At 42.5% G+C, this 222066-nt stretch overlaps 5 protein-coding genes and 1 long non-coding RNA gene across 11 annotated transcripts; 3 read left to right on the forward strand and 3 right to left on the reverse strand.

Annotated features, from left to right (window-relative positions):
- Nucleotides 1-16049: 16049 nt before the first annotated feature.
- SFR1 (SWI5 dependent homologous recombination repair protein 1) lies at nt 16050-19800 on the forward strand. 5 transcript variants are annotated; one of them, XM_060125943.1, is made up of 4 exons: nt 16050-16118; nt 16933-17048; nt 17653-18063; nt 19116-19800. In XM_060125943.1, the coding sequence occupies exons 1-4, from the start codon at nt 16106-16108 to the stop codon at nt 19305-19307; spliced, it is 732 nt and encodes a 243-aa protein (XP_059981926.1). In that variant the 5' UTR covers nt 16050-16105; the 3' UTR covers nt 19308-19800. The 5 variants fall into 5 exon arrangements, with proteins under 5 accessions (XP_059981926.1, XP_059981927.1, XP_059981929.1 ...); XM_060125944.1 differs by having other exon boundaries at nt 16062-16081; XM_060125946.1 differs by lacking the exon at nt 16050-16118 and adding an exon at nt 16155-16173.
- Nucleotides 19801-23467: 3667 nt separating this feature from the next.
- On the reverse strand, nt 23468-122579 carry CFAP43 (cilia and flagella associated protein 43). Its single transcript, XM_060126570.1, has 38 exons — nt 122429-122579; nt 120794-121047; nt 114955-115051; nt 109581-109748; nt 106353-106503; nt 101781-101940; nt 98363-98430; nt 96605-96736; nt 92187-92303; nt 85610-85690; nt 81116-81264; nt 79205-79308; nt 75673-75813; nt 74688-74860; nt 73402-73551; nt 71188-71318; nt 69097-69244; nt 66521-66622; nt 65684-65761; nt 60124-60249; nt 54781-54885; nt 52497-52613; nt 51380-51607; nt 49588-49794; nt 48570-48659; nt 48192-48272; nt 47439-47564; nt 42176-42295; nt 39249-39356; nt 37600-37686; nt 36828-36916; nt 34995-35208; nt 33784-33896; nt 32152-32311; nt 27457-27621; nt 25386-25466; nt 24032-24185; nt 23468-23844 (listed from the first exon to the last, which is right to left on the reverse strand). The coding sequence occupies exons 1-38, from the start codon at nt 122491-122493 to the stop codon at nt 23678-23680; spliced, it is 5007 nt and encodes a 1668-aa protein (XP_059982553.1). The 5' UTR covers nt 122494-122579; the 3' UTR covers nt 23468-23677.
- Nucleotides 122580-133524: 10945 nt separating this feature from the next.
- GSTO1 (glutathione S-transferase omega 1) lies at nt 133525-145359 on the forward strand. 2 transcript variants are annotated; one of them, XM_060125973.1, is made up of 6 exons: nt 133525-133757; nt 134249-134357; nt 137541-137763; nt 140461-140559; nt 144243-144349; nt 145140-145359. In XM_060125973.1, the coding sequence occupies exons 2-6, from the start codon at nt 134299-134301 to the stop codon at nt 145291-145293; spliced, it is 642 nt and encodes a 213-aa protein (XP_059981956.1). In that variant the 5' UTR covers nt 133525-133757; nt 134249-134298; the 3' UTR covers nt 145294-145359. The 2 variants fall into 2 exon arrangements, with proteins under 2 accessions (XP_059981956.1, XP_059981957.1); XM_060125974.1 differs by lacking the exon at nt 133525-133757 and adding an exon at nt 133934-134051.
- Nucleotides 145360-145505: 146 nt separating this feature from the next.
- Nucleotides 145506-168760, forward strand: LOC132507035 (glutathione S-transferase omega-2-like). The gene is made up of 7 exons (XM_060125972.1): nt 145506-146698; nt 151875-152096; nt 152365-152473; nt 154150-154372; nt 155320-155421; nt 166914-167020; nt 168471-168760. The coding sequence occupies exons 2-7, from the start codon at nt 152063-152065 to the stop codon at nt 168628-168630; spliced, it is 735 nt and encodes a 244-aa protein (XP_059981955.1). The 5' UTR covers nt 145506-146698; nt 151875-152062; the 3' UTR covers nt 168631-168760.
- A 15445-nt stretch (nt 168761-184205) lies between these two features.
- On the reverse strand, nt 184206-208888 carry ITPRIP (inositol 1,4,5-trisphosphate receptor interacting protein). The gene is made up of 2 exons (XM_060126148.1): nt 208420-208888; nt 184206-188016 (listed from the first exon to the last, which is right to left on the reverse strand). The coding sequence occupies exon 2, from the start codon at nt 188001-188003 to the stop codon at nt 186333-186335; it is 1671 nt and encodes a 556-aa protein (XP_059982131.1). The 5' UTR covers nt 188004-188016; nt 208420-208888; the 3' UTR covers nt 184206-186332.
- Nucleotides 208889-217121: 8233 nt separating this feature from the next.
- On the reverse strand, nt 217122-220089 carry LOC132507106 (uncharacterized). Its single transcript, XR_009536055.1, has 3 exons — nt 219839-220089; nt 218144-218237; nt 217122-217277 (listed from the first exon to the last, which is right to left on the reverse strand). It is a non-coding gene; the product is annotated as an uncharacterized LOC132507106 (long non-coding RNA).
- Between the last annotated feature and the right edge of the window lie 1977 nt (nt 220090-222066).

Genomic DNA, 222066 nt, shown 5'->3' on the forward strand with positions numbered 1-222066 from the left:
GAAGCTGAGAGTCTGACTTAACCCTGTTCCCCCACCTGGCGTACCTCTGACCACTTGTCCTGTGTATGTCCTCAGCACCTGCCCATACTTTTCTCTCTGCACCTCTAACACTTGAATTTTCTCAAAACACTTCAAATATATTGGTTTCCTTAAAGTCCTTGGAGAAATGGGATGGGTTTTATTGTTTCACTGTATTCCCAACACCAAACACAGTGCCTGTAGTATAACAGGCATTCAATAAAACTCCTCTCTCTCTCTCTCCCTCCCTCCCTCTCTCTCTCGCTCCTGATTAGTATTTACACCTACTACTGTGTACCTCCATAGATGTCCTGCTGGCACTTAAACTCACCATGTTACAAACCAGACCTGTTACCTCCCCTTACCTCTCCTCAGTCATGGCTGTGGTGGTCTGCAGGGCATGGTCTGTATCAAGTCCCCTGTAAGTATTCAGAAAATATTCAAAGTGGAATGAGGAGAGAAATGAGGAAAAAGACAACAGAAAAGAAGTATGAGGAAAAAGTAGTAAAATAAAGAAGGGAATCATGAAGGTAACAAAGAAAAGAGGGAAGAGGAGAGGAGGACGGTGGATAGGATGGTGACAAGGATATCTTAGATTGGTTTTCCTCAAATCGGGAGGGACAGAATGCATCCTGAGCCCTCTACGGAAGAACTAGAACACATTTCCAACTATGCCTCTTCCCTTCCAGTGTTGTATTAACTGCTTCCAGTTTGGATTAGACTCTCAGTGTTTTGTGAGTGTGATGAGAGAAGGGACTAAGGGGCATGTTTCCACCTTTTCGGCCATTCCTGCACATGTAGATAATAGGAGTGGCTGGGCCATTTTCCATTATGGAGCAGGATTCTGTGTACCAGTCGGCAAAAATAAAAAGTGTGATTAGAAGCCTGTTCCTAACCTCATAGTTCTCAAGATGAAGCTCTGAAATAAAGGTCTGGAGTTGAGGTTCATTTGTTTTTCCCATGGGGAATGATTCCCTATTTTGCCTTAGGTATATAGAGGGACAAGATCTTGCCTGTTCTTCTGGTCCTGGAGTTCTTACAGTCTTGTAACTTTTTGTATGTTTTCTTTTTGGGTTCTGTTGCCAGCTTATTTTAAGTCTAATGCTCTAATCTCTCTGAGTGATGACATGTCATAACTGTAACCCCAAGACATTTTCAGGTAAAGGCAAGATGCAGACACTCCTTGATTTTATTTGTGGGAGGTACATTCTAGCCTACACGGAAATGTGTAAGAAATATTCTGCCATTGTGAAGGCCTCAGTAAAATCATGCTGACATCTGGTAGTTTTGAAGGGTGCTTAGATCTATGAAAAGAGCATTTTCCAAAGAAATTATTTGTTTTCAACAGTTGTTCCAAAAAGAGGCTGAAAGGACTCCTGTGATTTTTTTTTTTAAAACAAGTGAAAGCACTGTTATTCCTAAGGCAGCAGCCTTCACATGCTGAGTATCAATCTGTACACCCCAGATTCCTGGGATCCCTGGCAGAGGTTTTTCCATTGGAATGGAGGATTTCACTGAAATATAAATGGGCAAGAGTTTGTGAACTAACTCCCTTTAGTCAACACATGAGGCAGGATGTGAAAACCAACAGCAGGAAGTCCCTTTCAGCTGAAACCCTGGCCCATGGACTTGAAGCATATTCTTTTTTGCAGTTTTTTAAACAAAACAGTACAAGCACTCCTCGATGCTTATTCACATGGTACAGACTGTATTAAGAGTTTTCTGTAGGTTTCTAATATAAATGGATATAAAAACACAGTTCAGCTTGTTGCCTTCAGGCGTGGTGCTCACAAAGCAATTAGGAAACAGTATAGATTAGAGCTCAGTACATCCCCATACAACTCAAAAGGTTGTCCTAAAAATTTGGAGTTCAGAGTCAAGAATCATTTTCCTATGAGAGGAACAAGGCATTCATTCTTAATAAAGCAAATGACATCAACCACACAGTAAATGAAATTATCACACAGCTTATTTTTAGATGAGTGTGATATTCCACAAAGCACTAACTCTGTGGATGAACCCTGCATTCCATTACCAGTGTTTACATTTGTGCAGCTTGATTTACCCAAACACATCTGAGAACCTTGCATTTCAGAAAGCAGCTAACAGGATTCACCAGAGGACAGATCTGGCCTCAGAATGGGGACGCCTATTGGTATCTCAGAGACTTTCTCAGCCACGCCTGAACCAGCAGTTCATGATGTATCATTAGGTAAGCACGTTTTCAGAAAAGAAAGAGATGTCTATATATTTGCTGTTTCTAAACAAGATTTATGATCTGGTGGATGGAAACAACAAAGATGAGTGATGGAAAAAATACGGGATACTTTGAGAATTCCCATAAGCTTCATGCAAAGGAGTATAATATAGGAGACAACCAGAATTAATGAATGCAATTCTTGCTTTGCGGTACCTCAAACTCATGTAACACACTGCTTTGTTGTAGTGGTTGAAGACACTATTTTAGTGAATAGGTAATTGTCATCATGCTTGTAGGTATACAAGTAGATATTAAAGTGTTTCAAAATGGTTTTATTAGGGATAGTTAGGGAGTTTGGGGTTGACATGTACACACTGCTATATTTGAAGTGGATAACCAATAAGGACCTACTGTATATAGCACAGGGAACTCTGTTCAATATTATGTAACAACCTAAATGGGAAAAAAATTTGAAAAAGAATAGATACATGTATATGTATAACTGAATCATTTTGCTGTACACCTAAAACTAACACAACCTTGTTAATCAGCTACACTCCAATATAAAATAAAAAGTTAAAAAATGATTTTCTTAAATAATTCCTCATAATTTTATAATTTTAATATTTTCCATGAAGAAAAAGTTCATTAAACCTAAAGTCATTACATGTCAATCCAATCCTTCCTCAAGTTCTGATTTAGAAAAATCAGTATTAAAATGAGACTGTACCAGTGGTAATTTTGGTATTATCTGGCTTAAAATGTTAGTAAACACATCCTGTCTCATGACAACTTTGAGCTGCCTTTGATGTGATCCTTGACTTTGGATTTTGTTAGTTCTATTTGTGGATTGTGTTTATGTGACAAATTTTTTGGTTGTTTCTGAACACCTCTGAGTGTATCTGCTTTCTCTTCTTCCAATGTATAATCGACACTCCCAGTATGTTGTTCTTTTCAATGACTAAAAAGTGGATTTTTCTCTAATCCAGTGCTCATAATTACATATCCAGCAAAGTTCACTCTAAGACCAAAACGCAGTCTTTAGATTTTCCCTGTTAGCCCTGCATACTTACTAGAAACCACCACTGCCTGCTTCTTCTTAGTAAACGAAGGCAGGTGAGAACAGTCATCTTCCCTTCCTGTCATAACGTTAGTCATTTCTGAGGTGCTGTCCTGGGAAGGAGTGGAGGAGAAATCTGCTGTCCAGACCCTCTCCTGGTGAGTATGATTGATATTCACATGGTAGGGTGTACTAAGCCTTTTAAGATGACTGTGCCAGGAGTAAGAATTTGCACATCCTGTCCTGAGTCTTGTGTTGATTCAGAGCGTGACTCAGTGATCCTCACTGTAGGGGCTGAGGGTAGAATGGCCCATGGCAAGTCTTCCTTGAAACATTATAATAGAATCTTTCACCAGAATGTTGATACACCTTCTAACTGCCAAAGACAAGTGGAAGGTAGAAGAAGCAACTTCTCTTGCCCAAGTACTTGACCCTGAATCCTTAACTTGATTATTACTTAATTCAAACCATTGGCTAATGGCATAAAAAGAAAATTACATCCTATCTGGAAAATAGCTGTAATTATAAAGAAGACAAAATCAATCAGCAATGGGAAAGAATAATCATTATGGAAACTGCATGAAGCTAAGAAACCAAATACCAACTTAAACTAAAAAGAAATTTAAAAATCCATTCAACTGTAGTGGTGAATATATGTCATTATACATTTGTCAAAACCCATAGAATGTACATCCCAAAGAACGAACCCTAATGTCAACCATGGACTTTAGTTAATAATAATATATCAATACTGTCTCACCAATTGTAAAAAATGTACCACACTAATGATGTCAGATGTTCATAACAGAGGAAACTATGTGGTTGGTGGGAAGAGGAAGTGAGCAGGTATTGTGGTAACTCTTTGTTAATTTTTGCTCAATATTTCTGTAAACCTTAAAGTGCTCTAAAAATAGTCTATTCATACTACAAGGATTTAAAAAAATTATATATATGTGTGTGTGTGTGTATATATATATATATATATATTTAACATAGTTAATACATAGAAATGCTTGTTACCTTAAAACTAAAGCTAACCATCAAGCTTTTCTTGTAAATCCAACTGAGGTCTGAGTTACAGAACCCTTAGGAAGAGAGACTGATACTCCTAATTTTTTCTTTTTAGCATTTCAGATTCTACTTCACAGCAATGAAGCCAACATTTGAGATAAGCAATTAGTAAAAATAAATATAATTAAAATTATGACACGTCCTTGAATGTGAAGCATTACTTGCAAAATGAAACTTGACTCGAACTGAAGTGTCCGACCAGGCCTTCAGCAGTATGAAAGCGCCTGGAGAAACCTAGACTTGGGTCCCCAAATTCATGCCATGTTCTTTGAGCCATTTTATTTGTGTCTGGATAATGAGATTTCCAAATCCTTTTCTTCCATCCTCTGAATAAACATGGAAGACTTAGTAGGGTAGACATGGGAGAAGTAACACTGCAGCCCCACCATGAGATGAGGGCTGCCCAAGGCTACTTAGCAGATTGGCTTCCTGCAGTCCTCAGAAATCAGTCATGCCAGTCAATACCTAGAAATGTGCTAGACTCACCTACTTGTCAAGAACAAGAAATAGACAAGTTACTCTGAGCCTCAGAGGAGTTCTGAGAGGAAGATGAGTCAAGATTTAAACATTTGTATTTTCCATAGTTTGAGCACCTACCTTGTTCAGTCATTAGCTGTGAGCTTTACCATTCTCTCTTCTTGAGAATGACTGGTGAAGAGCACAGGTTAAAACAAGACATGCTTCTTCTACATTTCCCATTTCCTACTCCCACTCTTTGGGATATCCTCCTATACAGTAACTCCAGGAGGTACAGATGTACTTATTCGTTCATGGTATATATTATACCATAAATAACAGAAATGTGTAGCAGATAAGACTTTTTTCTTATAAAGTCTGTATTTGTAAGGCAGTGTTCCTCTAATATAAGACGGAGTTAAGAGATGAATGGTTGGGCTCTCAATGGATCCTTCAGTGAAGTCTTAGGGGTGCCCTAAACACCAGGACTTTAAAGCTTCAGACAGTGGGATGCTGGCAATAACAGACCGTGTGCTCCTGCAAGTGGTGGAGCATTGGATGACATGGTGATTTGGGGATTTTATGCTCTTTGCAGAATAGCATGAGATAAAGCCACATTTAATTTTGGCACTAGGAGCAATAATATTAGAAAGAAAATGACCAAACTACATGTTTACACGTCTTTACCAAAAAAAAAAAAAAAGAAAGAAAGAAAACCTTTTATAAAACAAGTATTTGTTAAATAAACATTTGAAATAAATCATTTACTGATGTTTCCTCTTAATATTCATTTTCTACCTATTCATCCTGTTATCTGTCATCCATTGGCAGACACTACAGTTTTAAGAAGAGTATACAGAAAAAAATATATAACTGGAAGCATTCTACTTCTATTTTAATGTTTCCTGCATATTTAGAAAAGATCACCCTGATTTTGATTTTACCTGTGAAACACCTCAGACCAGCTCACAGAACACTAATGTTCTCTTGAAGTACAATCTGAGAAGTTCTGGCTAAATGAAAGGGATAAGAAAAGTTCCTTCATTAAGCAGCTCTCTTGTACTGCCCCTGCCACCTGCCTCTATCCTTGCTTTAAGGTAATCACCACCTCCACGACCATATGTTCAGTGTTAATATGTTAGTATCCATATTAAGCACTTTATCTGCTTCATTAGGTTTAATGGAGTAGATATTATTACCCATGGGATATAGCATGAGGAAACACTTTTAATGAGGTTATCATTAGCATGGCTTATAAAGGCAGGGTTGAGATTTAAACCCAGGTATGTCTGACTCCACTATCCATTCTCTTAACTGCTACCTATGCATCCTGCATGACCAAATATATAGCAACAAGAGTGGAAAATAACAACCCATTGTATTCTGTAAGCCTGTCAATAAGCCCTTAAATCTGGTGTTTGAAAACTTCTCAGTCATAAGTCTATCACTGTATTACACAAGGAGTATCTGTCTCCTGTAATCAGGTTTTATATACTTGTAGAATATATTTTACAGAATTAGTTGTAAAAAAAGAGGTGTTGATTGAAAAGTAAGAAGGAAGATTCTATCAGGATTGTTGTGAAGACAATAATATATAGTTCATATACCATTTTTTTCCCATGAAGCCTTCCTTGACTCAACCTTCTGGGAACTCCCTAAGCACTTTCCCTGTACCCTTAGCGCTTTATCTCGCAATTGAACCCACCAAAATCTGCTAAGTCTTTTGTGCAGGTGCTGGGGATACAGAGATCAAAGACATGGTCCCTACTCTCAAATAGCTCATGGTGAAATGTGTATTATGATACCTACAGGGTGCTGTAAAAGAGGAAAAGCATTTAACTCTAGGTAGAAGACTTGACGGGGGGGGGAAAAAAGGAGAACGTGGGCCAATGGGAAGGAAGTGAGATGGAGTGGGGATTATGACCCTTGATCCTAGTCTTCAGGTGGGAGTAGAAATCAGGCAGATGGAGGTGTGTATGTGTTCGTAGGTGTGCGTGTGTGCATGCATACACATGTGCCTCTGTTTTCTAGGCAGAAGAACGAAGCTAGATGATAAGGAGGAGAGGAGCCCGGCCTGTTATGGGAACTGCGAGCACATGATTCGAGAAGGCTTGTGTGCAGGGTGTGTGCTGAGAAATGGCACCAGTTCAAGCTGGAAAAGTATGTTTAAGTGATTTGGTGAGGAGTTTGGATTTTATCATGAAGAGGTTTGGGTATCATTGGAAGATTTTAAGATCTTTGGAATGATCATCCTGGCAGTAATATAGAGAACAGATGGCCTGGGAAATGAGATGCACAGAGAAAGCAAGGCGCAAGTCTAGGTGTCAGGAGACTCTTGAAGCCATCCAGGCCAGACTGAGCTTGGGCAGTGGCAGTGACGTTGAAGAGGAGGAGTGAGGTACAAGACATATTTAGGCAAATAACATGAATAAATGGGGAAATATGAAAGTAATCTCAGTTTTTCAAGTAAATAAAACTTATTTAACTTCTTATGTTGTCCCTGAAAGGTTCACATTTCTCTACTTTTTCCAGAGGTTGTACTACTGGTATAAAGCACAATTAGCAGATTTAATAGAATTAGTGTTCTTTGAAGCACCCCAACATATATTCATTTCTTGTTGTACTACCTGACTCCTCTCCCCGAAACTGACGTTATGGGTGGATTTCCATGAACCTGACTTAACCTTTACTCTATTCCCTGGCTACACAGACTGAAAATTATGCTGCCTTTCACAAGAGGATGGAGTAAGGGGCAGAAAAGACAAGCCTGTTAAAACCCATCCCATTGTGAATACAGCAACTCAAAGGCACCATTTCCAAAGAGGGCTGGTGGTATCACCCAGAAAGGGAGCACATCTTAGTGTTTGTCTCCAAGTAGCCTTTCTGGTCCAATGACAGAAGAAATAATAAGACAGGAAGCTGAAAGGTGTAGATTAGATCTGAGGAACAGTTTTCCCCTCAGAGAAGCTGTTCAATATGGATATCAGTTATGCTAGAGAATATTCTTCCCTGGAGATTGTTTTTGGGATTGTGGTAGTGTATACATAATACAAAATTTACTCTTTTAACCAGTTTTAAGTATACAGTTCTGTAACATTAAGTATCAATACATTCACATTGTTGTCACTATTCTACCTTAATATTCCCCTGTCCCTGCCTCTATTGGATTGCTACACTGTCACTCTCTCTTCTTATCATGTTTGGAATTCTCACTTTTTGAGCTACTGATTAAATAATCCATCCATCCTTAGATTTATCCATTCAAAATATATTTGTTGAGAACTTACGGTAAGAGAAAAAAAGTTGTAAACATCAATGTATTCACCAAAACTTGTATTTAAACAAAACTCCCAAGCGGCTTCCCAATTTTCCCCAATTTAAACTGACAACCCATGATTATGTCATGTTTAGTACAGATTTAAGCAACCTCACCTTCACAATTTGTGACCACAGCCAATTCCAGTTCACTGTATACAGCAACAAAAATCAGCAAAGAAAGGGTTTGGAAGGCCAAAGAAAAGTCAAGTAGGTGAGGTCTGTGGCTTTACAGCCTTACTCATTTAAAACTTCACCTTCGGTAAAATGTGGTTTATCTCACTTACAAGATACAATCAAGTTTAACATGATTGTTACAATACTCTATCAGCCCTAAGAAAGTACACGTATATCTACTAAATGCATATTTATATCATAAAATGTTAATCATAGAATCATGAACTTCCATAATCCTTTTTAGTCAATTATATCAAAAGGTCTTTAGAACATGAAGTATGCATTTCTTGTTAAGGAAAAAATCATGATTTTCTCAGAATTTAGCCCTAATTAAGTGGGCCCAGGTTTTGTGGTGTTTGATCTATTATTTGGACATCAAAACCCATGTTAAATCTACAGAATAATTTGTAGTATGGAGTAAACAAGCCTAGTAATCTGTAATCTTTTATAAAAATAGATTTTTTTATACATCTTAATTGGAGTATAAGTGCTTTACAATGTTGTGTCAGTTTCTGCTGTACAACAAAGTGAATCAGCCATATGTATGCATATATCCCCATATCCCCTCCCTCTTGAGCCTCCCTCCCACCCTCCCTATCTCACCCCTCTAGGTCTTCACAAAGCACGGAGCTGATCTCCCTGTGCTATGCAGCCCCTTCCCACTAGCTATCTATTTTACATTTGGTAGTGTATATATGTCCATGCCACTCTCTCACTACATCCCAGCCTCCCCTTCCACCCCGTGTCCTCAAGTCCATTCTCAATGTCTGCGTCTTTACTCCTGCCCTGCCACTAGGTTCATCAGTACCATTTTTCTAGATTCCATATATATGTGTTAGCATACGGTATTTGTTTTTCTCTTTCTGACTTACTTCACTCTGTATGACAGACTCTAGATCCATCCACCTTACTACAAATAACTCAATTTTGTTACTTATTATGGCTGAGTAATATTCCATTATATATATGTGCCATATCTTCTTTATCCATTCATCTGTCGATAGACACTTAGGTTGTTTCCATGTCCTGGCTATTGTAAATAGTGCTGTAATGAACATTGTGGTACATGTCTCTTTTTGAATTATGGTTTGCCCAGTAGTGGGATTCCTGGGTCATATGATAGTTCAGTTTTTAGTTTTTTAAGGAACCTTCATACTGTTCTCCATAGTGGCTGTATCAATTTACATTCCCACCAACAGTGCAGGAGGGTTCCCTTTTCTCCACACCCTCTCCAGCAAAAAATAGTGTATTTTTTGGTAGTGTATTCATAGCAGACAGAGCTGTATGGGTGGGTAAAATTGGTTGATTGAGTCATCCTAAAAGCTAGGGGCTGAAAATAAATTGCTATCCCTGTAGACAATTATTGGAATGAAACAAAATCAGCTTTACATACCTTCAAAACCTGAGGAAAATAGCTCTGAGTGAAAATAACATGCACTGGGATACTGTTTTTTGCAAAGAGGAGCATCTTGCCAAAGATTCAAACTCATTCCTCTTGGGGCAGCTTAACTGCACAAGCTTTATGCTAATTGTTTTTATATTAAAGATTTGGCACCTTTACAAAAATCTTAAACTTGCACATGCAGGTTCAAAATACCCTATTTCAATAGCCCAGAGTTAAGCTAGGAAAGCATTTCAGATAATGCCAACCTGTAGTAATGCAATGTTTGTTTGTATGTTTGTTTTTAACCTATGGGTGGTTTATAGTTTATAGTTTCTTAGGAATTTGCTTAACAAATGTGGACGTGATTAGTTTTCTGCCCTCCAAAACCCAGATCTGTGTTCTCTGATATCAAGGGATGCTATCTGCCAAATGACAGGCTTTCAAAAGTCAAGAAGACCGTCTTTGCTGGTGAGTGTTATTCCTGCACTTGGTATGAATTCCTCTCACAGCAGATCTTCAGCAGCATAGAGGCTGAGTTTTCAATATCCAGCATTCATAAAAGGGCATAGATTCACACATTATAAAAAAGTGTGAGAAAGAGAGTAAAGAGTACAATGGAGATAGAGTAAGCCAACATTCCCATGTACTGTGGAGTACTGGCAAAAATTAAGTAAACTTCTCTTGATTAAAAAAAAAGATAAAAGTTGGAAAGTGGCCATAAGAAAAGTATAATTTGACTCAGAGCTAGTCACTTACAAAAAGTGAAAAATAACTGAGATGATATCGGTACTTGATAGCTGCTATAGTAAGAACCAGAGTGACACATAAGGGGAAATTTGGGGAGGTGGAAGTGTTGGGAAGAGTTCGAGCTAAAGGTGTTCATTGTCGAAGGAAAAGTATTATCTGTCTTAATCTCCTGTTAACAAAGTCTAAATAGCTGAGTGAAGTCTTGGAGAACCATGTGAGGGTGAATGTAGGCTGCATTCTATGCTTCTTTTCCAAGAGCTTCTTTTCCATGGGAAAGATATATTTTCACTATAAAAAAACAGTGATATCATTTGCCAAGTGTGGGCCACCAGCATCATCATTAAACTTCACACATTATTTCTTGGGAGCCAGAGAGGTGGAGAGGTGGGTAATGTTGATATCACTGACTAGTGGCGTAATTTAGACACAGTGTGGGGTTAATGGGCACTAGGCATGATCTTGGAGATGGAAAGGGAGAGGATCAAGGAAGAGGTACCTTTGCTCAAGCTGCCTTCCCCACCTCTGACCATGCCTCTGCAAGGGATCCTCCCCGGGGGGTCAGACCTCTTGGTCAGGGGTTCTAGCATTCAGTGGGTTTGGTACTGCTCATAAAGGTCCCTGATGAAAACATTTCATGTTGCCTTTGGGAGTGGTGGGAAGGGATTAAGTTTCAGTCTAGCTCTTCGATCCTGAACTGGGCCAGAAAATTCCTGGTTATAGGCTAATGCACAGATCCACTCTACTACTGTTCTTATCATCAAACTTTGCCAAGGTGTGGAAGAGCAGAAGCCAAAAGATCAGTAGTGTCCTAGAATATGGTAGAATGGTATCTTAACTCCTTATTTTATTGGTACTAATAGACACTCTTACTCCCCCATTTTAAAAAAGCATCACCAAAAAGAAACCTTTTATATTCTCAAGACCAAAACAGTAATGAGACGTGAGGCTAGAGCACTGAACTGACTTCTTGCTAGCACTTCAAAAAAGGTTTCAACACTGTGAAATTATCTTGGGAGTTGCTACCTCTCAAACTTCAGGTTGTTAAAGATGATTATAAGACATGTTCTGTTGCTTAAGGATTTGCTGACATCTATTGCCTTTTTTCTCCAAATGACATTTCTGAGTTAATAAAGGATCTGAGAAAGATGTGGCCTTGAGCAATACTTTTATTACCATTACTTTCCCACCATCTAACTCTTCTGCCATGACCCTCCCACTCACCCACATCCTACCACCTTCCTCACTGCGTTATTAATCTGACCTGAATCACTCTATTCTTCTCCAAGAGAACACACCCCACTAATAGCAGTGAATCATAGATACTCTTACTTCTCTAGTCTCTAATGGACTTGATGAAATGCCAGATCTAATAGAATAAAAGGATAGGAACTCAGGTGAAAGGAGTTCTTTAGGTTCTTGTTCAGTATATTACCCTCAATATTAGTTCCCAGATCAACTTTCTGGTTACCTGGTGGTGAACAGGTTTTTATCATTGACCCTCCCCTTATCTCCAGGCTCGAAGTAGCCATCCTGCTCAGTGAGGCAACCTCACAGGTATGCCTAATAGCTAAGTCAAGGGCTCTTTCACCTTGAAGTTGAAAATAAAATCCTTTCTTGTTTAACTTGACTAAAAATATTAAACAGTTTACCCTCAAAGGTCACTTTTTGATAAAAAAGTCTTCCACAGTCTTTACAAGTGAGCCAATTACACTGTAGAATTCCATATGAAATATTTAGGTAATAGAGAAAAAAACAGAATGAGTTTGTCAGTTATTCAAAGGGAAATTTATGAGATGACAGAGACTAAAACTACATCTTCTTCACCATGGATAGGTCTATAGGATGAGATTTGAATTCATGGCAAGAGAAACGTAGAGAAGAGTTTTTGAAGGTGATTTTCAACTTACATATCAGTGTCATTAGAAATATTGAAAGCCAGTTGAGAGAATGTAGTAGACTTTCTTGTGAGTGTTATAAATTTAGTTTAACTTGTCCTGATGGACTTTATAATCAGCTTAATCATGTGGATTTTATATAGCTCTTCTTCACCCAAGTGGATTTTAATTCCAGTTTTAAAAGTGTGTATGTATATTTTAAATTGCTTTAAAAGTAGCTACGGCGAGAGAGTCATGGACATATACACACTAACAAACGTAGTAAGGTAGATAGCTAGTGGGAAGCAGCCGCATGGCACAGGGATATTGGCTCGGTGCTTTGTGACAGCCTGGAGGGGTGGGATAGGGAGGGTGGGAGGGAGGGAGACACAAGAGGGAAGAGATATGGGAACATATGTATATGTATAACTGATTCACTTTGTTATAAAGCAGAAACTAACACACCATTGTAAAGCAATTATACCCCAATAAAGATGTTAAAAAAAAAATAGCTACGGATACTACCTATCAATACAGAAAAGTCAATGGAATGGAGTTTAGGTCATCCTGAGATTACTGTTAAGATTTTTAAAGTAATGCTAAAGCTAAGAATTTTCACAAAAATTACTGCCATAAAATTTTAAATTGTGGCTTGAAAGTGTGTGCCTGTGTGTATGCTTGGTTGTATGGACAGAGGGGCAGAGAGAGATAGGGAGAGAGACACTATTCACTATTCTCTTCTTGCTATTAAAAAAGAAAAAACCCTCATAAAGGTTATTAGGTTTACGTCATTACCCCACCAACAATAATCACAGACAAGAATGAACGGAAGAGCATTTTACCACACCCTGATGAATAACAAAGTGGTGAATAGTAGCCTTGTGTACTGAAGAAAGTTAAAAACAGAGAAAGCCTGCCTTAGGTTAGTATTAATTACTATTATCATTGAATTCTATTGCCCAAATTATTCTCTATGGTGGAGTAAAGAGTCCTTGCCTTCTGGTTCTCTGGGGCAGTACTTTCCCCTGCCTGAAAAGTTTCATATGGGGGCTTACCTGGTGGCACAATCGTTGAGAATCTGCCTGCCAGTGCAGGGGACACGGGTTCGAGCCCTGGTCCAGGAAGATCCCGTTGCCGTGGAGCAACTAAGCCCGTGCGCCACAACTACTGAGCCTGCGCTCTAGAGCCCACGTGCCACAACACTGAAGCCCGCGCGCCTAGAGCTTGTGCTCCGCAACAAGAGAAGCCACTGCAATGAGAAGCCCGCGCACCGCAACGAAGAGTAGCCCCTGCTCGCCGCAACTAGAGAAAGCCTGCGCGCAGCAACGAAGACCCAACGCAGCCAAAAATAAAATAAACAAATTTTAAAAAAAGATTAAAAAAAAGTTTCAGATGAAACATACAATGTCATGTGTCAGAAACAACAAACTCCTAATAGGCCAGTAGATTTCAAGTTCCTAAAGACATGGAAATGGTTGCTAGGCTTTATCTAAAGGTACAATGAAAACTATAGGGGCTATATGCCAGATCCCTTACACTAAATTGAGAGTGAAAGGTATGTTTCCATTTTGGTACATAATGGGTGTAAGTAAAATGCAAACTTGTATTTGGGAAAATCATTCAATTCTAACAACATGTGAAAGTCTGAGATGTAGGTCAACAAATGCACATTTCTGAAATACAGGTTCTTCTGAGTACATGTTCTGAAGTTCTCTGAAAATCTGGCTAAAACAATCCCTTATAATATACCAGTTCACATAATAAGCAAGTCAGAACTTTTGCTAGGCAAGATGTTGTTTTCCTTTATGGAGCCAGCAAAAACACAGCTCTAAGCTTAGGTTATAATGATAAAAGGCTTTTGGAGCAGCTTATTTTAGGGAATCATAAAAACAACCCAACCCAAAGTGTAAAGAATATGCAGAGTGTGCATTATGCTTCAGGACAAATCACTCCGCTTTTTTCCAGTGTAACTGATGCCAATGGATGAGTAAAGGGAGAAATAAATGTACAGACTGGGACCTGTGGCTTGCTGAGGTGAATAACACCTGTATCACAAAATCATGAGTTCTCTCATTTTGTAAATTCCTTGAGATTAATTTACATACTTTTTGAAAAATTTAGAAGGATCAGAATATATTATCAATTATATGTGGAAGCTCCAAGTCTTCTGCTATTTATGGCTTACGTGGTGAGGTGTCCTACACATCACAGCATCTTTTAAAAAAATCTGTGGCCTTTTTTGGGGAGGTAAGTGAAGGGGTGAAAGGATTATATGATGCATTCCTTTAGATCAATTAGGGAATGGTGAATATAGTTGCATCTCTAGCATAACTATCGAGTGCTTCTTAGATACCTACTGCTGCTTTTCACTGCCTGTCATGAATGCTCATTTAATTCTCCAAACCCTAGGAGGTTGATAATATTATCCCCACTTTATTGATGAGGAAACCGAGGCACAGCGACACTACCTTACAAAGCACACAAAATGTTGGTGCTGGGATTTGAACCTAGGCAATTTGACTCCAACATTTATGACCTTAATCACTGTATTAGGTTGTCTTCAGGTTCTATATTTACATCCCACTGTTTAGCACTCAGTGAATTCCTTCTGGATCCTAGCTACCTCTAAGCCATTACTATCAGATGTTAGTAAAAAGACAGGCTCAACGTTTAAAATGGCCATTCACTGGGATTCGAAACACTGGCCCGTTAAAATTCCCAACTTCCACGCGACTCAGAAATTACTCAACTGTCTTTTCCTAAACCCAGGGCTCCAACTTAGTTAACTTTGTTGCTATACAGCAACAAAACATCACCACACAGGAAACGAGGAAGATTATTTTAGACTGAGGATGCCGCTGCCCAGTATTCAGCCAGGGCCCTATCTGCCTCAATCACCCCAATTCTGGACCAACCCAATCTTATTAAGTGATTGTTCTGCTTCCTGTGTTGCACCATAACAGATTTCCTTGGGCTACATTTTCTCTCAGATTTGACAAGATTCGAAGCCAAACTAAGAAATCTAACTTTTGAGGTAGATCCGGCAGAAAACCCGTGGCGGGACCGCAGAGTTTGCGGCAACGAAGGCTACAAAAGAGTTCAACTGCATCCGCCGGGGCTCTCGGAGAGACTGCTAACGTGTTTGACTGTCAACAAGCCATTGAACCCCGCGCTGCTCTTTCGTGGTCTCTGCCTTTGGAGTTCACAAGCTGTAAATTTAACACACAGCCCGCCGCGCGGCTCTGGGTCCCGGGGAGTCTGAGGAAAGGCCTTTGCTGGGGGGAGCGCGGAGAAGGGACTGACGGGAGCCAGGAGAACGGGAGGGGCATTTTCAGGCGTCCTTCACAAACACACAAAAACTAGGAAGCAGGAAGGGAAGTCGAAGCAAGGAGAGAGGAGGGAGGGGAAGCCGTGAATAAAAGCGCGCCCCTCCCGGAATCGGTTACTCGTTTTAAGCTCATTTTGGAGAGCGCCCGACTGCTGCGAAGGATTGCGGTCGCGCGCGCGCGCGCGCACGCGCGGACTCCCACAGCTCTCGGGCGCTGGGCGGAGCAGAGCTACCCGCCTCGGTCAACCTGGCCAATCACGCTTTTCGGCCCCTCCCGCGCGGCCTCGCCCCGCTCCCTTGCGGAGGCTCGCGGCCGCGCGCGCGCAGTCCCGCCGCTCCGGGCGCGGGGCTGAGTGGAGCTGCGCGCGTCAGTCAATCTGGCCAATCGCGGGTCTCTTCCGCCTCCCGGGCGGCCCCGCCTCTCAGACTCCCGGCTGCAGGCAGCCGCTGGGTTAGTTCTGTACGCTCTCCGGGGATGGCGGAGAGAGGTAGCGTGCTGGGCATAGAGTGGGCGTCTGAGAACCGGACTTCTTCGGGGATTGGGTGGGGAGTCGAGTTGCGCTCCCTTTCCGTGGTCAGGGAACCTCTCAGCTCCACCTCAGGCCTGGGGTCTCTCGAGGGCTTGCTGTAGTGGCGGGAGGGGAGGGAGGACTCCCTGTGGTATTTTTCCCGGTAAAGTTTCATGGCCTTTGTTTGAGAAGCAAACTTCAGTCTCTCCTTTTCAGGGTCTCTTAGCTGCTTAATCGAAAACGATGCAGACAGGAGGAAGTTTACCTGTGCTTGGGCTCCTTGTTCCTCAGGCCTGGAGGGTCATTTGTTTTAGGCACACAGCCTTTAGGATTTAGGGTAGCGTGACAGGTCTATGTTTTTTTTGAGTCAAGATTTCAGTTACATTTCCTTTCATTGTGAAGCTGGCGTAATGAAATTAAAGAATTCCTGACTATCCAAAGTTGTTATCCAACTCATCCCCCCGAATATGGCAGATTTTGAGGATTTTTGTCAGATTTTATCCATCAATAAAAACATGTGGAGTTGTTCATATGGGATGCTAGCTAGTTAACTTGTCATGAAAAAAACTAGTAGTCACCATAATGAGCAACACAATCCGATTTAGGAAAGTAAATGGAAAACTGAAAAAAAAAAAAAGCAAGAATGAATCACAACTAAGTGAAAGAAGGAAGTTGGCTGGCTTACTTGGTGATGTTATGTAAAACAATAAAAAATTCTTTGATAAAAATTAAGGAATATATAGAGGTGTGGGTTAATTTGATTTCCGTTTTGTGATTATTTTTTGTTTTTTAGAAGTAAAGCAAGATTTCAAGATGGAAAGTCCATCAGCCTCAGCTGTGGTGTTACCTAGCACTCCACAGGCTGGTGCCAATCCACCGTCTCCTCGTACAAGCAGTTCAAGAAAACAAGTATGAAAATCTTAGTTCTTTCAGTGGATCTAGTCTATATTTCTAAGTATTGTGGCAATGGTGGTTTCAAGTCTACTGAACATTGTCAGTTAACGTAATGTGTAAATTAGTAAGTAAAAATTTTATTAACATAATTTTAGGTCTTAACCCTTAGATAATGTATTGGACCTTCCCCTCAAATTTTCATCTTGACCCAATTATTTTCATTTAGTTTCAGTTCAAGTTTTTACAGCATTCCAAACAGGAAGTTTGAATCTGACATCATGAAGGTCTTTGGGGGAAAGATCTAGGTCGTTTCCTTAATTTGTAACTCTGAAGCACCTAACCATGTCAGGCTTGGGACAATTGCTGAACAAATGTTTGTGATTACTGAGATAAGTGTTTCAGCACTGTTTTAGAAGGGTGCCGGCTCTGCTAATATAAAAAGGGGTTAAAACTTAGTGGAGCTTACAGGAACTAAAGATATTTTGTGATGGTTACTTTAGATATATGGAGACAGAAAGTCATCTAGTGGTGTCTGCCATAGAAACGTAAGGTCTTGATTTCTAGTAGATTTATTTATATCGTCTTGATTAACATTATTAACGTTTGATGCCTTTTTCAGCCTATGAGTGCAACCCTTAGGGAACGATTAAGGAAAACTAGATCTTCATTTAATTCTTGTTATGGTGTGGTAAAACGACTTAAAGTAGAGAGTGAAGAAAATGATCAGACCTTTTCAGAGAAACCAGCACCTTCAACAGAACAAAACTGTTTGGAATTTCAAGAAAATTTTAAACACATAGACAGTGAATTTGAAGAAAGTACATATTTGAAAAATACCTTCAAGAATATCAATGCATGTGCATCTAAATCACTTGATTCTGAGTCATGCAGTGATCTCCAGAATGACTTTATGAGTGAGAATCTTCCCAAACATGGATTAAACAAAGAAAAAGCAAAATTGGTGAAGCAGATTCAGGAGAAAGAAGAACTTCTTCGGAGGCTAAAACTAGTCAAAATGTATAGATCAAAGGTAAGAAGAATTTCAGAACCATTGCCTAATTAATTTTTTTATTTTTAGATAAATGGTAGGAAAGTATTTCAAAAAGAAAAGTTTATTTTAGCATAATAAGAAGTAAGCCAAGTATCCAGAAACCTGGCTTCCAACAGCTTTAACTCAAATATGTCATAGATTTAGAGTAGAGCAGAAGAGGCCTCTAAACACCAGGTATAACTTTTAAAAGTCCCAGCCCTTATTTCATATGCAGTTGAAGCTTTCTATCCAGTTTCCAGCCCACAGCAGTATTAGAAGCTTCAAATGTTAGCTGCAAGTGGCAATGAGAACAGAAGCAACAGTGACAGTGAATGAGAAAAAAAGCTAAAAATGGACCACAGAGTACAATGAAAAGTAATTTTAGTAATGATCTTTTGTTATTCAATTATGTGTAACAAATTATTAAAATATTCCGAGCATTTTCTTTAAGAAAACAACAAATATATATTAGATTTTAGATTTCAACCCAGATAAGGTTGAAGAAAATAGAATTTGGGCACTTGGAAGAAGATGACCCTCACTTACCTGGATCATTCATGTATATTGCAATTGCGCCTTCTTCCCCAGCAATGTGTCATAAATGATGGAATGCTGTATCTTATTTGCTCTCTTGAATTTTTAGGACTTCTCTAAATATAACTACTTGAGTTTTATGAGATAGTGACATTGAAAAATATTAATTTAAATATCATTTTTTAAAGTACAGCTGTGGTAGAAAAAGTAGATTGTTTTTTTTAACCCATATTGTTGCTTCTTTACATAGTTTTGCCCTGTTTAATGATTCGATTTTTCCCTGAGGGTAAGGATAGCCCAGAGCTTCTACCAAACAAAACAGCCATAGAACTCAATTTGAGTGATAGTTACTTAAAACCATCCTACTTTTTTCCTGGGTAGAAGTCCCATTTATGTCCAAATGTGTTACCCTTTAAACCTACTACTCATCGACTGATTTGACAACTTTCATTAAGTAAGTTAGGATGGCTATCTAGTTACTGACACACATTTATGTCTTTTTTTTTTTTCTGTTTCAGAATGACCTGTCTCAGTTACAGATGTTAATAAAGAAGTGGAGAAGCTGTAGCCAGCTGTTGCTTTATGAGCTGCAGTCAGCTATGTCTGAGGAGAACAAGAAACTAAGCCTTACTCAGCTGATAGACCACTATGGGTTAGATGATAAATTGCTACACTATAACAGAAATGAAGAAGAATTTATAGGTGTTTAATTCATAATTTTTTTCTCCAGAATGTCTTTGTGGATGACAATGTAATTAAAAGATATTTATACATTTTAAAAGGAAGATGTAAACCATTAGGGCTTAGAGAAAGGTATCCTGGTGAACCTGGATCAATTTAGGGCCTTTGTTATATAAGTATAAACTAGGTTCTAAAATGAAAATTTAGTGTTTTGAATAAATTTGCCAAAGAAAACTTGACAGTTAAAGAAAGGTGAAAAAATTTTTTAAAATTAAATCATGATTAAAAAAATAATTTGGACAACTGTGGAAGTGAGTTTTAATACATTGTTCTATTTATTGTGGTAAAAGTTTTATTTTAAATGTGAAAAAACAGTCCATCTAGTGAATGTCTAAACCGAAACTTGTCTGAAAATGCCTGCCTCTCCTAAGTTTATGCCTCTCCTTTGTTTCCACCCATTTACCACATATTTCCATCTGGATGGTCTAGCAGGTAAACTCATATGTTCAAAATTACATTAGTTTCTGTCTCTTCAAATTTGTTACTTGTATTCGTCATCTCAGTTAGTGAAGTGATCATCTATTTCTTATAAAACCACATGTCCTCATCACCCACTTCAGGGCATCACGGCATACAGGGCCTTTTACATTCATCTACCTTTCTAGTTTTATCTGTGAAATAGGTAAAAAGCTAGTGTATCTACTCCATTAACAGTGACTCCTCAGTCAGAAACCCACCTTCACTGGGTTGGGGTTCTGGCTGCCATGTTGTCCGTTATCTGTCATCCTGGCCATAGATGGACCCAAGCATCCCAGTCCTTGAGAATTCGGAATTGAGCTCAAGAAAAGAAAGCCCATCTCTTTTTGTGGCTGGAGCTGTTGTATGTGAACTTGAAAGCAGAAAAGCTGGTGTGCTTAAGTCTGCCCTTACAGAGGAAGGCAGAGATGACGGAGAGAGAACTTTGTGGGTCAGTGGCTTCTTGGTTCTGGTTTCCAGTCTCTTGGGTCCTTTTAAGGGCTGAGACAGCTTTACTTAGTTGTGGGTTTTTTTTCCCCCAATCTTAAAAGAAAAGTACTTCCCTACTACTTGGTAAGCAGCCACTACCCTAAGCTTCCCCCCTCCGCCCCCAGCTGCTCCTTACTCTCAGCCCAGTCCTTCCCCGTGATCCAACAGACTATTAATGTTGGCATATCAAGACCCTGCTCTTGCATGCATTCTAATTGTTAATGCCCATGCCAGTAACCTACCCCTCACCCCAGCCTCAATTCTTGCCTTCTAGACACTGCCATTGTCATTGGCTTCTGTGAACCCAAGAGGACTGGCCTTCCCTGGCTCTGGGATTCCCAGATGGGCATCCCTGGGAAGCTGTGCTGACCAGCCTCCACTGCTTCTTGCTGCTCAGCCAGAGGTCCTAAATGTGGCAGGAGAAGTGGTTTCCCTGGTGATGGTTGCCAGCATTTGACTGCAGCTGCCCATTACTGACTAGCACATCCCCTGGAGTCACCCTTACATGTCCATTTGGGGGAACTACAGCATCAATGGGACTCTGGTTTTGGGAGAGTTGGGGAGCAGTTGGTGGTATAGCAATGGGGATTTCTAAGGCATTGGCTAGGTGCTGAGGGCTCCAACAGCTCAGTGAGCACTTCTACAAGAGGAGGTGGATCATGGAGTATGGATGGGGCTTATGGGAGAGTTTGGGGCCTAGGGGTGCCCATGAAGCAGTCCCCTTTTTAATAATTTCTATTGAATTTTACCTCCATTTAATAGGATATATTTATTAAGAACTACTGAATAAGAATTATTTTTATTCATTAAAATGAAAGCTAACACTTAGCACTTGCTTTGTGCCAGTTTTAAAAGTATGTTAACTCATTTGAGTTTTACAATTATCAACATCCCAGTTTTAAAGATGAGGAAATTTTAAGATTAAGTAGTTATTTAGTGACAGTCAGAATTTGAACCCAAGCAACCCAGCAACAGAGCTCATAACCATGTTATGTTTGACCCAATTAAACTACTTGATAATATAGATAATATCTTAAAGGGCTATAAAAATATAAATATAATTGCTCTTAGTTCAGCAGAAGCTGAGAGGAATCAGTACCATAAACATATCAAGAGAGAGGACTGGGTTCCATGACCCATGTGCCCTTCCAAAGCACCTGCCAATAACCCCAAAGCAGAAGATGCCTCTTGTTGAAAGTGCTGCTACTAGAATACAGCTTGGGGGCAAGAGGCTCTTGCTAACCTCCACTCTATGCCTCAAAGCTGAGGCATTCAAGCAAGGAGCATTGCCAGAATCACTCAGGGTAGACACTAAGAAACGAAACAGGCTGTTAAGACCTGGGAATCCACAGAGCACTGTCCAGCGAAATTTGTGGCCTTGCCTTAGTAGCAAATGGAGGCTCCAGTAGCTAACTTAGGTGACATGGAAATGTTACCAATAGGCACTACCCTGCTTAATCAGCCAAATCGACTACTTCAGGAATCATTCTAGGTCTAAGGGGGGGGAGCTGTCAAAATGATGTTGGTTCTATTTTCCTTACCATTCCCACCACTGATCACTATACAGGTGATCAATTATGGTACTATCCTGGCAATTTCTAAATAGAAGGTTTTAAAACTTCTAAATTTTTTTTTCTAAATAGAATGTTTTATAATTGCTCTCTTGCTTTATCTACACCAGTGTACATTGGATATGGTGTTACTAATTAAACTTAACATTTAATTCACAAAGTGCAGAACATTGAGACATTGACACCCTTTGGAGATTGTGGTTCATGATCCCAATGGTATTACCTTGGAATGCAGCAGTCCATAGGCTATGGAAAGGCAAAGCAGTTTTCTGAGCAGTTAATCTTCTCATTACTTATTTATCATCATCTACATGAATAAAGTGATAAACTATTTCATGGAAATGTAAGAATTCTGATCACCAAATTCCTTTGTGTGTGTCTGTTTCTCCACACCAAGCAATTCTCAAAACACCATCTGGATGTCCTACAGTTCAACTCAATTCTGACACATCTATCTGGAGATAGCATCAGATTCTACAAGTTAAGGGCTCAGTCCCACAAGACTGCCCTCCACTTCAGATGCCATTTGAAAAACCAGATTGTTACCTGTGCTTCTGACCGGCTGGCAATAAGTCAGAGGTTCCCAAGACTCCCTCCTTCCTTGGGTTCAGTTAATTTGCTAGAGTGGTTCATAGAACGCAGAGAAACATTTTATTTATCAGATTACCATTTTATTATAAAAGGATCTAACTCAGGAACCTCGGGATGGAAGAGATGCATAAGGCAAGTTATGGTGAAAAGCTCAGACTTGCTTGCTCTCTCTGGGTACACTCTCCAAACCTTGTCCTTCTGGGCTTTTATGGAGACCTCATTACATAGGCACAATTGATTAAATCATTGGTCATCGGTGATCAATTCAACTTCCAGCCCGTTTACCCTTCCTAGAGGTGGGGGTGGGGGGTGGGTGTGCGTAAGGGTGGGTGGGTGGATGGGAGGTTGGGACACAGGGTTGGTTCTCCTGGCAGACAGCCCCCATCCTTAGGTGCAATCCAAAAGTCACCTCATTAACATAACAAGACACCTGTACCTCTCTCATCACTTAGGAAATTCCGAGGGTTTTAGGATCTCTGTGCCAGGAATGGTGTCGGAGACCAAATATATATATTTCTTATTATAAATCACAATATCACAAAATGAGAAAATGCTTTTTTTTCTGTTTACTAAACTATCATGTGGGGCACAAAATTAAGTTCTGTTGCAAATACATATGAATATAGAAGATTATGTCATGTTTATGTAGAACGTCTATGTAGAAGAAAATATGTTGTAATTTACAAGTGATTTAGGGCTTGGTAAAAGTAAACAATTCGCCTCGTTCCCATTGGTAGGACAGGGAATCATCTTAAACATTCTATTAATTTTTTTCTGATGATAGAGAAATGCTTACTGAAGAAAATGGGAAATACAGAAAAGTATAAAAGATAAAAATCATTCATAATCTCATAACATTTCTGTTAATTTTATAAAATTAGAAATACCAGTAGTGGCTAAAAATAATTTTTTGTCTTTAAGACTTTCTATATTACTACTGTGAAAATAACTTTTGATCAAATTAAGACTTAATAAAATAGATCTTGAATATATTCTGAGCTAAAATCGTGTTCATTCTTGAATAAAAATCATTCGTGTTATTTTAGACATTTATTCATGCAGGACATTTTTATAATGACTAAGGCTAAAATCAATCAATTTGCTATTAAAAATATGCCACTAAGAGGAGACTCTACTTAAATTTCCTTATATAAGAGAGACAGAAATCATTTTAACCAAATGAAATTATTTTTAAAATGACTGATTTGGTCTTATGTTTCCCACCAGCAGTTTTACATTTGAACGAAAGCAGGAAATGTTTTCATTCTTAATCTTTCAACTTCAGCCTGTAGTATTGAAATCTGCTCAGCTTGTTCTTTTGAAATTTTTGTTAACTTTTGCTGTTGCATCATGTTTTCATATCGTTCTTTGGCAATCTTTTCACAAGTCAGTGTAGACCCTTATCCCAGAAATGAAGAAGAAGGAATTATTTGGATTATTATCTATACTTTTAAATACAGAAACAACACTCAGAATCAATTAAACATATGGAACAAATACTGGTAGCTTTATAACCACTGTACAGATTTTAGGAATTATGATCACTTTTAAAGAAACTGACAGTTGATTAAAGAAAAAAATCTTACCCACTGCATTACAGATGTCTTTTCTCTCTGAGACAGCCACCAGTTCTTCTCGTAAATTGCAGCTTAGGGTATAATTTGCTACATCTTTTTGATTGCTGTACCTTCTCAGTTTTTTAAGCAGCTTTTTGCAGCTTTCCACATTCTTTTTGTGGGTCTGAAATTTTTGTTCCCATGACACCCCACAGAAATAATTTTGAAAAAAATATATTTTATAAAGACATTATTCTTAAAATTTAAATACATTGTCATCAGTAGGACATCTTACCATCATATCGCTAGTACCTAGCATAATACCTGCACATAGTGGGTACTTAAATTATTTGTTGAAAGATAGAATGGTATGTTGATACACATTTTAGAAAAAAATTTGTATATTCTTAGAAATAAGAGAAGATTTAAAAAACACATAGCCTTGAGATTACTTTGTTTCCATCTTATGTATGTTAAACACTCAAAACTGAGCATTGTTAGGCAATTAGGGTAAAACAAAGCCTTTACAATGCAAAGGAAAGACTATCAACACTTCTACTACATAAATCTTACGTAACCTAATGTGAAACAGGAAATTCACCTACACTCTGATATCTCCCAAGGGGTTAATTCAAATGTTAAAAGAAGTGCTTCACAACCTAAATGACTGACAGATGAATGGATGAAGAAGATGGGGTACATACATACAATGGAATATTGCTCAGCCATTAAAAAGAATGAAATAATGCCATTTGCAGCAACATGGATGGACCTGGAGATTATCATACCAAGTGAAGTAAGTCAGACAGAGAAAGATAAATATAATATGATGTTGCTTATAGGCAGAATCTTAAAAAAATGATACAAATGAACTTATTTATAAAACAGAAACAGACTCCCAGACTTAGAGAACAAACTTATAGTTACTGGGGGAAGGGAGAGAGGGATAGATTGGTAGGTTGGGGTTGACATATACACACTGCTATATTTAAGATAGATAAGCAACAAGGACCTACTGTATAGCACAGGGAACTCTGCTCAATATTCTGCAATAACCTAAATGGGAAAAGAACTTGAAAAAGAATAGATACATGTATATGTATAACTGAATCACTTTACTGTACACCTGAAACTAACACAACGCTGTTCATCAACTATACTCCAATATAAAATAAAAATTAAAAAAAAAAGAAGTGCTTCAGGCTACCACATTGGTTACAGTTACAAAGACACTATTTAGAGACCTCTAATTACATCCTGAATATCAGTATAAAAGAGCAAGATTTTGGTAGGTTCTATTTGAATTCATGATTTGCAAACTATTACTTTGTTCAAATCTTTCACAACTACTGGAATTATAATGATCAGTATCCTTGAGACCTACCTTATCTAAAACAGCAATGGTTTGCTCCATTACTCCAATCTGAATGGCAATCATAGTCTCATAGTTTGGTTCATTTAGGTACTTTAAGAGGGGAAAAAAAACCCACAATGTATGTAAGGATATTTTTCTCTATTTCTTTCAGTAGATAATTTTATAAAGATTATCTTAGTTTTGAAAGTTACTGTTTCTCATAAAAATTATCTATCCAAGTTAGGATTGACTTGACTTTATTTGGCTATTGATACACTCATCTATATACTAATAGTTACAAATGCCTAGAGTTTATCTTCTCATTCATTCATTCACTTATTCAACTCACCAAATATTTATTGTGTCTCATTTGAGAGTGTCTCATTAAGTCCCATATTAACAATATCCCAGTTAAAGATACTGAGGGAGATAACAAAGATAGATAACATGACAGAGACTTCAAGAAAAAGAGAACGTGTAGTATGATTAGTTGCCAGAATATATGTAAGGTGACATGCAAATTAAAAGGTGGTTTGAGTTGGGCCATGGTTTCTCTGAACTGGGGAAATCAAAAGGCTTTATGGATGAGGTGGCATTTAAACCAGACCTTGAAAAACAGATAGATTAGGGATGTGAAAAAAAAATGCGGAAAAATATTGCAGGTAGAAGAACCAGTATAAGCAAAGGCACAGAGGTAGAATCCTGGAATATAAAATCAGTTTGGTTTGAGAATACTGATGTGTAAGAGGAACAGTGGGAATGAATTTCAAAAGATAATTTGAAGGACACTGAACGCCACTTAAGGATTTCAGAATTCATGTGCCAGGTAAGAAGAGGAACTTTAAAATGTTTGAGCAGAGTAGTAATGTTATTAGACCTGAATAGGAATGTGACAGCAGTATACAGTATAATTAGAAGAGAAAAACCCAAGGTCAAGAGACTAGTTAGGAGATTATTATAAAATACTCTAAACCATTGAAAAGGAAGGACTGAAGCAAGGTAAAGGCAGTGGGCATAGAGAATGAGGGAGTAAATGGATAAACTAGTCAAGACTTGGAAGACAAGGGAAAGAGAGGAATCAAAGAGGACAACAACTTTAACCCTGAGTGAATGGCTGAAAGAACAGAAATAAGCAAAATAAGAAGAGGAGCTGTTGGGAAGTAGGAAATACAGAAATAGAGCTTGAGAAAGGTCAGGTTCAGAGAGCTTAGATTGGAATTGGAATTTAATTGGAGTCCAGAAAGCTTGGATGAGTCTTAGCAGTGATCATGAAAGTCAGAAAAAGAGAAATCATCAAAGGAGAGGGCATGGAAAGAAACACAGAGCTGGGGGCAGAATCTTAAAAATAGCTATACTTAAGAGAAACAAAAGAGAAATGAGGAAAAGAGGCAGAGTGGTCTGACATGTTGGAAGAAATACAGGAGAAAACAGGGATGATTAAAGCCAAAACAATGGGCAATTAAGAATGAAGATGGGGCTTCCCTGGTGGCGCAGTGGTTGAGAGTCCGCCTGACGATGCAGGGGACACGGGTTCATGCCCCGGTCCGGGAAGATCCCACATGCCACGGAGCGGCTGGGCCCGTGAGCCATGGCCGCTGAGCCTGCACGTCCGGAGCCTGTGCTCCGCAACGGGAGAGGCCACAGCAGTAAGAGGTCTGCGAACCGCAAAAAAAAAAAAAAAAGAATAAAGATGGATGGACTTCCCTGGCGGTCCAGTGGTTAACACTCCGCGCTTCCACTGCAGGTTCGATCCCTGGTCAGGGAACTAAGATCCCACATGCCACACGGCCCAAAAAAAAAGAAGATGGACAAATGCTACAGGGATGGTTATGACTGGGAAAGGGACCACGAGATTTGACAATTAGGAAATTCTTGGTGAGCTGCAAAACAGAACTATACTACTGAATGGGTCACAAAGAACCAGAGGCAGCAAATGTAAACTACCAGAAGAAACAGACAGAATTCATAGTCACATTATGAACTACTTCTGGCATAGAACATGCTTGACGTCACAGAGGCTTCTTATTAAATACTGGTTGAATGAATGAATACATTAATGAATGAAATTAAAATTATATAGTGGGAGGCAGGGAGAACTTACCTTTTGACGATCTCTTGAAAAAAACAGCATCTGAATATCCCGAGCCTTCTGATTTAGATCTTCCATTTCCATCTCCATTTTCTTATGTTCCCACTCGATCTGAAATATTCCTTTGTGGACTTCTTTACTTTCCATCATGCTAGCAACTTTCTTTTGTCCTTGAGTCTTAAAGAAAAAGTACATTCCGATATTCATATAATACGATTCTGCATACAGGATACAGAATATTTGAAGCTGAATGCTTTTCTTAGAAAATGCTTGGAATGCAGAGATAATTCTATCCTCTTTCTTAAAATGTAGTAGATATTAAAAAATTACTTGATGGGCACAATCTGATCACTATAAAGCATGGTAGTTACTGAACAGAAGGGATTGTAAGATACATTTGAATGGCATAGCCAATTTACTTTTATGTCAGTGATTAGGCAGGAACTCCTCTTGACATCACCAATCTACCAGTCTGTATGCGTTTATACCCCTAGTCTGCCCTGCTTCTTGACACTATAGATAAAGGATTGTAATTTAATGCAGCTAGGCACAGCAGTATCTTGTTGGTAGCTAGTGGAAAAGCAAAAAAATTCAGTGGGTTAAATATGATATTTAAACACCTAGATATTTTGTACTTCATTTCAAATTGCCTACATGAAGTTCAGGAATATTTTCATGGAGTTGTTCTCCCAGATTGCTAACAGTGAAACTACTATGTCTCTAAAATAAATTTGTATGTGAGTTCCATCAGTTAATGTTTTATATTTTTCCTCCCTTCTCCTTCAAGAACTTAGCTTTTTCAAGTTCATGCCACTAGACTATACCAACTGCTACTCTTTATAAAAATCATTTTCATCTTTTGGTCACTGCTTGGGCTCAGTTCCTTGAATTTCCCACTTTCAATGCCCTCTTCTCTATCCTGCTCAGCCACCCAGCTCCCATGATCATACCCTTGATCTTGTCATCGCCAGTTCCAAAATCTTAAGGTCAAGCATTTCTCTGGAGCAGTATTTCCCAAATGTGGGAAATATTGCCCCACCAGGGGACATTCAACTATGTCTGGGGACATTTCTGGCTGACATAACTGTAGGGGGGCATTGCTACTGGCATCTAGTGGGTAGAGGCCAGGGAGGCTGCTAAACTTCACACAATACGCAGGACATCTCTCCCCGACAAATAATCATCCAGCTCAAAATGTCAGTAGTGCTGAGGTTGAGAAACACTTCTGTCGAACTACCACATCTCCTCTCTCCTTTCCTTTCAGTCAACTTTGTCATAAGATTTATTTTATAGTCCTGGTCTCAACTTCCTCACTTCATATTGTTTCTTCAGCCATCAGCAATTGAGCTCCTGCCCCAACCCTCCACTAAGACTGCTCTTGTCAAGTAATTGACATAGTGCATGGTTCCCTCCTCCTCGGAACTGTTTCTCTCATGGTTTCTAGGTTCCCTTCTATCTCACTGGCAGCTCCTTCTCAGTCTCCTCACTTAACTCCTTCTCTGCTAGATCTTTCAGAATTGGACTTCGGGTGTTGGCCCAAATGCCCTCCTCCTATCTACCCACTTCCTACGTGGTCTCAAGCAATCTTGTGGCATAAATTATCTATATGCAGATATCTATATGTAATAGTCCATATGTAGTTAAATATATGTGATCTACATATAGAATACTCCTAAATATGTATCTCAACCCTGAATTCTGGCTATTAGATATTTCCACTGGGTGTTCTATAGGTATCTCAAATTTAACAAAAGCCAACATTCTTCATCCTATGTCCCCAGCCAAGGCTACATCTCCTCAGTCTTTCTCATGTCAGTGAATGACACCATCACCTTCTCAGTTGCTCAAAAGCCAAAATATTAAGATTTATTCTTGATCCCTCTCTTTACCTGACCCTTCACATTCAGTCCATCAACAAATCTGATGGTTGTTGCTCTTACCCTAACAACAAAAATTGAAGAAGAATTAAAAACTTCCTGAGATAAACAAAAACTGAGGGAGTCCATCGTTACTAGACTGCTCTACAAGAATTGCTAAAGGGAGTCCTTCAAGCTGAAATAAAAAGCAAGTAGATAGTAACTCAAAGCCAGAAGAAATAAATAAAAAACAACCTAAATAAAAAATGTAACTACATAGGTAAATATAAAAGCCAGTATTCTTGTATTTTTGTTTGTAGGTACTCTATTTTTCCTGTGTGGTTTAAAAGAAAAATGCATAAAATAATAATTAAAAATCTATGTTAATGGACACACAGTATACAAAGATGTAATTCATGATAATAATAACATACTGGGGGAGAAACAGAGCTCCATGGAAGCAGAGATTTGCATACTACTGAGACTAAGTTGGTGTTAATTTGAACTAGTCTGTTATAAAATTAAGATGTCAATTGTAATTCCCAGGGGTAACCACTAAGAAAGCATACGGAAAAGGAAAGGTATAGGGAAAAGGAAAAGAGAAGGGGATCAGAATGGTACTCTGCAAAAAACCCCAATTATCTACTAAAGAAAGCAATAATGGAGGGACTGAACAACCACAAAATATGACATGCAGAAAACAAATACCAAAATGACAGCAGTAAGTTCTTCTTTACCAGTAATTACGTTCAATGTAAATGCATTAAAGCCTACAATTAAAAGGCAAAGATAGACACAATGGATTAAAAAAAGATCCAATAATATTCTGTCTAGAAGAGACTCACTTTAGATCCAATGACACAAGTAGCTCAAAGGTGAAAGGATGGAAAGATATCTTCCATGCAAACTGTAACCAAAAAACAGCTGGAATAGTTATACTAACATCAGACAAAATAAACTTTAACAAAAATTGTCTTTTATATGCTGATAGAAGGCCAATCCTTCAAGAATATATAACAATTTTAAACATATATGCACCTAAAAACAGTTTCAAAATATATGAAGCAAAAATTGACAGAACTGAAGGAGAAATAGACATTTTAATAACCATAATTGGAGACTTCAATATCTTACTTCCACTAATGGATAGAACAAGTATAGATCAATATAGATCAATATAGAAATAGAGGATTTGAACACTATAAATTAATTAGACATAAGAGACATATACAGAATTCATCTCTCAATAACAGCAGAATACACATTATTTGCAGGTGCAAATGGAACATTCTCAAATACAGATCACATGTTAGGCCATAAAATGAATCCTAATACATGTTAAAAGATGGAAATCATACAAAGTATCTGCTCTGACCACAAGGGAATGAAACTAGCAATCAATAACAGAAAGAAAACTGGAATATTTATAAATATGTGGAAATTCAACACCACATTATTAAATAATCAGTGAGGTCAAAAGAGAAATAAGGGATATTAGAAAATATTTTAAAATGAATGTAAGTGAAAATGTAACATACCAGAACTTATACAAATCCTTCTCAAACACTTAACAAAAAATTGAAAAGGAGGGAATATTTCCAAACATTTTATGAGGCCAACATTACCCTGTTTGATTATCAAAGCCAAAGACACCACAAGAAGAGAAAATTCCAGGTCAATATCCTTGATGAACATGGACAAAATCATGAACAAAATATTAGCAAACCAAAGTCAACAGTACATTAAAAGGATCACACACACACACACACACACACACTCCTAGACATATGTTCAAACTGCTGAAAACCAAAGATAAAGAGAAAAATCTCAAAGGCAGACACATTATTTTAAGAGGAACAAAGATTAAAAAAATATAGTAGGCATCTTGTCAGAAGTTCCGTTAAGCCAGAAGAAGATGAACACCTTTAAAGTGAAAAGAATGAGAGGGAGAAAGAAAGAACCGGTCAATCCAGGGAACCCAGCAAAATATCGTTCAATAATAGAGGTGAATCAATTTCAGACAAGGAAAAACAGAGAGAATTTATTACCGACAGACTTGCACTTAAGTTGTTAAAAGAAGTTTTTTAAGTAGAAGGTATATAATACAAGACAGAAACTTCAATCTATACAAAGAAAGATCTCTTGAAATAGTGAAATTGGAGGGGAATAGAAAATGCTTTTTTCTTATTTTCATCACTCTAAAAGATAACTATCTATAGCAACAATAATAACAATATATTGTGGGTTAAGAGCATTTATAAAAGTAATATGTATAGCAACATTAGCACATAATTCCCAAATAGCACAAAATCCTCAAATATTTGGAAATTAAATAACACACTTCTAAATAACCCATAGTAACTTCTAATAGGAAGTTACAAGGGAAATTAGATAATATTTTAAATGGAAAGAAAATAAAAATACAAAATTTCAAAATTTGCAGAATGCAGCTAAAATAGTGCTTAGAAGGCAATTTATAACATTAAATGTTTATATCAGAAAACAAGCAAGGTCTGAAATCAATTCTCTAAGCTTATCAAACTTATCATTAGGTGAGGAGATTGACTCTAACAAAATAATAGTATGTATATTAGGATGAACATTTAACTCCGTGGTCCTGAACTTCTTTTACCTTAGAATTACCTGGCAAGCTTTAAAAAAATGTCCATGCTTAGGGGTGGGGTCTGGACACATTTGTAAACTTGTTCAGGTGATTCTAACGTAGAGTGAGAGTTAGCAACCACTGGTTCAACTGAATGAGAATGATTTACCATAGAAATGGGAGAATATGAAAAATATTTGGTACAGCAGGTGATATGTTGGTTTTTTCTCCTTAAAGCATGAGAATTACCCGAATCACAGAATTCAAGTCTTCAACTATGTTCTTGTTGATGAGGATTGCATCAGAATAATCCAGCAGTAACTGGAAATTCTCCAGTTCTACTTGCCCTTGTTTAAGGAGGATTTGGATTGTCAAATTCAACTGGAATTTCACTTTGTCTTCCTGTAATCTAAATTGAAAAAGACTTTAAAGTAAGTAGTTGTAATACATTTATATTCCAAATTTCATCTATCATCTGATATATAAATTTGATAAAATATATCTGATATAAAAATTGAATATAAAATTCAAAATTAATTTTCCTTAAGTTGAAGGAAAACATGCTGGAGATTAATGTGGAAAATATTTTCCCAATGACAAGCTTTCCTAGAGGTCTCTAGGGTACCTCTTCTTACTGATGTGGAATTACACTTGGGCTGCTCAAAGAATGGTATGGACAGAAACACATTCATAAGGTTTTACTTCATGATTAAGAAAAGATTAATATGGTTTTGAATGTAAGTGGAAAAAACAGAGATGCTACCAAATAACAAATCTGTTAAAGTTCTGACTTCGTGTATTGATCTCTGATATTATATTAACAATGTTTAATCTGCATACTACTTATCAAATCTATTTTTAGGTAATTCATATTCCTACTTATCACCTAGATCTGAAAATGATGTTTAATGATGAATTTGGGAACATCAGAGAAGTATTTATCCATGTGGCTGTAAATATGGCCAAAAGTGAAGCAAGGACTTAAAACAGTATCCCAATTACTCTGGAAAATACAACAAGCTCCCTTGAAGAAAAAATATTAGCTGCTTAGGCATCTACATGGAAATTTCTTGGATATCTACTTAATTTTCCACACAGTTTGCTTGTGTGGCTTGAGCTTAAAAGTACTTACCAGCAGAAACGTGTTCTTTCTGTGGAACACGTGTGGAAGGAGATTAAAATAAAAGATTTTCCCCAAGTTTGCCTATTTGATTAAGTCACAGGAATGTGAGGTATAGTATAGGGAATATAGTCAATAAAATTGTCACAACTTTGGGCTTCCCTGGTAGTGCAGTGGTTGAGAGTCCGCCTGCCGATGCAGGGGACAAGGGCTCGTGCCCCGGTCTAGGAGGATCCCACATGCCGCGGAGCAGCTAGGCCCGTGAGCCATGGCCGCTGGGCCTGCGCATCTGGGGCTTGTGCTCTGCAACGGGAGAGGCCACAATGGTGAGAGGCCCGCGTACCGCAAAAAAAAAAGAAAAAAAATTGTCATAACTTTGTGTGATGATAGATGGTAACGACTTATCATGGAGATCGTTGAGTAATGTATAGGAATATCAAATCACTATGTTGCGCATCTGAAACTAATTTTGTAAGTCAATTATGCTTCAAATTTTAAAAAAGGGAAAAACAGAAATTGAAGAGTAAAAAAAAAACTTGACGATTTGCAGTAAGAACAGTGGAGCATGTAGGCAAATTTCATTCTGAAATAAGGTCTTATGTAACAAAATGCACTTTCTCAAGGAGAAGTTATAAAGCCATGCATATAGGTAAGCCAGTGCCAGCTGAAAACCAGTGAGTCAGCATTCTTCCCCATGATAACACAACCTAATTTAGCCCTAGAGTTTGAATAAATGAACATGAATGAAAGGTTCAAATTACAGGGTGAGCTCACGGAGTACTTTTTCAATTTCATGTTGCACCTTCTCATCATCCTCAGTTCTCCTCTGGAGGAAAGCCACCATTTCTATTAAGCCAGCTGCTTTCTGCTTTACCTGAAGAAACCAAACCACCAACATCTCAGAACATACGGAGCTTTAGAAATAAAAGCAAACTAATTTTAAAGAACTTTAAAAAATATACATCTTTTAACTTTGTTACAAAACCTTAACAAGTCCAACTTTCTAAGAAATAAACCACAATTTAAATCCTGCCATTATGTAATATAAGAAACCCAAAACTTACATGGTACATCCCATGAATAATTAGAAAAGTATCAAATTTGCTTCTCACTGAAAGACAATACGCAAGCAACTAGAATTTTTCTTATATCTTATCATCTTAGATAAAGTTTTACAATCATAGATACTTTAACAAAAATATGACAGCCTGACGCATGCGGCACACTATTTAGGTAATCTGGTGGCAGGGCCAGGGGGCAAGGTGTGGTCAAGAAGCAGCAAGAGGAAGAAGTCTCTTCCTAATTAAACACACTCTCAAATTGCTACCCTTTGTTACATTAACAAAATATTCTAGCAAAACTATAAAGCTGATTCTGGTGAAATATAATTCTTCTATGCAAAAAGGGATGAGGACTACTCAGGACCAGAGCAGACAGGAGAAGTTGTATCTACAACAGTGTTGTCCAAGAGAAATGCCATGTGAGCCATCGATGCAAGCCACATGTGTAATTTTAAATTTTGTAGGAGCCACATTATACAAGTGAAATGAAACAGGTGAAATTAATTTTATTATCTTATTTAATACAATATATCCGAAACATTATCATTTCAACCTGTAAAGAATATAAAAAATATTAAGACACTTTCCCTTCTTTTTTTCACGCTAAGTTTTCTAAATCTGTGTGTATTTTCCAGTTACAGTATGTCTCAATTAGGACTGTCCACATTTATTTCAAGTAAAAAATAACCCCGTGTGGCTAGTGGCCGTCAATTTGGGTCTACAAGTACTTAGCCTTCAATAGGACTGAGGTTAATATTTTATTTCTTTATCATTATTATTAATATTACTATTACCCTAGTGCGAAAACCTAAATAACTAGCCTTTCTAGAAGCACTGACCACCGTAAACTATATATTTGATACTAGTACACTAAATGAAATGAAATAAAATAATAAAATGTTATTATATACTTTCTGTTCATTTTCCACTTTCGCTCGTCTGGTCATGCAGAAATGTTCCCAGACGGAGGGGTCCAAGCCTTGTGGCATGTTATTAATACTGTCCAAGTCATCCATGGCTTTCATTAACTGGGCAAAGGCATCCTTATTCAATTTCCCAGATCCTGGTCGCTCTCCAAAAGGCACAAGACTGGTCGTATCTGAGTGCACTTTTTGTTTGTGAATCCTGGTATTACCAATAAAAGCCCATCAACCTTTCACATTCTCACATACAAAAAAAAAAAAAAAAACACTGTTAAATTAACGTAACCCTTAGCAGAGGTGTGATACTGCAAGACAGTTTCCTGTGGCTAGTGGGTGGATTACCCCAAAGAGAAAAGCACCCACTTGGACCTTCTTCCATCCCCTCTGGATCCCCAGACATGACCTCGGCTGGACTATAGATGTCCCCAGTTTCTGTCAGCACTGGCAGTTTTACCTGCACTAGAAAATGTCTCCCTTCTGGGCATTTTAAGCAGGTAAGTAAATGCCTGAGGGAAGTGTGGATGTCCCCTGGTTCTGCCCCATACATCCTCTGCTGGTATCCTTGTTGCAGGTGAGTAGCCTGGAGAATGTTCAGCTATATGTGCAACTGGAGAAGTGCCTCTTTTTATCTACATTAATGGATTATTTTTGTTTCCCTGGCCTGCAGCTGGGAAGAGAAGGGTACAGAGATTTGTACCAGGCACTCACTCTCAAGGTGCTTTACAATACGCCGTGAAGTTACTATTGTTATCCTCTTTTTCTAGATGAAGGAAGCGAGGCTCTGAGAGAAGTGACTGGCCAAGGCCATAGGTCTGATAGATGTGGAGTTAGGATTTAAAGCTAATTCTGTTGGACAATAGAGTTTATGCTTTTTCCACTGCTGCCTCCCAGTATATGGGAGGTCTCACTTCTTTCTTCACAGGCTTATGTAACTCACTCCTTTAAAAATAGGGAAAAAAAGACATAAGGCTTACTCTAGACTGAATTCCTCAGGTTGCATGTAACCTGTCAAAGGTGACAGAATGAGTTTGCATCTCAGACACAAATGAGCCTATATCTTTGTGACAAACTCCATGATTCCTACATTATGTCTGATTAAAAATTATGGAAATCTGAATTGATAAAAATTTGGAAATCTGTGAAATGTAGTTCTAATGCTACTCTCGGTATAAAAATCAGATATTTTAGAACTCTTCGGATAATGGTTATTTTCAATCATTTATACTGGCATTTTTCAAACTTTATCTTGAACACAAATCACATGAGATGCTCCGAGGAAAGGGTACTTGTGGTCGAATAAGTCTGGAAAACATTTCCTACTCTATTTCTAATACTTGGGGATGCAAAGGCTACAAAAAGTTCTGAAACGTTCTTCAGTAAAGAAAATCTTTTATCTTTTTCAGCCCAGTATTTCCTTAAACTTATTTTGTCCTGGAAGACTTTTATGTGTAATTCCAATTAATACTGCAAGGGACTCATACTTGCTGGAACACATCTCGGGAAAAACAGTTTATAAATCTGTCTGCCATTTGTGTCTTACAAGGAACTACTTTCATGCATAAAATAGAACCTATAATAGCACTATGATTACTTAGATACTTAACTATTTTTAAATAGTAAAAAGGAAATCCTTAGTCTTCATTGCCTACTGTAAGATATAAGAATGATCTTTAACAAACTGAGTTATGATCAAGACACTTGAACATTTTCACATAAAAGATGTTACACTGAATATTACAAACTAATCGGGAGAAAAAGCTGACATCTAATAATGCTTACAAATTTTTTTCTCAAAAACATGATAACAAAGAGGAAACAAACCTTGGTCGGCGTTTAAAAAGTTTGTAGAGTATATCCACCTGATGACTGGGAATTTCAGAAAATTCCTTTTTAAAGCTGCGATCTAGAACCTAAGGGAAAACATATCATTGACAGGATTGTAACTTTGTTCAGAAGACTTTTATTTGTTGACAATACTCTTTAAAATATAGGTTGTGTCACTTTGATTTTAAAAATCCATGAAAACTTGGTTTATAACCTTGTTAGAGGGTGACCACTCACTGTGCAAGGATTTAACAAAGATTTACTTTGAAGAAGCACCTCAGTAAATTTAAAACATTACTTCATATAAGAGGTCTTAGAAATCATTCAGAACTGAAGTTTCACAAAATGATATTTACCTGTAAAACATGCAAGTTACCTCTATTTTATTCCATTCTGTTCTATTCTATTCTTCGGTTTGCTTTTCTATCCTATTCTTTTCCATTATAAATCTGCTGATCATAGCCTACTAAATTGATTTCATAACCAACTAATGGGGCTTGCAACCTGAAGTTCAAAAACCTCCAAAGTCTAAATGTGCTCTCTCTTTTTTGTACAAGAGAGAGCTTGAACAAGAGAAGTTTACAAAAATTTATTTTACACAGTGATTTTTAGAAATACACAGTGGCATAGAATGAAGTACACCCATAACTGTGATTACAGTAGGAGAAAAATCTATGAGGAAATTAAATTATATCCCTCTTAATCTTCCCCAAATCCAGGCAGCAGCAACTCTATTGCATTAGCGAGTGGGTGAGACAACAGCTCTCACTTTGTCTTCCGCCAGTAAGTTGTCGTAGTGTTCCTTGTACATATCGTGGTCTTCTCTAGATTTCCGGATGGCCTCTGTAGTCTGGCTCTATAATAACATCGGGAATAGAAGATTGGAACTGGAGATCTTTCAGGATAAACAAAAATATTGGGGATACTGAAAAGAACAAGGAATTCCCTAGTACAAGATAAATGTGAAGTGAAGTATCGATTACAGATAACATTCACAGAAGAAAGCAAACTGACTGGAGACTGAAAGGACAAACATCCACTCACCTGTTTCAAAGGGTAGCCAGCTCTGTATGCGAGTGTGTAAGTGACTAGGGAGCACACTACACTCTTGGCAGGGCAGTATGGATGATGAAATTGCACAGGCTTGGGAGTTGCATGGACCTTGGTTCTGAGAGACTGAATATATAAATGGACAACAGCCAGACCGTATATAAAGATAGAGCCCTGACTCATAACCTACAACCAGCCAGGAAGGGAAACCACAGCCTCTGCAGCGATTGGCCCTAAACCGCCAGGACTTGGTCAATAACTTTCAGCTTTCCTAATTTTTGCCACCATTTTCAACTTAGGACCAACCAGAGAAAGCCAAAGCTCCTTCCTAAACCAAGCACATAGGTTGCCAAGCTTCTAATTAACTTGCTCCAGGCTTCTCCATGCCAACAACTTCGAATCAGGGAATAGCTGAAGCCCTCTCTTCTATTCATTATAAAGCTTTCTCATCCCCTGCCTGCCTTTGAGTGTCTGCCAAACACAAGTGATGGTGGCTGATTCCCTTACTATACCAAGCTCTGAATAAATAGTCTGCTTATTCTCATTTGGAGGGTCTTTATTTATATCTACAGTTCCAATTTCTGGTATGTCACACACTAGTGAGTGACTTAGCCTGTTACCAGTCTCTCTGAGATGGACTCCTCATCTACAAAAGAAATCCCGTACTCTGTAGGGTTGTTATGAGTAGGGTTGTATTTAGAAGGTGCTTTGCATATGCTCTTTAACAGACTCTTGGCAACAATAACTACATATGTCATTTGATACTTTATATCATTCATAAATGTCATTTATTAATACTAATAAAAGCTGACATCTTTTGAAAAGTATCATGTGACATGTATTTTGTATTCATTGTCTCTTTAATGAAACATATCTATTCATGCTCCTATTTGAGCTTTTCAAAATATGACAGCTTTTCATTCTATAAGCTAACCCATTACTTATATATTTAGTGAAACTTAGGGTGCCAAAAGGTCCAGAGAGAACAATATTCCCTAGAGAAGAGCTTGAAAATAGCTTTAAAGGTTATGTGTCTTGTCCAAGGTCCCATAGCTAGTCAGTGGTTAAAAGTGGGCCCCTTCAACCATGAAGCCACATGGCCTCATTTTATAAACCATATGTCATATGAAAGCTACATAGTTCGTTTGACTAAATGATTGCAGACGCAGAATCACATAACTTTATGAACAGATTGGAGTGGGCACTTTCATCTGACCCTGGGGCAAAGTCCCAGACAGGGAGCCAAGGAAAGCACACAGTTGAGTAGGAATGTAGAAGGAAGGAAGGGGCTAGGCACGTGAGCTCTTGTTAAGAGGGATCCCCTTTGTCAGAAGATGCTTGTACTCAGGTATCAGACACTATACTTACTTTCTCCTCCTGCTTCCTTGCAAGGTAGTTGTTCAAGAAGGCTTCTCTGGAGCTTATTTCTTCATCCAACAGTAAGGAAAACACAAGGTTGTTTATTTTCAATTCCTCCTGCAGAAATATTTAAAAAGGGGGAAAATGATCAATATGCCTACCTTTGAAAGGATTTCCTATTGAGGGTCACAGACTTGGCACTCATCAAGCAAGTTTATGACATACAAGCAAGAGAAATTCTTTTTAAGAAAAAGGGAATATAAACTTGCAATAACTGCTCAGTTGTTTTTACCTTTTTCAATTTTCATTGTAAGATAAAACACATACATAGGAAAATACGTAAAACAAATGTACAGTTGAATGAGTTATTATAAAGGCAAAACACCCTTGTAATCACCACTCAATTAAGAACTGAACTTTACCGCTTTACCAGAGCCCTTTCCATGTGTCCCCATTCTAATCTCAACCCCGATAATAACCATTGTCCTGACTTTTATAGTAATCACCTCTTTATGTTTCTTTGCAGTATTATTACCCAAATATGTATCTCTAGGCACTATTGTATAACATGCTGGTGAAAAAACTGTCACATTTTAAAAGTCTCTTATAATCCACAGGTTCCCTTTCAGCCCTTTCTTTTCCTCACATTTATTTGCAGTTATCTGTAGTTTCACCTAGTCTGGGTTTTGCTAACTGCACACTTATGGCAAGGTTTTCAGAGTCCTTTATCCCATGTATTTCCCGAAAATTGGCAGCTGAATCAGAGGACAGATCAGACTTATGTTTGATCCTTTTATGAAGATCATAAAGGATATTGTGCTTTTTGATCAGGAAACAGGTAGTATCAAGTTGTCTTTATTTTTGAGATGTTAGCAACTGTAGATCTCAATGCTCGGGTCCATTAATCCACTGGGAGCTGCAAAATGGTGATGTTATATTTCTATCATTCCTTTTTCACTTACTGATTGAAATCCTCTTATAAAGGGATGCTTCTCCCTATCTATTTGGTTACCTAGCAGTGTAGTTCATACAGGAAAACAGTAAATACTTGACACTTTCTCTTTATTAGTTTTTAGATAATAAATTTGTTGTTATCCTTTGATGGCATTTTTATTTTTAAAATATCACACATTCATTAATCTAACAAATTTGATAGGTTTCAGTTAATTGCAATTATTATTATCATTGAATCTTAAATTGTCCCATTTAGGGGAACTTTTAAAGTTGACTCCTGAGTCCTTTTGATGTTACTTAGTAGTCTTTGATAGTTTCCTCATTGTCTTGTATGAAAAGATGTTCTATCTTTTTAAAATAACAGCTTTACTAAGATGTATTTCACGATCCATACAATTCACTCCTTTAAAGTCTGTAATTCAATGGCTTTTAAAAATCAGATTCCCAGTTGTGCAACCATCACCACAATTTTAGAATATTTCATCACTTCTAAAAGAAATCCGTTAGCAGCCATTTCCCATTTCTCCCCACACCTCCCAGAGGCCTTCGCGCCGCCAACCAAAGCAACCACTAACTTTAACGTTCTGTCTCTATGGATTTGCCTATTCTGGACATTTCATATATATGGAAACATTCACTATGTGGCCTAGAGTGTCTGGCTTCTTTCACTTAGCATGTTTTCAAGGTTCATCCATGTTGTAGAATGTATTGTTACATTCTTTTTGTAGCTGAATAATATGCCATTATAGGGATAAACCACATTTTATTTATCCATTCATAGTTGTTGGACATTTGGATTATTTCTACTTTTTGGCCATTATGACTAATGCACTCTTAAGACTAATGCTGGAGCATTCATTCCCAATCTCCCCCCACCTAACTACCATATGCATACATCCCCTCCCTGCTGGGCCAGTGATTATGTTCTTCTATCTGTGGCCACGATAACTGAGGAACAGCCCCTCTCCCATGGCTACGGGTCTTGCTGGGTCCTGGTAATAGTGCCCTTCCCTTGCCTCTTTAACTCTAGGGATGACACTGGCTTCCCATCGTTTCTAGTCTCCGGCTGTTTCACCATTCTTTACTGTTTCTCTTAACCCTGCCCATACCTCAGTGAAGAGTCCCTGCATTACCTCTCTTAAATGTAACCCTTTCAGGGTACCATTCCTATTAGGACCCTGACAATACAGACATCCTCCTGGAGGTTCCTTAACCTCTCTCATCTTTTTTGGTTGACCCCTTTGCTTTGGTGAGATACATCTTCCATTAGCTTCCAGAGAATGGGTGCATATAAATTTTTGAGACCTTGCATTTCTCAAAATATTATTCTCCTTTCACATTCAGTTGATAGTTTGGTCAGGTATAGAATCTAATGTTAGGAATAATTTTCCCTCAGAATTTAAAGCCTTCATTTTTGGTCTTCTTGCTTCTAAGTTATTGTATGCTTCATTTATATTCTTACTGCTGAATCAAATTAAGTCAGATTTTTCATCTGATCTTTTAGGGCATGTATATTATTCATTCATTCAACATACAAGATGAGCCCAGCCCTTTGCTAGTTGCTGGAAATACAAAAATGAACAAGACAGACTCGGTCCCTACCCTCACGGAGCTTATTATAGTCTTGGGAGCATTAAAAAGTGATTCACAATAAATTAAAATTCAGTTGTAATAAGTGATAGGAAGTAAAAGAACAGAGTATATAACAAGAAGATCTAACCTAGACTGGGACCTGACAGATGAGTAGATGTAGCCCAGGAAGCAGAGAAGTGGGCAGAGTCTTACTGCCGCGTTGGGAGGAAGATGTGAACAGGAGGCAGAGAACTCAGCATGGCAAGTGAGGGGGGCGCCAGAGATGAGGCTGGAGCAGGAGTCATGGCCATCGAGTGCAGGACCAGGGTGTTGGTCTTTGTCCTAAGAGCAATGACAGGCCCTGGAGGCTCCTTAAAACAACAAGTCATATAAGTAAAGCTTTTATTTACCTGGCTGACAGCCATCTCCGCCCTCACTCTCCTTTCAAAGAGTCTTTTCAAATGTTCATCAAAATTCTGTGTGCTTTCTTGAATAGAGTTTTGAAGTTTCTTCATTTCTGTTTCTAATGACTGAAAGGAAATCAACAGCAAAGTTAACATTTAGGAACATCAAATGTTCCTAGGAAGTGGTTCTTTACATTTTGCTAAAACAAAGGGGCAGGTGGAGGGCAGGCCTCCTGAGGTACTCTGGGCTCCCCCTTTAACCAGAGATGTTTCTGCTGGGTCTGTTATATTGTGAATCTGAGATTTTTGCTTAAAAAAGATTACACTGGGAAAAAAAAGTTAAAATCACTGATCAGGGCTAATGATGCAAGCAGACAGAGGTCCAGTAAAACAAATTGCAGCAAAGTTTTCCAGAAAATTCTGACTCTCTAAACAGGGCAGAAATTTCCAGGCACACAATCTGGCCCTAAGAAATCTTGGTTTGTTTTTTTAAGTTATGAATACAGTTGGTGGTTGAATGACGTGGGTTTGAAATGTGTGTGTCCATTTATACGCAGATTTTTTTTTCAACAAATATGTATCACAGTACTACACCATCCATGGATGGTTGAATCCACAGATGTGGAGGCCAACGGTAAAATTACACTCGGATTTTGGACTGTGAGGAGGGTCAGGCCCCTAAGCCTGAGTCATTTAGGGGTGAACTGTATATATACATATTTACATTATTTATACTCGCTCTTGTTTTCTGTATGTTTTCTCCGTCTAAATAGTTCTACATCAAAAGGAAAAAGTACCACCTCCTTCTTTAAAATTCCAACAAGACTTAGCACTAAGCACACAGTAGGTAAGTGGAAAGATATAAATTTACATTTTTAAAGAGAATGACATCTGCAGATCAATCCTAGACATACTGTTACAAACTATTTTTACCTTAGAAATTTTTGGTAACTTTTAAATTTTGATATAACTTCAAATTTACAGAAAAGATGCAAGAATAGGACAAAGAATTCTCATATGCTTTTAACCAAATTAATCAATGGTTAATATTCTACCCCATTTCTTTTATCGCTTGCTAAATCTCCCCCCCTTCCTGTCTCTCTCTCTCTCTCTCTCTCTCTCTCTCTCTCTCTCTCTCTCTCTCAACCATTTCAGAATAAGCTGCAGACACTTGAATGCAGGCTAGTTATTTTGGGGTCTGCCACTCAGGTTAGGTCTGTCTGGCGTTTCCTATGCTCAGACCAGCATGTACATTTCTAGCAGGAATGCTCCACAAATCATGTTGTATCCTTCCCAGTGCACCACTTCAGGAGACACAATGCTGCTTCGTTTCACTTCGGCTGATGTTAACTGTGATCACTGGGTTAGGTAGCGTCTTCTAGTTTCTCTATTGTACCGTTCCTGCTTTTCCATTTGTAATTGATTTGTGGGAAAATACTTTGAGACTATGTAAAAAAATCTTGTTTCTCATCAAACTTTTAGCATCCATTGATAATTCTCACCTGAATCAATTATTACTATGATGGTAGAATGTTGTTATTATTTTAAATTTATTTAAAAAAACCAAGTTCTCTCTATGCTGGTTTAATAAAGGAGACTAACCCTGGGAAGATTATGGAGAGAGAAGTTTAGCAAAATGTATAGAAATATATGATACAAGGAGAAACACCACCTAAATTAGGCTAATTAAGCAATGAGGAAATATTAAAAATAAAACAAATACAGCTCTGGGCCAATTTGCTTATAATAATTTATGACACTATCTCATAGGAATGGAAAAATCCTATGAATTGTGGCCTCCTAGTCGTTGTTTATCAAGTTCAGGTGTTTCTGGATAATGGAAGCATCATTATATGGCAAATGGCCAAAGACACAGCCTCCTGAGGCCAGATTGTCCAAGGGTCCCCTATGCACCCTTCTTTAAAACACTGAGCTTTCAGGCCTTTGAAGCTCTCTGGTCTGAAAGGAACTTTTTATGATATCAAAATGGCCTTTTGCTAAAACTGTTCTTCAGATGCCCCACACTCTTCTCATTGCAGGCCCTTCTCCAGGCTTTTCCATCTGCCTGCCGTCCCTTCCTCACTCTTCAACCTGTTCATTCTTTCTCATTTCTCATTCTTTCTCATTCTTCTAATGTGAGAACAAATGCCACTTTCTCAAGGAAGACGTTCTTGGGTCCTGTCTTGGGCACTATCTTGGGTCTTAGCAGCAAAGTCTGGCACAGGATTCCAGTGCACATGCTTTTGACACCTATACGGGGGTGAGGGAAACGGGTAGGAAGGGGCAGGAGCTGAGCTATCATGTGCTCTCAGGTGGCCCAGCCCTGGCCTGATTCTCAGGGGTATAAGGGTAATAGAGAGGCTCTGCTGACCTGTCCCAATTTGAGCCGAGAGGGCTGGACCTTCATACTCTCATCTCATCAGTCAATTGCTGGCCATTCTGGGTGGGAGCAGTGGTATAACCTTGCAGTGTCTCTGGACAATAATGCCCCCTTGGTCAGCCAAGGACAAGACTCCAGTGGCCTTGGGTATAAGCCTTTAGCTGCAGCACTCACAGCAGCAAAGGGATGGGCAGGCCAGCCTGTAAAGGGGACCAGGTGAACACCCCGATCTAAGTCAGTGCCTCTGTGTTTACTGTTATAGATGGCATTTGAACTTGTCCTTCCTAATTTATCACACTGTAGTTAAATAATTATTTTGTGGATGTCCAGTTAATATATAACCCCCTTCACCACCAGACAGTGAACACTGAGGGTTGAGGGCTGTGTCTTTCTATGCACCACGTGTCCCTTGGATATAACATGGTGCACATAGTGGGAACTCAAGGAGTATTGGTTAAAAACACAAGTTTTCCCTCAAACATTCCTGGGGAAATCTAATTTTGTCTAAAAATGTCTGTATCAGATGCTGAGAAACGAGAAGCAGGGGAGGTGAGAGATGGGAGACCAAGTAGGAAGGATGAATATACAATGCAGAATCCATCACACCAAGATTTTCTCCCATTCCCGGGACTTCCCTGGTAGTCCAGTGGTTAAGAATCCACCTTCCAGTGCGGGGGACGCGGGTTCGATCCCTGGTCCAGGAATATCCCACATGCCATGGAGCAACTAAGCCCGGCCACCACAACTACTGAGCTCATGCGCCACAACTACTAAGCCCATGCGCCACCACTACTGAGCCCGCATGCTGCAACTACTGAAGTTTACGCGCCTAGAGCCCATGCTCCGCAACAAGAGAAGCCACTGCAACGAGAAGCCCGTGCGCACCGCAATGAAGAGTAGCCCCCGCTTGCTGCAACTAGAGAAAGCCCAGTCGGCACGCAGCAGTGAAGACCCAACGCAGCCAAAATATAAATTTAAAAAAAAATTTTTTACAAATGAGTAAAAAAATAATTCAGTGTCAGGGAAGTAGGTAGAGGTATAAAATGAGATAAGATTTGCATTAGTCAATAATTGTTGAAGCTGCATAAGGGCGTCATTATATATGTTTGACATTTTCCATAACACAGAAGTTTTTTTTAAAAAAGATTCTTTTAAAAGAGGGAAATTAGAGACAGTGAACATCAGTTTTTCAAGGAGACATTGAGCAGTGGATTGAGAAGAAAGTGGAGTCAAGGGAGTGTTTGTTTTTTCTTTTCTTTTAACTTTTTATTTTGAAATAAATTCAGACTAACCCCAAAGTCACAAGAATAATAGAAAGAACTCCAGAATCCTGTTCAAGGGAGTCTTTTTTCCTTTTGTATAAGATGAGAGATGTATACAATGTGTCTATGGAAAAATCCAGTAGAGGGGGAAAACTGACGATGCAGGGAAAAGGGGCAAATTGCTGAGTAACAGCACTGAACAGGTAAGATGGGATGGGACCTAGTGCACGAGTGGAAGACCAGGCTTGGGCAGTTGCAAGGCCATTTCACCCATAAGGAACAGAAAGGCAGGGAGGATCTCTGGATTCAATGCAGGTGGGTGGTAGATGTGGCGGGAGAGGCGTAAGGAAAATCTCTTTTCGTTGCTTCTCTTCTCCCAGTGAAAAAGAAAATAAGGTGAGAGTGAGTTGACGGTCAGGTGTTGGAGGTTTGAGGATAGGGGAGAACACATGAAGTGGCCCTCTAGGATCTCGCTAGGATCTTGTAGTCCACCCACCAGCAGAAGCTGCACCATGTGGTTACTTGTTAGAAATGCAGAATCTCAGGGTCCTTCTATGTCCTCAGAGTGACGGACTCGGAATTTGTATTTTAAAAAAGCTCCCCCAGGTGATGTGGATTAAGCTAGGGGGAAATTGAAAGCTAGGGGGAATAGCATTGTTGAGCAGCTTTAGGGACCCAATAAAGGTTCAGGTCATTAGACTGAAACCAGTCAGTGTTTTTCCTTTACACACTGCAAGGTGCAGGTGCAGAGAAGGTTGAGTCCTGGCTTAATCAAGGCTGAGGTTTTACCAGGTGGGCGTGGCCAAGGAGCAGGGGGTGAAGGTGTGGGCAGCGGACTACCTCCCAGTGCGAGACTGTGGAGTAAATGGCACTGCTTTAGGCGTCTATACTCTGTAACTTCTTGAAATCTTTGCTGCATTCAAAACTACTCACTTTGGATAATACACAGAGACATTGTTAGAGGACTGCAGTGAATAAAAACAGGGACAAGTTAACAATACGTTCAAAGGAATTGTTCACCATAAAGCTGACAAACTGCCCTGCCTCAAATGATGGTAAGATTTTACTTTCTTCACATTTACCTGGTTGTGTACCATCACCTTTTACATCTCTATTATAACTGTAAGCACTTTTAATGTGGGAATGTTTCCTTGTGATGGAAGGATAAAAGTGGGAGACCTGCATTGCAAAAATCTCAGATCAGAACTTTATTGACTGTGTCATTTTTCTCTCAAGTCTTTTCCTTGAAATTGAGAGCAAGTCAAGCAACAGTATACAACTCAAATTGACGTAGACAATAGAGAGCAGTCCCTTGCAGTGCCTTGAACATACTACCATAGGTGTTCATTAGATATCTGAAGAATGAGTGAAGGACCAAATGAACTGTAATGATGTGAAATTTGAAATCAATAAGAACTTTAAAAAATTGCTACATGTTCTTTTCGTTTTAAATTGTAGTAGGCCTTTAAATTTATCTCCACTCGCTTCTTCAAATTCTCTTGAGAATTTAAGCCCAAACACCATCTCTAGGCTATTAAAGACACTGAGAAAATAAAGAGCACTTCATTTGAAAAGATACTGAAAAAAAACCCTTGATAAGGTAGGTTATATTCTTTGCTCTTCTGACCTTTCTATACTTATCTCTTTCTTCATTTAATTCCTTGACTTTTTTCTCATACTCTTTGAATTGTTTCTTTTCCTTTTCAGACCACAAAGCATCAGGTTTTGACATGAAAGCAGGTTGAGGAATCACCTGAAGATATAAAGGAAAGCATATATTCTAGGTTAAACATAAATATAGCAATACAGTCAAACTCAGAGTTATTGTTACAGTTTTAAAAAAAAGAGTCCTTTAAAAGGGTATAGTTCTTCACATTGGCAAGGCAATGACCTAACACTTTGACCAAAGGATATGAAAAAATGTTACAACGGTTTTTCTGTCACTTAAGCGAGGATAAGCATTTTGGGATGTACCCTGACTCTTAGGTGACAAGTTCAGAAGTGTGAGTTGATATCTTCATAGCTAGAACTATGCCTGAGCTCCAGGGATACCTATGTCAGGTATCAAAGGGAATGTTTCTTGGTGTATCTGGAAAATTAGAGGTTCAGTATTATCCCTACTTTCTGTGCAGACCCAAACAACTGTGGTTGTTTTTTTGTTGTTGTTCATTTGTTTGCTTTTCATCAGATTGGAAGGCAAGCCTGGTGTTTCAAACTTCTTCTTCTTTGCCTGATGTGGTAAGTTTATAAGGTACTAGGGGGTGGTATATTTGTCACTGTAGAATTTCTATGACTCAGGTTCACATGGGAAAAAATGGTCACATTTAAGTAGCTCTTTCCATCCCATTCCACCTTCCATAAGGATGACCAGGAATCTCACCATTCTCAAAATGTCTTCCTTCTTGACTTCCAGAACTCCTCCCATCATGTCCATGAGGGCTCGGCGTCTTGTGGTGGAGCCCTTGGGAAAAAGCCAAGGTCAGAGAGGGTCACTGAGACAGAGGTCTGACACTCCAGTGGCACTGGGGACAGCCCCCCTGTCCCCAATGTTAGAATGACTGCATTTAGGATTGGGGAGTGTGGGCAGTGGCATGCACGGAGGGGAGAAGAGGAGGCCACTGAGATTCCAGTGACCTCTGACCACAACAAATGCCTTGATGTGTTTCTATGGTGGAGTACAAGACTATTCAACCAAATTAGGAACAAATATCCCTAAAAGGAAAAGGGTCTTAGGTACCATTTAAAAAAAACCGCATACCTGTGACAGAAGCAATCGCTCCATTTCACGGGTCACAAGCAATTCTGTTTTGACTTTTTGCTGTGGTTTAATATGTCTCTGAGCTGTAATCTGAAAGAGAAAATGTGGTTTCCTGCTGTTATTCTTACAAAATTCAAGCCATACTTTCTTTCCACACACCGGGAGGAGGTTAGAAGGGATTAAGGAGATAGAGGGACTATCCAGATTTTGCAACCAATTTCCTATCTTGGAATGAAGATGAGGTCCAAAATGAGAGAGTGAGAAAAATAGATGGTTACTGTTAACAGGGACTATATGAGTGTTTGTTATTACTTCTAAGCAACACTATTATCTTTTGCCCCAAAGTAATCAAGATGGTTTCATGTGAGCAAGGGTGTTCTCTTTGAGTTACTTTTTATAAATGAAATATGATTATATTTGAATTGTCTTCTTTAAGCATTTATTTGTAACTGCATTTGTGCCAAACACCTTTTAAGAAGGCTGTCCAGTGAGCCCCTTTCTCTGGGACCCATACTACTCTAATGGCTAGATAATTACTGGAGCTCCATCAGCCTCATTCCCATTATGTGACCCAGCCTCCATGGGTACAGGTGCTGGACCCAAGTTGGACCAAGAAGCCCCTTCCCAGGCGAATCCAGAACTAGGGCTAAGAGATTATAGTTTGGACAAATTGCTCTCTTGAGCATAGGCGATATAACATAGAAACTGCTAGAGGCAGCTGAAATGCAGAGAGAAGTGAGTCAAGAGATGAAGAAAGAGCACTTCTGGACTCTCCACAAGGTTCCAGTGTGTGGTTCCTGCTTCTTTCTAGGCTTGGTGTCCAAATCTTCTCTGGACTCTATGGCATTCATAGAAGAAATCCCCATTATTGCTGGGGCTGTGTTAACTGTTTTTGTTACTTGTAACCAAGAATGCTACCTTATACGGTTGCTTCTGGTAGCAAAAACAAGAAGAATAAATAAGAGCCTGGAAAACGTCATGAGAAAGAAGGGAAGAGATGATGTACGGATAATCGTACCTCAGTACTTTCCACAATGAGGGTTCTCTCTGGCTTCTCACAGTCCTCAAATTCTGGTTGCCAGACTGTTTCTTCCAACTCCAGATCCAAAACGATTTCTTGAATTCTTACATTTTTTTCCTTCACACGTGCAATTTCAATCTCTTTTTGTTTATATGCCGCATCAAACTCATTATTGAAAGCAGTTTTTACCTTGTAAATAATATCCTAAAATATCAATGTTATTATAAACACACCATGTATTATACCTTTCCTGGCAACATGGTCCCACAGCTTTACTTTCCCTCCAAAATCACTTTACAAATTATAAGCAAAGTAATCTTTCTAAAATACTGTTTATATTAAGTCACGTCTTGGTTCAGTAATCTATAGTGGCATCCCACCATGGGTAAGGTTAAGCAACAGCATAACTGTTATACTACAACATACTTCCAGAAATGTGCGATGCAATTCAGTGTGCAGGTATATTGATAAGTGGGTAATGGCTACTTGGAGGCTCTTTGGGCTATTCTCTCTACTTTTGTGTATGTTCTTAAAAAAATCCATCATAAAAATATTTTAAAAGAAATATTCAGTATTAAACTTGGGAAATATCTTTTCTTTGGAACCAGGTTTGAGGAGAGGAGGTGAGGAAAAGATGGCCTACAGAGGTCTGGAGAATCTTCCAGAGAAGCACAACTACACACAATATTCTTACTCTGTATGGACAGGTCATTTTCAGGGAGAAAGAGAACCCAAGCTGCCCAGTTGGATCAGCCATTTACTAAGGTGGATGTGGGTCCAACTGGATTGCCCCTAGCTCTGCTGATGAGTAGAATGATGGGTCAGACTAAAAGTAGACTTGACTTTACCGTCAGACTTCAGTCTATATATCTATCCTACTGAAGATGAAACCATTAAAGCAGGGTAGAAAATGATCTTAACGGCTGGCACCAGAATTTCTCTCAGGCTGAAATTACTTTCGTGTAGGAAAACACCTTAATAAAGCAGCAGGAAGGTGAGACACTGAGGGCATAGGTCAGCAGAAGCTAAGCAACAAAAGGGATAACTCAACAGTTCTCAGTATAAATGCACAGGAATTTTAGGTATTGGAGGAGACAAAGAAGAGAAAAAGATAGGAAGGGAGAGCAGAGTAACCCAGCAGGAGGCTAGAACTCAAATTGCAGACATGACTGAAGGATCTTCAGGAATAGGAATGGCCAAACATTAAATTTCAAACCGTCTGCATTGGTGCAATCTCAGTTACTGAGTTTTCGAAAACCTTCAGTAGGCGTGGCATGTACAGGTGTGTTCTGAAACTGACTTGTTTGGTGGAAAGCAAGGAGTAGGAGCTTAGAGCCTGAAGGACACCATACCTTATCCCTGAGCCCCAGCACTTACAGAAATCTTAGAGAGGAAATTGTATTTTCCTAGATTAAGGAGATAGATAAGCATTCACATCTTGATCTTACAAGGAGGTTCTAATTGACATCTGGGTTACCTAGAAGGTGGCATTCAAGGATTTCTTTTATCTTTGAGTTTCCCGAAGATCTAAGTAGAAAAATGGTTTGCGGTGTTAGCCAGTGGAGGGTGCTCTTTAGAAAACCTGGTATCACAGAACCCACTCCAAATGGATGAAAACAACTCTTGTCCACGAGCTCTGTTTAAAGAACATGGATGCTAGCCATGTGGATATTTCTCTGTGTACTTTAAAGACATCATTTGATTGGCATTGGATTTCAATTTGAGCCTTTGCAAGACACCTCATGGAAAGTTTTAGAGATTTTCAAGGGTAAAGAAAAAATTCACCCACTTTCAGTAATATAATTTGGTTGATTTTCTCCTCTCTGGAATGAAGTTCCAGTTGGCTTGACAACAAAGAGGTAGGTACCCTAAAATCAGTACTCAGACTACCAAGCAGGTAATTGGGCAAGTTGGTATCTTTTGCTGTCCCATCTTCTTCCTCTTCTTCATCCTCCTCTTCATGATGCTTTTTAACCAACGTAATTGCAGACTGAAACTCTACAATTTCCTTCTGTAGCTAAATATAGAAAAAGATGAAATGAAAGTTATGCAATAAGAAGAATAAAGGGCAATTTTGGGACAACTTAATTATTTCAATAATCATTTTAAGATGTTAATTGTCTTGCCAACAACTGAATTTAAAGTGATGTCCTGAACCTGCTGAAGAGAAAGCCTCAGAAATTGATAGACTGTAGATAAATCATAAGAGTAAAAATTCTTCTTGATAGTGTGTAATATTCATATTTTTCTGTCGGGATGACAGCTTCTCGTAAATATTTTGAGTCTTTCTTGGTACTTAAGCATTAAAAAATATACTTTCTCTTCACATTTTACAAAGGAACTTATTCACATAGGACTGGTATGTGTATGTAAAAATAATTAAGCATGACTTCATTTTAGTTTTAGAAAAAGAATGGATGCAAAGTTCTGGCCAAAATGAAACTACACCAATTGGGCAGTGTTTTTAAGTGGTTTGACAGAGATTGCTGGAAAAAAAAAAAAGCTAGGATTGCTTTAGGAAAACAATAAATCCCACCAAAACAGATTCTACTTCATCCTTGGCCAACTATCTTAAAACACAATCCTCAGTGATAAGAGGTGGTAAAAAGAGTATGTGTGGATGAAGAACTTCTGACCAGGACAAGAACAAAATCCCAAATCTCAATTTTAAAAGTATATCATCATATTTCAGGGATAGCCAATGTTGTTAGGATATAGGCTCCTTACGTGGATATAGGCTCCTATATTCATTAGAATATATTCCTACACATAAACAAGGAATATAAATATAAACACAAACAATATCTAAACGTATTTTAAGTAGTATTCCAACTCAAATCTGTATGAAGGAAATCCTGAAAGAAAACACGTCACTTATATAAACACATATATATTTAAAATTGTACTTTAAGACACTCTGCTTCAATCTCTTTTTGCTGCACAACTCTCTTCAATTCTTTCAACTCTTCATCTGTGCGTTCTTTCATTGGGAAGTTCTCAACCACACATGGGATGTGAAAGCACTTGGGAAAAAAAGAGCAAAATGAAATAAATCCATTTTTAGAACAATTGTGTGTATCTGGGGCAGAGTGGGGCATGTTTTCTCTCAACAAAATTAATCCATAGGTTATCATGCATGAGTGAAATGGCCCATGGAAGCTTTCTTTAAAATAAAACAATGTAGAGATTATCACACTAAGTGAAGTAAGTCAGAAGGAGAAAGACAAATACCATATGATACCCCTTATATGTGGAATCTAAAATATGGCACAAATGAACTTATCTATTTTGTAGACATAGACAACAGACTTGTGGTGACCAAGAGGAAGGAGGGAGGGAGAGGGATGGACTGGGAGTTTGGGGTTGGTAGATGCAAACTATTACATTTAGAATAAATGTAGATAAACAACAAGGTCCTAATGTATAGCACAGGGAACATAACTCAATATCCTGTGATAAACCATGATGGAAAAGAATATAAAAAAAGAATGTCTATATGTGTATAACTGAGTCACCTTGCTGTACAGCAGAGATTGTCACAACATTGTAAATCAACTCTACTTCAATTAAAAAAAAAAGAAATAAAATAAAACAATGTATGCCTTCAGTATTGGTGTAAACTTTGTATAAAAAATACTGTGCTTTTGTGAACGATTTATTTCTAGAGCAGTGCTTCTCAACCAGAAGTGATTTTGCTGGCCACTGTCTCCATCCTCTCCAGCCCCTCAGGGACATTTGGCAATGTCTGGAGACATTTTTTGATTGTCACTGATTGGGGTGGCAGAGTCTGCTGGGGCCTGGTAGATAGAGGGCAGGGATGTTGCAAAATCCTCCAATCCTTAGGCCAGCCCCTACAACAAAGAATTATCCAGCCCCAAGTGTGCCGTTCTCGAGAAGCCCTGTTTTAGAGCAATACTCAATCACATAAATGGAGGGTGATCAATACTTCATTATCTAAACAGGGGGCATATTTGAAAGTGAAAAAGGTGCTGTTAATAGTTACTCTAGGACCACAGGCATAAACTGGGACTCTTGGTCACCCTACACAAAGAGGGAAACTGTGTTGGGAGGAATCTCAATAAAAAGGCACAAAAAACAGTCCTTTAGAAAATGTGAAGGCAGGGGCGTCCCTGGTGGCGCAGTGGTTAAGAACTCACCTGCCAATGCAGGGGACATGGGTTCGACTCCTGGTCCAGGAAGATCCCACATACCGCGCAGCAACTAAGCCTGTGCGCCACAACTACTGAGCCTGCGCTCTAGAGCCTGCGAGCCACAACTACTGAGCCCTCGTGCCACAACTACTGAAGCCCGTGCGCCTAGAGCCCATGCTCCACAACAAGAGAAGCCACCGCAATGAGAAGCCCACACACTGCAACAAAGAGTAGACCCCACTCACCGCAACTAGAGAAAGCCTGCACACAGGAGCGAAGATCTAACATAGCCAAAAATAAAAAAATAAATTAAAAAAAAAGATCATAAAAATCTCACTGTGAATATTTAAAAAAATTAAAAAGGAAAAGAAAATGTGAAGGCAGGTACAGGTAGAAATGTGAATAATACGCAGAGCAACTAAGCCCGTGCGCCACAACTACCGAGCCTGTGCTCTAGAGCCAGTGAGCCACACTACTGAGCCCATGTGCCACAACTACTGAAGCCCGTGCGCCTAGAGCCCGTGCTCCACAACAAGAGAAGCCACTGCAATGAGAAGCCATGCACCGCAACGAAGAGTAGCCCCCACTCACCGCAACTAAAGAAAGCCCGCGCACAGCAACAAAGACCCAACGCAGCCAAAAATAAATAAATAAATTTATATAAAAAAAAGAAATGTGAATAATATTATGTCTAGTTTTCAATCTGTGTGGAATGTGAGTGAAGTGGCGGTTTGGAATAGACAGATATTGAGACCCGGATGCAGGTGGTGTCGTAGAGGAAAGAGGGAAAGAGGTGCTGAAACAAAGCTTAAGAGATGCTGGCTTAGAAGCACATGGGGACTGAGCAGAGAGGAAAGAACGAGACAAGGGAAAATGACACATCGAGGTGGAGTCAGTACAAGAAGGAGCAAGGTGTGCTTCGAATGCTTTCCTATATATGGATCTTCTTAAACTTTTTCTTCTTAAAATTTTCTGCCATGAGACTTCCCATGAAAATTTTCATTGGCAAAGGTGTTGTACCTGAAGTTCTATCTGTTACCTTAAGAGCTCGGCCTTTCACAGCCATCGAATTCCAGCATTCTCCTTTGATAAGTTCAGCCAAATATCTCTTGGCTAGGTTTTGCATCTCAGCATCCTTTCTTATCTTAAGGAACACAAATGAAGGGAAAAGTAAGAATGAAAATGTGGCCTCAAAAACAATCTCAATTGTAAAAACCAGATGCACTTGGAGGGGGATACTTCCCTGTCTTTGGTTTAGTCTGGAGGCTTAGGGTTCCATTCCTTGAGGACTAGGGTATCAACACAAACACCACTAAGGCAGGCAGGTCCTACACAGGAGCCAAGGCAGGTGTGTGGGCAGTTGCACAGCCATGGTAGCTGGATAGCTAACACACACACCATCACAGATCTGCCTGGTTGGCGCAAGGTGGTAAAGCAAACCCACTGTGCCAAGTCTTCCTGTTTTATTAGAAAAGTTTGAAATATGTAAATGTTGGCTTACTCCTTGTCAATGCATATTTGAAGTGGCGTTTTGTGACCTCTGTCTTGGGGTTTTATTGCACTATATTCTTCTATTGTTTATGTCCACTGTGAAATGAATGTTCCACTATTCTTGGGGATCGTATGATGTACCTTTTGCCATTTAGAAACATATGTTACCTCAATTAGTTTTACCTCCTTAAGTGATTAAGTATTCTTATTTTAATAAAGTTTGCCAAAAGAGCTGGCATGAAAGTGACACCCAACAATCCTTAGTCCTTAGGGTCCTCTTCAGAAACTTTTTATTTTTTATTTTTTTACTGAAGTATAGTTGATTTACAATGTTGTACAGAACCTCTTTTATTGGCATTTCACTTTGTTGGCAGATCGTTAGCAAACTAGCTGAAAATAATATCTCCCAGATTAGAAAATGTCTTATTTATTTATTCATTCATTCATTTACTCATTTATTCATGTTTATTTTATTCATTGTCTGAACAAATACCTTGTTTAATTTGCGTTTTATTTATTTTTGATTTTACCCATTGAGTTAATGGCTAATACAGTTTTCAATTATTTTTTCTTTTTTTTTTCAGAGATCAAAAATGTTCTTTATTTAGAAATAAAGAAGGTATCTGATGGGCTCTGGACATGATGGTAGACTGGACATGGCTGAGGAAAGAATCTCTGAGCTAGAGAATGTAACAATAGAATCTTCAAAAACATAGAATTCCTTTATTCCTTTTTAATTTCCATGGAATCTGTAGTGATGTCCCTCTTTTCTTCCTAACATTAGTAATTGTATCTATCTCTTTTCTCTTAGCTTAGCTATAGGCTTATTCAGTTTATCAATCTTTTCAAAGAATCGGCTTTTGATTTCATTGATTTTTAAAATTTTATTTATTTTTTTATACAGCAGGTTCTCATTAGCTATCCATTTTATACATATTAGTGTATACATGTCAATCCCAATCTCCCAATTCATCACACCACCACCACCACCACCCCGCCTCGGTGTCCATACATTTGTTCTCTACAACTGTGCCTCTATTTCTGCCCTGCAAACCAGTTCATCTGTACCATTTTCCTAGGTTCCACATATATGCATTAATATACGATATTTGTTTTTCTCTTTCTGACTTACTTCACTCTGTATGACAGTCTCTAGATCCACCCCAATTTCGTTCCTTTTTATGGCTGAGTAATGTTCCATTGTATATATGTACCACAACTTCTTTATCCATTCATCTGTCGATGGGCATTTAGGTTGCTTCCATGTCCTGGCTATTGTAAATAGTGCTGCAATGAACATTAGGGTGCATGTGTCTTTTTGAATTATGGTTTTCTCTGCGTATATGCCCAGTAGTGGGATTGCTGGGTCATATGGTAATGCTATTTTTAGTTTTTTAAGGAACCTCCATACTGTTCTCCATAGTGGCTGTATCAATTTACATTCCCACCAACAGTGCAAGAGGGTTCCCTTTTCTCCACACCCTCTCCAGCATTTGTTGTTTGTAGATTTTCTGATGATGCCCATCCTAACTGGTGTGAGGTGATACCTCATTGTAGTTTTGATTTGCATTTCCTTCATAATTAGTGATGTTGAGCAGCTTCTCATGTGCTTCTTGGCCATCTGTATGTCTTCTTTGGAGAAGTGTCTATTTAGGTTTTCTGCCCATTTTTGCTTTGGGTTGTTTGTTTTTTCAATATTGAGGTGCATGAGCTGTTTACATATTTTGGAGATTAGTCCTTTGTCTGTTGATTCGTTGGCAAATATTTTCTCCCGTTCTGAGGGTTGTCTTTTCATCTTCTTTGTAGTTTCCTTTGCTGTGCAAAAGCTTTTAAGTTTCATTAGGTCCCATTTGTTTATTTTTGTTTTTATTTCCATTACTGTAGGAGATGGATCAAAAAAGATCTTGGTGTGATTTATGTCAAAGAGTGTCCTTCCTATGTTTTCCTCTAAGAGTTTTACAGTGTCCGATCTTACATTTAGGTCTCTAATACATTTTGAGGGTATTTTTGTGTATGGTGTTAGGGAGTGTTCTAATTTCATTCTTTTACATGTAGCTGTCCAGTTTTCCCAGCACCACTTATTGTAGAGACTGTCTCTTCTCCAGTGTATATCCTTGCCTCCTTTGTCACAGATTAGGTGACCATAGGTGCGTGGGTGTATCTCTGGGCTTTCCATCCTGCTCCACTGATCTATGGTGCTGTTTTTGTGCCAGTACCATATTGTCTTGATTCCTGTAGCTGTGTAGTACTAAATTATCTTTTCTTAAACAGCTGTTTTGGCATATTAGTTCTCAGAACCTGTCTGATTCCCAGGCTCCTCCATTCCTCCCCTTGCTACTCTTGGGGCTATTTATCAATCCCTCCAGAATAATGCTAATACTGTGTCTAGGTGGTCATTACTGGGCTTTGGTCTTTGCCCTATTGTTGAGATCCTGGCCAGGGTGGGCTAGTAGCCTGGTCCCTTTAGGACTGGGATCCTTAGCTCTTCCCAGGGGTTAGTGTTCTGCTCCCAGGTGGATTTATGGTGCCATCTGCTAGCACTGTTCTGTCCTGAACCGTCTGGTTCTACTATCACGCCCAATCTAGGGCTGATATCTCTTCAAAAGCCCGGAGCTCAGGAAAACTAAACAACGTGAGGGAAATGAGCACGTGAAGAACCTTTCTCTGTACCAAAGCCTGCGACAGAGGATCAAGGAGGCTCCTCGAGGGATGCACGGGAATTTGATAAGCATCAAGGGATGGGGGCATCTGGGGCAGAGGCACAGGGTGGGGGTCAGGTGAGCAGAGTGGCTTCATCAGTGGTCAGTAGGTCAACAGTCCAGAGGAGCAGGTTCATGGGGCCGAGTGGTCAGACAAGAGCTTGGAGAAAAAAGCAATGAGAGGGTGAGAATAGGGGCAGGCACCTAAGCCGAACTCATTTTAGAGTGATCAAGATGAATGGGCTGGGAGGACCTGGTGCCACAATAGGAGGTGGCCTTCCAGGCCTGTGAGGCCAGGGCTGAGGAGGATGAGCCAGAAGCCTGGTGGGCAGACCAGGACTGCTTACCTGCTCAGACTCGAGTTGTGGGCTTCTAGCCAAGTGACTCGACCACCTAAGCCTTAGTTTCCTTAAGTGGGGAAAACAATAACCTACCTTTTTGGATTGCTGTGATGATCAAATAACATTCAAAAAGCCCCTAGATTGGTGCCTATCTGTTATAATAAGAAAAAGAGATCATTTCTAGTAGCTTCCTGTTGTATGTTTAAAAACAAAAGCCAAATTCTTCACCACAACATACAAGGTCTTCAGAGCTGGCCTCTGCCTACCTCTCCCACCTCATTCTGTGAGGCCCTCTCCTGTCCACTGTGCTACAGCCTTTCTGGCCTTTCTGGCCCTGGAATACTCTGAGCAATTTCTGCTTCAGGGCCCTTGTTCTTGCTGCTCCCTTTGCCTGACATTCTCTTTCCTCAGATATCTGTATAGCCAGCTCCCTCTCTTCTCTTAGTTTGCAACTGAAAGGTCCACTCTTTAAAGTTGTCTTCTCTGACCACAGAAGTAGATCCCCCACATCTATTATCGAATCTGGTTTGTTTCCATCATATAATATATAGAGATTTGTTTATGGTCTCTGTTCTCTACTAGAGTAGCCCCATGTGGGTGGGACCTATCTGTATTATTCATTGTATCCCCAGCACCTACAGTAGTGCCTGGCATGTAATAGGTGTTCAATAAATGTTGCAGAATGAATGAATGGATGGGCGAATGAACATCCAGGTGAATTTTATCTCCTTGAGTTAGTCCCTTGAGGTACTTTTGGTATTAATTCTGTTATTTAATATATTTCCTCTCATTCTCAGCCTCATGTCATTTACCATTTGGACAGATCTGCCTCATTTTCACATCTTCACTCCAGTCATTAATAAACATGTTTAACAGGACAGAGTCCTGGGCCACATGATTGGAGATTTCTCTCCTAGAATCATCAGTCAAATAACAAGTCTCTTTTTGGGGTAGCTGTTTAACCAACTATAATTCACTTAAATGTCCTTATATCCAGCTTTATTTAATTCTCTTTTTCAGTGGGGAAAATGTTTTTATACTTGCACACTCAAAGAATCAAATGTACTGTGCAGGTTGAGAGAGAGGTTGCTTAAGAACATCCTGTGTAAAACACTCTTAAGGCTTTTACCCAAAATAAAATCCGTATGAGTAAGCAATGTGTTGTGACTGCCACAAAACAGTGCAAAGGGTGAATTAATAGAAGTACAGTACCTAGAAAAGTGGAGGTTTCAGTTTATGCTTTTCTCTAAACTGGAAAGATAATAATTAAAATTCTTTTGTGGGTGCCATACAGAAATAAAACGAAATTAGAGGAAAATTACAATAATAATAAAACTATTAAAACTACAGTATATGATATCATAGGAGCTGGGATAGTTAGCCTAGACAAGATACATAGGAAACATGGTAATTGCTAGTCTTCTCTAACCACTTTCACAGTGGCTATAGAGATGGTGCTCAAAGAGTAGAAGAATCAGTGAGTACAGGGAGAAAGATTTCAACTCTAATTAAAAAAGGGCTTACTAAACCAAAAATGTTTGAAGTTGGTATGAGGTGGCTGAGGAGATCTCTAAAAATGTTCAAGTATATGGTGGAAGATGGTTGGCATTAATGTCATGGGGGAGAGACAAACATCAGATGTCTGGCTGGTCTAGATGTTCTTCTTTCCCCTGACTCCCAAATTCAATAATTCTCTGACTCGTTCCATTTGTATGCACTAAATTTGCTGTATTCACATCACTCTAGAAAAAGTTTGTTTTATTTGCATTATCCTAGAAAAGTTCTCCTTCCTATTTTCTTTTTACTTCCTTTATTAAATCTTTATGGTGCTTAAATCAGATTTTTCCATACCTTTGCCACTTCTTCCTCACTTTCATTGTGGAGTCTTTCCAGTTCTTCAAGATCCAGGCCAAATTCTTGTTGCTCTAATTTTGCAATATTATCTACTGCTTCATTTTCTTCCATCATGTCCAGAATCTGAATTTTCCAATAGTAAAGGATGGAGACAAGCAAAGAATTAAACTTTAAAGGGATGGTTTTCCGAGTCTCTTGAGACAGCAACCAATAAAAAAAAAATAGATATTCTGTTTATCTAAATGTAACTATCAAATAAAGAATTAGGTAATAGGCTTATTTAGGTTTTAAGGTTTAATCCATAAAAGCTCATTTATCTAAAAACAACAAAAATATGTAATGATATTAAGGGATTACTGATATTTAGCTGTGCTAGTAGTAGTATTATTAAGTATTTTCAGAGTTCTTATCTTTTAGACACATATACTTAAATAATTAAAGGTGAAATGATATGACATCTGGGGTTTTTTTCAAAACAAGCACGGGAGAGGATAGTGGATGGTGTATAGAGGCAAAAATATTGGTGATTAGATTTATTATATTATTTTTCCCTCCACTTTTATATATATTTGAACATTTCTGTAATAAAAATATCTTTAAAAGTTTATAGCTTCAAAAAAATTCAGTGACATAGAGCACACGTTACAACATATATGACAAAATATTAATATCTTCAAAATATAAAGAACCCTTACAAATAAACAAAAAAAACAAAGACAACATGAGAGAAAAAAATGAGGACTTCAGTTTCAAAATTGACTGAGAATGGGCTTTACAATCTTCCTTTCTTGCCCCAATCCATAAAATTAAGAGGAAAAAAAGTATATAATAAATCAATAAATCCAACACTGCAATTAAGAGGGGGAAGAAAAGGATTCTTCAATAGCATGGAAACTGTAAAGTCTGAAGGATGAAAATCAGTTGGATCTGAATGATGCATCATGGCCCCATGGGTCCCCAGGACAGAGCTCAGCAAAAGGTAGAATGGAATACCTGCTGAAGTCAGATCTCCTACACTTCTTCTTCCCAAGCTTGCTGAACTGGTATAGTGAAATTATAATAGGGAATTTCAATTATAAAGAGTGAGAGGGTGGCATGGACTTATATATACTATCAAATGTAAAATAGATAGCTAGTGGGAAGCAGCCGCATAGCACAGGGAGATCAAGGGAGATCAGCTCGGTGCTTTGTGACTGCCTGGAGGGGTGGGATAGGGAGGGTGGGAGGGAGGGAGACACAAGAGGGAAGAGATATGGGAACATATGTATATATATATATAACTGATTCACTTTGTTATAAAGCAGAAACTAACACACCATTGTAAAGCAATTATACTCCAATAAAGATGTAAAAAAAAATAATGAAAAAGCACAGAGCAAAAAAAAAGAGAATTCAGCAAGGTGGTCATATATAAAATTAGTAACATTCATATCCAGTAGTATCCAATTAGAAAATGTTATAGAAAATATTCCACTCACAAAAGACCTCATAAGAGATGTATACAAAGTCACTTTTAGACTATAAAACTTCACTAAAGAACTTGTTAAAAATTTGAATAAAGATATATATTTATTTATATGTAATATATGATATTTATGTATTTTATAAATATATACTATATATATGTATTAAATTTCAGAGATGGCAAATAAATTCTTCGCCAAATCACACTGTAAGCAGTTATTCTCAATTAAAATCAAATCAGAGATTTTTACAGAGCTCAACAAGCTAACCTTAAAATTCAGATGAAAAAGTAAGTGTGCCTAAAGAGGCCAACATTTTCTGAAAGTGAAGAGCGAAGGGAGAATTACTTTCAAGATATAAAAACATTTTATAAAGCTATAGCAATTAAAATAGTTTGGAATTGGCTAAGGAAAAGATCCATGCTCAATATCAGAACATAGAGTGTCTAGAAATAATTCCGTATTCATGGGAATCCAGGGATTGATGAAGGAGGCACTGCAGATCAGCGGGAAAAGGATGGTATATTCAATAAAAAGCATTGGTGAAGTGTGCTACTTACTTGAAAAAATAAAGTTAGATCTATACCTCATATCCACTCACAAAAGTAAATTACAGGTGAAATAAAGGAGTATCAGGAGAAAATACGTGAGATTTGGAAGCCTTTAAAAATCATGCACATAAAGCAAAAGCTATAAATGATCAATGCACTCGGATAATAATTTTAAACTTTTGCATTTAAAAAAGTACAGTATAGGGACTTCCCTGGTGGCGCAGTGGTTAAGAATCCGCCTGCCAGTGCAGGGGACATGGGTTTGAGCCCTGGTCCGGGAGGATCCCACATGTCACGGAGCAACTGAGCCTGTGAGCCACAGCTACTGAGCCTGCCTGCCACAACTACTGAAGTCTGTGCGCCTAGAGCCTGTGCTCCACAACAAGAGAAACCACCGCGATGAGAAGTCTGCGCACCACAATGAAGAGCAGCCCCGGCTCGCCGCAACTAGAGAAAGCCTGCGCACAGCAACAAAGACCCAACGCAGCCAAAATAAATAAATTTATATAAAAAATAAATTAAAAGGCACAGTATAAAAGTTGAGACAAAACAGAAAATATTTGTAGTATATTGGGCTGAACCATATAAAACAGCAATCTCATGTGGTGCAACCTAATAATAAGGGCTACCTCCAGATTTGCCCAGTGCACGCCTCCGTGCTCTTTTCCTGTTCCAGCTGAGTGGGATGAGATCAAGCAAGGCAACCTTAGAAGCCATGTGCTAGAGACAGCAGAGTCTCTGTCAGCTTGGGTCTCTGAATGACTGCATGGAATAGAGCAGCTGCTGACCTGAACACCTACCCAGAATTATTATATAGGAAAGAAATAAACTTCTCATCCCTATGCCATTATATTTTTGGAGTTTGCTTGTTACCACAGCTTAGCTAACGCTAATTATTATAAAGAAATATAAGTTAAAAATAAAAATAAAGAACTTCTACAATCAACAAGAAAAAGACCAGCAACCCGATAGAAATATTGGCAAAGGACATGAACAGGGAATTTATAGAAGAGGAAATTCAGTCTTCAGAGTTATGAAAAGATGTTCAGCCTCATTAGTAATCAGGAAAACAAAAATTAAGGGGAGGAAATTACCAAAGAAATAATTAAAGAACATTTCCCAGACCTGAAAGAGAAAGGTTTCTTGTTAAAAGTGCTCCAGTGCCTAGCACATGAAGGAGACAAGAAAGCCCAAACAAGCTAGGGTCCTGGTATGAAACAGAATGACACACTCAAATGGCATAAATGGGGAGAGGGACCTTTAAAACAGATTTGGCATGGTAAGGGAAATCAGCAAGGCATGATAAAGCATCTCAAGCTAGCAACCACGGGAAGCTATCACCACTCCCAGGTCTGAAAGGCAAGGATGGGAAGTGGTTACTAGAACCTGGGGAGATCAGTAGCTGTAGAAGAGGGCTAGCAGTCACTGCCAACTCATAACATCACAGAGAGGAAACTGGAGAAATAAAGACACTGACCTTGTCTTCTCCTGACCCTTGATCGTCTGCTGATGCCACTCACTGTCTAAACCCAAACAGAAGACAGAGGCAAAAGAGCTCACTGATGCCATCCACAGAGGCCAGCTTCTTGGGGCTAGGAGCAGGGTGAAAAAGGGTGAAGAGTAATTCCAGTCTGCACCAGCAAATCAAGAGTATCCATCAAAGGTATGAAGGTGCATATTGTAAAATTTCCAAACACCAGAGAAAAAGAAATGATCCTGTAAGTTTCCAGAGATAAAAATCTGGTTACCTAGAGAACTGGGAATCAAAAAGATATTGAGGGCTTCCCTGGTGGCGCAGTGGTTGAGAGTCCTCCTGCCAATGCAGGGGATGCAGGTTCGTGCCCCGGTCCGGGAAGATCCCACATGCCGCGGAGCAGCTGGGCCCACGAGCCATGGCTGCTGAGCCTGCGCGTCCGGAGCCTGTGCTCTGCAATGGGAGAGGCCACAACAGTGAGAGGCCCGTGTACCGCAAAAAAAAAAAAAAAAAAAAAAAATGTATTGAATTCTCTAAAGCACACACTGAAAGCTAAAAGACAATGGAGCAAGTCTTCAAAATTCTGAGGGTAAACCATTGTATTTGAGAAAAACCACGTCTCAAAAAATGTACCTCCTATGTACCCTTTCTCAAGAACAGAGTCAAAGCATTGTACACCTCTAGGGGGCAGGCACCACTCACACTGTATTACATTTGAATGACACTAGCACAGCTGCATGATAAATGATGTTCCCAAGTATGGGCCTGCACAGCAGTCCTGCTTAGAAAGCTATTGGAAGATGCACACCAAGAAGACAAAGAAAAACACACAGGACTCTGGAAACAGGGGCTCTAACTCAGGAGGCAGGTGAGACAATTTCCCAGGAAGATGGACAAGAGAAGTCCCTAGAACAGCAGCTGTGTGCCTGGTCTAGAGAGCAAGGTGCGTAGACTAGTGCTGGAACACAGAAAGCTCTAGAAGGGAGGTCTCACACACACACACAAAAATTCACTGACAGATTGATTACCTCAGGTATCTAGCATTTTGAGAGCGTCTGAATAGAAAGGCTTAATCTAAAACAAAGGCAATTGCTAATTCCAGGAAAAATAAAGTTGTAAAAATGGAAATGTAGTCATAATATACCATGTGGCTCAGCTCTGAAGAATATATATATAACTATAACAGTGTACCTACTGAGCATTGATTTATGTGCGTACAGTAGTGGTGGAGGGTGTAAAAGAACCTGCGTACTCCTCTTCCACACCAGAAAGCCCACAGCGAGTGTCAAAACAGAAATACCAAGAAATAGCAGTATTAAGAAGACCATTACAAAGATGGAGGTAAATATCCAAACAAAAAGGCTGAAAGAAGTGAAAACATTTACCTCAGGACTGCAGGAATCATAGTGAAGAAAAGTAGAGCAGGTGCTGCTAGAAAAAACATTTTTTAAAATTTATTATTTATTTTTGGTTGCATTGGGTCTTGTGGCTGTGCACGGGCTTTCTCTAGTTGCGGCGAGCAGGGGCTGCTCTTCGTTGCGGTGCGCAGGCTTCTCACTGCGGTGGCTTCTCTTGTTGCGGAGCACGGGCTCTAGGCACACGGGCTTCAGTAGTTGTGGCTCGCGGGCTCTAGAGCGCAGGCTCAGTAGTTGTGGTGCACAGGCTTAGTTACTCCGCAGCATGTGGGATCTTCCCAGACCAGGGCTCGAACCCGTGTCCCCTGCACTGGCAGGCGGGTTCTTAACCACTGTGCTACCAGGGAAGCCCCAAAAACATTATTTTTAATTATGTAACTCTGTATTATTTAATTTGTAAAAATGTAAATGTATAACTTTGACAAAAAGAAGTATTAAAGACAGTATTTGGGGAAGACAGGAAGAAAACCACTGTTTATATGTTGTATGGTATGATAAAAATTATACCCTATTAAAGTGCAAAAGAAAACTAAGCTTACAGGCAGAGAAAAAAATGGGGTGTAGTGTCTCATGCTGGGTTGAACAAAATAAAGTTCAAAATGTAATTTTAGACCGAGAGCCAAATGCATTAGTCTATGGAATCGCAACACTTACAGTTTTAGCAAGTGCTTTGATTCCTCTTTTTATCTCTTTCCTTTTGTTGGAAAACAGTTTAACCTCGTTTTTGATGGCCTGGAATGGAGAAAGTACATCATTTAAACAAGCAACAGGGACGATAGCGAGATGATAGGTACATATATACATACTTAGATACATAGATAGCACTTCCCTAGAAACAGAAATAAGGAAAAAAATTAAAGACTAATAATATGAAGTGTACATGAAATAATACCACTGCAATACTTTGCTTAAATCTAAATTGCTACTATGTAAGTGGCCACTGAAGCAACTTGGAACTGAGGTCAATGATAAGGCCAACAGAAAGAAAATAATTTAGTGAAAAATTAAAGAACAGTTGCTAACAGAAAACTAGTATGCTATTTTATTGGGAACTTGAGTGAGACTAGATAAGCAAGCTAAATCCAGACACAGGCTGCCACCTATGTCACCTTTCTGCACATCAGAAGCCACAATGTCTCTTCTGTTGCGGGCCCACCCCTTTTATTTAAGGCTACCTTGCAGCATCCCCCCAAATGTACTTCAGCATGAGGTATGTTAGTTCATTCTTTGCTTTGGCCTACGTGGACACTTTTCTCGGGTTTCGTATTAGCCTAAGTACAGCACTTAAAGCTCACATAACTTTATCTAAAACACTGGGCCGTGTTTAGTGTGTTTGCCTGCTTTCAGGGAAGGTACACTTATACGATGTAATGGTCTGCCAAGTAGTATCTCTTTCCACTTTCTAACTTTCCAAGGGGTTTCACAGGAAACTAATCTATTTGGCACCCCTACAAAGCATTATTTCAAACTTCTCTCATGTTTTATAAATACCTCTTGGTTTTTTTGTTGTATCCAGGGAATTTCCACCGTATTATCAACTTTGACTAATTCCTCTTGTAATGAGTCATCGCTTAACCTCACATTCTCATTTATCTTAGAAGAAGACAGACATATCTTAAATTAAAAATTCATCAAGTTCTCCTCCTACCCTACTTTAATTGCTTTGAATCCCTCTTCATTTGTTGCATTTTAAAATATACTACCAAACATTTTGCCTGCTCAAGATGTAATGTTTAGCTAATTTTATTCCTTCCATTCTGTGCTTATATCAGCCACACTTTTCACTGAGAAAGCAGCAATGATCAGACAGGTCACACGTTCACCAGATCACTCTTGGCCTTCTTCCTGTTACTGTAGACCAAATGCTGCTGCCTATCAAGGCCTGCCCCACCATTTGTGCTTAGGATCTTAATCTTTTCCTCCTTCTTGAAGCCTCTGCACTTAAAAAAATTTCCATCACCCTTCTGCATCATCCATTTCTGCCTTCTACTGAATCTTTCCCTACAGTATCTAAACATGCTCTGGAATCTCCTGTCCCAGGAAATCTACTCTCCACTGACCACCACCTTCCCCTTTAGCTGCCACCCTATTTCTGTGCTCCCTTTGCAGCAAAAAATCTTGAAAGAGTTTGGAACGTCACACTCTGCTGGTTCTCCTGCAACCTCACTGGCTGCCCCTTCTCAATCTCCTTCGCCTCCCTGAATTCTTCACCTGGAGTTCTAGAAGTTGCTCTATCTTGGTCCCCTTCTGTTTCTCACCATCCACTCTTCCATGATGATCTTACTCAGTTTTATGGCTTTAAATTCCATTCATATGCCCCTGACTCTCAAATCAACATCTCGAGTCCTGGACTCTCCCCAGAACATCTACACAATAGCGTACTTGGTATCTCACTTGGATGTCTAACAGTATTCTCATGCTCAGTCCAGGGAACTGATTTTAGATCCCCTTCTTTCTCCCCACAGTGGCTCCTCTCCCCACAGTCTTCCCCTTCTCTGTGAATGGTACCTTCTCCTACATAGTTCTTCAAGTAAAATATCTAGGAGTCATCCTTGAGTCCTTTCTTTCCCTTTCCCTCTATGTCCAATTCATCAGAAGTTCTGTCAGCTGTACCTCTGCAAACTGCCTGGAAACTACCACCTCTCCACAACACTCTTGCACCTCTATCACTGGTACCTAAGCCTTCTAACTCCTTCTCTGCTTCTACTCTTGTGCCCTACAGGAATCATTCTCCACACAGCGGAAGTAATCATTTCAAAAACGTAAATAAGATCTTGTAAATCCTCTGCTCAGAACACTTTAATAGGTTCCCATTACACGTAAAATTATGTCCAAATGCTACCTGCTTTACAAAGCCCTTCTTTCCCACCTCCAGGACCTTATCCCCTACCACTCTCTCCCTTGCTCACTTCAGCTGCACAGGCCTTTTTTAGGTCTTCAAACGTGCCAAGCTCTTTCTCCCTCTGCCCTGAGTGCTTGCCCCTCCCCCACATATTGGCACATTTCTTTTAAGTCAGATCACAGCCTTTCTCCGTGGAGGGGCTATTCCAGCCAAACACTATCACACCAAACCATTTTATTTGGTTTGGTAACAAAAATAGATTATTTGGTAACAAAATAGATCTCGTTACTACCTATTTTTTTCTTATTTATTTGATTATTTATCTATCTCTCTCTGCTCACACCCAACCCCCAATTAGCATGTAAGCTCCATGAAAGCAGAAACTTTTCCTATCTTTTCATGCCTGTATCCCCCAGAGTCCAGCACTTTGTAGGCACTCGATAAATATTTGTTAAATGATTGAGTGAATAAATGTTCTCTGGCTAGACACATCCTAAATAATGTATGTGATGTAAAAGTATAGAGAGACTAGTTTGAACAAGCGCCAGAATTGTAGTAGATTTGTTTTTTAAAGCAAGCCCAGACAGATCTTGTACTATGGTTTAAATGAGATCTGAAATGTGATATTTGTGTTGAGAAAGGCTGAATATTTTCTCTTAAATGTAGTGCATGCTCTTTTTGAAAATCATGAGGTAGCTGGATAATGAGGAACATTACTAAAATATCTGCTCAAAGAAAACCACAAACTGAAAACTGATATCTGATTTAGGAAGGAAGGAAGGAAGAAAAAAAAGAAGGAAACAGGGACTTCCCTGGTGGTGCAGTGGTTAAGAATCTGCCTGCCATTGCAGGGGACAGGGGTTCAAGCTCTGGTCTGGGAAGATTCCACATGCCACGGAGCAACTAAGCCCCTGCGCCACAACTATTGAGCCTGTGTTCTAGAGCCCGCGAGCCACAACTACTGAGCCCGCATGCCACAACTCCTGAACCTGCACACCTAGAGCCCATGCTCTGCTACAAGAGAAGTCACCGCAATGAGAAGCCCGTGCACCACAAGGAATAGTTGCCCCCGCTCACCACAACTAGAGAAAGCCCGTCTGCACGCAGCAACGAAGACCAAACATGGCCAAAATCAATCAATAAATAAATAAAATTAAAAAAAAAAGAAGGAAAGAAAGGAGGGAGGGAGGAAGGAAGGAGAAAGAAAACTATAGTGAAACTCAACTGCATGTTCAGGTTCTGATCCCAAATCCAAGGAATCTTTTTTTGCTATACTTAAATAATCATTCTCCTCATCCATGGTGTTCTCCAGGTAAGTTGAAAGTTGCTGGCTATATTCAAGAATTTCATTGGCTAAGTTTCCTCCAAACTGCCTGTATTAATAAAAAAGAAAACACATAGGATACAAAATCACAATTTGAAAAAGACACATTTAGCAGTATTATTTCCAGATACCTAACCATTTCTATGCAAAGAAATATGTGGACAGTTCTCTGCAGTGCCCTGTAGATATTAGGACTCTGCTTCTTCAAGGACAGTACTTTCAAGGGCTCCAGAACATGACAAACTTCTTGACCTCCCTGGGGTCATCTCTCTTCACACTGTCCCCATACCCTTACCCTACATGCCCTCTGTACCCATCTGCCCCGGTCATTGCGCAGAAGAGCCACTGCTCTGGTTGAACCCTCAGAGATAGTAGGTGCCGTACTGCTTCACATATATAACCACATTACCAAATTCAGTCCTCATAGCCCCCACCCCACACTCAGGAAAGTATTATTACTTCCACTCAATACACCAGGGCATTTCAAACTTCAGGCACATCAGCATGGCCTGGAGGGTTTGTTATAACAGATTCCTGGGCCCCACCCATAGAGATTCTGATTCAAAAAGTCTGGATGAGGCCCAAGAATATGCATTTCTAACAAGCTCACAGGTGCTGCAGATTCCACCTTGAATAACATGGTTATAGATGATTTAGAGGGATTGTCAGATGCCTAAGGTCACCAGTGCTGGACCAAGTTTTCAAACTCAACGGTTTTTGAGTCAGAGGTCCATGAGATTAACTGCCAATGGATGGAAATGTCCTCACTGCCGTAAATAGGGCTCCAGCACATGTTTGCTGTTGCCTGAGATGCTATGTGACCCCTTACTACAAAGAATGCATTAGGATTTATATAGTGAGATACAGGTTAGCGTTTTATTCAGGATTCCACGTATAAAATGGGCATGATGATACAGTCAGTTGTCAAATGGGTCTTTGAAATAAGTGGTGACCAAAATTGCTATGATATAGAATCTCCATAATATGTAACATTTCACAGTGTCACTGAGATACGCCATGTTTTATTATTGTTTTGCTCACAGGAGGCACCGTGAAATTTTTGTGGAAATGAATTGCGCATTGACTAGTGACGTGCATCGGCAGATCAAACAAGGTAACATTTCAAGTCCAGGGTGTCACCTTCATGTTCTCTATGCCCTGGCCATTATCTGTATGCTTGGCTAATATTTGTTTATTTAGGATTTTAATTTTAGTCTAAGCAAAGTCTAAATAATTTAATATTGTCTAGGCAAAGTCTAATTAGGAAAGTAAACGTGTATGTGTTTACAGATACATACATACCTATGTCAGGTTTTTTAGAGATAAATAGGAGTTATAAAAATGATCTACTGTTCAGAATTGTCCTCATTCCTTGTGCTCCTCCAACAGATTTTATGAAAGGGAGGACTGGTCACTTCATAGGTCTTAACTGGGTCTTTTTATTTTTTGTATTTTGATGCTTTGACATCTGGGGTCTTGCTAATAACCTTGGAGGAAATGCCCCTCCCAGGACCAGCAATTCATAGAGATGGTAAACAACTCATCTGGAGCTCACCTTTCAAATGCAAACCCACCAACTCAGAGCCCACATCCCCAACCAAATCCTCTATTGGGCTTTCACACTTGGGACCACTATTTCTATCCTAATCATCCCTGGGTCAAGTACCAGAAAACTAGCAGCAGCCCCTATGGCCCAGAGCCCAATTAAATTATCCAAACTAGGCAATCCCAAACCTTCCCGCTCCTTGCCATAGAAACCATATTGAAGACACTTGCCCACATTTCCCTGCTCCCTCTGCCTCCTTACCCTCCCTGGTGCTTCCCCATGTGGCACCCCCATAGCACCCCCTCCTCTTGGGATGATTAGTATAACAATCTTTTCAATGGCAGTTGTCTCCTGTTGTGTTGGCCTTGCTATTACCTAAATAATAACAACATCTTTATTTTAAAACACCGTATCATGTGAGATTGCTTATTGTATACTGTACTTACCTCCATTTCAGGTTAACAAGGGTGCCGTCATGCTTCCCATTCACCAGAATGCTTTGTCCATCCATTGAAATTCTCACCGACTGAATTCCATGCCCCTGGTGAGAATGACTCCGACACTGAACAAATGTTTCCTTAATAGTTTTAGGAACAAAGTGCAGAAATTACAAATGCGATTCTACCACATGGTTTTTCTAAGGGGGTTACGTGCACTTTTGCTCGTGGATAAACCTTTTTCTATTTGTCAACAGCATTTTAGCTGGTATGGAGTAGCCTCTTAATAATTCATAGCACTGAAAATTCCTAGTACAAAATACAGTCACCAGTACTGGTTTGTTCTCCCTTCTGTGTAATATGGAAGAAGAGGGATTATTATCATCAATTTATAAGAGGAAAATCAGACAGAGAGGTGAATGGACTTGCTGAAGACTACGAGAAGGGGCCTTGAGCAAGCAGTGCGGGCAAATTCAGATGCCTTCAAGGATTTTAGGCAAGTTCCCTTTATGTGCAGAGAGGCTGAGTATGATGAGAGAAGGTGATGGGCTCTGTGAAGAATGACAGAGGATGCCAATTAAACCAGTTTCATTAGAACCCAAACAAATCACTAATTGGTACACAGTGCAATGGTTTAAACTCTTTGACTAAAAACTGAGATTTCTTTGTCACACTAGTTATGAACCATGATGCCTTTAAAATTTTTTAGTTTTTTGAATAGGCAATACATTCAAATGTTTCAAAATTAAAAAACTATAAAAGAGTATGCAGTGAAATCTCCTTCCTGCCCCCATTCCCCAACACCTCCCAAAGGCAATCAATATTATTAGTTCCTCCAATATCCTTTCAGAGTTTTTTTAATGTACATAAACAAATTTTTATACAAACAATTTTTAACATAAATTGTAACATAATACGTATATTACACACCTTGCCTTTCCTCCTTAACAATATATCTTGGGATTCTTTCCATACCGTTTCATAAAGATTTCCTCATTCTGTATTACAGCATAATATTCCATACTTTATTTATATACTGTTTATGTACCATTATTTATTTATCCAGTCCTCTGATGATGGACATTAGGTTGCTTTTACAAACAGTACTGCCATGAATAACCTCCTCTATGAGGTACTTTGCATAGACTCACCCAGAAAAACTCTGACGTCTTGCCACTATCAGTTGTAGCGTACATTTACAAATCATTTGAATAAGAGACAATGTAGCAGAGTTTGCACATTGTTCACCTAAAAATAATTTCTAAGGGATTTAAGATTTTTCCTATATAATAATAATATCACTTTTGCCCAACTATATTCCAAATATGCTTTCTTGCACAAGTGAGCAAGGAGAGCTGGATATGCACAGCCGGGGCCCAGTTTACCTGTGGCCCCATGGGAGAGTGGCATGTGGGGTGATTGTGATGCTTTGGGTGTGTGGGGTAGATCCCTGGGTAAAAATAACTGACCGAATTAAATTAAATTGATAAACAGTACTACTCGGTCTCAAAACCTAGAAAAGGATCTTTCACTTTTTTGGGAGAAGAAACTATTTTCATTTTTTCAGAGATCTGAGAAAAATGGAAATCAGAAATGGTAGTGGTACTGGTGACATCAAGGTCTGCAAGTGATAGGGGAGGACTCAGTAAGGGCCACACCCTTCTCCCTTATGCTCTTCTAGCATCACATGAAGAGTCAGGTGGCGGTGTGGCAGCAACAAGCCTAGAGGCCCTCCAGGCCAGGGAGCTAGCCGTAATCAACCCTAGGTTTGCACAGCAATTCATTATTTCCAAAGAAGTTTTGCATGTACCCTCTCACCAGCTCTCACCAGAATCCCACAGGGTGAGAGCAAGCAAGGCTTCCCTAAAATTGCAGAGGAGCAGCTGAAGCTCAGTGAGGCTCAGTGAGTTTCCAAGACACACAGTAAGTGGTGATGGAGCTGGGCTGGAGCTCACCTACTGTATCCCAGCCCCATGTTCCTTCTTTGCAAGGTCTCAGTCTATTTGTTGGCATTTCCTCCCTTAGAGACTCAAACCTTAGCACATAAATACACCCAGTGTTGGAATCAATAACACCATTAGAGCTAAATAAGTTGTGAGTCAATTTAAATAAGTTGTGAGCCAATTTACTTAAGAGTTCTAATTCCTATTGTAAGAGCTTTTGTTCCTTACATGAGATCAAGACACACATCCCATAACTGGAAAAAGAGAAAAAGGAGTTTACCAAAGTATGAATATCTCGGATACACAGAATTCCACATTTAGCTATTGTTATGAGCCACAATCCATGTGGAGACAGAGAGAGCATTCCAGGTCCATATTGCTTGCTTTGTACTTTTTGGTATGACTTAAGAATGCAAATACCACTATGCTCCTGCCAAAGGAAATGACCACATTATAGAAAAGCTCAGGGCAGTGGTACCTTGGGGTTTGCAGTTGAGCATATCGAGTCAGATTCAAAGCCAAAAACACTGTCATTGGAAATAAACTGATACATGATAAAGTGGGCACCTGTATTTGCACCACATTTTCCATCTCTGATTGCAAGTAGAAGTTCATTTTGGCCAACTAAGAAAAGTCTTCTTTGCATGTTAGCTACCATTAAAAATCCCAGCCTACAACTGACAATCTTTATTTCTCACTAATCCATTTCATACACCCCTGTGCTCAAGTCAAAATAAATGAGTCAATTTCCCCCCATGTTTCTCATGTATGCCCACCTTCAAACCTCTGCATGTGTTGTGACTTTTGTCTGGAATGCCCTTCCCCAACCCATCCCCACCAATTTGGCCCCCCTCCCTATATAAGGAACCCCACCTCCCTGCCAAGATTGCACGCAATATTTCTCATGTCTAAATCTGACTTATTCTTCAAAGTCCAGTGCAAATATTACTTCCACCAGGAAGCTTCTCTTGAATCCTCCTTATGATAAACCATTTCTTCCATCTCTGAATGTCTTTGTCTCAGACCTTGCTGACATTGTCTACTCTGGGAGAGAAGCCCTTTGATTGAAGGATTTAGAAAAGCAAGGGTGATAGATAACCTGGGTCAGTATATGTAGCAGGAAATGACACAGTATGGGAGAAGTTTGAAGAGAGTATGATGAAAGGATGCCAGAAACATAGTTTAGGTATTTTGTGCAATTTTCTTTAGGACTCAGGTACAAAGTTCCACCCAAAATCATCAACCCTGTAGCTGCTGACACCTGTGGAATAGATTTTCTAATGATAGATTTTTAAAAAATAGTTTTGAAAGGCACTAAACTGATATCATGTCGTCTGCACTTTTATCTGACAAGTATGATGTTGTAAGTGTGAGGCTGCTCAAATGTATTTTATGATGAATTAACAAATCATGCTAACATATATCTAATTCAAAGAAATTATGTTACTATAATAAAGACATTTGTTAACTGGACTAGAGTGTTAAAGCATGGATCACATCTAATTGATACGATGTGTCAATCTTGACGGCTAAGAAAAATGATAGCACGCTTAAGTTTTGGCATACTTTTTCAGGAAGAAGATAGCTGCAGATGTATGGCACTTGGTTACAGAAGCCATATATTCGGCTACTTTGAAAGTTCAAGACAGCTGAGGACAGAGTATGCTCTATCTCATACACGAACTTATGAATGAATGCATCTCTCAGCCTCCCTCGTTCATCAGCAAAGCTTGCAGAAACTGTAAGATTTGGGGAAGAAGAGAAATCACTTGCACCATATATTGATTTTATTTTTAAAAAATTGTTATGAAAACTATGAAAAGCAAAATAAAAAAGTTAAATGCTCAATTAATGCAGAAACTATTAGGAGATAAAAATGATTGGAAAGCAACTTGGCTCCATTAGAAATACTTGAGTATTAAATGATTAATAGTGAGTAAAATATCTTTTATAAAGCCTTGGTTAATTTTATCAGTTAAGTAGAGACAGCATTAAAAGAAACTCATGATGGTCTAGAGTCTTAATTAAGACACAAAAGTACTTTGAGGTTTTTGACTCTTTTATACTCTATAATTATATATTTGCAAAATAGCTACCCAGATATATTTGTTATCTATTGATAAAATAAAGTGTCTATTTAATCAGACCTTTTTATCCCAAAAGCTTTCTTTATAATTTTATCAGTGAACGTAACTACACAGTAACCTATCTGATTTGACTATGTATATTTAAGGCTACAAAAAAGAGACATCACAAAATGACAAATCAATTTGACAAAAGTGACAGTTGGTCCTGTTTTTTCTCTGATAATAAGACAGATTCATATGAATGACAGGACCTAGAGGAAAGTCCACATTTCACGTTATTTAGCAGCCACATCAATTTCATTTTGTAAGACACAGAAAAGGTGGTGGCCATTTTAACCTCTTCACATGTTAAAAGGAAAAAAAATGCTATCACCAGGAAAAAAAAAAAAAAAAAAGAAGGAAAGCTATAGCAGCTCTTCAACTGGATGCCCAGGACAGAATTTGTTGATCATTTTTTTCTTTACCTTGTGGTAGTATTTTAGGCAGAGTAAATATTTCCAGCCTGCTTCTTCCTGTTTCTGGAAGTGGGGAAAGCACCATCACTTCTACTATATCTGTTTCCAAAGGAGACACTGTGGATATTTGTAAAATGCCTTTGCCCACCTCTGAAAGAAAATGGAAATCAACACCACAAGTCATCATTGATAAGTTTATAGAATCTTTTATACTCCCAGGTAAGATATCACACTATAGAACTGCCTTCACTAAATCTTTAGATCCAAATTTATTTACTGGATATTTAAGCGACCTTTAAACATAAGTGATGGAAACATTTTTGATGAACAGATGGGGGCTTCTCCACAGTAGATGTCTGGGTTGGCAGACTCAGTCCAGCTCGGTTGGACTCAGCTTCTTTCCAGACAGAGAGGCCTCCAGGGTCTGCCATGCCCACCCCGCCCAGCAGCAGCTGCACGCTCTGGCACCCTCCAGCCATCTGCCCATTCCCGATACTGAATAAACTCAGGCATCAGTGTTCTTTGCATCTGTAGTCAAGGTTTTGCGGGTGTGGTGGGATTACACATGCCTTTGTGAGTTTGTCCTCCAGAAACCCAGGTGATCTGACCTCTGCAAGGTGCTTGGGGCCCACCTTGGATTCTCTCCAGATTCACTACTGCCACTCTCCCCAGGGACTGTTCAGCATATGTCCACTTTCTCAGGCCCCATCTCAGCCCCTCCCCTCAGGTGTTCACTGGATGACCTTTCCTCTTACTTAACGAGGAAGACAGAAAACATCTGACACAAACTTGACCTCAACTTTCTTATCCTGAATCTCACATTTTCTCTCTGTTTGTACCCATCTTCCTGCTTCATTTCTTGACATTTTTGTGGGAACAAAATGTAACCCTTTCCACCTGTGATTCTGAGCCCACACCTCTAATATCTTATTACACCATGTGCTATCAATTATCTCTTTTAATTTTCTTGTGTCTTGTATGGCTTCCCCTATTCAGTCCTCAAGACTCCCCTATCTTCAAATTAGGACCTCCCTTCAACCCTGCTAATTCTAATTCTCTTTTAGAAGTTACTAATTCTCTTTTCTCCACTGCAAACTTCTAAGAACAGAAGTTGCTACTTACTGACTTCCTTTTCTGACCTCCACTCCCTCCTGAACCTCTTTGTCTCTCTGTTCCAGAGGAGTAGCTGTCCCTGGGCTCACACACTGACTGCCTCATCCTAGCCCTCACCCCACTCACACTTCTGCCACAATCCACCCCTTCACGTAGCCTTCCTTCTTCAAGCTCTTCCTGGAGTGGGTGACTCCCAGTTCTGTCTTTACTCTGGCCCATCCTTAGTTTTCTTCACTGCCTTGTCTTCCTCTGCCCACAACTTCAGAGTAGGTAGCTTTTCCCATCCCACACTCTGACTGACCAGATATGTTGAAAAATGTAACATTTAGGCAGGACTGGTACCCATTCCAAGGTCAGCCATAGGTCCTACCACATTCCATGTCATCTAATTTACATATTTAGGTTACCTGTTTGACCTCATTAAACAATTGGATTTGCTTCAATTCTGTCTTAAACCATCTATCTCATCAGCTTCCAGGATTTCAAGATCAGAATTCTATCATTAAACTTTGAACTACAAATCTTCATTTCCAAATTTATGGTAAAGATTCCCAAATGAAGAGTTTACTGGCTTCAACTCTACAGAGCTATCACCCTATCCCTCTACCTCCATAACTTTCTTTTTCCCTGAGGTTTTTTGTTTGTTTGTTTGTTTGTTTGTTTTTGCGGTACGTGGGCCTCCCACCGTTGTGGCCTCTCCCATTGCGGAGCACAGGCTCCGGACGCGCAGGCTCAGCAGCCATGGCTCACGGGCCCAGCCGCTCTGCGGCATGTGGGATCCTCCCGGACCAGGGCACGAGCCCATATCCCCTGAATCAGCAGGCGGACTCTCAACCACTGCGCCACCAGGGAAGCCCTTCCCTGAGTTTTTACTTCAATTGATGACAGCACAAACTTCCACCATCCAGGTTAGAAACTTTGGAGTCATTGCTGATCACTCCCTTTCACATATAATCAATTTTCAAGTCCTACCAATTCCATCACTCAGAGCTGTCCCCTCCTTTCTCTTCCCATGACTGCTGCATGGCCTCGTACATTGTGGAAAAGAGCACAAGCCCTGAAGCCGGTCTTCCTGAGTCTGAGTCCCGGCTCCACCACCACCTACCTTCAAGGCTTAGAACAAATACATAACCTCATTGTACCTCAATTGTCTTATGTTTAAATTGGGCATAACAGTAGTCTCTACCTCATAAAAGTTGTCTGTAAGAATTAAATGAATTAACACATGCCAAGTACTTAGAATACTGGCTATCACATGGCAAGGAATCCCTCAATGAATGTTGGCTATTGTTATGATTAATATCATTTCTTGCCTAAGTTACTGTAATATTATAGTTTCCTAACTCGTCTTTTTTATTCCATTCTCTTGTCTTTCTGCTCCAGCCTTCACAGTGATACCAGAGTCATCCTCTAAAAACCAAGTCAAATCACACCAGTCCCATCTTGAAAACATCTGATGATGTGTCATTAACTACAGAACAAAGTCCAGACTCCTTGGAATGATGTTCAGCGTACTCCACTTTCTTTCAGACTTTTTCACCATGATCATCATCTAGTAAACTCTTATTTACCTGTTACACTAGACTACTTACCATTCCAAGTGCCTTTGCTCAAACTTTTGTCCCAAGCTAGAATACCAACAAGCCCCATCCTCCACTACTTTAAGTCTTTGGAAAACTCTCCCCCAGTCCTCTGTGCCACCCCATCACTTCCACTCCTTTCTTCACACATGGCAGAATTAATTGCTTCTTCCCCTGAGCCTACACAGATCTCTGCTATTACTCTTCCACTAAATTGTCTCCTTGACCTTTCGATGCTCCTACAGAGCCTAGGTTCAGCATCTTACACCTAGCAGGCACTCAATTTTTAAAAATCAATACATAGATTTTTAAATATACATACATATTTGGTATGTAAAGCCAGAAAGAAAAGTATTAGTTCTTATTATTTATCACCTAAGTGCTATCTCACCTACCAAATCTGTGGTTTACCTGGGCGTTTGGATGCACATTACTGCAAAAGCTGGATGTCATTTTGTTTAAAGAGGAAACTCTAAAGATGCATGGAACAAAACTTTCTTTGGATATCTTAATTAAATAGAGATCAAATGTTATTTAAAAAGTATTTCAGGGATAAACCAACCCAACGTTCCTTTGTAGTAACATTAGAAACATTTAGCCATTTCATTAATTCATTAATTGATTCAAGAAGATTTATTTACCATCAACTATGTACCAAGTACATGTACCGAAACCTCTAAATATGATGTGGGAATTCTCTCAAGTAACTTTGAACAGTTATTTAAATATCTCTGTTTTAGAAAACATGCTACAAGTAATTGTTTCACCGTAGCCCCATTTTCACAACTTTAAATTCTTTGGAATAAAGTGACCAATATTTTAAGTTAATAAGCATTCTACGTAAGTACCTATGAATCCAAGAATCTGAAATAAGCTTGAGGGTTTGGCATCGATAACAAAGACGTGTCCTTCTGATGTTCCAACTAATAGATATATTCCTCTCTGGTCATACCTAGAAAAGAAGAAATCTGATTATCAGATTCTACTTGTTTCACTAATAAGATGGTAAACAACTTTATTGAATGACAGCATGGAGATGCATCCAAAACCAGCTATTTTTATGGTTTGTGATTTTTAATATTATCAGACCTTATAAAAGGCGAGTGATTATATATAAATGTAATCATTACATTCTAGGCTAATACTGTTTCCCAATTGCAACTTATAAGTACATGGTCAAGAAGATTCACTAAAAATGGGTAACTATTTCATCATAAGTAAATGAAATATGACAGTAAAGCTTTCTTAATATTTCAAGTGGACATAAGCAATTGTCAAAGTAGTGATGAGTGGAACATTCCAATGCCTCTCAGTACCCATCCTGGCAGAAAGAGGAAGAATGTAGTGAAATGTTTCTATCCTATCATCAAATTGGAACAAGTGGGAAATGCAAATTAGGGTAAGAGAGAAAGATCTGAAAAAGGAGCACCAAAAAATACAGTACAGAGGAGCAGAATGTAAATGGAGGGAGACTACAGATCCTTCCCCACTGAGCCAGAGGCAGCAGAGCTTGTAGGAACAACACAGATGGTGGAAACCCAGCTCCTCCCGGCACTAGTTGAGTAATCTTGGGCAAATGCTTCCCTTAACCTCTCTGAACCTAAATTATCTCACTTGTGAAATAGGAACAAGCATAATACTTTTCTGAATGTGGGGCAAATATCACACTCAATAAGCTACAATGTGTGACAGCACCTCAAGCTGTAAAGCAGGGCATAAATGTCATTTCTTATTAATACTATTATGATATAACGAAAGAAAGAATAATAACATGACTCTAAATCCAATGCTCTATGCTGTCTTCTTAAAAGTATTGCTTCAAAAAATTTGAAATCGGGCTTCCCTGGTGGCACAGTGGTTGAGAGTCCGCCTGCCGATGCAGGGGACACGGGTTCGTGCCCCGGTCCGGGAAGATCCCACATGCCGGGGAGCGGCTGGGCCCGTGAGCCATGGCCACTGAACCTGCACGTCTGGAGCCTGTGCTCCACAACGGGAGAGGCCACAACAGTGAGAGGCCCGCGTACTGCACACACACACACAAAAAATGGAAATCAACTAAATGTCCATCAGTATACTGTCTTTTAAAAATTATGGTATACCCATAGAATGGAATGCTATGTAGCTGTAAAAAAGAATGAGGAAGGTCTTCATGTGTGGATAGAAGACCTTCTCTAAGACATACCATTAAGTGAAAAAAAAAAAAAATTGAGGTGCAGAACATTGTATATGGTTTGCTGACCCGTAAGAGCCAAGGCAATGACTCTGGAGCCCAATTGCCTCGGTTCAAATCCTAAAACTTGCCATTTACTATGCGTGTAATATTAATTATTATTTAAATTCTTTGTGCATCATCTTCCTTATCTCTAAAATGGACACAATAAGAATATCTATCTCATGAAGTTAATACAACAGAAGTGCTTGGCACACTCTAAGTGCTTGATATGTATTCATACAATTAAAAGGAAGTACTTTTTTTTTACTTGCTTGTGAATAAAATATATCCATGAGAAATTGGTAACAGGCTGCCTCCAGCGAGGAGAACTGGGTATTCAGGGACAAGCGTGGGAAACTGTACCATACACTGCTCTGTACTTCTTTTTTTTTTTTTTTTTTTTGCTCTGTACTTCTTGAAGGTAGAACTGAGTCAGTATATTAATTTTCAAAACAATACATGTAAAACTTAAAAGAAATCAGGGCTTCCCTGGAATTCTCAACAGACAGGCCTGCCAAAGTTGCTGCCAGAAGCAGGCATTACTTACAGGAGGTGCTGCACAGGCGATTCAGAGAGATAGGCCTTATGAACTGAGTGAGGGGATTCAACATCCTGGATGTCGAGGAAGTGGACAAAGCCACCCTTGGTCCCCACGGCTGCAGAGAGGGAGGAGGGAGAGCAAGCCAGAACTGTTGCCTGTTTAAAATAAACGCCATACAGAAACAGACTCACAGATATGGAAAACAAACTTGTGGTTACCAAAGGGAAGAGACAAGGAGGGAGGGACAAATTAGGGGTATGGGATTAACAGACACAAACTACTATACATAAAACAGATAAGCAACAAGGGTATACTGTAGAGCACAGGGAATTATACCTGCTATCTTGTAATAACCTATAATGGAGTATAACCTGCAAAAATACTGAATCACTATGCTGTACACCTGAAAATAACACAGTATTGTAAATCAATTACACTTCAATATAAAATAAAATAAAATAACCCCCCAGATGCTCAACTTCACTGTGCCAGAAAATGAAACCTGCTCTCCCTCACATAAGAATTCTACAGTTTATTTGAAAAGCCTGCAGAACAAGAAGAGTGGCAAGTGTTGTGTGGTATTACAAATTATACACTCAACATTCTTCAGCTAATCGATAGCATAAGAAGTCACAGCAATCTGTACATCATTCTCTTTTATCCTAAAATTAGAATGATAAAAATATAAGGAAATTGCTTGAACTTTAAACCATGGCTTCATTTCTATCCTTAAATGATTGCAAAATTATTATACCTGATAATAATGAAAAATAAAATAAGAAATTTAAAATATATCCCTAGCATCTTTTGGACATCTTTATAGAATGTTAGCGATTTTTAAAAATCAGCATTCAACTGCTGGATAACGGTAGATCCTGAGATGCTGGCATAACTGAGGAAGACTTAAGAAAATAACTATTGAGTTGGCCAAAAAGTTTGTTTGGGTTTTTCCATAAGATGTCACAGAACTTTTTGGCCAACCCAATATATCACTGGACCATGTGGCCTGTCACCAAAGAAATGCATCACAGATTCCTGCTTATGTCGCGATCATTTACAGAAGATGATGTCTAAGAGAATAAATTTTTTGTCATGATACTTAAGGAATCAGATTCATTCCTCTATAGTTGTCACTGACAAAGCCCACTGGGTTTCCCCGGAAAAATAAGATGGAATCTAGGTGATAAGGTCTAACCTCTTCTTTTGTGCTTCATCTAGTTTCACTTGCTTATAGGGTGCTGTGTGCCGCAGTCTTGCACCCAGCACTTCAGACTAGGAAAGTGACACCTCGACTCCGTGGCCGTGTGGAGAAGCGCTGCCAATGACACCGCAATTCAAGATGGCGGCAGTGGCAGGCAGTGCGCAGAGACACTGCACCCAGAACTTGGATGTGAAACCAAAGCAGGACAGCTCCACTAGCGCCGCGAGAGCTCCAACCCCACCCCCCACCCCGTCCCCGCAATGAGGAGAACCATATAGAGCATCCCCACCCATCCCCCGTCCCAAAAACCTGTACTCTAGAGCGAGAGCTCCCACCTCTCCGTTCTCCGATCAAAGAATAAAACTTTCCTTTGTTTCTGAACCAAACTCAGTCTCAATCGATTGGCACGGGCAACACCAGAGAAGAGGACCCCTACTGGGGCCCAACTCGAAAGGGGTGGTAACATAATTACATTTTGTAGTTTGTTTTGAATAAAATAATGGAATGTTAGAAAAGATCTTAAAGAGATCATTGTTTTGCAGACTAGAAAACAGAGGCAAAGAAAAATGTAGCAATTTGCCCCAGGATCCCATAGCTTGTAACAAAGCTCAGAGGAAAACTCAGGTATCCTGCCCCATTAGAATGCACAGTTTCCCCATTGAGCAGGTTTTCATTTTGTTTTTTAAAGTGAATTTTCCAAGCCTTAACCAGTTTGAATCTTTAGTGGTATCTCAGTATGAAACTGGAAACGAAGTGGTGAGGGTTTGTTTTTTTAGCTAAAAGCCTTTATGGGAGATCTCAGTGTGTGTGTGTGTGTGTGTGTGTGTGTGTGTGTGTGTGTGTGTGTGTGTGTGTGTGTGTGTGTGTGTGTGTGTGTGTGTGTGTACGTGTGTCTGTGTGTCTGTGTTTCCTCAAAATAATCAGTTGAAATTACCCTCCATTCCAGGGCTATTGTGGACTAGGCTAAATATGTACAGCAATATTTGGAGGGGTCGTAGCTACCCTAGCAGGCACCATCAGGGGAAGCTAGTAGTGTTCATGCATCCTGCCATCATGATGCTGAGCAGGGTTCTCTAAGGACCACTGCCTAAAATGTTCATGGGGAGCACAGTCCCCAGCACAGGCAGGGAGATCTGGCCTCAGCACTGCTGGGTCAATACACTTATCATTTCCCCACGGGGCAGCAGTATCCTCCAGTAAGGAGAAACCACTGACTCTCCCCAATAAGAGCTGAACTACATGAGTGTACAATGCCTGGTTTGAAGCTCAATGAAGGATTGTCTAATTAACTGTGACAGTCGTCCGAATCTCTCCCCTCTGATCAGAGGAAGGGAAGATATCTGAAGCAGAAAGAGGGCCTTTTGGTGGTACCTATATCCCTCCTTAGCCAGGAAGTGCAAGGTAAGTCCTGATTATACAGAACCTTGGGTGGGTTGTTAAACATCTCTATGTCTCTCATCTGTAAAAGGTGTGATCAGATGAGCTTTAAGATTTTTCTAGTTCTAGTAATTCTAACAGAAATGAATACATATAAACCTTGTCACATAGATTATGGAATCTACACATATTCTTTCAGGTAAGAATTTTTATCTTTACTTTTTAGGATGAGTTTTTTATCTCATTGAATTTTATGTATCTTATAATCCTCTTGCATCCTTTTGCATCTTGTAATCCTCTTATGTGACGTATGATGCTTCATCTTGTATTATAACTGAGATTTTAATTTATAACAGAGAAGGATTATAACTCCTCTTCCTCCTACCAAGATCCATACCTCATCTAGAACTGTGTAATACAGAAAATGATAATTTAAGAAAAAATAGCATTACCACTGTTTCTTGGTCTTTTTATATTTTTTAAAATATTATTTTATGTAAAATGCACCATGAACATGGTGGAAAGAATGGTATCACCTTATGGTAGGCTAGGGTTAGGTTTAGGTAAGGAATTGTGGTTTGCCACCCAGCATCAACACACCTTCCTTCTGGAAAATTTCTTGAATATCCATTGAGAAACCATCTCTCCCCTATTTTCAGGGCTGAGTGGAACAGATCTGACTCCCATTTCCATGGCTGACTTTAAGCCAGTTAGCATTTCTCATCCCCCTGTCTACAGTGATTAGTTCAGGGTTATTATTAAGACATTAGGAGGTATTTACTAAGCCTTCTGAAAAGGAGAAAACTTTTCTCTTCCTCCTCCCACTGTAGGAGGCTTTCTTCCCTGATGATCTGATGTGACGTTGGTACCTGTGGCATTTGGGTACCACTAAATGAAGCCTAAGATGAAACTAAAGACATAGTATACAGACAGAGAGGAAAACAAGATCCTTGGTAATATCATTTGAGTTGCTAGATCAAGCCACAGCTGAGCCCAGACAAACTCTATACTTCATAGTTGATTGAGTCAATAACCCCCACTTTTTAATTTTTGGTTCAAGTTGGTTAGAGTGGTACTTGTCTTTCATTTGTTTGTTTTAATTTATTTATTTTCGGCTGCACTGGGTCTTTGTTGCTGCACGTGGGCTTTCTCTAGTTTTGGCGAGCGGGGCTACTGTTCATTGCGGTGCACGAGCTTCTCATTGTGGTAGCTTCTCTTGTTGTGGAGCATGGGCTCTAGGCACATGGGCTTCAGTAGTTGTGGTATGCGGGCTCAGTAGTTGTGGCTCGCAGGCTCTAGAGCGCTGGCTCAGCGGTTGTGGCGCACAGGCTTAGTTGCTCCGCGGCATGTGGGATCTTCCCAGACTAGGGTTTGAAACCATGTTCCCCTGCATTGGCAGGCGGATTCTTATCCACTGCGCCACCAGGGAAGTCCCTTTCTTTCATTTCTAACCAATCCTCTTGAGGTTAGATGGGGTCATTTATCTAGTTATGGCCAAGGAGATGTATCATTTTTTAGTAAAAGCACTTAACTGCTAATTCAAGACCTTCCAGCACTCTTCCCATACCATGGCACTGAGGAGCTATTAGCTGGTGGAGCCTCTGTCGACTTTGTTCCCTGAAAGGCCGTGTGGAGCAGAGAACCTGTCAATCCACAATGAACTTACAGCCTGAGTGAGATATAAACCATTAGGGTTTCAGGAATAACTACCACCATACACCAATAGAGTACCTTATGTTCCACCCTCTGGGCTGTGGAATATACTTTATACACAAGAATTACTCTAATATATAAGGTAAAAATGCAATAAGGCCTCTGTAATGAGTATTTCCACAGACTATTGACATGTGAATATGAAAAAGTAGGTTGGAGTAGAATTCAATATATATATATATTTAAATTCATTTATAAGGCACACTTACTGGGATATTCAGATAAATCCTGCTGACACAAGCACCATCCTCTATACCCCAAACACAAACTTCTCCTGACTGTGTGAGAGTCTGTAAAAGAAAGAAAAAGAAAACTCAAATGGAAAACAAGACTTTGCTATGGGAGTATGTTCTAAATTCCTTTCTAGTATGTCAATCTGATGATTTAGTATAAAATTTCATTTTATTTATGTGGATTAAAATTACAATTTCAACGTCAATACTTCTGATTTGAACAAATATTAACTATTACCTTTAATGCAATTTAAGTAACACATAATAACTAATTAGGATTAGAAAAGTGAAATAAAGTTTTTTTTTCCTGTGTAACATAATTGAAATAAGTTACTTGGAAATTCAATGAATTTCCTAGTAAATAAGCCTAGAAATAGAAAATCACAATTGGTATTTTAAAAAATTAATAGACTTTGCTTTAAAGAGCAGTTTTAGGATTACAGAAAATTTCAGCAGAAAGTAGAGAGTTGCACTTCCCTCCCTGCCCTTCCCAATATCCATACAATTTTCCCTGTTACTAACAACTTGCACTATTGTGGTATATTTGTTAGAATTGATGAGCCAATATTGATACAGTGTTATGGACTAAAGCCATAGTTTACATTAGGGTTTACTCTTTGTGTTATACATTCTATGGGTTTTGACAAACGTACGATGACATGTAACCACCATCACAGTATCATACAGAATAGTTTCACTGCCCTAAAAATCCTCTATGCTTCACCTCTTCATCCCTCCCTCCCTCCCCACTGAACCTCTGGCAACCACTGATTGTTTTTAGTGTCTCCACAATTGTGCCTTGTCCAGAATGTCTTACAGAGGGAACGATACAGCTTTCTCAGATTGCCTTCTTTCACAGAGCAATATGCATTTAAGGTTTCTCTATGTCTTTTCATGGCTTTATAGCTCATTTCTTTTTAGTACTGAATAATATTCCATTGTATGGATGTACCACAGTTTGTTTATTCATTCTCTTATTGAAGGACATCTTGATTGCTTCCAAGTTTTGGCAATTATGAATAAAGATGCTATAAGCATTCACATGCAGATTTTAGTGTGGGCATAAGATTTCAACTAATGTGGGTAAACGCTAAGAAGCCCAATTGCTGAATCATATGGTAAGAGTATGTTTAATTTTGTAGAAGCTGTCAACTGTCTTCCAAAGTGGCTGTACCATTTTGCCTCAGTAGTGAATGAGGGTTTCTGTTGCTCCATATCCTCACTAGCACTTTGTATTGTCAGTGTTTTGGATTTTAGACATTCTAATAGGTGTGTAGTATTGTTTTAATTTGCAATTCTCTAATGACGAAAAACGTTGAACATCTTTTCATCATTATTTGCCATATCATTATTTGCCATATATTTGTATATCTTCTGTGTTAAGGTGTTTATTCAGATTTTTTCCCCATTTTTCAATGGGGTTGTTTATTTTCTTATTGTTGAGTTTTAATAGTTCTTTGTATATTTTGGATACCAGTATTTTATCAGATATATGTTTTGCAAAGATTTTTCTTCCAGCCTGTGCTTTGTCTTTTCTTTCTCTTAACAGTGTCTTTTGCAGAGCAGAAGTTTTTAATTTTGATGAAGTCCAGCTTATCAATTTTTTCTTTCATGGATTGCATTTTTGGTGTTGTGTCTAGAAAGTCATTACCAAACCCAAGGTCACTTAGATTTTTCTCCTTTGTTATCTCCTAGGAGTTTTATAGTTTTCGTATTTTACATTTAGGTCTACAATCAATTTTGAGTTAATTTTTTGTGAAGGGTGTAAGATCTGTGACTAGATTTTTTTTCTTTTTTGGCATGTGAATGTCCATTTCCTCCTGCACCATTAGTTGAAAAAATCTATGCTTTCTCAATTAAATTGCTTTTGCATATTTGTGAAAGGTCAGTTGACTATATTTCAAGACACTGTTCCATTGATCTGTTTGTTTATTCTCTCACAAATACCATACTGTCTTGATTACTGTAGCTTTATAGTAAATATTGAAATTGGGTAGTGTTAGTCCTACCCAATTCTAGAATCAGTTCTAGAATCAGTAAGTTCTAGAATCAGCAAGTTCTAGAATCAGTTTATTGATATCCACAAAATAATTTACTGGGATGTTGATCGGAATTGCATTGAATCTATAAGACAAGTTAGAAAGAATCAACATCTTAATAATACTGAGTCTTCTTAACCATGTACATGAAATACTTATGCATTTATTTAGATTTTGTTTGATTTCTTTCATCAGAGTTTTATAGTTTTTATCATATATATCCTGTACATATTTTGTTAGATTTATTCCTATTTTACTTTTTCAGTGCTAACATAAATGCTATTGTATGGTATTAAATTTCAAATTCCAATTCTTCACTGCTTGTATAAGAAAGCAATTGACTTTTGTATATTAAACTTGCACCCTGCAACCTCGTTATAATCACTTAGCTCCAGAAGGATTTTTTATTGATTCTCTGGGATTTTCTACATAGACAATCAGGTCATCTAAGAACAAAGTTTTATTTCTTCCCTCACAATCTTAATACCTTTTATTCCCCACATCCCCCTTTTTTTTTTTTTTTTGTCTTATTGCATTTAGGACTTCCAGTTGATTTCATTAAGGTTTTCTTTTTTAAAGATGTCCTTTATCAGACTGAAGAAGTTACCCACTATTTGTTGTTTGCTGAGAGGTTTTGTTTTGTAATGTTATTATTAATTATTTATTCAATTTATTTAATAGATATAGGCTTAGATTATTTATTTCTCCTTTATGAGTTTTGGTAGATTATATCTTTCAAAGAATTGGTCCATTTCATCTAAATTATCAAATTTGTAGGCATAGAGTTGTTCATAATATGGTTGGCCCTCTGTATCTGTGGGTTCTGCATCTGCAGATACGGAGAGCTGACTGTACTATGCCATTTTATATAAAGGACGTGACCATTCGTGGATTTTGGTATCCACGGGGAGTCCTGTAACCAATCCCCCATGAATACTGAAGGATGACTGAACTCTTTTATTATCCTCTTAATGTCCCTGGGGTCAGTAGTAATGACCCCTCTTTAATTTTCATTTCTGATGTTAGTAATTTGTATCTCCTCTCTCTCTCTCTCTCCCCCCTCCCCCCACTGCCTCATTAACTTGGCTAGAAGTTTATCAATTTTATTGATCTTTTTAAAGAACCAGCTTTTGGTTTCTTAGATTTTCTCTACTGATTTCCTATTTTTAGTTTCATTGCATTCTGCTCTCATTTTTATTATTTCTTTTCTTCTGCTTACTTTGGATTTAATTTCTTTTTTCTATTTCCTAAAGTGGGGGCTTAGATTATTGATCTTAAACATTCTTCTTTTCTAATATATGCATTGAACGCTATAAATTTCCCTCTAAGCCCTGTATTCACTGCAAAATCCCATAAATCTTGATATGTAGTATATTCATTTTCATTTAGTTCAAATTTTTAATTACTCTTAAGACTTCTTTGAGCCATGTGTTATTAGAAGTGTGTTGTTTACTCTCCAATTATTTTGGGGTAGGGGGAGTTTCCAGCTACCTTTCTGTTATTTACTTCTAATTTAATTCCATGTAGCCTGAGAATGTATTTCTTTTAAATGGTTAAGGTATGTTTTATGACCAAGAATGTGATCTATTTTGGTGAATAATTCATGTGAGCTTGAGAAGAATGTATATTATGCTATCATTTGATGAGGTAGTCTATAGATGTCAATTAGATCCAGTTGATTGATGGTATTGTTCAATTCACCTATGATTTTGATCTTCTGCCTGCTGGTCTGTCTCTCTGAAAAATTTCTTTTAACATTCCTTGCAAGGCAGTTCTGCCAGTGACAAATTCCCTTAATTTTTATTTGTCTGAGAAAATATTTTTTCCTTCACTTTTGAAGGATAATTTTGCTGGATATAGAATCCTGGGTTTGTTTGTTTGTTTTTCTTTCAACACTTTAGATATTCACTCTACTTTTGCTTACATGATTTCTGAAGAGCAGACCACTGTGATTCTTACCTTTGTTTCTTCAAGGGTAAGGGTTTTTTTCCCTTTGGATTTTTTTCAAAATTTTTATTTTGTTTTTGATTTTCTATCATTTGAATATAACAAGCTTTGGTGTAGATTTTTTTGGTATTTATCCCGCTAGTGTTCTCTGAGCTTCCTGGATCTGTCATTAATTTTGAAAAATTCTCAGCTATTATTACGTGAAACATTTCCTCTGTTCCTTCCTTCCTTTCTTCTCCTTCTGGTATTCCTATTATGTGTATGTTATACCATTTATAATTGTCCCATGTTCTTGGATATTCTTTCTTTTTCATTCTTTTTTCTCTTTGCATTTCAGTGTTGAAGGTTCTACTGACATTCTTTATTGATTCTTTCCTTTGCAAAATTCAGTCTATTGATGAGCCCACCAAAGGCATTCTTCATTTCTGTTACACTGCTTTTTATTTCTAATATTTCTTTTTTTCTTTCTTAGAGTTTCCACATCTCTGCTCATATTATCCAGCCATTCTTTCATGTTGTCCACTGTTTCCATAAGAATCCCTAGTATATTAATCATAGTTTGTTTTAAATTTCTGGCCTGGTAATTACAACGTGTCTGTCATATCTGAGTCTAGTTCTGATGCTTGCTCTGTCTCTTCTGTTGTTGTCTTTTAGTATGCCTTATAATTTTTGTTCAAAGCTGGACATGATGTACTGGGTAAAAGAGTATGAATTAAATAGGCTATAGTGTGAGGTTTTATGTTTATCTGGCTAGGAGTTAGACTGTGTTTACTGATTGCTGTAGCTGAATGTGTCAGAAACTAAAATTTCCTCTGGTGTCCTTGTTTTGGTCTGAGATGTGCAGTTTCTCCAGTTGTAATCCCCCTGGGTACTGGCTCCAGTGGTGGTTTCTACTTCTGGGCATCTGCTCCAGTAAGCTGTAATTCTTTGCATCTGCCTGTCTGTCTCTATAATTTTGGGGGGAGTGGTTTTCCCTATGACCTCAATTATCTGATGGGTCTAAGAGGAATTATTGATTTTAAATTTATTCAGCTTTTTTCTTTTTAAGATATATTAATTAATTTATTTAATTAATTTATTTTTGGCTGCATTGGGTCTTTGTTGCTGTGCATGGGCTTTCCCTAGTTGCAGCAAGTGGGGGCTACTCTTCATTGTGGTGTGCGGGCTTCTCATTGCGGTGGCTTCTCTTGTTGCGGAGCATGGGCTCTAGGCACACGGGCTTCAGTAGTCGTGGCTCGTGGGCTCTAGAGTGCAGGCTCAGTAGCTGTGGTGCACGGGCTTAGCTGCTCCACGGCATGTGGGGTCTTCCTGGACCAGGGCTTGAACCCGTGTCCCCTGCATTGGCAGGTGGATTCTTAACCACTGCACCACCAGGGAAGCCCAATTCAGCTTTTTCTTGTTGTGAGGTTCTTTACATGCTGGACTGGAAACCCAAAGTTCATATTCATTTTTACAGATAATTTTTACTCTTTCACAGGATCAAGACTGAAAGCAGCTTAAAGTAACTACAATGTGATACAATTTAAATTCTGTTTCTTGAATACTAGGGAGTGGGTAACATGATCCTATGGATCAAGTATCTAAATCCTAAACATGAAAATCTTGTATTAAACTTTTTTATTGAGTTGAAACAACCCTAAAAACAGACATAATTCTTATCAGAGAACATCTAGAAGAAAAATCACATAATCAGAAAAAAAATCACATAATCAGAATCTGAAGATTGGAAGGAACCTTAAGTGTTACCTATTCCATAGTCTATGTATTTTTTTATTTGCTAGAACTCCCAAAATCTTAATGGATTTGTTGATGAATTATATGAAAACTGAAATATGTTTCTTGAGACCAACTAAAAGTAAGCAGTTAAACACCAGAAATAATTTTTCTTTTCTGCATGTAGAGGGAAGTTTTTTTTTTTTTCCTAAGTAGACTGAATACATGTTTTGTGCATGGCAACTATTTCATTTTCATTTTCAGATTGGGCTGCATCACTCTGAGAGGGTAAACACTAATAGTTTAATAAGTGTTGACAACTCATTAGCAATGAATGTGTTTAACGACCTGACTTGGAAAGCTTGGATGGTGACTACAAACAGGATGGCTCCTACAGGGAACTCTGCTCAATATCATGTAGCAACCCAAGTGGGAAAAGAATTTGAAAAAGAATAGATACATGTATATGTATAACTGAATCACTTTACTGTACACCTGAAACTATCACAACATTGTTAACTATACTCTAGTATAAAACAAAAAGTTTAAAAAATAAAAACAAACAAACAAACAGGATGGCTCCTAAGATTTTAATTGCTTTGGTCATGTTCAGAGACTTAATATTATGAAGTCACAATATGACGATGTCATTCTAACTGGGGAGTAGATTTGATGATGGAAGTGGTTGGCATTTCTACCACATCTTCAAGAGTACGCTTGGGGGACTTCCCTGGTGGTCCAGTGGTTAAGACTTCGTGCTCCCAATCCCAATGCAGGGATTTACAACAGGTTGCACATGAACTTCCAAAATCTTACCCTTAAATCCTACTGTGAAACAATACCATATTCCTTACCATGCAGTATTCATTTCCAGGTGTGATAAAGTCTGTTGCCTGAAATTTCCCATCACAAGCCACTAGGAGTTTTTCAAAGGTTGGCTCCTCATCAAAAGTGTAAATATAAATAGATCCCTGTAAACATACCAAAAAAGAAAAAAATAATGCAATTGTGTGTTCAGTTCAACAAATAGTTATTAAATGCTTACTGTGAACAAGGCACTGTGTGAGAAAAGGTAGTGGGAAAGTAGAGATAAACTCAGTAAGGCCCTGACCTTGAGGAGCTTAAAATATAAATGTTTATTGATTCATTCATTCATTCCTCAATTAACATAATCAATAAATAGGACTTTCTTCTTTTCTCCATTTCCAAGCATTTTTTTAAGATTAAAATACATATCAAAGCACTTTTTCCTGACTTTAAAAATAATGTCTACTTATGCAGAAAATTTGGAAAATGTAGAAAACCAGAAAAGTTGTTAAGATGAACTAACTTCTATCACATACTAGACCATGGTGGGCACTAACAAAAACTTTTAAATGTACATTTGTGAAAATTGTAGAGGTGTGGCTGAAGCTGTTACTTATGACGTGTTTATCATACTCAGGTTCCAAATTCACCTCTCCAAAAAATCTATCCTGGACATTATGCATCCCTGCCACGTAACTGTAATACGGTCTGTTTATTTAACTAGCGATAAGAAGTCTGCGTTCAACTGATCACAGGTTCTTCAAGTTTACTTAGGTTAAACATGAATATTTTCGTTCCTGTTTATCTAAAAAATACAACTCTGTAAAGTCTAAACTTTGGTAGGTATTTACTGATTTTACCTTTCATTCATTTACCTTTCATTAATTCCTTCAACAAATATTGAGTGCATACACTGTGCCAGACACAGCTCTGGATGCTGGGGCTGCATCAGAGGACAAAACGGACAAAAGTTCCCTGCCCTTGTGGAGCTTACATTCTACTGGGGACTTTGGCCAATGAATAAGATATCTAAATAATATATATTGTAAGTTAAAGAGCAATAATTATAAGAAGAAAAAAATAAAGCAGGGAAAGAGGATATGACATGGCAAAATAAGAGGGTGAAATTCTAAACTGAGTGTCCAAGAAAGGCTTTACAGAGAAGGTGTGTTTAGAGAAAAGACTAGAAGGAAATGAGGAAGGGATTCATGTGGATTCTGTGGGAAACGCATTCCAGACAGAAGGAACAGCCAGTGCAAACACTCTGAGGGAGGAGCATGCCTGGTGCATGTAAGCAAGCTGCATGATGACCAGCATGACTGAAGCAGGGTGAATAAGAAGAAGAGTCGTGGGAGGTAAGGCCAGTGTGGGGAGTGGATCATGAAGGGCCTTGTAAAGCATAGTGAAGATTTTGGCTTTTACTCAGAATAACATGGGGAATCACTGGAGGGCTCTGAGTAGTAGAGAGAGATGCTTTGCTCACTTTGGCTGCTATGTTGAGTACACATAGTCTATTCTATCATGTACTGAGAAAAGTATACTAAAATCTCCTATTGAGATCATGATTTTGTTTTTCCTTGTCATTTTGTCATGTTTTGAGGCTATTTTATTTGGTACATATATATTTTAAAAGTTTATGTATTCCTAGTGAATTTAACCTTTTACTATTCTAAAATAAGCCCATTTATTCTTAGTAATGAACTTTGCCTATAAGTCTTTTTTGCCTGATATTAATATATCTCCAAAGGCTTTCTTTTGGTTAATGTTTGCATGATATATCTTTTCCCATTTTCTAAATTTACTTTCAATTTTTAATTTATTTTCAATGTTACTGTATTTTTTAAAATTTACTTTCAATCTTATGCTTTAGATATGTCACTTGAAAACAGTGCAGAGTTAGGTTTGGATTCTTTTTGTTGTTGTTGTTGTTGGTGTTGCAGTACACGGGCCTCTCACTGTTGTGGCCTCTCCCATTGCGGAGCACAGGCTCCGGATGCGCAGGCTCAGCGGCCATGGCTCATGGGCCCAGCCGCTCCGCAGCATGTGGGATCCTCCCAGACCGGGGCACGAACCCGTGTCCCCTGCATCAGCAGGCGGACTCCCAACCACTGTGCCACCAGGGAAGCCCTGGATTCTTTTTTAATCAAATATGGTAATATTCGCCTTTTAACTAGACCAACTATTCTGTTTTGCTTTAATTGTAATTACTAGTATATTTGAGATTAAACATTACATTTTAATTTATGCTATTTTCTCATTTGTTTTGTGTTTCTTTTTCTCTCTTTTCTTACCTTGTTTTGTGTTTTTTTTTAACATTTCACTTCCCCCCTCTATGATGTGGAAATTTCATCTGATGTTTCAGTTCTTTCATGGTTACCTTAGCAGTCAGAACATGCATACTTAGCTTATAAATATCAGAAGTTACTTAAAACATTTACTCTCTTCCCAGGAAATAAAATAAACTTGAAATACATTATTCCATTTACTCCTTTCCCTCCATCTTACATTATTGTTGTCTGGAATTTTAATTCAATGTTATTTTTAAACCCAACTCTGAATTATTTGTGCTGTTTTATACAGTCAGTGTTCACTTACATTTCTCTACACATTTACTACTGCTCTTCATTCTTTTTGCATCACAGTCCTTCCATCTGGGGTAATTTTCCTTCTGCCTGAAGTACATTCTTTAGAATTTTCTCTAGTGATGATGTGCTAACAAACTCTCAATTCTGGAGTATATAGAAAGTCTTTTTTTACCCCTGTACTGAAAAGTATTTTCCCTGAGTATAGAATTACGGGTGGTAGTAACCTTATTTCACTAAATCAGGGGTCAGCAAACTTTTTCTGTAAAAGGACAGTTAGTAAATATACTAGGCTTTGCAGGCCATGTGGTCTCTCACAACTACTTAATTCTACCATTGTAGTGTGAAAGCAGCCATAGATAATACATAAACAAGTGGGTCTGACTGTGTTCCAGTAAAACTTTATTTACAAAAACAAGCAGCAGGCTGGTTTTGGCCCATGGGTCTACAGTTTCCTGACCCCTGCACTACATGGAAGATCTCATTCCACTCTTTCTTACTTACATTATTGCCAGAGTAGTCAGCTGTTAGTGTAACTGAAAGTCCTTTGAAATAATCTGTTTTTTTCTCTGACTGCTTTTAAGATTTTCTCTTTGTCTTTGGTTTTCAAAAATTTCACTTTGTTAAGTCTAAGTGTGTATATTTTTCCTGCTTGGGATTCACTGGGCCTCTTGAAGCTGTAAATTCATGTCTTTAATCAGTTCTGGAAAATATCTCTTTAAATATTACCTCTATCTCACTCTCTCTCCTCTTTGGGATTCCAATCAAATACATGTTAGATCTTTTCACTGTATCATTCATTTCTCTTACCCTCCCTTCTGTATTTCCCATACTTTTGTCACTTGGGTTCATTCTGGACAACTTCTTCTGATCTATCTTCCATTCATTGATTCTCCAGTCTTCTGTCAGACATATTCATTTAATTTTTTCTTTGTTAGTATATTTTTATTTTTTAGAACTTCTATTTGTGTCCTTCTCCCTTCTGTTATGTTACTTTTTTATTGTTTCCTGTTCTCCATAGATATTTTAAATTTGTCATTTATTAAAACATCGTTAGCACAGTTTAACTTCTGGTAATTACAGAAACTTAAGTCTTTCCATATTTAAATTTAAATTTCTTTTAGCAGAAAATCATTGAACTTTACTTGTAATTCATCTAAAATCATTGCCTAACAATATAAACTAATATATCCTGACCTAGGAGTCTTCCCAACAGTATAATTCAGGTGGGCATTTGATTTTAACCTGTATTTATTTCCCTCCCTTCTTCTCTTACAGAACCTGTGTTTTCCTTAGAGAACCACCCATGACCCCAGTCTCAGTTCATGTTTGGGTGGATTGACTCTACCCAGGGTCCAATGGTAGACATGTGACTTAGGCCTGGTCAATGAGAGTTTAGAATCCCTCTGGACATAGTACTTGACCCAGGGGTAGAGAGGTGACCCAAGTTAGTACAATGAGTCTAGATTCCAGGACATTTTTTTCCAACTGGTATTTTCTACCAGGGTCACCAAGAGGATAAAAGTACAAAATTGGAGTTGCAGAAGGCTCTCTTGACACCACAGGGGCGAGTCTGCATAGAAAAGGAGGAAGCAGAGAGGAAACAGAGCCAAGATATGGCAGAAAAACAAGGCATGCAGCCTCGTGGGAGCTCCTGGATTTATATCAATTCCTTGCTTGCTTTCAGTTATACACACAAAAACAAACAAACATCCTTCTGTTATTTAGGTCTTTTAAACTGGGTATTTTTTCATTTGCAAGCTAAAGAGTCCTGGCTAGTAGTATTATCATTATGCAACACACTCTGCCCTTCATTCCTGTCATGCAATGATGATAATAATAATATCTGAAATTTCATGTCAAGAAACCACCATCTAGCATACCTTGTCTGTCTGAATCAGCAACATTCTGTAACTGGGAGAAAACATCAAATGTTCCACAGGCTCTTCAACCTCAAGAAAATCCTCTACTTTGTAATTTGTATCTTTAATAAGAAAAGAATACACAAAGCCATCCTAGAGACCAAAAACAATGAGATAAATGAAGAAAATTAGTCTTGATCAATGCATAGTATTCAATATACTTTCCTCATCAAACAAGCTAAGAATTATTGATTACCATCTACTATTCATTTTTGGAATCATCATCTATGTTTACATTATCTAGAATGCCGTGGCTTCTTACCTTTATTTAGCCAACTTTTAACCATGTTTCCTGGTCAATTTTCAATTTTATCTCTTTTGTGACACATTTTTCAATTACCTAAAATTTTACTGATCTCTCCTTTCTTTGAACTTCTTTAGCATTTATCTTCTTACCACATTCTTCATTATATAGGAGGTGGGGCAGATGAGGCAGAGTTTATCGTGTGGCTGGTATCCAGAAGTCTCCTTACTTCAAAGTCCTTAGCCTTAATGTATGTATAATCATCATTATGTGCATTTCCTAAATCTCTAAATGACTCAAAGGTAGGGAGTGTGCTGTTTATTTCCTTTGTATTTTCTTTTCTAGTTTTTCACACAGTGCTAGAAACAGGGCAAGTATCCAGTAAAAAAAGGGTTGGTTAAATGTTGATCAGTTAGTTGTAAACAGCTTTAGGTTAATTTAACTACTCTCAAGAAAAACGGCTGGGTTCACACTTAAGACCTGGGGGGAGAAATGTGCAAGGTGCTTTCTCCATGCCCATCATCCTCTCCATCCCTCACCAGAGCAGATGCTCCAACCTCTCCTTTAAACTAGGTTAAAAAAACACACCAAGGGTGGCCTTGAGAAGGACAAATGCAGACTAAATGTAGGAGGAAGTAGTCCGTTGCAAGGTTGGGGAGAGGAGATTACAAGCTACATGTAGGTTAATGAGCTCCAGATTGTTTCTTGTTGGTGGAGCTACATCTCTCATTCTGACATCATTGCCTAGCTGCCCTTAGGTTCCTGGAGATGTGATCTGTGGCAAAAGATGACACAAAGCTAACAGTGTTCTGGGATGGCTACCAGTAGACCTGAGATTTTAGTGTAGGTCAGCTCCAAACCTTAGCATTGATTACAACCACATGGAAATGTAACTTGGTCTGGCCTCTTTTCATACTTACTGAGGCTATGTGCCCTAATAAATGAGAGCAAGAACTTTGGAGTTTGCCACACCTGGGTTCAAGTCCCAGCTTCTCCACTTACTGGCTGGTGAACTCTCTAAGACTTGACTCCTTTGTGTGTGTGTGTGTGTGTGTGTGTGTGTGTGTGTGTGTGTGTGTGTGTGTGTGTGTGTGTGTGTTTGTGTGTGTTTGGGGGGTTGGATTTTTTTAATCCTGTTTTTGCTTATTTGCAGTAAGATAGACATATAATAGATCATTATACTGTTATCTCTAATTTTGTATACATTTGAAATTCTTCATAATAAAAAGTTTTACAATAAACATCTCCCCAAACAGAATTTTAATTAATAACCTGACAGAACTTGACATCCCAAATTAGGGCTCATCATAGAAAATGGAAGCAAATGGAAATTGTATATTTTCTTTTCCTTCTATTTGAAATAAATTTTTAACCATTTTTTAATTGAAGTATAGTTAATTTACAACGTTGTGTTAGCTTCAGATGTTTGTATATTTTCTTGAAAGCAATTAATTTTGAAGAAAAAAATACATTACAATTCCAGAAGCAAGCACGCCTCCCTTCTGATATGCCACGGTGACTGGACTGACAAGATTTCTTCCAACTTTGGAAAAGAAAAACAAGGTGACACGTAATTAAAAGTGCTGTACAGAGTAATTAATCTCACTTGCTTTCCTAGGACTATTCATTTCTTTGTAATTCTTCTTTCCACAAATCAACGTCCTATCAGGATATGTGCTATGCTTCTCAAACAATGAAGAATAAAAGCTGTTTTGCAATGACTACTGATGTAAATCACACAAGTTTTTTTCTTTTAATGTCCTGTATCATCAGATCTATGGAAGTAACATTGTGGAATTATATAGTTAATATATTTTCTTTTTTAGGAAAGCAATTATCAGAAATTTTAAGGGGTCAGAAAGGAAAAAGACAAAAACTGTATTATTATTAAGCTGTATACTTAAGATTTGTACATTTTATGGTACATAAATTTATACCTCAGTAAATAAAACACAGTGGACTTAAAAAAGTAAAAAGAAAAAGTGATCTATAAGAACTTTGTTATTAATAAAATATTGTCCTGGGGAAAGTAACAAAAAGCATATTAGCTTTTATGTAGATAAACCACAAGAACTACAAGATCAAAGGCTCAGAGACATGTATCAGACTTCTACTAACTGAACACTACATGCTTGGCATTTCGCCAGATGCTAAGACACATACTGTCCTTTCCTCAAAGACTATTCACCCCAGCAGTCTCTTCTTTCCAATCCAACTGCCACCAGAGTCCAGGTTGCTATGACTCCTGGCCTAGTCTAGGTGCCTGCTACTTATAGTCACCCACTTCTAGGATTGTGCTTCCCTGAACTATGGATAATTAATCTCCCCAAGCACAATTCCAATTGGGGTACATCCCCATTCAGGAGTTGACGTCAGTCCACTGTCAGCTGAATTAAGTATAAATGCCTTAGTCAGACATTTAAGGTCAGATATGGTATCAGATAGATGTCCCTTTGTTCCCCACTATTCCTGCATAACACTCGATGCTCCAGACAAATTGGACCACTTCTTTTTCTCAGCCTTCCCCATGTTTTCTTGTTTATGCAGATACCATTGCCCCAAATTCCACCTACCCTCATCTCTGTCTGTGAACCCATCCTTTAAGGGCTATATTAAATGCCACCTACAAAATGACCTAACTTGGCAGTTTTCCCTCATCTGAATTCCCATAGCACTTTATGAAGTTCTCCTCACATCTTAATTTTCCTGGCTGCAATTATTTGTCAACTTGTCTTATTCTCTCTAATAAAATATAAATCAGCACCTTCAAGGTGCTGATTATGAGATTATATATTTGCCACCTATGTCAACTTGGAGGCACCTTGCTTAGTGTCCTCCACATTGTAGAAGCTAGATAAATATTTATTTAAAAGTATTTATAATATATCATGAAAATAATAAAAAATAGTGTACAGAAAGGAAATAGTGAACAATATAAGACAACATACAGGGACTTCCTTGGTGGTCTATTGGTTAAGACTCTGCGCTTCTACTGCAGGGGGCGCAGGTTCATCCCTGGTCAGGGAACTAAGATCCAGCATGCCGCGAAGTGTGGCCAAAAAAAAAAGACTACGTACAACTAAGTCCTAAATTGTGTAAAACATTACAAGTGTGATAGGGATTTGGAAATGCGAAACATTGTTTGGTAATTCACTTTACAAACACACAGAAGTGCCAATTTACTCCCTAGCAATCTCTGGAATTAAACTATAGAGCCAAAGTTTGAGTAAGTCACAGTTCCTAACTTCAAAGAGTTGGTGACTAGTGGCAAAGACAGACAGACAGACAGGCACATGGGGCGTTGTAACAGCACAGGAAGAGGCTCTAACAAAGAAGTGAGTCTGATGGAACCCCAAATGGGGCACCTGATTTTGCCTGTAGGTTGGGGTGAGGACAGAGGAAGGCTCCAGAATGGATAATTTTGCCAGGTAGACAAGGAAGAGAAGGGCATCCTAGACAAAGGTAACTACCAATGCCAGCAGGCAGAATTTAGAGAAAGCACAGGAATGATAAGAACTTCTAAAAGGATCAAGTGGGAGAGCTGAAACTGGAAAGATAGGCCAGAAAAGAGGCTTAGTTTTTAGAGAGCTGAGGGATGGCATTGTGGACATGAGATCAGAGGGTGGACTGGGCCTGGAGAGTACAGGTGACAGTAAAGGGAAGAGAGATGGGGACTGGGGTAGGAAAGTTGAACCTAATGGCTTCACTTTCTCAGTGGAGTGAGTCAGGGAACAGGAGAGGGAGCAGATAAGGGACATGCAGCTGGGAAAACTTGCTGTAGGATGTGGTGTTTGAGCTGGGAACTGGAGGATTCAGAGAGTAAGGTGGCAAGGGAATGAGCTGGGTGGTATGTCTGTAAAATGATGGGAAGAAATGACTGGCTAGATCAAGAAACTCATACTGGGGAGTAGCAGGAAATAATATTATTAAAATAATAATATTTTTATTTTAATAATATTATTAAAATAATATTAATGGTGCAGGTAAGATCAGATTAGAGAGGGCTTGAAATCAATGCAAAGTAGTCCTTGAGTTATATGTTGAAAATGGTCTTCAAGTTTGGCAGGGATGAGATGCCTGATTTGGGTCAGCTGCGGATTAAGGTCAATGAAGTCAGCCCTAAGGTTGCTGCAGAAATCAAGGTGTGAAATAATAAGAGGAATTGGAGTGGAGCGTGCATTGGTCAGGTTGGAGAACTTGCCCTGGTGAGAATCCCTTCTCAAAGTGTCTACATGTAGCCCCCCACAAGGTGACATTGGCTTCTCTGAGTCAGGCCCAACTCTGGCCACAGCTGATGGGACCAGGAATGGACACCAGATCCAAGGAGAATAGGTCAGATTCTCTCAGAAATTCTAACCAAGCAACAAAAAGTAATTTTCAAGATGGCAGTTGGTCTTAAAAGAAGGTTTTGTGGAGAAAGGGTCATTGTGGAAGGCACATTAGCTGATTAAACACAACAGGCATATATGTATGGGAAAGGATATAGCATAGTAGCTACGAACTTGGACTCTGAAGTCATTGTCTGGGTTCAGGTGTCAGCTCCATAATTTACTAGTTATGTGAATTTGGGCATGTTTCTTAACCTCTTAATGCCTCCATTTCCTCATCTATATCATGAAGATAAAAATGTATTTCCTTACAAATTTGTTTTAAGGATTATGTGACATATACATATAGAGTGATAGCAGAAAGTCTAGAGCATAGAGCACTCAATAAACATTAGTTAGCTACAAGAAACACCCAGAGGACTCGGTAATGAACTAGAGGATAAAGAAGGAGGAATCAAAGATGTCTCTAGAAAGAGAAAAATAGGGAACAAAACATCCATTGTCAAGTACAAAACCATCACCAATGGCTACACTTCTGGGAAGATAAAGCAAAGCAGCTTCTTACCCCTTGGTGGTCCGTCTTCTATCTTATTAAGCACAGTTACCTTCAAGTTTTCTCCACTAATCATTAAAAGATGACCCTCTTCACAGCCAACATATAGGTCACTTGTTGGAGTCCAGCAGTGCATAGTCGGGTGAACCAAAGTATATAGATCGTCTTTAGGCTTCAAGGAAAGATTTAAAACCTTGTGTTAAGACAACAATCATGGCTTAAGAGCCAGAGAAATACTCAGCAAAAACAATTTCCAAGACAAAATAGATGAACATGCGGTGGCTTCTCTGGTTGTGGAGCACGGGCTCTACGCGCGCTGGCTTAGTAGTTGTGGCGCACAGGATTAGTTGCTCCGCAGCATGTGGGATCTTCCTGGGCCACGGCTCGAACCCATGTCCGCTGCATTGGCAAGCAGATTCTTAACCACTGTACCACCAGGGAAGTCCCACAAAAGTCTTGAGTAATAACTTCTACACTGTTTCTTGGTAGACTTTTTGATATCTTGGATCTAAGAAAGTCATTGTTTAGCTAAAATCACACCATTTGAGGAAGATTTTGGTCAACCTTTCCCCTCCTGGTTCTGCAGGGGGGAACGAATGTGATTTTCCTTGAGTGGCTGTGGAGAGGTTGGCCTAGATCCTCTGCTTGGTTAACTGTCACGGGGAATAAGAGGACACTTTATCTGCCTCTGGTAGCCTCTCTAGCTCATGAAACATCCTACTTGACTTTGATTCCATGGAAAACTCAGAGAGAAATGCACAAATCTTTGGGATGTGCCTAGAAGAAATGTTGGTTTTGGGAACTAAAAATAATATGGACCAAGGGTCTATGGCAAATTTTTCCTGTAAAGGACCAGGTAGAGAATAGGCTTTGCAGACCACATAGGTCTCTGTCACATATCCCTTTTTTTTTTAATCACTTAAAAATGTAAAAAACAGGAGCTTCCCTGGTGGCGCAGTGGTTGAGAGTCTGCCTGCTAAGACAGGGGACACGGGTTCGAGCCCTGGTCTGGGAGGATCCCACATGCCACGGAGCAACTAGGCCCATAAGCCACAACTACTGAGCCTGCACGTCTGGAGCCTGTGCTCCGCAACAAGAAGGGCCGCGATAGTGAGAGGCCCGAGCACCGCGATGAAGAGTGGCCCCTGCTTGCCACAACTAGGGAAAGCCCTTGCACAGAAACGAAGACCCAACACGGCAAAAATAAATAAATAAATAAATAAACTCCTACCCCCAACATCTTCTTGGAAAAAAAAAAAGAAAAAAGAAAACATAGTAGGCTATAGTAGAAGAGTGTTTAACTATTACAAGAGAATCTATGAGAAAGCAATTTGTTCTTCTTGGTAGAGTGAAGGAAGTGGACAGAGAGAGAATTATCATTTGGGATGGACCTGGAAATATGACTAAGGCAGAAGTTATACACAGAAGCACTCCATATGATAATTTTTTAAAGGATACATTGTCTTTAATTGTATGATTGGCCTATTTCATGCCCTCATAGCCTTGGATTGTTAGAAAATAAATACTTGAGTAACAATTTCGCCACCCAGTGGGCAGGAAAAGAAAGGGGACAAAACCACTCAAAAGGATTAAACTGTTGCTGATTAATGACATTTTTGTGGTGTCTAAACTGAGATATGACTCAGAGGGAAAAGAGTTACTCACTGACTATCATTATTTAATCATCATTATTTAAAAGTTGCCTGGGTTGTCTTGATGACCTTAGACTATAAATCACAAAAAGACAGACTCTTACCTCGTATGGCAATGGGCTCAAAAATCTTTAAAAAACCACACATATCTGGTTCTCACAATACCAGTGAATCTGTATGTATGCCATAGAAGGTGAGAATTAAAACTTGGAATTTTCTTGCCTTGGTATATTAAACTAGTATTGTGTGTGGCTTTTCTTACTTTAAGAGAAACCTGGGCTTGTCTTCCTATTACTTTCTTTCATCAGTAAATATGCCATTTAAAAATGAATGTAATATTATGTGGTGCAAGCAGAAACAATAATTTTCAATCCTGGAACTTGAGAATTTTAAAAGAAAAGGTGCCAATAGCGTTTAAAAGTATTTGTTGGTAACACCACCTCCTTGTTCAGTCCTCTGGAATCAAACATTTTGATCACTCGAGGACAAAATATAAAAAACTCAAGCCCAACTTAATATTGCTTTAGAAATTGTAAGCATCTGAATATGTGTCAGAATGCTTGAGTTTTAAAAGGAATTTCTGTTTAGCAACTTCTGCTTTAAAAAAAAAAAAAAAGTAGATGGAAAAAGAAAACTGGACCCTTGAGATTAAATTCACTATCTTGGATCCAATTTCTGCCCAGATAACACCTGCCTTTGATTTCCCCCATGTTACTGCTGGATACCATTTCTAATGCCCCAAATAAGTTGTGTAACGTGATGCGGGCCTATTTAAAGTCCTATTTAATGTGTCCTTCTAGTGTTAGCTATAAGAGAAATAGGGGAGTATTTAACATTTGTAATTTTATAAAAATCCACATTTGTCAATTTTTAAGACCCTTAAATAGGTCAAGTCATTACTGGTTTCTTTGCCATTGGTACTGGGTCACAAGAAATTTCATTCACAGGAAGAAATAGAATCAAGACATTTGAGATCTAAGTTTAGTTATGCTTTCACTCATTGTTTTTAGCAATTTTTCTCACCTTATTTGTCTATAAAATGAAAGAAGTAAATACTGAGAAAGTTGATTTCTAATTTAAATGTAAAGTAAATGGCTTTAATAATGTTCCCTGTATGATTTAGAGATGTCATACTTTAATATTAAATTTCTGTTTTCAGAAAAAGGTTAAAATGCACTGAGTTACAAAAGTCCTAGGAAATAAAGATGTCTGTTTATTATGAGCATTTTAAAAAATGGTAACTCCACATTTACTTATTTAAAGGTGGCATTTCATAGCATTTTTCAAATAACAAGAACAATTGCTTGTATTTTAAATGTTTTATGTAGGAACCATCAAGTTGGCACAAAGGGTGAATGATGTGGGCTCCCACAGAAATTTGTTGCACACACACACACACACACACACACACACACACACACAAATTTGAGATGGTTGAAAATGTGGGTTCTTTGGCATCAAAAACTAAGCATAGAAACATTGTTTCAAGTTGTAAACCTTGATGGCTGATGTGTTTGTTTTTACTTTGCTGCCCCACTGTGGCTGAATGTGGTTGCATTTCCAAGCATAGGACCTGTACTATTAAAAGGAATTAGTTATTTTCTGTAATTTAAAAAAGTGAGTAATTGTCATCCTTTAGAGGAAATACTAAGAGCATACAACCTTTTCCCTTGCTGGCCAGAGATTTTTTGATAAACTAATTATCACATGGAACTATTTTAAACATCTATAGCTTAATTCTCTGCAGTGTTCAGAAACACTGGGGAAACTCTACTTCTGTTCTTCTGGGCTTGGAGCTTTCACACAAGCATTCACATAACGCAGGTTCCAGAGGCTCAGCAGAATCCAGCTTCTTACCTTCATCCCAAAGGCCCTGCATGTGTCACTCTCTGCTCCCTGCCTCGCTCTTGACCATCACTGCACCTCATTCCCCCTCACTTACTCTGCTCCAGACACAGGGCTCTTTTCTCAGCTCCTCAAACATACTGAGTTCTTTTCTTTGGGCCTTTGCGAGCGCAGTTCCCTCTGCCTGAACACTCTTTACGCTGCTTATAGTAGGAGGAGCGCCTCCTTGTCCTTCAGTCAGCTCCCCAGAGGCCTTCCTTGAGCAGCAGGTTAATCTCTCCCTCACCTCCCCGCCCACCTCTCATTTATCCTGTTGTAATAACTGTCACGTTTTGCAACGATTTGCTGTATCTCTTTACTTCTGGTGTTGGTGGCGCTGCCGCTTTGTCTCCCTGGTAGAACGGAAGCTCCGAGAAGCAGGGTTATTATGCCTGGTTGGTCGCCATACGACCCTGTTGCCTGAAACAGTGCCTGCTACCTACAGGGAGCTTGATAAGTATCTGCTGAATGAAAAAAACTGAGTAACTGTTGGCAAACTCCCTTACGAAGCTTTCTTCCACCGTTCTGCACGGCCTCATTTCCTCCTGGATTTGCTCCTGCTTCTGTGATTGTTCCTCCTCAGGCTCCTCTTCTTCCTCCTGTCTCTTGGCTGACTCCTTCCTCTCCGGCTCTCTTCCCTGACACCCTCTCTTCCCTTTTCCTCACCCCCTATCCCCTGCCCCCCGCCACGGTCCCACCATCCTCTTTGGGGGAATGACTCTGACCACACACTGTGTCTCCAGCCCTGCCTTCTCCTCCCTGACACTAGGTCCAAGTTGCCAGCTTCCACCTGGCATCTCCACCTGGATGCTGCCCAGCACTCCAAAGTCAGTATGTCCAAAACTGAAATCACATCTGGGCCCCCTGTTTCAGTTAGCAAGGCCATCATCTTCCGAGTCACCCAAACTCAAAACTCCAGAGCCTTCATCTCTCGTGGCCTCCAGGGCTAGTCTGAAATAAAAACCAGGAAGATCCTCTCTATCCTGCATGTCTCATGGGATGGTCATGAACGCAAATAGGCAAACACGGAGAGGGGCCAGGTCATTACCCTGAAAGTTTCTGCCTCTTCACCCACTAGTCCGGCAATGGCTGACACAGGGAGCACAGGTCCATAGACAGGATCTTTGGGCAATGATTGGGGAAAAACTACATCTGTTTCATTACAAAATGACCCATCTTCCAAAGGCAGTCTTACTGACCTGTGGAAAAAAGAGACGTCAGAATAATCAGATCAACAGAAATAAGTCACTGATGGAACTGCTGCATATCAGCGGTAAGCAGAATGGGAGGTGTTACAACTCATTAAAAAACCTAGCAAAAACCAGATGAAACCAAATAGCAGATTTAAAAATATATATCATAAAAGTACAAGTAATACACAGTCATAAATTAAGTATATAGGGATTTTTCAAAAAGTTAATATGTAAAGTAGGAATTGTAAATTTGAACACTGACAGGGGTTAAGCAGGTGGTGTGTGGCCAGGTAGGATTGTGGCAGATGGGAAAGTGGTTTCCCTCCTGTGAGACAGTGGAAAATATGTATATAGGTCTCTTCCTAGTTTCCTGGCACAGAGGTCCTGAAACCCTTGTAAGTCCCCAAGTGATAAGAGCATTTGGAGCATCTTCTGTGCTACCGAGGCGATTCTAGGTGGGCTCCTGGGTGGCTCCGGAACGGGTGCTGGTCACCAGAAAGACCAAGCCATGACTAGAAGCTTGGAAGTTTCAGCCCCAACTCCCATCCTCCAGAGAGAGCAGAGGAGCTGGAAATGCAGCAAATAATTGATCATGTAACATGAGGAAGCCTCCATAAAATCACAATGGTAGGGAGTCTGCAGAGCTTCCAGGTTGGTGAACACATACACTTGGGAGGGTGATGCAGCCCAACTCCATGGGACAGAAATTCCTTCATTCAAGACCCTCCAAGACCTCACCCTACGTGTCTCATCATTTAGCTGCTCATTTGTATCCTTTATCATATCCTTTAATAAACTAGTAAATGTAAGTAAGTGTTGTTGCCCTGAGTTCTGTGAACTGCTCTTGCAAATTAATGGAACCCAAGGAGGGGGTCATTGAAATCTCTAATCTATAGCCACTTAGTCAGAAGTACAGGTAACAACCTGGGCTGCAGCTAGCGTCTGAAGTGCAAAGGGGAGGACAGTCTTGTAGGACTGAACCCTTAGCCTGTGGAATCTGATTCTGTCTCTGGGTAAATAGCGTCAGAATTGAGTTGAATGGTAAGACACTCAGCTGGTATCAAGGAGACTTGCTTGGTGCTGGGAAAAACCTCCTCCACAAATGTCAGAATTGAAGTGTTCACTGTGAGTAGTAAAGGAGACTCATGGGGAAGAAAAACACAGTAGGCAAGAACTAGGCTTTTCCCTACATAGAAAAAGAAAATCTGAGTTTTTTTCTCTATACACACCCCCTAAAGCTGGCAGGCACCACTCAGTTCCAACCAAGAGGGTTTGCTGACTTGTGAGACCTTTGGTTCCAAAATTTCAAGAGAAAATCATAATCTGTGTATTTATGAGAAATTTGTCAAATTTTAAATATTGGCAACACACATGGACCAAAAAAAACGTAAATGTAGGTTGTATTCAGCTACCTTTACAACCTCTAGTATCAAGAATTTACTTTCAGATTTGCCAAATATTTACTTTTAAACCAAAACATGGCTATAAAAGTGAGTTTAGAGAATTCATGGCTTTATGTGTTAAACTCAAAATGTTTTTGGTTATGTTTTATGAATGATGAATAATTTTGAAAAATGATCACGCCAAAACAGTACTTACTACTCAAATGCAAGACTTAACTAAGTATTTTCAAATCCTGCTTGTTTTCTGATCCAGGGCAATCCACTCACTTTGCCTCCCACTTTATTTGCCTATAGAAAAATCACAACTCAACATTCAGAACTAAAGAAGCATATTCAAGGGAAGCAAAAGGAGAGAAAGATGTGATAAATTACTTGCCTGCCGTGGCGAGGATCTGATAGAGACATTACCCACTTTATAAAAAGGTACAGTGTTGTCAACTCTGCCTTGAGACAGATTTGGCTATTCAATGGGTTCTTGTAAAAATGAAATTGAGACATAAAGAATACTGAGGAGAAAGAAGTGCCTCTCTTAGGGTTTTCCATTCGAAAACTTCATTTACTCGCTTTGCATTGCTCTTTAAGAAGGCAGTTTTTCAAAAACTGCAATTTCAAGGATGTGTATGTCCAATGTTTCCTTAGTCTTTGACTTTGGGGAGTATGATGAGAATGGTCAGCTCAGAGGCACCTTGAGTCTTTGAATTCTTTTCAACAAAGGTACCATTATTATCAGCTATCACCAGGACATTGGTCATAGAACTTCTCTTTGACCCAGTTCTATTTAAACAGGCAATTCCATGACTTCACTACATGCAACTACCCTTTTGTGTACAGATAATGTGGCTGAAGGTATAATCTACACACTTCCCATATCTAAAAATTTCTTATTTTTGAGATTTCAGTTGGGCATCAAAGTAATAGGAGCAAAAAGTGATAAAATGACCTTTTTATAAAATATATATATATATACACAATAGGCATGTTTTGAAATAGTAAGAGCAAATACAATTTTGATTTAAAACATGTGGGAAAAGCTTGATATTTAAAAGAAACTCAGTGGGAAATCAAAGCACAGAGAATCCTTTCGAAATGCAAACAACTACTCCAAGGAAATTATATTGATATATGTAGAAAGAATGTTTTAAGTTAAGATGCACATATATACAGATGAACCCATTTACAAGGCAGAAATAAAGACACAGATGCAGAGAACAAATGTATGGACACCAAAGGGGGAAAGCAGGGGGCGTGGGGTGATGGTGGTGGGATGAATTGGGAGATTGGGATTGACATATATACACTAATATGTATAAAATAGATAACTAATAAGAACCTGCTTAAAATAAATAAATAAATAAATAAGGAAGGGGAAAAAAAAGAACCTTCTGTATAGCTCAGGGAACTCTACTCAATACTCTGTAATAACCTATATGGGAATAGAATCTAAAAAAGAGTGGACATATGTATATGTATAACTGATTCACTTTGCTGTACAGCAGAAACTAACGCAACATTGTAAATCAACTATACTCCAATAAAACTTAATTTAAAAGTATTTAAAAAACAACCAGAAAAAAAAAGGATGCACGTACAAAGCCACTTAATTCACCAGGCTGATCCAATCACGTTACATGAATGCAAACAAAAATCCCCACTTTGTTGTGTCGCAATGAAGTCTCTTACTTTGCTTCGAGATAATGCTCCTGGTTACTTCTTTCGACTGTCCACACAGTCACTGCACTTGGACTTGACAAGCACAACTGGTGCCAGTTCATGGGGTTAAAAGTCATCTGGCTCACATCTATACCGGGTTGTGATTTCTTGCACAAAATGACACCCGATTCCCAGTTCCTGAGAGGAAAATTGAGTTTGGTGAAAAATAATTCGTTTGAACTTCATATCTTGAGAACATTTATCTAATTATTTGAAAACAATTTACATAAATTGAGAATTTATGATATAACTTACTAATCTATGATCTTAATGTCAAATTTATAAATAATTATGCTTATCATTATAGTGTGCCCTCCTAGGGAAGCAAAATAACTATTTTAAAATATTACTCTTCGATATGCTACTAAGGCTGTTTTATCTCCTTATCAAATTTGGATTTGACCCGTTCAAATCTAGAAAATGGAATATATCATCACATTTGCTGAGAAGTAAGTGTAGGTACCGAAATCTCTTAGTACACATGAGTACTCCTCATAGACCGAGACGTGCTGTACACACTGATGCCAGTAGACCATTTACTTAGCTTTTAAAATCATAGTACTAGTACCTTGAAACAGACTAAATCATTTACCTATTTGAGAGAATATCGTGAATGCCTATCACGAGCAAGTTCCTTTGCTAGATGACATACACAGAAAAAAAATTAATGTTGAGCTGTCTGGCTCCTGAATGGAGCCAGAACTCCATTCAGGGTTGTGGTTTGCGAATTGGAACTAATAGGTGTGGAGCTCGCCTTGTCTATCAGCTCCCTCCTGCTTCCACCTCTTTCCATCCCCGTCACAAAGGTCCCATCCATCAATATCAACCATGCTCTTGCTGGTACCACTGGTTCCCTGGATTTTTTGACTTTCTGCTTCAGATGCCTAGGAAAACCCATGAACCCTGGATGGATACGACTGAAAGCCTGGGCAGTTGAGAGAAAAGAAGAAAGATCACAGGACTATGTGCGTCAGTGACATTATAAATTCATGGTTACCACCCCCAGGGACCCTCTATACCACCTCCAGTCCTGCTATGTTTCTCTGGTTGGTTTTCTCTCCTGTTCTCTAAAGTGCTGATTTTTTAATACTCTCCACTTTCCTGAAGCCTCAAACTCCCCCGCCTCTTTCTTACTCTCAGTAAATGGCTTTGATTTCCACAAAGAAAACAGAGGCCATCAGCTGAGAATTCCTCCAAATTTCTGCTAGCGAGTGTAGTGACCTGCCAGGATCTGTATCATTCTTTCCCTCTCCTCTTCTGTTACAGTGAAGGCATACCCTTCCTCCTGCCTAAGGCCAATTTCACCACCTGTGCTCTGAACCCTACAGGTCCTGACTTCTTAGGAACGTTAGTTTATCCATTGTTCCTTCTCTTCTGCATCTTCAGACTCTCCCTCTCTCCTGACTCCTCCCTGTCAGCACTTAAATTAAGCGCTCATCTGTACTATCTTAAAAAAAAAAAAAAAAGCCCACCCTCAGTCTCACCATTCCACGTCTCTCTCCCTCCCTTCGAGCCAGACTTCCCGAGCCAGTTGTTCTAAACTCACCGCCTCCTCTTTCTCACGCCCACTCTCTCACTCCAGGAAATGTGCATCCCATCACCACCATTCCATCAACAAAGCGGTGTGTCTCCAAGATCCACTGACATCCGCCTTCATCTCAAACCCAGCAGGCACTTCTCAGTCCTTGTCTAACTAACTTCACTTCTGCAGGATTGGACTCCGCTCACCACAACTACCTTCTGGGATGACTCTTGGACTGTCACACAGCTCTCATGGGACACCCCATACCTGTCAGCCTCGCACTGTCTCTGGGACCTGGAGCACCTGTTCTGCCTAGCTGACTCGGTGGCTGGCCAGCAGTGTAGGCTTCAACTAACTTCGCGGGCACACCTCATGCCTGCTCCACACGCACAGGGCCATCCCAGGTTGCAATAAATCTGAAAGCGCAGCGGAGTTAATACCCTGGGCAGGGAAACTTTGATCGATAGGGTAACGGGAGTAGGTGGGTAAGTTCCCATATCTTCCTCTCCCTTCCCCAGCCCCCTGTGTCATAGCCCAGGGACTGTCCATGTTCACAGGAGTCCATTACGGCCTCTCAGAAGACCACCTGCGGGACAGAGCAGCCAAGTGGTGCCCAGTAAAGTAATGCGCATTCACATCGGCTCCTTCCCCTTCCCTGCCCGCTTTTCCAGCTTGCCTCCCACCCGGAACTTTACTCCCTCCTAAAGAAGTCGCTGGTGAGCTTCCGCCTCAGGCTCTGCTTTCTCTGGAATCCAGGCTGAGGCATATTCTGGAATCTCCATGCCTCTGTCCCTCTTTGCTCCATGACTGCTCCTTCCGAGTGTCCTGTGAGATCCCTCTGCCTCTTTCAATCCCTTTTATTGGTCCTCCTCTAGGTTCTGTCTGAGGTTCCTCTGTAGGTGCTCTAATCCACTTTTCACACTTCGGTTACTAAACTGATGTAACAACACCCAAATGTTAAACTCCAGCCCTCTCTCCTGTGCTCTGGGTCTGGCTATCTAGGACAGTGACAGATTGTGTCTCTCAACGTCTGTTCTCCATTTCTTCCTCTGAGTAACAGAACCCCTGGTTTTTAGCCAGGCACATGTCACCCACAGTGAGGACCATATTTCCCAGCTTCCCTTGTAGCTTGATTTGACTTGTGACTAAGCTGGCCAGTGGGATCTAAGTGGCAGTGGTGTGTGCAGCTCCCAGGCTGGGCATTCCAACAAATGTTTGTGCCCTTCCCCTTATGCTTTTCCTTTCCACATGGCTCCCCAGAATACATGGCTGGTGCCCCACTTCAGACTAGAGATGAGGGCAACACGCTAGGAGTAGGAGAACAACAAAATAGGGTGGACATGTCCCAGACACTGGGGAGCCAGCAGACCAGCCATGGGCTGCTCATACCTGGACTGCTGCATGAGAGGGAAAGAAACTTCAGTCTTGTTTAAGCCACCTCTTTAGGGTGATCTGGGCTTCTGTGACAGCAACTGAACCTAAATCCTAACTGATATATCAACTGCCAACTAGACATCCCCATTGCTTTATCTCAGGCACACTCAGCTGTCCCAACTCATCTTCCCCATTGCCTCGTCCTACCTCCCTCCACCCATGCTCTCTATATCTTTCTGAAAAGCACCACAACGTCCTCAAGTTTCCCAAGTCACAACTCTGGGTAAAACCCTCAACTGTCCCTCTCTGTCAGCACCACACCCAACTTTCAGTTGGTCACCAAGCCTCATGGTACTGCCTCCTAAACATCTCCACTTTTCTCTGTCCCTATACTCACCACCCCAGTCCATGCCACAACCATCTCTCATCTGGACCACCACAGCCTCCTAATTGATGTTCATGGCTTACTTCCCTCCAATATCCTTCCATGATGTGACTAGGAGTGTCCTTACATGCAGATCTAATCATGTCACATTCCTGGTTAAAATCCTTAATAGTCTCCCAATGTCTCTAGGATAAAGGATATGCCTACTAGCATGACTTATACGTAGGGTGAGTATCCTTCTGTATTAATTATTGATAACATACCCCTTTCACTCTCACAAGCGTCCTGATTTGGATGGTAAACTACATGGTCACATATTTACAAGGCTGCTCATGAGCTGGCCTCAGACTGTCCCTCTGGGCTTGCCTCTCATGGCTGATCTCTTGTTCTCATCATTATGATCTCTTAATTAAATCTGCAAACTCGCCATATTTTCTGACCTCATGGCCTTTGCACATGCCTTTCCTCTGCTTAGAATCCTCTTGCTTTTCCTCTTCACAAAGCTGATTCCTACTCATCCTTTAAGTACTGCTATGGTTGAATTGTGTCCCCCACAATTCAAGGGTGGATGTCCTCACCCTCAGTATCTCAGAATGTGACCTTATTTGGAAGGAGGGTCTTTACTGAATTAAATGAAGCCATTTAGTGTGGCCCTACTCCAATATGACTAGTATCCTTATAAAAAGGGGAAATTAAGAGACAGATACACATACAAGGAGAACACCATGTGAACACAAAGACAGTTATTCACAGTCTGGAACAGATTGTCCCTCACAGTCCTCAGCAGGAGCCAATCCTGCTGACACCTTGATCTCAGACTTCTGGCCTCCAGAACTGTGAGACAATAAACTTCTATGTTTAAGCTACTCAGTTTGTGGTACTTTATTAATGGCAGCCCTAGCAAACCAAGACAACCATCACCAGGTGAGTGGGTAAACAAACTGTGGTACATCCATACCATGGAATAGAAAGGAATGAACTATTGAAACACACAGTACATGAGAGAGTTTCAAAATAACTGTGCTGCATGGAAGAAGCCAGACCAAAAAATAGAGTATATAATGTGTGTGCAATTCTAGAAAAAGCAAAGTAATCCAGAGTGTGAGTAAACACATCAGTGGTTCCCTGGGGGCGAGGGGCAGGGCAACGATGGTGTACAGGAATGTGTGGCAAGAGCCAATAAGGAAGGGTCTGAAGAGCAAAGGGAAACTTTTGGACGTGATGGATATATTCATTATCCTGATTATGGTGATGATTTATGGGTAAGTCAAAAGTTATCAAGTTGTGTGTGTGTGTGTGTATGTGTGTGTGTGTGTATGAGCATTATATTACACGCCAGTCATATCTCAGTAAAGCTGTTTTTTCAAAAAGTAACTCTGCATAAACTAAATGTTGTTCTCAGAATCTAGATTATTACATTTTTTCCTGAGAAATGCGGGTATGTAAGGAGTGTCCTCAACCATTGGTGGAACGTTCTGTATTTCCCCTTAATAAGATAAATTCCCCCCCTGAAGCAGTTTATATTATGGATGGAAGAGTGAGTGCAGCTTTGAAGGTGGCCACATAAAGTGACCCAGAAAAGACCAGGCATGTGTCTTATTCACAAGTATTTCCTCTATAGCTGGAAAATGGGATATAATGTTCCATTCTCTGAACATATAATTGTTCCAATGTCCCTAAAAACAATTACTCAAACTGAGCTCTAATATAGAGACCATCTTAATTTCAACATTAGTGGAAAATATGAAAATACTTCAAAGGTACAATTTGTTTTAAGAAAAGATGAAACTTTATGTACTTATCCATGTGTTCTGTACCTGACAAAGGAAATATTATAACAGGTTAACAAAAAGAGAAAGACGGTAATTAATCTCTTTTAGCTTTTGCCCTGCCAATTTTCTGCCTGAAAGTAGTGACTATATTAAACCTTATGATTAGGACTTTTATTCCTTCCATTTTTCCTTGTTCTGGATTTTTCATGTATATGTCCTTTGATACAATCCAGAAGGACAGGATTAAAATGTGACCCAATGAAAGGAATTCTGCAGGAGGCTGCAACTTACCAGAGGGCCAGTTCAAATTCTGGGAGGGAGGAGTAACTAGCCAGGTAGGTGCCACAGTAACTGAATGAAAGTAAAGTGTAGTCCAGAAGAACATTGCCTAAAATACAAAATCCATTACAAGGATTTAACCATTATGTTCAGATTAACTATAGTTTTATAGTTTAATTTCCCTTATCTAATAATTTTTACATAATTCAAAAGCATTTGGCTCCTGGAATAAGAGATGTCTTGGTTGATTTCTAACACTATTAACAGAAAGCTATGAGCTAAGTTCAGATACATGTTTGAAAGATTTTAGAGTGAATTAAGACCACAAGGTCACTCTCTCTAGTCTTCAGTGCAAAACTGAGCATGCTGCACCATGTATGTCCCCATTTGGCTTGAAACGGCCCAAGAACCATAAAATATTCCATAACTATATGAAACATAGTAATTAGAAAAATTATTCTAACAACTTGAAAAACCCTGGGGAATTGTAGTAATTCAAGCTTCCTTCCATATCTCTGACTCTTAGGCCATATCTGGCCCTTAGCTTAGTATCTTCTAGTTCTTGGAACAACTGTAAAAGGTCTATTCTCATTTGTACCTACAGCTGAAGAAATGAAACATGACATTAAAAGTCTTAGCAACAACGTGTTTAAAATGTGCATCATGAGGATGCTAAAACAGGGACATGTCGGCTTCTGACTCTTTGCATATGAGCCTCTGGTTTCCTCTCCTTTATCTGCTCTTCAGTGTGGTTCCATAGATGCAAGCTTTGCCTTCTCCTATGTCTGTCTTTACATTCATGTCTTTGTATCAATTTTTACCCCCACCTTCCACAAAAAAGAATGCTATCAATTTCACTGCACTCTGCCTAGCAATCATGAACTTTAAAAAAATTGTGACCTTGATAAGCAGAATAATCTCATCTTTGTTTAAAAGACACTTTTTAAAATGAATATTGAGATGGAAGAGTTTTTATGTTTTTGGTCGTTGGTAGTCTTGTAGTTTGGGCAAGTTCCCTTGTTCTAATGAATATCTGTCTCTTTTCTTATTGTTTCATAAATGCTCTGAAAATGTTTGGTCATCCTTGTTCCAAATATTTCCCTCAGTTTATTATTTGCCTGTTAATTTTTCATGTATTTTTGATGTTCATAAGATTTAAATTTGTATGTAATCAAAAATATGTCTTTCTATTTAAAATTTTATCCTTCATGTGAAAAGTTCTTTTCCATCCTCAAATTATTTCAGTTTTCTACCACGTTTTTTCTACTTTTCAATGGGTTTGTTGTTTATAATGAACTCTTATTTTTGTTTGATATATGTTTTGATGTACAGTATGACATGAGTACCTAACTTGATACTTTTGTTCTCATAGTTTTAATACCATTGTTGAATAATCCATATCATCTACTGTGTGCGTATGTGTAGGGGAGCATCTTCATCATACACTTAGCTGTATATATTCTAAAGTCTGTCCCTAGCCTTCAACTCTTCCATTGATGGAGTGATCCCTGCACCAATACATAACTATAGCACCATAATGCTAGGAGGGCCCTCTGCCTTGGCATCAATCTCTTTCAAATTATTCCCATTCTCTACTTTTTGTTCTGGAAGAATATTCATTTCATTTAAGTACTTACTCCTGGCTCTCTAAAACATATGATAAACCTATGAATTATACTCTGTGAAGATATGAGAAATATTTTTATAATAACTGGACTCTCCATGCAGGAATATGCCTATGTTTAAATATTTTATATCAGTGATTTTTGTAGTTTTCTTCATTAAGGTCAGTCACATTTCTTCTTTGGAGTATTCCTAAGTGTTTAAATCTTCTAATTGTATGGATATTTATTTTGAAACCAGCATCTTACTGAGCATTATTTTATTAGTCCCAGTACACTATTATGCATTAACTCCTTTCCCATAGGTATAATTTTTCAGTTTCATATTTTGTTGCGTTGGCTAGAAACTCCACGTTGGTTTTAATATTAGTGGTAACAACAGACATCCTTGATGACTTAGTCCTAATTTTATTATAAATGTCTTTAGAGTTTCATTATTCAATATTAATGTTGGCTATTGGTTTGAATTAACTTTCAATTGCTTGTACAGGGCTACAGCCAAATAATAAAGCTGGGGAAATTATTTTTAATTTTATTTTTAATTAAAAAAATATTTTATTGGAGTATAATTGCTTTACAATGTTGTGTTAGTTTCTGCTGTACAGCAAAGTGAATCAGTTATATGTAGACATATGTCCCCTTTTTTAGATTTCCTTCCCATTTAGGTCACCACAGAGCATTGAGCTCCCTGTGCTATATAGCAGGTTCTCATTAGTTATCTATTTTACACATAGTAGTGTATACATGTCAATCCCAAACTCCAGTTCATCCCACCCCACCTCTCTTGGTATCCATAAGTTTGTTCTCTACATCTGTGTCTCTATTTCTGTAAAGTTGTGGAAATTTTAAAGATGAAGGGTAGTTACGGTCCATGTACAGGCATACTTTGGAGATATGGGTTTGGTTTCAAACCACCACAATAAAGCAAATATTGCAATAAAGTGAGTAACAAAGTTTTTTCATTTCCCAGTGCATATAAAAGTCATATTTACACTATACTGTAGTCTATTAAGTGTGCAATATCATTATGTCTAAAAAAATCATTTCCTTAATTTAAAAAATTTTATAACCAAAAGATGCTAAGCATCACCTCAGCCTTGAGTGAGTCATAATCTTTTTGCTGGTGGAGGGGCCTGCCTCCATGTTGACGGCTGCTGCCTGACGAGCATGGTGACTGCTGAAGGTTGGGGTGGCTGTGGCTATTTACTAAAATAAGACAATGAAGTTTGCTACATCAACTGACTCTTCCTTTCATGAACGATTTCTTTGCAGCACACAATGCTGTTTGGTAGCATTTTACCCAGGGTAGAACTCCTTTCAAAATGAAAGTCAATCTTCTCAAACTCTGCCACTGCTTTATCAACTAAGTTTATGTAATATTCTAAACCTTTTCTTGTCATTTCAACAACCTCATAGCATCTTCACCAGGAATAGATTCCAACTCAAGAAGCCACTTTCTTTGCTCATCCATAAGAAGAAACTCCTCATCTCTTCAAGTTTTACAATGAGATTGCAGCAATTCAGTCATATCTTCAGGCTCCACTTCTCATTCTAGTTCTCCTGCTATTTCCACCATATCTGCAATTACTTCCTCCACTAAAGTCTTGAACCCCTCAGTCATCCATCAGGGTTGGAATCAACTTCTTCCAAACTCCTGTTAATATTGATATTTTAACCTCTTTCAATGAATCACCAATGTTCTTAATGGCATCTAGAATGGTAAACCCTTTCCAGAAGGTTTTCAATTTACTTTGCCCAGATCCATCAGAAGAGTCAGTATCTATTGCAGTCCTACAAAATGTATTTCTTGAATAATAAGACTTGAAAGTTGAAATTACTCCTTGATCCATGGGGTGCAGAAGGGATGTTGCATTAGCAAGCCATGAAAACAACATTAATCTCATTGTACATCTCCACCAGAGCTCTTGGGTGACCAGGTGCACTGTCAATAAGCAGTAATATTTTGAAAGGAATCTTCTTTTCTAAGCAGTAGGTCTCAATAGTGAGCTTAAAATATTCATTAAGCCATGTTGTAAACAGATGTGCTGTCATCCAGGATTTGTAGAGTACAGGCAGAGTAGATTTACCACAGTTCTTAAAGGCCCTAGGATTTTCAGAATAGTAAATGGGCACTGACTTCAACTTCAAGTCACAAGCTGCATTAGCCCCTAACAAGAGAGTCAGCCTGTCTTTTGAAGTTTTGAAACTAGGCATTGACTTCTCTTCTCTAGCTATAAAAGTCCTAGAAGGTATCTTCTTCCAATATAAGGCTGTTTCATCTACATTGAAAATCTGTTGCTTAGTGTAGCCACCCTTATTAATTCTCTTAGCTAGATCTTCTAGATAACTTGCTGCAGCTTCTACATCAGCACTTGCTGCTTCACCTTACACTTTTATGTTATGGAGATGACTTCTTTCCTTAAACTTCATGAACCAACCTCTGGTAGCTTCAAACTTTTCTTCTGCAGCTTTCTCACCTCTCTCAGTCTTCACAGAATTAAAGCGAGTTAGGGCCTTGCTCTGGATTAGGTTTTGGCTTAAGGAAATATTGTGGCTGTTTGAGCTTCTATCCAGACCACTAAAACTTCCTCCATATCAGCAATGAGACTGTTTTGCTTTCTTATCATTTGTGTGTTCACTGGAGTAGCACTCTGAATTTCCTTCAAGGACTCTTCCTTTGCATTCACCACTTGGCTAACGATTTGGTGCAAGAGGCCTAGCTTCCGGTCTATCTGGGCTTTTGACATGCCTTCTTCACTAAGCTTAATTATTTCTAGCTTTTGATTTAAAGTGAGATATGTGCGACTCTTCCTTTCACTTGAACACTTAGAGGCTATTGTAGGGTTATTAATGGGCCTAATTTCAATACTGTTGTGTCTCAAGGAACAGGGAGGCCTGAGGAGAGGGAGAGAGACAGGGGAATGGCTGTTTGGTGGAACAGTCAGAACATATACAAAATTTAGAGGTTAAGTTTGCCATCTTATTTGGGTGTAGTTTGTGGCACCCCAAAACAAATAAAATAGTAACATCAAAGATCACTGATCACCATAACAAATATAATAATAATGGGGAAAGTTTGAAAAATTGCAATAATTACCAAAATGTGACACAGAGACAAGAAGTGAGCATATACTATTGTAAAAATGGTGTCAATAGACTTGCTCAATGCAGGGTTGCCACAGACCTTCAATGTGTAAAAAATGCAGTATCTATGAAGCATAATAAAGCAAAGCACAATAGAACAAGATATGCCTGTAGACGGTTCCCAATGTATGAATGGGTTATGTTTTAAATGTTGTTTTAGTCTGTTAAGAACACAGACAAATTTCCCCACAAATAAAATGTTAAAGTACAGTGAATATCCTTGGCATGATCCAAACACTTCTCTGATCATAAGCTACAGAACTGAGACCAGCCTCAAGACTTCCTAAGCTTTCTGTCCAAGATGTGTTAAATGAGGGAATCGTTACATGGAGGCCCTAGTATATGTGCAACAGCCCAGCCTGGGTCAGATGTATCTATGAATGAGTCAATAATAACTTAAATTGTAGGAAACATTGATTGACATTGTATATATGACATATATATATTATATATATATACACTTCATATATATATATGAAATGTATTATATAATTACATATGTTACACTTAATTTCATTTATTATCACCACAGCCTTAACAGTAGATACCATTATCCCCATTTCATGGATAAGGAAATTGAGGCTCAGAGACTTATCTTTAGAAGTTATACAACATCCATTCAGTTAGATTTTCCATAAATCATAAGGAAAGAAAATACTGTTCTGAAAAAGGTTTACAAACAACATTTAGTGCTCTAACAGAGTGTTCTAGCCCGGTGATTCTCAAGTTTAACGTGCGTATGAATCACCTAAGGAATCTGGTTAAAAAGCAGATTACAATTCAGTAGGTCCTGGATGACAGCAGAGTTTCTGCATTTATAATAAGCATCCTAGGTAACGCAATGCTAATTGTAAGCAGACCACATATTAAGTAGCAAGGTTCTAGCCTACTTAATTAAATTCTAAGTGATCAGCCTGATTCCTTCCTTATAAATGTGTATTACCAAAAAACAAAACAAATAAAAAACCCACCAAAACTGAAAAAACAATCCTTCAAAAACAAAAAGACTTCATTTATAAGAGCTAGATCTGGTCACATCTTAAAACAAAATCCTTCAGTCATGGCAGAGGAAGCGTCTAAGATACCTTTTAATCTGATCCTTCTGGTTAATCCAGGAAAGTTGTATATGTAGATGAGGGGTCTCAGCCGCCGGTCAGAAAAAGCCACAACCTCATGAGGAACGTTAGTTGCCACGACACCCACGATTCCATGCATACACTGGAGTACAGTCTTTTTCTTGGTTTCAATATTAATAAATATTATGAAATTCCCACAAGGGTAGCAAATGGTGCTGTCGTTGACAAAATGAACATTCTGCCTGGGGAATCCTTGCACCCATCTTTGGGAAAAGATACATCAACATCAATAAAATACATTTCAAATACTTTTTCTTTCTTTCTTTTTTAAACAAAAGATCATCAAAATTTTTGAAACATATCTATTCTCTTTTCACCCCCTTTCTGCCCAAACACACAAGGTTGCTGTGAGACCAGTTTGAGTCCAGGCACTACAGAAACTTAAATGCCACCTAAAGCTCCATAGGTCTCAAGCACCTTCTTCAGAGAGCTTTTCCAGTGAAGCACAACCTCTGTTCAAACTTGAAAAAATCTCAGAAGGATTTCTGGGGTCTTGTATACTCGGAAAAGAAAAAGTAAAAACAACAGAGAGAGAAAAGAGCTTGGTCCTAATTGAAAACAGGGTGCATCCTGGTCCTTACCTTTAAAATTAGTTTTGATTTTTAAAATAAACGTTAAAAAAACAACTTTGAATAGGACTGCCTGCTTTATGGTTGTGAGCCCAGTAGGGAAATTGCTTCTTTACAAAGATGGAGCATGTGTAGCCATATTTTAGATCTAAAATGTAGAGATAAATGCAGCAAGTAAAAGGAATAAGTCAACATGAATGAAAAGATTAGAACACAAAAGTAACATATTTTTAAGTAAGGATTGTTTGGTGAGTGTAAGCTAGACCAAGGAGAGAGAGAGACTGAGAAGAGGGGGAGAGTCTACCTCTATTTAAATAGTAAAGATATGCTTAAAGATGGTGGAGAGGGCAAGAGAAAGACACTGGTTTAGAGAGAAACTTCATGGGAATGGAGAGTACAGCCAGGACTGGTGGAGGATGCTGTGTGAACATAGGGCTGGTAACACTCTAGAATGTGGAAGGAGAGCAATACCAGCTTACACCTGGGCAGCGCTTTATGCTTTTCAAAGGCCAGTATAAGTGCAAACAAATCCAGAGTCGGTGGATAGGAGATAGAAGGAAGGGATTGATGGCCCTAACTTCGGGGAAAATCACCAAAGCCCACTAGGATGGGAGGAGGGCTGTCATTGGGATGGGGGTGGGGAGTGGGGAATATATATGAAAGCAAAACGGATCACTGAAGGTAATATAGCCAAAAAGAGGAGGCAGAAATGGAGAGTGGAGGAGAGCAGTACTGGGTAAGCCAGCGAGGGTTGGGGTCACAGCATAGTGAGGGACGGAGGGGTGGGGCGTGGAAAGAGCTGGAAATGTGGTCATTGAATAAGGGGACGAGGGGAATGGAGAGAAGTCACAGAGAAAGGAAGTCTGCAGGAAGGCATTGGGGGTTGAAGGAAAAGAGGTCGAATTTGCGTGAAAGCAGGTCTACAGGGATGGGAGGAAGCGGATAGGGAGAGGATGCAGTTCTGAGGGAAGAATTTCCACTAGACGAGTCAGTCGCGGGGCCGCGAACGCCTCACCTCACAGACAGGGACGCGCCGAGGGCGACGTTGTGGGCTTCATCTCGCTCCCGGCCTTGCGCCATGGGCCATGTGTCTCTCAGCCGGGCCGTGGGTAGCAAACGCCGGACCCAGGCCAGTGTCTGCAACGGTTACACCGAGACCCCTGGCTGCTGGGTTGGCGGTCTCCACTGTTTACACCGTATCCGGGAGACCGCAACCCCTGCGCCCATTGGCTCTGTCCTTTCAGCCGCTCCATCTCGAGCCAAGCGGATTGGTGGAAGCGCTGACGGGTCTTGACCAATGGGAGAGCGGAGAGCGAAGCGAGGGGCTGGCCCCAAGGTGGGTGCTGGAGTGGCCCAGTACAGGGCATATAATTACAAAATTAATAAATATCAGTAGCAGACTTTAATATTGAGTGGTGACCGTGCCAGACGTCTTTCCAAGCGCGGTCAGATATTATTTCATTTAATATTCAAACCCCCCAATCAGCCCCATTTTATAGAAAAGGAAAACAGGATAAGAGAATTAATTTGTCCAAGGCTACAAAACTGAGTGGGACTTAAAGCCAGATCTAGTCTAAATCTAGAGCTTCAAGCCTTTAATTACTTATTACACACTCTAATGGACCCTCAACTATTTCAAGGAGGAAGAAAGCTTCTGGAAGTAACTGATCAAAAGGTCAGCAGTTTGTCCTTGCCTCTTCCCTTCCCTCTCATACACTCTCTTGCCCTCCCCTACTTTCCTTCTGCCTTCCCCCCTCTCCAGTCCTCTCCTCTTCCTTTCTATAGGTCTCTCCTTCCCATCTTGCCACCTTCTCTTCGTTTCATTCACAAATATTTACCCAGTATTACTGTGCATTGTGGTAGTTACTTGGAACAAAATAGTGAGCAAACCAGATACAGTTCCTTCCTTCATGGAACTTAGAAGAACTTCCTTCTTGGTGGGGCCCAGGGAGTGAGGGATAGACATCCACTCCATTACACAAATGTAGGAATCACAGATTGAATTAAGAAGAAAAGGAACATGATATTATAGGGCTTAAGTTGTGGTCCTCTCCTGGTTGGATGTGTCGTGTCAGAGCTGGTTTCTGTGTGCACATGCTGTTTTCACTGAGATTTCAAGGATGAGGAGTGATTGCTGTGGGTAGAGGATGGGGAATGGGCAGAGAACAGTTTTTGTAAAGGAATTAAGGCAGGAAAACAGATGGCGTGAACTGGGAAGGGCAGTGTGATTGGAGCAGAGGGGGATCAGTAGAAAACACTGAAGGCTGGAGAAGGAGCACAGCACCAGGTAAAGGCCAAGTTGAGAATTCTGGTCTTTATCCTAAGAGCCACAGAAATATATTAAATGGTTTTAAAGAGAGGAATGACATGATCCAATTTATGTTTATAAAAGATCATTTTGGCTGCAGGAGGATTATCAATTGTGTAGGAGAGTAGAGAGAATAGAAATAGGAAGATCTGCTAGGAGTCGATTTCATGGTCCCAACAAGGGAAGCAAAGCAGGGTTGTCAGGCTGAGCACTACTGGCATTTGGGACTGGATGGGGGTGGGGGTGGGTCTCATGCCTTGCAGGATGTTTAGCAGCATCCCTGCCAGTAGCACCTCCACAGGTGTGACAATCAAAAATATCTATGGACATTGTCAAATGTCCCCTGGGGGACAAAATCACGCCCAGTTGAAAGCCACTGTTGAGTCCATGTGTTACAAATATCTTAAAGGTAAAAACCTGTAGACTTTGTTGATGGATTGATAAAGAGGGGTAGGAGAGAAGGAAGAATCCAGGATGGTCCTGTGTGTCTGATTATTACAGTCAGAGATGGTTGTGTCCTTTGCTGAGGTGGCATGAGGAAGGAGTGGAGCTCTGTGTTTCTGCCTTGAAGAATTTCTTTGCTGAAATGCGAGTGCCAAACATAGGCAGTGCTTAGTGCGAGTGCCAAACACAAAACTGGCTGACAAAATCCCACATTGCTGAGTCACAGGGAGAAGTGTCTTGGACAACAGTCAAGCTTTCTCCTCTAGTGCTTCTTAAGCTCTGGGCAATTTCTGTTGCTACTCCCTCACTAGTTGGCTTATTTGTATTTCCATCAAGCTCTCCATGCACCCCCCCCCAAAACACAATATACCTTTAACTACAACTTGAGCATTTTAAAGCCACCACTAGAGAAGAATGTGATGAGGCAAGTCCTGCCGCTGCTCCCAGAGTAAATGGTAGGTAGAGGATGTAAGGTGGGCAGGAAGTGTGGACTCTGGGAAACAAATACTGACCTTGGCTGCGATCAGCTAGGACTCTGGGAATCTGAACTTGCCCTGTGCTAGAGAAAAGGAGGAACTGAACAGAATCAAATTGAAAAAGCAATCTTGTGGCTATCTTACTCCATGAAATCCCGACTGGGTTTTAGATGAAAACAGAGGTCTCCAGCTGGGTTTCTGGGAAATATATGTGGCTGATATTCAGGAGAAGGTGCCCTGACCTCTGCACCATGCAGATCAGAGGAAGATGAGTGGCCTTTCTTTCTTAGTCGGGAAGGGGAAAGATAGACTATCGCAGAGAATGGACTGGGAGAGATAAATAAGGAAAATGAGTTCCAGTTCTCACTGTGAAAGATTTACTGATATCGGTAGGGGCACAAAGCACAAACCTCACAGCATTCAAGGGAAAAAAGCTGAGAACTCTGGAGCCAGAAAGGGGTTAATCACAGCAGTATATCTTTCAGGTCGCAGTGGTGCTGGCAGAATGTTGGGTGCTATTACCTGCTGTTACCATGACAGAGGCCTGAGTCCTTTAAAGCAGGGGACCCATGGCCAGAGCACCCCTTGCTGCATTTGTGGGTGGCACTATGTCACATGTGTTTGACAAACCATGTACTTAGTGAAAGACAAGATAATGTCAGAGGAAGACTTTGTAGCGGCTGATGAAAGGGGAAAACAGGGTTATTTTTAAGAAGTATGATAAAATACATTACAGTGTAACAAAAAGTTAGGTATTAATCTCTGTGGGTGGTACCTGGAGGTAGAGGGGCTTCACCGTGGAGGCTTGTGAGGTTGCTTGGGGCAATTTTGCAGAACTGGTATCTATGGACTCTAACACAGACATCATTTAAAGAATTCCAAGGGCCATTCATGGGCAAAAACAGAGGACAATTTGCATTGTGGCACAAATAGCATTTAAAATACACTTTAGGAGAGCATTTAGTACAAAAAATTTTGAAGACCGTGGTTTACCATCATTACATGTTCAGAATTTGAGTTTGAATAATCTCATCAAGTCTTAAGATCCTCTTCAAAAGCTTCAAGTCTCATCTGCATTAAATTCTCCATTGAAACTTCTCACAAAAGTAAAAGTTTTAAAGCACTAAAATCAGGCTTCCCTGGTAGCGCAGTGGTTATGAATCTGCCCGCCAATGCAGGAGACACGGGTTCGAGCCCTGGTCCGGGAAGATCCCACATGCTGTGGAGCAACTAAGCCCATGTGCCACAACTACTGAGCCTGCGCTCTAGAGCCTGCAAGCCACAACCACTCAAGCCCGAGTGCCACAACTACTGAAGCCCGCACGCCTAGAACCTGTGCTCCGCAATGAGAAGGCATTGCAATAAGTTCATGCACCACGATGAAGAGCAACCCTCACTCACTGCAACTAAAGAAAGCCTGCATGTAATAATGAAGACCTAATGCAGCCAAAAGTAAATAAATTAAAAAAATTTTTTTTTAAAAAACCACTAAAATCCATCAGTACCTTCCATTTTATATCCTTTTATCTGACTTCCTTTCAATTTCCTTTGCCTTTAGGGTCTGTGTACTGTGTTCCCTTAGACTAGAGACAAAGAAATAATGCTTTCCAAAAAAACAACATGTACTGTGGCTATAAGTTTTTACTGGTAGAAACCTGGCATGACCTGAGCATGTATAAAAACACCTCATTAATATCAATTTCTTATATATTAGATAGTATAAAATTATTCCAGTTGCATTCCTGAAAATTCACAGAAGAATGTTCTTATCAAGTAAGTGTATATGGGCAATAAAAACAGGTGATACTTAGAAGGAAGAAGACTATTTCTTACCACAAGGATCTCTAACTCTTTATCTTTAACCAGCAGAATCAGTTCAGTTTAGCTTCCTCAGGTTAATATTACTGACAATCACAGCTACAAAAACTACACTACTGTGCCCTTTTACCTGTGGCTAACAGCAGTGTGTATCTAGATGTTCACATCTTATGCACACAAACACAAAGGCCTTGGAGATGGTTCACTGTAATGCAGAGCAGTACTACAGAGCTTTAGTTTCCTAGGACAGTAAATTCTCTTTCAACTTCTTTCTTCTGCCTTGCAAACTGGTTCATCTATACCATTTTTCTAGATTCCACATATAGGCATTAACATACGATATTTCTTTTTCTCTTTCTGACTTACTTCACTCTGTATGACAGTCTCTAGGTCCATCCATGTCTCTACAAATGACCCAATTTTGTTCCTTTTTATGGTTGAGTAATATTCCATTGTATATATGTACCACATCTTCTTTATCCATTTGTCTATTGATGGACATTTAGGTTGCTTCCATGTCCTGGCTATTGTAAATAGTGCTGCAATGAACATTGGGGTGCATGTGTCTTTTTGAACTATGGTTTTCTCAGGGCATATGCCCAGTAGTGAGATTGCTGGGTAATATGATAATTCTACTTTTAGTTTCTTAAGGAACCTCCATATTGTTCACCATAGTGGCTGTATCAATTTACATTCCCACCAACAGTGCAAGAGGGTTCCCTTTTCTCCACACCCTCTTCAGCATTTGTTGTTTGTAGATTTTCTGATGATGCCCATTCTAACCAGTGTGTGGTGATACCTCATTGATTTGCATTTCTCTAATAACTAGTGATGTTGAGCAGCTTTTCATGTGCTGCTTGGCCATCTGTATGTCTTCTTTGGAGAAATGTCTGTTTAGGTCTTCTGCCCATTTTTTGATTGGGTTGTTTGTTTCTTTAATATTGAGCTGCATGAGCTGTTTATATATTTTGGAGATTAATCCTTTGTCCATTGATTCATTTGCAAATATTTTCTCCCATTCTGAGCATTGTCTTTTCATCTTGTTTATAGTTTCCTTGGCTGTGCAAAAGCTTTTAAGTTTCACTAGGTCCCATTTGTTTATTTTTGTTTTTATTTCCATTACTCTAGGAAGTGGGTTAAAAAAGATCTTGTTGTGATTTATGTCAAAGAGTTTTCTTCCTATGTTTTCCTCTAAGAGTTTTATAGTGTCCAGTCTTACATTTAGGTCTTTAATCTACTTTGAGTTTATTTTTGTGTATGGTGTTAGAGAGTGTTCTAATATCATTCTTTTACATGTAGCTGTCCAGTTTTCCCAGCAGCACTTATTGAAGAGACTGTCTTTTCTCCATTGTATATCCTTGTCTCCTTTGTCATAGATTAGGTAACCATAGGTGCATGGGTTTATCTCTGGGCTTTCTATCCTGCTCCATTGATCTATATTTCTGTTTTTGTGCCAGTACCATATTGTCTTGATTACTGTAGCTTTGTAGTATAGTCTGAAGTCAGGGAGTCTGATTCCTCCAGCTCCATTTTTTTCCCTCAAGATTGCTTTGGCTATTCAGGTTCTTTTGTGTTCTTTTCTCTTCTCTTAATGTTTGATAGAATTCACCTGTGAAGCCATCTGGTCCTGGACTTTTGTTTGTTGGAAGATTTTTAATCACAGTTTCAATTTCATTACTTGTGATTGGTCTGTTCATATTTTCTATATCTTCCTGGTTCAGTCTTGGAAGGTTGTACCTTTCTAAGAATATGTCCATTTTTTCCAGGTTGTCCATTTGATTGGCATAGAGTTGCTTGTAGTAGTCTCTTAGGATGCTTTGTATTTCTGTGGTGTCTGTTGTAACTTCTCCTTTTTCATTTCTAATTTGATTGATTTGAGTCCTCTCCCTCTTTTTCTTGATGAGTCTGGCTAAAGGTTTATCAATTTTGTTTATCTTCTCAAAGAACCATCTTTTAGTTTTATTGATCTTTGCTATTGTTTTCTTAGTTTCTATTTCATTTATTTCTGCTCTGATCTTTATGATTTCTTTCCTTCTGCTAACTTTGGGTTTTGTTTGTTCTTCTTTCTCTAATTCCTTTAGGTTTAAGGTTAGATTGTTTATTTGAGATTTTTCTTGTTTCTTGAGGTAGGATTGTATTGCTATAAACTTCCCTCGTAGAACTGCTTTTGCTGCATCCCATAGGTTATGGATTGTCGTGTTTTCATTGTCATTTGTCTCTAGGTATTTTTTGATTTCCTCTTTGATTTCTTCAGTGATCTCTTGGTTATTTAGCAATGTATTGTTTAGCCTCCATGTGTTTGTGTTTTTTATGTTTTTTTCCCTGTAATTGCTTTCTAATCTCATAGCATTGTGGTCAGAAAAGATGCTTGATATGATTTCAATTTTCTTAAATTCACTGAGGCTTGATTTGTGACCTAAGATGTGATCTATCCTGGAGAATGTTCCGTGCGCACTTGAGAAGAAAGTGTAATCTGCTGTTTTTGGATGGAATGTCCTATAAATATCAATGAAATATATCTGGTCTATTGTGTCACTTAAAGCTTGTGTTTCCTTATTTTCTGACTGGATGATCTGTCCATTGGTGTAAGTGAGGTGTAAAGTCCCCCACTATTATGGTTATTATTGTTATTATATTATTATTACTATTGATTTCCTCTTTTATAGCAGTTAGCATTTGCCTTATGTATTGAGGTGCTCCTATGTTGCGTGCATATATATTTATAATTGTGATAGCTTCTTCTTGGATTGATCCCTTGATCATTATGTAGTGTCCTTCCTTGTCTCTTATAACATTCTTTATTTTAAAGTCTATTTTATCTGACATGAGTATTGCTACTCCAGCTTTCTTTTGATCTCCATTTGCATGGAATATCTTTTTTCCATCCCCTCACTTTCAGTCTGAATGTGTCCCTAGGTCTGAAGTGGGTCTCTTGTAGACAGCATATAGCTGGGTCCATTTGTATCCATTCAGTGAGCCTGTGTCCTTTGGTTGGAGCACTTAATCCATTCACAGTTAAGGTAATTATTGATATGTATGTTCCTATTACCATTTTCTTAATTGTTTGGGGTTTGTTTTTGTAGGTCCTTTTCTTCTCTTGTGTTTCCCAGTTAGAGAAGTTCCTTTAGCATTTGTTGTAGAGCTGGTTTGGTGGTGCTGAATTCTCTTAGCTTTTGCTTGTCTGTAAAGCTTTTGATTTCTCCATTGAATCTGAATGAGATGCTTGCTGGGTAGAGTAATCTTGATTCTAGATTCTTCCATTTCATCACTTTAAATATATCATGCCACTCCCTTCTGGCTTGTAGAGTTTCTGCTGAGAAATTAGCTGTTAACCTTATGGGAATTCCCGTGTATGTTATTTGTCATTTTTCCCTTGTTGCTTTTAATAATTTTTCTTTTTTTATAAATTTATTTATATTTATTTTTGGCTGCCTTGTGTCTTCCTTGTTGGGTCTTCATTGCTGTGCACAGACTTTCTCTAGTTGGGGTGAGCAGGGGCTACCCCTCATTGCAGTACGCAGGCTTCTCATTGCAGTGGTTTCTCTTGTAGCAGAGCTCGGGCTGTAGGCACGCGGGCTTTGGTAGTTGTGGCATGCAGGCTCAGTAGTTGTGGCTCGCAGGCTCTAGAGCGCAGGTTCTAGTTGTGGCACACGGGCTTAGTTGCTCTGCGCATGTCGGATCTTCCCAGACCAGGGCTTGAACCCATGTCCCCTGCATTGGCAGGCAGATTCTCAACCACTGCACCGCCAGGGAAGTCCCAATAATTTTTCCTTGTCTTTAATTTTTGTCAATTTGATTACTATGTGTCTCAGTGTGTTTCTCCTTGGGTTTATCCTGCCTGGGGCTCTTTGCACTTCCTGGACTTGGGTGGCTATTTCCTTTCCCATGTTAGGGAAGTTTTCGACTATAATCTCTTCAAATATTTTCTCGGGTCCTTTCTCTCTCTCTTCTCCTTCTGGGACCCCTATAATGTGAATGTTGGTGCATTTAATGTTGTCCTAGAGGTCTCTTAGTTTGTCTTCATTTCTTTTCATTCTTTTTTCTTCATTCTGTTCTGTGGTAGTGAATTCCACCATTCTGTCTTCCAGGTCACTTATCCGTTCTTCTGCCTCAGTTATTCTGCTATTGATTCCTTCTAGTGTATTTTTCATTTCAGTTATTGTATTGTTTGTCTCTGTTTGTTTGTTCTTTAATTTTTCTAGGTCTTGGTTAAACATTTCTTACATCTTCTCAATCTTTGCCTCCATTCTTTTTCCGAGCTCCTGGATCATCTTCACTATCATTGTTTTGAATTCTTTTTCTGGAAGGTTGCCTATCTTCACTTCATTTAGTTGTTTTCTGGAGTTTTATCTTGTTCCTTCATCTGGTACAAAGTCCTCTGCCTTTTCATTTTTTCTGTGTCTGTAAATGTGGTTTTCATTCCACAGGCTGCAGGATTGTAGTTCTTGCTTCTGCTGTCTGCCCTCTGGTGGATGAGGCTATCTAAGAGGCTTGTGCAAGCTTCCTGATGGGAGGGACTGGTGGTGGGTAGAGCTGACTGTTGCTCTGGTGGGCAGAGCTCAGTAAAACTTTAATCCACTTGTCTGCTGATGGGTGGGGCTGAGTTCTCTCCCTGTTGGTTGTTTGGCCTGAGGCGACCCAGCACTGGCGCCTACAGGCCCTTTGGTGGGGCTAATGGCGGACTCTGGGAGGGTTCAAAACAAGGAGTACTTCCCAGAACTTCTGCTGCCAGTGTCCTTGTCCCCTTGGTGAGCCACAGTTGCCCCCTGCCTCTGCAGGAGACCCTCCAACACTAGCAGGTAGGTCTGGTTCAGTCTCCTATGGCGTCACTGCTCCTTCCCCCTGGGTCTTGTTGCACACACTACTTTGTGTGTGCCCTCCAAGAGCGGAGTTTCTGTTTCCCCCAGACCTGTTGTAGTCCTGCAGTCAAATCCCGCTAACCTTGAAAGTCTGGGAATTGCTCCTCCTGTTGCCAGACCCCCAGGTTGGGAAACCTGACGTGGGGCTCAGAACCTTCACTCTAGTGGGTGGACTTCTGTGCTATAAGTGTTCTCCAGTCTGTGAGTCACCCACCCATCAGTTATGGGATTTGATTTTACTGTGATTGCGCCCCTCCTACCATCTCATTGTGGCTTCTCCTTTGTCTTTGGATGTAGGGTATCTTTCTTGGTGAGTTCCAGTGTCTTCCTGTTGATGACTGTTCAGCAGTTAGTTGTGATTCCGGTGCTCTCACAAGAGGGAGTGAGTTTCAACTTCTTTCTTTGAGGAATTAACATTTTACTTTATTGATTAGCTGGATCTTTCTAATCATTACAACAAAATGTTGCATTATTCATACTAATTAGGGGACGAGCCATTCCAAATAAAAGTTCTCAAATAATCCCTACACCTGGAATCACTAGTTTGGCCAATCAGAGGTTTTGCCTTGCTATGTTTAAATTCACAGGGTTACTTTGCATATCATTAATGTACTAAAGGCCTTCTAAACAGTTAATTTTCTAAAAAAGAGGTAAGTAAGACTCGTGTTTTAGCAAAAATGTGGTCTAATTTTTTTGTTTAGTATCTAATAATAACAAACATTTATTTAACATTCATTCTGTGCCAAGAACTAAGCATTTCTTATTTATTAACTAATTTAATGTTTCTTCAAACTCTATAAGAGAGGCATTAAGTTTCTACCACCACATTTTACAGAAGAGGGAACTGTAAAATGTTCTTCTTTTTTCCATTGCACCAAGAGGGAAACACGGAGGGAACTTGCCCACATTCACATGGTTAATAAGGGGTTATTATAATTCATATGGTTTCATAATAAATTCATAAGTTAAATTATGAATTCATAAATTCGTATGTTAAAGCCCTCACCCTCAGTACATCAGAATGTGATCTTATTTGGAAAAAGGTTCATTGCAGTTGTAATTAGTTAAATTAAGAGGAGGTCATACTGGAGTAGGATGGGCCCATAATCCAATATGACCGGTGTCTTTATAAAGAGGGGAAATTTGGACACAGACATGCACCCAAGGAGAAGGGCATGTGAAGATGAAGGCCGCTATTTGTTGATACTTCTACACTCCATGGAGCACCAGATTGCCACCTAACCACCAGAAGCTAGAGGAGAGGCACAGAACCGATTCTCCCTCGCAGTCTTCAGAAGTAAACAACCCTGAGGCTTGTGCAACCTTGATCTGGGACTTACAGCCTCCAGAACTGTGAGAATAAATTTCCAGCGTTTAAGTCACTCAGTTTGTGGTATTTTGTTAATGGCAGCCCTAGCAAACTAATACAGGCATGGAGTCAGGATCAGACTCAGGCAGGAAGCCTCCAGGATGGGCATGCTTATCACCTCACTCTGCAGCTCCAAAAATAGAGCTAATCAAAATAAAAACACTTCCTGCTCCTTCCTCCCCAAATAAACAGCACAGGAGGTACCAGCTTGGAAATCTAGGCGACAAATAAGACATTGACTACTCTTTTCAGATACACACAGTATCTGTTCTATGTGCCCTGGAACCCCCTCTTTCCTGATTGAGGGGGCTGATTGAGTGAATGATCTGGCCAGACATTTTTCATAGACCTGCAGACTAAATTCCCTAACCCACCTGCCTGACTCTAAGCATGTGCCCCTACTAGGGCTTCAAAATCCCCGTATTTAATAGATTTTTGAAAGCAGCATCATCATTCTGAGATTAGTAATATCCAGATTTGTGCTGTTTCCTTTGGGTTAAAATTAAAAGGATGTGTCCTAAGGGTGACAGTAGAGACAGTGACTGGAGACCACCATCCGTTGAGGTCAGGGAAAGGCTCTGAGGATTTTGAGCTTCATTTGTGCATTTTTTTTTTCCATTGCACCAAGAGAACACCAAGTCTTTATTACACGAATTCCTATGAAACAGCTCCAAGAAAAAACCCACACGTAAAAGAAAAAACAAAAACAAAAAAAAACGAACAAAGCCACACACAGGGACGGGGTGGGGGAGGGCGACTGGTGCTCCCCCTCTTCTGCGCCCGGGCCACTGGGGGGCGGTGAGGATCTGAGGGCCGCCGCACTTCCGCACTCGCTCGAGATGCTGAGCCGGGCCAGGGTCCCCCTCTGGCACCGCGGGGAGCCCTCCACGCCCTCATTATCTCTGGGTGACTTAGGGCCACCAAGCCTGCTCCCAGTGCCCCAACGCTGTACGGCTGGGCTGGCTCGTCATGGGAGCACCTCTTGGCCAGCAGGCTGAACTTTGGTGCGACCGCCATCTGCGGTGTTTTAAGCTTTGCCCCAGCAAACCGGGAAGGTCGGGGCTTACGGGGTGGGCGTCTGGCTGCCATCTCCCACAAGGCACGCGGGAGGCTGCGGCGGCGCGTTCCTTCTCGCGGAGAGTGGGGAAGCCAGCCTGGGCGCGGGGTCGGATCGCCCAGGAGGCCTTCTGCGCGCCGGTTGCTGGCACTTCTGGGAGAGACGGGGAGGGAGGGAGAGAGGGAGGGAGGGAGGGAAGGAGGAAAGGCGGGGCCACCGACTTTCGTAATCGCCTGCAAGACCCGGCGCGAGCCGGGCCTGTGCTGCGCCGAGATGTCCGGAGGGTCAGCCAGGAGCCTGGGGAAGGGTGAGGCCTGCCTGCCGCGATTCGCGGCGACCCTCAGACGCGTGTCGGGGCCAGGGCCTGGGGGCTGGGCTGCTCCGGAGCGGAGCCACGCAGGAGGTCTTCCACCCGCGGGAAACTGGCCAGGCCCGGGGGGGCGGCGGGAGGCTGAGAGTCCCCGCTGCTGTCGGGGCTGTAACCGACTCCGCTTCTTCCCGCAGGAAGCGCGCCCCCGGGGCAGGTCCCCGAGGGCCTGATTCGCGTCTACAGCATGAGGTTCTGCCCGTTCGCCAAGAGGACGCTCCTGGTCCTGAAGGCCAAGGGAATTGGGTGAGGATCAAGGCGCGGGCCGCTCCCGGAGCCAGCCAGGAACCAACAGCTGCGGGAAGAGCGGGCGGAAATCTTCGATAGGGTCTCATCAGCCTTTTTTTTTGGGGGGGGGGGGACAGAGAAAGTTATGAACCCTATCCTCGGGGAGCGGGAGGAATGCCACAGACACCACCAGTCTAGGACACCCCGTTTAGATTAACCATTTTATGGATCAGAAAAGCTGAGGCTCCAGTAAAGTTAGTGGCATGCAGAGATCCCTCGAATGGTAATCACAGGCAGCTCTTTTAGCTCTGGCAGACCCCTGATTTCTGCTGTACTTCCTTCTCTATCACCCCGCTTCTTTCATGTGCTGTTTATATTGTTTGCTGTTATTCTGAGACTATAGTCCCTCCCTGAATAGTCGGTAATTTGCCCCCTTGAAGAGTCCAGACCTTGACCCTCCGCTGGACAGAGTGCTGAGTTAACTGTACTGTGAATATTCCTATAGATTGGGTTGTTGGTTGAGTGAAATAAAGTGTTTATGTCTAAAAATTCAGACTTTTGGGAAGCCTCACTGAAACTATTAAGGTGATTGACATATGGGTTATCCACAGGAAATATGCAAGTCATTGGCTTTTCCCTGAGCTGAATAGCCATTGAACTGCCTCCCTTCCAATGACCTTTGGAATCTGTTGAACAGACATTAGATACCTGTAGTGTAGAAGTTTAAAACAAAGCCCCCATGACAAAGAAATTTTCCATGTATGTGCTTAGAATTTGTAAACTAATTTTAGTCTTCTTGGGGGAGAATTAAGCAGAAATTCTTTTCTCTAAAAAAATAAGATATATTCTAAAGAAGAAAAACAAATTATCTTTGATTAGTCATCACTTCAGTAGGATTTGCATCTTATTTTGGATGAAACAGATTGTGAACACATAGCAAAATATTCAACAGTAACATTTATCAAAACATTATTTTATCCAACTCTTGTAATGTTTACTGTATTAGTCAGGATTCTTTTATTGCATTTAAGAGATACCCATTTCAGTTGGATTGAAAAAGGACATATCTTGTGCTCATACAATTGAAAAGTCTGCAAGAGACAGCTGGATCTGGGGCCACAAAGTCCTGGGTTAGTGCCCTTCTGGAACTCTGGGTTGAAAACAACCATATCTTATTGGGACAGTTTCCCAAAGGAAAATTGCAGTGATTTTACATAAAAGTGTGTGTATGGAGGGTGAAGGGTGTAACAGCTGCCAGGCGGTGCGAACAACAGAAGTCTGCTATGTTTATGGATCAGTTTTGAGTCCCAGAAGGCTTTGATTAGAGAGGTACTAGATTTTACCACATGATAGAATTTACTAAAGCATGGTTTTCTGTAAAAGGTGCATCTTCCAACTTGTTGCAGCAGATATGTTGCCTTGTTGGCTCACCATGCCAGGTTAGCAAAATGCATGTGTGTTCTGAGAACTTTCTTTATGACAAAAGCCCAGGATTTACCTTTTCTTTTCATACTATAAAATTTCAGAAATGTTGATAATTCCTTAGCAGGGAACGTCATTTTTCTTGCAGTGGCTTGTATCTGAAGTGTCCGGTAATCTGACAGCGCATGAACCTTTTCGTACATACACACAGATACCAGTGTTCAATCTGGCTGTTCCTTTGTTTCCATGGGGGGAGGGATTGCATATTTAAATCCTCAAGATAATGCTGTTGTAGCTAGCTGCTGAGGTGGATGAGGAAATAGGAAACAAAAGGTGCTGGGTATATTATTTTTCAGTAGCTAATCTGTTCTATTGAACACTCATCCAGTTTTGACAATGATATGGACCTGGCTTTAACAATTATATGAAACTTTCTTTTCTCTTATTTCCCCTAAAATCTCTTAGGCAAGATACAAGTTAGTTCTAAAAACAATCTTAATATAGCCTGGACTTCACCTGTTTTTCACACTTAGTGTGATTTACCCATGCAACATTTTTAAAAAGTATCAAGGCATGGAGATTTAATTGGAAAGTTTATTTCGTGGATGGATTTTTTGGGTTCCCTAATATTCTTGAAAAAAGTGAGGAACTTTCTATTAAAATTAGCAAAAGGAATTGAATTTTATCATGTTGATTCTCATACAATGGAGTGGTGGGGTGTGGAGAAACTCAATTAGTTGGCTCATATATTTTTACAATTAAGATACTTCTTAGTCCCAAATGGAGTATCTAATTGACAATCTTGAAGCATTTCCACTTATTTATTCAACAAATGTGTACTGAGTACCTATCTGAAAATGTTTATATTTCTTCATAGCATTTAAATCTACTTATAACTTTGCTGATTTACATGTTGGTTTATGAATATGACCAAGACACACAAGATCCCTGCTTTCCTGGAGCTTACATTCTAGGGAGGCGACATAACAAACGTAATTAAGTAAGCAAAGTAATTTCAGTTACATATTATCAGTACAATGAAGAAAGTAATTCAAGAAATATAAAAAAGGCCGGTGTGGGGTTTCCCTGGTGGCGCAGTGGTTGAGAGTCCGCCTGCCGATGCAGGGGACACGGGTTCGTGCCCCGGCCTGGGAAAATCCCGCGTGCCGCGGAGTGGCTAGGCCCATGAGCCATGGCCGCTGAGCCTGAGCGTCCGGAACCTGCGCTCCGCAACGGGAGAGGCCACAGCAGTGAGAGGCCCACGTACCGCAAAAAAAAAAAGGCCAGTGTGGCCAGACCATAATGACCAAAGGAAAAGTCATAGGAAGCAGATGTGACAGGTAAGCAGGGGTCACATCAAGGGGTATAGAGTTTATCCTCATTGCAATGAGGAGCAAGCGAGGGGTTGTAAGTAAGCAGGAGGGTGGCCTCATCCAATTTACTTTTGTGTGTGGAGAATGGACCGTAGGGAGGTTACAGTGGAAGCAGAGGGGCTGGTGGGACTATTGTAGAGGTCCAGGTGGCAGATGACCTCTTAGATGAGGTGGCAGTGTTACAGCTGAGAAGTGGATGAATCCAGAACGTGATTTGAAGGTCTAGCTGACAGGTCTTGCTGATCCATTTGATTTGAGGAAGAGGTGGCAGGGGGAAGGAATCAAGGCCAAGCTGACTCTGAAATTTCGGGTCTGACCAGCTAAGTGGATGATAAGACCAATGAGGCTTTATTCAGGAGTACAAGAAAAATGTTACTCTCTTCATTGTCTTCTATGTGTTTTTCAGGCATGAAGTCATTAACATCAACCTAAAAAATAAGCCTGAGTGGTTCTTCAAGAAGAATCCCTTCGGCCTGGTGCCAGTTCTGGAAAACAGTCAGGGTCAAGTGATCTACGAATCTGCCATCACTTGTGAGTACCTGGATGAAGCATATCCAGGAAAGAAGCTGTTGCCAGATGACCCCTATGAGAAAGCTTGCCAAAAGATGGTCTTTGAGTTGTTTTCTAAGGTGTGTGTTCAAGAAATTTCAGCTCCTATATAACACCTTTGTTTTTTAAGCTAAATCACTGCTGTCACTGATGGTTCAGTGATTTGGGTGGGGAAGACAAACAGAATTATGCTCTTGTCCGCTTGGACATGTCCTACGAGCCCTTTCATGGTCCAGATCCTGTTTACTTCCCAAAGTTACACCTCTCCACTCTTCTCCTAACACTTTATATTCCTGTCATGCTGAATGTTTTTATTTTTCCCAAACTTGCCACCTTCTTCTCAACTCTTGCTGGAAGACTCTTCCCCCTTCTCACTTTGCCTGGTTGTCTCCAAGTCCTCTTTCCTGTACAGTCTGCGCTCCTGTATGTGCAGAACGTGAGGATGCTGAGGGCCCACTATACTATGCCGTTTTATTTTTTTGTGTATTTTTTTGTGTATTTTTTTGTGTATTTTTTGTGTATCAGTGGATTTTGGTATCTGCTGGGGGCCCTGGAACCAATCCTTCAAGGAACCAAGGGACAACAGCCTTTGCTCAGATACCTTTGTCTTCTAGAAGCTTGTCCGGGCTGGGTTAGTGCCCAGCTCTGTGTGCCCACGTGTGCTAACTTTCCCCTGTGGGGACTGCCACCTTCTTGCCTGTGTGTTGTACCAGGGCTGTGAGCTCCTTGAGGGTGAGGGCCGTGTCTCCATCACTGTTGGCCCACTGCCTAGGCTTGCGACCAGCCCTTCCTAGTTATGTGACGGTGAGCTAGTTGCTTATTAGTTTACCTCTGTGCCTCAGCTCATGTGTAAAATGAGTATAGTAATTGATCCCATCCCATTGATAAAAATCAGTTAATATAAAACACCTGGAGTCCAACAGATGGTAGATACTCAATGTTAGCTCTTGTTGTTCTAGCCACATTGTCTAGTTGTGAGCATCTTCTGTGTGTTGGCAATAGCTCCTTGTGGACTAAGTAAATGGCATTCCTATAGGAGAACTGTCTGTGTCTTAATTAGCATCAAAGTTAAATCAAACATTTGGGTGAGTTCAAACAATTAGTATTAACACAGAAATGACCAACAGTAGACAATGCGAATAGCATGGTCAGGTTATATAATTCTGTTACTTTTGTCAGGATATATCTCAGCACAGTAAGAAACATCGTATCTCTAGGGAAAGGAATGGTTAGAGAAATATCCAGAAGGTGAGACTTGTAGGGAGAATATTTTCTTAAAGGAGACATTGCAAAGGGAAGTCAATGGGGAACGAAGAGGGAGTTGTCTGGCTTAGCAGAACGAGAGTGAAAGAATACTAGAGACGGTTGCCATCAAAGATGATGGACAGGGAATATGGCATTTATAAGAAAGATGCTGGAGAATTTTTAAAAATAGTAACGAGATTCATTGTACTGTCCAGAAAGAAAATGAGCTAACAGCTGGAGATGCCCACCATTACTTCCCTCACACTCAGGGAAGAGGTGGCCTTAAGCACTATTATGACACCACCCTCCTGGCCCCAGTTCAGCAAACCAGAAATGCCCCCACCTGCATTCACAGCCAAATCATCTTCTCTCCTGGGAACTTGGAAATGAGACACAGAGACTAAGACAATAAACGTTGAGGTTTTAGAGGTGTATGTATATATCATTGGAGACGACAAATCAAAGTCACACAAAAAAAGAATTTTTAAGGAATCAGAAATTAAGAGCATTGCAAAGGGATTTGACATTTGGAAAATAACAAGGAGCAGACATTTAAGGAGAAGCAGAGATGAAAGACCAGGCAGGCCCAGATGGAAACGTGGAAGGAAGGGCTGCCTGCACACCTTCGGTTCCAATGACGGCAAGCTGTACCCTGGGATGGATGGGCTTCCAGGACATTCTCCTGTATTTTTAAAAGTGCCTTTTTACTTCCACTGAACGAGTGGACTTTTGTCTCTTGCAGTGAGACAATACCAAAGACCGAGCATTAAAACACAAACACTTCCACCACAAGCATCAAAGCATCTGACAGGACACCTGTCAAGTCTTCAGGTCATCAACCACTTTGAACTGTCTTCTCATGCCCTCCCCAAGATAGAAATCAGGAAAATCCCCTTCCCAGCTCCCTTTGCAGCTGGGGCCAAGGTCTGGACCTAGACTCTTCCTCTCAGACACACACATGTTAGGGTTCAATTCAGAAATGAGCCATGTGGGGAAACAGGCTTGGTGTGGGGCACTGGTTCTACTGATGAGGGTGGCTGGTGGCAGAGCTCCTGGCTTTCAGGAGCTGCGGTGGTTGCCAGGTTGAATTCCAGAGTGGCATTGGTTACCTCAGAGTCCAACTTCTGGCAGCGGCACAGACTGTAGCATCTAGTGCTCGGTTCACTGGTGGCAGTGGGTGCCTCCCATCAGGTGAGTTCCCAGCATGATTCTGAAATGTTCCAGACCTGTTTGTTCAGCTTCTCAACAATTCTGTGAGCCACTCAATGTCCTTTAAGGACATTTTTGACCCAAGCTCACCAATCGGCTTCTCTTATTTGCAGCTTATAAAATCCTGACCAGTACAGCATCTAAGGCCACAAAACTGTTTTTAAGATCAGTACCCGACCTCTGTGAGCAAAGGAATTGGTGTACTTTTGAAGTTTCTAGAACATCCTGACACTGGGTCTATGAGGGTTCTATGGAGCTTTTATATGAGGGGGCTGGTATAGTTAGCATCACACTGATAAACTAAGAAATTACTCTCTGTCTAGGTACCACCTTTGTTATTAAGCCTTCTTAGAAGGCAAAATAAGGAAGACTGCTCTGGCCTGAAAGAAGAATTGCATAAAGAATTCAGCAAGCTAGAGGAGGTAATTAATCCCTTCTCCTTGATTTTTATTGAAGTGATACATTGTATGTGCTGTCACCTTCTATTCTTTTCTTCATACTCCCATTTCCAAAATCACTTTAATTAGCAAGAATACCAAATAGGAAATTTTAGTTTACAACAGATAGCAGCTGTAAGCTGTTGTGTTTAAGATACAAACCAAAACACCTAAAAATGGTTTGTCATGGGCTTGCTTTTAAAACATTTTATCGCACTGACATGAAAATATCCGGAAAAATTTCACCCACATTTCCAGTTTTTCACCTGTTATTTTTCCATGCTTGTTTTCGGTCCTTGAACATATATATTTTTTATATATATAAATTTATTTATTTTTGGCTGAGTCAGGTCTCTGCCGCTGTGCACGGGCTTTCTCTAGTTGCAGCGAGCAGGGGCTACTCTTCATTGCGGTGTGCGGGCTTCTCATTGCAGTGGTTTCTCTTGTTGCAGAGCACGGGCTCTAGGCACGCGGGCTCAGTAGTTGTGGCTCGTGGGCTGTAGAGCGCAGGCTCAGTAGTTGTGGCGCACGGACTTAGTTGCTCCATGACATGTGGGATCTTCCCTTCCCGGACCAGGGCTTGAACCCGTGTCCACTGCATTGGCAGGTGGATTCTTAACCACTTCACCACCAGGGAAGCCCAGTCCTTGAACATATATTAAAAAGTTAACATAACTATAATCAGAGTATAAGTCATTGTGTTCTTTTTCCCACTTAGTATTATATAATAAACTTACATAAACTTATATAAAAAGAAATAAAATCGGGCTTCCCTGGTGGCGCAGTGGTTGAGAGTCCACCTGCCGATGCAGGGGACACGGGTTCGTGCCCCGGTCCGGGAAGATCCCACATGCCACGGAGCGGCTAGGCCCGTGAGCCATGGCCGCTGAGCCTGCGCGTCCGGAGCCTGTGTTCTGCAACAGGAGAGGCCACAGCAGTGGGAGGCCCACGTACCGCAAAAAAAAAGAAAGAAAAGAAATAAAATTACTTGCATAAAAACTTAAATAAAATTATATTAAAATGTTTATTATATAATAAACATTTCCCACAAGAGTTTGCCATTAGTCAGACAGACATCTGGGGAAGCCCAGATGTGTTTTTACCTGCTTTGCGGAAGAGCTGCCATTTGGACCTGTATATGGAATCATCATCCTCCATTCACACTCAACCTTAGGTTTTTCCTGAGAGAAGATACAGTCCTGTCTTGTATGGGAATCCATCCTAACCTTTTATCGTTAAATATGAACTTTGCTGGAGATTTTTTCAGAAACCTTTTTTTTTATTAAGAAAGTTCTATTACTAGTTTTCTAATTTTAAAAAAAGTCATGAATGAGTATTGGATTTTTAGTGTTTTGTTTGCATCTATTAGATCTACTGAAATGTTCATTGAACTTTTTCCCTTTAATCTGGTGAATATATATGGTGGCACTGACAGATTTTTCTGGTATTGAACCATGCCAGTATTACTGTGTAAAACCTACTTGTTTTCAGTGGATTTTCATATATACTTTAGAATTAGTTGATATTTAAATGATTTTTGCATATTTGTTCGTAAAGAAGATTATTTTGTTATCGTATCTTTATTTGGTTTTTATATCAGGGCTACTGTAACCTCATAAAATGCGTTGGCTTACTTTTTCTGGATTTCTAAGACCTGAAACCATTTGATAGGGTTTGGCTATTTCTTTAAAACATTTGAGTCTGGTGTCTTTTATGGGGGTGGAGTTTAATAGTACAGTTTCCTTAATGTTAATTGATTTTCAGGATTTTTATATTCTTTCTTGAATCAGGTTTTTTTTTGTTTTTGTTTTATTTTTGGCCACACCACATGCCGTGGGGGAGCTTAAGTTCCCTGACCAGGGATTGAACCCACACCTCCTGCACTGGAAGGCAGAGTCTTAACCACTGGACCGCCAGGGAATCAGTTTTCACATATAGGGACATGAAAATAATCATGTTTCCTGATTTCAAGTAATCTCTACATACAACTGCAGTTGACTCTTGAACAAGGTGAAGGTTGAAGGTACCAGACCCTGGAGCAGTAGAACATCCACATACTACCTGCTAAATTTGGGGTTAGTTGGGGGACATATAATTTTCTTCCCATCTGAGTTCACAGAACTCCAGGTTAAGGACTCACACTTTACAGTGAGTGGTACCATTTCCATGTTTCAGGCTGCTGAGAGGGCATTTCCTTCTGAGTGAAACTATCATACTTATTTTATTTATGCATAATGTTACCAGGCGCTACAGTTTAAGGACAACCGCAAACAATAGTGATTCATTGTACAATTCTGAGTGCCTAATAATTGCAAGGCACTCTGCTGGACAGCATGAGAGGTAGAAGGTGAGATGCGGTCCATACTGCTCAGATGATTAGTTTGGTGGTAGACCAAAGACAAATACTCAGGTAGGTATAAATGATCTATCTTCAATGCAGAATGTTACAAGGGCCCTAAGAAAAACTATGGATGTTTTATAAAATGGTTTGGTGTTGATTAGCCCGATGATATTCTCAGTTCTTCTGTTCGCAAAACCATACCAATTCACCTTCTTAAATTTCAGAATCATAGTATTTGTGTTTGGTTTTCAAATAATTTTATTTGGCATCTGTTTAGCAGTTAATCTAGTTATTTCCAATATATTTTAAGTGAATTTTTTATTGAAGTATTATATGCAGAGATTTACCCAAAGCATAAGAGTACAGCTTGGTGAATTTTTACAAAGTGAACACAGCCATGATACTAGCATCCATATCTAGAAACAGAATATTAGCTTTGGATGGTTTTTGTACTTTATACAAATGGAATCATATAACATGCACTCTTTGGGGTCTGGCTTCTTTCATACAATATCAGGTTTCTGAGGTTCATCTATACTGTGTGTAGTTCATTACTATTCTTTGTATAGTATTCCAATGTATGACTCCTGTACAATTTATCCATTTTAGTCCTGATAGACAGTAAACATTTCCACTTTGGGGATGTAACAAATAGTGCTTCAGTGAACATTCTTATACCTATCTTTTGGTGAACATATGTTCACATTTCCAAGGAATATAATTACTGGGTTATACAGTATGCATGAACTCAGCTTTAGTAGATACTGTTAAAACATGGTTGTACCAAATTATTGATACATTCCTATCAGCAGTAGATCCACACCCTTACTAAGTTTGTCTTGTTCATTTTAGCCATTCTGATGGATGTGAAGTGGTATGACATTTTGGTTTTAATTTGCATTTCCCTGATGACTAATGTAGTTGAGCACCTTTTCCAATGGTTATTGGCCATTTTGACCTCCTCTTTTGTGAAGTCCAAGTCTTGCCCAGTTTTCTGATGGGTTTTCTGCCTTTTTTCTTTTTGATTCCCAGGAGTTCTTTCTATATTCTGAATACCAGTCCTTTGTTGGATATATCTATTACAAAGATCATGCACTCTGTAGCTTGTTTTATTTTTCTCCATTTTCCAGTTTATTTTATTGACCGTTTTGCTTCATCCCAAACCAAGAGATTCTAAAGCTTAAACTAATCAGACAAAAAGCCAACTTGAATATGTCAGTGTTAAACCTGCTGCTCTCACTTTCTTAACTCTTGCCTTCATCATTTCTTTTGATGAATCTTACCAGATGCACAAATAACAAGTACTCTTATGCTGTTTAATGTTCAGGTTCTGACTAATAAGAAGACAACCTTCTTTGGTGGCAGTTCTCTTTCTATGATTGATTACCTCATCTGGCCCTGGTTTGAATGGCTGGTAGCCCTGGAGTTAAATGAGTAAGATATTTGAATATTTTGTGCTTAATTTAGGATAATGATAACTGAAATAGTATATACTAACCTTTTTTTATGAACAAAAATTAACATATCTCACTCAACTGGCATGAATGGGAGCAAGCACACAGAAGGAGACTTGGACGTGCCAGGGCATGTCCTATACCTACACTCACCATTTTTCATCCTTGGGGCCGGTAGTGGGGGGAGTTCTGTGACATGTAGTAAAATGTTTTAAAAGTAATTACTCCTTCCCTCCTGGTTAAAAATCCATAAGGATGTGCATTTTCATAAGGATTTCAGGAAGGATTGTATGACCAATGCTACCTCCCATTTACCATCAAGAGTCCCACACTATTTTCCAAACTCAGTGTTTCAGAGTTTGGCAGCGACCTTGGCTTACTGCCAATTCTTCGAGCTTAGAGCTATTCAGGGTTACTTTTAGTCACAATCTGACCATAGAATAACAAATATATAACATTCTTGGTTGTCTTTCATGTTCTCATTTTAAAAAACTATCAGCCTCCGTTTGGACAAGTTCTCATGCTAACTGAGCAAGTCACTTCACTCTAGTCTTAGATTCCTCTTCACAAAACAAGGACCTCTACAATATCTTCCAAATCTCATATTCAATGATTACATGCATCTTAAATAAGTATTTTTAAAGAACTATTTTTAAAAGTTAGAGGAAACCAATATGAAACTGCAGAGTGGTAATAATGATATATAGGAGAATTTGCAATGCCTTCCTACTTAGCCTTGCTCACACCTTCATTCTTTCCATCTCCCACAGGTATGTAAACCACACTCCAAATCTTAAGCTCTGGATGGAAGCCATGATGAAAGATCCTGCAGTATCATCCCTCTTCATTGATCCAAAAGCCTTTCGAGGTTTCTTAGATCTCTATTTGCAGAACAACCTCGAGGCCTGTGACTATGGGCTCTGAAGGGGACAGGATATATCAGATAATATATCGGTTCGCTAATATGAATAATAACATGCTTTTATTTTACCAAGTGCTCTCACGTCTCACTGGATCACCTTCTCTGATTTGACACTATGGCCTTACTGTGGGCTTTCCTCAAGTCCCTCCTGCAGAAATGTAAACACATTTCCTGTCTCAGGATGCTCAAAGGATGCTAAGGGTTCTATCACAGTCCATGCTGAAAACCTCTAAATCACCTCTAGTGAGAGCTGAACTTCAATCTGGATTTCTAACTGCCCATAGGACATTTCCACTTGGATACCGTGTTGTCATTTCAAGAGATGCCCTTTCAAGTTTGTCTTCTGGGTTCTAAGTTAAGAACCTTTAAATTCTTCATTCTTTCCTTTCCATCACTGACTCAATTTTACACCTTTCTTCTTACTGTTGTTGCCACTGAAGTCCAGACCCATGTCACCTCAAAGCCAGGTGACTAGGTGGTCTCCTATTTGTTCTCCCAGTCTCCAGTCACTAACCCCTTCAAATCCTTCCTACCAAATCTTATGCTGGGCACACAGAAGGTGTCCCATATATGTAAGTGAATACTGTGAAGACCACCTCCATCAGTTCAGTATATAAGGCTGGATTTCATTCTACAGATGATTCAACTAAGGCCCTGAGGTTAAGTGAGGCCTTAAGACGCTGGCAGAAAGTTCTGGGGAAACATACCCAGCACAAGGCTCTTATATCAGAACTAGGGGGCGGGCTGTCGACCTGCCCCAGTACAGTCTAGTTTCCTGTCCTTATTCTTAAACGTAAGAGCGCGTTAACAGTCACCTAAGGCTCACCCCTGGATTTCCGATTCGGTAGGGTGGGCCGGGGAGTTCACATTTGAAATGAGTCTTCCGCCCCATGGTGATGCAGGCGACCAGGGGGCCGCACCCTGAGAGGCAGCTGAGAATTGGTTGACTTCACAAACGGCCTCCAGCCGTCCACCTCGGCCGCCACCAACGCCCAGGCTCCGGGCGGACCCATCTCTGCCGCCGTCCGCCTGCCACACCCGGGGCAGGCTGCGGGCAGACTTCGGTCGTGTAGACCGGGGACTGAGGTGCCATGACCAGCCACTACCTGGCTTCCACTTTGGCCAGCCACAGACACCCGTGAGGACCCAAGACTCCGGGACCCAGGAGCCTGTAACGCGGCCGCCCATTGGCTCAGCTTGGCACTGCGGGGCCGGGGCACATACAAAGGCTTGGAAGATTGGCTGAAGCTCCAGGCGCTGCGGCCAATTGGCGGATAGGATCGCGTTCTAGGGGGCGGTTTCCGCCTGGGCCCCGCCTCTTCCTGCGGCTCACTTTCTCCCCATCCGGTTCCGTCGGCCGCGCACCTGGAGGTGCATTGGACTCGTCTCTCTTTTCACCTGCGCCGGGTGGGTTGCTGCTGCCTGCGTAGCATTTGAAGGGATGAGGGGTTAGAGGTCAATTTTGAATTTTTCACGAATTTGGGCACCCAGAATAGGATTGCCAACTTTTAATTTTGCGTAACCGTTTTAAAAGAAAGCTCAACTACTTCACCAAAGTTTCATCAGAGATTTTACCATCAAAAAAAAAAAAAGCGCAAGGGCTATAATCTGAGAGTAAGGAACAGGTCTTTAAAGCGAATACCTTTAACTTAAAGGGGAAAAAAAGTCATTAAATTGTTCTCGTTTTCTGATTTGACTGGAGACAAGTAAAGACGACCCCGTATCACTAATTGTCAGCCCTGCATTGGGCACCACTAATTTAGCTACATTATAGGGCACTGACAGGGGCATTTGGTCCCCAGGAATGTTCTTTCTTGTCAGAACTATGGGTCTTCCCTGCAACATTCAAATAATAAAAATAATAGATAACGGTTGCTACGTATTAAATGCTTCTCATCCATAGTCAAAATTACTTCAACCCAGACCATACAATGTGTTGGTACCATTAGCTCTGAATTAACAGATGAGAACATCAGGGCATAGAAAGTTGCTGTGATTTGTCCAGGGTCGACCAGTAAATGTTGAAGAGGTGATTTAAACCCAGCCTGAACTCTTTAACAGTCATTCAGACCATTCTTAAAATAAGCGTTTAAATATGCCCCTGCCTCAGACTCTTTATTCATCAACTTTTAAGTTTTGGAGATTAAGCTGAGAGAGGACTGTAGCCACTTTTTTGACACACCACTGTTGTTCCTGGGGTAGGACAGGAAGTGTTGATGTTCCTTTTCGAAACCCAAACAAATCGAAATTTGTTTGATTTTACAAGTGTTTCATTTTGGCTTATTTTAGGATCTTGAAAATCTGCCTTTGCTTATTCAAGTGTTATTATATAAGGTTGTTAATTTGTTTTCTTTGATCCCTTAAGCTATAAAATAGGGACAGGAAAGCAGAATCACGTACTTAAAAAGAAAGTCTCCTTTGACCCTGCTTTCCCCAGTGGGAAGATGCAGTTCCCCCACTGACAACTTTAGTAATCTTATTTAATGTCCCAAAGACATTAGAATACAGGATTCTCTCTGATCCTAACTTCTTTGAAATAAGTCCTAAATCTAGACCCGTTTGAAAAAGAGCCTTTTTCCTCACTTGCCTAACTCTTTGAACTTGGTGAATAATAGTGGAACTCCCAGTAACACAATCTGTCATGTAAATTAGGCTTCTGAAATACTAAGAGGAATGTCCTCCAGGTTCTGCCACTATCAGAGATTGGTATGACAAAAAAAAAATTTTTTTTAATTGCAAAATGCACACCCCACTTCCTCTCCTCAAAACAGAGACTCAGGTAAATAAGAGTGAAGAGATTATTATTAATGTGGTGGCACTTTTTTCCTAGAAGGCTTAAGTCATCATCACCCAGGACTGAAGTTCTCCCCATTTTCAAAACAGATGCCATCATATTTCAGGTAGCTGGAAACCAATTTGGAGTAGGTTTAATATAGCCTTATTACCATTTATTTCTTGAGTGACTCAGTATAATAGAGGTGTAAACATGATATACAAGGAACATTTGCAAAGAGGATTTCAAAGAGGTACTTACTGAGTTTTAGAGAGCAATAGGGTTAAGCTTAAAGGTCATAATTAAAATCTTTCTAGGGAAACCATAGTGTTCAGTGGTAAGATTAAAAGCCACATTACTGAAAGGTAGCCTGCAGCATTCAACCCATTCAATTGGTATTAAACTGGTAACTGATGAAATAAGCATTCTGAGTTGAATTTTAATTCTAATGTGCTTGGCAAAGCCGAATTGCAGTGCACTTTATCTTTTTGGATATAAAATCAGAATGCACTATGCTATTAAAAATGTGTCCTTATTCACTAGTATTAATCATTAATTTTGAAGTACACTAAACTCTTACTATACTGAGGACGGCCACCTGAACAATTTCATTCGCTACATCAAAACCCTTCAAGTAGGTGCTTAGTGTTCTCATTTTACAGGTGAGGAAGTTGATGGTCAAAGAGGTTAGATAGCTTGCCTAAGTGCCAAAGCCAGGGTTTGAATATAGTGCCCAGTGAGAACTTTGACATAATATTGCTTCCATTCAGAGGAAGAACTTTCCATCCCTTTGTCCATTCTCCCCTGACTACATCAAATAGACTTGCATCATCTCAGAATGTGACTTCCCATATACAGGTATACAGCTGACCCTTGAACAACATGGGTTTGAACTGCAAGGGTCCACTTATGCGTGGATTTTTTTCACTAAATATGTACCGCAGTACTATATGATCTGCAGTTGGTTGAATCTGCAGGTTCATAACCACGGATGCAGAGGGCTGACTGTAAAGTTATACTTGGATTTTCTTCTGTGTGGTGGACCAGCACCCTGAAACCCCTAGTTGTTAAGGGTCAGCCATACTTTTAATAAACAGTATTTTCCAACTCTCGGAGTTGCTTTTCTTGAAAAGGTGGGAATGAGGAGACACAACATGAAAGTACATTCTTTTCTGGCATGGTAGAAAGGTGGAGCCAGGAACCTTTTACTTTACAAATGGAATCCTTAGCTTAGCTATTGCTAATCCGGTCATTGTCAGTGTATACCAGGGATGGGCAAACTAAAGCCAGTGGGCCGAGTCTAGCCCACTGCTCATTATTGCACAGTTCAAGAACTAAGAATGGTTGCAAAAAAGCATCAAGTGAAGAATTATGATTTGTGACATGTGAAAATTACGTGGAACTCTTCAATGGTAAGAAATGTCCCTCCCGCCCTGATGCAGGATGCTCAGTAGTCGGGGAGGCTGTGCACGTGTGGGGGTCGGAGGTTAGTGGGAAACCTCTATATATTCGGCTAAATTTTGCTGTGAACCTAAAACTTCTCTAAAAAACAAAGCCTATTAAAATATATATGAAGTTCAAATTCAACGTTCATAAGTAATGTTTTATTGGAACACAGCCACACCCATTTATTTATATATTATCTACGGCTGTTTTCACCCTACAAGGATAGAGTTGAGTAGTTGAGACAAGATGGCTTGAGAAGCCTAAAACATTTACCGTCTTGGCCTTTACAGAAAAAGTTTTCCCATCTCTCGTATAGATGAAGATCCTGGTTAGAGTGCTGCCCCTGGAGTCAAACTTCCAGGCTTCATAGTACCCTTTGCACCTCTTACTAGATGTGAGGCTTTGGACAAGTGACCTAACCTTGCTAGCCTCAGTTTACTGAGGCAAGAATACAACCCTTATAGGACTCTTTTAAGGATTAAATGAGTTAATACACATAAAGCACCTAATCCATGTTAGTATAATTTATTTTGATTTTTGAGAATTTCACATTCCTCATACGGCCTTTCCTTTTAGAATCTGTTTATATTTTCTCTCAACTATTTGAAATATACTTTCTCTATGTGAGCGTTTTATTTGTCTGATCAGGAGGCAGCTCCTTGTCTACCAGAAGCTCTCACATGACATGGTTATGTTGATTGTTCCTATTTTACCCTCCAGTTTGTACTTTTTGATTAAAATTAGCTCCAGAAGAGTAGTTATCTTATTACTTCCTCTGTCTTCCAGATGCAGAACTGCCAGCATGGCAAGTCAAGAACCAGTTTGTCTTTTCCAATGCCAGGCTTCTTGGTGGCATATACGCATTTTCTTTCCAGAGGACATTTATTCATACATTTTGCCATTCCCCAGTTCTTAGAAAGTGACAACTTACCATATCTTACATAAAATCACTCTGAGTAACTTAGCAAAGAATGTAGTCGAGTGACTATTCTGAAGATTTTCAAAGATTCTTACAGCAGAAAAAAATGTAAACACAGTTAGCCAAGAATTTCTGGATAGGTTGGAATTCCAAAGACCAAAAGTTGCCCGTTCATAAGCTACATAATTAGGTTCTGGTACTTTAATAAAAGATATTTAGATTCAGCTAACATTTGTTGAGCAGCTATTATGTACTATATCTTTTTTGGACTTCATGTCCTTTCCACACTGTTGCCAGCTTTAGAGGCCAAGTCAATGAGCCAGACTTCGGACTTTTAAAGTTCTTCAACCCTACTAAATGGTCACTTTGGGCAAATAATTTTCTTTTTCTTTTTCTTTTTTTTTTTTTGGCCACGCTGCGCAGCTTTTGGGATCCTAGTTCCCTGACCAGGGTTAGAACCTGGGCCCCTGGCAGTGGAAGCACTGAGTCCTAACCACTGGACCACCAGGGCATTTCCTATTTTTCTGAGATTATTTTCTAACTTGTAAAATAGGAATAATAATAATAGCTGACTGAGTGGTTGTTGGAATCAAATAAGGTAACCCATGGAAATCATTTAGTCACTGTGAGTGAAACATAATACTTTTATTTCCTTCTTTACCTGTCAACCCCATAAAATGCATTTACAAGCAATTCCCATTTCAGCTCTATCCTGTAAAAATTAAAAGAATTGTATTTCCACCTGCTAAATTTTAGGATCTCAGCTTCTTAAGGTCAGAGCAAAAGATAGCTACCTCCTTTATCTCATGTAGATGGGCGTGCTATCCAAGTGGCCCCTGTATTGCTGGCTGTTCGCAATGTGTCCTTGGTAATTAAAAAGGGTCTTCTCTGAAATTTATACTGGGAGTTGGAAAGAGCTCACAAATTTGTCTTTGCCTCTAGGTATCTTGTTTCTGTTCATCACCAGTTTTTCATAGTTTGAGTAAAATCTCATAAATACGGCCAGAACTAGGATGAGGCAATGAGGACACAAAATTTAAGGAGACACTTTTAGGGTCGTGCAAGATCTTAACACTAATACGTTTTTCTTCTTATCTGCTAGATCATGAAAAAGTTTGGCCTTATTTTGAAATAAAGTACTCATTATACACAGGGTATGGCCAATTGTCTTAGATAACACGAGAGGGAGGGTTTAGAATGGGAAAGAAAACGTTAGTGTTACCCTGGTCAATTTTTTATTAAACTCCTTTGAAATAAGTGGAGTTTAAATGCCCATTCTTCATGGATTCTTGATGCAGAGAAGAGACGGCACAGGACGTTGTGAGTTCAAAGCAAGGTGTACTCTTCAGGTGTTTTTTGTTTGTTTTCTGTTGTTTGTTTTTTTTGCTTTTTGTTCTTTCCCCACTCCTGCTACGGCTTCCGAACCTGGGGCTATGTCTCTGCAGGTTGAATAATCCTAGCTGCCATCCTGGATCACTCCCCCTCTACCTCGCCAGTGACCTGTTGCTCCAAAGCTGAATATGGGGCAAGAGGGGAGAGCCGGAGCGCTGCTGTCCTTGGAGCCTGCAGTGGTGGCAGGAAGCCACACGGCCACAACTGTGAGTCTTGGTCGCTGCGCAGACTCCAGGAGAGCATGACTGACGATGCAGCCAGGACCTTGGGGAGAGGTGAGTCCTCTTGACAGCTGTCCACGGGCTGGGGGCGCCCCGTGGCTGGATGTTGGCTCTGGTGAGGTGGCTGCCGGCCTTGGCCTCCAGACCAGCGTGGCGAGGAGGGACAGGGTTCCTCCGCACAAAAGGCACGTGCAAAAAAAAGGTGTCTTCTCTGGGACATGGGAGACGGAGCACCCGTGGCCCTCTTGGGGTCCTGGGGAGGCGAGTGAGCCCCTTTCCCCTCTGGGCTAATCCGCCTCCCTGTATCCCCCTCCGCCCGCAGGGAGCGCCCCCCCAGGGCCTGTCCCAGAGGGCCTGATCCGCCTCTACAGCATGAGGTTCTGCCCCTACGCGCACAGGACGCGCCTGGTCCTCCAGGCCAAAGGCATCAGGTGAGAAGCAGGGGCGCCCCCGTAGGCGCGTGGGAATGTCTGATATCTGGGGAGCCCTGGTCAGATTTCAGAGGCTCTCTGTGCCTTTCTTCTGAGGCAAAGTCAATAAGCGGTTAGCAAAGGACAGGTTCTTGAGAGTGCCATCCTGAAATGCAGAGACAGGCCTGTGCAGGAGACTTTTAGGGCAGCTCAGAGTAAACTGAATGATGGCTCAGTGAGCTGGTTCCTCCCCTAGAGCTTGTGAAGAAAGGCACCACGGAGGCTACCGGGGCCTTCTCTGACTGCTCTGTCCAGTGTAAACCCCACCCCACCCCAGGCGTCTTCAGGTCAATTCTGTTCTCTTCATTGCGCTTGCAATGTTTTCTTATTTGTTTATCCGTCTTTCCTTTACATCTCCCAGCCCCTCCCCCAACACACATAGAAACACACACTGACACACACACAAATGTAAGTTCTTGAAGGTAGGGACTTGTCTCTCCTATTCATGGGCCAGAAGAGAGCCTGGCACGTAGTAGGTGCTTAAAACTATTTTTTGAATGAATGAACAAATAGTTCCAAACAGTGAAATAGAAGGAACTGCTATCAAAGAGGTGTCCTGAGGTTTCCCACACACCTGATAAATAGGTACACACCCGTCCAGAAGGAATTTTGCAAGACGAGCTCCTGCAAAGGACATCTGGATTTGGAAGGCAGAGCAACTTTGCTGGAATGTGGACGGCTGGATGGACCAGCTCAAAGCCAAGGTGTTGAGAAGTGTTACTCCAGCCTCTTGACTCTGGCCTCGGAGAATCGGTAGTTCGGGAGTTTCGGATTCATGTTAAAGAGATGCAGAGACTAATACAGAGATGTTTTAAAGAAAATTATGTAATTCTGCTCTGTGGAGTTTCTACGGCTTATATTTCCAGGTTCTTCCTTCTTGCTCAATTCTACTTGGCCTTAAGGTTACTTTTTTTTTAAGAAAAATAACAATTGATGTTTTACCCCCAGTGATGAAGTGGCAGCTTAGGAACTGATGTAAATACTTCTTGGGGGCAGGGTTTCTCACCCTCGGCACTGTTGACATTCGGAGCTGGATAGTTCTTTGCTCTGTGTGTTTGGTGAGGGAGGAGCTGTCCTGTGCACTGCTGGATGTCTAACGGCATCCCTGGCCTCTATCCGTTAGATGGCAGTAGAATCCCCTCCCTCCAGTTGTGGCAAACGAAAAATGTCTCCAGATACCAGATTTGTACTTTCAAACTTTAAAATGTACTGAAATCTGTGGCGCCATGGTTAAGCTTGTGAGCTCTGAGTCAGACTGCCTGGCCTCCCATCTCGGCTGTACCACTTCTTAGTGGGTGATATTGGGCAGGAGATTCAACCACAGGGAGGCTTATTTCTCATAGGGGCTGTGTTAAATGTTTTCTTTGCCTCCCCTCCGTTGCTGCTCATCATGATTCCCCGATTCGCTGGGGAATCATGAGGAGCTAATGGGATAAGGCATCGAAAACATCCAGCACATCTTACTGCAGGAATGAAGACGATGTTGTTATGTATTTTTCTTTGTACAAACCTAAATTAAAAAAAAACTCATTGCAAATTTTAATTTTATAGATTGATTGCTTCTGCTTTCAAGATGAGAGTCTGCCTGCCTAAGCCTTTCATTTTTGTTCTGTCCTGTTTTCCCTTTGCTTTGCAAGACATGAAGTTATCAACATTAACCTGAGAAACAAGCCTGAATGGTACTTTACAAAGCACCCTTTTGGCAAAATTCCTGTCCTGGAGAACAGCAAATGTCAACTGATCTATGAATCTGTCATTGCTTGTGAGTACCTGGATGACGCTTATCCTGGAAGGAAGCTGTATCCATGTGACTCTTATGAGCGAGCTCGCCAAAAGATGTTATTGGACCTATTCTATAAGGTATATCCAATTTTTTTTAAAGCCACTTACACTCTGTTTTACTTTGTATGTCTTTCCCAAACTCCAATCCATTTTAAAAGTCAAATCGTTGGTGAAATTGATATGTTTTAATACACATGTGTGCCTTAGGAGGATAACTGGTGTGGAATTATAGTAAAGCTGTGACCTCTGATATTAAAGGTTAAAGGCTTAGCCGATAGGTACTTTTCCATTTGAACTAGCAGTCTCAAGAGTTACGGTTATGGCATAGTTATGACTGTGTAACTTGAGACAGGAATATTGAAAGAATTGAAAACTGGTGATACTTTAAAGGAACCATTTCCAAGATCCCAGGTTAAAAAAAAAAAAAAATTGGGATGTGAAAAAGGTAATGCACAGAAGGAGATTGGCCTTTATGGGGAACAAGAGTGCCAACCATCCAGGAAATGTGTAGAAGAGAGAAAAGGGGGCACCTGTTGATAGTGGGAGAGAATATGATGGAGAAATTTTACGACAGTTCTCTTTGAAAAGAAACAAAAATAACTCAATGATATTAATAGCTGATGTCTGTTGAGCACTTGGATGTGCCAAGCACTGTTCTAACTACCTTATAAAGGTTAACTCGTTTAATCCTCACCACTGCCCTTTAAAGTGGGTATTATTATTGCTCCATTCCTCAGATGAGAACATTGAGGCTTAGAGAGGGTAAGTGCCCTACCCAAGATTGTACAGCATGGAAATAGCTGACCAAGTAAGGAACACCGGAGAGCCCCCTCTAAAACACCTTGTTTACCAGGGTGCTGTGACAAGTGGATTCCTGAAACCACAGAGGTGGCCCTCAGAGGGAGCTGGGGAGCCTGGATGTGGGTGTTGGCCTGTTCAGCTGGAGTGACAAAGCTCTGGCTGCATTTTTAGGCAGAGCAGGAGCCCTCAGACTTCTCCACTAAGAACCTGTGTCCTCTGATCAGGTCCCACATTTGACCAAGGAGTGTCTGATAGCATCGAGATGTGGGAGAGAATGCGCTGATCTGAAGCTAGCGCTGCGTCAGGAGTTCTGCAACCTGGAAGAGGTACAAAACGGGTCCCCCTCCTGGCCAGATGCAGTGGAAGAAGTGATGCAGGTCCCCACCCTGGTCACCCTGGCACCCTCCACTTTCACAGATGTATTCTTTTCCTACCAGACTTTGATAAGTTCAGTTACTAGGCATCTGATTTTAACTTGTGGATACTTGCCCTCTGCTAACCTGCTCTGGAACTTTTCTTGAAAATCTGGCAAGGAGTGAGGGAGGGCATGTGATGAATTTCTTCCTTTCCCAGAATCACCACATTCCTTAAGTATCTCTGCACGGATCCTCTAGCTTCTGCCACTGAGTCCAAGGTCTATGTGGGTTAGAGATTGTGTTTGGCTGCTAGTAAAAGGGACCTAACCACTGTAAATTTGTCCTTTAGGATTTATTCTTTCACACACACACACACACACACACACACACACACACACACACACACACACAGGTAAGGTAGTACAGGGCTGTTTTGATGCCTTCTTCATGAAGTTACCAGGGACTGAGGCCTTTTCTCTCTTCCTGTTCTGTTATTTTTGGTGCAAGGCTTGTATACTCAAAATAACAAGATAGCTGCTAGAACTGCAGCCATCACATCCAAGTCCCAGGTCACAGAAAGGAAAAAATGGCAAAAGGCCATACTACTTTAAAGGCTTTCGTGAAAGTCCTACCCCATGACTACTTAAATCTCATTGGCCAGAACTTATTTGTAGAGTCATAAGTATCTGCAGGGGAGGATGGGAAATTTAGTCTTTTAGCTGGGAACACCTTGCATAAAATCAGAGTTCTATAATCAAGAAAGAAGGGGAGGGCTTCCCTGGTGGCGCAGTGATTGAGAGTCCGCTTGCCGATGCAGGGGACACGGGTTCGTGCCCCGATCTGGGAAGATCCCACATGCCGCAGAGCGGTTGGGCCCGTGGGCCGTGGGCCATGGCCGCTGGGCCTGCGCGTCCGGAGCCTGTGCTCCGCAACGCGAGAGGCCACAATAGCGGGAGGCCACAACAGGGAGAGGCCCGCATACCGCAAAAAAAAAAAAAAAAAGAAGGGGAAATTGTCTATGGGTAATTGTCTATGGGTAAGCAAGGAGCAATGACTGTTATCAGATCCTCCATTAATCTGGCAGGGGAATTCCCTGGTGGTCCAGTGGTTAGGACTCTGCACTCTCACTGCTGAGGGCCTGGGTTCAATCCCTGGTTGAGGAACTAAGATCCCACCAGCCCTGTGGCGAGGCCAAAAAAAAAAAATCCAGCAGTAATAGGGCTACTTACCCTGTACATCTAGAATAACCTGGAAGGCGGTTCTTTGACTTCCTTTATCTTTGTTCCAGAAACTGATAAATTCCCCCTATGGGTGGGTTGTAATTCTTTTGGCAGCCAGAGAATGCTATTTTTATCCCCTAAAGGGAAGGCTGATTACTAATATGCTTCCATTTGACCTTTGTTAAGTGGAAGCAGTTCAGTTTATTTACAATGCCAGCTGCCTATCTTAGATTTATACAGTTGCAGTATTTCTGGATGATGAATAGTCATGTGTAAGAAATGTCAACCTTGGGGCTTCCCTGGTGGCGCAGTGGTTGAGAGTCCGCCTGCTGATGCAGGGGACACGGGTTCGTGCCCCGGTCCGGGAAGATCCCACATGCCGCGGAGCAGCTGGGCCCGTGAGCCATGGCCGCTGAGCCTGCGTGTCCGGAGCCTGTGCTCCGCAGCGGGAGAGGCCACAACAGTGAGAGGCCCGCGTACCGCACAAAAAAAAAAGAAAAGAAATGTCAGCCTTTGGTCCTGAGAACACAGACTGTGGTCTTGACTCCAAGGAGGCAACTAGGATGAGGTAGACTCTTGGATCCTAGACTTGGCTTTACTAGATTACAGAACCTTTGGTAAGGTTCTGGACCTCTCTGTGCCTTGGTTTCCACATTTATAGGATGAGGAAGTGTTTTAAAACAGAGAGTTTCTGGGTTCTACAGAGGGACCACTGAGTAGGGGAGGTCTGGTGGGTGGTTCCAGGTCCTGCTTCAGCCACACCAGCCCTGCTCTTATCACCGGATTTAACAAGACATCCAATAAGCTCGAATTTGGAGAGGGAGGGGGACCTCTGCTTTCAAAAAGAAGTTTGAAAGCTCTTGCCCATAGAGAATGTTTAAGGTCTTTATTTCAAAGATCAGCTGAACTGATTTTATCATGTCTGGTTACCTTTTTACAGTTAATTGCTGGGCCAGGGAAAGGAGCTGGGAAACAAAACCCTTTAAACTCAGAGATAATTAAAAACACATTTTGAACTGTGTTCCTCCTACTCTGTGTTTGGATGATGGATGAACTTTGAAAATTACAGATTGCTAAAGAAACGTATAATATTACGACGGAGGCACAGTCCTTTAGCTGGGTTCTTCCAGGGGAAGTGAACCTGTATTTTTGTGCCAGGCATGATGCTACAGGTGCTTTGAATACATCCTCTCATTTAATCTTGCCAACAACCCTGTCAGATCTAATAAATAGCATCAGTGAAAGCTACCTAAACCAGGGCTGGTTCAAGGACCACTGAGTATTCAGCATTGTTCTACCAGATTTGAATGTAGCTTTTGTCCCTAAAATGTTAGCAGGAATTATAACTACAACAAAGGCAGTATCAGAATCTGAAACATGCCCACTGAGCTTGAATTATTTGATTAATTCCTCTCAATACCAGTGTATTGACTCTAGGAGATTCTAGTGAAATTGAAACTTGTCCGAATAATTCTAATAGAGATGGCCCCTCTCTATTAATAGAGATGACGTGTACAATTTTTTCCCATGGTTTTGTACAATCAGGATTTTCTGTGAGTTGAAAATATTTTAAATATCCTTGGGCTTTCTGAGTGATAAACAACTTAAGAGACCAGTGTATAATTTTCTGCCACGTTATCCTCAAGCAAATGGCTCAGTTTAACTTTTGCAGCCTTACACTGACATTTTCTTCTTTTGAAATAAATGCCCTGTTTGACTTTTAAATTTTTCTTTAAAAAAAAGTTTCATAGAAATTAAAGGCTTATTGTGCTTGTTATATAACCATATTTTTCTATGTCATTTTTACAATTCTTTGAGATACATTACTGCTGTTTTTCTTTCTAACCAGCAGGCTCCCCTCTTGCTTTCCTGTTCTGAACATTTTCCTGAGTTTTAAAAACTGCTGGGCTGCCCTTCTCTAACCACACGTTCTGTCTTCAAACCTATTTGCTAGTCTTTACTGAATCATTAATCTCAGCAGCGTAATTTTTTTAAGCTTTAGTTTTTTAATCTTTCTTACTGACTTTCATTTCAAAATAGCACCTGATCCCATCTTTCTTTTATCTTTGTGGATTGGAATGTTGGCAGAACCTCTCAGCTGTTCTTTTTTCGGGTGGCAGTGCCTTCATTCTAAATATTTTCATTATGGAAGTAGTCCAGTCAAGTCTAAGTTCAGTGAAGGACAGGATTCAGCCAGATTCCAGTCACTCCCCATCTCTTCCCAACCCTCCCAGTTATAGGCAACTACTAATTTACTTTCTTTCTCTATGGATTTACCTGTTTTGGACATTTCATATACATGGAATCATTTAGCGTTAGCCTTCCATGTGCTTCTTTTACTCAGTGTAATGTTTTCAAGTTTCATCCTTTACTCCTTTTCATGGCTTAGTAGTATTTCGTTGTATGGATACACCAACCTTGTTTATCCACACATCAGTTGATGGATACTTGGGTTGTTTCCACTTTTTGGCTCTTATGAATAGTGTTGCTGTGAACATTCATTTATGAGATTTTGGCTCAGACATATGTTGTCAGTTCTCTTGGATTTGTTAGTTAATTCAGCATGTCCACCTACGTGCCATTTTTTGGTTGTAATCACCATTCCTCCACCTTAGGGAACTGGTTATCTTCTAGTCACCGTGGCTACTTGAGCAGTTTTAGTGCTGCTAGTTTGGTAACTTAATTCATTGTCCAATTCTGACAGCTGCTTCCTAGGTAAACTAATATTTGCTGTATTTCTTTTAATAAACTTCCTCTATACCTTCTCCCACCATGTAAACAATAGAATAATAGTTCTTCTTGTTATTTAAAAATTAATTTTACTCATCTTTGATTATAAAGTAATACTTGTTCATTAGAGAAAGTTTGGAAAATACAGAAAAATATAGAAACTAAGAAAAGAAATTCATAATCCCACTACCCAGAAACAACCACTGTTATTATTTTTTCTCTCCTTTTCTTATGTATATTATTATGTAGTTGAAATTGTACTGTATATAGAACTTGGTTACCATTATGACATAAGAATTTTTCCCATATTTTAATAAACTCTATAAATGCTTATTTATGGGTATAAGGGTGTTTATTAGAGCAGCCTTATTTGTTATGGTGAAAAATTATAAACCTTAATGTACATTAGATAGGGAATGGTTAAATGAAGGCTTCCCTGTGGTGCAGTGGTTAAGAATCCGCCTGCCAATGCAGGGGCCACGGGTTCCAGCCCTGGTCCGGGAAGATACCACAAGCCGCGGAGCAACTAAGCCTGTGCGCCACAACTACTGAGCCTGCGCGCCTAGAGCCCGTGCTCTGCAACAAGAGAAGCCACCGCAATGAGAAGCCCGCGCACAGCAACAAAGACCTAACGCAGCCAAAAATAAAATAAATAAAATTTTAAAAATTTATATAAAAAAGGAATGAGGTAGATCCATGTGTACTGAGATGAAAAGATTGCCTAGAAATATTAAATGAATTACACAGTAATACAAGTGATATGATCCAATTTTGTAGAAGAAAACAAAACTTAACTATATATGCATATATATATACATGTAAATAAACGCCTGGAAAAATGTCTGGAGAGACACACATCAGACTCCTACTGGTGACCGCTACTGGGAAGGGGATTAGCACTGGTGTGGGAAAGAAAAGTGGTTAAGAGCAGGGATCGGAAGGGAGAGTCTTTACCTTTTATGCTGCTTTCTGTGTTTGAATTTTTTTAAAATAATGAGAATGTATTTCTCTATTAGATGTGTAATTATTAAAGATGGAAAAAAATCACTTTTCATTCTGCATAATTTACCATATGTATAAGCCATAGTTATTTATCCAGCAACACTCAGAGTTATTTAGTTTGTTTCAGTTGCTTACTGATGTGAATGATGCTGCCAGGAACAGCAGCTTCTTTGCATAAAAATCCTTTTCTCTATTTTAGAATATGTCCTTAGGCTGCACTTCCAGGAGTGGAGTTACCAGATCAAAGGGTATGACCACTTTAGAGGCTGGAGCTGGATGTTGCTAAATTGCTTCCTCCAAGACATGTGCTGTATACCCCCCACCCTCAGTGTATGGAAAATGCCCTTTGTATCATCCCCTTTTCACTGTTGGGAGATTTCATTTAAAAAGATATTTGCCTGTTTTGAGAAACAATAGTTTCTCATCGTTGATTTAATGTATATTTCTTTGATTGCTAGTGAGGTGGTAGATTTTCCCCCAAAGTATTCCATCTCTTCGTGTTTTATTTATGAAAATGGTCTACTACCCATCTGTCAAGGTCTTACTGATTTTCCTTGTTGATTTATTTTTTTAGAGTTCCTTATATATAAAGGATATTGGCCTGTTTCTAAGGCACATTTTTTGGTTTTGTTTTAACTTTTTGTCTTTGTTTTGTACATATATAAATATGACATTATTGTTCTATAAGTCTTTCCTGTTGTGATTTCTTCTGATACTTTTATACATAGGAAATCCTCTCCTCCTTCAGAGATTTGATATTCATTTATATTTTCATCCACCACCCATCACTTTAAAGATATTTGACTTGTCAAGACTTACCCAACTAGCTTTTCCCCCCTACTATCTTACAAATATATTTTGACAAAAGAATTAAGCCCGTGAAAAGGATTCCAGGATAGAATTTTCAGGGTGGTCCTTTGATCCCCCCAAATGTTGACAGGTTGCATTCCGAATCTTCACAGGGAGCTCCAGGTCGTAAGTGGTGGTCAGTAGGAGCGGCGTGTTCTGCACAGACCCTACTTCTCAGGCTTCTTTCTAGAGAAGTGGCTTTATTTATACTCTAAGTTTGTTCTATACCCTTGATTTGTTTTAAAGGGAATCAGTTCATCTTCGTTAGCTCAGCCTCAGCTATAGTATGTCAATGTAGCAGGGACCTGAAATTTGAAATCTTGAGAATCTCCCCCTTGTCTTATATGAACTTAAAAGATTTCTGCCCTGGAGTTGAGTACTTTGCTTCTGCTTCTGGATAAGGACCTGCATTGCTGATGTACCAGCAAGTGGCTTTGTGTATTTTATTGGGGGAGGGGGGTCTGCTTCATTTTTTTTTTAATAAATTGCTATTTTATTTTTAAAATTTATTATTTATTAATTTACTTATTTATGGCTGCACTGGGTCTTTGTTGCTGCATGGGGGCTTTCTCTAGTTGCGGCGAGCAGGGGCTACTCTTCATTGCGGTGCGCGGGCTTCTCACTGCGGTGGCTTCTCTTGTTGCAGAGCACGGGCTCTAGGCACGCGGGCTTCAGTAGTTGTGGCACGCGGGCTCAGTAGTTATGGTGCACGGGCTCAGTTGCTGCGCGGCATGTGGGATCTTCCCGGACCAGGGCTCGAACCCGTGTCCCCTGCATTGGCAGGCAGATTCTTAACCACTGTGCCACCAGGGAAGTCCTGGGTCTGCTTCTTAAGAACTATTTCCATCAAGAAAAACCTCTTTCTTCCTCCTCCAACCAGGACAGCAGCACCCGCTGAGAGCCACCAAGCTGTCCTGGTTAGAGGTCCAGGATTTGTCGGCTGTGGTGTAAATGACCACGTGCAGGGCAAGTGGCCAAGTCAAGGTCTAAAGTGCAGTTATTGAAGCTGCACTTGAGAGTCCAAGATTGTAGACTGAAGCTTTTTAGAATGCTTGGTTTGAGGAAGTCTGGGCTTTGCTTCTCTTTACAATCTTGCTCCTTAAAAAAATTTTGCAGATTTCCTTTTCCTCCTTGTTGAACCTCCTGGCGGGGAAGCCACGGCCAGTGAGCCTCACCACGATGGCCACGAGGGAGAGCCCCGCGCCGCGCGCTTCTTCCTTCTACGTGCGCTCTAGCACGAACCTCCTTTCATCCACCTGGGGGAGCCCAAGAGGCCTTCGCAGTAGATGAGTGGCCCTTCCAGGCTTTTCAAGTTTGGGGTGGAAGTAGCGATACTCACGTCTCACCAAGCAGTCCCTCCCTCTTGATTTGCATGTTCACTCCTAACCCCTTGTCACATCTAAAAGCAAGAAAAGGATCTGTAGTCATTTTTCAGTGAAGTGGAGAACAGAAAAGTTTTAAAATTAGAGTTTTCTACTATTCCAGAGCATCAAATGGCTTTCCCTAAAATATCTCAATTCTTAACCTGAATTGAAGATGTGTGAACACTTTAAGGAAGCCTGAGGGCTTGAAGCTAGAGGCTCAGTTCCCTCCCCAGGCCATGCATGGCCTTGTGGGGATGTCTAGGGCCTTGGTGGAAAAGTGTCTTCTGTAAGCAGGCCATCTTGCCTTGCTTGACGATACCAAGGACAATAGTTCTGAGAGTGAGGGAGTCCATCATGAGAAAAGCTATTCAACATTAAGAATGGCCAATATCATTATATGTGGCAGTTGGGTGACAGGAATAACTCAAAACAGTTTTTTTAAATGACATTGGATATTAACATAAGCACTGCTAAGTGGGTCGAGATGTAACCACAGCTTCCTGTTTTGTTTCTGATGACAGAACACTTAGGAACGATAAGACATTGGACATTAAGACGGTCGGTTTATTTTTAATTCTGAGTATCTGAAAATTTGTCAGAGCAGATAATTGGCTGTGAACAGGGACTTAGTTTAAACTGAGAACACAGAAGAACTCTTTTGAGTCAAGTTGCCTGAAGACCTTCTTATCCATGGAATGAAATAGGAAGGAGAGAATTTTGAAAAGTTCCTTTGCCATGATTGTGTCACACTTCTTGGTTAGTTAGCTGCTCTGGCAGAGCCCCTGACAGAGAGACTGAGAAAGAGGAAAACTGAGGGGGAAGTTCTCACAGGGATGCTCAGAGCTGAGCCAGTCCTTGGATGTAGAGGGAAAGAGGCTTTCAGAGTTTGCTGATTCTAAGCTTTTTGCTGCTACATAAATTTTAAGAACAGGCAAAGAATTCACAAGAGACTTGGGGAAGCCTCTGTGATTAGAGTCATCATACATACATATCTGAAGTTGAATGACACAGGGTTGACGCTAGTCTGGGACTTAGGAGAATGATGTTTTTGTCTCAGCTCTGGCACTAACCAGAGAGCCCTCTTACTTCCCTGGGTTGGAGTTTCCTCCTCTGTAAGCGAGAGTCTCTTGTGCTTCCACGCAGGAGACAAGAATCAGCTCACCAGCATGTTTTCCTCTCCACTTGAACTGCCAGGAAACTCAAGTCAAATCCAAAGCTTTATTTATTAAAGAACTCTGCAGGAGCCTTGGCTTGATGTCTTGAGACCGTTTTCCTTCCTTATTTTGACCTTCTGTTCTAGCTTTTACTTTCCCTGATCTTAGCATGGTATTATTTTTCATATTTAATATTTTAGTGTACACGTTTTTGTACACTGCAACTCTAATCCTTTGTGTAATGAGCATAGTATAAATAAATGGAAAAATGGAAGGGGAGTCACACTAGAAGAATCCCAGTGGCCCTTCCAGTACTGAAGTTCTGTGATTCTAAGCGGACAAGTCATTTCACGTGTCCGGAAAGTCTCAGGTTTGCAGAGGAGGGAGCTCTCCTACTTAAGATCCTGAAGACGGTAATAAACCTCCAAGGAGGCCTGGCCAGGTTGTGCTCCTGGGTTACTGCAATGTGTCTGTAGGGGAGCCAGCACTTTGTGCTGGTTTATAGGAAGACTGCTTCTCTGTTGGGAGTTTTAGACTTGCTCTGTATGAAATCTGGTGGAGAAATGCTTGTTTGAGGCAGGGCTCAAGAATCTACAGCTGTATCAAGAACTCCAAGGAATTTTAATGTCACACTTGGATTAAAGAAAGTCCGAGGGAACGTGTAAATGTATTTCAGGGGCGAGGGAGAGGCTGGCAGAAGATAATTGATGCCTCATTCATTTCATCCATATGCTTATCTTGACTTTTTATTGTACCAAGCACCTTGATAAGGCTTAAATTGCTTTATGAGTGTTTATATAAAAATTGATTGTACCTATAAGATCATATATATTCAAAGGCAGACTCCTACTCTGAGTAAATGAAAAACTTGAAAAATATATACTAAATAAACATCAATTACTAAGCAGCTATTCATTTTCAAAGTATCTCATCACTTTACCAAAGGACTCATCATGGGTTCTAGTAAATGTCCATATGTGGTCTGTTTCGACAAGGACTTTCTCAAGAGTACCTCTGCTATGTAAAGCAGAAGAGTTATATAGAAGTTCCAGAGTCCATCAGTTTAGATTCAGTTCTCGTTTGTGCCATGAAAGGCCAATAAGAAGCTGGAAGTATACGTTTCAAAGCCAGTGATAAAAGTTTGGGTGATTACTATCTGTTCCTGAACATAAAGAAGGTTTGGGGCTTTCTGGAATCCATAAAAACTGAATAATTTGTTCCTTTCCCCTGTAAATCAGGACTTATTTACACATGACTGAAAATCGCCTCTGTTTTGAGTTTTCATTGGCCAGATTCTTCCGCTTTAGTACCATCTTGTGAGTTTCTTCGAACAAAGTGATGCCACCTAACATTTTTTCAGACTTTCAGGACACTAGTCAGGGGGGTCTCCTCTATGCCATACTGGGAGGTAATGAAGACATCGACTTTAGGGCACCAAGATTTGCTTTCTCCTCTGAGAAGGATGGCAGGTGGAGGATCCCATTGATCTTTTCTGTTGGGGAAGGATTTGCTTTCTGTAGATGTAACCTCTGGGGGGGGTCTCTGTGCTTTCTGATCACGAGAGCTCATGTATATTCATGCATGATTCCGTCACTCCTCACCATAACCTCTGAGGAGGGCACTAACATTACCACCATTATACAGATGAGAAAAATGAGGCTTGGAGGAGGAGGTGGGTAAGTTGCCCTGGGTTCCATGTTGAATGAGACGTAGAGCCCAAGGTAGGATCAGGTCTGCTGGTACCAGAGCTCATTCTTTTTTTTTTTTTTGTACATTTATTTATTTTTGGCTGCATTGGGTCTTCGTTGCTGTGCATGGGCTTTCTCTAGTTGCAGCGAGCCGGGGCTACTCTTCGTTGCGGCTTCTCATTGCGGTGGCTTCTCTTGTTGCGGAGCACGGCTCTAGGCACGCGGGATTCAGTAGTTGTGGCATGTGGGCTCAGTAGTTGTGGCTCACGGGCTTTAGAGCGCAGGCTCAGTAGTTGTGGAGCACAGGCTTAGTTGCTCTGCGGCATGTGGGATCTTCCTGGACCAGAGCTTGAACCCGTGTCCCCTGCATTGGCAGGCAGATTCTTAACCACTGCACTACCAGGGAAGTCCCCAGAACTCATTCTTAACTTCAGCCCTAGACTACATCATAGAGGCAACAAGCTGTCCTGGAGTACAAAGAATCAAGCCTGAGAAATAAGGACACAGTAATCTAGATCTACACCTACGGGGAAGTATTTAGTTGATTATGCTTTTCGTGGGTCAAAGAGAGTCTTTTGCTTGATTTAACTAGGTAACTAGCGTCATACGTTTCTCTGTGGGAAGACCTGGGCCAGCAAAACCTCTGCTAAGCACTGTTGCTTTTTAAATTCTCAAGTACCTTTCCCCCCCCCACTGTCTTTGGCTATCTCTCCGTCAAGAGTTTATCTGTTTTCTTGATGATTCATCTATCCAGGTTGATTTGTCCCATTTGGGAATGCAAAATTTTATTTTAATGTAAAAAGTTGATAGTGTTGGGTGGCCAATCCATGTGAAGTTCAAAGAGCTCAAATAAACAAAGAAAATATGATAGAAAGAGAGTGTTGGGATTTGAGCGAGCCCATTAGATAGCCCTGCTCTTCCCTGCCTTAGTTTTGAATTGATTGAGAAACAAGGCAGAAGAGGAAGATGTGTGGAGACTGTGGTATCCCCTTTATTACAGATAAAGTGGACCCTGGAGAATGGGGGTCACAACTGCAACAAGTGGGGTTCCTAATGTGGCCCCTCCCTCCCAGTAACAGGCAGTGATGGTCTCTAGGGGCAGGGCCCCCTCTCCAGGGGCTGAGCTCATCCCTGGAAAGCTTAGCACAGGGAGTGGTAAGCTCCTGAGAAGGAGTGGCTGGGCTGGGCTGTCCTTCAAAATCCTCCAGTCAGATGAGCTGCACGAATGCCCCAGTGTTGAAAGGAGGGCAGGACTGAGCATGCCAGGAGTACGACCCTAAAGGAGGTGGAAGAAAACTCAGGAAAAGGGAAGACGCATTCACCTAACAAAATGGAAGGAGAATCAAAGTCTTGGTTCTCCTTCTTTGGGAATTAATTTGATATTTGTACTTAGTGTCTATAAATACATTAGTATATAGGTAAATTAACTTGCTTTTGCTCTGTTTAAACTTTCAGATTCTTGGCTATCAGAACACAGTCTTCTTCGGTGGTGACTGTATATCCATGATTGATTACCTCTTTTGGCCTTGGTTTGAGCGGCTGGATGTATATGGAATAGCTGAGTAAGACATTTAACTGTGTGGTTGTGGATTCCTAGGGTCGCCCTAGTGCTTGAAATGGTCTGTGTGCCATTTGTCCTTCTCTGGACATGTGACACATGTGAATGTGAAACACAGTCGGGTTTTAAACTATGTGTTTCCTTGTTCAAAATGCATCTGTGCTCTTATGCCACTAACTGTGGACCCAAACTTTACCCATATTTCTGCTGATAAGACTGTGTCCGAAAGCCTCCTGCCATGCTCCAGAGCCTGCTGTCCTCAACACCCACCCAGCACAGGCCGGTGGTGAACACAGAAGCAGGGGAAGGGTCTCAGTCACAGGGTTTTGGCGCCTTGTCTGCAGCTTCCTCGGTGGCCCTGCACCTGGTCCTGCTGTGTCACCCAGCGGATCCCACACACCTTACTCCTCACACTTTTGTTCCCCAAGGAATCTTTCCCCAGATAGGCAGACCCTTCAAAAAATAAATGATTTTTAAAGTAATATATGCTTGATGTTATACAAACAAACAAAATGGCCAGCCATACACCATGGGAGTGTAGGGATGTTTAAGGTAGAAGAAATGACCTGGTAGACTCAGGGAGGCTTCATAGGAGCCCTGGGCAGAACATGTGCTTTGTTCCCACGATGCTCACAGGAGAGGCTGAACTTGTGCTGGCTCTGCTCTCACGCCAGCCGGTTGCATGGTGGGTGCCGGCCATTCTGGTGTTTGGGAATCCAGTCCTGCAGAGGTAGAACCGCGTCTCCTTCATAATGCACACACTTGAGTCTTCCCAGGAGGCATCTCCTGTGCGTCTCACTTAGGGAAGTTCAGATATAACAAACTTGGATATTTAAAACTATGTCACACCATAAACTTTACAAAAACCTGTCCCTTCTGGGAACAGAGTGTTGAACCACATATTAGGAACCCTCACCTCTTCTCCTGGGTTTTACACTAACAAGTTTATTGCCTGGGCAAGTCACTTTACAGATCCTAGACCTAAACATCCTGATGGGTCTTTGAAAGGACCCAGTCAGCTCCATTATTTCAAGGTTTAATGATTGTTTTACTCATTGCTTTCCAAAAAAAGTGCTTTTGGAAACTACTTGTCTTTATTTTTTTCAAGCCTCCTAAAGTAAAATCTGAGAATGACAGAAGGATGTGTCTTTCAGGGGGTTGTCTTTTTGTTGGCAAACAGTGAAGCACAGATACCTTATTTCCCCAGAGCACTCAGTCCACAAGCATTTTAACCGCAGGGTTAAAAACAACAACTTTTGCAAGTCTAAAGCACACACAGCCATTCCAAGAATTAGATTTTCCTCCAGTAAGTGATTATGCTCAGTTGATAGTAAGGTAACTGAGATAACTTTATTGCCCCAGTAAATCCATTCCTTGTAGCTTGTAAGTCTAAAAAGTGATCCATGCCCCCTTTTGCCCTTTAGCTGTGCTAACGATTCTCTCCTGTCCTGCAGCTGTGTGAACCACACCCCCGCGCTCCGGCTCTGGATCGCAGCCATGAAGCAGGACCCCACAGTATGTGCTCTTCTCATAGATAAGAACATCTTCCTCGGCTTCTTGAATCTCTATTTTCAGAACAACCCCGATGCCTTTGACTATGGGCTAAGTTGCTGAGCCTTGCAGTCCACCCATTCACCACCCAGAATTCCCAAGCATGTCGTGATTCTGCATCAGCACTTGTTTGGGTGGGGCAGTCAATCTCTGTTCATTTTTTTTGAGGTTCCCAATAAACATGGAGACAGAATCATTTCTGATAATCATTTGTATGGCTCCTCTAGCCCACAGCGTCCAGTGATTCTCTAGAAATCTCAGTGCTAGATTGTCCGGGACATTTTGAAAGCCTGTGTGCCTCCCAGTTCCATGGCTATCGACCCGGTTTGACCTCCAGGTTGTTGGTGTTGATGTTGAGGTTCAAGGCCGCCCCATCACTGGTGCTTGTCACTACAGATGGCACACCCTCCACAACTTCCTGGGAAGAAAATGCTTGCAGTCCAAATACTCTCCCTTTGGCAAATGAAAGCTGCAGTCCCTGTGGGTGTGCACGAGTTTCATTCTCCCTCAAACTTTGGCTGTGGGCCCGGGAGGCACCGAGGGTCCTGTGACTGAAAGAATTCCAAAGCAGGAAATTAAACACCCATTATCACCCTGGACTACCGACGTCAGAATATCACCGGTGCTGTCAGGGCTCAGGATGGCTCACAAAATGTTCTATAGCCAACATCCTGCCTTAAAAAAGGACACACATCCCAAACCCAGTCAGAGGTAAAGGTCACTCTGTTGGATTTGCGTCACAGACGCTTTCAATTCATCCCAACACATGCCTCTGGTTGCCTGTTGTGTACCAAGCCTGGGCTGTGTGGGTGATAAAGATGACAAAGATGACAAAGACACAGGAGCCCCTGATCTCTCCACTCATCTTGGTTGAGATTTTAAACGTAGAGCTTTTGGAGCTGCTTGTCTTGCAGTGGGAATGCTTCTCTTTTTTAAAAAATTATTTTTAATTGAAGTATAGTTGGTTTACAGTGTTGTGTTCATTTCAGGTGTACAGCAAAGTGATTCAGTTCTACATGTATATATTCTTTTTCAGATACTTTTCCATTATAGTTTATTACAAGATATTAAATATACTTCTCTGTTCTATACAGTAGCTTCTTGTTGTTTATCAGTTTTATATAGAGTAGTGTGTATCTGTTAATCCCAAACTCCTCCTTTCCCCTTTGGTAACCATAAGTTTGTTTTCTACGTCTGTGAGTCTGTTTGTGGGTTTTTTTGTTGTTTTTTTTTAATTTTCCATGCCCCCTGCCTTGATTTGTGCCAAAATAAATGATGTTTCGCTTTTAAGATCAAAATCCAATTATTCCTTGATAATATGTAGGAAAACAATTGGCTTTGTACATTAACCTTGTATCCTGCAACCTTGCTATAGTTGTTTATTAGTTTCAGGAGCTTTTTTTTTTCTTGAAGTATAGTTGATGTACAGTATTGTGTTAGTTTCAAGTGTAGAGCAAATTGATTGTTTTATAAATATACATGTATATCCTTTTTCAGATTCTTTTCCTTTATAAGTTATTATAAGATATTGAATACAGTTCCCTGTGCTGTATGGTAGGTCCTTGTTGTTTTTCTCTTTTATATAGAGTAGTGTCTGTTAATCCCAAACTCCTAATTTATCCCTCCTCCCCACTTTCCCCTTTGGTAACCATAAGTTTGTTTTCTATGTCTGTGAGTCTGTTTCTGTTTTGTAATTAAGTTCATTTGTACCATATTTTTAGATTCTACATATAAGTGGTATCATATGATATTTATCTTTGTCTGACTTCACTTAGTATGATAATCTGTAGGTCCATCCATGTTGCTGCAAATGGCAATATTTCTTTCTTTTTTATGGCTGAGTAATATTCGTGTGTGTGTGTGTGTGTGTGTGTGTGTGTATCTTCTTTATCCATTCCTCTGTTGATGGACACTTAGGTTGCTTCCATGTCTTGGCTATTATAAATAGTGCTGCTCTGAACATTGGGGTGCATGTATCTTTTCAAATTAGAGTTTTTGTTTTTCCAAGATAAATGCTCAGGAGTGGGGTTGCTGGATCATATGGTGACTCTATTTTTTTTTAATTTATTTAATTTATTTTTGGCTGTGTTGGGTCTTCGTTGCTGCATGCGGGCTTCCTCTATTTGTGGCGAGTGGGGGCTACTCTTTGTTGCAGTGCACGGGCTTCTCATTGTCGTGGCTTCTCTTGTGGCGGAGCATGGGCTCTAGGCGCGCAGGCTTCAGTACTTGTGGCACATGGGCTCAGTAGTTGTGTCTCATGGGCTCTAGAGCACAGGCTCAGTAGTTGTGGCGCATGGGCTTAGTTGCTCCGTGGCATGTGGGATCTTCCCGGACCAGGGATCAGACCCGTGTCCCTGCATTGGCAGGCGGATTCTCCACCACTGTGCCACCAGGGAAGCCCCTATTTTTAGTTTTTGAAGGAACCTCCGTTTGCTCTCCACAGTGGCTGCACCAGTTTACGGGAATGCTTCTCTTGGCTGGATGTGGCACCTCGGCTGGCTCCGTCCAACAATGCCCACCACTGAAGACGATAAGGAGCCCCAAAGATGGCCAGGTGTCCCAGCAGGTGCCTGAGGAGTGGGACAGCTCTGTACAATGCCATTTTCTCTCAGGGTCTCAGGATCAGCCTGTGATCATTTGCTCTGTTCACACGGGATCTTTTCCCAGCCTCCAGCCATGCTGAGACCAGGCAGCGGCAGGAGTGATGTTTGGACTTGTCAGTGCCCGTGGAAGAGCTGTCTGCTGCTCCTGCCTCTGACTCAGCCCAAACCAGCCCCTCTCTCCTCATGTCTCAGCCTGGCCTGGCCTGGCCATCTGCTGCCTCTGGGTGGATTTTGACTCATGTAAATACTTACCAGTGTGACTCCGTGCCAATTGGACAGAGCAAGCCTGCTTGGGGAAGTAGAGGGTCTGCCAGAACAGGCGCCACTTGGTGGGGCAGTCTCTGTACCATCTACTCAGGATGGGGCGCTCTGTTGCCATGGCACCCGAGCCAACAAAGAATGAGGTCTGCAAGTCACATTTCCCTAGGATCCTTGCTTGGCTTCTGTGGCCTCTCCTGGGACTCAGGGATTGATCATCTTTGCAGATGTAAATCCTGTGTGCTGGCCAGTGTTTGGCATGGGACTGAGACTGCTGTTGACTCAACAAATAAAGGCCTATTTCTGGATGGCCAGAACCAAAGATGTTCTCTTCTGGGGCTCCACATGCTAATTCAGAAAGCTTGGAGAACCAGGAAATAAAGGATGGAGAAGAGTGTTCATGGAAAGTTTGCAGGCTGGCGGCCCACAGCCCAATTTGGGATTTGAAAGCCTTTCAGCCAGGCGTGCTCTGTGCAGTTGGCAAGGGTCACCTGCACTGCCTTACACTACTTCCTTATCTTTCCTTTATGTCACCTGTCAGCCACAGAGGAATTTGAATTGTCAACCTCTGGATGAAACTAGAAGCATTTAGCCTGGAGAAAAGAGGAAATTAAGTAAGGCTCCATGAGGAACTTTCAAAACAACTACTTCTTTTATGTGTGGGTGTTTAAAAAAATTACATCAGGGTTAACAAAAACTCAATGAAAGAGAAACAGGAGGTCTTCCATCATCCCATATCTCAGAGATAACCACTTTCAACAATTGGAGAATATCTTTTTTTTTTTAAAGGTCCTGGATGGCCAAGTCTTTTTGTTTTTAATTTATTTTTATTTTTTTAAATTTATTTATTTTTGGCTGAGTCGGGTCTTCATTGCTGCGCGCGGGCTTTCTCTAGTTGCAGCGAGCAGGGGCTACTCTTCTTTGGGGTGCACGGGCTTCTCGTTGAGGTGGCTTCTCTTGTTGCAGAGCACGGGCTCTAGGGCACACTTCAGTAGTTGCGGCACATGGGCTCAGTAGTTGTGGCGCATGGGCTTACTTGCTCCGTGGCATGTGGGATCTTCCCGGACCAGGGCTCGAACCCATGTCCCCTGCATTGGCAGGAGGATTCTCAACCACTGCGCCACCAGGGAAGCCCTTGGAGAATATCTTATAAAAGCATGTTCAACTATGGATTTAAGGTGAAATCTGTCCTCTATTAGAAAAAGAGAAAGACGGTTTAAACCACAGCATTGAAAGAGCCTCCTCGTCATAGATGATGATAACATCAGAACTGATGACTAGAGGCGGTCGTGTGGACTCCTTTCCTTGGTGGTTCTGGACTGGAGCGCATCTGGGCTGAGCCCAGTTACATCCTGGCACAGTGTGGGTGGGTTGGGTTGGCCAGGACAGCTGGCAGTGGTTGTGATGGGTGCTGGGGATGCTGAGTAAATGGTACTTGAGTTTCCTTCTAGCTGTAAACTTCTCTGATCTCAGACAGCAGAGTGGCTGTGTTAGAGTGGATTAAACCTATCAACAAATGGTCAGGTCCAAGGCGGAGCATCTTCACTGCTGCAGGAACTGCCCTTGGGTACCTCCACATTGCTCCTTGGAGCTTGGGTGCTGAGGGCTGTGGTGGGGTGTCTCTCCCGTAACTTCTTACCTCACATCCCACCTGGTCCACATTTCCTTTGTCAAAGTCAATGATCATCTTGATGGAGGGGAGACATTGCTGCTCTGCCTTAGGCTCCCCTGTGGTTTATGTCAGCCTGGTTCCATTTATTATCAAAAGTCTACACAGACAATTAGATATCCAGCCCGAGGAGCTTCTCACTGATTAGCCTCCAGCCCCTTCCCCGCCTTACACACACACTGAGCACTGGGTCCACCCAGGAGCCCCATTTCCCATTCATCCACCCCTGTGAGTCCCTGGAGGCCTGGGCATTTGGTCTTTGCAAACATTTTGCTCACATATGGCTTGTACCAGAGCTCTTGAGCCCTTGCAAGTGCTGTTTCCTCCACTCTCGAATCTTCCTCAGAGCAGCCTCCTCGTGTGTTTCTTCAACCAGCTTTTTCTCTTGCAAAATTCAGATAAGAATTTTTCTTTGGGCAAAGAGGTGGTGTACCATAGAGGATAAGAAGAGGGCTGTGTGGTCAGGTGTACCAGGTTCAGATTCTAGCTCTGATGCTCATTAAATTCCATGGGCAAGATGCTTAATCACTCTGAGCCTTAGTTTCTTATCTGTAACATGGAACGACTAAGAACCTGTTTCATAGGGCCGTTGAAAAGTAATGGGGTCATCCATGTAAGGACTTAGCACCTTCCAGGGAAATGCTCAGTGAGTGGCCAACAACACTATAATCATGGCAACGCTTCTGAGGATGATTAGACATGAACTCTGCATTCATTCTCCCAACGCTTTGTGGAACAAGATGCCCTGCGTTGCACACAGCTTGATGCATGGTTTGGAGTTGTTTTCTGGTTGCTTCATGTGTGCAGGTTTAGACTCAAATGACCTGTGAACCCTTTGAAGCTGGGACTATTATTCCTTCCCCCACCCCGATTCCGTGCATCCCAAGCCTAGTTTAATATTGTGAATCTTGGAATCTTGCCATGTTGCTGATGATGGTAAAATAAATACCCTCTCCTGTGTTATGGAGGAGTACTCAGAATTCAGCTTCTCACGGGGCTTCCCTGGTGGCGCAGTGGTTGAGAGTCCACCTGCCGATGCAGGGGACACAGGTTTGTGCCCCGGTCCGGGAAGATCCCACATGCCGCGGAGCGGCTGGGCCCGTGAGCCATGGCCGCTGAGCCAGCGCATCCGGAGCCTGTGCTCCGCAACGGGAGAGGCCACAACAGTGAGAGGCCCGCGTACTGCAAAAAAAAAAGAATTCAGCTTCTCTGCCCTCTCAGAGGATGTTATCATCTTACGAGGGTTAGTGTTAGGGATTTGAAATGCCTGCAGGCCTGCCCAGGTACCAGGCAGCTTGGATGCTGTATGGAACACAAAACCACCCGGAACCGTGCTGCTCCTGGAAAGGATGATTACACACATGCTCCCGACAAGAACTGTAGGATACGTTGCCCTGTCATTTCCTCCCAAAGATCCACCACAACCAAGAGTCCCCTCGCAGACAGCAAGAGTCCCCAGCCCACTTAGTAGCAGACAGCCTTCCTCAGAGGGTGTGGTTGAACAGCAACGGTCAGCTCCCTGGCGGAGAGCAAGCAGGAGAGAGCCATTCACAGGCCCATCAGCCAAGGAGGAAAAAGCAACTGAGGCAGGCTCTGTGCTGCCCACGCAGGGGAGTCTGAGCGTGGCACCCCTCTCCTGGCAGCACAAGACTGGGGGCCTGGGAAGCAAGGATGTCTGTTAGCAGGGGTAGCCTTTGCTAAATCTGGGTGTATACTTCCAAAGCTATACACCCAGCTTTGGAAGTGGAAATATTTGGAAATATTTGTGGAATATTTGGATTATACTCAGAGGTTTAGAAAATCTCTCAAAGGTGTGTGTGTGTGTGTGTGTGTGTGTGTGTTTCTGGGCATTTCTGCCAAAGGAGGAAAGTAGCAGGATGAATACTGAGGAACCCTATAAATGATCAGAGCAGGAGGTATTTTAAAAATTCCATCCTGAAATAAGTGGTACTTGGCCATTCATGTGCTAAACAGAAAGACTCCCTTTGGGGACTTTATCTGGGACACTGTTCTGATAATCTGCTGGCAGCAGGGGGTGGGGTACACACAGACTTCTCAGGTGCAGGGGCAGTGGGCGCTGCTAAGCCTGGAAGCTGGGGTAAGAGTTAGCTGGGGCTCTGCTGAGGAAGCACTGGAGGAAGCTCTAATCTAAAACTGGCTTTGGGTGTGTGGAGGAGGGAACCTGGGGTAGAGTCAGAACAATAGAAAGCCTTCTGTTTACTGAGTGCTTGCCATATGTCAGGCAATACTTTACATATACTAGTGATACCTCACAGCCTTTGAGGTAAGTGCTAATTACCCCCATTTTACAGATGGGTAAACTAAGGCTTAGAGATGCAGTAAAGTGCCCAGATGTCACATGGCAAGTAATAGGCAGAGCCGGGGTTTGAATGCAAGCAGTCGACTCCAGAGGCCCTGCTCTTAACCTCTGCACTCCTCTGCTCCACCCTCACACATACCCCTCTGCCTCCCGCCCTCCCCGGCCTTCCCCTTCTGCTTCCCTCTCTAGACTGGGAGCTCTCTCGAGGCAGGAACAGTGTCTCACTTGAACTTTGTTTTCCTAGCAGCTGTCGTATAGCAGTGACAGCAACTCAGTGTTTTGTGAAGGGGCAAATACGTGATTGGATGAAATAAGGGGTATATGGATGACATAGAAACCTGGACCCCTTCCAGGGAGCTCATTATTATGAGGCAGCCGTCACAGCAGTTTCCCCTATTTGCTGTCCAGAAGAGGCACCTGGTCTCCCGAGAAGCAGGGATGCCCTGCCTGGTACCCTCTCTCTGGCTCTATTGTTGCTATGGTAACTGCTGATCTAAGCACTAGCTGTTCTGCAAAAGGACCAGGAAAGCAGAGGGGGCAGAGAGGCCAAGGAAAGATACCCCTTCCTATTCCCTCAAACTGGGGACAGTGCTGAAGACTCCCTTTGGTTAGGTGTACAGACATTTCCTGAGCATTTGCCTGGCCCTAAGGTAGGTGTGGAGGTCCTGCAGGTCCCACACTGTGTGCTAAAGGAGCCCCCAGGGAAGACAGACTAATGTGTGATTGAGTGTGGCGGAGGAGGGACAGCCTCACTATCAGTGGGAGAACCACGAAGTAGGAGTTTGGCTGTAAGGGGCCCTCCTAAGAGCAAGGGTAGAGACCTCCCTGGTGGTCCAGTGGGTAAGACTCCACACTCCCAATGCAGGGGGCCCAGGTTCGATCCCTGATTGGGGAACTAGGTCCCACGTGCCACAACTAAGAAGTCCGCATGCCACAATGAAGACCCGGTGCAGCCAAAATAAAATAAATGAAAATAATAGATAAATAAATAAATATTAAAACATGGGAGAAATTTTTTTAAAAAAGAGCAAGGGTAATAATCGCTACCTTTTTAAAAAAATAATTAATTAATTATTGGCTGTGTTGGGTCTTCATTGCTGTGCGCGGGCTTTCTCTAGTTGAGGCGAGCGGGGGCTACTCTTCCTTGTGGTGTGCGGGCTTCTCGTTGTGGTGACTTCTTTTGTTGCGGAGCACAGGCTTCTAGGCGCACAGGCTTCAGTAGTTGTAGCATGCAGACTCAGTAGTTGTGGCTCGCAGGCTCTAGGACGCAGGCTCAGTAGTTGTGGTGCACAGGCTTAGTTGCTCCGCGGCATGTGGGATCTTCCCGGACCAGGGCTCGAACCCATGTCCGCTGCACTGGCAGGCAGATTCTTAACCACTGCGCCACCAAGGAAGTTCCAACAACTGCTGTTTTTGTTGTTTATTATTCATCAAGCCCTAGGCTAAGTGCTTCACAGGTGCCCTTTACACTCAGTCTTCTCAATGGCTGTATGAGGTGGGCAGCATTATTCCCATTTTACAGGAGAAGAAACGAGGCAAAGCCATGACTCACAGAAATTATGTGACTTGCTAAGCAGGATGGTGGCACAGCTGGGATTTGAACACAGAGTCCAAGTTCTTAGCCCCTGTGCCATCTGCACTGTCTGGAATCTCAGTCTCATTGGTCTTTGCACGGTTTTGTCGTGGGAGAAGTCTGGGTCCCTCACGGGCAGAATTTCACACTGGGCTTCCAGTTTGAGTGGGCACATGGAGACGGGGCAGGGGGACCTCCCTTCCTTGTCTCTCTCTGGGTCACTGGACACTCAGGCTGAGCAATCTTGCTGCTTGAGGTCTTGTCTTGTCCTGGATGGGTGGGGCTTCAGTAGCTTCTATTCCTGGCTGATTACAACATGCTGCAAGGAGGAAACAGATGTGTGGAGGGAGCTTCTTAGGAATCGTTCTGGTGGAAGCTGTGGCTATCAAGAGGGCCGAACGCCACCAACCTCCCTGGCCCTGAATCTGGCTCCGCTTAAGGTTTCTGCTGCTGCATCCGTTGGCCCTGATTCCTGGGGTGTCAGCAATCGCGGAGTATGTATGGGCTGATTCCTCATCTCTGGCTGGGAGATCTCGGGGCTGACCTGAAGTTCAACTCCTGGGGGGCTGACTCAGCACTAGCCATGCCTTTTGGGAGAGACCCAAGGCCAATATCCGCCTTTGGAGGCCCAGCCACTGTCCCAGGAGACTTTGGTCTAACACAGCTCAGTTCTCTGCAGGAATAGGTGAGCAATGAGGCCGGGGGTGGCTGTGTGAGTCATCTCTGGCCAGTTGGGAAGACAGGCCCAAGGGTGCCTTGTGAGAAGTGGCAGGAAGTGGGTCTTTGCTTTCTATTTCTATTTTAAACAAAGTTACCCTAAGAGAAACCTTACTGATCGGTGGGTTTTAAAGAAATAGAAAGGACTGAATTCTTCCCAACTCCCTACCCCGCCCCTGTCCTGAAAATCTCATCTCACACTTTTTTTTTTAAGGTTTTCAACATATGTTTATTACATTGAAGCCTTCAGTGCTAGGATCAGGGGGTGACACAGGTCAACGGATGTGAGGATGCTGAGAACTCAGATGTCAGTCTCAGCTCTCTTAGGAGGAAAGAAGGAGGGGCAGCCTCCACCTGCCTAGGTCTCAGCACGTCTGAGCAGAAACCTCAAGTGTTCACAGCAGCCAGCAGCCGCAGCTCCAAAGCAGCTGTGTTGGTGCTGAGCTGAAGGGGTGGGTGGAAGACAGTCGCGGAAGTGCAGCTCAGCAGAGTTCCGGCCTTCTAAGTAGAGGGGCAACAGGAGGTGTTTCCCAGCCCAAATGAGAGGGAGGGGCCTGAGCTTCCCAGGGAACGGGCTGGGGCACAGCAGCTGTCCTCATGCCCCCTCCTCTGGGCCGGTCACCTTAACACTCCTCTTTGATGTGGTAGGTTGTGCCACCCCTGAGGCAGTGGGGCTTCCGGCAAGCCCTCTGGTGGGCCCTCCGAGAGCCAGCCTGGCTCTGGTCCCGGGGCCTTTGGGAACCAGAACCACAGCCTCCTGCGCAGGGAGGGCAAGGAGCAGAGCAGGAAACCAGGGAAGGAGTTGGGCCTTGGGGAGCGGGCATCTGAGAGCACTTGGAATCTCCTGAGATTGCCGCTTCTGCTGGGACATCACCTGGCTAGCCCGTGGAAGCCTAGAGGAAGACGTGTGGACCACTTATCCCGGAGGAGTCTGGAGGCCTCTCATCTTGCACTTTTATGACCTAACCTTTTCCCCTCGAAAAAAGAAGTAATACCTTTGAACACCTCTGAGGTTATGTGGTTCCATTTTGCTGGGAGTTTGTTGTTGACAGTTTTATTTTCTGTTTTCTTTCCGGGGCTGTAGAGGAACACCAAAGGGATAGAAAATGCCACTCTCACCTCTAAAGCAGGGTTCTACATTGTGCAGGAGGAAGTAAGCCAGCCCTGGGCTCAGATGAATTTAACACAGCCATTTGGTGACAGAACGACAATCGTGTTGATTTGATTTTCTTTGGGGAGGCTCTTCACATTTTCCTGTGTATAAGGACAAAGTGTCTCACGTGAACTTTGTTTTCCTAGGAGCTGGCACAGTGCCTGACATATAAGTGATGTGATAGCCACTCGCCAAGAAAGTGATAGCCACTCGCCAAGAAAGTGATAGCCACTCGCCAAGAAAGTGATAGCCACTCGCCAAGAAAGTGATAGCCACTCGCCAAGAAAGTGATAGCCACTCGCCAAGAAAGTGATAGCCACTCGCCAAGAAAGTGATAGCCACTCGCCAAGAAAGTGATAGCCACTCGCCAAGAAAGTGATAGCCACTCGCCAAGAAAGTGATAGCCACTCACCAAGAAAGTGAAAGTGATAGCCACTCACCAAGAAAGTGATAGCCACTTGCCAAGAAAGTGAAAGTGATAGCCACTCGCCAAGAAAGTGATAGCCACTCGCCAAGAAAGTGATAGCCACTCGCCAAGAAAGTGATAGCCACTCGCCAAGAAAGTGATAGCCACTCGCCAAGAAAGTGATAGCCACTCGCCAAGAAAGTGATAGCCACTCGCCAAGAAAGTGATAGCCACTCGCCAAGAAAGTGATAGCCACTCGCCAAGAAAGTGATAGCCACTCGCCAAGAAAGTGATAGCCACTCACCAAGAAAGTGAAAGTGATAGCCACTCACCAAGAAAGTGATAGCCACTTGCCAAGAAAGTGAAAGTGATAGCCACTCGCCAAGAAAGTGATAGCCACTCGCCAAGAAAGTGATAGCCACTCGCCAAGAAAGTGATAGCCACTCGCCAAGAAAGTGATAGCCACTCGCCAAGAAAGTGATAGCCACTCGCCAAGAAAGTGATAGCCACTCGCCAAGAAAGTGAAAGTGATAGCCACTCGCCAAGAAAGTGATAGCCACTCACCAAGAAAGTGATAGCCACTCGCCAAGAAAGTGATAGCCACTCGCCAAGAAAGTGATAGCCACTCGCCAAGAAAGTGATAGCCACTCGCCAAGAAAGTGATAGCCACTCACCAAGAAAGTGAAAGTGATAGCCACTCACCAAGAAAGTGATAGCCACTTGCCAAGAAAGTGAAAGTGATAGCCACTCACCAAGAAAGTGATAGCCACTCACCAAGAAAGTGATAGCCACTCGCCAAGAAAGTGATAGCCACTCACCAAGAAAGTGATAGCCACTCGCCAAGAAAGTGATAGCCACTCGCCAAGAAAGTGATAGCCACTCACCAAGAAAGTGATAGCCACTCGCCAAGAAAGTGAAAGTGATAGCCACTCACCAAGAAAGTGATAGCCACTCACCAAGAAAGTGATAGCCACTCGCCAAGAAAGTGATAGCCACTCGCCAAGAAAGTGATAGCCACTCGCCAAGAAAGTGATAGCCACTCACCAAGAAAGTGATAGCCACTCGCCAAGAAAGTGATAGCCACTCGCCAAGAAAGTGATAGCCACTCACCAAGAAAGTGATAGCCACTCGCCAAGAAAGTGAAAGTGATAGCCACTCACCAAGAAAGTGATAGCCACTCACCAAGAAAGTGATAGCCACTCACCAAGAAAGTGATAGCCACTCGCCAAGAAAGTGAAAGTGATAGCCACTCGCCAAGAAAGTGATAGCCACTCACCAAGAAAGTGATAGCCACTCGCCAAGAAAGTGATAGCCACTCGCCAAGAAAGTGATAGCCACTCGCCAAGAAAGTGAAAGTGATAGCCACTCACCAAGAAAGTGATAGCCACTCACCAAGAAAGTGATAGCCACTCGCCAAGAAAGTGATAGCCACTCGCCAAGAAAGTGATAGCCACTCGCCAAGAAAGTGATAGCCACTCGCCAAGAAAGTGATAGCCACTCGCCAAGAAAGTGAAAGTGATAGCCACTCACCAAGAAAGTGATAGCCACTCGCCAAGAAAGTGATAGCCACTCGCCAAGAAAGTGAAAGTGATAGCCACTCACCAAGAAAGTGATAGCCACTCACCAAGAAAGTGATAGCCACTCACCAAGAAAGTGATAGCCACTCGCCAAGAAAGTGATAGCCACTCGCCAAGAAAGTGAAAGTGATAGCCACTCACCAAGAAAGTGATAGCCACTCGCCAAGAAAGTGATAGCCACTCGCCAAGAAAGTGATAGCCACTCGCCAAGAAAGTGATAGCCACTCGCCAAGAAAGTGATAGCCACTCACCAAGAAAGTGAAAGTGATAGCCACTCACCAAGAAAGTGATAGCCACTCACCAAGAAAGTGATAGCCACTCACCAAGAAAGTGATAGCCACTCACCAAGAAAGTGAAAGTGATAGCCACTCACCAAGAAAGTGATAGCCACTCGCCAAGAAAGTGATAGCCACTCGCCAAGAAAGTGATAGCCACTCACCAAGAAAGTGAAAGTGATAGCCACTCACCAAGAAAGTGATAGCCACTCACCAAGAAAGTGATAGCCACTCACCAAGAAAGTGAAAGTGATAGCCACTCACCAAGAAAGTGATAGCCACTCACCAAGAAAGTGATAGCCACTCACCAAGAAAGTGAAAGTGATAGCCACTCACCAAGAAAGTGATAGCCACTCACCAAGAAAGTGATAGCCACTCACCAAGAAAGTGATAGCCACTCACCAAGTATTTTGTGAAGGGGCAAATACATGAATATGTGATTGGATGAATGACGGTATGAAGGGTGTATGCATGACGCAGAAACTTACAGCTCAATCCCAAAGCTGATCCGGTAGCTCACACACCCCTGTCGCCATGCAGGCCTCAGAGGCACATCGTTTCCCTTTTAGTTACTTACCAGTCTTCATTGTTCTCTGGCTTATTTTGTGGCCATTGGTCTTGTCTTCCTAATAGATCCCGTTCACTGGGGACAAGAGTCCTCCCCTTGTCTTATTTTTCTGTTCCCCACATAGCATCTGACCCAGGGTGGAACACAAGCTACGTGTTGTTCAGTACTTGGTTAAAAATGGCTTTTCCTCACTCCAAAGTCATGATGATCGAATAAATCCCAGAATAAAGGGATTATCCTTATTGTTATGTTAAGATGCTTGGTGGTGAATCCATACACAGCAAGTGGGTGAGTACAGAATACGGGGATTACCAGGAGAGGATCACTTCAAAGCAGGTTTTACACACAGAGATGTTCACTGCAGTGTTGTTTAAACAGCACAAAAAGTGGAGACACCTTAAGTGTCCCTCAGGGGAGGGTGGGTAAATTAAGGTACATCTATCACACAGGGAGATAGCAAGCAGCTATTTTAAACAATAAGGTAGAGCCAAATGTTCCAAAAAGATGTCCAAGAAAAGTGAGATGGTATGGTGCAATTTATGTAAAAAAGAACTAAAGGGATGCAGCCACGCGCGTGATACGTACATATATAGAAACACTTTGGAAGGATAAACAAGATACTTCCTACTGATTAATGGGGGAATGGGCTGAGAATTCAGGAGTGGGAGCTTTTATCTGTTACTTAATTTTTCTGTGGTTGAATTTTTTTTATCATGACTGTATTGGTTTTGTTTTTAAAAAGAACAGACACACAAGTTAAAAAAACAAGCTATCTTTGGATGGCAAGGAAAAATGTTAACTTTGAAAGATGTCCCTCCAGGGTGGAGGGAGGGGGCAAGTCCGGGGAGGGCAAAGTGGGGGGCCGTGGTGAGGTGAGCCGAAGGCCCACACTTCCGTTACTGCATGGCTCTTGGCTCTCTGCTTGTGGTCAAACCAAACAACTTTCCTGCTCTATCCCGTGAGGCGGAGACCAGACAGGGCATGAGGATGTTCTGAATCCCAGTCTGCCGAGTGACTTAAGTTAGAACTTCCAGGACAGCCACTCCCTGCTGCCACAGCTGCCACCAACCCCGCTCTGGAAGGGTGCTTGGTACACAGTACGTGCTACTTAAATGTTGCCTATGTCTACGGTGCTTTCCTGCCCTCACTCCATGGTTCTGGCTGAAATGCTTTGCCTGGTCAGTCCTGCTCATCTTTTAGAAATAGCATCTGGCAGCGCCCTACCGTGAGGCCTTCCCTAGTCCTCCAGCATCAGGGGTTCTTGGGCTTCCAGCATCACCTGGGAAACGCGGCAGAAAGCAGATTCCTGTTCCTGACTCCTAGAGATTGCACTGAAGTCTGCAGTGTGGCCCAGGAACCTGTGCCCCGGTGATACCCATGCGTGACCTGCTAGAAAGGAGCGCTCACCAGCTTTGCCTCCCCCATCCCCCCTCTGCTTCTCCTACCACTAGCGTAAGTGTGGGTGTACTCACGGATGTCTGTGGTGTGGCAGGTGCCGCTTGGACCATAGATCCCAAGCAGGCTGGTCGGCTTCTACCAGGCCTTTCTCCCAACAGTTTTGCAGGTAAAGCAGTCCACTTGGGTTTTCTTTCACTTTCCATTTGGAAAGGAGGTGAAGAGCCATCCTCAGCCAGGGGTGTCATCAGTCACTTGGGGGCGCTTTAGAAATAGAGCCTTACCTGGTTGCCGTGTAGGTTCAAGGTGGGGTCTGGGCATTTGACCTAGCTCTCCATAGGATTCTGATGACACCCGTGATTACAAACAAACCAGTGCTGGCTGGTTTGATTACAAACCACGTTCTCAACCCAGGCTGTGCTTTTTTTTTTTGGTCATGCATCATGGCCTGCAGGATCTTAGTTCCTGAACGAGGGATTGAACCCGTGCCCCCCTGCAGTGGAAGTGCAGAGTACTAACCACTGGACTGCCAGGCTGTGCTTTGACAAGGCAGAGAGAGGGGCTGGGGCTTTTGAGGAGGAGGGGCCCTCGTTCAACCTAACCGACCTTGTGGCTTCAGGCCAGGCCTGCTCACTTCACTTGTCAAGAGGTGCAGCAAAAGTCCTGGGGCATTTGGTATAGCAAGTGAGCAGATGCTGGGTCATGTCAAGCATCCTTGGGAAGGAAAGAGATCCCTCGGAGAAAGTTGTCCTTACTGGAAAGGCCTAAGTGACCTAAAGGTCTAGAACTCTTCTGTTTAAAAGACATTCTCTTTTCTTCAAGCCAAAAGCTTCACATTACTCCCAGGGCCCACATTCTTTGCACACATCAGCTCTGTGAAATAAGGTTTTGTGTTGGAATCCACCCTATATAGCCTGCTTTCAAAGGCCTTTTCTGGAACTCTGCAGGCTGCCTCAAAGATGGGCCAGAAATATTCTGTTTTGCTATTTTTTAAATTTCCTGAAAGCATAAGAATAAAAAGGGAGTGAAAGCGTCCGTGTGTCAATAGGAAATCCACCCCCTCCTCAGCTCTGCCCTGGGAAGCTCACAGATTTCCTGAAGTTAAAAACAAACACTGTGACCAGTTTCTACTCCTTGCAAGAATTTAATTCTTCCTTTAACATAAATAAGGCAGCATGAAACACCAAGAGTCCCGCTGCTCTCTGCTTCAGATGCAGCTTTGGTGCATAAAAGATCCCCATTTCCCCGCTGAGTTGTTGTCTCTGTATAAACAAGAAGCCGGAAGGTAAGTTCTCAGTGAATTTTCTCCTGGAAGCAAAGGGGAAGCCGACGGAGACTCAGGCTTGGTCTTGGCTTCTGGAGGCTGCTCCTTGGTTGCTGGGGTCTCCTCAAAGCACATCAGATGAGGATGGGAAAGGAAAGGCATGGGTGACAATAAATAAGGAAATTCCCCCAAACTGCAAATGGGGCTTTGGGGTTACTGTTGGAGACCATGTGGGCCTGGGGAGGGGCAGACCCAGGTGCTGCCCAGTCTAACCCCAGCTCACATGGAAGGAAGCTTCCTACAGCTTCCTATGGGCTTCGATGCCCCATAACAGCTGAGCCTCCTACTGTGAATTAACCCTGTCAGGCAAACTGTCCGTCTTCTAGAACACTCTGAGGCTAGGTGAGAGCACTCCTGGGGTAGAGACAGGATCCTTTCTTCAGTTCATGGTGAGCCCAACACCCCTGAGGAATTGGGTACGTGTCTGGGAGGCACGGCCAGTTTCAACCATGGAAGGAGAGTGCTGGGGAAGGAGAACTCATTCTTGCTTCACCTTGGCCCTCTGCCAAGGTTACTGAGGCAATGCCAAGAGGGGAGCTCCCAAAGGGCAAGTGAAGCCATAATTGGAGGAGGGAGTGGCTTCCCAGTCCCTCTGAACCAGGCCTGGAGACTGAGGCCAGCTCTGACCGCCGGCTCTGGTGCCTGCCCAGGGGTCGCAGCCCAGCAGTGCCAAGGTGGCCTCTCTGAGGTCTGAGGGCTGTGCTTGTAGTCTGTCCTTACGTGTCCCAGTCAGCCAAGCCTCTATCAGGCTCTTAGGGTGTTGGTCATCTGTGTGGCCAGGAAGGCCCATCCAGAAGGGAGGGCTCTGTGCAGTGAGGGAGCCCCACTGGAATGAACAGCCAAGGGGATTTGGGGGCCTGCATGTGGAGCTGGGTTTCCACAGCAATCTTGTTTCCAGGCACGCCCTGCTCTAGGATTGGAACCCTGCGGAAAACTCAGGGCCACAGCATCCCTCACCTCTCAGCTCTATGACCTTCTCTGAACTGGGCATCAGAGGCCAGACTGCAAACCAGACCCCAGGTAACAGGCTCTGCCCTTTGCCCCAGTGACCCTGTGCTCCTCTTTCTCTCTCATCGTCTATCTTCAGTGCCCCCCACCTCTCAACATACTGGTGGCCAGAGAGACCAGCTGTGGAGAGAATAACGAGGGTGAGGGGCCCACATACCATGCTTGTACCCAGCGTAGTATGTGGTACCCACAGGGTTCAGGACATAGCATCCCGGGAGAAGGGGCAGAGAAAAGGGGGTGCACCCTGAGATGTGTAGCTGAAACAACGGCAAGCTTAAACTTCTGTCTGCCACCAAGTACCCACTTCTGTGTAACAGAGACATTGGCCACCTGGGGCCTTGAATATCTCTAGGGCTTTTCTCTAAATAGTATAAAAATGGCAGCCACAGTGGGGACCCCGACTGTGCAGGCTGTGGATGGGACACTGCAAATTCCCACACTGGTGCCCACTGCTTGGCTGCAGATGCCTGGGGGCAAGGGTTACTGGAAATCAGGGTGCAAGGTCTTAACATGGGTCCCTGTTAGCATTCCTGTAGATCTTTTGTTGATATTCAAGTAACGACTGGACCTGGGATATAAAAAGAATCACACCCAAATCGATGTTTGCATTGTGTGTAACTCAGCATCCACAGAGTTCTGTCATCATCTTGGCCATTGGTGGTGATCCAAAAGTAAGCTGCGAAGGATCAGTCCCCAAACCCAGACAACAGCTTCACCAGCAAGCCCCGACGGCATGAAAGCAAACCAGCTTCGGCTTGGAATTCTGTTTCCTCTGTGCTCTAGGGTCTGGCTCCCCCGGCAGGCTGAGCCACGGCGCCCTACAAAGCCTGTCGTTTTCCCGGGACCGGGCCTGCACATGCCCCCAGGGGTGTGGACGTGTAGGATGCCTTGTGTCCTGGCCCTCTGGGTCGTGGATGCTCTACAAGATGACAGCTTTTGAGGGCAGGCTGCCATGGTCTGAGGGAATATGGAGGGAATACTCGCTAATGAGCGCTGGGGCATTCTTGAGCATCTCATAGAAGGAGTCCACTGTCTTCCGGTAGAGACTTCGCTGCAGGACGAAGGGCCGGAAGAGGTTGAGAGGCTCAGCCCTGCGTATGGCCTCAGGGAGCCCCATGGCCTCGGGCACCTTGCAATTGCCGATGAAAAAGTGATGGAGCTTCTTCTCCAGCAGGCTCTTCTCCAGGAAGCAGAGCAGCTCGTGCAGACGAGCATCGAGCTGCTCAGCCTTCCAGGCGGCTGGCCGCCGGGCAAGCAGGAGGTGTAGCAGGGCGGTCTTCAGGTGGTAGTTGCTGAGCCTGCTGGGGCCGGTCAGGCGGCTCTGTTTGGAGAGCAGGAAGGAGGCAATCTGCAAGCAGCTGAGGTGGCAGGCGCCCTCGGGCAGCGCCTTCGAGGTCATCCTAAGGAAGTGGCGCTCATAGACAGCGAAGGACAGGAGCCAATCTGTGCTGGATGGTGGGGTCCCCCCACAGGGCTCCCTGGTAAGATGGGAGACCAAGTACAGGTCGGAGTCATCATACTGGATCACAGGAATCAGGTTGAAGGGCATGAACTTCCCCGAGCGGAACCTGATCTTGAGGGACCCCGGGGTGTCCAGCTGGCCAAAGGCCAGGTCGAACTCGTACTTGTGGTTGATGCGGTGCCAGGCTCTGGTGAGGGCCGTCTGGAACCACTTCAGGACTCGCATCGTGTCCAGGTATGGGGAGTCTCCGACGCACAGCGGGTCTTTCGCCTCACTGCCTGGCCGCACCACGTTGTTCTTGCCGTGGAGGAGACACAGCATATCTTCCCCGAGTTTGGTCTTGCCGCAGATACAGCCCAGTGTCTCGTCATCGGCCCGGACCACCTTGATCTGGCCGTAGCCCTGGCGATCCAAGGGCACCGAGCGGCTGGAGCACCAGAGCTCTGGGTGGAAGCGGTAGGGCTCCGGCGGCATGAAGGGCACAAAGAGGTCGCACAGCAGCGGCTTGTTCACCTGCCAGTTCTCATACATGCTGTCCACGCCGATGAAGTCCTCCACCTCCATGTCCGTGTTCCGGCTGCAAAGGCTCCTCAGGGCTTCCAGCAAATCATCCACGAAGCCTTCCACAAACTCCCGGGTGCGGGGGGCGTCGGCCGGGGCCCCCCGGATGCAGCGTTCATAAAAGTGGTCGAGCGTGGCCTTGCTGGGCAGGGTGAGACCCCGGAGGGGGGCGCCCTCCAGGCCGGGCAGCTCGTCCTCGTCGGCACCCAGGCACTCGGGCGAGGGCGCGTCCTGGTGGTCCTGCCGCCACACCTCGATCACCAGGAAGAGGATCATGCAGAGGGTGCTCCACAGGTCCCAGGCGGCGCGGCTCTCGTTCTGCTGCTGGCCCTCCTCCGCTAAGCGCTCCAGCGCCTCCTTCTCGGCCTCCTTCTCGGCCGCCAGCCGCGCCACCTCCTCCTCCAGGCGCAGCTGCTCCAGCTGCAGCTTCTCCTGGTGCGCCTGCATCTGGCGGATGATCTCCTCCTCGTTCTCGGGGACCGTGGCGTTCTCTCGCGGGAACAGCAGCGGGTGGTTGATGATGGCCGTCACCACCACCAGGCACACCCGGAAGAGCCCCAGCGCCATGGCTGCAGCTTTCCTGGGAACAGGGAGAGAGAGGCCGACGGTCACACTGGGCTCCCCTCGGTGCCGCTTCTTCCCTCGTGGTTCCCTCCCACTAACCTCCGCCCCGCCGAGCTGGTGGACGGACGCCTTACGGTTCTTCCCCGTCCCCACGCCCAGCCTAGCCTCAGGAACAAGAACCCCGAAGTCGCATAGCAGCGATCCTGGCTACGCAACCGCAGTGGTGGACCTGTTTCGGTCCGCCCAGACAGCCCTCTTTCTGGCAGCAGCTCCCCACTTTCCCTGGGAACCAAACCTTTTCTACTCCCAGTCCTTATGGTCTGGGTGGGGATGAACCCACCCCCTGCTCAAGGGCTGAGCATGTAACCCAGGCCCACGGCTACTTCATGGTCCTCCTCACCAGCCACAGTGGTTGTTTCAGGGTGAGCTTATGACCCTATGCTGGCCACTGGGAGACAGAGGTAGGATTTGTTGGGACCGGTGGGGAGAAAGACTCACCCTGTTGCCTAGGGTTGCTGAGGGAACAGGAGTACACCTGCTGGTGGCTCTCTGGCTGCCTCAAAGAGGGGATGAGAAAGATGCCAACATGGAGGAAAGCATATGCCCTGGACCCAGCTGTGCCTGAAGCCATTACCTCTGGACTTCGTAGTCATATAAATCAATAGATTCTCTCTTTTTTTTTTTTTTTTTTGGTAGCACCACGTGGCTTGTGGGATCTCGGTTCCCCAACCAGGGATTGAACCTGAGCCGTGGCACTGAAAGCCCACCAGGTCGGTCACCAGAGAACTCCCGATACATTCCCTTTTTATTTAAGTCAGCTTGAGTTGTTTTCCAACACTTGAAACCAAAATAGTCCTGTATAAGACATCCCCCCCCCCACCCAGTGAATGCCTTCCAGTGAATGCTTGTTTCCGCAGTACAGTATAGCTTAGTGGTTAAGAACAGGAGGGTTGGGTTCCAAAGCCAGCCCTGTCACTCACTGGGTAGCTGTTTGACCTTGGGCATGTTAACTCACCCCTCTGAGCCCCAGTTTCCTTACTGTACAAAAGGAAAGCCAGAGCACCCAGAGGGTCATCGTGTTGATGGATGTGTTGATCCATGCAAACTGCCTACACAGCACAGTGAATGGTGCACAGCATACGTTCATTGAACAGTAAGTGAAGCAGTCTTGAGCCCTTATCTTTCCCCACTGTAAACCTCTCCTTCTGATCTGGAAGGCTCCACCCCAAATTCAGATATTGATCTCCTGGCTACTCCTGGGTCTTTTCCCAGAACAGTCTAGGAGACAACCAGAGTGACTGAATCATTGGCTTTCCTCTCGCGAGTCATCTGAACTTTAAATTTGACTTCTTAATTGTGAAAGGAAACACACCATTCCTCCAGGATAAATGGATTTTAGCTCTCAGGTGACTTCTGGGGAAGGACTAACCTCTTACAACACAGTACTTGCTATTCAGACTGCAGCTGCAGCATCTTCTGGGAGTTGGTTGGAAGTGCAGAATCTCGGGGCTTCCCTGGTGGCACAGCGGTTAAGAATCTGCCTGCCAGTGCAGGGGACACGGGTTCAAGCCCTAGTCCGGGAAGATCCCACATGCCGCGGAGCAACTAAGCCCGTGCGCCACAACTACTGAGCCTGCGCTCTACAGTCTGTGTGCCACAACCACTGAGGCCGCATGCCACAACTACTGAAGCCCGTGTGCCTAGAGCCCGCGCTCCGCAACAAGAGAAGCCACCGCAATGAGAAACCCACGCGCCGCAACAAAGAGTAGTCCCTGCTCGCCACAACTAGAGAAAGCCAGCGCGTAGCAACAAAGACCCAACGCAGCCAAAATAGATAGATAAATAAATAAATTTATTAAAAAAAAGAAGTGCAGAATCTCTGCCCCACCCCAGACCTATTGAACCAGAATCTGCATTTTAATACCATCCACATTAAAGTCTGAGAAGCAGACTCACATGGTAAGTCTTATATTATACCCTCTTCTCCCTGGCTGGAATCTTGGGAAGTAACAACTGGCCTTTTCCACATTTGCCCCACTTGCTTCCTGCCGGGGACCTCAGCTAGGAGAGCAAATGGCCAAAGGAGGTCATTGTTGGAGAACCAAGAGCCCACCCCCCCAATATATGCCAATACACCCCATTCCCTGACCTTGAATTTGCACCCTGAAAGCCACCTGTTCTGGTTCTTACCCTAATGGTGCCAAGAAGCAGGTATCTGTCATTAGGTAAGAGGACCTCTGTGGGTTCTACCCAGCAGTGCCAGGATGTACTGGTTTGGCCAGAAAGTTTGTTCAGGTTTTTCCAACGTTACGGAAAAACCCGAACGAACTCTCTGGCCAACCCAGTAGATGTTGCCACACTTGGGCAAAGCCTGCTGCTCAGATGTGATCCCACCCTGTCAGTGAGAACCAAAAGGCTTGGCAGGGAGGAGGGAGGTCCAGCAGCAGCAGAGTTCAGTGTGCAGACACATTCAGGCCTCTGAGGTGAACTCTGAAGCCCTTATGTATTTCTACTAGAGGAGGAAATGGAGGACAGGAGAAAGTGGAGGAAGTCTCAGGGTGGAAGGGAGGTGGGGTGAGGAAAAAGAACGGGGGCAGCCAGCCAGCTTCTCTTCCCCAAGACAAGAAGCGGCTTGCTGGATAATTAAAGAAACAGGTCAGCCCCAGATTCTACATTAGACAAATATCAGTGGACAGTTTGGCCAGGGTGGTCCAAGATAAAACTGTAAGGCCAGCTGATAAACGTGGATCAGAGTTTTAGGATAAAGGTATGGAGTACTAATAGTAGAATACTAGGCAGCAGCCAGTTAGGAGATAATTTGGGGGTTTTGAGGCCCTTCCGGGCCTCTGTACTACAGGCAGCCACATTTGGGCACAGCGGGCCCTGACAAGTCACAGCAAAAGTCTTTGGCAGCACCTGATTCCAGAGGTCAGTTTCCACGCCAGCTCAGGGTAGGATGCTACCAGCCAGGAAGGGGTGCCGTCACCACGTCCTGTGACTGGGAAGTCCCCCTCCTCTCTACCCAACAGCTTCCACAGGGCTACCTGTATATGTCCTCATGTCTGCTGGAAGATGATGGGCTGTACTGGGGCAGGCAAGGTTCAAAACTCCTAACCAACTGGAGCAACTGACACAGTGCATGAGGGGCTAAGAGGATGGACTCTGGAGGAGACGGACCGACTTAGCACCCAGCATGTGTACCTACTGGATATGTGACCTTGGACAAATCATTCAACTTCTCAGAACCTCAGTCTCATCATCTGTAAAATGGGAATAATTATACCTGCTGTTGTAAAGGAGATAACGCATAGAAAGCACTCAGCAAAATGCTTGCCCCTGAGCAAGTTTTCTTATAAAAGGGTAGCTGTGATGGGATGGGAATAGCAGATGAACTTGCCTGCAGGGGTTTGCGATGCAGTGGGCCACAGAGATGCCCCTACAAGGGACTCGGGCAGGAAGCAGGCAGCCACAGAAACACTGCAACAGCAGGGTTACCAACAAGACTCAACAGGAGCACAAGGGAAACAGGAAGGAGCCCAGGCTGTAGAAGCAGACAGGTCCAGGTTTGAACCGCGACCACTCCTTGCTGAGGGGTCTTGGGTGAGTCACTTGGCTTCCCTGGGGCTCCACTGCTGTACCTGTGAGATGGCGCTAACAGCAGGCCCTCCTTCATAGGAAGGGGAGGCTAAGCGAGACCATCCAGCTCAGGTGCTGAGCACAGTGCCCGGCATAGGGTCAGCACCGTACAATACCAGCTCCTTCCCCCTTGGCATCCATGGGCCTATTTTCTCACCTGTCAAGCACACCAGCCCTGCCCAACTCCCATGGGCCTGGAGGAACACATGCTCAAAAGTGCTCTGAAAGCACAAAATGTTCCCCTGGGACCGCTGTTCCTTGGCACGCCACTCCTTCCACCCTGCCCCCAAGCAAATGGGGAGAAGCCTTCGGAGCCTTGGGTCCTCCTGGAGGTGGAGTTCTCTCTGACTCACTCCCAGCTTGAACCGCCTCCACCCTCCCATGAATGGGATGGGATCCCAGCTGTCATTTTGCTCCTGGTACCCTCTGTGCAGGCTGGCTCTGCCTGCGGCACCTAAGTGATGGTGAACAGGGCAGCGGCTGCTCAGTGCCCACGATGTGGGGCTGGGTTAGAAGCCTCCACTACTTCCCCTCCCCAAACCAAGTCACAAGAACCCTGCCCTAGGGGCTGCTGGGTCAGAAGAATGAGGGGAGAGAATCTGGACGTTTGGACTTTTGGAGACCACAGGGACAGGACAGTAGCTGAGAGCCTCTCACAAAACCGTGGATAGATGCATGCACGCGTACACACGCGCACACACACACACACACACTACTCACCAAAGGGCCCCTTTCCCCCAATTTCAAGTATGTCCACCTCTGCCTTGGCCCAAAGCTCTCACCTCTACAAGGCTGCCTCATGCATGCAGTCTGAGACATCCAGTTGGGTTTGGCTTTGAAAACAAACCTGGGCCACTTGGAGGGCTTTTGTTGGTCTGCTTGGCCGGAAGCAGGCAGGAAACCTTCTGAGTTCCTCTCCACCCCTGCCCCGGCCCACAGAGCGTAGTGGCCCATGCAAGTCATGGCTAAACTTAGCCTGGCAAAGGGCCAGGGTCACAGGGCTGCAGGTGGTGGGCCCAGACCAATGGGTTACTCAGGCCCTTACTCTGAGCTTGGCCGGAAGCCCCAGACCCTGGGGGAGAAATCCAAGATGGCCCCTCCCTTCCACGGGTCCCTCATTCCCACGGCCCCCAGACCCTTATAGCACACCCACCACAGTTTAATCCAATAAATGCCACTGAGAGCTGGCTAACAGTGGGACTTCTCTGGCGGTTCAGTGGTTAAGACCCTGCGCTCTCAGTGCAGAAGGCACAGGTTCCATCCCTGGTCAGGGAACTAAAATCCCACATGCCACACAGCGCGGCCGGAAAAAAAAAAAAAAAAGTTGGCTAATAGTGATACACTAACGTTTATCAAGCCCTCACTAGGATGTGCTGGGCGCTGCACACAGCGAGCCCTGTAACCTTCTAGGTGGTGGGTGTCACTCCTGTTTCACAGGTGGGTTAACCATAACCCAGGAGAAGTAATTTTCTAGCCCCACAACTAGAAAAGGCAAAGCTGGGCTGAGAAAGCCTGCTCTGACTGCCTCTGCCAAAGCCCAAGTTCTGTCCACTGTGTTATGTCTACAGAGCACCTACAGTGTGCACGGAACATGCTGGGTGCCACAGGGCCCACGAAGATGAGCGTGCCATGATCCTCAGCAGTAGAAACGCCACAATCCACGTGGGAGGCAGACGGCCACCAAGTAGCCTCACAGGACAGAATGAGCAATAGGCTACAACATCGCAGAGAGATTCATTGCCGTTCTTTTGGGGACCCCTCCTTGTCTGTAGACCTTCCCTGTGCCCATCTGCTTGGCTCCACATCCATGCCCCTTCCTTCCAGACAATTCTTACAACAAACTGAGACCAGTAGGAGCCTGTGTCCAGGCCCACAACGTGTTCATCAACACCCCTCTGCCCTGTCACCCACCAGCCCCCTCCTGGGGCTGGCTGACCGTGGCCTCAGCAGCGGAGGCGCCCTTCCCAGCAGCCCGGCAGCCCCCCTGGGACAGTAGTTCTCCAAATGTGGTCGCGGTTCAGCATCACCAATATCACCTGGGGACTTGTTAGACAAGCAAATTTTCAGGTGCCGTCCCAGACCTGCTGATCAGAAATTCCAGGGGCGGGGCCAGCACCTCCAGGTGGTTCTAATGCCCACTCCAGCTTGCAAAACACCCCTTCCCACACCAGGCAGGCCTCCAGGGAGGAGGGGGGTGGGGCTCCAGTGACACTGCAGCCCAGATCCTGGAGCTCGCCAAGGGTTTGCCCCATGCCCAGACTGTAATTAGCTCTGCTAATTACCACAGCAAAAGTAGCTCAGGCCCTGGCGTCATCTTCAGAGCCGAAAAGAGAGGAGATGTGTCCTTATGAAATGGAATAAGGAGGTGCGCTGATGGCAGGGGAGGGCACTTGTAGCCCAGGCCCCATTGGGTGACTTGAGTCCCTTTCTCATTGCTTAGGTTCTGGGCCTCCTGAGAAAGAAGGGGCTAAGGGAGACCCACACCGTTGATAAGTTTGGGCTGAACCCCTCCCGTGTGCTTGGCCTTGTGCTGGAGTTTCACAGTCCTGGCTAATGACATACATGTTGTTTGGGGGAATAAATCCACAAATTTAAGAAAGTCAGAGTTTACAGTGGTACTAATCTAAGCCCCATTTTACCGAGGCGTAACGAGGAGACACACTTGACTGAGAGATGGGTGAAGGTGGAAGTGGTCCAGGCAGGCTGGACATCACGCTGTAGACCCTCACAGACAGGAGAGGTTTAGTGAAAAGTGATGATGTTTTCATTAACAGCTGATAGGAAGCTAATTACTCTGCGTGTGTTTTGTCATTTAATTTTCAGAACACCGGTTAGGTAGTTGCAACACCCCTACCTTGTGAAGAGACTGATGGTCAGGGAGGTGCACTGGGTGGCCTCTAAGATTCCCTGGACTGCAGTTTGAGACGGAGTCTGCCCCCCTCTCTGTTCCACCTCCATCCCCCAGGGGCTGATGGGAAACTGAGTGAGCCCTGCCACCTCCCTGGCATCACTGTCAGTGGCAACCACCAAAATCATCAGGTTGACTGTCCCCCAAGTCTCCCAGGCCTTGGAGACACAGGACTGTAAGAAAAGAGAGATTGAGGGGACTTCCTGGAGGTCCAGGGGTTAAGACTCCGCGCTTCCAACGCAGGGGGCGTGGTTTCCATCCCTGGTTGGGGAACTAAGATCCCACATGCCACGCAGACAAAAAAAAAAAAAAAAAAAGAAGAAGGAAAAGAAAAGAGAGGTTGAATGCAGAGCACAGAGTTTGACCCTGAGTCTTGGTTTGGAGTGTGGGCCCCAGGAGCAGTTCGTCTGAGCCCTGGTGAGGCGCCCCTCCTGTGGTCCCGCCTGTCTCATCCCCGATTCCACACTTCTCTCTGGCAGAGCCCAGGCCGCGTGCTGGAGTCTGACCAGCTTTCCTGCTGTTGAACAACACCCGCCGTTCAGGCCCAGCTCAGGGACCCCTCCTCCAGGGGACCTGCCCTTCTCCAAACTGTTGCGGGTCAGGCCGCCTTCCTGCTCTTTACTGCGTTGGTTTACCCATGGGTCCCTGCCTTCCCACCCACAGTGCCAGCAGGGGCCCCCTCGAGGCACCAGGCATGAGGCTGGACACCTGCAGGCGCCCAGTGTGTCAGTGGGAGTTGGCTTATCCCATACTTGGGAGGAGACGGCCGGCTGTGCGAGTGATGGGTCTCCACACACTCCTTCCTCGTAGCCTCAGGGCCAGGGGACAGACAGGCTCGGCACAGACGGTTCCAGAAGGGCAGCTCTGCAGCCACTGTCTGCCACCCTTACAGGATGGGGCTTCCCTGCTGGAGAGGAGAGAGGCCCAGCAGGGGCAGGGCCAGAGAGCCACTGTCTTCATCTGCATCCCACACAGTGATGGGGGAGGCAGTTTAGGGGGGTGGGAGCGGACGGCCTCAGGCGTGGGCAGAGAGGGAGGGGCGGGCGAGGAGAGGAAGTCAGGAAGGAGGAAGGAAGGGGACCAACAAAAATTAATTGAGCAAGTGGGTAGAAAGGGTGTGGTTCTGGGCCCCCAGGGCCTCCTCTTCTCAGTGCCTTTGCAGTGACCTCCTCCATCACCTTCCACCCCTCCCACTGGGCAGGACCTCTGTCATGGCCTCCAGCCTGTGTCACCTTCCTGGGACCTGCCACCCTCAGGGCCACTGGGCTCCTTCCCTTATCTCCTTTCCCCTTCCTGGGGGCAGGAGTGGCGGTGGGAGACATGCCTCGAGTAGGGGCGTGGAGAGGGGACACTTCCCCACCACAGATGAGCTTGGCTGCCGACGCCAGACAACTGGGCCGAACAGCCCTTCTCTAGGGGGAGCTGCCGTACTGCGGTTCTATGCACCCAAAATGGCATAATCTTTTTTGTTTCCCCCAAGAGAAGCCAGAAATCTGGATTTTATCAAAAATCCCAAGTTTACAATGTCTTCTACTCTTTCAAAAATTCTTTAAAACTCATGTGAGCCAAATAAAATATGTCAGTGGGCCACCCAGAGCCTGCTGCCCCTCACCCGCCTCCTCTCCCTGCCCACTGCTGCCCCCCACTCCCCACCAAGCATCCCTCAAGGCGGCCCGTGACCCCGGGGCTCGCCTCACTCTTCCCCCTCATACCACCACCTGCTAGCACCCCTGCATCCAGGACTCCCCAAAATACCCCCCTGGCTTGACTTTTCACCCCAAGTCCAGGGCTGACTCTAACCCATTGTCTCCCAGTCGGCCCCGGCAGCCACCCTCAGAATAATCCTAACCAGCCTGTGCTAGGGGCTTATACGTGCCTTCCCCACAGCCTCTCTAGGGACTAGAAGGAAAGAGAGAGACTGTGTGGCCTAATGGCTGTGCACCAAGGCCTGTGGTCCCTAGGACTGAGAGCTGGACCCCCACCAGCCCTCCCTAACCTGGGGAAACCCCAAGGGTCAAGACTGGGCCCTGATGGAGGTTGGGAAGCAGGGCAGAATGAGGGGGAGAGCAGAGACCCCGCCCCCATGCCAGAGAGGCGGACCTACTGATGGGTCCGTGGGAAAGTGCACACTGCGAGGAGAGTGGCCTTTCCACTGACATGAGCTCTGCTGTCGCCGCACGTGGCCACACTGGCCAGACTCACAGAGGATACCCAGTCATACCCGCCAAAGTGTGAAGTTTCCTCGAGGCCCACTCTCGGAAGAGGGAGGCGTTTCCAAAAAAGTCACCAGGATGCCAAACCCATCCTCTGGACTGGGGTCATGCAGCCAGCCAGCCCAGGTGCAGGAAGGACAGTGGGCTGGACTCCAGCCACGTGGGTGGGAGAGCCCACATCCTTCCTGTTTCCGCTCCTCTATCATAGCCCATGCATGTCCCTTGGTGGGCAAGGGATGGAAAAGGCAGGGAAGCCATCAATCTCCCAGGAAGGACAGGGCATCCTTCCTCCAAGCCATGCTGCCTGACTTCCCCACAGCAGAGGCCCTGACCCACAGGGAGTCATGGAAAATCACAGCATCTTAGGACAGACAGACAGACTGCGGCCTGGGGTCTCAGAGGCTAAGGGATGACAAGGAGGCCTGCAGGTCACAGAGATAAGGAAAGGCTCCCCTGGCAGCCCTGAGTCAGGGCCCACACCTCCCCCCCCTCTCATCCATATTCCCCAGGGCTCCTCTGGCAGTCACTGCAGTGGGTCGAATGGCAGCCCTCAAAAAGACAAGTCCACGTGCTAATACCTGGACCCTGCGGATGGGACTTTATTTGGAAGAAGGATCTTTAGGGATGTAGTTAAATGAAGGCTCTTGAGATGAGACAGTTCTGGATTACCCTAAATTCAAAGACAAGTGTCCTTATAAAGAGACAGAAAAGGAGAGAACAGACAAAGAGGAGAAGGTGATGGAAGACAGAGGCAGAGGACGGAGTGATCCACAGCCCGGGAAGGCCTGGAGCCACAAGAAGCTGGGACAGGCAAGAGAGGATTCTTCCTTAGAGCGTTTGGAGGGAGTGTGGTCCTTCGAGTACCCTGATTTCAGACTTTTGGCCTCCCGAGCTATGAGACAGTACATTCCTGTTGTTTTAAGCCACCGCGTTTATGGTCTTTGGTTATGGCAGCCCCAGGAGGCCAATGCAGTCTCAAAGCACAATGCACCCCCCTCCCCTCCCAGTTTGGCCACTGACATTCCCATTTCTGCTGGGCACCTCCAACCTCCCCAGCTGCCGCAGCCATCGCTGTGCACCAAAGCCTGGGGCTTCCACACCAATGGGACTCTCCCTTCTGGCCTGGTGTGGTCCTTTGGAATCAGCTCCTCTAAGCTCTCCCTAATTCCCAGACACCTCAGGTAGCCCTGGCCCTGGAGGTCTCCCTGCCCCACTTCAGGGAGTTCTTGTGTCCATGAGACACAGGCCTGAGCTTTAGTTCAGTCTGATGTTCAGGGCCTGGTCTCAACCAGCCTCAGGGGACCTCTCAGGTCACTCCCCTCCTGCCCAGGCCGCTTCAGATTATCTACTGTCTTCTGAACACCTCCTGGACTTACTTTCCCACCATTCCCTGCAATGTCCACGCCTAACCCTACCCAATGGTCCTCACAGCCAGCCCATTTCAGAAACTGCTTCCAAGATTCTTCCAGATCCCTCCTGAGGGATCCCTTCTGAGACAAATCCTTTCTTGAAAGGGATAGAAGAACAAGGGGAGGGAGACGGCCTATTTATTAAGCCCCTCCGAGTGCAGGCTTGTGTCTGGTGCCTCGTGTAGATGGTGTCTCCATAGATGCGCCCCTAGCAGGGACCCAACAAACACTTGCTCCTCAAGCCTTTATTCTTAGCTCATTTCACCTGTGCAGCCCCATTTCCCAGGCAGGAGCCCAAGGTGATGAGAGGCTGAGCAATTGCTCAAGGTCACACATGTAGGAAGAGAGCAGAGGAGAGCCAGACACCATGCCAGGCCCAAGGCTCCAGACCCTGCTGTCTGCCCGGTGGACCCCAGGCTATTCTTTCATCACAGCAAGCTGCTTGCCTGAGATCTGGTCTTATCCCACTGCCTTCCTTGGTTGGGCTCCTCTTGGGTCAAGGTGGGCCTGTTTGCCTTGACGCTCTGCAGAGCGCCTGGCAGAGACCAAATGCAGGGCTGCCTGCTTAGTGTGCTAAGGACAGGGCGGGTGACCTTGGGGACCCACCAGCTCACACACTGCACGTGGGAGACACCCGCTTTCTAAAGACGGCCTCTATAAACGCCTCCATTCTTAGGAAGGATGCATTTCCTACAGCAAGCGTGCACCCAAGGGCCTCCCTTGAACCCCAATTCCCTCATCAGGTTTCTAGACCTGAAATCACAGGGTGCATTTTAACAATACGAGCGCAGTGCTAACCATTTCCCACAGCGAAGCCGCCCTCACGACTGTCAGACGTTGGCGTGGCTTGAACTAGTATTTCTTGTAAGTTCCCCTCTGCCCATGGGCCCCATGTCACTCACAAGAGCGGCTGCCCAGAGGGAAGAGGCACACCCACCTCAGGGCAGCCAGGCCAGGGCTCCCACACTTGTCCGCTGTCTCGCCCTTCACCCTGCGTTTTCTACACCCCAGGCCTCCAAGCACAGCAGCAAACACTCAGGACAAACCCCACTTTTGCTGCAGCAGGGGGCGGGGGAAGCAGGCTCCCGACGCCACCGCCAGCAAACTCGGCAAACTCGCGGGCTTAGGGGAGGGGACTTAGGGGGTGGAGCAGGAAGCCGAGAGTAAATAGGAAGGACAACAAAGGGAAGACAGGGCCCTCGCTCGGCCACCCGCTCAGAGCTCAGCTGGGGATGCATGGGATCAAATAGCCTGTCAGTGCCCAGCAGCCCCCTTCCCTGTGAGCCCTGGATGGGAACAAAGAGAGCCCAGCTCAGGAAAACACCCCGGCGTCTCCGGCATGGGCGTGGGGGATGGGCCGCGGGGGCTTTTCTGTGGCCACAGAACAGCCGGGCCCCCCACTCCCTCCCTCCCCACCCAGCGCCTCTTACTCCTGTTACTCACGTGCCGGCTTAGAGGGATGCTGGCCCCTACACGGTGAAGTCCCAGGCTGCGTTCCCACCCTGGTCCCTGAGGCTTGGGTGTACCTGACACAATGCCTGGGCCCCAGCGGGGCTGGGAGAGGGGGAGAGAGATGGGGAAGAAGGGAAGTGCTCTGGGCCTCCTGCACACACACACACACACACACACACACGCACACGCACACGCACACGCACACGAGTCATGCTCTGTGACTGCAAAGATCTAAAGACCCCTTTCATCTTAATAAAGGGTAACAGCAAGAGACACAAAGGCAAGTGGGAGGCCAACACAGCTGTAAAAAACTTAAGAGTTGTGTTTGGCCTCTTGGCTGTGCTCTCTGCTGCAGGGACCTGGGCTGAAAACAAAGCAGGCAGTCGGCCTGTCCTCCCTCACCAGAGCTGCATCGTCAGAGCAAACCAGTTCTCTTCCAGCAGGGGAAGCTGGGGGCCTCGGCTGTAAGGCCAGGAACTGTTAGAAAAATGACCCCCAGAATCACCTATGAACACAGTCACCCGCCCTGTGAATTACACAAAACAACGACCTGCAACCACATGGTTTTCCAGCCACAGGGATGGAGTGATGATGAGGTTGTGAGGATGCCCAGGCTCTGTCCTGGCTTCTGCTCGAGGCTGCACATGGCACACAGTAGGTGTCCCAGAACCAACACACAGGTCAGGCTGGCGTAAGGTGCAAGCAGCCACCGATACTGCTGAGTTCACCTGGACATATTATACTCCCCTCCCAAGGCCGCCCAGAATGAAATAGCTCAAAGCTCTTCAGCCCAGATGAGCCTAACACTTCGTAGAGGCTCAGCAGCAAAGGGGCCAAGCTCTGGAATCAGAGGCCCAGAATTGAATCCTGGTTCTCCCACTTGCTGTGACAATAGCACCTACTTCATGGCATGGCAGTCACATGGTCGTGCTCTGGAAAGGACATTGTTATTGCCATTGGTATTGGTGACAAGGCCAGGTCTCCGTTTTGATTTGTTAAATCCTGCCGGGTGCATCTTAGGGACTCCTCTGGGCAGAGGAGGGTGGCCTGTATCCCTGCAGCAACTCCAGAAGCCTGGGGACAGGGTGAAGTTATCTCCTCTACCTCTCCGTTTTCTTCTAAAGGCCCCCAGGGGCTGCCGCAGAGGGAGAGCAGGAAGTTTGGCACCTGGGAAGTTCACAGCTCCCTCCTGCCCATCTGGCAGCGACACTGAAAGCTCCTCTACTGCACGTAGAAGGAGAAACCAGTGTTGGTCTCTGCTGGCTGGCATTAAAGGTGCAGGCGCTCCATGGATGCTTGCTTGCTGAATGAATGAATGAAGTCAGGACTGGGAAAAGAACCTCACTGCCTTTACTCCCAGGAGCAGGAATTTGAGATGGGAATGGAGCAGGGCAACCTGGATGAAGTAACTTCTAAGTTTTTTTTCTGGAAGGCACCCTGCCGTTAGAAAAGCAAAGCAAAGCACTAACGGTGGTAAATGACTCGGGAAATGTGAGCAAAAACCCAGACACACCCCTGGAGACAGACCACAGCCGCTTTAGCTCTGGACAGCCTTCAGCTAATTGCAGGCTGACTGATTCACCACCAGCGCTGACCATGATAATGACCCAGGAATGAACTCTGACACAAGTTATCTGACCCCCAGCTGCGTCTCTCCTTGACACCCACATCCTCGCTTGAGACCCTTGTAGAAATGGACGATAAATGGAGGATGACAGGGTTTGATGCAAAGCAGGTGAGAGAAGAAGCAGAGGAGCAACCCTTGGTAGAGTGACGATCAACTCCCCCTTTCTGGAGAATACCAGACAAGCCGCATGGCCCTGACACCCAGGGGAAGGTTTAGTAAATAGCAACCAATACACTACATTTATTGAGATTTAAACATTGTGCAAAATGCTTTACATTGCTATATCATCCTCACAATAAACCTCTGAAGGAGTCACTATCCTCATAAGGAAACTGAGGCACAGAGAGGGGAGGCCATCCACTCAACATCACAGAGCCAGGATCTGAACCCAGGACTGCCCAACTTTCAAGCCTCCAATCTTCCCATGACACCATGTTGCTCAGTGACCCGTGAAACATCAGTCATGCACCTGTGGGCTTTCCTTCCCTGCACTGTTTAGGGAAAAGCAGGTGACAATTTAGGTGAAATATGGGCATGAAGCAGGGAGTCAGACTTAATGAACCTATGATGTTCCTTCCACCCAGAGATTCTGGGAGTGTGGCCTGGGATATTGGAGATGGCTTTTCCTGGGGAAGCCTCCTCTGCAATGGATTAGGAAAAAGGAGTGAGGTCTCTTCTAACCCTGGGTGGTGGGTTTGGGGGTGAGGCATCAGGAGGAAGAGGCATGGATGCATGGGGGCCTCCAGGGCAGCACACGGGGGTGGGACCCAGGCACCCCCACTCTCTTCCCCTCCAGCCCAGGCATGCCTGCCTCCTCAGTGACTCTGAAACAAAGTCTCAGCAAACAAAGGACCTTTTCATGAACTCCAGGCAGGTCCCCTGACTGCTACTAAGAAGGCTATTGAAACAGGTTCCCAGGAGAACAGTTAGGAGCACGTGGCTTTGCACCAACCAGCAGGGCCAAAATGATAACGCCCTCCCTTTGGTTTGATGCAGGTTGGTAGGAGACTCTCCTGCATCTGCTGCAGGAAAATAACCTGGAGGGAGAAAGTCCAGTTGGGCTTCAAGCGGAGCCCCTCCTCCTGGGCAGCAGAGTGCCCCACTGTGTTATTCACCTGGAAGTGAGCCAGTTAAACGTTGTGGGCTTTGAATTTTTTTCTTGGGACTTCCATCAGAGGATCTCAAAGTGCTCTGAATATGACCTGGTACTGGCCATTACTGTCCCCATTAAACAGACAGGGAAACTGAGCCGTCTGTCAATATCACAGAGCAGGAGGGGACCTGGGGTTGGTGGTCTGCCTGTTGTCTTCTCACCTTTGACACTCAGACTTTGTGGGATTCTGTCCTTAGGCAGGACACTGTGAACACGGCTGTCCTCTCTAACACCACTCACCAAATCTCTGGTACATCTCAAACACCCTCAAATTCCTGCATAAACTGCTGGGGAGGAAGGGATTCCACAGGTCTCATTTAGCCCACCTAGAATCCCACAGGGAATGCCAGAGCTGGGTGAGAGGTGAACTCTGAGACTTTGCTTCTATTTCCAGCTGGTACCTATGCCTGGGGCAGTGGATTCCGGACATTCCTCCTCTGAGTGCATTTGATCCACAAGCTCTGAGGCCACAGGAGCCCCAGCAAGGGCCCTGGCACATCGTAGGTGCCCAATAAGTACATACTCGCTCCATCAATGAATGAAGGTTCTCTCTTAAGTAAGCCCCCACAGGAAGGACGTGGGCAGCCTTGTTTCTCACTTTCCTTTGGGGGAGCGGGGTTGGTGAAGAAGTGAAAGCACTTCTCTGATCTCCCCATCACTGCTCTGGCCCGCTCTTGCCCTACGCCCTTCACGGATTGATTCAGGCTGTAGAAGGAAGACCCAGAGCCATGGAAGCCACCAGAAGCCCCTTAGAAGTCATGCTTTTGCCCCAGTTGCAGTTCAGAGAACTAAACAAGATAGCATGCTGACAGCGGTGCTCTGCTCCCTCGGGGCAAATCCAAGGCCTTCCACCAACTGGCTCATAGCCCAGACCTGTGGCCTGCAGCCCCGCCCTCTTCCCCTGGCCCATCCTCTAAGAAACATACCTGTGGATGTAATGCCTTCTGAGCTCCTTCCCTCATCAACGTGCCTTACAGTTGGGTGGTTCCTGTTCCCCACCCCCCCAGCCTGACTTAAGGTGGAGGTGTTGCCTTGGGCAACAGTGACATCACCTGTGTGGTGTTCCATTCTGCTGACGTCATGGGGTAGGCCAAGTGGGTGGAGGGGGACGCGCTATCTACAGGAAAACGTCACAGGTCCCAAACTGCTCAGGAGGATCCTATACACCTCTCGGGCACAACCAACTGATGCTCTTCTTGTCCCAGAAAACGTTCTCCCCTTTCTCTCCCCTCTGGATGCCTGTTTAGGCCGTGCCTCAAACCTGACTTTCCCTCTTCAAGTGTCAGTCAAAAGGCTGGGACGGGCAGCTTTATCCTCAGCTCTGAAGGAACCCCACGCAAGGGCACCGATGATCTCCTTCTCACCATCTGGGATAATCTGGGTCCCTGTGGCCTTGCCGTTTGCCCAGACCTCAGGGGAAGGAGCAGTGGCACTAATGGGGGAAGTGAGGGTCCCAATCTGGCAGAGAATGTAGATCCTCCATTGACCTCTACTGTCTTTAAAAGCTCATACTAGCCAGAGACTGGTCTGCACCGGGCACTGTGCTCAGTGTTTCATAAGCAGGCCCTATGAGGGGTTATCCACATTTTACCTGTGACAGAGCTGAGGCTTGGAGTAGTCAACACACTTGCCCAACTGCTGAGAATGCCCAACTCCTGAGCAGTGGAGCCAGGACTGAACCCAAGCCTTCCCGACTCCAAAGCCCATGTGAGTCCTACCTCCTTGGCTCTGCGGCACCTGGAGGCTGTGGCTTTCTAAAGATGAGCCATGAGGGGGCCTGGACAGAGACCAAGGAGAGCCCTTCAAATCCAGAGAGGCCAGCCGGGCAGGCCAGGTGGCTAAGGCAGCCAAAGCAAAGCACTCAGGACTGCTTCACCACGCCCATGCCCACACGGGGGCTGCAGTAAGTGGCCAGCCCTGGAGCATCTGTGTTGACTGGGGACCATGTTTCTTTGCTCTGCTTGACTTCCTGTTGACCCATCCAGGTCACCTGACCACCCCCTTGATTTGAAATGCGTGCAGCATTTGCCCCTGTGGCCTGAACCTACAACCCTGAAATTTTATAGTAGTTATTTAACTTATGCAAAAGCAACTCAGTGTAGTCGGGAGCTAATGCTTAGAAAGCACTAAATGAAATAAGTAAATAAAATAAAAACTGCTAAATTATGAAAGAGGACAGGGAGAAATCCTACCGGTACACTGCCTTTGAGGGACTGGCCAAGGAGATACACATAGCATACAGGAGTGCTAGTCTACCTGACAGGTATCTCTCCACTGGTGAGGGAACCACAGAAGTGAACAGAGCCCATGCTATTGGACCATCACTCCCCCTGCCCTCTCCCTCCCCTGATCTGAATCCAGCTTTGCCAAGCAGAAGCTGCCTTCTGATCTTTGGTTTCCCATGTGCCTTGCCCAGGACGCAAGAAGCAGGTATCACTCAGGCTGCACGATAGTCACAAAGTCTCCTTGCAAGTTAATACACTAGCAATTTTATTTGTACACTCACTTTGGGGAGCTCTCTTGAGATGACTCAGCAGCCCAAGTCCAAACCGTTCTGAAAACTGTGGAGATGGGGTTTCTAGAGGGCACAGCTAAGAGCCAGATTCTGGGACAGGTGACATGACTGCAGGTAAACACCACCCTTCTGGGAAATCAGCTAGGTACCAGCCAACCCTTTCCAGGAGACATCGTGACTTTCCCATTAGTTGAGAAGGCTATTTTGTTTAAAATATAGACAGTACGTAGTAAAACCCTCTGTTGCACCTAATTAAGTGCTGAAATGTATAGTGTGAAAAATAAATGACCATATATATGGAGCTGTGAAATGGAGTTTTGGAAAGTCTTCCTGGACGAGCCTGGGAAGGGCATTTGCACGTGAACGGTACTGGACAGGGATGGGGCCTGTGGGGCTTGGAAGTGTCAGGACAGCGTGTTCAGATACTTCTCCCATCGTCCACTCCGACAGGAGTTCTCTGCCTAGCTCAGGGGACCTGCGTGGTGCCTTTCCTCTGCACCACACCCAGGCAGCACTTACTCATCACCCTCATGCCAGGCCCCAAACTGGATTTGCGACCTCATACTGCCTAGCGATTAAGAAGGAAAGCCATCTGAGGCTTGGGCCAGGCCACTCCATCAGCCCCCGAGGCCAGGCCTGCCTCTTTCTTTCCTTTCTTTTGGCTGCCAGGTGAGTTTTACGGGTCTTTTTCCATCTGAGCTGAGAGCAGGTACTACTTCCTTTGACAAAGAAAAAGAGCAACCGCCCTTCTCTCTTTTTCATGAGGGCCCCCCAACCAAACTAGCTTTTGAGGCTTAACCTGCTTCTTGCTCCATGAATGCTCAGTGACTGGAACATTCTGAATACTTTACTTCTCTGTGCCTTAGTTTCCTTGACTATAAAATGGGGATACCAATACCTATGTCACTGGGCTACTGAGAAGATTAAATGAGTTAAGACAGACAAAGTGGTTTTGGAAAAAAAAAAGCCTGGCAAATGTTAAGCCCTCACTAATTGTTGGTTATCAGGGCTGCTGTGTACAGTTGTATGGGTGGTACACTGCTCAAGAACACCCGGCTGCGGGGTGGTGAGGATGAACCCAGCTCGCGTGCTGCTTGCCCAGCTATGTGCCTTGGCTCTGTGCACCCAGATGAGGCCCCTTTTTCTAAATGGCACCAGGGTGCCATCCTCTTGCCAAGAGGAAGCACCTTATTCTAATTCATGCAAAGGATGGAGCAGGCTTGCAGCAGCCTTGGAGGTTATTATCAGCTCTCGGCACTCTCACAGCTATGTCCCCCTCCGCAGCAAGACAAGATTAGCCCCAGCCACAAGTACGGTTCTGCTCCTCAGGTGCCCAGCACACCTGGAGCACTTGCCCCTCCCTTAGGATGCTCGGGAAGGGGGGGTAAAGCCTTCCCCAGGATACCCCAGGGGCTGCCCTCCTATTGAGGGGACTCTGCACCCCAAACATGGAGCCACAGCGTCTTGGACTCTGAAGGGACCTTCTTCGTAATTGTTGATGGCCACCTGTCTGCTGACAGTGATGGCAGCGCTTTACCTACTGAGGAGCTCTAGTTGTCGGCAAGTTCCCCCTTACTTCTAAGTAAATAAGATCTGCCTCCTGCTTCTCCCACCCAGTGAGTCTCTGAGGCCAGAAAGAGCAAGTCTCCTCTTCTCAAGGGACAATGTTGGAGATTCCTGAAGGCCAGAGCCCAGTCCCCCTAGGCTTCTCAAACCTGGGGGAAATATTGCCAGTTCATTCCCTTCTCCCTCACAAGAAGCACCTTCCAGACCCTCCATGGCATTCCATCCTCTCTCCTGCGGAGAAGTGACAACAGGGCTGTGCACTCCAGACCCCCATCCAGATGTGCACCCTTTCCCTCAGTCAGAATCCCCCATCTTCTTTCTCTTTATTGACCCCAGGGGGTCCAAGAAGGAAAAAATACAAAATCAGGTTCCTCCCAGATGATACCTTCTCAGGTGGGCAATTTTGCCAGAGGTCTCTACCAGAAGTTCCTCCCCTTTCTTGCCCTCAGATAAAAAATTCACCCACACACCCTCATCTTCGTTTCCCTCATGGGCACTGCAGGAGCCAGGAGGCGTTCTTGGTAAGGTGACAACTTCTGGGCTGAGGGCATGAGGATAAAAGTTCAGATCCTTTGCCACCCGAAAGCTGGAGCTTGAAACTGCTGCATCTTTGAAGATTGCGGAGCTAGAGGATGGCGCTTGGACAAAAGCCTTTCCAGTGGAGAGTAAGTCTAACCACTTTATGGTACCCACAGTGGAAAATATGAGGGCAGGATGGCCGAGAGCAGCACACACAGGGAATTAGCAAACAATGAAAGCCACTTAGGCACGTAGGCTGGAATGAGGATTCAAATGCACAGCCTATTGCGTTATTAATAAGAGATGAACGGCAGCTATTCTACCTGTCTACCAGGCCATTGTCCAGGCTGACTTGGACCTGTGACTGCATCCAGCACAGGTGTACTTTACCTGGCAGCCTCTCCGGGGTAGAACTGGTTTGTAAAAGGGAAGGGCCCTGGGTCAAACCCAAAAGAGGAACAAAGAAAAAAAGAACAGGACTCTGAAACCGATTTAGATCCAAAAGGATAGGGTCCAGGATCTGCCAGTGGCTGGTACTCTTCTAGTTTTTTTTGGGGGGGGAAGGGAGGGAGGGGTGGTGCTCAAGCCAGTCAGAGGAGCAAAAGGCAAAGCGTGGTCCCTGAGAGGTTCAGTAAAATATTTTCCCTTCCTGGGAGGCAGCATTTTTGTTTTTAAAGAGAAAGAGCATTTTGAATGGGAAGCCCAGCCCTGGGGAGTCTGAGTCCCTCCACCCGGCAGCCAGGAAGTTGGAAACTCTGGGAAGGGGTCTGGGGATGCTATCAGAGGTCAGGTGGCAGACTAGCTGCAGCACCAAGAGAAAGTTCTGCACGGCGTGGGGTCTCTTCCACTAATAGGCCCGAAAGAGGAAGCGGCGGGGGCTTTAATCGGCTCCAGCAACCTCATAGCTTCACTACGTTAAACCGAGAAAAAACAGGCTTCACACCTACTCTTCCAGGAAGGGAAGGAAGGAGGGAAGGGAGCGAAGGAGCAGGACGACTCGACCACTCTTTCAGCTCTAGCACTCTGCTCGCAAGGTCGAAAGTAACGGATCTTCGGGGCGGTAGACACAGCAACTTGGTCCCGCTTCCGGCACCGCGGCTCGGTGCGCGCGAAGGAGGAGCTGCCAGCCGCGCGGGGCTGCAACGAAGCGCCCACTGGGGTCTCCGCGGCCCGGGAGACGCCCGAGCGGAGAGGCTGGGACGCAGGACCCCGCGCGGCGCGAGGAGGGAGAGGACAGCATCCCCTCTTTTGCTCGTAACCGGGTTCCCCAAGTCAGCCCAGATCTGGCAGGGCCGGGCGGGAACCCCGCTCCAATCCTCCTCCATCTCCGGCGCAGCTCCGCCTGGTCCCTCTTCTTCCTTCCAGCACTCGAGATGCCCGGGGAAGACGCAGAGCCTCGCGGCCGCGGGCCCAGTACTTACGTTCAGCTTTGGTCCCCGCTCTCCGGCTCCGGAGAGACCGCGCGAGACCCGGCTGCGTTCGCGGGTCCCGGGAGCCCCGAATCCGCTGTCTGGCGGCGGCTGCGGCTGAGCGTCCGGCCCGGTAATTAGAGGGACGGGGACAGCGATACCCCGGCCGGCTCCCGCCTTCTGGCCCACATCAACAGGCTCTAAAGGGCTTCAGACTTACTCATTTCCTGGATGTCAAAGAAACTTTTCCTCCTTATAAGAACAAAACACCCGCCTCTACTCCCGACCGCGGAGGCTCCTTAAGGTGGACCATGAGGGTTAGGAGGGGCTGGACCCAGGGTCCGCCGCAGAGGTCTGCCCATCGACCACCCCAGAAACTGCAGAGGGGACAGCAGAACTGGAGGGTGATCGGGCGAGACGGAATCTGGCTACTGGAGTAATCTAGAGCGAATGGACAGGGAGTCGGGGGAAGGCGCCCTTAAAATTCGTTCTGGGCCGGCGGAAAGGAAGGGGTTAAGTTCCAGCACGCCTACAAGCGTTTTCCGCGGCGCGTTTTACAAGCTGTGGAATTCCAGGGGCCACCTATTTTGTTCTCTGGAGGGAAATATAAATCGAGACACAACGCCGGCCCTTTTCTCTTTTGCCGCTTGAGTGGATTAAAATAACTCACCAAGTGCTATGATAAATGAATGCATCGTTGTCTTTTCGTTAGTAACCAGGCACAAAGGAGAGTCATGACTAAATGCTTTTATCTGTAGAGGGCGCTTTACTGTCTGAAGCCTGTTTACAGTTGGGATGTTAGACCCCTATTTTAGACCCGAGGAACAAGGCCAGGAGGGACAGCAGCACCCTGGTCATACTTGATGGGTTATGAAATCCATAACCTATTATCTTCTCTTTGTGACCTGGCCAAATTCCACAGCCAGTAAAAGTGGCTGGGAAAGGCTTGAATAAATCCTACCTAGCGGGAATCAAACGGCATTGAGGGTACATTGGGGGCAATTACGAGAACACACTGTCCGAATGAGTATCACCATTGCCACTGCAGTTTGGTTTTAGATCACCTTCTTCCTCTCCTCGGCAAGCCAGCCAAATAGCTTTAACAGTCGCCTGGAAGACATTAGGCTGGGTCTGAAAGATAAACAGGCAATGAGAACAAGTTCTAAAAATAGACCCCCTGGCCCTTGGCCCAGGTTACTCTTGTTTTCAAGCTTCTGCAGCTGCGCACAGCTCTTTCCTTACATCAGGGACAGTTATGGCAGAGTTTTGGGGGCTGGTGGGGAGGGGTGGGGAATAGGGTGATCTGGGCAAACATTCTTGAAAGGGCGATGTATTTCCAAAACGTCTGCTAGTTGGATAGGTGGGGTATTCACCCACCTACCCCAAAGCAGGTGGGGGAAATACCTGGGATGTGGGGACCCTGGACTGAGCACCACTAGCATGCCTTGTACTCCTTGGGGTAAGAAGTCAGGGTTATGCATGGTGGAACGCCAAGGTTCGTGCTTGAATGCCCTCTGGGATTGTCCCGTGTGCAAAGTTGTTTTAGCATTTTCTAACTGGCTGTGTATATTTGCTTATACAAGCAACATCTATTACTTTTGTTTTTCTTTCAAACCTGGTGATTTCACTCTCCATGACCTGATGGTCAGCTTCAGCTCCACTCTGTTCTCAGCACAAGGTCCACTGTCCTAACCAGGCCCATGGTCGTTCATGAACTGGCCCTTACTTATCTCCTCAAGCGCGTATCTCGTTCCATTTTCCACACCAAACTTCTTGTAGTTCTTGGAACTTGTGCTTCTCAGAATGTGATATGAGGTTTGTTTTCCCCCCTTGGATGTTCACATGGGCTCTATCTTCCTGCCTGCAGCCTTCACCCCACCTCTTCATCCAACCTGTCACCCCTGATGCACACACATTTTCTTTGCCTGGCTAATGTGTGCTCAGTCTTAAGGTCTGCTGAACAGGTGATTTCTCCTCTAGGAAGTCTTCCTTGAACCCGCACTCCTGATTTAGACACACACCCCCCCCACCTGCCATGTAGTTTCCAGCACCCTGTCCTTATTCTAGAAAGGGTTTTTTTTGTTTGTTTGTTTTTGTTTTGTTTTGTTTTGTTTTTGCGGTACGCAGGCCTCTCACTGTTGTGGCTTCTCCCGTTGCGGAGCACAGGCTCCAGACGCGCAGGCTCAGCGGCCATGGCTCACGGGCCCAGCCGCTCCGTGGCACGTGGGATCTTCCCAGACCAGGGTACGAACCCATGTCCCCTGCATCGGCAGGCGAACTCTCAACCACTGTGCCACCAGGGAAGCCCTAGAAATGGTTTTTAAAAGATAGGAAAGTACAAAGATTCAACTTCTGGGAACATGAAGGGAATTCAGGGAACCTCTGCTGAACACAAAAACGCTGAAAAAAAAATCAACAATTGAAAGAAAGAAAGGGGGATAGCTAGGTGTGAGACAGGAAGAAGGAACTCAAAGACAAATAGGGGTATTTGACATGAATATAAACACAAATGGCTGAGGACTGGGGTTGGTACCAACTCAAGCCCTGTATTCTAGAAAAGCAGAGATCTGAACTTGAGACCCCTGCCTAAAGCCGACACCCTGGGAAGGATCTTAGGAGTGCCACAGCAAGGAAGTCTGTGGTTTCTCTGGGGGCTCTGAATGAATTAAAAAATGTGTGCTGTAGGAACCGAAACCACTAGTCTGCCTCTGTCATGCTTAGGTGTGAGGTCCCAATCTATATTACCCATCCTGAAGTCAAGAAAGAATATAAAAGCTGGTTCCAAAGTGAGGAATCCCCTCAGTCCTGTCAGAAGTAGATGCAAAGCACAGTTGTTTTTTCTGATCTCTAACAGATAAAACAAATTCCATTGGAGATGAGTTTATAATAAGAATTAAAAACCCAACTAGGCAATGAACCACATGCGGGACTGGATCAGTAATAAACAGGAGATTAGCCCCTTAAGAACTTGAGGCAGTAGAACAATTTGAAAAAGACTGTAAAATAGTTACCTTCAACATAATTACAGAGACAGAATGATAGAACATAGCACTATGAAAAAATAGGCAAATTTGAAAAAGTACGAATACAATATGTAGAAATAAAAAGTTTAGTGATTTACATTTAAAAAACCCTCAATGGGTGGAATTCTTTTTTTTCTTAAGTCAGTAGTAATATATCAGTCAAAAATACAATAAAAATAACTCATTAAAAAGGGGAAAATAAAGTAACACACTAATTTCATTTATGAATACAGTTTTCGCAATCCTAAATAAAATATTGACACAGAATCTCAGTAGCACATCAGAAGAATATTACATCACAAATAGATCAAAAAAGAAAAACTGAGATATCATCACCATAGATTAGAGCTATTAGAAAAAATTCATCATACAAATATAGATCAACACTTCTGTAGTATGATCAAAGTGAAGAGTGAAATTCAGTTCCAAAGCCAATATCATGCTCAATAGGAAAATACTAGAAGGCTTCATGTTAAAATTAGTGCAAGATAAGAATGTCCTCTTTTACCCCCACCCCCCTTCTTTTCAGATTTATCAATCAGGAATGTGTTAGGTTGCAAGGAATAGAATACCTGACTATAATTTTATGTGTGTCTAAGCCTACAAGAAATTAAACAAATAGGACTTTATTTTCCTCCGAGGAGAAGTCTATATATAGGCTGCTTTAGTTCAATGCCTTCATAGTTTCAGGGCTGGTCAAAGGTTATGCACATTTACTCTTTTGCTATTTATGGCAAAATTGTCCTCCAGAGAAGTTTCACCAATTTAGACTCTCATAAGTGCATGAGAATGTTTATTTCCCCACATCCTTTTCTGCATTGGCTATTTCCTAACTTTAATTAGCTTGCTTCTTTTATAGGTGAAAAAAGATATCTCAATGTCTTGATGTGCATTTCTTTAATTATCAATACAAATGAGGCTGAACAGAACATTATTACTGACCATTTTTATTTATTTGTAAATAATCAGTAATAACTTCACCTATTTTTCTGTTGGCTTCTTGTGTGTGTGTGTGTGTGTGTGTGTGTGAAAGTAAATGGAATTTTTTTTCATGATCTTTGGTGCTAGACGTGACTTCAAATTCCACAGTGAAAGGTGACTTGTGACCAACGCCGGACCAACTGCGGGACAGCCTCACACTGTACTTCACAGCCAGGAATGTTGGAAACAAAAAAACCAAACAAACATGGGGACAGATTTCCTGCTCACCCCAGCTGTGGTTATCCCAGTATATGGAATAAAATACATGGCAATGGGAGAGACAGGAAGCCAATGCTGGTCATGAAGGGTCTGATGGATGGAAAAAAAGAGCATTTTCCTTAATTTGGTCAATCCCTCACCATCCTGAATTCACCTTTGCATGCAATTTAGAGAGATAATAACAAGTTGGCTTATGGGGTTTTTTCTTTGGAACAGGCTGCTTTGCTGAGACCTCAAAGGTGTCCATTTTACAGGATGGATGATTTGCATTTGGCTATTTCTTTCCTCCAGGTTTGTGTAGGGAAACCACCTCCCACCCCTTCTTGGAATGTTGGTGCCAGCAGGGCCTTTGGAGACTTTTTACCAACAAAAATGAAACCCACAGAAGTTAGGTCACATACTCAAGTTCACATTATTGGTTAGTGACAGCATAATAATAGCTAAAACCTGTACTACGTGTTAGGTATTGCTCTAAGCGCTTTACATATAACAATTTGTTTAATTCTCATAATAACCCCATGTAATAGGATCATTAGCATTCCCATTTAACAGGTAAAGAAACTGAGGCCCAGAGAGGTGAAGTAACTTGCCCAAGGTCACACAGCTAATAAGCGGCAGAGTCAGGATTTGAACCAGGAACTTTGGCTCCAGAATCTTGCCTTCAACTACTATGCTATGTTGAAGTAAATCCCCTTCAAATGTACAAATACATTGAATTTCCCCAACAATGAGATTATAATAGTTAGAACATTTTTCAAACTTTTTTGAAAATACGTTCTACCCCAGAACCCAATATACTCTCACATACCAGTACATTGTAAGTGAAAGACAGTTTCCTTAGAAACAATCCTTATGCTTACTACATGTGATAGACCTTGGCGTATTCCCTCTTCTTTTTCTCTTTGCATCTCTTATCCTTTTTTGAAAACAAAACGCAGGCCACAACTTACTCATGAGTCATGATCCACAATTTGAAAAATATTCTTCTTTAAACTACTCTTCTAGTTCACATCTCTGTTATGAACGCTGTTAGTGGTTTGTACTTGCTAAGTTTCCATCCACACGCACTACTTGGAGAGTGGGAAAGACTGTTAGATAATTCCTATCAAGCTTATTTCTGTTCAGGAGGTATTCATTTCTCTCCTTGTACTTAATGTCTAATGATGGTACACAGGGGGCTTTAAGACAAATCACTATGCCATTACCTTAGGAAAATCTTCATTCCCTCATTTGTTCATTCACTCATTCATTCATTCAATATATGAGCACCTACTATATGCCAGGCATTGTGCTAAATCAGGAGTTGGCAACTCTGGCTGGCAGGCCAACTCCAGAGCGCCACCTGTTTCTGTAAATAAGGTTTCCTTGGATCACAACCAAGCCCATTCATTTATGTGGCTGCTTTGTGCTTATGGCAGAGTCAAATAGCTGCTACAGAGACTGTGTGGCCTGTGAAGCCCAAAATGTCTCTTAATCTGGTCCTTTATAGAAATAGTTTGCATATTACGGTGCTAGATTCTAAAATACAATGGTATTTTAGGCTGGTCTCTACCATCCTGGATGTTTGAATTGTCCCGTTTATCTTAAACTGGGTTTCAAGCTCGTTTGGCGGGCTTGGAGGGGGAGGCTTCGAGGCTTTTTGCCTCCTTTGCATTGCCTCAGAGAACACCTGTTCACAGTAGATGCTCAGCAGACATTTTTTTCTTATTGAAAATAACAAATTATAACAAAAATAACTTTTTTGTTTTTCGGTAGACCTGGCAGCAGATATGGAAATAAAGCAACCTATCTACAGGGTAGAAAAGAGTTTATTCCTTTAAGATAGCAAAGAGTTTCACTTTACAGATGCTTATCTTCGCTGTTATGAGAAGCAAATCGTAATTTTTATTGAGTACCTACTGTGCACGCAACCCTGTGGGTAAAAAAAAAAAGACTTGGTTCTTTGGCACTTGCATCAAAGATGGAAAGAGAAATGAGATACATGCATTTTATAGTAATACTTAATACTTCTGTTTGAGGACCTAGTGTATACTTGGAGATGATTTCATTTAACTACCTTAGAATCTTAAATGTTTGTGTTCCAACAGCTTTTAGCTAGTCACTAATCAATCCCAAGAGTAATTGCTGTGTGCCTGAGTGCATAAACTAATTGTATTTTTCCTTCCTTCCTCCCTCCCTCTCTTCCTTCCTTCCTTCTTTCTTTCCATTTTCCTTCCTCCCTTCCTTTACCAAACTTCCTGTTTTGAGTGTCTCTTATGGTTCAGCACCATAGATGTATTAAAGAAAAGAGTGGTCTTTCCAGTCTGGTGGGGGAGACATAGAAATAAACACATGATTATAACACAGCGCATTGGTAGAGGGATGCTCAGATTGTCTAGTAATACAGAGAAGGTGTGCCAAACAGGGGAAGACTTCCTGGAGGAGGTGACATTGAGTTGAGTCTTAAAAAAGCTCACTGGACAAAGGAGATATAGGATATTCCAGACAAGGCACCAGCATATGTAAAGACTAGAGGTATTTGACAATACGGTGTTTTCAGCAAATAGAACTCAATAGAAACAAGAGCATTGGCCCATCATCGAAAGGATTTGTGCTTTGATTTTGTGTGTGTGTGTGCCTACAATTCCCTCTCTTAACGTGACTATTAAAAATTCTATTTATTCACTTATTTACTTCTTCACTCATTTATTTAGTCAATTTATTTATTTGTTTGTTTGTTTATTTGTAGTAGGAACAGGTTGTGTGGCTCTATTCAGTCTTTTTAACCAAGCTAACCGGTTAGTTGGTTGGTTTGTAGGACATCAGACTGCAACCTTGGCCTGGCCTCTTGGGCAAGAAGCACCCACTGAATAAGCTAGCCTATCCAGTCATACCCAGAAGGAATCTGACCAACGGGGAGAGGTGCAGTTGCTGTTAAGCCAATAAAATTCAAGGCAGTTAAGATGACTGGGTTGTGACACTGTCTCCTTGTAGCAAGATCGATCGCCTGCAGTGGCAGATTGCCCGCTGCTTCCACCTCATGCCTGACCTTTCAATCTGCCTAATAAATCTGCCCGAGCTTTGTTGCCTCCTCTGGTATCAAGAGGGGAGTTTGTATGGAGACCCTTTGGGAATCGATGTCAAACGCTCAGCAAATGTTCTGCTAAGTTAGGTCTGCAACAGGCTGGAAAAGGAGCAGATTAAAGGAATAAAATATGGCCCAAACAGTTTTGGAGAGCACTAGGCAGCTGGGACTTTGTTCTGTCATTTAAGGTGAGCGTGGGGTCGGCTGATGAATGATAACAATTTTCTGCAGCACGTGGTCTTTTAATCTTCCCAACAGCCTGTAGGAGAAGTGTTAGCTATGATGACTGGAGCAGTTTTTCCCATGTTGTTTTGGGGTTCCAAATGCAGTGTTTAGATTTCATGGATACTAAATCCAATGATATCACAATGCCTATGCAAACAGGACCTGTGTTTGTCTTATTTTGTCTTTGGGTTTTTTTTTTTTTGCGGGGTGGGCGTGGGGGGGATAAAGAGTGCAAACTTGCTGCTTAAACAAATACGGTGAATTTGTTAGGAGGATGCAAAATATCTGGCAGAACCCAAGAGAGCAGGTGTTACTGGACCCGCTCAGGGACTGCAACCAGGATGTGAAGAGGCATCAACAACCAAGGGAGCCCCTCCCCCAACCCTCCCTTCCTCTCTCGAGCCTGTGGATTCCCCTCCTTGTTCATTTATTTGACTCCCCCCAAATTCCTTCTAGAACCTCTCTGATCCATTAGAGGCATAGGTTTCTTTTAGGGCACAGTTGTTTTGCATTGCAGGCTGGAATTTCCATGTAGAGCCGCATGTCAGCGTTTCTGGAGTTTCATTTCACAGCCTCACTGGATGCTGTTGAAGAGGGGAGCACTGTGTACAGAAAATGCTGTTTTTATTACTGAGTCACAGCACATAGCTTGTAAGTCCTAAGGAAGCTAAAAAAGAGGCACTTATATCCAGGTTTAAACCAGGAGCTTTGCATATGTATTACAGATCATGATCATATATTAAAGTTATCTGGCAGAACGAATGGGTGTGTCCTTGGCTCTCCCTGGTCCTTGAGTTTGTAGCTACTTCTCTGTCATTCTTCCAAAGGCTCCACCATTCACCCAGACCCTCATATCAACATGTGTCCACTGGTCCCTGATAGGGACCCCACCCTCCCTGTAGCAGGATTTTTGCATTCTTGCCTTGGTATCTGCCCAGTGCCGGTTTCCCACACTTGAGATTCCTTCTCTTTTCTTCCATGTATCTAACTCATGTATCATTTAAGGTCAAGTTCAAGACCCTCGTCTACCATGTACCTTTCTAATACCATCCTTCACAGGTCTTCCTTATTTCAGAACTCGTTCAGTAGTCACTCACTTAATAGTTACGTACTGTAGAGGAGTGATGGCCGTTTGTATTAGTTTGCTGGGGCTGCCATAATAAAGAACCATAGACTGAGTAGCTTAAACAACAGACCTTTATTTGCTTACAGCTCTGGAGGCTGGATATCCCAGAGCAAGGTGTTGGAGGGTTTGGTTTCTCCTCTCCGCTTGGCTTGCAGATGGCCTTCTTCTCCCTGTGTCTTTCATCTGTGTGCCCACATCTCTGGTATCTCTTTGTGTGTCCAAATTTCCTTTTCTTATAAGAACAGGAGTCAGATTTGGATTAGGGCCCACCCTAATGGCCTCATTTGTACTTATTTACCTCTGTAAAGGCCTTATTTCCAAATACAGTCACATTCTGAGGTACTGAGGGTTTGGGCTTCAACATAAGAATTTTAGGAGGACCCAGTTCAGCCTGTAACACCAGTGGAGACAGGGCTGAACTAGAGAAAAAGTGATCCTTGTTCTCTTGTTGTTTGGCAGCCTGGTAGAAAAGATGAAACTGAGCAGGATGCAACGGGGCCCTCCTGGGTACAAAAGCCTTTCCTGTCTCCTGTTTCTTATTTGTAGGAAAAAGCCTTCAGCCTCCTAGACCTTCCCTGAGTTCCAAAGGGCAGATTCAAACAGTTCCTAAGTAGGGGATGGAGGGAATGCAGAAACAAAGAAGAAACAATAATGTATGTCCCAACAAAGGATGTACATACAATGTATCTCTGCGTTCTTCTATGTGAACTAGGGCCTCCACCCAGGCGGAAGCTGGTAACTTCTGGCTGAACGTAAGCAGGAGGAACCCAGACTGGTTGGAACCTGAAGGCTGATGACTGAGATTCCAGGAACACCACCTTTGTTACCTCACCACCAACCAATCAGAAGATGGTCACACCCTGTAGCCCACACCCCAAATTTTGCCTATACTTTTCCTCCCCCCCCCACGGCCCCATTCCGGCTTTTTGAGCATAAGCTGGCGGTTCTCTTTGCTGGACCCTAGCAATAAACCTTTCTCTACTCCAAACTCCGACGTTTCCGTTTGTTTGGCTTCACTGTGCATCGGGCACACAAACTTGGGTTCGACAACAAGGACAGATATGAAACCACCATTTCCGTGAATACATAATTAATTACCATGTGGGATGATCCAAGAAGCAGAATTCGTGGTACTTGAAAAGGTAGTCTGGTGTTGGGGGCAGGTCAGGAAGGTCCCCTGAGGAAGTGAGATCTGAAGGGTGGATGGATGGGAGTTAGTCAGGTGAAGAGGGAGGGTCGAGTATTCCAGACAGAGAGATCAGCCTTTGTGAATGCCAAGCAGCAGGGAAGAACATGACATATACAAGGAATTGAAAGAAGCCATTGTGGCAAGGAGTGAGTGGTGGGAGAAGGCACCAGAAAGCTAACGGGGCCAGATTACACAAGATACTATGTCTTAACATCCTCATTTCAGTGCTCAGGCATCCTGCCTTGGACTGTTTAAAATGTGTTTGTGTGTGGAGGAGGGGTGGCAAGTATCTTTTGCTTCTCTTTATGATCCTTTAGTGGGGAGAGCCTTTTGACTCTGATGCCAAAAGCTCAGCTCCTCTGTACCACCAGCGCAGAATCAAATCTTGGAGACAGAGTTTTGGGTGAAGTAGAAAAGGAGAGCTATATTACTTTGCCAGGCAAGGGGAGACACAGCGGGTTCCTGCCTCGAAAAACTATATGTCCCAACCCAGGAGGATTTGATGAGGAGTTTTATGACAATACTTCCCAAGGGTGGGGTTGCTGACAAGATTAGGGTGTGTGCAGGGTCTCAGATGGTCGGGTCTCCTAATCTTGATGAGCGTTTTTGGTCCCTTTAATCTTGCCACAGGTGGTTTCCTGGCTGCTCCTCCCTTGATTAGCAACTGTTCAAATCTGCCCTTTGGAACACAGGGAAGGTCATGGAGGCTAGAGTCTTGCCTACTAGAAATGGGGGACAAAAAGGCCTCCATGCCCGGGAGCCCCACAGGGCCCCGATCGGTTTCAAATCCTTTATAGTCTCCACAGCGTGCAGGAGAGGGCTGGGCATATAGTAGGTGCTCAGTAAATAAATTAAGTGGGTGTAATGAAAAATGAGATAGAAGCACTCTTATTTGTCGAAATAGGGGCTGACCCAATCTGGAGAGTGTTTCTCCCAAAGGCTCTAGAAGGTGAGGACTTTTGGTAGTATGATGCCACCTAGTGCTCCTTTTTATTAGAACAACAAAGGGGAGCAGGGTGATGGGCAGTCTTCTTCCATAATCTAGGAAACTGGAAATGAAGCATTTTCTTGCATCAGCATAAACTAATTTGTCCAGGCGCCCATCGTCTCATTCACTCATCCAGCCTTGTTGATGTCCACATGCATCTCTTTCCTGTGAGTCGAACATGTCACGTTCCTTTCTACCTCCAATGGTTCCCTGATTTCCCATGTTCCGTCTTTCTGTCCCCACATCATAAGTAATACTCTCAGGAATCAGAGTCTAGATTCCCTGAGCCACCCGTAGTGCTTGCTGTCAAGAGGGCCTGTTGTAAATAATACTATCACATCATGTTAGAATTAATTGTAGATTTTCCTTTCTCTCTTTTCCCCAAAGCCAGATTGTGAACGCAAAGGGGAGTGACTCTGCTTTAGTCACCTTTGTGGTTCCTGTGGCCAACCTTGTGCCTGCTAAAGTGTTTTCCGGACTGGACTGCTGTCACCCTGGCAGTCATCCACTTGTGAAACGTCCCTTAGGAAATGGGGAGACACATAGCCCCACAATTGACACCAGTAGAAGATATGCGTGGCCAGGGCCCTCGAGGTCTTTCTTTATGGCCACGTACCTTCAGGAGTGTTATGGAGTCTCTCTGGATCATGGTGGTCCCACAAGCTGGTCCCAGTGTATAATCAAATTTTCTGTAAACACACAGAGCAGCCTGAGTCGTGTTTCCTGCTCCATCTTCGCCTCGTTTCTATTAGCTTGGCTTAAAGTTTGGTTCAACCTGCTTCTCCAGCTTCATCTGCCATCTCTTTCACCATTTTCCTGCACATTATGCCTCAGTCATATTTTTATTCTGTTTGTCCCAGATATACAGTCTCTGTTCATGAATGAGATATTGTACAAATGTTAATTTTCCCCAAATTAATTCATAAATTCAATGAAGTTCCAATTAATATTTCTCATGAGGAACCTGGAAAACATCCTGAAAATTATATGGGATAATAAAGATTTATGAAGAGCCAATGCAATTTTGACAGTGCAGGGATGAGAGTTCTGCCCTTTAACCATGATGACTGGCTACAAAACCATAGTAATAAAACCCTGTAGAACTGACAAAGGACTAAACCAGAGAGCTCGGAACAGATCCATTTATATTTGGGAACAGAGATGTTGAAAAATGGGCTCACTCCATTGAGAAAAATAAAATTGGATCCTTATCTCACACCGCATACAAAGGTGAACTCCAGAAGGATTACAGAACCAAATGTGAAAATGTACAGTTATTAAGCTAACAGAAGAAAATGATAGAGAATACCTTTATGACCTTGGGGTTGAGAGAAACTTAATAAATTATACTAAAAAAGCATAAAAAGATGAAGGGCTATAAAATTAAAGATTATCGTTCTACAAAGGACATCACAAGCAACGTGTCCAGTCTTTGAAAGCAGATTAATATCTAGACTTTACAAAGACCTTTTGCAAACCAAAAAGAAAAAGAGCAATAGAGAAATAGACAAAGGCTATAAATAGACAATTCACAGAAGGGGACCCCAAGTGTCTTATGAATGTATGAAGAAATGCTCAATTTCACTCATAGTCAGAGAAATGCAAATTAAAACAAAAATGTGTCGACACGACTTCCATGATACCGACAGAAATTTAAAAATTGGCTAATCAGATGAGTCAGTATTTGTAGGGCACTGAGAACAGTATCTGGCACTTAGTAAACACTACCTGTTTATGAATACATAAACTACCACATGCTGGCAAGGATGGGAGCTGGGGACAGAATCCCTTATACTACATGCTGGAGCGTGGTGTAGTGCAGCAGTTCTGGTGTGCCATCTGGCAGTACTTGGTGAAGTCAAGTACCCAGGGCTTCCACCAGGCTACTAGGTAACTTTATGCCATGGGAAAATACCATCCACCACAGTGTGAATTTGAAGAATGCATACCCTCTGGATGGTCACAGCCGGTAGGTTCATGGCTTGACTAAGGGACAAAGCTTTTGTGGGAACGAAAGGGCATGTCTTCCTCCAGCAGGGCACATGACGTGGGCAAGGGGGTAGGGTCTGTTTTTCTGCCCCCACTGGCCCTCTGGCTGGATGTCATTGTGCAGGACAAGTTGAATTTGATGGCCCTGTGCATCCCCTATGGTTTTAACAATTTCACTCATAGGCATATATTTCAGAGGAGTTTGTACACAGGCCCATGAAGGACCACTGCCAAGGATGACCATGGCTGCATTGTTTGTGGTATTGGAGAGGTGGAGTCAGCCTTGGTATCCAGCACTTGGAGGCTGGAAGTAAAAGGTGTGGATGTTCCACACGGAAAGCTATGCAGCAATAATTAGCTGGGATTACAACTGAAACAGGGGTAGAGCCTTAAAAAGAATGTTGAGTGAAAACAGTAGAAAACAAGATGATCCCTGAAGTCCAATACCATTATTACAATTTTAAAAAATGCATTTATGGAAAATGCTATATATTTTTCAAAAATATATATCCAAGCACAGTAGCATGAATTCCTATGGGGGCTGAGGATGAAGCATGGGAGTAGGGGTGAGGAAAATGAGAAAAAAGAATACCAGAGAGGCATCTTTAAAGAGTTTAATTACTCCAACTCTGCACCTGAAGTCTAAACGGGGTGGAGGAGGAGGGAGAGGGAGGAGGCAAGGGAGGAGAAAGGGTCTTTAGACATGACCCCCAGATACAGGCAGATTTTCACGATGTGGCTCCACATACGACCTCTGCACCCTATTTCCCTCACCACTAGTGGCTGAACCCTTTGGGGGCAGGGTCTGTGTTTTCTCTACCTTAGTTTTCCTCGTGTCCTGCACACAGTAGCTGC

Source organism: Lagenorhynchus albirostris, chromosome 16, assembly GCF_949774975.1.
Source record: "Lagenorhynchus albirostris chromosome 16, mLagAlb1.1, whole genome shotgun sequence".
NCBI lineage: Eukaryota > Metazoa > Chordata > Mammalia > Artiodactyla > Delphinidae > Lagenorhynchus > Lagenorhynchus albirostris.

Excerpts from the sequence above, each read along its gene's own strand:
- SFR1 (XM_060125942.1), top strand. The coding sequence starts at position 16,722 with ATGAGCAACACAATCCGATTTAGGAAAGTAAATGGAAAACTGAAAAAA. Across the intron at positions 16,828-16,932 it reads GAAGTTGGCTGGCTTACTTG|AAGTAAAGCAAGATTTCAAG; the intron begins GTGATGTTATGT and ends TTTGTTTTTTAG. Across the intron at positions 17,049-17,652 it reads CAAGCAGTTCAAGAAAACAA|CCTATGAGTGCAACCCTTAG; the intron begins GTATGAAAATCT and ends TGCCTTTTTCAG.
- CFAP43 (XM_060126570.1), bottom strand. The coding sequence starts at position 122,493 with ATGGCGCAAGGCCGGGAGCGAGATGAAGCCCACAACGTCGCCCTCGGC. Across the intron at positions 48,660-49,587 it reads TCATTGTGGAAAGTACTGAG|ATTACAGCTCAGAGACATAT; the intron begins GTACGATTATCC and ends TTTCTCTTTCAG. Across the intron at positions 42,296-47,438 it reads AAAGAGATAAGTATAGAAAG|TCATTAGAAACAGAAATGAA; the intron begins GTCAGAAGAGCA and ends ATTTCCTTTCAG.
- GSTO1 (XM_060125974.1), top strand. The coding sequence starts at position 134,018 with ATGTCCGGAGGGTCAGCCAGGAGCCTGGGGAAGG. Across the intron at positions 134,358-137,540 it reads CTGAAGGCCAAGGGAATTGG|GCATGAAGTCATTAACATCA; the intron begins GTGAGGATCAAG and ends TGTGTTTTTCAG. Across the intron at positions 144,350-145,139 it reads GTAGCCCTGGAGTTAAATGA|GTATGTAAACCACACTCCAA; the intron begins GTAAGATATTTG and ends CATCTCCCACAG.
- LOC132507035 (XM_060125972.1), top strand. The coding sequence starts at position 152,063 with ATGACTGACGATGCAGCCAGGACCTTGGGGAGAG. Across the intron at positions 152,097-152,364 it reads AGCCAGGACCTTGGGGAGAG|GGAGCGCCCCCCCAGGGCCT; the intron begins GTGAGTCCTCTT and ends CTCCGCCCGCAG. Across the intron at positions 167,021-168,470 it reads GATGTATATGGAATAGCTGA|CTGTGTGAACCACACCCCCG; the intron begins GTAAGACATTTA and ends CCTGTCCTGCAG.
- ITPRIP (XM_060126148.1), bottom strand. The coding sequence starts at position 188,003 with ATGGCGCTGGGGCTCTTCCGGGTGTGCCTGGTGGTGGTGACGGCCATC.